Source organism: Cherax quadricarinatus, chromosome 25 (genome assembly GCF_038502225.1).
Source record: "Cherax quadricarinatus isolate ZL_2023a chromosome 25, ASM3850222v1, whole genome shotgun sequence".
In the NCBI taxonomy this organism is placed as follows: Eukaryota; Metazoa; Arthropoda; class Malacostraca; order Decapoda; family Parastacidae; genus Cherax; species Cherax quadricarinatus.
The window spans coordinates 28,762,496-28,999,262 of NC_091316.1; the positions used below are offsets into that span (position 1 = coordinate 28,762,496).

At 41.0% G+C, this 236,767-nt stretch overlaps 1 protein-coding gene across 1 annotated transcript; it reads right to left on the bottom strand.

The window, feature by feature from the left end:
• Positions 1–61,308: 61,308 nt before the first annotated feature.
• Positions 61,309–216,063, bottom strand: LOC128689986 (cholinesterase 1-like). The gene is made up of 10 exons (XM_070088678.1): positions 215,899–216,063; positions 186,162–186,309; positions 175,503–175,688; positions 146,167–146,360; positions 126,210–126,360; positions 70,615–70,802; positions 68,881–69,034; positions 66,567–66,714; positions 64,724–64,838; positions 61,309–61,756 (listed from the first exon to the last, which is right to left on the bottom strand). Exons 1-10 carry the CDS (start codon positions 216,013–216,015, stop codon positions 61,634–61,636), a joined length of 1,524 nt encoding a protein of 507 aa, XP_069944779.1. The 5' UTR covers positions 216,016–216,063; the 3' UTR covers positions 61,309–61,633.
• Between the last annotated feature and the right edge of the window lie 20,704 nt (positions 216,064–236,767).

Consider the following 236,767-nt stretch of genomic DNA (forward strand, 5'->3'; position numbering starts at 1 on the left):
GAATAACTGTACTCGGGAGTTTGTTGCACTCACCCACAACTCTATTACCAGACCAGTGCTTTCCTATATCCTTTCTGAATCTGAATTTTTCCAACTTGAAACCATTGCTGCGAGTCCTGTCTTGGCTGGAAATTTTCAGCACGCTATTTACATCCCCTTTATTTATTCCTGTTTTCCATTTATACACCTCGATCATATCCCCCCTAATTCTACGCCTTTCGAGAGAGTGCAGATTCAGGGCCCTCAGTCTATCCTCATATGGAAGATTTCTGATACATGGGATCATCTTTGTCATCCTCCTCTGTACGTTTTCCAGAGCATTTATATCCATTCTGTAATACGGTGACCAGAACTGAGCAGCATAGTCTAAATGAGGCCTAACCAAGGATATATAGAGTTGAAGAACAACCTGAGGACTTCTATTATTTATACTTCTAGATATGAAGCCAAGAATTCTGTTAGCTTTATTGTGAACACTAATGCACTGTTGTCTTGGTTTTAAATTACTGCTAACCAGAACTCCTAAATCCTTTTCGCAATCAGTAGTATTAAGATCTACATTATTTAGTTTATATGTGGCATGGTTATTTACCTGTCCAACATTTAGAGCTTTGCATTGGTCAATATTAAACTGCATCTGCCATTTCTCCGACCATTGCATCAGTCTATTCAAATCATCCTGGAGTGCTCTAGTGTCCTCATTAGAATGAAATGGACGGCGTATTTTGGTGTCATCAGCAAATTTGCTTATGTCGCTATTTATTCCCTCATCTATGTCGTTTATGTAAATTGTGAACAACAACGGGCCCAACACTGACCCCTGAGGAACACCGCTTGTATTGTGCCCCAATTCTGATTTCTCCCCATTTATGCAAACTCTCTGCTGTCTATTTATCAGCCATGCCTCTACCCAGGAAAAAATTTCTCCTATTCCGTGTGCCCTAAGTTTCCTCAATAGCCTCTGGTGTGGAACTCTATCGAAAGCCTTACTGAAGTCCATATACACAATATCATATTCATTACCATGATCTACCTCCTCAAACAACTTAGTGAAAAAAGTTAGCAAATTCGTAAGACAGGAACGCCCCTTTGTAAAACCGTGTTGAGATTTATTAATCAATCTGTGCCTGTCAAGATGGCTATGAATTGCTTCGGCAATTATTGATTCCATAAATTTTCCAACTATGGAGGTAAGGCTTATTGGTCTATAGTTCGAAGCCAAGGACCTGTCACCTGCCTTGTAAATAGATATTACATTTGCCATTTTCCACTTATCTGGCACTATGCCAATTTGTAGTGATATGTTAAAAAGATTATCCAAAGGTATGCTAAGTTTCTCTTTACATTCCTTTAACACCCTTGCAAACAGTTCATCAGGGCCTGGGGATTTGTTAGGTTTTAGTTTCTCTATTTGTCTGAGGACCATGCCACTAGTTACCGCAATCGTACATAGTTTATTATCATCCTGTTCTACATAATCTATTATTTCAGGAATATGGCTAGTATTTTCCTGGGTGAAAACTCAGAGGAAGTAGGTATTTAGAATTTCACACATATCCTTATCACTGTCAGTGATCTGACCAGAGTTACTCTTAATTGGGCCAATCTTTTCCCTAATCTTACTTCTGTATTCCTGAAAGAATCCTTTAGGGTTAATCTTTGAATCCCTTGCGACCTTAGCACATAAGTTATTTTACATCACTACTAAGGCAACACAGATTTTGCAGCCTAGTTTTTTATGCCATACTACAGAATGAATGTAAGTGAATTGGGAACATTTAAAGAAGGATGGCAAAATTAATCCATTGTTTAAGGAATCTCTCATACGAGAATAGGTTAAGCGCCTTGAACCTTTACTCTCTTGTGGGATGCAGAATAAGAAATGATATCATAGAGGTATATAGTGAAGTGATCTATGTCGTGTGAAGACGTTCCTAGTGAGTTCTCATTTCATGGCTAGATGAGAGTGTGATTCTATCTCTCAACTTTGAACAATGGCATCTTCATGTTAAAAGAATCTAGAACATAAGAACATAAGAAGAACATAAGAAAGAAGGAACACTGCAACAGGCCTACTGACCCACGCGGAGCAGGTCCATGTGCCCCCCCGGATGAGACCAATGACACCCCCCCGGATTAGCCCAATGACTCACCCAGTCTGATCATCTCCTCTCACGGATGGAGCACTGCACCAGACCCAGCAGCAAAAGCTAGTCAGGTCCAACTCACACCCACCCACGCCCACCCATGTATTTATCTAACCTATTTTTAAAACTACACAACGTTTTAGCTTGAATAACTGTACTCGGGAGTTTGTTGCACTCACCCACAACTCTATTACCAGACCAGTGCTTTCCTATATCCTTTCTGAATCTGAATTTTTCCAACTTGAAACCATTGCTGCGAGTCCTGTCTTGGCTGGAAATTTTCAGCACGCTATTTACATCCCCTTTATTTATTCCTGTTTTCCATTTATACACCTCGATCATATCCCCCCTAATTCTACGCCTTTCGAGAGAGTGCAGATTCAGGGCCCTCAGTCTATCCTCATATGGAAGATTTCTGATACATGGGATCATCTTTGTCATCCTCCTCTGTACGTTTTCCAGAGCATTTATATCCATTCTGTAATACGGTGACCAGAACTGAGCAGCATAGTCTAAATGAGGCCTAACCAAGGATATATAGAGTTGAAGAACAACCTGAGGACTTCTATTATTTATACTTCTAGATATGAAGCCAAGAATTCTGTTAGCTTTATTGTGAACACTAATGCACTGTTGTCTTGGTTTTAAATTACTGCTAACCAGAACTCCTAAATCCTTTTCGCAATCAGTAGTATTAAGATCTACATTATTTAGTTTATATGTAGCATGGTTATTTACCTGTCCAACATTTAGAGCTTTGCATTGGTCAATATTAAACTGCATCTGCCATTTCTCCGACCATTGCATCAGTCTATTCAAATCATCCTGTAGTGCTCTAGTGTCCTCATTAGAATGAAATGGACGGCGTATTTTGGTGTCATCAGCAAATTTGCTTATGTCGCTATTTATTCCCTCATCTATGTCGTTTATGTAAATTGTGAACAACAACGGGCCCAACACTGACCCCTGAGGAACACCGCTTGTATTGTGCCCCAATTCTGATTTCTCCCCATTTATGCAAACTCTCTGCTGTCTATTTATCAGCCATGCCTCTACCCAGGAAAAAATTTCTCCTATTCCGTGTGCCCTAAGTTTCCTCAATAGCCTCTGGTGTGGAACTCTATCGAAAGCCTTACTGAAGTCCATATACACAATATCATATTCATTACCATGATCTACCTCCTCAAACAACTTAGTGAAAAAAGTTAGCAAATTCGTAAGACAGGAACGCCCCTTTGTAAAACCGTGTTGAGATTTATTAATCAATCTGTGCCTGTCAAGATGGCTATGAATTGCTTCGGCAATTATTGATTCCATAAATTTTCCAACTATGGAGGTAAGGCTTATTGGTCTATAGTTCGAAGCCAAGGACCTGTCACCTGCCTTGTAAATAGATATTACATTTGCCATTTTCCACTTATCTGGCACTATGCCAATTTGTAGTGATATGTTAAAAAGATTATCCAAAGGTATGCTAAGTTTCTCTTTACATTCCTTTAACACCCTTGCAAACAGTTCATCAGGGCCTGGGGATTTGTTAGGTTTTAGTTTCTCTATTTGTCTGAGGACCATGCCACTAGTTACCGCAATCGTACATAGTTTATTATCATCCTGTTCTACATAATCTATTATTTCAGGAATATGGCTAGTATTTTCCTGGGTGAAAACTCAGAGGAAGTAGGTATTTAGAATTTCACACATATCCTTATCACTGTCAGTGATCTGACCAGAGTTACTCTTAATTGGGCCAATCTTTTCCCTAATCTTACTTCTGTATTCCTGAAAGAATCCTTTAGGGTTAATCTTTGAATCCCTTGCGACCTTAGCCTCATAATTCCTTTCTGCTTTTCTTATTCCTTTCTTTATTTCTCTCTTTAATTGAATATATTGATTTCTTAACTGCCCATCCCCTCTTTTGATACGCCTATGTTTGCCTCTCTTTTGACCAGTGCGATGTTTTAATCTATTGTTCATGCATTTGGGATCATTTTTGTTAGATCTAATTTCTCTACTCGGAACAAAAGTTGTCTGGGCAGCTAGCACTATGCTCTGAAAAACGTCATATTGGCAACCAAGATCACCTACCTGACCCATAGTCAGGGCATCCCAAGTTAGCCCACCCAGGTAATTTTTCAGTCCCATGAAGTCGGCCAAGCGAAAATCTGGGACAGAGAATTTATTGCAGTTATCTGGGTAATTCCATGATATATTAAAACTAAGTGATTTGTGATCACTTTCCCCAAGCTCATCATTAACCTCAAGATTATTAATTAGTGAATCTTTGTTGGCAAGAACCAAGTCAAGCAGATTGTTTCCTCTAGTTGGTTCTGTCACAACCTGTTCTAAAAAGCAATCCTGAACAGTATCAAGAAAGTCACTAGACTCAAGATTTCCTGTCATATTGTTCCAAACAATTTGTCTAAAGTTAAAATCTCCCATTATAACAGCATTTTCATATCTAGATGCCTTATGAATTTCGTCCCATAACAGCTTACTGCCCTCCTATCAAGGTTTGGGGGCCTATAAATCACACCCAAAATTAATTTCTCATGTTCCTAGAGAAACTGTAGCCAAACAGATTCTGTGTTCGATGTCTCTAATCTTATATCATGTCTAAGACAACAATTTAAATTTTCTCTGACATACATCGCCACCCCACCACCCTTCCTGTTGACCCTGTAAGTGTGGAATAGTTTATAACTCTGTATGTTGCATTCAGAAGGCATTTCTCTATCTTTCAGGTTGAACCAGGTCTCTGTTATACCAATAATATCTATATTACCTACACTTGCAAGCAATCTTAGCTCATCTATTTTATTTCTTAGACTCCTACTATTTGTATCGTAAACTTTAAGGGAGCTAATCACTCATTGCCCTCTACTATCCCTCTTTATTTGTTGATCAATTAATTTGCCATTACTAGCAACTTTATTTTGAATATTGTCTTTTAAACATATCCCTGAGGTATCCCGGTAATAACTGCCGTTTTTAACCCTAATACTGCAGCCTGATTGTTTCCCACAAACACCCATACCTCTATAATCTATCAGTTTTAATTCCTAGACAAGTCATCAATTACCCCCTCAATTGAATTGGCTAATGCAACCACTCCATCCCCAGAGAGATGAACCCATCCCTTGCATACATATCACGTTTGTCAAAGAATAGGTCCCAGTTATCAATGAATGGGATTGCAAGTTCCTTGCAGTACCTGTCTGGCCAGCAATTTATACCAATTGCCCTAGACATCCATTCATTGCCCACTCCCTTTCTTGGCAAGATGCTACATATGACTGGGATCCCTCCCTTAGACCTAACTACTTCCATGGCTGACCTGTACTTATCCAGCAGCTTCTTTCTTTTGCCCTTCCCAATGTCATTACCTCCAGCACTAAGACAGATAATGGGCTTGATCCCATTACCTGCTATAATATTATCCAACCTACTGACTATGTCACCAATACCAGCTCCAGGAAGACACACTCTCTGTCTGACCTTTCTGTCTCTGTTACAAAATGCACGGTCCATATATCTTACCTGAGAACCGCCTACTATTAAAATATTTTTACCTTGATTAGCAGGGGAATCAGTGGTACCTTCAACCTCACTAACCACTGAAGTACACTCGTCTTGGAGAACAGAGAATCGATTTCCTACCTTCACATCTTCTCTATTAACTCTCCTCATCTTCCTTCTTTCTGAACTGTGAACCACTTGCCACTTAGAGCGGCTGCCACTATCACTGCTGGCGACCATTCCTTCCTTACCAGCTAAATCCTTCTCACACTCGCTCCCAAACTCATCTATGCGAAGCTTCTGCCTCCTATTTTCCTCCTGAAGAAGTAGAATCTCCTTCTTCAACACTTAAACCTGAGATTCTAAAACACTACAACAAGCCATGGTGCTTGGTAACAGCCCACGCTAACACCCAAGAGCTTAGGCAGGTAGGACCGCAGGTGACCACTGACCTCAGCATACTGAAGAAGATATATTCAGTTGCTTAAGGAGGTGGTAAGGAACAAATACATTGATAGCAGCCGAATCGATGATTTGAACAAAGGATTGGATACTGATAGGAACGAATAGGATGATGTTGAAGATGAGGAAGGTTCAGGAGACTGCTATGCGGACCAAAAATTCTTACTCTGTGTTAAAAGACAAGTGTGAGCCGACGATCCAGAACATCTCAACAAAGACCATCGACAACGTCAAGACAATCACTTCTAGTAAAGGTAAGGCACTGTTTTAGCTGGGGACAATCAGATTAAGATAATGGATATTGCGTTTTCTTTTAGAGATACGAAGGGGAAGCAGAGTGCTTTTTCCTGGGGCTGAGATGCAGGATAATGTTAGCTGCCTCGGTAATATCATGAAAGGTAATGGGAGCAATCTATTATCCATCTCAGTGCTGGAGAAAACCATGTTGGCAGGTGTAGAAATGAAGACCTCATTAGCAGATATATGCCAGCAATAAACATAATTTGGAAGAAGGGAGGGCGCCCTTTAATATGTGGCAAATTGCTGAGGAGGGGAATTGGAAATAAATGGTTGTCCAGGGCAACTGGTGTTAATTACTGGCTGCACAAACTGGCTAGTTCAGTAGAGGGTGCTTTTAGTCAGTGAAATGGGATTTTGAGGGAAAAAGAAGTTCAGCGGTTTGAATTATCAGGATTGTGATACTGTGGATTAGAGGAGCAACCTTCATCACTTACTTCAGTTAAAGATAATTACGCCAGATATTTATGAAAAGACAAAGATTAAAAGAAGAAAGACAGACAAAAAATAATCTTGAATCATTTTATTTAAATAGTAGAACTGTCAGAAATAAGACAAATGCATTACATCTAGTTGTATATTTGGAAAATATTGATGTTATTGTAATAACAGAGACTTTGTTTAATATGATGAGTCCAGACATGTTCGCCTATTTAAAGTCACAGTCAATTGTTTAAATTGTTCCATGTAGATATTTATAAGGGAAAAGTGGGTGGGAAGCGCCATTTGTCCGAGAAAATATGAATTCTTATATAAAAACGTGTACACAAATCGATGGATTAGACACAGAACTTGCTTGGGTAGAAAATAAAAAAAGACGAGAAAAAAATAATTTTATTTGTAATATACCGACTCCCAAACTGTTAGGGCTTCCAGACATGATAATGCCTGATATTTAACTTCAATTAATTATCAGATATTATCCAGACATCATGATGTCTGACAATTAACTTTAGTTAAATTGACTGGACTTCTTTGACCGGTAATCTAAAGCCCAGAGACTTCCTGGAAGTAGTCTAGGACCTATTTTCTGAAGCAGTTTATAACAGAGCCTACCAGAGGTAATAATTTACTCGAACTAGTCTTGACAAATAAGGAAACCTTCGTATATAGTCTAGAGATCATTAGAGAGTTTGATGCTTTATATTACCTGGATGTACGAGAATAAGGATAATGCATTCTAAGTGCCCGAATTTCGTTCTACCGATGAACTTAGGGAACACCTCTCCAGGTCTCGACTGGGGTTATCTGGCTAATGAGTATATATTCCCAAGGAAAATTTTAGGTCAAATAGAAATGATCCAAAATGGATAAGTAAGAGACTGAAGCATCTATAAAGAAACCAACAACTCTTTTCTTTCTTATCAAATGAATGTGAATCGACGATCCAGGAGCATCCAACGAAGAACATTCCAACGTAAACCAATGTTAACATCACAGGAAAACTAGCCAGTGAAGGTAATAACATTAATTTAGTTGTGGACAGTCTGGCTAAGTTTATGGATAGGGCATTTTGTCTTAAAGATAGGAAGAGCAGGCAGAGTTTGTGTTTTCTTGGGGCTGGTATGGAGAATACTGTTAGCCGACTAGATGAAATCAAGAGAGGTAATGGGAGCAACCCTATTATCTGTTTCAGTGATGAAGGCAACAATGTTCGCAGATGTAAGAGTGAAGACCTGATTAGCAGGTATAGGTCAGCAATAGAAATAATTAGGAAGAAGGTAGGGCACCCTGTAATATACAGTATTTTGCCAAGTTGGCAATGAATGGTTGTCCAGGGCAATTGGTTGGACGATCACTGTAAGGACATTGCTGTGTCATTTATAGAAAAGTGGGACCACATTCATGGCAAAAATGACGTGTAAGCCAGAGATGGGGGGGGGGAGGGTTTACTTATGTAGGTCAGGTGTGGGAGCACTAGCTAGTGCAGTGGAGGGAACCTCAGGAATAATTTTTCTTTAACAGGTCAACCTGTTTGATTACCATATTCCTAGTGACTGTGATATTACTGAATTTATTTTCTTTAGGCCCAATGTAAAAAATAATTATTAGGATACCATTTGTGTCTTGTGTGAAAATCGAGATGAAATAATTGCTAAAAATCAAGCACATTTCATTCTACTTGTTAGTATCCTCTCCAGAATTAGTTTTAAGAAGACCTAACTTTTCTTTAGCCTTGGTTTCACATACCTGGAAAAAGCTTTTTGGGTTTGTTTTCAAATAATTTGCCACTTTAATTTCATAGTTCCGTTTAGCTTTTCTTATTACCTTTTAACCTCTCTCTTAATGTGAATATATTGATTCATAAGATTACCTTTAAGTCTTTTAATGCGTCTATAAATTCATTTCTTTTCTCCATAAGATATTTGAGCTTATTGTTCATCCATTCTGGATCATTTCTATTCGATCTCATTTCTCTAAATGAAATTAAGGTTGTATGTAAAGTAAACGGACACAAGTGTAACTAATGTGACATTTTATTGTGGCAACGTTTCGCTCTCCAGGAGCTTGACAAAGCTGCTGGAGAGGGAAACGTTGCCACAATAAAATGTCACATTAGTTGCACTTGTGTCCTTTTACTTTACATATTGTCGGCAATTCTACCAATATTATTACGAAATTAAGGTTATTTGGGCAGCTTGTATAGTGCTCAGAAAACTGTCATAGTCATAGCTCTCTCCGTTACCCCAGTCCATAGACAACAGGTGTTCTCTAAAACCTCTGTAATCTGCTAAGCAAAAATCTGGGATTGTTTTTGAATTATCCCTGCTGTCATGCTTCCATTTAATACTAAGGTAATCAATTAGTGGTAACTAGAGAAAAGTTACTCTGTAATCTCTAGATTATTAACAAGGGTATCCCAGTCAGTGAGAACTAAATCACGCAAGTTATTTTTCCTCGTTTGTTCTGTCAGTAACTGTTCCAAAAAACAACCCTGAACTACCTTCTGGAAGCCATTTGATTCAAGATTCCCACTCGAGGAATTCAATAAATTTAACTAACATTAAAGTCTCTAGGAATTACTACATTATAGTGCCTTGTGGCATTAATCATTTCTTCCCAAAGTACTGTACCTTCGTCCCTATCCAAGTTTGGAGGACAGTAAATCACACCTAAAATTATTTTTTCATGCCATTCCGAAAAGTGTACCTGGATACACTTTGTGTGTGTTCTTTTAGTCTTTACACCCGCTCTGATGCTTTGTACCCGCTCTGATGCAGCAGTTTAAATGTTATAGGACATATATTGCCACCGTACCTCCCTTCCCTTTACTTCTATTAACATGGAACAACTTTAAACCTTGAATGTGACATTCACCTGATTTGTCCCAATTCTTCGTATTAAACTCCGTCTCAGTTATGGCAAATTTTTCAATAATACTCGCATTTGCAACTAATCTCCCTGCTCATTCTCTTACCTCCACTATCTCTGCTGCTGTTGCTATGGAGGACACAGGCATACCTGAAGTCTTCTCTGTTGGTGCCGTTTCAATGTTCGTTCAGGCGTACGGAAAGATTTCTGCTTGACAGAATCCACAGAAAATGATGCAGACGCCTGCTGTGGAGGTTAGAGATGTGGGACTGCATTTCTCAGCGAGGTCTTTGACAGAGTATGTGTTTATGGTGTAAACATTCATATTGCTTCTACCAAGTGTCTGGAGGATATTCTTGTTAACATCACCATATGGCAGTACTATGAACTGCTTTGAAGACTGTTTCTTGGGGGATTTTTTGAGAATAGCATGTGCCTTGAGTTTGCAATCCAAGATAAAGCAAAATAGAAATTAGATGAATGATTCAGAGAACCGACAAGTTGATAAATTAGACACATGTGCAACACTTGGCTATATTTAATGAGGAAACGTTCCGCCACACAGTGGCTTCGAAAGAAAAATGGTGAAGAACAGGAGTAGTTTGAGGTATTCAGTGCCGCAGCCTTGAGTCGATCAATCAATCTTGAAAAGAATACAGCATATGTGCGAAGAAATGGCTTATATACTGTAGGCAGGAGAGGGGCAGCAATCGTAGATGGTATCACTTTTGTCCAGTGTGTTACTGTGCCAGGCAAGAACCATTTATCTACGTTCCTGTCTGATACAGCAACTTATTGTGATCTTAATACAAGAAATTCTTCACTTACCTAACCCTTGGGCATGACCTACTTCCATATTGGATTAATGTGATACCACCTACGACTGCTACACCTCTCCTGCCTACAGTATATAAGCCACTTCTTCGCACACATGCTGTATTCTTTTCCAGATTGATGGACTGATCACATCGACTCAAGGCTGAGGGACTGAGGGACCTGTTTCACAATGGAAGAGTCTACCGGCTGAAGCTGCAGATAGGCTGAACTAGCAACAAAGCTAAGTTCATTAATTCCTGTACAGTTACATAGCTTATGATGATGTTTTACATGTAAATCCCAAGAGGATAGCTAAGCATTTCTATTGGCCAGCCTTAACACGGTATGTCAAAAAACACATCATAGCATGCCATGACAGTCAGCTGGTAGTTAAGCTGGGACATTACACAAAACAGGTGCCTTTGCTATGAGAGGAGAAATTTCTGAGGAAGAATTTTCTCCAGGAAGGGGGTATTAGCCCCTTCAGCCCCTTTCAGCCCTGAAGGGCCCAGCCCTCTCAGAAGGGGCAAACATTTTGTTTACTGCTACAGCAAGTAATTGATCCCAGATGCAGTACGAGTATGTGATGTGGGCAAGCGACCGCCACTCCTTGCAAGAGTCCAATGTTGCAAAGTGTAGTTTAATAAGACAGTTCATCTACTACCATAGCAGGACAATTAAGGAAAATCCTGCTCCCACTTTATTGTCATGGTAAAGATAGTGTACATTATTGTCTATGCTTAAGACAACAAGAATCAAGCATTCTGCTTTGCTTCATGGAGGAAGTTTGGCAAGGAAGCAAAAAGTACTAGGTCAGCTTTTCCTTTATGTGCTAGGGGATTGCAGGGGCATAGGAGGCTGTGAGGTCAGATTACTTTTCACCCTACTGGGAGTCACACTGATGCTAGAATAACCAACAAAGAACACTGATCCTTGCATTAGTGTGAATAAAATGTCTCATAAAAACACAGTGAAGTGTGATCAGCTTCTCTAGTAAACATATTGTGAATAAACGAACAATTCTTGATGAACAGTGTAACAACGTGTGTTGCGATCCAACAGAGTGTAGTGCGACATTCTTCAAAGAATACTATTCTTCAATCAAGTCATCGGATATCCGGGGTAACTATGGGTCAGATACCTATAGCCAGGTAAGTGTACTAATACGTAATGAGTACGATTGACTGCGCAGTTGAGTACAAAGTTGCAAATTAGTAACTTATCATAAACCTCGGTGAGAAGTGGACCTTTGAGTCCACACACGTAAATTTTGTCAGCAATCAGTGAATGAAATATGCTGACATATTACCCCCTAGGGGTAATTTATTGTTAAGACATTTCCATTTCAGCCCATTGCGAAGTGGTTAAGACAGCTTCTCAAGAACTTGCCTGCAGGGGCAGCTGTGTGGGCGATAGCTGTCTTATCAAGCTAAGTTCCCCCTATATTTAAACTGTAGCCTTAACTGGTAAACCATTTCTCAACAATTTGGTCGTGCTCGAACCAGATAAAGACCACACTGTGGTCCAGATTTGTTGTACTACAGTGTACAAATAACCTATGAGCCAAGGTTCTTCGAAAAAATCACTATGAGTCCCACCAGGCTCAATCACAGAGAATAGGCAGCCAAAAGAAAATGGCCACTCACCCAGCGTTCACCCAAGGGGAGTTGCGTGACTCACCCAACAGAAAATGGGAGATGGCACCCATCATCCACGGATGATGGGTGCCATCCCCCATTTTCAAGAAATGTCAGCATTCAAGAAATGCTGACATCAACAAGCCAGATGACAGTCAGTGTGGAGAAATTTTCTCCAGGAGGGGGTATCAGCCCCCTTCAACCCCTTTCAGCCCTGAGGGGCCCAGCCCTCTCAGAAGGGGCAAGCATCTTGTTTACTGCCACAGCGAGTAATTGATCCCAGATGCAGTACCAGTATGTGACGTGGGTCAAGCGACCGCCGCTCCGTGCAAGACTCCAGTGTTGCAAAGTGTAGTTTAACAAAAGACAGTCCATTTCTTACCTTAGCAGGACAATTAAGGAAACTCCTGCTCCCACTTTATTACTATGGTAAAGATAGTGAACATTGTTGTCTATGCTTAAGACAGCAAGATTCAAGCATTCTGCTTTGCTTCATCGAGGAAGTGGCAAGAAAGCAAAAGGTACTAGGTCAGCTTTTCCTTTATGTGAGAGGCAGTAACGGCGTGGGGCGCTGTGGCGTCTTCAGATTACTTTTGACCCTACTGGGAGTCACACTGACATCAGGATAACCAACAAAGAACACTGATGTGCATTAGTGTGAACAAAGTGTCTCACAAAACATGATAAACACTTACAGAGAAGTGTGATCAACTTCTTAGTGATATTGTGTGAACAATTATTGATGAACAGTGTAACAACGAGTGTTGTGATCCAACAGAGTGTGCGACATTCTTCAAAGAACACTATTCTTCAATCAACTCAACGGATATCCGGGCATAATTACGGGTCGGATACATATACCAAGGTAAGTGTTCTAACTCGTGATGTACTACTATTGACTGCGCAGTTGACTATAAAGTCGTGAGTTAGTCACTTATCATAAACCCCGGTGATATGCGGACCTTTGAGTCCAAACACGTAAGTTTGTCATCAATCAGTGAATGAAATATGCTGACATAACACCCCCTAGGGGTAATTTATTGTTAACATAATATGATCTATTCCAGCCCGTTGAGAGATGATCATGACAACAATTCAAGACCTCGTCTGCAGGGGCGGCTGTGTAGACGATTTGCTGTCTTTTATCAGCTAAGTGTTCCCCATATTTAAAATTACATCTTGCTTGTAAACCATTTCTCAACGTTTTGTTCCTTCGAACTGGAGAAAGGCCACACTGTGGTCCAAATATGTTGTACTACAGTGTACAAATAACTTACGAACCAAGGCCCTTCGAAAAAGCTGTAAAACTAGTATTTTACAATATAAATCGGTATAAATGAGTCCCTCCAGACTCAATCACAGAGAATGGGCAGCCAAAAGAAAACGGGCGCTCACCCAGCGTTCACCCAAAGAAAACGGGAGCTGGGTGACTCAGCCAACAAGAAAACGTGGAATGGCACCCGGCATCCACTGCTCCAAGCTCGAAAATCGCTGACGACAACAACAACCCAACTGATGTTCGGTTTGTCTGAGTGTATATACACATAGTGTTTACAATGTTTATAGGCAGAAATTAAGAGACAAGATTGTGTTAAAGTTTGTTTCTTATAGATATAAATGTTATATTAAAGGAACTATATATAAATTTAAGCTTTCATATATATATTAACAGTGACATTTATATATGTGTAAGTAATATTCATGTGTGATTTACAGTTATATAGTGACATTTATAGTGTATGTTGAATGAAGTGTATAACATCGTTATTTACGATTAATCATCGTTGTCAGGCTGACACAGCAAACTTAAGCTGCTGCTGACTTAAGCATAACAAGAACTCAGCTGTTTATAGCAGTACAGTGTTTTTTAAACACTCTAAGTGTGGTGCTAGAATTTTCTGTATACCATTAAAGTGGCTTGTTTGAAAACTCAGTTTCAGTCTTTACAGACTAAGATTACACTATTAGAAAATCTAATTTTAGTCTGTATAGGATTAACTCAAGATACAAACAAAGATTTTCATGATCTTGAGGTTAAATTTGAATTACTTACACAACATCTGAAAATAATTAATTCAGACCATACACATTATGAAAAGGAATTTCTTGAATCAGATCCATCTGAAGATGAAATTAAAAATGTTTTGGATACTTTTAGTAATCAAAAATTAAGGTGGATAGGAGTACTGGCTATCTGCCGCAAAACTCTGTCACAGAGACCTACTGTAACTTTTTTTTCATATTTTATTTAAAACCAATACAGCTTAACATAAAAATAAAGAAACAGTATGGATCTCAATCAAAAATTAACTGACAAACGGATTGCACCTATATGCTCACAAGATATTGCTGCCAAACATACAATAAGAACTTACGGCTAGAACATAGCTAAAAAAAATACTGTCACAGGGTCATGAATTGACATATTTACACATTCATTGATGCAAAACCTTGCATATATATAAATTGTACATATAACATGACATATGACAAAGGCTCAATACACTTGAACATAAAATATACAAAGAAGTTACATCAGTTAAATCCCATCCTTCGCATTAATCAAAAAACCAAAACCTAACATCATAATCTTACTAGAACATCTACATACGTATCCCTAACAATACAGCTTTACATATACCAACATACGAAAAAACATAAACCGTCTAGATATGTCTGAATACCATACAGACTAAAACTTAACATCAAGAACTTAGCATTGACACCAAACCGGTATCAGGGTTCAGACCATAATTATAAACTTTAAAAAGAATCGAATCATTTATATATAAAGTATTACATAACGTCTGACCCATGACAAAGGCTCAATACAATAGAGAGGGATACACACACACACACACACACACACACACACACACACACACACACACATACACACAAAAAGTTTCACAAAATCACATTAATCAGATGCACTGTATGCACAAAGCAAAACAGTATATAAGTATATCTCATCATGCAAAAACCCAGCACGTAACATAAATACAAACTAAAACACACTTCATGTCGCAAAGATCTTATTACTCAAGAATCGTGTCATACAAGACTGATATACATCAAAATTATACATAAAAAAATCTGCTGTATTATACCTACATTCTGAAAAGTGTTATATCTACCATAACGAGACCTTGAGCTCTACATCCACACTTGGATGCCATAAAGACTCAATGAAAACCAGGAAACCATTCCAAACACACATTCACAACACTCTCACGACCCCCCCCCCCAAAGGAGGCGAGCCCGCTGTGACCCCCTAACTCCCTCCAACCTATGAAAACCCCTTCACTCACTCATTATCAATCACAGATTTACGAGAATCCCTAACGTTAACATTCTTTACCCCTCTGAGAAAGCCTGATCCCACCTCCTCCCATACAAATCTCTGTTACGACACATCGTACGATAGAACGTTACCGCAAGAACCTTTCTTCTATCCTCACTATCCCCTCTCCCTCTCATCACCCACGACATATATATATAACCTACCATGATATAATCTAAAGCTCTTATGACACCCTCGTCTAACCCACCCATATCTAGACTTAAAGCACGCAAAACCGACACCCCACGGCCCCCCACCCTCTGGACCAACCTACTTAACCAGCACCTAACCTCCTCTAGCCCTTCACAAAAGTAAACTACATAGAACGCAGTCTCATCCCCTCCACAGATACCACACCCCCCACCCTCTACAACCTGTCTGTTTCGTAGTATCTCACCAGACGAAAGGATCCCATGCAGGAAACGAAACACCACCTCACGCGCCCGAGGGTTTAACTTCATTTTACTAAATCTAAACCAAATACTCTTCCACGCATACATGGGGAACAAACCCTCAACTTGGATAACGCACCTACCTACAAGTAACCTACACAAAACCCTTATACGAACCTTTCTCAGTTCCCTAACCAACATCACAGCCCTCAAAACGATTTCGCATTCCCTCAACTCCATTCCTCGATACCACATACCCAGCCTGTCGTGTATCCTTCCCAACTGCCCCGCGTTCACACCCTCATGCAACACTTCCCATTTAAGAAACACGCATTTAACCCTCCGTCTCAAATCCATCAACCCCAACCCACCCTGACTTACAGGTAATATTACAACTTCCCTCCGTAACCAATCACAACGTGAACCCCACAAAAATTTGTACACCCATCTTAGAATCCCCGCAATCGCTGTCCCTGCAATTGGGAACACAGCTGCAACATGCCAAATCTTACTATACAATAAAATGTTTACGACTATCACTCGCTGTATAAGAGTTAGGTGCTGGGGTCTCAGAACACCTAGACAAGCCACGATCCTTTCCAATAACCTATCCGAGTTTTCCTCCTACGCCGCAACCATGTCATCCTTATAAATAATACCACAAATCTTTAAAGACACTGCCCATTCTTTAACAACATTACATCTCCCCCCACCCAAGAACCCAACCCCATGCACCTTGAGTTCGCACTATTTACCTGCATACCCGTGGCACTTCCAAATAATTGCATAACCTCATCCAACACTCCCATTGGCATCCTTTCACGAGTGAGAACAGTGGTGTCGTCAACATATCCAATTAAACCCGGCCAGGCCCTCCCACCCCCCACACTTCCCTCACATGGCGTACATAAGCTGCGGTCAACCATTCTATAAAAGGGGTCCTGAAAACACGCAAACAATATTTGGGACATGGGGCATCCCTGTCTAAGGCCTCTACCCATTGCAGTTTCCCTCCCCATACACCCATTAATCTGTATCCTCATTTTCGCCCCCTTGTACAACGTATTTACCCACTCGACTATTTCCTCCCCAAAACCCTGTCTCCTAAGTATAACCTGCAAAGCTCCCCTTTCCACTCTATCATATGCTCCCTGCCAATCTAGAGCCAACAAAGCCGCCCCTCCACCCCCACCCTTAGCTTCCACAAAACTTCTCAGTATCCCATGTCCTTCAATCATCGACCTTCCCGGCAACCCAAACTGAGATTTTGACACCACCCTTCCCACAACACATTTGAACCTATTACCTAAATTTTTTGCAAACACCTTATAGTCTGCACACATCAGTGATATGGCTCGGTACTCCCGAAGGGTGGGCTGCCCCTTGACCTTCGGGACCAACACTACAACTGCTGTTACCTGCTTCTCCCCCAACTTACCCTTCTCCTTCATATGATTAAATAACCTAACTATAAATCCCCTTATTAACGTCCAATGTTGTAAATAAAATTCTACTGGGAGACCGTCAATACCCGGCACTTTCCCGTTCCTCATTCCCCTTAACGCATTCTCTATTTCCTCTGCCATAATAGTCCCACCTAAAGCCTTTCTATCACTATTTCCTAAATTACACGTCACATACGTACACACCTTGTCCAACGCCACCCCCCCCCTTGTTCCAGTACTTCTCGTACCAAGCCTCCGCATACGCACACATCCCCTTCGTGGTTCGTATCTCCTGCCCTGCTCTATAATTCCCAACCATCTCCGTTACCTCTGAACATGGGATTGCTGTCACCGCCTGCCTTTGCTTTTGATGCTGCAAAACACATGCTGACGGCTTGTCACCCCAAAGCACTTCTTCCACCCCTGCCTGCACCCTTACAGATTGAAACCTTTCATTTTGCAACACCCTCAACCTCCCCTTTATTTCAGCTATTTCATCCATAGGAAAATTATTCCCACCCACCCCCCGCCCATAGCAACCTCTTAACCTATCCTCTAAATAGTTAGCCAGTCCATATTTTAAATTATTAATACGTTTTCCTTCTCTCACATAAAACTTTCTAATCCTTTCCTTTGCAACACTATCCCACCATGTCACAATGTCATCCACTCCCTGTTCTTCCACACTAAGCTCCCTCCATAGGACTGAAAACCCCTCCAACCCCTCCTCATCACCTAACACATTTATATTTAATTTCCAGTAACTTCTATATATGTCCGCGAGCGTCCCCCACCCAACCTTCACCACCACTGCCCTATGATCTGACATTGTAGCCTCAAGAGTACTGAAAGATTTCACATCCACTCCCTGAGAAAGGTACACTCTATCTAGTCTCGCAGCATAACCACTCCTAACAAATGTATATTTAGTCTCCCACACCGCCCTCCCAAAGGCATCACGTAACCTAACATCCCTTAATAAATCCCTAAGAGCCACAGACATATATCCAGCCCCTTTTGGGTCCACATCAGTCACCCTGATTACACTATTCCAGTCCCCACCAACTATTGCCACCTCTGGCAGTGCACTTAAGAAAAACACAAGATCCTCACACACAAAATCATTCTTTACCTTCATGTTATTTTCTGACGGCGCATACACACTCACAAAAGACACACGCTTACCCATCCACCACCCACCCACACGCAACACCCTCACTCCCCCTCCTCCCTCGCTTCTCTGCAAAACAAACTCAATTCAATTCAATTCAATTCAAATTCAAACTTTATTCTCTATAAGTATTACAATGCTGAGTTTACAGAACTTGATTATTGTGTGGTTTACATGTAGTAAAATAATAATTACAGAGTGTACCACTAGAACGCCTAACATGGCTAGGCATATCGGGCAGACTTATATTAAATCTTAGGTTTAAAATGTTACAGAATTATGAGATAAGTTGGTATTATGGCTAAGTGACTAAATACTAGTTGTGAGTTTAGCAATGTGAATGCTTTTGTTTTGGCACTATACATAGTTTCAGTATTGGAGTATCACAGGCCAACTTTTGACTAGTTAAGATTCATTATTTTGAGATTGAGATTGATATTTCTGTTTATGGTCAAATGGGTGAGTGAGTGTAAGTGTGAACCACCAGGTGGTATTCGTATTATTAGTTGACAGGGAGTATCAGGGAGATAAGATGTTTTCTGATGATAGTTTCGAAGGTGATGAATGTGTCTGCAGTTTTGGAATTTTCAGGTAGGGTGTTCCAGATTTTAGGGCCTTTGACATACATTGATTTTTTGTAAAGGTTTAGTCGGACACGGGGAATGTCATAGAGATGTTTGTGTCTGGTGTTGTGCCTGTGGGTTCTGTCACAACTATCAAGAAAGCGTTTTAGGTCAAGGTTAATATTGGAATTTAAGGTCCTGTAGATGTAGATTGCACACTAGTAAGTGTGGATGTACTGAACAGGGAGTAAGTTTAGATCTATGAAGAGTGGGGGGGGGGTGTTGCCAGGGATGGGATTTAGTGATTATTCTTACTGCTGCTTTTTGTTGGGTTATTATTGGCTTTAGGTGTGTTGCTGCAGTTGAACCCCAAGCACAGATAGCATAGGTGAGGTATGGATATATAAGTGAATGGTATAGTGTGAGAAGGGCAGTTTGCGGCATGTAGTATCGTATCTTGGAGAGGATCCCAACCGTTTTGGATACTTTTTTGGTTATGTGTTGGATATGGGTGCTGAAGTACAGGTTGTTGTCGAGGTATAGGCATAGGAATTTGCCCTCATTATGCCTGGTAATTAGAGTGTTTTCGATCTTAATGTTAATTTGCGCATCTCCTGCTCTGCTACCAAACATAATGTAGTAGGTTTTGTCAACGTTAAGCGTAAGTTTATTGGCTGTCATCCAAGTCGATATTTTGATCAGCTCCTCATTAACAATGGTGTTGAGGGTTGCAAGATTAGGGTGAGAGATGACATAAGTCGTGTCGTCAGCAAAGAGAATGGGGTTCAGGTGTCGAGATACGTTTGGAAGATCATTGATGTATATGAGGAAGTGCAGGGGACCAAGGACACTTCCCTACGGAACTCCAGTATCAAGTGGCTGTGTTGTTGATGCTGTGTCTTTAATGGTGACATAGTGATACCTATTAGTAAGGTAAGATTTGAAATATGCAAGCGCATGGCCTCTTATACCATAATGGTCAAGTTTGTGGAGTAGGATGCCGTGGTCTACTGTGTCAAAAGCTTTTCTTAGGTCAATAAAAATTCCTAGTGGATATTCCTTATTTTCCAATGCTGTGTAAAGCAGATCTAGCATTTTTATAATTGCATCGTTAGTGCTTTTATTTTTCCTGAATCCAAATTGGCAGGGGTTGAGTATGTTTTGTGACGTTATAAATGAATATAGTCTCCTGTGCACGAGTTTCTCAAAGATTTTGGATAGCAATGGTAAGTTTGATATTGGCCTATAGTTGTTTAAATCTGTAGGGTCACCACCTTTATGTATTGGTGTAACCCTTGCCGTCTTGAGTAGTTTCGGGAAGGTGCTAGCTTCTAGTGACTTGTTAAAAAGCAATGAGATAGTATGCGAGAGGACATGGGCCACTCTCTTGTACAATAATGGTGGGACATGAGACAGATTCCCTGAGTTATTTTTGAGTGACTTTATAATCTCGGTGACTTCCGTGGGCTCAGTTGGAGCAAGATAGAAGGAATTTGGGAAATTCCCATCTAGGTAGTCCCCGGCATGGGCATTGGTACGTGGGATTTTATTGGCGAGATTAGAACCTATGGTTGAGAAGAAGTCGTTTATCTTGTTAGCTGTGTCGGTGGGTTGCAGTGGTGTTTCATTAGGTTTAGTTAGGACAATATTCTTGTTTTTTTTTTCAGTTTGTGGGTCCCTAGAATCTGAGAGAGTGTTTTCCAGGTCTTTTTTATATCTCCTCTTGTGTCAGTGAATCTACTGGAGTAGTATAGTTGTTTGGCTTTCTTTATTACTTTGGTGAGGACTGATGAATAGTGTTTAAGAATATCTTTGTGTATTAAGCCCTGTCTATATTGCTTTTCATATTGGTGTTTCTTATCAATGGATTTCAGAATGGTGCTGGTTAGCCATGGACAACCAAGCCGTATGTTTGTGATCTGTTTCGTTTTTATAGGACAATGTTTGTTGTATAGTCTAAGTAGTTAAGAAAAATGTCTGTCCAGTCGTCAATACCATTGGCCTTGGAAAATTCTGCAGGCCAGTCAACAGTCTCTAGGTCAGCTGTGAACTTCCTTATTGAGGCCTCATCATGGAGTCTAAATGAGACTTTGTTGTATTCAAGTGGTGGTTTATTAATGTTTGTCAAGAGGAAGGTAGGATAGTGGTCTGTAGTGCTATCTGTGATTATCCCTGATTTAAGGGGGGCTAGTATATTGGTCCATATGTGGTCTATTATGGTTGCACTTGTTTCAGTGAGCCTGGTTGGTTTAGTTATTGTTGGTATGAGAAGTGTGTTGTTCATATTGTTGATGAAATCAGTTACAGGCTGATCATCTAGTAGGCCAAGGTTGATATTGAAGTCTCCAGGTAAGAGAAGGTGGTGCTTATTCATTTGTCTGTTTGTTATTAGTGCCTTTAATTTCTCACTGAAGTTTGGGATGTTAGTGTGGGGTATCCGGTAAATGGCACCGATTGTTATAGGCGTCTTAAGGTTTTTTACAGTAAAATTAGCAAAAATGTATTCTCCATATTCATCACTAAAGCAATTGGTGCTGATACAAGATAATTGGTTAGAGTAATAGATTGCAATACCACCCCCAACTTGGTATGGTCTGCAGTTGTGGATTGCTGTGTATCCTGGTAGAGGGTAGATATCTATTGTGTCCTGTTTTAGCCAGGTCTCGGTAAGAATAATGCAGGAGAAGGGTGTCTTTAGTGACTCAAGGAGTGCCAGGAGGTCATCATAGTGTTTGCTTAAAGACCTGATGTTGTAGTTAAGTACTGATAGACTTGTATCATTGTTTAGGATAGTGCTGGCTTGTGATGCTGTGTAGTAAAGGCAGTTACTTTCCAATAGGTTTTGATTGTGTGTCAGATTATGTAGGTTTAGATCAGGGTCAACGTGATCAATCATCTTCTAGGTTTAAATTATGGTTATTTATATCCTGAGTTGTGTGTTGAGTTTTAGTACTGATATCTGTAGTGGTGGGAAGTTTGTACAAGTATATAGCTATAGCATTTTGGTCATGTAGAGTATAGTCACTAATACACATAATGAAGTTGGTGTTGTCTATGTGTTGTGCTGGAATGAGCTAAAGTACAACTAGGTATAAACTAATAATATAAAAATACAAATTAAAAATAGCACAAGACTCTCACTTGTAATTGCACTTAGGTCTAATGTAGTGACTTTGGTATAGTCTTATTATTGACCTAGAGTGAGCAATAGTACAACTAGGTTTAATCTAATAATGTAGAAATACAAATTAAAAATAGCACCAGGCTCTCACTAGTAATTACACTATGGTCTAATATAATGACTTTTGTACTGACTATGTATTGAGCTAGAATGAGCTATAGTACAACTGAGTTTAATCTAATGATATAAAAAAGACACAAGACTCTCAGTTGTAATTGCACTAAGGTGTTATAGAAGTTGTTTACAAGAATTAGAGTATAACTAGGTTTAAATTGACAAGATAAAATATACAAGTTAAGGTAGCAAAAGAATAAAAAAAAGTAGAAAAAAAAATATATGAGGTAGTTGGTACTAGTTAGCAAAAGATAGTTAAGGGCCTTGAACAATAATATAATTGAAATATACACTAATTGCACACACAATATAGTCACTAAGATATGAAAACAATCTTAGAATAGGACTTACAATATAAACTTATAATATAAAAATACAAATTGAAATGGCACTTGCAATTGCACTAGAGTCTGGTATATGTTGTTGACAAGATCAAGAGTATAACTAGATTTAAATTGACAAAATAAAATTCACAATTAAAGTGCCAAAAGAATAATAGTAAAAAATAACAATGGTAATGTCTTGGTTATAATATGATAGTAAGATGGTAGACAGGTACACAGGTACAAAGGATAATATAAAGGTTAGAGTTGAATATACAAACTTGAAAATTTGGCAACAAAATGTTATGGGAAGTATAAAATAATGTTTAATGTAAAAAAGTAAAATTGACTGGTAGTAAATATGGTGTTTAATAAAATTTTAGTAAGTAATAATGATTACAAAAAAAGTGAAAAAGTAATGTTTATTTCATTCAATATTGCACTGGTAGTTATACTTGAGGTTATTTGGCAGTACAAGGTAATTAAGAGTACTCTAAGATAGTAAATGTGGTATTAAAACAGATAAAGGTAATTAGACAAGTAATGGTTATTAAATGTCAAAAATGTTGAGAGTAAATTGAAATTATAGTAAAAATGGTAATTATTAATTTTAGTAAGTAATATCAATTGATAGTATTTAGAAAAATATGAGGTAGTAATATGGACAGAGAAAGTATCAATTCAGCTAATGTTTAAGCAAACAATAGTAAATAAGAAAATTACATAAGGTGACTTATGCTTACTAGTAAAATCACAAAATGAGGTAGTTGATTATTTAATTACTAAGAGATTGTACAATGAAATTTGAACAATAATGGAGCAAAACATACACTACACTACGTAGGCTTTTAGGTTGGGCATTGTTTAGTTATTCTCTGTAAGATTAGTATCCCTGAGAAATCGTGATAGATCATTCTCGTTCGTGATTGTGTTCAGTTGACCTACATTTGTTTTCCTAACTAGAATTTTCCCATCCCGTGTGAAGCATTGGTGTATTGTGTCGTTATTCTCCCGCTTAAGTTTTCTGACTCTATACAGGAGGTTCTGACGTTTTTTGGTAAACACTCGTTAATGTATACCTCTTTCTTTACTTTAATAGATGCAATAATTAAGTCTTTTTTCCTGTCATGTGAGTGGAATCTAAGCATAACACTTTTTCTACTATGGGATCCTAGTAACCTGGCTTCTTTTATTTCTGACTCTGGTACTGTAACTTTTGTTTGGTCCTTTATGATCTGCAGAGTAATTTCTTTACTGTTTGTTTGGTTCATATCACTGGGAAAAAGTGGACTGTTAACTATTACTGCGTCCGATAGTTTATCTTGTTCAGTTTTATCTTCTTGGAGAGCAAAGTAGTCACTGAACTGGTTATCTAAGTTGTTCTTCCATTCTTTTACTGCTTCTTCAACCTTTGTATTAAGAGATATTATTTGTTGGGTATGGCTATCTATGACTGTCTGGATGGTCTTGCCACAGTTAGTCATTCCTGGTGTTGATAACTTTTGTTCAAGACTGAGGATTTTGTTCTCGAGTTGTGTCATCCTGGTGTCTTGTTTTCTTAGCGTCTCTCGAAGGTTCATATTTTCAATAACTAAGTTGGAGATGCATGTCTTTAGGGTATCTGGATCGTTGGTCATACCTGAGAGACTACTTGGTAGGTTGAATACGGGCTCGTCTCCCTTATTAAAATTCCCACACCACCTTTTAGACGGGGAGATGGCAGGGTAACTACTCGAAATCCTGCCACCTCCAACACCCTACCCTCTTTAAAATTGTGCTCCTGCAGGAACACAACATCCACTCTAGATTTATTCAGGAAATTACGAAACCAATCTCTCTTCATACCGCTACATAACCCATTAACATTTACAGACATACACCTAAGGCCTATTAAAGTTACCACCCCTGCTTCCTCTCATCACTCTTTACAACTCCAGAGCTTGAATTTAAGTTTGACACCTTCAGAGTGCTCTCTTTCCCTCCCCCCTTCTTCCGGTGCCTCCTATCATGGCTACCACCACCTACACCACTGCCTTCACACTACACCTCAGTCTGTTTCCCAGGCCTTTGTTCAGGTATAAGGATGTCATCAGAATCTGATGCTGCCGCCCTCTTTCTCGTGACAGCCATGTTACACATGTCTTGGTCAGATGTTGCCTCTCGATGAACCTCCACCTCCACCTGAGAATGGTTTAATGACTCAACGGACGACTCCAAACCACCATCACGTCCCAAATTATCACGTCTCCGACTTTCTGGATGCGACGACTCTCTGATGACACCACACTCAGATGTAACGTCCCTCTCTGGCGGTGACAAAGTCTTCAACACCTCCTCCAATTCCTCCTCAATCTCAAGAACCTTCTCCTGTAATTGCTGCTCCTCCTTATCCACAAGAGATGATACCTGATCAGGCAGCTGGGGGAGGGACTCCAACTCATCGCCAGTCCTGTGTGCCCGATCCACTATCTCGCTCCACAAAGCACCACGCCCTCCATCCGATGTTTGTTTCTCACCTGCCACCTTCGAAGCAGGGGCTGCGACGTCCACCACAGGTCCAGGCACACGTCTTCGCTTGTCACAGGTAGCCGCTATGTGATCATACTCGCCACATAGGCGGCATGTACGTCGTTGTCCTGGGTACATTACCATTACCTGCGTCCTGAAATCTTGTAGATACACATAGGACGGTATTGGGTGCCTCAAAGTCATTTTGAGGTTAAAAGAACCCTCTGGAAAACCAGCATAGGCACCTGCCGCCCACGTACCATGTTGAGCATAATGCACCGTCCCATACGTCTCAAAAACTTTCCTTATATCCGCCTAGTCCGCCTCAAAGGGAATGTTGCGTAACTTGATCCATGTATAATGCCGTGAAACATCTATCAATCTTACAGTGACAGCTGGTGTGACGCTAAGACTTACGTCCTGAAATCTGGTGACTAACGATTCATAAACCGTAGCTGATAGCAGTTTGACGAAAAATTTTTGGCCTCCGTTTAATGCTACACCATACAAGTCACTATCTTGTATGGCATATGTCTCCCGGATGATCTTTGGCAATAAGACTTGCGCAGAACTAGGCGTTATCGCTCCTTTAAGTAGCTCAATGCCTACAATATTTATTCGGTGTCTCAGACTAACCGCCATCTTGACAATCACAGTGCACCTAAGTTGTTAGCAGAGGCGTGACAGCACCACTTCACACCACTGCAGCCAGGTAACTGACAAGGGAGCTCGCCTACCAACAGCAGAGGGGTGCAGAGCACAACCACACTCTACCGTGGTCAGGCAGCGAATGGACTGTAACTAGTGGTCAAACACCTGTTACACCTGTAACAACAACAAGTGTCCCATTACCAAGCTTACCTACATTGTCATTACCTATTTTCCAGGGTCATAATTATGAAGAATTCATAGATGAGATTGCTAAGTTCAATTACCTTAAATGTCTTGTGAAGGGAGAACCCTATGAACTGATTAAGTCATTTTCGGTGGTTAAAGGCAATTATCAAATAGCCTTACGTGTCTTAGCAGACAATTTCTTTGATGCTGACAAAGCCAGAGTTAGACATGCAGTCTTAATATTAAGCTTGAAGCCACCCAAACATTGTTTTTCAGATTTACAGACATTTAGAATCACATTAGAGAATAGTCTCAGATCTCTAGGTGCTAAATATGACATAAGGCAATGTGATTGGTTTATCAGTGCTATTGTACAGGATAAGTTGTCACCACAAACTATTGAACGATTAAATATTATGTTCAATAAACGTTATTTAATTTGTGAAGAAATTAGCAATGGTTTACAAACAATAATTTCATGCATGCAAGCAACGAGACAAGATGAAAAATCCACAAATCTGGTGGATAATAAACCTTCAACTCAGTATAAAAAGAGTATACCTACTCCCACTAAAACACACAATGGGAAATCCCATATAGGCATTTATCAAGCTGTGAATACAACAGACAGTAAACAAACTGTCACACATAAACGTTCTCCAAAATGTGTACTTTGTGATGGAACACATTAGGCACAGTATTGTAGTCAATACACATCAATGGAGGCACGTAAACAACGTGTTCATCAGCTGAAAAGGTGCATCAAGTGTTTAGGTGAACACAAGGGAGGAAAATGCTCACTGAAGAAGTGTTTTAAATGCAATGGTATGCATCATACAGCATTATGCCCAAATACTTTTGCTGAACAGCAGAAGACTTCCACAGAATCAGGAAGTCAACAAGCAACAGCATTAAATGTGAGAGATAAGTTTAAAACAACTGCTCTCCCGATAGCTCGAGTTGAGTTATCTAATAAATTACACAAAACCAATGTGCTAACACTATTTGATCAAGGCTCACAAAGGTCCTTCATAAGAAGAAAAGTGCTACAGAAACTGAATAAACAACCCTATGCCAAATTACAGATAGATATAGCTGGTGTTTTCCACAATTCTGGTAAACAGACGTATGACATAGCCAGAATCACTGTTGGTCTAGGAAACAGGAAAAAGACAGTAGAAGCTGTGGTAGTAGATGATTTGCCTAAGACTGTGCAGATCCAGGGATTAAAAGAAACAGTTGCAGCACTGAAAGCAGCTAAGGTTAAGTTAGCCTGTCCTGACATACAGAGGGACACAATTAGTCCAATTGATTTAATAATTGGAAGTGATTATTATCACTGTTTTGTGCAAAATATAGTAAGTAAACATGATGCTCACTTGCTGAAAAGAGCAGGCCACATGATATGTGGTCCCATTCCCTCTCAAAGTGGGAAAGAAGCTGATATTGATTCAGTGGAAAATGTACTAGTTACAAGAATAACCGCTGATCATGTACCACAGCAAAAATTATCATTACTGGAAGAAATGAATGAACCAGTTGATAAGTTGTGGGATTTAGATGCTATAGGTATTGATGTAAATAAACCAAGCCCACAAGAGTCTCAGACTTATAACCAATATTTGGACACTGTTAAATATAGGGATGGACAGTATTGGGTTAGGTTACCATGGAAATTAAATCCACCACATCTGCCTAGCAATTATCGCATGGTTTTCAGACAAATGAAAGCACAAATACATGAGCTCAGGAAGAATCCAGAGCTACTGACTGTCTATGATAATATCATACAAGAACAGTTGGACAATAAATTCATTGAGGAAATAGTCGAAGATAAGTTGAAGACAGAAGCTCATTATCTCCCGCACCATGGAGTCAGAAAAGATTCTGAAACCACTCCACTACGTGTTGTATACAATTGCAGCGCACGTGCAAATAAAGATGTAGCAAGTCTTAATGATTGTTTGATGACCGGACCCTCACTAACTGAGAAGCTTGGAGACGTGCTTATGAAATTTTGCACAAACCCATATGCCTACACGGCTGATATTTCCAAGACTTTCTTAAGAGTAGGACTTTAAGAAATAGATAGAGATTATACTCGATTCGTGTGGCCTGAAAATCCACATGATCCTCAAAGTCCTGTGAAAACTTATCGTTTCAAATCAGTATTATTTGGTGCAACATCCTCTCCATTCTTACTAGAAGCTACTCTAAATACACATTTGAAGAAATCTGAAAGTCCCTTCAAAGAAATCTTAAAGAAAAGTTTCTATGTGAATTCAAGGTACTGTGAATAAAGAGGAGGATTTGAAATCCTTATACAGAGAAGCTAACAAGGAGATGAAAGAAGCAAATATGCCTCTAAGGATGTGGAATACTAATTCAATGCAATTAAGGGAACTTATCAAGGAAGATTTCCCTGAAACTGAAATTCCTGATTGCAACAATATGCTGGGACTTAATTTGAACACACAGGAAGATACTTTGTGTCTCAAAAGGATAAATAATAAATCATGCAGTACACTCACTAAACGTAGTTTACTGTCAGAGGTATCACAATGTTTTGATCCTCTAGGACTCGTCTCACCAATTACCATAAAGGGTAAAATACTTATGCAAGATGCATGGAAGCTCAAAATTGGATGGGATGAGAACTTGCCTCTAGAAATGAGTCAAGCATGGGATGAAATATCAAAGGAGTTTAAACAACTTCATCAAATTACATTTCCCAGACAAATAGGTCAAGAGGGAAACAAGTACACATTACATGTGTTCTGTGATGCGTCAACCAGAGGTTATGGCGCTGTAGCTTACATGAGTAATGCTGAAGGAAGTACACTAATTACTTCAAAGGCCAGGGTAGCACCCTAGAAGGTCAGAACAGTACCACAATTGGAACTGACAGCACTCTATGCAGGTACAAAACTAGCTGTCTATCTCAACAAAGTACTTGATCATCTCGCTATTGAAAAAACCGTGATCTGGAGTGATAATGAAGCAGTTCTCCAGTGGTTAAGAAATAATAAGAGTAAGTTGGTCTATGTTCAGAACAGAGTAGCAGAAATAAAAGACATGCAGAGAGATTATCTCTTTCTCCATGTCTCTACCCAAGAGAATCCAGCTGACATGTTGTCACGTGGTGTCCCACTCAAGAAATTTGTGGATAATAAATTATGGCTCAACGGACAGAACTGGCTCTCTAATGAAAATAACTGGCCTAAGCAAAAAGCTCACATTATGCCAGAAGAAACAGTCTGCTTGAATACAGCAGAAATAAGTTGTGTAAATACTGCAGCCACAACATAAATAGTCATTGATGGATCTAAATACTCATCTTTGGGTACACTCTTAAGAGTTACAGCTCTTATCTTTAAATTCATTAAAGGAATGAAACCTAATTATGAATATCTTGAACCCATTAAATACTGGGTGAAACTAATACAGAAAGATGTTTTCTATACAGAATATAAATTTCTGGAAACACAAAATAAATCCCCAAAGAAACCTGTCATGATTAATTCTTTAGGACTTTATCTCGACTCAGAAAAGATTATAAGATGTCGAGGAAGAATTCATAATTCTTCACTACCTAAAGAAGCCATACATCCAATATTGATCCCCAAGAATCATTGGCTAACAAAACTGATTGTGCAAAACGCCCACAGTAACGTGTTACATGGTGGGGTAGCTGACACACTTTGTCATTTACGACAATCCTACTGGATACCTCAAGGTCGACAAAGTGTGAAAAAACAAATAAAGGACTGTATTACTTGTCGTCACTACGATATGCGAGTATATCAGTATCCAGGTCCACCTCCATATCCCTCTGAAAGAGTTTGTCATATCACTCCATTTGAAGTGACAGGTGTAGATTACACTGGACCAATAATTTTAACCAAAACAGTTGACAAAGTTCCCATCAAGGTGTACATCTGTTTGTTCACTTGTGCTACAACTAGAGCAGTACATCTAGAAGTAGCCGCTGACATGTCTGCTGAAACCTTTATCAAATTATCCAGAAGGTTTGCAGCCAGAAGGGCATGTCCCAGACTGATGATTTCAGATAATGCAACGAACTTTGCTGCTGGTGATGCTTATATAAGCAAGATCTTTGATCAACCAGAAGTACAACAGATGCTGAATCAACGCAGTTGTCGTTGGAGATACATTCCTCCTAAATCTCCATGGCATGGCGGATTTTACGAAAGAATGATCGGCATAGTAAAACGTTGTTTAAGGAAGACTCTTAATCGTCAGAGAATAGACTTAGACCTCTAACATATGTTACCGATGATCTGGACAATTTAGAAGTGTTAAGTCCATCTCTTTTACTATATGGCAGAAGGCTCGAACCAGTTCCTCCCATGAATGATAAAGAAATCATAGACGATCCTACTTATTTCGAACCTGAGCAACTCAAACGTAAATTAAAACACCCTAATAAAGTGATTGAACGTTGAGAGAAAATTTGGCGAGAAGACTATCTCACCTCAGTGAGAGAACACTTCTATTGAGCTGGTGTTCCTGAAAATCATAAGTCCTTAAGACCTGGTGACACAGTGATTATTGACAATGATGGTCCGAGGTCCCAATGGCCACTTGGAAAAATTGTGACCATATATCCTGATGCAAATGGAATCATCAGGACAGTTGATGTTTTGAGCAAAGGTGTAGTGAATAAGCGGACAATAAATAAACTAGTGCCGTTAGAATTACACAGTGTTGAAAATAAAATTAGTGATTCTCAAGAAACCACACAGACTAAAGCTGTTCAGAAAAGACAAGGAGGAGTGGTGGTGAGTGAGAAAATCAAATTAATGTTAAGTGATGAATAGATGAAACCAGATGCAGTACCAGTATGCGACGTGTGGTCAAGCGACCGCCGCTCCGTGCAAGACTCCAGTGTTGCAAAGTGTAGTTTAATAAAAGACAGTCCATTTCTTACCTTAACAGGACAATTAAGGAAAATCCTGCTCCCACTTTATTACTATGGTAAAGATAGTGTAAATTGTTGTCTTTGCTTAAGACAGCAAGATTCAAGCATTCTGCTTTGCTTCATCGACGAAGTGGCAAGAAAGCAAAAGGTACTAGGTCAGCTTTTCCTTTATGTGATGGGCAGTAATGGCGTGGGGCGTTGTGGCGTTTTCAGATTACTTTTGACCCTACTGGGAGTCACACTGATGTTAGGATAACCAACAAAGAACACTGATGTGCGTTAGTGTGAACAAAGTGTCTCACAAAACACGATAAACACTTACAGAGAAGTGTGATCAACTTCTTAGCGATATTGTGTGAACAATTATTGATGAACAGTGTAACAATGAGTGTTGCGATCCAACAGAGTGTGCAACATTCTTCAAAGAACACTATTCTTCAGTCAATTCAACGGATATTCTGGCGTAATTACGGGTCAGATACATATACCCAGGTAAGTGTTCTAACTCGTGATGCACTACTATTGACTGCGCAGTTGAGTATAAACTCGTGAGTTAGTCACTTATCATAAACCCCGGTGATATGTGGACCTTTGAGTCCACACACATAAGTTTGTCAGCAATCAGTGAATGAAATATGCTGACATAACACCCCCTAGGGGTAATTTATTGTTTACATAATATGATCTATTCCAGCCCGTTGAGAGATGATCATGACAACAATTCAAGACCTCGTCTGCAGGGGCGGCTGCTTTCATCAGCTAAGTGTTCCCTATATTTAAAATTATATCTTGCTGGTAAACCATTTCTCAACAGTCAGTTTGTCCAAGTGTATATACACATAGTGTTTATAATGTTTATAGACAGAAATTAAGAAACGAGATTGTGTTTATGTTTGTTTATTATCGATTTAACTGTTATAATAAAGGAAACTATATATAAAATGTAAGCTTCCATGTATATATTAACAGTGACATTAATATATGTGTAAGAAATATACATGTATGATTTACAGTTATACAGTGACATTTATGGTGTATAGTGATTGAAATGTATAACGTCGTTATTTACGGTTACTCAACATTGTCAGGCTGACACTGCAAACTCAAGACATAAACACCAGCCGTATGTACTCTATACCCTTCATGGTCATTGACCCTGAGGTTAAGCTTAGTAGGTCAGTAGTGTCTGACTCGATTATTGCTGACTTAAGCATAACAAAACTCAGCTGTTTATAGCAGTACAGTGTTTTTTAAACACTCTAAGTGTGGTGCTAGAATTTTCAGTATACCATTAAAATGGCTTGTTTGAAAACTCAGTTTCAGTCTTTACAGACTAAGATTACACTATTAGAAAATCTAATTTTAGTCTGTATAGGATTAACTCAAGATACAAACATAGATTTTGATGATCTTGAGGTCAAATTTGAATTACACAACGTCTGAAAATAATTAATTCAGACTATACAAATTATGAAAATTAATTTCTAGAATCAGATCCATCTGAGGATGAAATTAAAAATGTTTTGGATACTTTTAGTAATAAAAAATTAAGAAAGCTTTGGAAATATCAGCCGAGTAGGCATATGGGTTTGTGCGAAATTTCATAAGCACGTCTCCAAGCTTCTCAGTTAGTGAGGGTCCGGTCATCAGACATTCATTAAGACTTACTACATCTTTATTTGCACGTGCGCTGCAATTGTATACAACACGTAGTGGAGTGGTTTCAGAACCTTTTCTGACTCCATGGTGCGGGAGATAATGAGCTTCTGTCTTCAACTTATCTTCGACTATTTCCTCAATGAATTTATTGTCCAACTGTTCTTGTATGATATTATCATATACAGTCAGTAGCTCTGGATTCTTCCTGAGCTCATGTATTTGTGCTTTCATTTGTCCGAATGCCATGCGATAATTGCTAGGCAGATATGATGGATTTAATTTCCATGGTAACCTAACCCAATACAGTCCATCTTCATATTTGACAGTGTCCAAATATTGGTTGTAAGTCTGAGACTCTTGTGGGCTTGGTTTATTTACATCAATACCTATCGCATCTAAATCCCACAACTTATCAACTGGTTCATTCATTTCTTCCAGTAATGATAATTTTTGCTATGGTACATGATCAGCGGTTATTCTCGTAACTAGTACATTTTCCACTGAATCAATATCAGCTTCTTTCCCACTTTGAGAGGGAATGGGACCACATATCATGTGGCCTCCTGCTGTTTTCAGTAAGTGAACATCATATTTACTTACTATATTTTGCACAAACTAGTGATAATAATCACTTCCAATGATTAAATCAATTGAACTAATAGTGTCCGTCTGTATGTCAGGACAGGCTAACTTGACCTTAGCTGCTTTCAGTGCTGCAACTGTTTCTTTTAATCTCTGGATCTGTACAGACTTAGGCAAATCATCTACTACCACAGCTTCTACTGTCTTTTTCCTGTTTACTAGACTAATAGTGATTCTTGCTAGGTCATATGTCTGTTTACAAGAATTGTGCAAAAAAAACAGCTATATCTAACTGTACTTTGGCATAGGGTTGTTTATTCAGTTTCTGCAACACCGCTCTTTTTATAAAGGACCTTTGTGAGCCTTGACCAAATAGTGTTAGCACATTGGTTTTGTGTGATTTATTAGATAACTCAACTCGAGCTATCGGGAGAGAAGTTGCTTTAAACTTATCTCTCACATTTAATGCTGTTGCTTGTCGAGTTCCTGATTCTGTGGAAGTCTTCTGTAGTTCAGCAAAAGTATTTGGGCATAATGCTATATGATGCATACTCTTGAATTTAAAACACTTTTTCAGTGAGTATTTTCCTCCCTTGTGTTCACCTAAACACTTGATGCACCTTTTCAGCTGATGAACACGTTGTTTACGTGCCTCCATTGATGTGTATTGACTACAATACTGTGCCCAATGTGTTCCATCACAAAGTACACATTTTGGAGTACGTTTATGTGTGACAGTCTGTTTACTGTCTGTTGTATTCACAGCTTGATAAGTGCCTGTATGGGTTTTCCCATTCTGTGGTTTAGTGGGAGTATGTATACTCTTTTTATACTGAGTTAAAGGTTTATTATCCACGGGATTTGTGGATTTTTCATCTTGTCTCGTTGCTTGCATGCATGAAACTATTGCTTGAAAACCATTGCTAATTTCTTCACAAGTGAAACAGCGTTCATTGAACATAATATTTAATAGTTCAATAGTTTGTGGTGACAGCTTATCCTGTACAATACCATTGATAAACCAATCACACTGCCTTAGGTCATATTTAGCACCTAGAGATCTGAGACTATTGTCTAATGTGATCCTAAATGCCTGTAAATCTGAAAAACAATGTTTGGGAGGCTTCAAGCTTGATATTAAGACTGCATGTCTAACCCTGGCCTTGTTAGCATCTAAGTAACTGTCTGCTAAGACACATAGCGCTATTTGATCATTTTTCTTAACCATCGGAAATGACTTAATCAGTTCGTAGGCTTCTCCCTTCACAAGACATTTAAGATAATTGAACTTAGCAATCTCATTTATGTCAGTTCGTGAATGTACTATGGATTGAAAGCCACTAATGAATTCTTCATAGTTAAGACCTTGGAAAATAGGTAATGACAAGGTAGGCAAACTTGGTAATGGGACACTTATTGGGCATTGTTGTGCCAGGTGTTTGACCACTAGTTACAATAGGTCTCTGTAACAGAGTTTGGGGCAGATAGCCTGTGCTCCTGTCCACCTTAAGAGTAGGACTACAAGAAAGAGATAGAGATTATAGCCGAATCTTGTGGCCTGAAAATCCACATGATCCTCAAAGTCCTGTGAAAACTTACCGTTTCAAATCAGTATTATTTTGTGCAAGATCCTCTCCATCTGAAGTAATCAGAAAGTCCTTTCAAAGAAATCTTAAAAAAAAATTTCTATGTGGACAATCTTCAAGGTACTGTGAATAAAGAGGAGGATTTGAAATCCTTACACAGAGAAGCTAACAAGGAGATGAAAGAAGCAAATATGCCTCTAAGGATGTGGAATACTAATTCAATGCAATTAAGGTAACTTATCAAAGAAGATTTCCCTGAAACTGAAGTTCCTGATTGCAACAATATGCTGGGACGTAACTGGAACACACAGGGAGATACTCTTCATCGTCAGAGAATCGACTTAGAAGAATTCCGTACAGTCGTGACTGAAATAGAAAATAGAGTCAACAACAGACCTCTAACTTATGTTACCGATGATCTGGACAATTTAGAAGTGTTAAGTCCATCTCATTTACTCCATGGCAGAAGGCTCGAACCTGTTCCTCCCATGAGTGATGAAGAAATCATAGAGGATCCTACTTATTTCGAACCTGAGCAACTCAAACGTAAATTAAAACACCTTAATAAAGTGCATGAATGTTGGGAGAAAATTTGGCGAGAAGACTATCTCACCTCATTGAAAAAACACTTCTATGGAGCTGGTGTTCCTGAAAATCATAAGTCCTTAAGAAGTGGTGATATAATGATGGTCCGAGGTCCCAATTGCCACTTGGAAAAATTGTGACCATATATCCTGATGCAAATGGAATCATCAGGACAATAAATAAACTAGTGCCGTTAGAATTACACAGTGTTGAAAACAAAATTAGTGATTCTCCAGAAACAACACAGACTAAAGCTGCTCAGAAAAGGCAAGCAGCAGTGGTGGCTAATGAGAAAATCAAATTAATGTTAAGTAATGAATAGTTCACCTGCAGCAAATCTCCACTGCTCCCCAGTGTGGAGAAATTATCTCCAGGAGGGAGGTATTAGCCCCCTTTAGCCCCTTTAAGCCCTGAAGGGCCCAGCCCTCTCAGAAGGGGCAAACATTTTGTTTACTGCTACAGCAAGTAATTGATCCCCGATGCAGTACGAGTATGTGACGTTGTCAAGTGACCACCGCTCTTTGCAAGAGTCCAGTGTTGCAAAGTGTAGTTTAATAAGAGACAGTCCATCTCTTACCTTAGCACGACAATTAAGGAAAATCCTGCTCCCACTTTATTACCATGGTAAAGATAGTGAACATTGTTGTCTATGCTTAAGACAGCAAGAATCAAGCATTCTGATTTGCTTCATGGAGGAAGTTTGGCAAGGAAGCAAAAAGTACTAGGTCAGCTTTTCCTTTGTGCTTGGGGATTGCAGTGGAATAGGAGGCTGTGAGGTGAGATTACTTTTCACCCTACTGGGAGTCACACTGATGCTAGGATAACCAACAAAGAACACTGATCCTTGCATTAGTGTGAATAAAGTGTCTCAAAAAAACAATAAACACTTACAGAGAAGTGTGATCAGCTTCTCTAGTAAACATAATGTGAATAAACGAACAATTCTTGAAAAATAGTGTAACGTGTGTTGCGTTCCAACAGAGTGTAGTGCGACATTCTTCAAAGAACACTATTCTTCAAACAAGTCATCGGATATCCGGGGTAACTGCGGGTCAGATACATATACCCAGGTAAGTTTACTAATACGTAATGAGTATGACTGACTGCGCAGTTGAGTACAAAGTTACGAATTAGTAGCTTATCATAAACCCCGGTGAGAAAAGGACCTTTGAGTCCACACACGTAAGTTTTGTCAGCAATCAGTGAATGAAATATGCTGACATAATACCCCCTAGGCGTAATTTATTATTAAGACATTTCCATTTCAGCCCGTTGGGAAGTGGTTAAGATAGCTTCTCAAGGCCTTGTCTGCAGGGGCAGCTGTGTAGGCGATAGCTGTCTTATCAAGCTAAGTTTCCCCTATATTTAAACTTTAACCTTAGCTGGTAAACCATTTCTCAACATTTACAGCCCCGTCGAGATGATGTTTGGACATAATGTGAAAGGTTTTCGAAGACATCAGAAAAGTAATGCCGGTGAAGACTTTAATGAAAGGCTTAACTTGGTGCGACAAATGGTCAAATATAACCTAAACAAAGTTCAGGATAATATGAATCAGAGGTACGACGAAGCATTTAAACCCCGTTTTCATTTACAGCAGGTGATCGCCATTTTCCAAATGGTGCACTGTACTAGGCCTATGCTTATGTTGAAGAAGTCTGATTCCAAATACGTGGTGGCCCCTCTTCACAATTCTTCGAGAGATCAGTTCTATCACATACATCAGATCAGAAAGTTTTTCAAACATTACTTTCTTGTAATGACCATATTTTCTTTTCCAATAGGCCATTGTGTCTAGACCGACGAATTATCAAACTCTGAACTATTTTAGGATCCCCGGCCACTGATGGCCTCCATAAACTATCACAAATGGCTGATATAACCCTACTTTATCAATACAAAATCCAATACTATACTAATCTCGATAACTTTTTCAGATGTTCATAAAATAATGAACCTTATCTTTGAAGAATTAGTCGCATGTGCAACTTCTGAGTACCTTTTTATTATTGCATAATTTTGTTGATTACTGCTGTGCTAGGTAAGGTTTGAGAGAGGACACATGGTAGCATGTTACCCCTTCTGATGGATGGTGATGCGTCCTAGATGTAACAGCGCTCTGGGGGTAGTGAGTGGCTTACGCCGATTACGTCATTGTTGCTCACCATAGATCACATGTAAACCAATCCTGTTATGTTATCAATGTAAAGTAAAAGGACACAAGTGCAACTAATGTGACATTTTATTGTGGCAACGTTTCGCTTTCCAGGAGCTTTATCAAGCCATTAGTGTTTGTAATGGCTTGACAAAGCTCCTGGAGAGCGAAACGTTGCCACAATAAAATGTCACATAGTTGCACTTGTGTCCTACTTTGCATTTTGTCAGTAATTCTACTAATATATATATAACATGGTATCAATGATTCAATGGTCAACAAAAAAAAAAAAAATTCTTTGCCAAAGGTATCTGAAAGCATTAAGGGTATTATGGGATTCTTCTTTTGATTCACTGATATTCTCCCAGCCCGGGCCTTTCATAAAGTGTGGCCCGGTCTTGGCTCCCTGTCGAGGGAGTGTCTGAGACCTAAGTTTCCCATGTGAGGAGGTACAAGTACCCCCTCATCGTAGGGATCAACTGCCCCCAGGCCTAGCCACATTCTCTGCCCTCACGGGGCTCGTAAGGAGAAGCTAGGACTCTCTGGTCTGCCCTCCCCACCCCAAGGGGGCTAATGGGAATGACAGTCTTGTGAGCTGCAAGCTCTGGCTCAGGCACCTACCCTGTCCTAGAAGGGCTAAGCATGGTGTCGGTCTTACAAACTTCTTCTTCTTGTTTATTCGCTGGTATTCTCCCGGCCCGGGCCTTTTCCAAGTGGTGGCCCGGCCTTGGCTCCTTGTCTAGGGAGTGTCTGAGACCGAAGTCTCCCATGGGAGGAGGCACATGTACCCCTCATTATGGGATTGCTGAATTTGAAAATGGTAGTCGGTTTATCAAATTGGCTCTGGTTTGTGAGATATTGCACACCTACTCTCAACTAACATGAAACTTAGCCATAACATGTGTATATGTATATGTAAGGACATCTTGTATACGCAGATAATTTTAATAAAATACTAGAATTTTATTTATAAATGATTTAACGTTATTGAAAGGAGTTGTATCACCAATGACCACTTGACAGTATTTTAACTATTGTTTTATTATTTTTTCTAGATAAACATGAATTCTTTGTGAAAGCTTGCTTAAATAACTAAATGTATTTTGCTACAATGGTGGCGAATACTCTTTGCAAAAGCATAGAAAAGCACACTTGGAGCGGTACATGGAAAACAAGACAAATCTTGGGCTCCCCATAAGGTTTGCAAAACCTGTATAGAATGATTACGACAGTGAAAAATTAGTCAAAGGAATAGTTCAAACTTCCATGTGCCTATTGAGTGGAGAGAGCAAAAAAACAAAAACAAAAAAAAAAACACGATGATTGTTATTTCTGACTGGTGAATGTGAAAGGAACGTCTTCGCTGTGCAACACAGCGAAGACGTTCCTACACCAGTATTTGCAACACTGCATGTCCTGTTGTCAGATGTTGAAGAAACTCAGGGTTTAGGATGTAACACAGGTGATAGCAGTGAAGTGAATTAAGCATTTCAACATCTGAGCAGTTCGCCCAAGAAGGAGTCAGTAACCTGATACAGGACCTCAGTTTGTCAAAGCAAGGATCTGAACTGTTAGTATCCAGACTAACGAAAAAAAAAGAACTGTCTACAACAAAAAGTTAAAATAACAGCTTATCGAACAAGAGAAGCTCAACTACTTCCTTATTTCAGACATGATGAAGAACTTGTATAATACAATAACCTCCCTGGACTTCTTTGAATAGGACTTGAATATCGTCCAGGAGATTGGTGGCTATTTATAGACAGCTCCATTAGGAGTCTGATATGTGTCTTATTGTAGAATGGTAACCAATATGCATCTCTTTCAATTGTTCACTCAATATACCTGTGCTGATGACCAATATAGAAGAAAATCGAACAAACAACGTTTTCAAATGCAGTAATTATTAGTATCTGAACTATCTTACTATGTTAATCTGTTGTTATACAGAATGAAGTGCTGGCATGTATTAAATGATTTGACTTTGCATGATCCATAAAAATAATTTCAGTGTAGTTTGTAAGTTAGCCTTGTATGATCAACATAATTTTCAAACCTTTTATGTTTTTCAGTGGGTTACCAAATTTATCAAAAAGTAGAACCATTCAAACAAAACCGATGACATATTCGGAATAAACACCACACACTTACCCTAAAATCGATGTAATATCATTGGCTAGAAAATGATTCTTGACTAGGCTTAAAGCACGGTTTTTTATTACTGGTACGAAAGAAAGGGTGAAGTCAGGAGACTAACTCCATATAAGCAAACATCTGGTGTATACTTTATATCTTAAAGTTTCTTAAATGTTATATTGATTGTGCCACCCTTTGCGGCCAGTTACAAGCCTTTGTACAGTACATATGTATGTAATACTTTTGAGAAGGGGCTTCCACTGCCTCCTCCTGCTGATTACCCTAACGATGAATCCCCCCAGAGTGGTGCCCTGTTAGGGTAATTGCAACATTCGCTGCTTGACTGGCGGGGAGAGAGGCTGTGCCCAGCACCCCTCTACTGTTCATCCAGGCTAGCTACCTGGTAACAACATGGAGCTCAGTGTGAGGCGATGTGTTTACACGGTTGGAATAGAGCTCCTCCGTGGGTTGGTAATGCCTACTTCGGCTTCAGTGTTATTCTCTTGGATCATATGTGATGCGTATGGTATAGCAGATGAGGAATTGTATGGAGTGGCCTTAAATGGAGCTTACAGGATGTTTTGTGAAATTGTTCTCTGCTACTGTGTATGAGTTGTTAGTGGCCCATTTTCAAGATGTCAGTGTTGATGTCACATCAGCAGTGAGGATGAGGATAATTGACGTCTCGAGTCATTATACATGGGTTAAACTGCACAATGTGCCCTTTGAGGCGGACAAAGCTGACATCTGCAGCATCTTTGACAAGTATGGGGCTGTCCATATGGCCCAACAAGGCAAGTGGGTGGTTGGTGCCTACGCGGGTCTCCTGGAGGGAACTTTTACCCTCAAAATGACATTGCATCACCCCATGCTCTCATATGTGTGCCTTGAGGAGTTAAAAACAGGTCATGGTCTAGTATGCTGGGCAGCGACGTATGTGCCTCCTGTGTGGGGACTACGACCACATGGCTGCAGAGTGTGGGAAGCAGAGGCGGGTGCCTGGACCGGCAGGAGGAGAAGCACCTGTTTATGATTGTGAAGTGATTGGTGGGGAATGATGGCACGGTGGAGGGCATAGTAGTCAGAGGAGGGCACGGAGCTCCAAGGTCCGATGGCGCAATGACTTTACAGATGGTGAGTGGGGAGGCGCAGGAGCATGCAGATGTGATGGCTATCGAGGCGGAGCTGGCGTAGGTGCTGCAATCCATGTACCGGCCTGCAGAGGAGGTGGGTTCCACCGAGCAGGTGGCTGGTGATGAGGTGGAGAACATGGTGAGTGAGCGGAAGGAGGACCATGTGGGACTGACTGTGTGGATGCGACATTGGAACGTGAGGTGGACTACCGGATAGTGGAAGTGGAGGTCCATTGTGTGGCCTCCCAGGACACTAACATGGAGGAGGAGGGTGCCACATGGAAGAGTGTGGTGGCGTCGGATTCGAACAATATCCTGATGTTGGCGCAATGACCTGGGAAGAAGGCATGAGTTGACAGGGTTCGCCATGGCACCCATGGCAAGCAGCAAAAGCAGGTGGTTGGAGAAGGTTGGGGCAGTGAGTGGTGAGCGTGGCTAAGGTCGTGCTCCAGGTCCTGGTGGGACTGGGAAGAGTGTCGTGGAGCAGCAGGGATAAAAACATTAAGTTGGCCTCAGGTGTATGACTGTTAATGTCAATGGACTGTGTGATGGTGTGAAGCGTGAGTGGTTTCAGAGGGTTTTGTACAAATATAAAGTGGACATGGTCCTTGTACAAGAACATAAATTTAAGGGTGGCCATGTGTTGGTGGTGGATGGATATCAGGCATTTGTACTGCCATCTGATTGTTTGAAAAGGGGTGTGGGGGTCTTGATCTGGGAGCCAAGCCTGTTTGTTTTGCATAGGAGTGAAGGAGGGGGTGAGGGGTGGTTCATGCATGTGGATGGGTAGTGGATGGGTGAGCATGTGTCATTTGTATGTGTGTATGTGCCAGCTGAAAGTGATGTGCAGGTGAAGACAGCATTTGTTCGTGAGGAACTCATGTATTTCCTATGAACACTGCCGTCTGTGGCGATTGTGGGTGGGGATTGGAATTGTGTCATCTGGTGGTCAGACATGGTGCCCAGGGGAGCGAGTTACTTTTCCATTGTATTAGGGGACCTTTCTTGGGATATGCAATTATGGGATGCATTTGGGAAGGATCGTGGGAGGGGGAGCATACTTTTGTGAGACAGGGATATGTGGCATGTTTAGACAGATGGTATCTATCGTGGCGGGTACTTGCCGAGTCTCTCCATACCACTGAAGCAGCATATTCAGTTCATCATGTGGTTGTGGCAGAGGTGGGGTGGGCTTCGATGGTGAGAAGGTATAAGGGATATTGAAAACTGAACACGAGGGTTCTTGTGGACCAAGAGGGGTTGGGGGGCTTTGCAGCCTTATGGGAGCAGCTTCGGGAGGAGGGGAGAAGGGTGGAGGATATGGTGGGATGGTGTGGCGAAGGTACGGATCTGTCAATTTTACGTGCGAGAAGGTAAGCATATTAATCAATTAGGGTATGGTCTAGCGAATTACTTGGAGGATAGGTTAAGGGGTTGTTATGGGAGAAGGGTGATGGTGGGGACTTGTCCAGTGGAGGAAATTGACATGTTGAAGGGGAGGATACGTGAGTTGCAGGAGGAGTGTTTTGAAGCAGCACAGGTGCAGGTGGGTGTGGAGGAGATTTTATGGGGTGACCGGCCTTCTGTGTGTGTGCTATGCAGCCAGCAGCTGAGGCAGAAGGCCACTACTGTCCTGTGCTTGGAAGTCCCCTCTTCGGCGTGGGATATCAAGTGGGTCAGGTTTTGGGGACAACAGAGGGTCTGAGTGCATATGCAGATAGTATATGGTACGAGGAGTATTGGAAAAGTCATAGGGTAGAGATGACGGATTTAGACGGTGTGTGTGGGTGTGTGCCGTGCAATCTGGAGAGGAACGATAGAGAGGTGCTAGGAGGGGTCATTGAAGAGGAGGAAATCTGGAAGGTGCTCATTTAGATGAGCAAGGGAAAGGCACCGGGTACTGATGATCTACCATGTGTATTTTATGTGCAACATTGGGAGCTACTGCAGGGATTTCTGGTTCAGTTGATGAATTTGATAAAAGAGGGGGTACGTTGGGTGAGATGCAGGCCATGGCAGTGGTGGTGCTGGTGCTGAAGGGGAAGCAGCAGCATACCCTTCGGGATTACCAAGCTGATTACAAGCTGAACATTAAAATGGTATAAAATACCGACAGGTTGTTAGGTAAGACACATATGCAACAGTTAGGTATCTTTATTTCGAAACGTTTCGCCTACACAGTAGGCTTCTTCAGTCGAGTACAAGCTGTTCACAAAGGTCTTAGTGAACCACCTCAAATGCATCATGTGGAGGGTGGTGTCAGCGAGTCAATTTGGGTCACCAGGCAGGTCAATGGTCACGGGGCACAGGATCCTTAAGGGGTTTGTGGAAGAACTGAAAGGGGGGGTTGGTAAAGTTGGATTGGCAAGGGGCATATGACAGAGTGCAAAGGGGGGACTTTGAGGAACATCCTCTTCCGACAGGGTTCGGGGAGGAAATCATGGGGTGGGTTGAAACATTGTTCAGGGGGACACGGGCGTGGGTGTAGATCAATGGGTATGTGGGTGCGGCAGTTGGCATGGAGCGGGATCTTCAGCAGGGGTGTCTGATGTCACAACTCTTGTTTGCATGCATACAGGACCCCTTATACAGGTTGGTTGAGGATTGCATATGCAGGGGAGGAGGTGGGAGGTGTAGGCGACAGGACAATCTGGCCTGGTTTGGTGGGATATTTTGATGACATGACTGTTCTGGTGGGGGAGGGGATGCGGTTGGAGGAATTAGAGGAGGTTGTATGCACATTTGGGGGTGCTACGGGCATGGAAGAGAACTTTGAGAAATCAACGATCATGGGGTTGAGGGAATGGAATGGAAAAGTGGAGTGGGCATGTGCCATTGTGCAGCAGCAGGCTAGAAGTTTAAAGATCTTTGGCATCATCTGTGAGGGTGATCTGGGGGCAGTGAGGGAGGCCAACTCAGCTTGGATGGTGGAACAGGTGGAGCAACATTTGGGGGTTGTTGCATCTACATCATCTGACCCTCATACAACGAGCTATCGTGGTCAATGTCTTACTATTTAGCAATGTCTGGTATGCAGCAACAGTATTTTCATTGATGGGGACAGCAATTATGCGTATTCTCAGGCAGATGTTCAAATTCATGTGGGGTTTGGAGTGTGAATGGATGTGTAGAGAGGTAGTGACATTGCTGGTGCATCAGGGCGGATTTTTTTACTGGACCTGCTTCAACGCATCAAATGTGTGTTTATTCGGCAGGAGGTGTTGCATGTAGGAGGTTTTCATGGGGAGGGGGGCAGATAGGCAGGGTGCATGACTGGCCGCAGTGCTTGTATGGGGTAGCGGAGTTGCTGGAGTGTGAGATGGTGTTACGTTCATTGGCATTGGTTCAGGATCCTGGGAAGTTCAGGGTGGGTATTTTGCATGGTATTTTGCCGGCATGAGTGCTACTTAGGGATAGACAGGTCGTGGAGGGAGGGAGGTGTGGGTTATGTGGGGGGGGGAGGAGACAGCATACCATATGGTATATTTTAACGAGGGTTTGTGGGGTCTTAGGGAATGGATGAGTAGGGTGGTGGCGAGGGTGGGGGGAAGAGGGAGTCAGTGCTGCGAGTGCTTAGTCTTACGTGGGGGGGGGGTGGACGAGGGTGTAGCCAGGGCCCTTGTGTACATAATCATGGGTTTTGTATATGTATTTCGTGAGGAATGAGGGGGAGGGGGGTTTGGGAGGTGAGGTGGTGTGTGTTGGTGGCAACGTTCTATCGAACGTTGTGTTGCAATAGGGACATTTACGGGATTCGGTGGGGGGCGGCATTTTCGAAGGGTTATAGAACCCTTACTGTGGGGGACTTACTGGCGTTGTGAAAAGGATGGGGGGGGAGAGTATAATGAGAGGGTCTGCTGCAGCCTTGGGAAAGGGGGAGCTGTCAGGGTTTGCAACGGGCTTGCCTTTTGGGGTGTGTGAGGTGTGATATGTGGTCGTGTGTAAGCGGAGGTGTGTTGTGTGTCGGTGGATGTTAGTGGATGTTGTTACATGGTCTATTGTATTTACATGTCTGTACTATTTTTCTGATATGTTGCTTTTTTCTTTTATTGTTAAAAATCATGTTAGGATGTGAGTAGGTGGATGGGTGGAAAACACTAACGGAGGGTGGGGGAGTTTTTCAGCCTGTTTGTGCAGGTGTGAGTTTAGGTTATAAAAGGTTATCGTACCTGCTGAGAATCAATTATGTGTGATTTATATATTTCCATGATGTTTGTATTGTATTGATTTTCATGATACATACCTAAACCAAGAATGGTGGTTGAGGCTTGTGCAGGCGGTCTGTGACCACATATTGCCCAACCGTGGATGGCATGCTAACTGGACTGTTAATGTATATATGTAATCATTTATGACGGTTGTTTTTCACGTTCCTTCGTAAAACATGTCAGGTTTAGAGCAGGTGTATGTGCGGGGTAAAAGGGGGGTGTAATTCCTACATGCAGTTGTGCGTGTGGTGTAGGTCAGTTTATGTGGAATTTTATTTATTTATTTTGATGTATTGTAATGTTTTAAATAAAATATAATCCCCCTCTCTGGTACCCTTCGGGTACCACTGTTAAGGCTGCTTCTGTGCCCCCTGACTTTAGGAAGGTCCAGAAGATAAAGACAGAATTCCAAGAGCACATACTTGCGCAGTGTGTCGAGTGCTCCGCTTCTAAGGGATGGCTGGGTCATCCTTAGGCTCTAGAGAATGAAAGAACACGACAAAGTCTTTTACAGAAATTAAGGGAGGACGGGCTTCTGTCTTTAGCAGCGGTAGTGCACAAGATGCTCTACCTTGTAATGTAAAGTCAGACATTCTCTCCTGGATGGCTCGGATCTGCTTCCTTCATATCTAAAGGGGCCTCTTTTTCTGAGAAATTGAGTTAGTACTTCCCAAGCCACTCTCTATCTGATTTGAGCCTTCGGAAAAGTAACGCTTTCAAACCATACCCCCGGCCGGGATTGAACCCGCGGTCATAGAGTCTCAAAACTCCAGCTCATGTTGCCCATTCCTACTCCTGTGCGACTCGAATTTAATTAGCACCATCCTACAGTTAGTGGGATGTGGTTCGCCTTGTGCCTGACCGAAGGGTCATTTGGTGACTTCTTTGAATGTTAGCATCCTGAATGTTGACTCCCTGTCCTCTCCTAGCTCCATTTCTGTCTAACTGGACTTCAGATGGTATGTTATACAATAGACAAATTAATGAAGAAGACGTATGTGTAGCTCTAAGTTATTTTAATTGCCAAAACTTTTCGTCTACACAACAAGTTTCTTCAGGTAAATACAACACTGGAGACATTAGAAGTAACTATCATGTGATCAGTTCATCACCATAGGTGGACGATTGTTAGTCCCTCAAGCCTAAAGTAGAGGCATTCGTGTATTATTGTTTGTAGAATTACCGATAACATGTCACATTAGTTGCACTTGTGAAGCTGCCAGAGTTGACGTCACGCCTATGTGTGGCTCAGAAGAAAGTAAATCGTGCTAAATAGCTGTTCATTAAAAAATGTTGCAGAAGGCTTCCTTGTGATGCTGTGTCAGACAAGTATCATATTATCTACAGTACAACACTAACAAATTTATGAATACGACACATATACATCACTTGGGTAGTATCTTTGTTGCCCTAACGTTTCGCCTGCACAGCCTTCATTGGTCGAATACAGGTGAATAGAACACTGGAGACAGTAGAAGTAAGTTTGAAGTGATCTGTATGTCACTCTCGGTAGGAGGTGGTCTGTATCCTTCATTGGCAAGTAGTTCACCTGGACGTCAACTTCAGCTCCTTCACATCACTTCTGTTCTACTGTATAATCTGGCCTCATGTCTAAGCTTTAGAACTGAAAGACTGACCACTTCCTACCAAGGGTGATGGATTGATCTCCTCAAAACTTTTTCCAGTGTGCTCCGTCTTGTATTCACCTGTATCCAACTAAGAAAGCTTGTGCAGGCGTAAGGTTTCGGGAAAAGAAGATTCCCAAGTGTTGTACATGTGCCTTTTTCTTCAAGTTGTCGGTACTGTATGCCATCAGTAGTATTATAACTTGTCAGACACAGCAGCAACATGGAAGCTTGGTATAAGGAAAGTCTTCTGCAGTTCCTTTGCTAAACAGGTATTTTGAATGATCTACTTCCACTAGCTGGCTACTCCCTCTTATGGCGTCAACTCCAGCTTCTTCATCTCACTTTTGCTCGAATATATGATGTCTGGCAGAATGGCTATGCTTTAAACGCGATGGACCGACCACCTCTTACCAAATGTGTTCCTATATTCGACTAAGAAGGCCTTTTGTGCAGGCGATAAGTTTCGTCATTAAAGATACTTAAGCGTTGCAGATGTCTAATTCATTATATTAAACAGAAGATTTAAAGAGATATTTCTCGGATAATTGATCTTGAGGGTTATTAATCCAGGAAAGCCACTCTCGCTTATTTCTATTTGAATCCTTTGATCCTCTTTCTCAGGATACGGCCCAGACCAGTCGGATAATAACCACGAACCTACTTTCTGCTAAACAAACAGAGAAAAAGGATGTAAGAAATGGTGGATATGCTACCACTCGTACAGGGATCAAACCCTTGGACCAGTATTGAAATGACATTCTTGGACATAATCGAATTCAAAAATAAAACTGTAATAATCTATTCCATTGGTGGGTAAACTGAGGCTCTCGAGCCGCTTGCGGCTCCCCAAGCTACTCTACGTGGTTCCCGAGACAATATTGGGTTTCATTGCTATTTATCCTAAAATTTTATATAGTTTGTACTAATATTAGAATATTTTATATATATACGAGTAATTCACATTATCTTTTCAAGCATCCATATGCATTATGTGTCCAAACTGTTGTTTAAACTCGCTGAACATAATCAAAACATGTTTTAAACAAGTACGTATGATGTAACTGGACTCTGCGCCATCACTTTTCATGCAGTACACACAAGTTACTCGTTTGCAGCGGTAGCAGAACATACCTAGTGTAGATAACTACATTTCTAATTAATAAAAATGTCTGATTTTAATTAAAGTTATAAAACCCTTATTTAAAATGGCCGAGCATTGGAAGAATATACACCGAAAATACAATCAAGAAAAGAGTGTATGTAACCAACAATAGGAGGACGATTTTGCTTTTACTGTTAAGGGTGAAAAGGCTCTGTGCCTTATCTGTCACACAATCATCAGCCACTTTAAAGCCAATAATTTAAAGCGTCACCATGAATGTAACCATAAAAAATTATTTGCATCTGTATTTCGTCCTGTAAGTAAAGTTATTTGGCTACTGAAGCTAGTTTTGTTATAGCTAGGAATATTGTACAAAGCAAACTATCTTACAGTTATGGAGAATTTGTAAAAAAGAATATTAGTGATGTGATTGCAATTCTCGCTCCAGATTAAACAGGCAATAAAACAAATTCTTAACTCCTACGTCACTACTGAGAGACGCATTTCTGAAATTAGTTGTACAATCATATGTTCACTGCAGAGTGATCTGAAAAGCTGCGGTGTTCTCAACTTAGCAATGGATGAATCACCAGACATTCAAGATATCCCTCAACTAGCTATATTTGTTCTCTATGTTAAAAACGATGGAATTGTAAGAAGAATTCTTAGACCTGATAAGCTTAAAGGAAACTACGAAGGGCACTGACATCAAAAAATGCACATAACAAAGATTTATTAAATGCTCAACTACAATTGCATAAACTTGTTATCAATGCAACAGATGGAACATCGGCTATGGTAGTTCAAGATACTGGCCATGTTGGCCAGTTGACACATGATCTCAACTATCTTGAATGTCTCTTTATCCACTGTATCATTCACCTTGAAGATTTAGTAATCTAATATTTCAAGTTAACAATGTCATCAGTTGCGTTTTAGAAATTGTGAATTTCATTCCGAGCTGAAGGTTGAAGAAGACCCAAGTGACCTTTCTTTCTACTGTATTGTAAGATAACTATCAACTTTTGAATAAGTTTGTTGCTCTTTTTTGAACCAGTCATTGCTGCTTTCAATAAAGACAAGAATAAGAAATACAACAACTAGAAGATCACGAACTGGTATAGGATTTGATGTTCTTTACAGATGTATTTCAACACCTCAACACCTCCAATATTTAAATCTGGCATTTCAAGGTAGGAATAAAGTTATTACAGAACTTTCCCAATCAGTTTTCAGAATAAAATAAAGTTTTTTAAAAAGAGATCTGGCAACAAAGAAAGTTAACCAGTTTCCCAACCTCAAATTAAGAATAACTGCTTTTCCTGATGCTGAAATTAAAGACAGTAAATTGCAACATAAAGACGGAAATTTAGAAACATTCTATAATGATTTTGAAAACAGGTTTGAGAAACTAAAATAGTTAAAGCCATGTTTTGAATTTCTTGTGAATCCTTTACCGATTGATATCGTCAACGATGGATGTCTTGTTGCTGTACCTTTCGCCTCGGATGTTGCTTCAGTGGAAACAGAGCTTATTGAGCTGCAGGAAGATGTGGATGTGAAGCTAGTATATAAAAGCTCATCTCTAACCGACTTTTGGAAACAAATCCTAGAAGCAAAGTGTCCCCGTCTTCAGAAAACTGGCTTCTGACTACTGTCTGTGTTTGGGACAACTTACTGATGGGAATCCCTCTTCTTTAGAATGAAATTTATCAAGTCAAAACATTGTGCTATCTTCACTAACAACCAATCAACTTCTTAGAACAAATTGGACATCCTACCAGCCAGATTTTCAACTATTAACTGCAGAAATGAAGACTTAGTCAAAGTCTTCAACGAGCAGAGATTAATCGTATTCTGCGTTGGTGAGCTGGACTATTATATAGTTGTTTTTTAGTATATATTAATACAATTTAAAAAAAAATATTTTCTGTGACTCTTGAACATTCAAAAATACTATATGAAGTGCAATATACGTCTCCGTTCACATCGAAGAACTTACCCACCCTGGTCTATACCTGTAAATAGAACCAAATTATACCTTTAGAATGTGCTTATATTCATAGGACTAATATAAGTTTATAGGGCCTTACATTGTCCCTACAACCCACTTGTTTAATTTTGTATCCTTGCTAAGAAAATACCACCATCGATACCATGCCTAACCCTTCTAGGGTAGGGTAGGTGCCTGAGCCCGAGCCTTTAGCTCATAAGACTGTCATTCCCATTTGCTCCCTTGGGGCGGGGATGGCAGACCAGAGAGGCCTAGCTTGTGGTTAGGCCTGGGGACAGTTGGTCCCAAAGATGAGGAGGTACTTGTGCCTCCTCCCATGGGAGACTTAGGTCTCAGACACTCCCTAAAGACGGAGCCAAGGCCGGGCCACCACTTGGAAAAGGCCCGGGCCGGGAGAATACCGGCTAATCTTTAATAATAATAATAATAATAATAATAATAATAATAATAATAATAAGAAAATACCATAACCTTCACATGAGTTTTCGCAATAATTCAAAATCCAGTATCAGCTTCCATTTTTAAATATTTTTTGAAGAGATATGTTAAGCTATGCAGTCAAGAAAATTACAGTTAATTATACGTTTTTTCTTATGATTGTACCATCAACAAAATTTCTTAAGAACCTCACAGGATTTTCTAATAGTGAAGATAACTGAGGACAATTTAAAGAAAATAGGTTCACAAGTTCTCTGAAAACTTAATCTTACAAATCACTGAGATAAAGCAGCTTTTTAAAGTTGCAGTGTAATGCTAGATTACAAGAATTACAAAATATGTACAAATACTGTACTAGAACTGTGCTACATGCACACACATATTTTGCGCTTAAGACTATGGAAATATTGTGTATCTTAGGAAGATTGTGTACCTGAGGAAGATAGTGGCAAAAGTAAAGTTTCACGCCCGTATAGGATAGTGACAGTACTAATGTTGTGTAACTGTAGAGGATAGTGACAGTACTAATGTGTAAATGTAGGGGATAGTGACAGTACTAATGTTGTGTAAATGTAGAGGATAGTGACAGTACTAATGTTGTGTAAATGTAGAGGATAGTGACAGTACTAATGTTGTGTAAATGTAGAGGATAGTGACAGTACTAATGTTGTGTAAATGTAGAGGATAGTGACAGTACTAATGTTGTGCAAATATGCAGGATAGTGACAGTACTAATGTGCAAATGTACAGGATAGTGACAGTACTAATGTTGTGGAAAGGTACAGGATAGTGACAGTACTAATGTGCAAATGTAGAGGATAGTGACAGTACTAATATTGTGCAAATGTAGAGGATAGTGACAGTACTATTACTGTGCAAATGTAGAGGATAGTGAGAGTACTAATTTCGTGCAAATGAAGAGGATAGTGACAGTGCTAATATTGTCCACATGTAGAGGATAGTGACAGTAGTAAGGTTGTGCATCTGCGGAGAATAGTGGCAGAAATAATGTTGTTCATCTGTAGAAGATAGTGACATTATTTAAGAGATTGTAATAACACGATTGCCTCTAAAGAGATCGAATCCCAACTGTCTCAAGAATTATAGTGACAGAAATAATGATGGGTAAGCAACATGTATAACACCTTACTATCTTTACCGAGGAATGTTACGTCTGCTCAGCTGCCTTTATTAATTTCCTGTTTAATGACATTATGTTAATTTGCCAGTGTTTAAGTAGTAATTTATCAGATAAATGCTACGAAAAATATCGCGCATTATTTGTAGTTTTAAGTACAAAACTAATGAGTATGAATACTAAAATAAACAGTAACCTAAGTTGTGCAATGTTTAACAATAATAATATTAAACTAGCGCACTCAGCTCACAAGCTGACGTCCGGAGTTCGAATCTCCTCCGTTACGGCTGGAAAACGTTAGGGACGTGTTTCCGTAAGACACCTGGTGTCCCTGTTCACCCATCAGTGTAAAATAGGTACCTGGGTGTTAGTCGACTGGTGTGGGTCGCATACTGGGACAAAACTGACCTAATTTGCCGGAAATGCACTGCATAAAAAGCGGCTTTCTGCATAGCAGTATGTCATTGACGTCAGCTAGGACTGTATACCTTGTATATGTACTTGTAGTAAATAAAGATAATAATAATATTAACATTAACATTATTATTATTATTATTATTATTATTATTATTATTATTATTATTATTATTATTATTATTATTATTATTATTATTATTATTATTATTATTATTATTATTATTATTTGAACGAGCTGTATTAAATTCAAAATCAAGAAGAGTAAAGTGGTGTTACTGGTAGTGGGAATAGGACTTGATGTTACTGGTAGTGGTAGTAGGACTTGATGTTACTGGTAGTGGTAGTAGGACTTGATGTTACTGGTAGTGGTAGTAGGACTTGATGTTACTGGTAGTGGTAGTAGGACTTGATGTTACTGGTAGTGGGAGTAGGACTTGATGTTACTGGTAGTGGTAGTAGGACTTGATGTTACTGGTAGTGGGAGTAGGACTTGATGTTACTGGTAGTGGTAGTAGGACTTGATATTACTGGTAGTGGGAGTAGGACTTCATGTTACTGGTAGTGGTAGTAGTACTTGATGTTACTGGTAGTGGGAGTAGGACTTGATGTTACTGGTAGTGGGAGTAGGACTTGATGTTACTGGTAGTGGGAGTAGGACTTGATGTTACTGGTAGTGGGATTAGGACTTGATGTTACTGGTAGTGGTAGTAGGACTTGATATTACTGGTAGTGGGAGTAGGACTTGATGTTATTGGTAGTGGGAGTAGGACTTGATGTTACTGGTAGTGGGAGTAGGACTTGATGTTACTGGTAGTGGGAGTAGGACTTGATGTTACTGGTAGTGGGAGTAGGACTTGATGTTACTGGTAGTGGGAGTAGGACTTGATGTTACTGGTACTGGGAATGGGACTTGATGTTACTGGTAGCGTAGTGGGAGTAGGACTTGATGTTACTGGAAGTTGGAATAGGACTTGATGTTACTGGTAGTGGGAGTAGGATTTGATATTACTGGTAGTGGGAGTAGGACTTGATGTTACTGGTACTGGGAATGGGACTTGATGTTACTGGTAGCGTAGTGGGAGTAGGACTTTATGTTACTGGTAGTGGGAGTAGGACTTGATGTTACTGGCAGTGGGAGTAGGACTTGATGTTACTGGTAGTGGGAATAGGACTTGATGATACTTTTAATGGGAATAGAACTTGATGTTACTGGTAGTGTAGTGGGAGTAGGACTTGACGTTACTGGTAGTAGGAGTAGGACTTGATGTTACTGGTAGTAGGAGTAGGACTTGATGTTACTGGTAGTAGGAGTAGGACTTGATGTTACTGGTAGTGAGAGTAGGACTTGATATTACTGGTAGTGGTAGTAGGACTTGATGTTACTGGTAGTGGGAATAGGACTTGATGTTACTTGTAGTGGGAATAGGACTTGATGTTACTGGTAGTGGGAACAGGACTTGATGTGACTGGTAGTGGGAATAGGACTTGATGTTACTGGTAGTGGGAGAAGGACTTGATGTTACTGGTAGTGGGAATAGGACTTGATGTTACTGGTAGTGGGAATAGGACTTGATGTTACTGGTAGTGGGAATAGGACTTGACGTTAGTGGTAGTGGGAGAAGGACTTGATGTTACTGGTAGTGGGAATAGGACTTGATGTTACTGGCAATGGGAATAAGACTTGATGTTACTGGTAGTGGGAATAGGACTTGATGTTACTGGTAGTGGGAATAGAACTTGATGTTACTGAAAGTGGGAAGAGGACTTGATGTTACTGGTAGTGGGAATAAGACTTGATGTTACTGGTAGTGGGAGTAGGACTTGATGTTAATGGTAGTGGGAGTAGGATTTGATGTTACTGGTAGTGGGAATAGGACTTGATGTTACTGGTAGTGGGAATAGGACTTGATGTTACTGGTAGTGGGAATAGGACTTGATGTTACTAGCAGTGGGAATAAGACTTGATGTTACTGGTAGTGGGAATAGGACTTGATGTTACTGGTAGTGGGAATAGGACTTGATGTTACTGGTAGTGGGAATAGGACTTGATGTTACTGGCAGTGGGAATAAGACTTGATGTTACTGGTAGTGGGAATAGGACTTGATGTTACTGGTAGTGGAAATAGGACTTTTTGTTACTGGTAGTGGGAATAGGATTTGATGTTACTGGTAGTGGGAGTAGGATTTGATATTACTGGTAGTGGGAATAGGACTTGATGTTACTGGAAGTGGGAGTAGGATTTGATGTTACTGGTAGTGGGAATAGGACTTGATGTTACTGGAAGTGGGAGTAGGATTTGATGTTACTGGTAGTGGGAATAGGACTTGATGATACTGGCAGTGGGAATAAGACTTGATGTTACTTGTAGTGGGAATAGGACTTGATATTACTGGTAGTGGGAGTAGGACTTGATGTTATTGGAAGTGGGAATAGGACTTGATGTTAATGGTAGTGGGAGTAGGACTTGATGTTACTGGAAGTGGGAATAGGACTTGATGTTACTGGTAGTGGGAATAGGATTTGATGTTACTGGTAGTGGGAATAGAACTTGATGTTACTGGCAGTGGGAGTAGGACTTGATGTTAATGGAAGTGGGAATAGGACTTGATGTTACTGGTAGTGGGAATAGGACTTGATGTTACTGGTAGTGTGAGTAGGACTTGATGTTAATGGCAGTGGGAGTAGGACTTGATGTTACTGGTAGTGGGAATAGGACTTGGTGTTACTGGTAGTGTGAGTAGGACTTGATGTTACTGGCAGTGGGAGTAGGACATGATGTTACTGGTAGTGGGAATAGGACTTGATGATACTTTTAATAGGAATAAGACTTGATGTTACTGGTAGTGTAGTGGGAGTAGGACTTGATGTTACTGGTAGTGCAAGTAGGACTTGATGTTACTGGTAGTGGGAATAGGACTTGATGTTACTGGTAGTGGGAATAGGATTTCATGATACTGGTAGTGGGAATAGGACTTGATGTTATTGGAAGTAGGAGAAGGACTTGATGTCACTTTTAGTGGCAAAAGGACTTGATGTTTCTTTTAATGGGAATAGGACTTGATGTTACTGGTAGTGTATAGGGAGTAGGACTTGATATTACTGGTAGTGGTAGTAGGATTTGATGTTACTGGTAGTGGGAATAGGACTTGATGTTACTGGTAGTGGGAATAGGACTTGATGTTACTGGTAGTGGGAACAGGACTTGATGTTACTGCTAGAGCGAATAGGACTTGATGTTACTGGTAGTGGGAGTAGGACTTGATGTTACTGGCAGTGGGAGTAGGACTTGATGTTGCTGATAGTGGGAGTAGGACTTGATGTTGCTGATAGTGAGAGTAGGACTTGATGTTACTGGTAGTGTTAGTAGGACTTGATGTTAATGGTAGTTTGAATAGGACTTGATGTTACTGGAAGTGGGAATAGGACTTGATGTTACTGGTAGTGGGAATAGGACTTGATGTTACTTGTAGTGGGAGTAGGACTTGATGTTACTGGTAGTGGGAATAGGACTTGATGTTACTGGTAGTGGGAATAGGATTTCATGATACTGGTAGTGGGAGTAGGACTTGATGTTATTGGAAGTGGGAGAAGGACTTGATATCACTTTTAGTGGCAAAAGGACTTGTTGTTACTTTTAATGGGAATAGGACTTGATGTTACTGGTAGTGTATAGGGAGTAGGACTTGATATTACTGGTAGTGGTAGTAGGATTTGATGTTACTGGTAGTGGGAATAGGACTTGATGTTACTGGTAGTGGGAATAGGACTTGATGTTACTGGTAGTGGGAACAGGACTTGATGTTACTGGTAGAGCGAATAGGATTTGATGTTACTGGTAGTGGGAATAGGAATTGATGTTACTGGTAGTGTAGTGGTAGTAGGACTTGATGTTACTGGTAGTGGGAGTAGGACTTGATGTTACTGGTAGTGGGAGTAGGACTTGATGTTACTGGTAGTGGTAGTAGGACTTGATGTTAAATGTAGTTTGAATAGGACTTGATGTTACTGGAAGTGGAAAAAGGACTTGATGTTACTGGTAGTGGGAATAGGACTTGATGTTACTTGTAGTGGGAGTAGGACTTGATGTTACTGGTAGTGGGAATAGGACTTGATGTTACTGGTAGTGGGAATAGGATTTCATGATACTGGTAGTGGGAGTAGAACTTGATGTTATTGGAAGTGGGAGAAGGACTTGATGTCACTTTTAGTGGCAAAAGGACTTGATGTTACTGGTAGCGGGAATAGGACTTGATGTTACTGGTAGTGGGAGTAGGACTTGATGTTACTTGTAGTGGGAGTAGGACTCGATGTTATTGGAAATGGGAGTAGGACTTGATGTCACTTTTAGAGGCAATAGGACTTGATGCTACTGGTAGTGGGTATAGGACTTGATGTTACTGGTAGTGGGAATAGGATTTGATGTTACTGGTAGTGGGAATAGGACTTGATGTTACGGGTAGTGGGAGTAGGACTTGATGTTATTGGAAGTGGGAGTAGGACTTGATGTCACTTTTAGTGGCAAAAGGACTTGATGTTACTGGTAGTGGGAATAGGACTTGATGTTACTGGTATTGGGAATAGGACTTGATGTTACTGGTAGTGGGAGTAGGATTTGATGTTACTGGTAGTGTGAATAGGACTTGATGTTACTGGTAGTGGGAGTAGGACTTGATGTTACTGGTAGTGGGAAAGAGTGTAAACGGTGTTACTGGTATTGGGGAAGGGTGTAGTGGTGTTAGTGGTAGTGGGGAAGGGTGTATTGGTGTAACTGGTAGTGAGAAGGGTGTGGTGGTGTTAGGGTAGTGGGGAAGGGTGTAGTGGTGTTACTGATTGTGGGGAAGTGTGCAGTGGTGTTACTGTTAGTGTGGAAGTGTGTAGTGGTGTTAGGGTAGTGCAGAAGTGTGTAGTGGTGTTAGGGTGGTGAGGAAGAATGTAGTGGAGTTAGGGTAGTGGAGAAGTGTGTAGTGGTGTTAGAGTAGTTGGGAAGTGTGTAGTAGTGTTAGGATAGTGGGGAGGGATGTAGTGGAGTTAGGGTAGTAGGGAAGGATGTAGTGGTGTTAGGGTAGTGGGGAGGGAAGTAGTGGTGTTAGGGTAGTGGGGAAGGATGTAGAGGTGTTAAGGAAGTGGGTAAGGATGTTGTGGTGTTAATGTCGTGGAGAAGGATGTAGTGGTGTTAGGGTAGTTGGGAGGGATTTAGTGGTGTTAGGGTAGTGGGGAAGGATGTAGTTTTGTTAAGGTAGTGAGGAAGTGTGTATTGTGTTAGGGTAGTGGGGAGGGATGTTGTGGTGTTAGGGTAGTGGGGGAGTATGTAGTGGTGTTAGGGTAGTTGGGAGGGATGTAGTTGTGCTAGGGTAGTGGGGAAGTATGTAGTGGTGTTAGGGTAGTGGGGAGGGATGTAGTGGTGTTAGGGTAGTGGGGAAGGATGTAGTGATGTTATCGTAGTCGAGAAGGACGTAGTGGTGTTAGTGTAGTGGAGAAGGATGTAGTGGTATTAGGGAAGCGAGGAGGGATGTAGTGGTGCTAGGGTAGTGGGGAAGGGTGTAGTGGTGTTAGGGTAGTGGGGAGGGAAGCAGTGGTGTTAGGGTAGTGGAGAAGGATGTAGTGGTGTTAGGGTAGTGGGGAAGGGTGTAGTGGTGTTAGGGTAGTGGGGAAGTATGTAGTGGTGTTAGGGTAGTGGGGAAGGATGTAGTGATGTTAGGATAGTGGGGAAGGATGTAGTGGTGTTAGGGTAGCGGGGAAGGATGCAGTGTTAGGGTAGTGGGGAAGGATGTACAGGTGTTAGGGTAGTGGGGAAGGATGTACTGGTGTTAGGGTAGTGGGGAAGGGCGTTGTAGTGTTAGTATATTGGGTAAGGATGTACTGGTGTTAGGGTAGTGAGGAAGAATGAACTGGTGTTAGGGTAATGGGGAAGGGGGTAGTGGTGTTATGGTATTGGGGAAGGGGGCAGTGATGTTACGGTAGTGGGGAAGTTGGTAGTGCTGTTAGGGTTGTGAGGAAGAGGGTAGTGGTGTTAGGGTATTGGGGAAAGGCGTAGTGGTGTTAGGGTAGTGGGGAAGAAGGAAGTGGTGTTAGTTTAGTGGGGAAGGGGGTAGTGGTGGTAGGGTAGTGGGGAAGGGGGCAGTGGTGTTAGGGTAGTGGGGAAGGGGGTAGTGGTGTTAGGGTAGTGGGGAAGGATGTACTGGTGTTAGGGTAGTAGATAAGGGGGTAGTGGTGTTAGGGTGGTGGGGAAGGGGGTAGTGGTGTTAGGGTAGTGGGGAAGGATGTACTGGTGTTAGGGTAGTAGATAAGGGGGTAGTGGTGTTAGGGTAGTGGTGAAGGGGGTAGTGGTGTTAGGGTAGTGGGGAAGGGGGTAGTGGAGTTAGGGTAGTGGGGAAGGGCGTAGTGGTGTTAGGGTTGTGGGGAAGGATGTAGTGGTGTTAGGGTAGTGGTGAAGGGGGTAGTGGTGTTAGGATCATGGGGAAGGGGGTAGTCGTGTTAGGGTAGTGGGGAAGGTGGTAGTGGTGTTAGTTTAGTGGAGAAGGGAGTAGGGGTGTTAGGGTAGTGGGGAAGGGGCAGTGGTGTTAGGGTAGTGGGAAATTTGGTAGTGGTGTTAGGGTAGTGGGGAAGGAGGAAGTGGTGTTAGTTTAGTGGGGAAGGGAGTAGTGGTGTTACGATAGTGGGGAAGGGGGCAGTGGTGTTAGGGTAGTGGGGAAGGAGGTAGTGGTGTTAGGGTAGTGATGAAGGGGGTAGTGGTGTTAGGGTAGTGGGGAAGGGGGCAGTGGTGTTAGGGTACTGGGGAAGGGGGTAGTGGTGTTAGGGATGTGGGGAAGGGGGTAGTGGTGTTAGGGTAGTGGGAAAGAAGGTAGTGGTGTTAGGGTAGTGGGGAAGGGAGTAATGGTGTTAGGGTAGTGGGGAAGGGGGCAGTGGTGTTAGGGTAGTGGGGAAGGAGGTAGTGGTGTTAGGGTAGTGGGGAAGGGGGCATTGCTGTTAGGGTAGTGGGGAAGGGGGTAGTGGTGTTAGGGTAGCGGGGAAGGATGTAGTGGGGAAGGGGGTAGTGGTGTTAGGGTAGTGGGGAAGGATGTAGTGGTGTTAGGGTAGTGGGGAAGGATGTACTGGTGTTAGGGTAGTGGGGAAGGGGGTTGTGGTGTTAGGTTATTGGGTAAGGATGTACTGGTGTTAGGGTAGTGGGGAAGGATGTACTGCTGTTAGGGTAGTGGGAAGGGATGTAGTGGTGTTAGGGTAGTGGGGACAGGGGTAGTGGTGTTAGGGTAGTGAGGAACGATGTAGTGGTGTTAGGGTAGTAGGGAAGGATGTAGTGGTGTTAGGGTAGTGGGGAAGGGGGCAGTGGTGTTAGGGTAGTGGGGTAGGAGGTAGTGGTGTTAGGGTAGTGGGGAAGGGGGTAGTGGTGTTAGGGTAGTGGGGAAGGGAGTAGTGGTGTTAGGGTAGTGGGGAAGGTGGTAGTGGTGTTAGGGTAGTAGTTAAGGGGGTAGTGGTGTTAGGGTAGTGGTGAAGGGGGTAGTGGTGTTAGGGTAGTGGGGAAGGGGGTAGTGGTGTTAGGGTAGTGGGGAAGGGGGTAGTGGTGTTAGGGTAGTGGTGAAGGGGGTAGTGGTGTTAGGTTAGTGGGGAAGGGGGTAGTGGTGTTAGGGTAGTGGGGAAGGGCGTAGTGGTGTTAGGGTAGTGGGGAAGGGGGTAGTGTTGTTAGGGTAGTGGTGAAGGGGGTAGTGTTGTTAGGGTAGTGGGGAAGGGGGTAGTGGTGTTAAGGTAGTGGGGAATGGGGTAGTGGTGTTAGGGTTGTGGGGAAGGGGGTAGTGGTGTTAGGGTAGTGGGGAAGGGGGTAGTGGTGTTAGGGTAGTGGGGAACGGAGTAGTGGTGTTAGGGTAGTGGGGAAGGGGGTAGTGGTGTTAGGGTAGTAGTTAAGGGGGTAGTGGTGTTAGGGTAGTGGTGAAGGTGGTAGTGGTGTTAGGGTAGTGGGGAAGGGGGTAGTGGTGTTAGGGTAGTGGGGAAGGGAGTAGTGGTGTTATGGTAGTGGGGAAGGGGGCAGTGATGTTAGGGTAGTGGTGAAGGGGGTAGAGATGTTAGGGTAGTGGTGAAGGGGGTAGTGGTGTTAGGGTAGTGAGGAAGGGGGTAGTGGTGTTAGGGTAGTGGGGAAGGGGGTAGTGGTGTTAGGGTAGTGGGGACGGGGGTAGTGGTGTTAGGGTTGTGTGGAAGGGGGTAGTGGTGTTAGGGTAGTGGTGAAGGGGGTAGTGGTGTTAGGGTAGTGGGGAAGCGGGTAGTGGTGTTAGTGTAGTGGGGAAGGGGGTAGTGCTGTTACGGTTGTGGGGATGGGGGTAGTGGAGTTAGGGTAGTGGGGAAGGGGGTTGTGGTGTTAGGGTTGTGGGGAAGGGGGTAGTGGTGTTAGGGTAGTGGTGAAGGGGGTAGTGGTGTTAGGGTAGTGGAGAAGCGGGTAGTGGTGTTAGTGTAGTGGGGAAGGGGGTAGTGCTGTTAGGGTAGTGGGGAAGGGGGTAATGGTGTTAGGGTTGTGGGGAAGGGGGTAGTGGTGTTAGGGTAGTGGGGAAGGGTGTAGTTTTGTTTGGGTAGTGGGGAAAGGGGTAGTGGTGTTAGGGTAGTGGCGAAGGGGTAGTGGTGTTAGGGTAGTGGGGAAGGGGATAGTGGTGTTAGGGTAGTGGGGTTGGGGGTTATGGTGTTAGGGTAGTGGGGAAGGGGGTAGTGGTGTTAGGGTAGTGGGGTTGGGGGTAGTGGTGTTAGGGTAGTGGCGAAGGGGTAGTGGTGTTAGGGTAGTGGGGAAAGGGGTAGTGGTGTTAGGGTAGTGGCGAAGGGGTATTGGTGTTAGGCTAGTGGGGAAGGGGGTAGTGGTGTTAGGGTAGTGGGGTAGTGGGTAGTGGTGTTAGGGTAGTGGGGTAGTGGGTAGTGGTGTTAGGGTAGTGGGGAAGGGGGTAGTGGTGTTAGGGTAGTGGGGAAGGGGGTAGTGGTGTTAGGGTAGTGGGGTAGTGGGTAGTGGTGTTAGGGTAGTGGGGAAGGGGGTAGTGGTGTTAGGGTAGTGGGGAAGGGGGTAGTGGTGTTAGGGTAGTGGGAAGGGGGTTGTGGTGTTTGGGTAGTGGGTTAGTGGGTAGTGGTGTTAGGGTAGTGGGGAAGGGGGTAGTGGTGTTAGGGTAGTGGGGAAGGGGGTAGTGGTGTTAGGGTAGTGGGGTTGGGGGTAGTGGTGTTAGGGTAGTGGGGAAGGGGGTAGTGGTGTTAGGGTAGTGGCGAAGGGGGTAGTGGTGTTAGAGTAGTGGCGAAGGGGGTAGTGGTGTTAGGGTAGTGGGGAAGGGGGTAGTGGTGTTAGGGTAGTGGGGTAGGGGGTAGTGGTGTTAGGGTAGTGGGGAAGGGGGTAGTGGTGTTAGGGTAGTGGGGAAGGGGGTAGTGGTGTTAGGGTAGTGGGGAAGGGGGTAGTGGTGTTAGGGTAGTGGGGTAGTGGGGTAGTGGGTAGTGGTGTTAGGGTAGTGGGGAAGGGGGTAGTGGTGTTAGGGTAGTGGGGAAGGGGATAGTGGTGTTAGGGTAGTGGGGAAGGGGGTTGTGGTGTTAGGGTAGTGGGGAAAGGGGTAGTGGTGTTAGGGTAGTGGGGAAGGGGGTAGTGGTGTTAGGGTAGTGGGGAAGGGGGTAGTGGTGTTAGGGTAGTGGGGTAGGGGGTAGTGGTGTTAGGGTAGAGGGGAAAGGGGTAGTGTGCAACAAGCACCAGTGTATTTAGTATCACAAATTTAGGCCAGTTGGTGACTCCTTCAATTACTGCTCCAATGTTTCTTTTAAACTCTCAGATGTTGTAATGCATCTAGAAATTCCTGTACACACTCCCTCAACTCTTGGAAACGTATATAGCGTATCCTTCTGTCCTAGAGTTCATCTTGTAGTGCACTTCTCGAATCCTCATGTTGAAGGATGTCATCCTGAGGGATCCCGTCAGGATGCAGGATACGGTATATCCTCACGGGGAGAGATGCGAAGAACTTCCTCACCTGTGGAAATAAACAAGGATTAGAATTATATGAATAAAATTCCTATATTCATAGAAATGTGTTTATTTTGCCAGTGTGGTGATGTGCCTCCTTCCCCAGCAGCTGACTCTCTCATAATTAATAACTCATTCTTTTAAAGATTCTCACACTCTTGTTCTAACAAACAAATCTGCCCTAAGAATTATAAACATTTTTATGTAACCTCTAGTGCTCCAGTCCTCCTATTTAGTCATGTATATCTTTAGTCACTCCTCGATTATTGCCCACGGACGCGCGCGCGCGTGTGTGCGTGTGTATGTGCGTGTGTGTGTGTGTGTGTGCGTACTCGCCTAGTTGTACTCACCTAGTGGATGCGTGGGCCGATTCACAGCTCCTGGCCCCGCCTCTTCAACTGGCCGCTACCCGGCCACTCTTCCCGCTCAATGAGCTTTATCATACCTCTTCTTAAAGCTATGTATGGATCCTGCCTCCACTACAACACTACCCTGGCTATTCCTCGTCGTGACAACTCTGTGACTGAAGAAATGCCTCCTAACATCCCTGTGATCCATCTGTGTCTTCAACTTCCAACGGTGTTCCCTTGTTGTTGTGTCCCATCTCTGGAACATTCTGTCTCTGTCCACCTTGTCATTTCCTCTCAGTATTTTATATGTCGTTATCATGTCCCCCCTATCTCTGCAGTCTTCCAGTGTCGTGTGTGTGTGTGTGTGATGAGAATCACTCATCTGATCAAGTTCAAATTAACATTACTGTGGTACCTGAACACAAGCCTCGCGATACCATTGGGCGGCATAAGTCCCAATTTGCCAAGTTTGTCGAACATATAGTGATATTATTTTTATTTTATTCATTTGATAAACAATACTTCTGATTGGATTCATAATATTAATGACGAAATATTCTTCAATAAAATACTCCATAAGTTCAGCACAAATAGGTGAAAATTTAAAATTTTATTGAGAAAGTTTAAAAACTTGGAACTGTCGGAGATCGACACCATGCCTAACCCTTCTAGGGTAGGGTAGGTGCCTGAGCCCGAGCCTTTAGCTCATAAGACTGTCATTCCTAAATGGCAGACCAGAGAGGTCTTTGTGGCTATGACAGTTGGTCCCAAAGATGAGGAGGTACTTGAAACTTAGGTCTCAGACACTCCCTAAAGAGGGAGCCAAGGCCGGGCCACCACTTGGACAAGGCCCGGGCCGGGAGAATACCGGCTAATCTTTAACTAACTAACTAACTAACTGTCGGAATAAGGCCAATTATTGGAAAAAATTTTCATGATCGGCTTGAAACTTTTCCCATTACTTGATTATATTAAACATGTCTTGTCACTCTGAGCTGTGCAAATTTAAGTTTGCCAGTTATATTAAGTATATTATTATCTGTAAAATAACTAGTTAATACCTTTTCTCATCAGCTTCAAACCCTAAATGCTGGTGGATAATAATAGAGAGCATCTTTCAATAAAAGTTGGCCTGTGTATGTGGAAATTTCATCAAAATTATGTTTTTTAAATCAATAGCAAGTGTTTTTTTTAACAGGAATGCAAGGAATTTTAAATTGATTTTATCTGACGAAAGTAATCTGAGGAAGAAATAAAAATTTACTGCTCTATTATGTTTTTAATTTTCTCGTGGGGAGACTCTCCCATTTTTCGGAACATTCATGCAAGTACTTGTTTATTACTCGAGAATACCTTATTCGATCGGCTTCAAATTTGTATCGTTGTGTAATATATCTTGGACAAGATTCAATGGACCATTTGCATGTGTTGGTGCTCTATGCAAAAATTTTCTTTCCATATGATAGGCAGAGATAGACTCCTCTGATCAGCTTCAAAATTTTGATGCTGGTGTATCCTTTTTAGTATGAAATTTGTATATTTAATGGAGTGTGTAGATGATATTTTGACACTTTCAGTCTCCAAATAATATATTACTGTACGTTATTGCATTATTTTGCCTTGATGCTGGTAAGAGGCTCCTGATACAAGAAATTGAAGTTATCTTCCCCGTATAGGGATTGAATTTGAATGCCATCCAATCATGAGGCTTTATATAACCCCTACGCGTTTATTGCTTTCCTCTGATTAAAATATAGCAAATACAAACAGCATTAAAGACGAATGCTGTTTGCTGATTCACGGCATGAAATGGATGGAGCATTTCGTGGGTTTAGGCTGTGTTGGTAAAAATTTGTTGCATTCTGTACGATGACATCAGCACTTAATAAGTGCTGATGTGTTTTCCTCAAGGGTGACAATCTCTTTATGTTTGGTTGTGTTAGTTATTATGTGTCAACTTTATTAATCAAGTTGGTTTCTGTGAAAAAATTAGAGAATGTCTCTTCTGCTCAGAAATAAGACACAGTGCTTGACTATATTTGGGTGTCCTTGGTAAAATCACTTTGACAATTAATGTGCCTACAAAATCTGTGATCTTAAGAACGTTGTTAAAAAATTATATATTAAGTATTTTATAAAGCTTACATAAAATTTCCTTCTTTTAGTTTGTTTAATCTTGTGAGTCTTATTTAGAGAAAAGTTTTGAATGATTTTGGTCTGTGTGGGTCCCATTTTTTTTTTTTAAGAAATTAGGAAAAATAATGAAATACTGTTTTTTATGCGATAATTTCTAAGTGTTGTATCAGATTAGCTTCAACACTCACATGCTGATTACTTAATAATACAACTTTAAAAAGTTTGAATTAGAGCTGAGCTGTGTGTCTTAATTTGCCATTTTTATTGAGAAATTTGAATATTAGTTCCCATATAATTCTTGAATGCCTCTTCTGATTCCCTTGAAATCTTCAAAACTATTCCAGTTGTTTATATTGAGGAACCTGGAAATGTAGATTATGGTATACGGGGATGACTTTCTCAGATCGTGTAGTGACTGAAAGACATCCAGTTTGTAAATTTATAAAGATATCCATAATCTGCTTGCAAGGAAGCTATGCAGGACTGACCTCTTGCCTCTGGTCGGCCTCCATGGTAGGTTTGAGGTTGAGTGCGAGGTACTGGAAGCTGTTTTCAGTGGAGGGCTCCCATGTGAACCCAAGAGAATCGTCAGGAGTTGGATTCCTGCAGGAAATACCCATTTGAGAAATTAGCAACTGATGCCTTACTAATAAGACAAAATAATTATTTTTTTTTTATTATCACACTGGCCGATTCCCACCAAGGCAGGGTGGCCCGAAAAAGAAAAACTTTCACCATCATTCACTCCATCACTGTCTTGCCAGAAGGGTGCTTTACACTACAGTTTTTAAACTGCAACATTAACACCCCTCCTTCAGAGTGCAGGCACTGTACTTCCCATCTCCAGGACTCAAGTCCGGTCTGCCGGTTTCCCTGAACCCCTTCATAAATGTTACTTTGCTCACACTCCAACAGCACGTCAAGTATTAAAAACCATTTGTCTCCATTCACTCCTATCAAACACGCTCACGCATGCCTGCTGGAAGTCCAAGCCCCTCGCACACAAAACCTCCTTTACCCCCTCCCTCCAACCTTTCCTAGGCCGACCCCTACCCCGCCTTCCTTCCACTACAGACTGATACACTCTTGAAGTCATTCTGTTTCGCTCCATTTTCTCTACATGTCCGAACCACCTCAACAACCCTTCCTCAGCCCTCTGGACAACAGTTTTGGTAATCCCGCACCTCCTCCTAACTTCCAAACTACGAATTCTCTGCATTATATTCACACCACACATTGCCCTCAGACATGACATCTCCACTGCCTCCAGCCTTCTCCTCGCTGCAACATTCATCACCCATGCCTCACATCCATATAAGAGCGTTGGTAAAACTATACTCTTATACATTCCCCTCTTTGCCTCCAAGGACAAAGTTCTTTGTCTCCACAGACTCCTAAGTGCACCACTCACCCTTTTCCCCTCATCAATTCTATGATTCACCTCATCTTTCATAGACCCATCCGCTGACACGTCCACTCCCAAATATCTGAATACATTCACTTCCTCCATACTCTCTCCCTCCAATCTGATATCCAATCTTTCATCACCTAATCTTTTTGTTATCCTCATAACCTTACTCTTTCCTGTATTCACTTTCAATTTTCTTCTTTTGCACACCCTACCAAATTCATCCACCAATCTCTGCAACTTCTCTTCAGAATCTCCCAAGAGCCCAGTGTCATCAGCAAAATAATTAATATACATGTATTTACAAAAAAAAATATCATGTCCAATGTGATGAAAGTCTGCAACATATATTTTCAAGTAAGACTGTACAGTACTAGGGAATTATAGTTACTTTGGTGTTACATACCTCAATACTCATCACGCAAACTTTATTTTCCTGTCTTGCATTCTGTAATAATAATAATAATAATAATAATAATAATAATAATAATAATAATAATAATAATAATAATATTTATTTCTGCTAGTACATGATTCAATTTACGCAGACCTGTCTGACATCATTACATTTTATATAAGCCCCTGATTATGCATAGCATTTTGGGTAAAGTAGGTTAATTTTGTCCTCCAGGTGCTACCCACACCAGTTGGCTAACACCCAGGAACCTATTTACTGTTAGATGAACAGGGACAGCAGGTGCCTTAAGTAAACACTCCCTCAGTTTTTCCATCGATATCGGCGATCGAACCACGGACCTGTGTGTAACGTGAGTGCGCTACCAACCGAGCTCCGGGGCCCCACTTTTTCTTCACTCCCTCATACACCACAAATCGTTATTACCGTTCACTGTCCAACCTAGCTTTGCCTCAGAAATAACTCATCATTCTTCCTTTCTCCTCTTTACGAGAACCCGCCTCATTACCCTGTGGCGGCGAAGTTGGTCCAGAGTGTGGACATAATATCTCTCATTCTTAGGTCCTCTGGTGTGTTGAGCTGCTGGATTTGCTTTGAAGGACCGAGAAGCTCTCCCGCTTGGAACAAGTAGAGCAAATCATCTGCATGCGGCACCCCTGTTGGTGGGAGACGAAAGCCGTTGCTTTAGGCTACCATAAGTGATCTAATGTTTCTTTAAACAAAATTTTTAATTTTTTTTGTTAGATGGGTGTGTTATCTGTTACTTTAAGTAGGATGGTCATATGTGACTTAAGAAAGGATGGACATACGTTATTTTAAGTGATGTGTATCTCTGTTACTTTATAATTATGACCATCATTTTTAAAGGGGTGAACCGGTAAGCCAGCGGAAGGCCTCGGTCAGATGACCAAAAACTCTAGCTGCGGGTCATCATATGACTAAGACCCGAGTCAGGAAACATTTGTCCTGTTTCCTGACAAATTTTACCTAACCTAACCTCTGTTACTTTTGAAGAAATGGACATAGGTTACTTAAGATAAATGGTTGCATAATACCTGAAATGCGATAGTCATTTATTTAACTGATATGGTCCTCTATTAACACAGGTGAGAAAGTACGATGATCACCCATTACTTTATGTGGGATCCGTTACTTAAAGTGGGATATTCTTGTATTCTATAAGCAAGAATGTCAGCTATTTATCTTGGATGGTTAACCATTACATAAACTGGAATTTTCATCTGTTATTTAATGGTGAAAAAGACAACGTCTGATATATAAGAGAGAAGACACTTAATATTGTAGGTGAAGATCAGGATGCTGGTAAACCGGAATGAAACATTATCACCAGACTGAGTGATTTAACCAGTTTAAAGATTATCGACCACGTGTCATTATTGCATTTCACATGTACACCAGTAATCTAGCCATCCCTTAAGACCAGGAACCCGGTCTTGGCGAACATTTTTTTTTTTAACCATTTATCACATCTGCCTGACACTGCATCATCATGGGATCTTGATACAAAGAATTCTTCAACACTTGTCCAATCTCTGGACGAAGATCTACTTCGACTAGTGGATGGTACCACTGACCCCGCCTCCTGCTTCACCTCACCTGACTACTGTATATAAGTCATGTCTACGGCCCTATGCTCTACATTCTACAAGATTGGTGGACTGAACACATCGACTCCAAGCTGAAGGACTGATTACCTCAAACTCCTCCTCTCCTTTCATCTCTTTACTTTGTACTGGACTGATGAAGCCACTGTGTGGCGCAAAGTTTCCTCAAGAAAGATTCCCATATGTTGCATAAGTGTCTCAATCTTCAATTTGTCGGTTTTTTTTTAAACCATTTATCACATCACACATTATATATACATACTTAAACTTCACACTGTTCCAGGCTATGAAGCAATATTTTTCTTCAGGCTGAGGGACTGACCACCTCAAAAGTAAGTCTTCAAGGGTAATCAACTGATTACATCATCTTCACCTCTACTGGTTCTGCTAACTCTTCTGTATTCGACTAAAGAAGCTTATTGTGCAGGCGAAACGTTCCGGAATACACTGTTGCATATGTGTTTTGCTTTTCAACTTGTCGGTATTGTTTACCATTTACATATTTACTAAATAAATTGTAGTATACTTGGTAAACGCCACATAAGAACTCGGAGTAATAGGTAAAATTTAAATAACCCATATTATAAAAGTCTTTGAAATGGTGCCGAGACGCCAAGTTATTGATTTATAGAAAAGTTTAAACAAGCCAAATCACCATTTATGTAGAGCAGGATGATAATTACTTTCAAACTTTCAATCATTATGAGAAAAATCACTGAGTGGGTCCATAAATATTTTGTAAAGGAAGACATGAAAATTCAGATTTCCATTAAGCATAAAAATAGAATCTTGTCTTAGTAAAATAAAATGTTCATTACCCCAAGGCAAGGTCCTGGTACCTTCATTGTTTTATATATTTATAAAAGACAGGAAACAACACTAACTGAAGCTTCGTAACATCCTTTGTTAATAATGATAATATGAGCATAAAATTTGCCTCAGAAGACAGAAAAATTACAAATAGATATCAGTACAATCGTCTTTGAATAAAGTACAATAACTCTGTGTTCAGTGATGGCAAATTTCTAAGACTGAAGTTCTCAGAACAAACGCAAAATGCAAAATCCAGGGAGACAACATATGGCTGTTGGGTGTTAATAATAATTTATGACACTTGATAGTCATCTTTACCAACCCTTTAGAGCACTCGTTAACAAGCGAACATTATTATTATTATTATTATATAACAGTACTTACAGTGTTTACCGACGTGGGAATCCAAGTCGTCGCTGAGGGAGAATTCACCTCTGTAGCGGAACTCATAGCGGTAAGTGTTGTGGTGGCTGGCGTGATGGATGTGGTTCTTCGTCACAAGGTCATGATCCACCATGAAATGCACATTGCTGAACAGCTGCCGGAGAGACAAAATTTCCATGATATTACTTATTTTTAGTTACAAACAAAAAAAAAAATCATTCTCGTTGTGTCCTGTGTTCATTGCTTATTTTTTGGAAAATTTGTTAAAAATTCCAGTTGTGTTAGGATAGAATAGCTCTACCTGGATTCAGTTCCACTTGTGACTTGCTCTTCCTGTTGATCGTGTTAAGAAAGCTTTATCTACCGTCTCACCAGTTATCTCATAACTCGCAGCAATATACTTAAATACTTGAGTGTACACTGTAACGCGCTTGGGTTTAAGTTCATGCATTCGAGTACTTGTGAGAACATATAATCCATGAGTTCGAGTACATGTGTGCACACACATGATCATGGGTCTGAGTACTTGGTATCAAGTACATGCTTGTACCTCTTGCTTTTGGGTTTGAATACGAATGAATTTTAATTTAGAACAGAACCATAAAGTATCAATAGTATTAGGTAGACAACAGCGTAAGCCAATAAATGGGACTGAAATTTCAAAAACACATTGAGAAGAGTGAACATAATGACAGGCCAGGAGCTACAGGAAGGCGCTATGGGGGGGGTACAGCCTCCTCAATTTTTTTTTCCTGTACCTGCCCCTGCACAGTTATCCATTCATCTTAAATGCAATTATTTATATATTGTATATTGATATTCTGAACCTCATTTCAACTACGATGGATTCTTTTGTGATAAGAACTACTAGAAACAACTCACGAGAAGCTTAAATGAGAATTTGAGAAGGAAACGACAACACTTTCAATACAGGATATTTTGTCGCTGTTATAGCAATAATAAACCTGGAAGCTTATGCTCTGAAATGTTACATTGTTTCTCACATTCTGTTTTCATTAAGGTTTTTTTTAAAACACGTGTACTTTATATCTTACAAACGAAAAAAGTGTCTTAGATTTACTATCACTTTGGCAAGGAATATGGAAGGCACTTTCGCTACTAAAAATAATAATTTTTTTTGGCCCCATCCACCTAAATTTTTAGATGCCTCCCTAAAAGAAAAAGACTGGCAACATGCATTCTTCATTATACGACAATTCACCCTCAGTGGAGCTTTACCCCAGCAGCGATGCTGGGTAATTATTTTTTTTGTCTTGATATACTATACGATTGCATCAATCACCCAGCAAGCTTGGCAATATTTAAAGCACTTCATGCTCTTGTACAACTTTGCCATCTCTCATGTGTATGGTGAATGGTTTTCACAACCCTTCGCCATCTCTCATGTGTATGGTGAATGGTTTTCACAACCGTTATAAACACATCGCCAATCTTCACTATCTGTGTCAAGAGTGAAAAAAAACCTAGGTACTGTGTACAGATCACATGTACTTTGAATTTCTACCTTCAGCGTATATCCCGCACATTCTTGTTCTGTCAGGTGCCCTCTGTGATCACTGACCAAAATTCTACTTTGTGCCATGTTTGTCACTCACTATATAGCTTCATCATACAAGAATGGCGGACACAGCAGATAGAGTTACGTGACTGAAAACTATAGCCCTTACGATCTAGGAACTGAATGTATTGTATCTGACTCTTGCGCCGGAGTACCTGTGTGAGGGCTTCACTGTGATCCTCATCCATGTTGAGTCCTTTCCCCAGGTGGTATTGGTACACTCGCCTCGCCACATCGACCACGTCTGCCCCGTCCACTGCCTCACTCAACTGTAAACTAGGGGGGCCAGTCGTGGTAAAGTTGACCTCTAGAGCACTAATGAGGTTCCTATTGACATACATTGCTAAGAACGGAAAGGAAATAGTTTCATTGTTAGTCTTCATAGACTGAGGAAAAGAACTACTGTCTTTTTACTTTTTTTTGCAATGCAGTGAGCCTACAATAGCTCTTAATAGAAATCTGACTCATATTATACCTAGTTCTATTTCTGATACACAACTGACATATCATCATTCATCCGTGGAGTAACGGATGAATGATGATATCAAGGAAATTTTAGTGCGAAGAATGTTTATCTTATTGCACTGCTATTGAAATGCATACTGCGGGAGCAATAAGTCAAGTACAAATGCGTTCAGCTGACGTTAAGTTAATTTATTATTTAACGTAATATGGTAATATATGTTGTCTTGTTTATTCATTTGCAATTTTGTAAATTAAGGGATTGTGTGAATGTGATTCATTTTGCCTTTTGTAATAAGAATAATGATGTTCAATTACACTGGTAATCAAACATCATTATTATATTTTATTGACTCTATGGTATCTTTTCCAGTATTTATATGAAAAATATTGATTCATTGTGTTTTTTATTCATTTCTATCTCATCAGGTTGTCAAGTTATACGGAAACGTTACTTTTCTCTTTTCATATAACATAAGCAAATGAGAAAGTGGTATATTACCAATTAAAATGCTTACCTTATACTGACTTAAATCTTTAATCTATTTTTCTTTAGTATCAGATTATTAATATGTCGAGATGCTGCATAAATTCACCAAACATATTTTGCTATGTTTGCAGGCAATTCACCCTTTCAGATTCCCGGAGCAACATTACTCCTTTATTGAAGCGCTGCTACTTTGCTTGTTTTGGCTGCAAACTTGGAGACCAGGACAAACCATTTTCACTACACAAAGCTTGCAAGAGTTGCATCAGTAAGCTCCAAATGTGGTCAGTAAGAAAACTTAAATGTATGCCCTTCGGAGTGCTAATGGTATGGATGGAGCAGATGAACCACCATGATGACTGCTACTTTTGTATGACTAAAGTAGCTTATTCAAAAAGAAGACTAAAGATCGCATTATGTATCCAAATATTTCTTCAGCAATAAGGTCTGTTCCACAATCTGAAGATATTCCTGTACCTGTGCCACCTGTGACATGGCAAATTTTATCAGAGTCTGATACCAGTGATACTAAAGAGCTGGAAGTAGACTATAAAGCACCAACAAATGACGATCCCAAACTCTTCAACCAAGTTGAATTAAGGGACAAGTTGACCCTACGCTGCGCATGGATAGGAAAATAATTCGGAAAATATGAAAATGAGTTTTATTTACAGAAAAATAGTTTAAGAATCTGGCAACATTATGGTGAAAATTCCATTGTAATACGACGTTTCTAAAGCAAATTATAGCTATTTGAAACATATTTTACGACGCGCAACATAAAAAAAAATCGTGCCTGCGCGAGATTATTTCTTTTCTTCATAATTTTTTGTCTATTTTTCTTCCTAATACACTAAATGTATCACTCAACATCATTTACAGTGTAGGAGAGGGTTATTGCAGAGGTGGGAGGATCCAAGAAGCAGCCAAGGATGTGAATAGCTGGAGAGCAGTTTGGGACTCACCAACAAATATCTTTATACTGACACTATTGTTACTAATACACTTTATCATCTTATTCTATTTATTCAATAATGATATCAGACATAAGATATATAAGATAAAAGCATAATAAAAACGGGCAAAATTATAGTAAGTGTTGTGGAAAATTAAATTTACCTGGATGTAACTCATAAGATACATACTAGTAAATGGTAACAAAGATAATTATTCTTTATCAAGGTTACAGAGACAAGTAGGAATTTTAGGGCACCTAGGTCGCAAAAATGTTCCCTTTCAATATCTACGATAATCTATCTCTCCACAAGTCACTCTGGACCTATATTAATTTCAAATGAAATATACATCACCAGGAATTCTGGTAAAAACATTAATATAAATATGTGGACTGTATATTAAATTTATAATAATAAGACTCATCAAATAGTCTGGAGATTACGGTGTGTCATACAAACCCCCCTGCCTAAATTTATGAAGAAAATACTGGCCAGAATTTCAACACAAAATAGACATGACTTAGCTGGGGTTCCAAAGCTGTCCTGTCCATCTGCTTAATGCTCAAGTTATGCAGGACTGTAATTCCAACAATTTCGGCTCCTATTTGAGAGGTTTTAAGCCCAATATAACCTCTGGAGCAACAAAAATTCATGCAAATTTCACTAACATGCCTGTACCACATTCAAAACAATGGCGTCTCTCTTCCCCAGTGACACTCACCCATCGCTGGTTTTTTATTTATTTACAAATTAATTTTTATTACCTACAATATATTCCATCAATTTACATACAAAATACACTGTATTTTTGGAAAATATACAGTATTTTCTACACTGCAGCCGGGCAGAGTTCATTGCTAAATGACTCAAATTACTCCTTCCTTTAGGAGACAATTCCAGCCAATTCTGGCTTGAGTGGCTGTTCTCCTAGTAGGTCTTACTAAAATCTCATCTTCCTGCATCACTTGGTCAGCATTACCTTCAATATCACTCGTGTCACTTTCCCTTAGATTTCCTTTACATTTGATTGAATACCATTTAATACCAAGGGAATCAATTTATTGTGTGTAAACTTTCCTGGCCATGAGACAACACTTTGACATTCCGGACAACACCTTGTGCATCTGGGTACAATGTCAATACTTTGCCCAGAGGCCACAATGTTTGATGTTGTTCAGTATCAACTAACACAATGTCACCTGGTTGAATGTTCTGTCGATTTACTGTCTCTGTCGCACCATAAAAGTGTTCACTTAGTGTAAGAAGATATTCCTTACGCCACACATTAGACTAATGATCAGTTACTTTATTTAACATTTTAAATTTATCACACAACACTGCCACATCATTGTAATCTTCATTACTTTCTTCAGGATTATTTCTATAGACAGGGGCAGCTTCCAATTTCCTTCCACATATTAGGTGAGAAGGTGTTAATACATCTGCATCAGGTGTATCACTCATGTACGAGAGAGGCCTATTATTTATACGATTCTCCGCCTCCACCAACACCGCACAAAATTCCTCCAAATTAATTCTCTTCCAGTATAGTACTTTACGGAGACACCTCTTCACTGTGCCTATCAGTCTTTCGTACAGCCCCCCCTGCCAAGGGGCTCTAGGAGTAATAAATTTCCAGGTACACCCTCGTTGGGTTAAGAGAGATTGAACATTGTTACTCTTATTTAATTCTATCAAGTTTTGAGCACCCGCTACAAAATTAGTGACATTATCCATAATCAATCTCTGACAGGATCTCTCAGCTGCAAATTTTCGAAACAGCTGTATAAACTGTTCTGCAGACAAGTCCTGAACCACTTCTGAATGAACTGCCCTGGTAGCAGTACAAGGGAACAAACACACATACACTTTCAGTGGAACACCATCTGAAGTACCTGTTAAAATGATTGGACCACTATAGTCTACACCTGTTACATCAAATGATTATCACTAATTGTACACGCTCCTTTGGCAATGGTGGAGGACCTGGGTACATATAGGATCTGGCATCCACCCGGCGACATATTACACAAGATTTAATCACACTTTTCGCACTTGTGGAATCCAGAAAGTTTCCCTAATACAATTTAAGGTATCTTGTACTCCACCATGCATTACATTTTTATGGGCATTTAAAACAATTAAATTTGTTAGATGATGAGTTTTGGGCAGTAAGATAGGGTGTTTAGCATAATCACCCAATTCAGCATTTTGTAACCTACCTCTGCACCTAATTACATTGTTCTTTAAATACAGCCCCAATTTCTCTGTTACAGAACCTTTCACAATTTTTCTTTCCATCATCAAATTAATCTCATTTCCATAGATTTCTTCTTGTACCCTCTTTATCCAATATTCAAGAGGATGTGAAAACTTATATGAGATATTCATCTTGTTTAGAAATTTAAACACCAACTTAGTTACATTGATTAGTTTGGGTAAAGAAGAATATCTATTTATATCAATGGCTAAGGAAAGACAAACTATTGGAGTGGTGGTCACAGTAATTTCAACAGGAGCAATATACGCCTTTTGTACAGGCCAACCAGCTCGGTCCTTCAAACCATGATACAGCTTTTACAAATTTAGCATAAGGTAAACCTAGTGACAAGAAATCAGCTGGATTCTCCTCACCAGGTATATGATAAAATGTTAACATATGCTGACCCAAACTATTATGCTTCCCTTGCATCTGATTAATTTTAGCGACTCTGTTTTGTACGTACACAATTTTACTGTTTCCATTACGAATCCGAGCAAATTACAGTGTCGCTAATATTTATCTCCTGCAACTTATTTCTTATATAATTAGCTAATTTGACACCTACATAAATGGTTGTAAATTCCAACTGAGGTAAGGTACATGATTTAATTGGAGACACTTTAGCCTTAGACATAACAAGAGAAATAACACTATTACATTGAAGGTAAGCAGCTGCTCCATATGCCAATTTTGAAGCATCACAAAAAATGTGGAGTATATATTTCCCATCTGGATTGGCAACCTGGCGTGGGAACTCCAACATTGGAATTTTCTCATAATCACCAATTAATTCATCCCACCTATTAATGAACTCCTCAGGCAGAGTGTCATCCCAAGCACATTTAAGCTTACATGCTTCTTGTATTAATAATTTCCCTCTTATAGTAAGGGATGATACTAAGCCTAGTGGATCAAAACATTTGGAAACTTCAGCAAGCAAGACTCTCTTAGTTAATTTATTGGACATACTGTAATTATTAGGCTTTAACATTAACAAATCTTTCTCAGTGTCCCAAGTTAATCCCAATACATTACTACATTTTGGTACTTCATCTCCAGGGTAATCTTTACTTATTTTGTCCTTTAATTTGGATGAATTACTATTCCATTCCCTCAGAGGCATATTTGCACTTTGCATTATTTTATTAGCCTCTCCATAAGTCATTAACAGTTCCTCTTCACTTGATGTCACACCCAGGAAATTGTCCACATAAAATTGTTTGCTCATTACTGCACTCAATGGACTTCCAGTAAGTTTAATTAAGGTGTGCATTTATCGTTGCTTGAAGTAGGAATGGACTGGATGTAGCACCAAATAATATGCTCCTAAAGCGAAAGGTTTTCAGAGGGCTAAGTGGGTCACTAGGATTCTCAGGCCATAAGAAGCAGTTACAGTCCCGGTCAGCCTCTTGTAAACCCACTCTTAGGAAAGCTTTACTTATGTCAGCCATAAAGGCATTAATTCTTCACCCTGAAATTTAATAAGATATCTCCTAATTTTCCCATCAATGATGGACCTGTCCTCAAACAGTCATTTAAACTACGTACATTTTTGTTACTCCTGGCACTACAATTAAGCACAATCCTCAGAGGAGTGGTCTTAGAATCCTTCTTCACTCCGTGATATGGCAAATAGTGACCATAAATTTTGGCTTGCTCAGGAGGTACCTCTTCTATAAATTTATTAATTAATTGTTCAGTAATTATATCATTATAGGCAGTCAACAATTCTGGTGTCTTACTCAGTTCGCAGAGCTGAGCCTTTAATTGTCCATATGCCATTCTGTAATTAGTGGGCAATTCTGGATGGTTCAGTCTCCACGGAAGTCGCACCCAGTATTGTTCAGATTCAAATTTTACATCTCTCAGGTACTGTTCTAGAGTAAAAGAATCGTCTGGACTTCTTCATTTACATTTACTCCAATGCTGTCTAATTCCCACAATTTATGCACTGGCTCAACACCATCCTCTACGGAAATAATTATGCTGGGGTACGATTTCTGAGTAAGACACACAGTGATAGTATTTATAGTTTCCTCTAGTCATGCATTATTATTACGAGGAATCCTACCATACATTACATGGCCTCCTGCAGTCTTTAAAAGGGTGACACCACATTTCTTTACCATACCCTTTACAAAGGAGGCATAATAGTCACTACCTATCAAAATATTTATTGGGCCTACAGAATCATCACTTACCCCAGAAGGTGCTAAATTTACATTATGTGAAAGTCTTTCTGTAGCTTTACTAAGCCCTACTGTAGATATTTTCTCTGTGAGTCTATCTACAATTACTGCATTAACACGTTTTTTCTCATTGCCCAAACTAACAGTTACATACACAGTGTCATACAATTGAGCCCTTTTATCTGAGAGAAAACAAGATAATTTTAGAGTTGTAGGATCTCCCATTTGTAATTTCATCCCATTAAGACATTTACCTTTAATGAAAGTACGTTGTGATCTCTGGTCTAATAATGCAGTTACATTTTTTTAAATATGCCATTTATCATCAATTTTTACCTGTAACACAGGTAAGGCTACTTCAGCAAAACCATCATTATTAACATTAGCAGCAATTTTTACATTAGCTACTCTTGTGTCAGGATTGTCAACATTATCATTATTATCAACATTATCATATAGACCCTTACACATGACTATATGGTGTCTTCCTTTGTGACATTGATAACAGTTGTTTAATTTGGCTTGACAATCCTTTACATTGTGATTACCTAGACATCTGATACATCTGTCAAGTTCTTCCAATCTTTCAACTTTATCATTCCATGAATTGTATGCATTGCAATTCTTAGAAAAATGAGTACCCTTGCAGAAGAGACAATCTCTCTTTTCTTTGACTGGTTTCTTATTAACTGGGCTACTCTTAGGAGGGTACTTATTCTTCTTACCTTGTGAAGAATCATTATTTCTGATTCCTGCTACTTGATAAGTAACTATGCAACTCTTTTTAGGAGATGAATTTTGATTATTAACATTGGGATAATTTTTCCTCTTGTGAAATTTGACAGATACCTCAGAGTTATTATGTGTTGTATCTTTAAAATGAGTTGGTTGGCTGGTCTGAAACTGAACAATTAATTCTTGCAGACCTAGTCTTATTTCCTCCAGACCAAAATAATCTTTGTGATACTTGTTCGAGAGTCATTCAAGTGTTTTACAGCTTAATTTATTCTGTACAATGGCACTCAATAACCAGTCTGATTTCTTCAGATTATATGCATTACTTAAAGTTTTGAGAGTGCTCTCCAGTTTAACTCTAAACTGCTGTAAACCTTTGTAAATGTGATCTGGAGTTTTTACAAGCATCTTTTCTTCTAATTCATAATACTGGTTATTCATAAGATTTATTTCTGTCTCATCTGTACAATTTACTAACAAATCTCCTTCATATTTTTTTATAATATAATTTGTATGAATCATATCTATTCCCTAAAGCATTTAAATACAATTTTAAATCATCAGTATTCACAGTTTCTTGATCCATTAATTCCAAACATTTATTGTATGCCTTTGTTACATGACCCTTTCTAGCCTGCAATGATGGTTTTTTTGCTTTAAATTCCATGTGTTTGTGCTCTACATTAATTTCCTCATTTTCACCCATGGTGCAATGTATTAAATTCTAATTAATAACACTGATTATGTACTTGATTATGCACTTTATAAAGGTAACTATTACAACTTACCTTTGAATAAATCTTATCTACTCTTGAGCTTAGCAATTACACATGTAAGGAAATTATAATATAAATTTTAAATATACATTAATAATCTTAGCTACACTTGAGCTTAGCAATTACTCATGTGAGGAAATTATAATATAAATTTTAAATACAAATTAATATATATATTAGCCAGACTTGGCTTATCCTTGCCAGGCTTGGCTTAGCAAAATTAATATTATACAAATACACTAATATAAATTCTAGCCAGACTTTGGCTTAGCAAAATTAATATTATACAAGTACACTAATATAAATCCTAGTCAGACTTTGGCTTAGCAAATTTAGTATTGTAATAATTATAATCCACTACACAAAGTAAATTTGTGGACCTAACATCCACCTCCTTCTGTCATTTCACATATAATTATTAAGTAATTAATTCACTAATTAATGACTTCACTAATTACATCCAGTTTGATCAAGGACCAACGGCCAACTATTGTGGAAAATTAAATTTACCTGGATGTAACTCATAAGATACATACTAGTAAATGGGAACAAAGATAATTATTCTTTATCAAGGTTACAGAGACAATTAGGAATTTTAGGACACCTAGGTCGCAAAAATGTCCTCCTTCGATACCTACGATAATCTATCTCTCCACAAGTCACTCTGGATCTATATTAATTTCAAATGAAATATACATCACCAGGAATTCTGGTAAAAACATTAATATAAATATGTGGACTGTATATTAAATTTAAAATGTGAATATATATACATTGAAGGAGAATTTATAATAATAAGACTCATCAAATAGTCTGGAGATTATGATGTGTCATACAAACCCCCCTGCCTAAATTTATGAAGAAAATACTGGCCAGAATTTCAACACAAAATAGACATGACTTAGCTGGGGTTCCAAAGCTGTCCTGTCCATCTGCTTAATGCTCACGTTATTCAGAACTGCAATTCCAACAATTTCAGCTCCTATTTGATAGGTTTTAAGCCAAATATAACCCCTAGAGTGACGAAAAGTTATGCACATTTCACTAACGTGCCTGAACCACATTCAAAACAATTGCGTCTCTCTTTCCCAGCGACGATCACCCATTGCTGGTTCTTTATTTATTTACAAATTAATTTTTATTTCCTACAATATATTCCATCAATTTACATACAAAATACACTGTATTTTTTGGAAAATATACAGTATTCTCTACAAGTGTTATATTATACCGGAGTGTGCAGGCATTGGAGACTTTGGTTAGCCATGTTCCTGCCAATAAATATATAGTTTTCTCTATTGCCTCTCTGGTGTACTCAGAGAAAACAGCATTTTAACATGGGAAACCAAAAAAAACAAAATAGCACAATTTTCGTATATCTTTTGACGTAAATGAGGCGTTAGCGCATTTCCGCGATTATCTCGAAAGTAAGATTTTGGCCTATTGCTTGAACCTCCACCATTAATAATGATGAGATTGAAATGATTTTCACAGGGAACATAAAACAAAGCGTGTTTGCATTTAGTGTGTAACAAAATTTGGAAAATCTCAAATATTTTTTATTTTTGGGGGGAGTTAGGGGTAAAAAGGCAGGTATTTTGGTGAGTATCAAAAGCGTACCAAATGTATTTTTAGCTATCTTACATTCATTGATTTCATATGCAATTCGAGTTAGACGTATTCTACGAGTGGGGCGTGTCCACAGCGCCGCTAGTACTGCCAGAATGGAAGAGGTGTCTGCCATATGTCATAATCAGTAATTTTTTTCTCAGTTGTTTGTTTTCCGATCTTATTGAAACTTTTTCACATCATTTTAATTACATGCTTCTAAATGTATACCAAAAAGAAAAATAATCGGACGACAAATAACGGATATACCTAGGTGTGCATTACATGAGTGGCAGCCTGAGTGGCAGCAAGCAGCAAGCTGCTCCTATATCTTGCCGTCCCCTCGGCCTATCCGAACTCCTGTGATGGCCTAAATGCAAGTACTGCTACAACAACGTGCAAGGAACCTATAATGACATGAAAACTGACAGTGACGACAATGAAATGAACTGAATATGACCGGCATTCAAGTACCAGACCTGCTGCCAGACGTAAACCAGACATGTAACGTTTTCCACTACATTGAAATAACTGACCTCCATATCAACTGTACAGTATTCAATGGGAAGACAACATGGGAGAAAACCTAACAAAACTCCAATGAAATGACAGGTCTGTAGGACTGTTTTTTTCCCTCAGTGCCAAAGGAAGGAAGGAACTGAGCATTTAAACATGGCTGACCGGCATCCAAACACCAACTACTGCCAGATGTACAACTAGCGAAGTGAAGTTCTCATCTACACTGACGTTTATCTGTACTGACAGTAGCATCATATCAACTGCACCACCATCATATCACCTGTACCAAGGTTAATGAGAAGGAAACACAGGAGACATCGTCAAATCTACAATACAAAACTCCAAGGAAACTATCATATAGCGACGGTTATCCCTCAGTGCCAATCGTGGGAAAGAAGTGAATAGTTAAATAGCCAAGGTTGTTTTAGTAGCTGACCTGTATTCAGCTGACCAGTGTACAGTGAGAGAATCATAGGAGAAAATGCCAAATCTATCTGTAAAACTCCAAGTCAGGTTGCTGTAGGCGTTTTCTTCCCTCAGTGCTTTTAAAAATAGCTGAGACAGCAGACCAGGTCAGGCAGTCAACAACACGACTCAACCCCTATAAATGGGATTGAGGGGGATTTGGACGGATAAAGCCATTGATTAAAACTTTTTGGTCCTGCCAGAATGGAAATGAGAAATGTAATAGATGAAGCCGGACTGTGAAGTGAGGCGTGAAGGGGGTTGTGAAATAAGGGGATAAATGAAAGGGGCTTGTGAAGTAAAGGGACAGGTGAGGAGTGAAGAGTGTTTTGAAGTAGATACCAGGAAATTTACTAGAAATCAGTGGTGATTGCTAAAGCAGCTACTAGGGTTTGCTAGGTGACTGGAAAAGAGAAATAAATATTGTTGTGTATGATTAAAAGAGTGAAGAGTGAATTCATTTTGTGTGTAACAAATGCACTTTGGCACAGTTACCCTTCAGCAGTGATGACATTGATTTACCTAATTTTAATACAAATGACCCGTTGACATATACTGATGATTATAATTGTTTTATGAAAACAGGCCTTCATTTTATTCATGTCAACGCAAGATCACTTTTTCCAAAATTGGCAGTGATTAGGATTCTAGCTAAGAGAATTTTTTTTATGTTTTATTTAAAACACAATACATAGCTTAACATAAAATCCCTTAAACAAGGGTTGATATACATTTAATATAAATACATTATGAATCTCAATCCCTCAGGACGTACAATAGCAAAATAACAAACACAGTATTAACAGACACAAAGAGGTTACACAAATACACTAGAAAATATCACTTATAACAGAACATAACATTAAGAAGAATGGGTAATCTTAACCCTATTTACACAAGAACAACAACAAGGGCTTAACATGCAGGTGACCCCTGTAACGGGTCAATATTATAATGTAAAAAAACATCAATTAAATCCATAATCCCTTCAGGTATACACTATTTACATAATATTACTGCGACATATTTTCAAGGCACAATACGATAAGAAGAATATTCACGATAAATATATCGTTACTCACAACCTGCACAATAATCACTAAACGAAATGATCTACATCATAATCTCATTATAAAACAAAGTGTAATAAAGTTGGTAGAATTACCGACAATATGTAAAGTAAAAGGACGCAAGTGCAACTAATGTGACATTTTATTGTGGCAACGTTTCGCTCTCCAGGAGCTTTATCAAGCCATTACAAACAATACTTAGCCACAGAGGGTATATAATGGCTCAGAGTGAGGTGCAATACTAGTGAGGTACCACACACACACCGCGCAGGAGCAACAGCTCGTTTTTACTGTTTATTTTCTCGATGCTTCCACAGTGGAGCAACTGAAACTCGTCTTCACTGAACATCACAGTGTTTCCTGAGAAGGACTGGAAGACTATTTAAATCCGTTTGAAGATTCTTTAAGTGTCCAATAAACGCCACTTTCAAAAAGAGACTGGCGTCATCAGTAAAGAATGTTACTGTGCTATGAATGAAGTCCTTGTACAACTATGTCGAATATAAGAATGAGAAACAAGTGAAGCAAGTATTGTGCCTTCAGGAACAGAACTTGTCATTTAGGCAGCCTCCAACCTCACTTTTACTATTGTAATAAAGTTGATAGAATTACGGACAATATGGTACCTCACTAGTATTGCACCTCACTCTGAGCCTTTATATACCCTCTGTGTCCATGTATTGTTTGAAATGGCTTGATAAAGCTCCTGGAGAGCGAAACGTTGCCACAATAAAATGTCACATTAGTTGCACTTGTGTCCTTTTACTTTACATAAAACAAAGTACATACTCTTACCCAACTAACCCCCCAGTACAGTAAGTTGCTTACAATCACACATACGCGTCTCACCACAAGTCTTACGAGTCAGTTACAAAAATAGAAAAACCATAAGCATTCCGCACTCATCTACAGGATGTACACATTTTATAATATAGTAAAAAAATGCCAGTACAATCAAACAAAGCCCCGTTTGCCAGGGCAATGCGTAAAGGAAATGCAAGTACATCAACAAACAAAGAAAGCAGTATACTCTGACATAAGACAGCCGTAACACATTACACGAATAACAAGAAACGTAACAACTCAATCGCGATAATCATATCGCACATGGAACATGTCCACAAGACTGTATACGCACAGTCATCATAACCCAAATACTCCAGCAAGGTCTTACACCTACAATCACAAACACCATTCACACTTGTTACATTAAGATGGTCATGACGAGCCCTCAAGCTCCGCATGCCTATGTGGCATGACAACCACAAGGTTGACATGAAACCCAGAGAACACACCAGGCCAAGCCCAATAGAACCAATGACCGTTCTCACTCAAACTCTATCCAAAATATCACACATATAACAGAATAAGGAGACCCCCCCACACACACAATCACACAGACCTGCCTTGGCACACTCCTCAGGCACACAATCCCCCTCCCCCCCCCTGAATACCAGCCATATATATAATGGCTCTGCAAACACTAATTCCACACACGTAAATACAAAGTTACTTTACTTCATCACTCTGCTCTCTGTACCAACTTTCATGCTACATCACATTGTACACACCTCCACATCTTCTATACCCACATTCACATCACCTCACCTCCCCGGGAGGCGACCCAGTTGTGACCCCTGACTTCCCCTTCTTCATGTGTTATCCAAGACTCACCCCTCTACTCGCCCTTCCCAATTTACAGATTCAATAAAAACCCTGATGTTAACGTTCTATATCCCTCCGAAAAATCCTGCACCCACCTCCTCCCATACAGTTCCTTATTACGGCACATCGTGCGATAACCCCTTTCCGCTAATACCCGCCGCCGCACCTCACAAACCCCCCGCCCCCTCATTATCCACGATATATATATATATATATATATATATATATATATATATATATATATATATATATATATATATATATATATATATATATATATATAATCCACCATGATTTAACCCAAAGCTCTTATAACACTCTCATCTAACCCTCCCATATCTAGACTTAGCGCACGCAGAACCGACACCCCACGACCCCCCACCCTCTGTACCACCCTACTTAACCAACACCTAACACTCTCCAACCCCTCACAAAAATACACTACATGGTACACCGTCTCCTCACCTCCACAGATTCCACACCCCCACCCACTACTACCCTTCTGATTCGTAGTGCTTCTCCCGACAGCAGAATGCCATGCAGAAAATGATACATTACCTCCCATACCCTAGGTTTTAACCTCAACTTACTAAACCTGTACCATATACTCCCCCATGCATACATGGGGAAAATCCCCTCCACTGGGGCAACGACCCTCCATGCAAGCAACCTACACAAAACACCTATTCGAAGTTTCCTCGGTTCTCGAGCCACCATTATAGCCCGCAAGACGTTTTCACATTCCCTCAACTCTACTCCACCATACAACTTTCCCAACTTGTCATGTACATTATTCAGCTGCCCCCCCCCCACTCCCTCGCGCAATCACAACTCGAACCCCACAAGAATTTGAACACCCGTCTCAGAATTCCCTAAATCGCCATCCCTGTTACTGGGAACACGACTGCTACATGCCACACCTTACTGTACAATAATACATTTATGACAATCACTCTTTGCATGAGGGTCAGATGATGAGGTCTCAATGCACCCAGACGCCCCTGGATCCTTCCTAACAACTGATTCGAGTTTTCCTCCCTTGCCATGTCCAGGTCTTCTCTATAGATGATACCACAACGTTGTGAGAAGACAGACTCCGTCTGTCTTCTCACAACGTTGCATCCCCCTCCCACTCTCCCCACCCAATCTCCCAACCCCATGACCATTGGCTTCTTGCTATTCACCTTCATTCCTGTTGCGCTTCCGAACAATTGCACAACATCATCTAAAGCCCCCAGTGGCATCCCTTCCCGAACCAAGACGGTTGTATCATCCACGTATCCGATTAATCTAGGCCATACTTTCCTTACCCCCCCGCCCCCACCCCCATTACACACTTGATGCTCAACTATTCTATAGAAGGGGTCCTGAACACACACAAACAATATTTGTGACATAGGACACCCCTGCCTAAGTCCCCTCCCCATTGCAATCTCCTCCCCCAAGCATCCATTTATCTGTACCCTCGCCTTGGCTCCTTTGTACAAAGTCGCTACCCAATTTATTATTTCTTCCCCATAACCCTGCCTCCTGAGAATAGCACCCAATGCTCCCTTTTCCACTCTGTCATATGCTGCCTGCCAGTCTAAAGCCAGCAACTCTGCCTCCCCCTGCCCCCCTTTCGACTCCACAAAACCCTTCAGTATCCCATGACCTACCATCGACCTTCCAGGCAACCCAAACTGCGTTTTTGACGCCACCCACCCTACAACACATTTAAACCTATTACCCAAGACTTTACCAAACAACTTATAATCTGTGCATAGCAGTGATATGGCACGGTAGTCCTTGAGGGTGTGCTGTCCCTTACCCTTCAGGACCAACACTAGAACGGCTATTACCTGCTTCTCCCCCAACTCACCCCTCTCCTTCATCTGATTTAATAACCTGACCATGAATCCCCTTATCAACTCCCAATGCTGTAGATAAAATTGAGCCGGGAGACCGTCTATTCCCGGAGCTTTGCCCTTCCTCATTCCCCTTAGTGCATCTCTATTTTCCCCTCTGTAACTACCCCTCCCAATGCCTTCCTATCACTGTTCCCTAAATTGCACGCCACATACTCACACACCTGCTCTAAAACCTCATCCCCCACCCCCCCACTTTTCCAATACCCTTCATACCATTTATCCGCATATGCACACATTCCTTTCGTAGCCTATATCTCCTGACCTACCCTATAACCTCCCGCCGACTCATGGACCTCTAACCCTGGGATAGCTGTAGTCTGCTGTCATTGCTTTTGATGTTGCAATACACACACCGATGGCTTGTCGCCCCATAACACCTCCTCTACCCCTGCCTGCACCCTTACCACTTGAAACCTCTCATCTTGCAACTCCCTCAGTCTCCCCGTCACATCAACAATCTCATCCATGGGATAATTACCCCCCACAACCCCCTGCACATAACATCCCTGTAACCTGTCCTGCAAATAGTTAGAAAGTCCATATTTTAAGTTATTTATACGTTTTCCCTCCCTCACGTAATATTATTTTAATCCTTTCCTTAGCGACACAATCCCACCATTTCACCACATCTTCCACCCCATTTGCTTCCCCACTAAGCTCCTTCCATAGGACTGCAACCCCCTTCAACCCCTCTTCGTCGCTCAACACACTTGCGTTTAACTTCCAGTAACTCCTATATATTCCCACAAGCGCCTCCCACTCCACCTCAGCCACTACCGCTCTGTGGTCCGAATATGCAACCTCTACAGTTTTGAAAGATCGTACTACAACCCCATGGGAAAGATACACTCTGTCTAAACGCGTGGCATACCCTCTCCTAACAAACGAGTGCTCTATCTCCCACGCCCCCCTCAAACGTGTCTCGTAACCGAATATCCCTCAATAAGTCTCTTAGGGCCACAGACACATAGCCTGCCCCTTTCGGTTCCACGTCGGCCCTTCTAATAACGCAGTTCCAGTCTCCTCCTACTAGTGTCACATCCGGTAATACCCGTAAGAAAAACACAAGGTCTTTGCACACAAACTCCTGTTTTACCTGTATGTTATTCTCTGCAGGCGCATACACGCTTACGAAGGATACCCGCTTTCCCATCCACCAACCATCCACCTGCAACACCCTCCCCCCCTCTCTCTCACTTCTCTGCAAAACAAACGGGCTCACCTCCCTAATTAATATACCCACACCTCCTTTTAAACGGGCAGATGGCAGGGTTACTACCTTAAACCCTGCCACCTCCAACACCCTACCCTCCTTAAAATTATGCTCCTGAAGGAGCACAACATCCACTCTAGATTTATTCAGGAATGATCTAAACCATTCTCTCTTTACACTTTTACACAAACCATTTACTTTTATTGTCATACAAAGGAGGCCGCTTAAAGTTTCCAACCCTGCCTCCTCTCTCCACACTTCCCAGGGCCACCAGAACTTGGAGCTCCACTTGTCACCTTCACACTTCCTTCCCTCCCCCCTCCCCCTTTTTTCGGTGCCTTCTGTCGTGGCCCCCACTACCTTCCCCTTCCCGGCCTCTGCACTGGCGTTAAGACATCATATGAATCTAACGCAGCAGCCCTCTTCCTTGTGACGCTCTCATCCTCCATAGCCTGGTCTGGGGATGCCTCAAAATGGACCTATACCTCCACTGTACATCGTTTCATTGAGCTCAGTGACATCTCTGCCACGCTGTCAGTCCTGTAGTCCTTATGATTCTCCTGCCGTTGACTCACCACAGCCTTCAGCTCGTCGTCTACTGCCCCTTCAGGTGCATCTGCCTCCTCAGGCGGTGACAAGGACTTCAACACCTCGGCCAACTCCTCCTCAAGCCCCAGCACTTCCTCCTGTACTTGCTGCTCGTCATTTGCCACTGGAATAGTCTCGGGGCCAGTTAACTGGCCCAGGGTCTCACCCACTCTGACAGCCACATGCGTGCCATCCACTATCTTGCTCCATAGACGACCACACCCTCCTTCACTTTGTTGTCCCTCGTCTACCTCCTCCCTTGCAGGAGCAGACGCCTCCGCCGCAGGGCCAGGCACTCGTTGTCGCTTCCCACATGACACTGCTATGTGATCATATTCTCCGCATAGGCGGCATGTACGTTTCTGCCCGGCGTACGATATCATGACCTGTGTCTTAAAGTTCTGTAGATACACGTAGGACGGTATGGGGTGCCGCAAGATAATTTTTAAGGTAAAGGTGCCTTCTGGCAGACCCGCGTAAGCTCCCGACACCCACTTACCGTGCTGGGCCAAATGAACTGTCCCATATTCCTCAAAAACTCTTCTAATGTCTTCTTCGTCTGCCTCGAAATTAATGTTACGAAGCTTAATCCGTGTAAAATGCCTGGATATGTCTATCATCCTTACACGAACAGCCGGCGTACCAACAAGACTTACGTCCTGAAAACGATTAACCAACGACTCATAGACTGTTCCTGAGAGGAATTTCACAAAAATTCTCTGCACTCCAATTAACGCTACCTCGTATAACTCTCCATCCTAAATACCATACATCTCTCGTATGATCTTGAGAAGTAATACTTGTGCTGAAACAGGCAATATTGTCCCTCGGAGAAGCTCTATTCCCACAGTGTTGATCCGGCATCTATGACTGAATGCCATGTTGACTAATGGTAGTTCTCCGGATTTGACAGCAGAGGCGCGACAAGCACCACCTCACACCACCTCAGCCAGGCAACTGCGGAGCGTCTGCGCAATAGATCCTCCCGGCCCGAAAGTGAAGAGGACAATGCGCTAGCAGAACTAGGGCGACAGTTATATCCATCTCTAAATCCTGGTTGGATGATACTGTGACTGATGACGAGGTCAAAATACAAGGTTACAATATAAAACGGTTAGGTAAGAACAGAAAAAGTGGTGGTGTTTGTGCCTACATAAGAAATGACTTAGCTTACAACCCAAGACCTGATTTAAATAACAATAAACTGGAGATTCTATGGTTTGAAGTGCTGTTTCTCAAGACCAAAACCATCTTAGTAGGAACTAGTTACCGCCCTCCCAGCCATGACCAGTTCTTAGAAGACTTTTCCAGAGTCTTGTCCGGACTTGAAAACAATTGTGAGACAATAATACTGGGAGAATTCAATATCTGTTTTCAGCAGCAAAATAACGGGCTATGCAAAAGGTATAAGCAAATTCTTGGTTTAAATAGTTACACTCAACTAATTAATACACCAGCCCGGATCACACAGTTCTCAGCCATCCTAACTGACCACATACTTTGTAACCTTTCTGAGACCATTAGTCAGTCAGGCGTCATTACACAGGCCCTAGTGTTCATTCCATCATTTACTGCACCAGGAAAATCGGATAGGCCTACACAGGACAATAAAAATGAGGTCAACTAGAAATTACTGTAAAGAAACACTGGTAAATAGGCTACACAACTGTGACTGTATGGTGATGACAAGTTGCACGGACGTAAACGATAGCTGGGAAAAATTCAAAACAATGTTCACTACCATCCTTTATAATATTGTACCAGTTACAGAGGTTAGGATTAAACAGAGAACTGAACCTTGGATGACTACTGAGATATTAGATAATATGAAATTCAGAGACAAGTTGCTAAAAAGATTTAAAACAAACAGACAGGATATTGCAGCACTCAACGAATTCCGAAGGGTGAGGAACAGAGTACAGAGACTTATAAAGGGGCAAAAGCAAAGCACTACTGCTCAAAAATTGAAGAGTATAAGCATAACCAAAGAAAGCTCTGGCAACGACTAAAATAGTTGAGGTATAGCCATAAACCAGTAGATAGGTCTAACACAGTACTCACTATCGATAACGAGGTATGTCACGTAACAACTTAGGTGGCAGATTGTTTTAATTCCTACTACACATCTGTCGCATCAACACTAGTAAGTAAACTACCAGCTGCATCAAATACCTTTAACACAGACTCATATAAATTTCAAACATACTATACCAATAAAGGGATAACCCCAAACAGTTGTCAACTAGTATGTGTATCTCATGATTTTATTTAAAAAGAACTAAACAGGTTAAACCCAACTAAGAGTACTGGCCCTGATAACATCCCGTCTAAGTTCCTAAAAGATGGTGCTTCTGAATTGTCAATCCCTATTGCTCACATAATAAATTTGTCCATCACCACTAATACCGTACCGGAGTGGTTCAAGGAGGCCAGAGTTACTCCACTTTTCAAGAAAAATAGTAGGTCCGATGTAAGCAACTATAGGCCTGTTAGTATACTCGGCATAATATCCAAAATTCTAGAGAGGGCGGTGTACGGTCAAGTAGTTAAGTATCTTAATGACAACAACATTCTCCATAGCTATCAGTCAGGCTTTAGAAGATCATACTCAACCGAAACCTCCCTAATTAATCTGATGGATTACATGAGAACTGAAATGTCAAAGGGGAACCTCATAGGTATAGTAACCATAGACCTGCAAAAGGCCTTCTATATTGTCAACCACAATACATTTTTTTTTATATTTTATTTAAAACGATGCGATACAAGGTGACAGAAATAATTAAAAAGACACACAAATAATTAATTAATGCACAAGAATCCCAATAACCCTAACATATAATAACGACATTATATAGTACAATGGTAGTACACTCTCACACACAACACACCGTATATTACAGTGGTATTACACTCACACACAACACACTATACATTACAGTGATATTTTTCTTTTTATTTAAGAACACCACTAACAAGGTTATATATAATAAAAACACAACATTACAAGGGTATGAGCAAGATTGTCCAAAAAAAAAAAAAAAAAAAAAAAAAAACAGACACTGGAAATTATAAAGATTGCACAATAAAACATCGTGGTAAATACAAACACACACAACGACGCACACACACAAGCAATCACGTATATACAACATGACACTACATCTGGCACATTACTAGGTATGGCTTCCGCCTGTCAACACACACGTTTTCAAGACTAAATCTAAGATCTCAGGTGCCCAACAGAGCACCACGATACTCAAACATTAATTTAGGCGATTATCACGGGGTCTTAACACAGACATAGGCATTTACAATTCAAAGAAGGAAAACAAGTCACAAAAATAAAAACATCCAATTTAACAAAACTAATCTACGATGTGATATTTTCCATCTCAAATGAAACAAAGAAAAATAATAATGCAATCAGTTACATGTTATATAAAATAATATTACTGAACCGATCACTTTTGCTAGGAAGCACATTATACAAATATACACCAACGACTTGTATCGAGAAATAAATGACGGAAGACCTTTTAACTTCTGTACATACAAAGTCTTAACAGATATAGCGATCTCACCATCACATAGGAGACGTATATACACACAGAGACTACAAAACATTCACATAACTATTAGTCACAATTAGTCACAGCTGACCAGCCCGTTAGATTACCCACTGAACGCTCACAAACTATCTCAAATCTCTTAACTCCAAGGCTTTATATTCAGACGGGAAGTCTTTCTCCCATCTCCCCTCATATACCAACTTATATCGACACTTTGTCCTACAAATCGTTCCCGCTAAAACCTGAATTCTACTATTACCTTCAACGTGCCTCATAGCCCATGACACATAAATATAATCGGCCACAACGTACGACACCGCACGTTGTACATGCATGTCAACCCCACCTACATCAAAACTCAACGCTCGGAGCGCCGACAAACATCCTACTAAACCACTCACGTACCATGCCTAAGGTCTCACAGAAATACACAACGTGAAAAGCAGATTCCTCCCACCCTGCACGCCAGACAACCCCGGTCCTCCCCCAAACGCCTATTATACAACACCACCTGGGACGGCAAGATTCCATGCAAAAATTTAAAAACCACTTCCCGTACTTGAGCAAGGAGACGCAACTGTTGAACCCGCCTCCATATATCACTCCACGTGTACATGGGGTACATTCCTTCAACTCGCACCACGACTCTCTCCATACCCGCCCTTTCCAAAGGGCCACACGTCCCTCATGTGCAATAACACACGAAGCATCGACTCGCACCTAATTAAATCCTTTCCTCCCCACCACCTGCAAAGGTCGCGATACATTTCATTTAACCCACCATGCATTCCACCCAGTCGGAGAAAACGACGCTTCACATAACACGCTATGCCACGAGCCTCTAGAGGAATGAGACATAACCTTCCCTGATGCATTGGAGACGTTTGACATCCCCCTGCAACAGAGGATACAGTGCAGCAACATGCCATACTTTGCTATAAAGCAGAACGTTAATGGCCACCGCCCTCTGGTGCAGGGTTAAATGTCGCGGCCATAGACTATTTAAGCGCCTCAGGACACTGTGTACCACCCTCCCCGAGTTACATGCCCTTGTCTGATCAACCTCTCGCATATACTGAATACCACATATAGTGATACAATCAGCCACAGTCCACCTCTCTGGACCCACCCTATCCCCCACCCACTCTCCCAACCCCATAATCTTCGACTTTTCTCTATTAACACACACATCCCCGTAGCCTTACCAAATACATCAACAAGTCTCCCAACAAAACCCAATTGCTCCCTCGTACGTAATAGCACAGTAGTATCATCTACATTACCTACAAGGGCCGGTCGACCACTACTCGAACCCCATGACGAATCTACTCCCCGCCCACAAACAGCCCAGTAAAAAGGGTCCTGCATATATGCAAAAAGGATTTGAGACATGTGGCATCCCTGTCAAATGCCCCTGTTCAAGCAGACAAAGACACCTAACTTCCCATTAATTTGTACTTTAAAACCAGCACCATTGTACAATGAATGGGCCCACATGATGACCTCAGTTCCAAAACCCTGGCATCTCATGAACTTCCATAGCACCTTCCTTTCCACACTATCGAAAGCAGCTTGCCAGTCTAAAGCCAAAACACCACCCCCACCCATCATTCCAAATTCCTCAACAAACTCCCTGATATTCCCATGACCATCATACATAGACCTACCCGGCACGCCAAACTAACCCTTATGGAATAACTTATCAAACACTTTCTTAATCCTAGTCATCAAAATTTTTGCATATAGTTTATAGTCACTACACATTAAGGATATGGGTCGATAGTCCTTAATCTCTAAGGGTACGTCACATTTTCTAACTAACACCAAAACCTCCGTATGCTGAGACAAACCTAACACCCACCCCTCCTTCATCGCATTGAGTAAACGCACCATAAAAGTCCGTATTACCTCCCACTGTTGGATATAAAATTCACACGGGATGCCGTCAATGCCTGGCGCCTCACCCTTGCTCATTCCCTGCAACGCCTCTCATGCCTCTGCCTCAGTTATAGGCCCGCCCATGAAAAGGCGATCATGATCATTCAACTCGCATCATACGCCCCGCATCAATTCCTGTATCGCATGCTCACTCACTTCTTTACTTTGCATTTGGAGCTTACACCATGTATCGACATAAAAACTTATTCCTTCAGTTGTTGTTAAGACCTGTCCCTCACTATACCCGTCAACTCCATCCTGCACCACTAAACTCACAATTTCAGTCGCCTTTTGCCTTTGTGCCTGACTACGTAAGACACAAGTAGACGGCTTATCACCCCACAAAGCCTCCTCCACCCACTCGAAATACGCGCCCCATCAAAAATCTTATTTTTCAGTACCTGGATTTGTTCCTTAAGATCGTCAATCTCGTCCACTGGGTAAATTCCAGACGCCTCTCCCTGCGCATAACAATGCCGTAAAGAACCCTCCAGATACCTCAGAAAACTATATCCCAAGTGAGAGGCCTCCTTACCCCGATGCACATAAAAATCCTTAATTCGAGGCTTCACAACCTCATCCCAATGTCGCACTAGATCCCACTCTTCCCAGGAGTCTACTCCCATAGACGCCCATAAGTCCGTGAATAGTATCCTATCATCTGCACTCTGTAGCAGCCGCATATTAACTTCCAATATCCGTTAAAATGGTTCGAGAGACCCCCCCAGTCAAGCTCCACAAGAACCCCCCGATGGTCGGAGAAATAGACGTTTAACATGCACACATTGATTACGAGCACCCGCCGAGACACATACACCCTATCTAAGCGTGCTGCATAGCCCCTACGCATGAAAGTATGCTCAATCCCCATGTCATGTCTTCCACTTACATCCACCCAGCCCAGACAACAAATCACCCAAAATAAGTGAACAAAAACCCGTCCCCCTCGGCTCAACGTCTTTATGGTGCACCACACAGTTCCAATCACCACCGACCACTGTAATATCTGGCAGGGACCTCAAACAGTACACTAGGACATCTCTAACAAAAGTATTTTTAATATTAACATCATGTTCGGCCGGCCCATATACTCCTACGAAACCAACCCTTCTATTACCCCAGTCTCCCATGACTCGCACCACCTGACTTTCCCCCATCCCTTCCTCCCAATGGTCATGTTCTTGCAAAAAAGACACATCCACTGCAAAGCAATTCAACCACTCACGTACCTGCACACACTTTCTGAGAGTTTTCAAACCATTAACGTTAATAGTTACACACTTAACTTTGCCAAAGGTGGCTTTCCTCTAGGGGCCACCACACCCTTTTTCTCTTTGTGTAAGCAAGCACCTAAGGCACTGCCCGTACCTTTGGCATTCTCCATGGTATTACCTACTCTCCTGGACCCACGCGACCCCCACCCATGATTTCCGACCATGTCTTCTTCCCTGAACGTTGTCCAGGGGTCAAGACGTCGTCAGAGTCGGACAGGGTAGCCGCACGCTTCCTAGAAACAGCATCCTCAGCAATGTCAATACCTGAGGTGTTCTCCTTGTGAATGTCATATGAACTCTCGGACCCTCCAAATCTCGCACGTTAACTAACTGATCAACATCATCTAAACGTACTCTCTCCTCATCTGACACTTCAACAAAGGCACACATGGCACAGAATCATACTCATGCGACGCTAAAAGGTCGCTCAATGTAAATACAATATTGGCCTCGATGTCATTTGCCTCTCTTGCTAGAGGGATCTCACTTCTCACGTGTTCCACCTCATCATGGGAGACAGTCCCAGGTAGAGTCACACAAGATACTCTACTAGCATGGCCCAATCAACCTCAGCACTCCACGATGTCAGGTGAGGCAAGTCCTCGACGACTTTGTCTTCTGGAGTCTGACGGGGAACCTCGCCGTCGGGACGACCACCACGTCCTGAGGGCGTCTGACACTGAACACATTGTGCCGCAATGTGATCCAAAGCGCCGCAGAGGCGGCAAGTTCGTCTCTGTCCAGGATACATAACATACACCTGGGAACGTAAATCCTCCAGGTGTATGTACGAAGTAATTGGCTGGCATAGGGAGATTTTCAAAGTGAAGGACCCCTCTTGAAGCCCAGCATAGAGGCCGTCAGAACATCGACCCATAGTAACCTGGTGGATCTTCCCATAACGTTCAAAAGCGTCACATATGTCGACTTCATTGGCCTCAAAATGCACGTTTTGCACACGTAACCACGTATAGTATCGTGAAACGTAGTGCAACTAAACAGTGACTGCTGGGGTGATTTGCTTGCTTACATCCTGGTACTGGTTGACAATCTGCTCATAGGTCTGAGTATCACAAAACTTGACGAAAATCAGGGAAAGTCCATTCAAGGCGACGCCACACAGGGATTCACGCTGGATGCCATATGTATCACGAATGATCACTGGCACTAACGCATTAATCAATGCGCTGGTGATTGTGCCCCGTATTAGTTCAATACCAACAGTATTAACTCTCCGGCGAAAACCAGTCGCCATTGTTGTTGATGTATCAAAAGCTCCTCCACCAGGTGTCGGGACTGAGCAGAAGCAGCTGACAAATGCTCAGCACAACGTCTGAGCAGAGAATGACAATATATTGTGTAAGAAACGTCAAGCTATCGGTATAGGTTCTGTAGACTGGTTTAAGTCCTACCTTAGCAACATGAGACAAATTGTCAAATCAACAAAACAGAATCATAACCCCGGCCGATTGCATGTGGAGTTCCCCAAGGTAGTATTCTGGGTCCCCTATTGTTCCTATGCTATGCTAACGACATGCCTAACAGTGTCAAGTGCAAACTCCTACTGTATGCAGATGATAGTGCTCTGTTAGTGTCAGGTAAAGACCCACAAGATATACCTAATCCATTAACACTGGAACTGAAGTCCTGCAGCAAATGGTTAGGAAATAACAAACTATCATTACACCTCGGGAAAACTGAAGCCATTTTCTTTGGCACGAAACATAAACTGAGAAGGGTAAATAATTTTAATGTCCAGTGTAATGGGGAGCCCATCACTTCAGTTTCCTCAATAAAATGTCTGGGAATCCCATTTGACCCATGCTTGTCAGAATTGATAGGGAACAGTGTAGTAAAGAAAGCGAATGCCAGACTGAAATTCCTCTTTAGACAAGCACAGTGTCTATTTATTGAGTCTCGCAGGACTCTATATCTAGCCCTTATACAATGTCATATGGATTACGCTTGCTCTTCAAGGTTCCTTACCTTGACAAAAAAGAACTGAAAGATAGACTGCAGATCACCTAGAACAAAATGGTAAGATTCATCCTGGACCTGGGTCCAAGAGAGCTTGCAGGCCAGGATGAATTCAAGCAATTGGATATGCTGAATGTTGAAGACAGAGTAAAACAACTCAAGCTAAATCAGGTTTATAAAATTGCTCACAAACAGTGTCCAGAATATCTTGCTGCCAATTTTGTCAAGGTTGGGAACCAAAGCAATCATAGTACTACGGGGAGAGAGCACAACTTTGTAGTACCCACAGTTAGTGGCCAGGCTTCAAACACCTTTTATTGTACAGCAATAAAGGTGTGGAACAGACTGCCCACACATGTCAAAGCGTGAACCAGTTCAAGAAGAGAGCCAAAAGGTGCTTGATGAATGTAGCTATAGAATGATTTTTTTATTTTTTTAGCTAACACACGTGTAATTTTACCTTATTCTTAGAAATGATCCTCGTATTGTAGATAGTCTTAATGACCCTCGTGAAGTAGATAGTTTTAATAGTATGATAATAAGATGTTTTTTCCTTTATAGAATAATAATAAGATATTACCACCTTTATATTATAATAATAAGGTAAAAGGACTCCAATGGAAATAAGTCACTCTCTGGCTTTCTTGTGTTATCCTAGGTACTTTACACATATGCTGCTATGTATGATAATCTACGTAACTGTATTTGTGTATACCTGAATAAACTTACTTACATGCCTCCCTTCCTAAATAAAGTGCATAGTTACTTGGCACTAGACTGAAGGAACACAGGCTTATAGCTCCTGGAACAATATTCGCTTGGTACCATCATTATGAAGCGGAATTCACTCAGTTCTTTGACAGAGAGGATTTTTAGTTTTCTGTTTAAATATTTCTGGCCTTACTGAACACAAGGGGATGTCATACAAACCACACCACGGGCGGGGATAGAACCCGCGTTCAGGCGCCAGGAGGGGAGGTGTTTTCAACTTCTTTATTTTTTGCCTGATTTCTTTTATTTTTGGTGTACGTTTAGAAGTGCATATGTAAATAAACATGACAAAGTTTGAGTAAGATTGGCTAACAAACAACAGAGAAAAAATTTTTTACTGATTTTGACATATGGTAGCATGATATAAGAAATTGGCACTACGAGTGGCACTGTGGAAAATTAAATTTACCTGGATAAATCTCATTAGATACATACCAGTAAATGGTAACAAAGATAATTATTCTTTATCAAGGTTACAGAGACAAGTAGGAATTTTAGGACACCTAGGTCGCAAGAAATGTCCCCCTTCGATACTTACTACAATCTATATCTCCACAAGTCACTCTGGACCTATATTAATTTCAAATGAAATATACATCACCAGGAATTCTGGTAAAACATTAATATAAATATGTGGACTGTATATCATATTTAAAAAATGAATACATATACATTGAAGGAGAATTTATCTTAATACCACTCACCAATTAGTCTGGAGATTATGGTGTGTCATACACAAAACCCCCTGCCTAAAATGTGAAGAAAATACTGGCCAGAATTTCAACATAAATAGACATCGACTCAGCTGTGGTAATATCCTGTTTCCCTCTAATTACGGAGTCCTGTCCAGTCGCCTAATTCTCACGTTCTGCAGGATTGCAATTCCAACGATTTCGGCTCCTATTTGAGAGGTTTTAAGCCCAATATAACCTCTAGAGCGACGAAAATTCTTCTGATTTTCACTAACGTTTCTCTGTCAGTTCAAAACAAAGGCGACTCTCCTCCAGCGATGCTCACCAATTTTGCTGGTTCTTTATTTATTTACAAATTATTTTTTGTTACCTACAATATATTCCATCAATTTACATACAAAAAACACTGTATTTTCGGAAAATATATAGTATTTTCCACAGGCACTGCCGACAATCCCCACTGTTAGAATATGTCCAACACGAATTTTTGGTGGATAAAATTCATCTAATATACCTTATTATTACGGTAAAAAAAAAAACACATTTGGTGCGCTTTTTGACATTCACCAAAATATCCGCCTTTTACCCCCTCACACAAAATAAAAAATATTTGAGATACATGTATTTCTAAAACTTTACTCTCACAAATTCAAACACACTGTTTTATATTGTCTGTGAAAATCATTTCTTTCCAATTATTAATAATGGCGCAGTCACAAGCAATAGGCCAAAATCTTATTTTCGAGATATTCGGGTAAACGCGCGGACCAGCTAATTACATCAAGAAATTTAAAAAAAAAATCAAGAAAATCGCTCTACGTTGGGGTTTTTTATGCGATATAAGTGATTTCTTATTTTTTACCGTGTATAGTACACCGTCTTTTATAGTGCTACCAGAGGTAACACAGAAAACCCTTTTCTTGTAGTGAGCAACTGACGTAATCATTTCATCATGATCAGCCACCACCCTCCGGGTATAATATACAAATAATATTTTTGCTGGCTTTCTTATGCGTTTATCCAAGTTATCTTATGCATACTATCATTACTGAATAAATGATATAAGCAGAAAAAGATTATTTGTAATAATAGCGCCAGTATAAGACATCTTGTGAGTGGCGATTAGACTGCTGCCATCGGCAACAGGTTGTTGCGCCATCATGCAAGCTCCTCCCACCTCTGCTATAAGCCATCGACACCATGCCCAGCTCATCTAGGGTAGGGTAGGTGTCTGAGCCAGAGCTTGCAGCTCAGAAGATTGTCGTTCCTATTAGCTTCCTTGGGGCGGGGATGGCAGACCAGAGTGGGCTAGCTTCTCCCTACGAGCCCCGTGAGTGCGGGGAGTGTGGCTAGGCCTGGAGACAGTTGGTCCCAACGATGAGGAGGTACTAGTGCTTCCTCCCATGGGAGACTTAGGTCTCAGACACTCCCTAGACAGGGACCCAAGGCCGGGCCACTACTTGGAAAAGGCCTGGGCCTGGAGAATACCGGCGAATTAACAAGAAGATGCTATAAGCCCCTCCCACATTGTAATGATATTAAATGGTAAATTTAGTGTATTAGAAAGAAAAATATAAAAAATTCACCTCACAGGGTCGTCACCAGACATGTTTCAAGTAGCTATAATTTGCTTTGGAAACATTGTATTGCGCTGAAGTTCTCACCAAAATGTAGCCAGATTGTTATACTATTTCTCTGTAAACAAAACCCAAAATCACATTTTTCTCGCATAATTATCATGACCGTGTGAGAAATTGACCCAGGGGCCCCTTCAGAGAGTCTCAAAACTCCAGACCGTCGCGTTAGTCACTGGACCAGCTAGCTACAATAAGATTCATTCAATTAGATATATTTCTACACCATAGGAAGGTTAGCACAGGCGCCACTGTGACCACAAATGGAAGTTTTTACAGACGAATCCCCAACTAGCGTGGCCGTGACGAACTCTAGCTCAAGTCCCCTCAAAGCTGTCAACATGACTCACGAAATCGTAATGACACGATTGCAAACAAACCATTCCACGGGCGGGGATAGAACCCGCCAATAGAGAGCCTCAAAACTCCAGACCATTGCGTTAGCCACTGGACCAGCTAGCTACAATAAAACTCATCCAACTAGGTATATTTCTAGAATTCGTCACGGTCACGCTAGCTGGAGATTCTTCTGTAAAACTTGATTTGTGGTCACAGTGTTGCCTATGCTAACCTTCCTACGGTGTAGAAATATACCTAGTTGGATGAATCTTATTGTAGCTACCTGGCCCAGTGGTTAACGCGACGGTCTGGAGTTTTGAGACTCTCTGATCGCGGGTTCTATCCCCGCCCGTGATATGGTTTGTTTGCAATCGTGTCATTACGATTTCGCGGGTCATGTTGACGGTTTTGAAGGGACTTGAGCTTGAGTTCGTCGCGGCCACACTAGCTGGAGATTCGTCTGTAAAAACTTGCATTTGTGGTTACAGTTGTGCCTATGCTAACGTTCCAATGGTGTAAAAATATGCCTAGACATACCTCAGCAACAGAAGCCAATATGTGTATGCAAATGGGGCAAACTCTTCTGCACAACCAATTACAGTTGGTGTCCCACAGGGAAGTGTCCTTGGCCCTCTTCTCTTTCTCCTATACATAAATGACCTACCAAATGCTTCGCAATTACTCAAACCCACACTATTTGCAGATGACACTACATACGTCTTCTCCCACCCGAGCCCAGTCACGCTAGCCAATACTGTAAATACCGAATTACAGAAAATATCTACCTGGATGAGGACTAACAAACTTACACTAAACATTGACAAAACCTACTTCATGCAGTTTGGTAACAGAGCTACAGATGTCCCTCTTAACATAATGATAAACGGATCACCTATCACAAAGCTAACAGAGGGAAAATTCTTAGGAATCCACCTTGATAAGAGACTCAAATTTCATACACATATACAACAAATTTCTAAGAAAATTTCCAAGACTGTAGGCATACTATCGAAGATACGGTACTATGCTCCCCAGTCAGCCCTCCTGGCCCTATATCACTCTCTTATTTACCCCTATCTCACCTATGGAATTTGTGCATGGGGCTCAACAACAAGTAACCATCTCAGACCACTAATTACCCAACAAAAGGCTGCAGTTAGAATGATAACAAATTCTCACTATAGGCAGCACACTCCACCAATATTCAATACACTAAACCTATTCACCATACAAAACATTCATACTTATTACTGCACCTATTACATACATAGAACACTTAACTCTGATATTAACCCTCCCCTCAAACATCTCCTTGCCAACCTCAACAGAACACATGACCATAACACAAGGCACAGATCACTCTTTGATGTTCCTCGTGTCCATCTCACACTATGCAAAAACTCAATGCACATAAAAGGCCCTAAAATCTGGAACTCATTACCTGTAAATATAAAAGAAACACTACCTGTTTATAAATTCAAATCTCTTCTCAAAGATCACTTACTCACCCAAAACCAAATAAATACTGAATAACTGAACCTTATAAATTGTATATCTTAAATGTTTCTCACAATTATATCACATAAATGTTAAACCTGAAACCCAATCTAACTTTATTATTTTTTAAATACACTACCTAACAGAATACTCCATTCCACTGAATGTACAACAATGCATACAACCATATTACCTGTCTTTGTAATACTCACTTGTGCTTTATAGTAATCTGTTTACATTAAAGTTTTATCACTGATGTCATCATTGCTTAGTTCATCTTAAGTTAATTTTAAGCCAGCCCGTAATGCTATGCATAGTATAAGTGGCTTTGGCATGCTGCTCTTATCTGTATTTTTTGTACCTCTGTATGTGTGCACAAATTTTTAAATAAATAAATAAATAAATGTTATTGTGGCTAGCTGGTCCAGTGGTTAATGCGATAGAACCCACGACGCTGATCGTGGGTTCTATCCCCGCCCATGGTATGGTTTGTTTACAATCGTGTCATTACGATTTCGTGAGTCAGAGTGATGTCATACAAAGCAGATGAATGGAGACTCTTTATAGATTCTTCTAAAAGAAGTTTAAATACTGTACTTCTCTACAATGGCAACAGAGCTTCATCTGTGCCAATTGGCCATAGCGTCCAAATGTCAGAAACTTACGCAGATATAAAGACACTAATATCTGCAATCAGGTATTTATCCAACCTAAATTTGAAACTACCCAAGGTTTTAGCCTCAATAACCCTACTATGTAGACTGTTCCACTCATCAACTACCCTATTTCCAAACTAATACTTTCCTATATCCTTTCTAAATCTAAACTTGTCTAATTTAAATCCATTACAGTGAGTTCTCTCTTGGAGAGATATCCTCAAGGTGTTACCTGGAGGTTACCTGGAGGTTATTCCGGGGATCAACGCCCCCGCGGCCCGGTCCATGACCAGGCCTCCCGATGGATCAGGGCCTGATCAACTAGGCTGTTACTGCTGGCCGCACGCAGTCCGACGTACGAGCCACAGCCCGGCTGATCCGGCACTGACTTTAGGTATCTGTCCAGCTCTCTCTTGAAGGCAGCCAGGGGTTTATTGGCAATTCCCCTAATGCTTGATGGGGGGCTGTTGAACAGTTTTGGGCCCCGGACACTTATGGTGTTTTCTCTTAGTGTACCAATGGCGCCCCTACTTTTTATTGGCGGCATTTTGCATCGCCTGCCCAGTCTTTTACTTTCGTAGGGAGTGATTTCTGTGTGCAGATTTGGGACCATTCCTTCCAAGATTTTCCAAGTGTAGATTATGATATATCTCTCCCTCCTGCGTTCCAACGAGTACAAGTCAAGTGCTTCCAAGTGTTCCCAGTAGTTAAGGTGCTTGACAGAACTTATACGTGCAGTAAAGGATCTCTGTACACTCTCTAGATCTGCGATTTCACCTGCTTTGTATGGAGATGTTAATGTACAGCAGTATTCCAGCCTAGAGAGAACAAGTGATTTGAAAAGGATCATCATGGGCTTGGCATCTCTCGTTTTGAAAGATCTCATTATCCATCCTATCATTTTCTTTGCACGTGCGATCGTGGCACTGTTGTGATCCTTGAAAGTGAGATCCTCAGACATTACTACTCCCAGGTCCCTTACATTATTTTTCCGCTCTATTGTATGGCCGGAGTCAGTAGTATACTCTGTTCTAGTTATTATCTCCTCCAGTTTTCCATAACGGAGTAGTTGGAATTTGTCCTCATTGAACATCATATTGTTTACCGTTGCCCACTGGAAAACTTTGTTTATATCTTCTTGGAGGTTAACCGCGTCCTCAGCAGATGACAGCCTCATGCAGATCCTAGTATCATCCGCAAAGGATGATACGGTGCTGTGGTGTATATCTCTGTTTATGTCTGATATGAGGATAAGGAATAAGATGGGGGCGAGTACTGTGCCTTGTGGAACAGAGCTCTTCACTATGGCAGCCTCCGATTTAACTCTGTTGACCACTACTCTTTGTGTTCGATTTGTTAGGAAGTTGAAGATCCATCTCCCCACTTTCCCAGTTATTCCTTTAGCACGTATTTTATGGGCTATTACGCCATGATCGCATTTGTCAAATGCTTTTGCAAAGTCTGTGTATATTACATCTGCATTCTGATTTTCTTCCAGTGCATCCAAGGCCATGTCATAGTGATCCAGTAGTTGTGAGAGGCAGGAGCGACCTGCCCTGAACCCATGTTGCCCTGGATTGTGCAGATTTTGGGAATCCAGGTGATTTGCAATCCTGCGTGTGTGTGATGAATGGTTTTGAAAACCAACAAGTTGAAGATTGAGACACTTATGCAACATATGGGAATCTTTACTGAGGAAACGTTTCGCCACGCAGTGGCTTCATCAGTCCAATACGACATAGAAATGGGTAAGGAGATGAGGAGTTTGAGGTAATCAGTCCTTCAGCCTGGAATCTGTGTTCAGTCCATCACTCTTGTAGAAAATGCAGCATATGGCCGGAGAAGTGGCCTATATACTTTAGTCAGGTGAGTCGAAGAAGGAGAAGGCAGGATCATAGTGGAACCTTCCACTAGTCTAAGGTCTTCGTCCAAAGGTTGGGCAAGAATTGAAGAATTCTTTGTATCATGATCCCATGATGTTGCAGTGTCTGACAGACGTTTCCTTAATAAAGATTCCCATATGTTGCGTAAGTGTCTCAATCATCATATCCTCAAAACCTTATTTATATCCCTCTATTTGCCTTATTACGTTCGCTAGGCATTGCTGTCTTGGTTTAAGGTTACTGCTTACCATAACCCTTAAATCCTTTTCGCATTCTGTACGGCTAAGTTCTACATTATTAAGCTGGTAGGTGCTAAGGTTATGAACATTTCCGAGCTTTAGAACTTTACATTTATCTACATTGAACTGCATCTGCCATTTTTCTGATCACGAATTCAGTTTGTCTAAATCCTCCTGAAGTTCCGAGACATTAACGTCTGAATCGATTATCCTACCTATCTTCGTGTCACCAGCGAATCTGCTTGTATCACTAGTAATTTCCTCGTCAGGGTTTTTATATATATATTGCAAACAACAACGAGCCTAAAACCGATCCCTGCGGAACACCACTTGTTACAGATTTCCACTCAGATTTAACCTCATTTATGCACACTCTCTGCTTCCTATTGGTGAGCCATGACTCGATCCATGACAGCACTTTTCCCCCAGTGCCATGAGCAGCCACTTTCCTTAACAGTCTCTGGTGCGGTACTCTATCAAAAGCCTTACTAATATCCAAATAAAAAATATCGAATTCTTTATCATGATCAACTGCCTCAAAAGCCTTACTGAAAAAAAATAATAAATTAGTTAGGCCTTAACGGCCCCTTGTGAATCCATGTTGAGTATCATTAATCAAATGCCTATCAAGATGGCTTCTTATATTATCAGCTATAATTGACTCTAGTAATTTGCCTACAATTGAGGTCAGGCTTATTGGGCGGTAATTTGACGGTAACGACTTGTCCACTGCTTTAAAAATAGAAATTACATTAGCCAACTTCCACATATCAGACGCTATACCTGTTTGAAGAGATAAATTAAAAATATTAGTTAAAGGTTCACAGAGTTCCATTTTGCATTCCTTAAGAACCCTTGAAAAAAGCTTATCAGGACCGAGTGATTTATTTTGCTTCAGTCGGTCTATCTGTTTGATAACCATTTCGTTAGATATTACATAATTTCTCTTCTTCAGGCCCACTAAAAAACCTAATTATTCGGATATTATTAGTGTCTTCCTGAGTGAAAACCGAGAGAAAATAATTATTAAAAATAGAGCACATTTCATTCACTTTATCAGTAAGATACTCAAATTTATTTTTAAGAGGACCTATCTCATCTCTAACTTCTGTTCTATACACCTGAAAAAAACTTTTTGGGTTAGTTTTTGAATCCCCAGCAACTTTAATTTTGTAGTTCCGTTTAGCTTTTCTTATCCCCTTTTTAACGTCCCTCTTAATGTCAATATACAGATTCATGAGATGACCCTCATCTCTTTTCATACGCCAATAAATTCCTTTCTTCTGCCCTAAAATATATTTGAGCCTATTATTCATCCATTTTGGGTAAATTTTATTCGATCTAATTTCTTTATACGGGATAAATGTTCTTTGGGCAGCATGTATTGTGTTAAGAAAGTTGTCATACTGATAGCTTTCTTCGTTACCCCAGTCCACAGATGATAAGTGTTCTCTAAGCCCATTGCAATCTGCTAAGCGACAATCTAGGACTGTTACTGAGTTATCCCAACTATCATATTTCCATTCAATGCTAAAGGTAATTGATTTGTGGTCGCTTGCGCTGGGTTCCTCTGTAATTTCTAAATTACTAACAAAGGTTTCCTTGTTTGCCAGAACCAAATCAAGCAGGTTATTTTCCCTTGTAGGTTCTGTCACAAACTGCTTCAAAAAATAACCTAATTATCAACTCAACCTAGTTACCACTGACACAATGACAGTAACTTCCAGAAGGGATATATACAGGGCATTCCCACTGCAGCTTTATATGAACTTTCTTCTACTAATCTTCCTAGACGATATATCACTGCCCTAAAGGACCTCACCAACGACCCTAACATTATCGTCACCACCGCCGACAAAGGTGGTGGAGTCGTCATACTCAACACCAGTGACTACAACACCAAGATGATGGACCTTTTGAATGATCAGTCCTCATACGAACCCATCAGCATTGAACAGTGGGAGACACCAAAGATTTTCTATACAAAACCAGACAAACACTCAAACGCATTGCAGAAGGGAAGAAACTTCTGTACTTGTTACCCAGTAATCCTAAACCAGCACACATGTATGGTTTACCCAAGACCCATTAACATAATATTCCACTCATATCAATCACGCCAGGTATAGGCAGTGCCGGAGTTCTTGCCAAACATCTTTCCTGCCTTCTGGGGACCATCAGCCCCGCTCATCTTAAGCCTGACATCTATAGTAGGCAAATTATTAGAATCAATTATATCTGACATTATTAGAATTCACCTTGAAGAGCATAATTTGATTAATGAATCTCAGCAGGGGTTCACGAGAGGTCGTTCCTGCCTGACAAATTTACTGACTTTCTTCAATTGAACTTTTGAGGCAGTAGACAGTGATAAAGAATATATTGTTTATTTGGATTTTAGTAAAGCCTTCGACAGGGTACCTCACAAGAGACTCTTAAGATCTTCCAAATGTATCCCAACACTTGAAACCCATTCTCTTTGCTGACAACACGACTTATTTCATTTCCCACCCTATTCTTGCCACCCTCAACACCATTGTTAACGAGGAACTGCTCAAAATATCGACTTGGATGACAGCCAATAAACTTACATTTAACACTGACAAAACCTACTATATTATGTTTGGTAGCAGAGCAACTTAACATTAAGATCGACAACACTCTAATTGCCAGACATAATGAGGGCAAATTCCTAGGCCTATACCTCGTCAACAACCTGAATTTCAGCACCCATATCCAACACATAACAAAAAAAGTATCCAAAACGGTTAGGATCCTCTCCAAGTTACGATACTACGTGCCGTAAATTGCACTTCTCACACTATACCATTCACTCATTTATCCATGCCTCACCTATGCTATCTGTGGTTGGGGATCAACTGCAGCAACATACCTAAAGCCAATAATAACCCAACAAAAAGCCACAATAAAAGTAATCACTAAATCCCATCCCTGGCAACACCCCCCCCTCACTATCCATAGATCTAAACTTACTCCCTGTTGAGAACATCCACACTTACTACTGTGCAATCTACATCTACAGGACCTTAAATTCCAATATTAACCTTCACCTAAAATGCTTTCTTGATAGTTGTGACAGGACCCACAGGCATAACACCAGACACAAACATCTCTATGACATTTCCCATGTCCGACTAAACCTTTACAAAAATTCATTGTGTGTCACAGGGCCTAAAATCTGGAATACCCTACCTGAAAGCTCTAGAACTGCAGACACATTCATCACTTTCAAAACTACCGTTAGAAAACATCTTATCTCCCTGATACACCCCGACAACTAACTACATGAAAACCACCTGGTGGTTCACACTTACACTCATTCACTCACCCATTTGACTATAAACACAGAAATACGAATCTTAATCATAAAATAAATAATCCTAACTAGTCATAAGTTTGCCTGTGATACTCCAATATAGAACCTCACAAACTATAATGTAATCACTTAGCCTTAATACCAACTTAGTCCATAATCTGTAATAATTTAGAGTTAAGAATTAATCTAAGTCTGCCCGAAATGCCTAGCCATGCTAGGTGTCCAAGTGTCCCCCTCTGTAATTAGTATTTTATAACCTGTAAACCACACAATATCCAAAACCTGTAAATCCCGCATTGTAATCTTTATAAAGAATAAACTTGATTGATTGATTGATTGATTGATTGAAGAAAAGTGGCAGCTCATGGTATACTACTACAACTTATATCACTACTACTACTACTACCACTAGTATTGCACCTCACTCTAAGCCTATACATACCCTCTGTGTCCATGTACCTTATCACTAGATAGGCACATGGCTTCTGCCGGAAAGAAGAGGCCACGATGCTCCATGAACACGACGGAGGACTCGGATTTGGAAATGGGGCGCAATTCTAGCGAAGAAGTTGCGAGACCACTCTGTGTCATCAGAGGACGAGGAAGAGCCAGCTCAAATTGTAACAGATCTGGCAGTTCCAACCTTGGAGCCAGCGAATATGAAAACAGGGTAGGAAATAAACACCCCACCCTCCGAGAACCAAGAAGGATGGATCACTGTGGACAACAACAAGAAGTGCTGTCCGTCCAAGGAGCAGGTAAACCAGCTCAGTCGACCTGGAAATTCAAGGTGAAGTCTTACGGGAAGCACAGAACCCACTATGGTGTTGTTTCATACCTGGAATCACGACACAACCTGAAGTTCAAGATATGATTCAACTTGAGGAGAGAACCAATACTGACTCCTCTCAACAAGGAAATGTACGCCACCTTGAAGAGAGTCATGGAGACAGATCGCTCCTTCACCCTGAAGGAACTGGACTCTCGGCAGAAGATCACCAAGGGTGTAGTGATGCGATACCTGCTGATGATGCCCATCGAGGCAGTAGCAGCTCACCCCAGTGTGGTGTCAGCTCAAAGTCTCAAGGCAAAGACGGCAGGCAATGCACCAACCCGACAGGTCCTCATACAGCATGTAGGACCGCTGGCATCCCAGCTGGACCTCGGTTCTTGGGGCAGGTACGACGTCAGGACCTTCACGGCAGAACCGGTTCGCTGTTTCAAGTGCCATCGTTATGGACACCTGGGTGCACTCTGTCCGAGCAGAGTAATCTGCGGTGTCTGAAGCTAGCACCACCCTACCGAGGAATGCATCACCAAGCTGAAAAATTCATCGCCACCGACTCCACAGTGCCCGAACTGCAGGCAGAAACACCATGCCTGGAATCCTTGATGCCCTAAGAGGCTCGCTAGAATTCAAAGAGCCTGGAAGACGCCAAAAACTCGGCAGCAGGCTTCGACAGATTATCACTCTCAGCAAACGATGGGTGCAGAGAATCCTTCCATACCGCAGACCTTTTATCAGGTTACCCAACTCAATACCCAGGAATTCAAAACCCTCGAAACTTCAACCAGGAGCCATGGTTAAGAGCCTCCTGCCCCCATCCCTACCTCAACGAAGAAACAAAAACAGAAGGAACAAAGGGCGTCAACAGGGTACATCAGGTCAGCGCGATCAGCAGACGGCTCTACAGGAGCCCCCACCGTCCATAACACGACAACGCAGGCACTCCTTACCCGGTACACCCGCTTTGCAGGCTTCCCTGGCACCTCACCAGAAGATGCCAGCTACCCAACCTAGTATACAGCAACAGACCACGGTGCACACAATAAAGAAATCCAACCCTCAGCAGCTCCTACAGACCACAACAGCCCAGGTAATACCCACTGCTTCGAACTCAGTGCCAACGCAGGCCCTCACCAGGGAGGATCTCGAAGCATTCATCAAGGCGTTCACAGACATTATTTGCAACACAAATCATGGAACAACAGAACGTATTCCGGCAGATGGTCAGTACGCTCCTGAGAGTGTGCTTACTGACCGAGGAGGAGACGGTGGATGCCATGAATTTGCAGATTCTCAAAGTGGGCAGGGCTCAGTCCCCAGCTCTGGAAATAACAGCGATGGAATAACTTCCGTACCAAATCACACCCTCAAGATCCTACAATGGAACATTCAGGGCTTGAGGGGCAAACAACACCTCTTGCTGGAGGCAGTAAATCGGGATCGGGTTGACATTGTCTTGCTACATGAAACTCAAGACTACCCGGTTTTGCCGGGTATTTTCGGCACATGGATGCGGGCGTTCACTGCAGAGACACAGCTGTATTCATATCCTATACAATACCTCACGAGGTTATAGCCAATCCTGGGGACTGTGGGGAAGATGTCGAGGTACAGGCCATCCTAGCACACAGACCTGGGGCGCCCATTACCATCTATCACATCTACAAGAACCCAAGACACTCCCTCGATATTGCAGAGCTCCTCGCGCTAGCATGCACTGAGTGTATTGTTTTATGTGGAGACATCAACGCACATCACCCAATGCTGCGCTCTCACTCAGCAACCAATGCTGCTGGCAGACACATAGCAATGCTCCTACACGATATTCCAGAGGTAAAGTTGCTAAACAATGGAGACCCCACACACCTGTTGGGCGGCTGTATCGACCTAACTTTCGGGACAAGACAACTTGCAGCAGGAGCCACATGGGAAAATCATCCTAACTTTGTCAGTGACCACTTTAAAGTGATCACCACCTTCAACATCAACAGGCCTCCCACAGTTGTGTGGCCTCCTAGATGGAACGTAAAGAGGGCCAACTGGAAGGTGTTCCAGGATTATCTTCATGACTGGTGGTCCACATACACTCTATCCGAAGACTGTGATACGGCTGAACAGGAGCTAATCACTGTTTTCATCCAGGCAGCAGAGTGTGCAATTCCAGAGTGTGGAATTCCAGATTGCTGATAGTAACAAGAAACCTAGTATCGTCGTCTACCTCGACCTTGAGAAGGCATTTGAGCTAGCCAGCCCCACAGCAATTCTAGCAATACTAGCTCGGAAGGGAATCAAAGGACGCCTCCTGGCCTGGACAGAGTCCTTCGTTAGCTTTCAGGGACACTGCTCTTCCTTTAAAACCCTGGAAAATGGCATACCACAAGGAGGTGTGCTCAGTCCTACCCTGTTTAACGTCCTTATGTAGGAACTTGAGAGCCTTCGCTTTCATAGTGGTACACAGCTCCTCAGCTATGCTGATGATCTTGCACTCATAGTGAATGGGAAAGGCAATTTGGAGCGACAGGCCCAGAGAGCTTTGAACCTAATAGCGCATTCTTGCAAGGAACTAGGCCTCAAGATCTCCGCCTAGAAATCTCTTGCAATGATATTCAAGAGACCAGATCCTCTGAATAGATTATGTATTCAGGTTATAGAACTTGAGTGGACAGGCTCCCACCTATACTTGAGAATCTACATTGATAAAAAGCTGACCTTTCAGAAACAGGCCGAGTGTGTCAGGTCCCGTGCTCTACTCAGACTCAACGCCATGAGAGCCATGACGAGGCACCGTGCAGGGGCGAACAAAGATGTACTTCGATTTTACAATATACAAGCTATACGCTCGCTCATTGACTACGGTGCACCAGCGTTAGCTCATCTCTTCCCGCAGAGCAGGCAAAGAGTGGAGGTTGTACAAAGCCAGGCAATAAGAACTTTGCTTGGGGCCCCCATGTGGAACAACACTATGTCTCAGATCTGAGGCCCGGCTGACAGAGTAAGATACATAAACGCCTACAAAGTAGCCACGATTCTGCATCGACAGCAAGGCACCCCACTATGAAGACGGATATTGACAACCATGACACAAGATCCAACTCTCTTCACGGACTACTCCTGGATTCGTTCGTTTTGTGCTGCTGGGCGGAAGCTGCTGCCTATATAACTCTTTGAGAAGAGATGTGACCTTCCTGTTGCTGGGTATCATCCACCACCTCCCTGGCGCTCAGATCCGGCCGATGTTTGCATCATGCAATTACCTACCTCTAAGCGTCTCTGCAGTCAAGACAACCTCAGCAATCATGCTAAGACAAGCATAGCACTGGCAGAGGGATGCATATGTGCAGTATATTTCACAGATGGTTCTGTTGACCCTGACAGGAAGGGAGCAGCAGCTGGACTGTACCACAATGGTCACACACAAGGCTAGCGACTCCCTGACCACTGCACGATCCTTCAAGCTGAGCTGGTGGCGATTCAGCAGGCATTACCACATGCCCTACGACATCGACTCCGACCTGTCATACATGTTGATTCCACCTCTGCAATCAATGCCCTCTCCCATCCCCAACCACAAGACAATGTTCACCTCATCACAGCCTTAGAATTTTAGGGTAACAGATCGACATTGAACTGGATCCCCAGCCATGCTGGCATCCGGGAAAATGAGGCGGCAGATGATGCAGCCAAGGCAGCCACAGATTATCCACATGTTGGGATTACTGTCCCCATCAGCCTACGGCAGACCAAACTGGTGGCCGCCAGAGCAATGAAACTTATGGGTGAGGTCCTAGGTGATACCCCATCTCAACAGTGGTACCGAGCAGCGACTCAGGGAGAACTCCCTCCATTTGATAGAAGCTGGTCCAGAGCGCAGTGTACCGCCATTTATCGGCTTCGTTTGGGCTTTTCCACAGCCAGGATGATAGTAGACAAGGCAGAGGAGATGTGCCAGTACTGCCAGCACGTTGTTCAGCGCCCCCTAACACACTATCTCCTGGAGTGCCAAGCTACTGAGACACTCCGCAGGCAACTAGCACTGATGTCCCCTCCCGACGAAGACCCGGAGAGAACTGCGGCTGCACTAGTGTACCATGGAGTCAACGAAATAGACAAGCTGTTGCCCGTGATAAGGACATATCCTCCTTCTCGCTAGTGTCCACAGTTAGGAATACATACGGTGTTGTCGCTTATGAGACACACCAGATGAACGACCAGAACAATGCTTGAGCAGTATACGTTGCAACATTGCAGAACCCTTTCTCCTTCAGGGGGAATCCGACGTTAACACATGAACTTTTTTATTTTTCGTTCGATTTCTTTCATTTTTTTTGTACGTAAAGAAGCACCTTTCAATAGTAATGTGACCAAGTTTCAATAAGATAGCTCAAAAAACAACTGAGAAAAAAATTATTTACTAATAATCATACATATTTAACAGAAACTTCGACATGGGACTTGGAGAAGCTGTTTTGGCATTATCTACGCATAAAACAATGCTAAACTGTATTTCTAATGATTATCATTTCTGTAATTTATCCTTTCTTCATTCTTAAAAAAAATAAAGTTTGTATGGTTTTGACATTCAGTCAAATATCTGACTTTTGCCCTCACAAAAATCAAAAACAAATTATGATATCTCAAAAAGCAAACCATTAGCTTGTAAAACAATCTTTCCTTTATGTTCTCTGTGAATTTCATTACATTCCTGCTATTATTAACGAATTTCGTGGCTCATATAGGTGAATAACTTACTTCCGAGATAATCCGCGAAACAGCCGGACCACCGATTTTTTTTTTTTTTCGGGAAAATAACATTTTTCTCAGCAGTACGAGTGTATATCATAGTTAACCATATTCGTTTTCTTCAATATAAGGACCCTGGAGGTGAAAGAAAGAGAATGGAAGCCCCTGTCTGAGAATGGGAATCTATTATTCCCGATGGAGCGCTCTGAGAATATGCCATATATTATTCATTCTGGAGTATTTACCATATTTCTTTGTTATTTATATTGTTTATTATTTCATATTAGATCAATTGTGATAGATAAATAAGCCGTAGAAGCTATAATAGCGTTATATTGAGCCATATTCCCCGGCCACCCCGAGACTGGAATTTTCCATGACGTCAGCAAAATGGTGTCGGAAGGTTCCTGGTTGGTTGGAACTCTACGTATAAGTCCCACCCACTGTATTATGATGCCAAATCGTCAATTATTATCTTAGAAAGAATAATTTATTTATTTATTTATTTTATTTATTTATTATTTGAGCACACTTACAGAGGTACAAAAAAAAATACAGATAAGAGCAGCATGCCAAAGCCACTTATACTATGCATAGCATTACGGGCTGGCTTAAAATTAACTTAAGATTAACTAAGCAATGATGAAATCAGTGAAAAACATTAATGTAAACTGATTACTATAAAGCACAAGTGAGTATTACAAAGACAGGTCATATGGTTGCATGCATTGTTGTAAATTCAGTAGAATGGAGTATTCTGTTAGGTAGTGAATTTAAAAAATAATAAAGTTAGATTGGGTTTTAGGTTTAACATTTATGTGATATAATTGTGAGAAACATTTAAGATATACAATTTATAAGGTTCAGTTATTCAGTATTTATTTGGTTTTGGGTGAGTAAGTGATCTTTGAGAAGAGACTTGAATTTATAAACAGGTAGTGTTTCTTTTATATTAACAGGTAATGAATTCCAGATTTTAGGGCCTTTTATGTGCATTGAGTTTTTGCATAGCGTGAGATGGACACGAGGAATATCAAAGAGTGATCTGTGCCTTGTGTTATGGTCATGTGTTCTGTTGAGGTTGGCAAGGAGATGTTTGAGGGGAGGGTTAATATCAGAGTTGAGTGTTCTATGTATGTAATAGGTGCAGTAATAAGTATGGATGTTTTGTATGGTGAGTAGGTTGAGTGTATTGAATATTGGTGGAGTGTGCTGCCTGTAGTGAGAATTTGTTATCATTCTAACTGCAGCCTTTTGTTGGGTAATTAGTGGTCTGAGATGGTTACTTGTTGTTGAGCCCCATGCACAAATTCCATAGGTGAGATAGGGGTAAATAAGAGAGTGATATAGGGCCAGGAGGGCTGACTGTGGAGCATAGTACCGTATCTTCGATAGTATGCCTACAGTCTTGGAAATTTTCTTAGAAATTTGTTGTATATGTGTATGAAATTTGAGTCTATTATCAAGGTGGATTCCTAAGAATTTTCCCTCTGTTAGCTTTGTGATAGGTGATCCGTTTATCATTATGTTAAGAGGGACATCTGTAGCTCTGTTACCAAACTGAATGAAGTAGGTTTTGTCAATGTTTAGTGTAAGTTTGTTAGTACTCATCCAGGTAGATATTTTCTGTAATTCGGTATTTACAGTATTGGCTAGCGTGACTGGGCTCGGGTGGGAGATGACGTATGTTGTGTCATCAGCAAATAGTGTGGGTTTGAGTAATTGAGAAGCATTTGGTAGGTCATTTATGTATAGGAGAAAGAGAAGAGGGCCAAGGACACTTCCCTGTGGGACACCAACTGTAATTGGTTGTGCAGAAGAGTTTGCCCCATTTGCGTACACATATTGGCTTCTGTTGCTGAGGTATGACTTGAGGTAGTTGAGGGAGTGCCCTCTTATACCATAGTGTGATAATTTTACGTGGAGCAAGTCATGGTCAACTGTATCAAAAGCTTTACGTAAGTCAATGAAGATCCCCAGTGGGACTTCTTTTTTCTCTATTGCAGTGTATATATGTTCTAGCATGTGTATAATAGCATCATTAGTATTTTTATTAGGCCTGAATCCAAATTGGCAGGGGTTGAGTATGTTTTGGGAGATAAGGTAGGAGTAGATTCGTTTATGAATTAATTTTTCGAAGATTTTTGAGAGAGGGTGTAAGTTGGATATTGGCCTATAGTTATTCAACTCTGTTTGGTCTCCTCCTTTGTGGATCGGGGTGACCCTTGTTATTTTGAGTACTGTAGGGAAGGTGGAGGATTCAATGGATTTGTTAAAGAGTGTTGCAATGATTGATGATAGCACTTGTGACACTTTTTTGTATATAAAGGGTGGTAAGGTATTTAAATCTCCTGCCTTGTTTTTTAGTGCGTTGATAATAAGGGAGACTTCGTATGGGTTAGTCGGAGCTAGGAACAGTGTGTTCGGGTAGTTGCCGGTGAGGTAGTCATTTGGTGGGGTATCTGAGCTTGGGATTTTATTGGCAAGGTTTTGTCCTATAGTGGAGAAGAAATCATTGAGTCTGTTTGCTGTTTCTGTTGGTGGGAGTTGGGGTTCATCTGATTTTGCTAATTTTATTTCGCTATTTCGTGATATCTTTTTTGTTCCCAGAATTTCTGATAGGGTTTTCCAGGTCTTTTTTATATCACCTCGTAAGTTGGATAATCTGTTCTCATAATACAATTTTTTTGCCCTTCTTATCAGGCTGGTTAGGATTGACGAGTAACGTTTTGTTTGGTCTCTGGTTATGTGACCCATTCTGTACTGTTTTTCATATTGGTGTTTTGTATTTATGGATTTGAGAATGCTGGGTGTTAGCCAGGGACTGTTCAGTCTCTTAGCTGTCATCTGCTTAGTTTTTTTAGGGCAGTGCTTGTTATAGAGGTATTGAGTCTTTTTTAGAAAATTATTAATACATTCGTCAATATCTGTATTGATTTCTAGCTCAGTGTGCCAATCAATGTTTGCTAATGCTGTTGTGAAGTTATTAATGGCTGCCTCATTGTGAAGTCTGAAGGTGACTTTAGTAGTGTCTTGGGGTAATTTACCAAGAGTTGTTATGAGGAAAGTAGGGTAGTGGTCTGTGGTATTATCAAAAATTGACGACAGGTGAGCACACCTGCCGCGGGTGGTGACGTCACCCTAGGTGTTTTAAATGACCATAATTCCTTGTAGGAATGTCGTAGAACAATGATTCTGGTACCATTGTGTTGCCAGGGAGTTAAGCTATTTTTCTATAAGATTAACTCAATTTGTGAATTTTTCGACAATTTTTCGTTCGCGCTGAGTAGGTGCTAATTACCCCTTCAGGAGCCAGAGACGGATCATCGCAAGATTAAGACCCGTGCCAGGACTCCGGTCTTGGAGAACATTATACATACATACTGTTTGTCTGGAGAGCGAAACGTTTCCACAATAAAATGTCACATTAGTTGCATTTGTGTCCTTTTACTTTACATATTGTCGGTAATTCTACCAAAATATACACAATCTGTCGGACACGGCAACATAATGGACATTTCATGCAGACGTTATTTGGACACTTTTCTTCGTGCTCACGGCTTTCACAACAGACACAGCTTCCTACAAGATTGCCTGGCTGAGAAGGTGACCCCTAAATCTACTCCTGCCCAACTCTCAAATTCCAAGCACCCTTTCTCTCCAGCTACCCAAGCATACTTAACTGAATATGCCGAAGAACTTTCTACCATCGCTAAGGAAACCATTGAAACTGCAAGGAATATGAGGGTCAATCTTCAGATTGACCACCACACTGCTGAGCATATTCTCAGCGCAGTCATCACAGCCAACCTCCAACAGAAGATCAAACTCTATTGCAAACTTCAGTACCTCTGCGCTAACAGTCGATGGAAGGAAATGGGACGGGAATCCATGATAAACAACCTATCGTCACGCACCTAAACTGATTACGAGAAACAAGCACTGAGTCTGGGACTCAAATTTACCACTAGCATACGCAAACCTAACTGTCAACTCAACCTAGTTACCAGAAACCACAGACACAGTGACAGTAACTTCCAGAAGGGATATATACAGGGCATTCCCACTGCAGCTTTATGTGAACCTTCTTCTACTAATCTTCCTAGACGATATATCACTGCCCTGAAGGACCTCGCCAACGACCCTAACATTATTGTCACCACCGCCGACAAAGGAGGTGGAGTCGTCATACTCAACACCAGTGACTACAACACCAAAATTATGGACCTTTTGATTCATCAGTCTACATACTAACCCATCAGCACTCAACAGTGGGAGACACCAAAGATTTTCTATACAAAATCAGACAAATACACAAACGCACTAGAGAAGGGAAGAAGCCTCTGTACTTGTTACCCAGCAATCCTAAACCAGCACACATGTATGGTTTACCCAAGACCCATGAACATAATATTACTCTCAGACCAATCACGTCAGGTATAGGCAGTGCACCACACAAACTAGCCGGAGTTCTTGCCAAACATCTTCCCTGCCTTCTGGGGACCATCAGCCCCGTTCATCTTAAACATTCAGGCGACCTTCTCAACCGCATCCGAAACCTCTCCATCCGTAACAAGAAATTAAGCAGTTTGGACGTGACTTTCCTCTTCACTAAAGTACCTACCACAAAAGCCATCGAGGTTCTACGACATAAAATCAATCAGGACCTTAATCTTCCTTTACCGCCCAGTGATTTCGTTGACTTGATTGAACTCTGTGTTAATTTCAACTGTTTTTCTTCCAATAAGAGGCTCTACAAACAAACCTACGGCATGGGAATGGGGTCCCCATCAGTGCCGTCTTAGCCAACTTGTACATGGAACACCTAGAGGCTGAACACTTCGCCAACATTATCCCTTCAAGCGTCACTTGGTTACGTTACGTGGACGACGTCCTCGTAATAACTCCCAAACGTTTTGATGTACAGAATCTTCAGGCAAGGCTCAACGCAAGTAAGTAAGTAAGTAAGTAAATTTATTCAGGTATACACAATACAGTTACATAGAATTATCATACATAGCAGCATATGTGTAGAGAACCTAGGATAACCCAAAAAAGTCAGACAGAGTGACTTATTTCCATTGGGGTCCTTTTACCTTATTATTATAATATAAAGGTTATAATATTTTCTTATTATTCTATAATGAAGATAACATCTTATTATCATACTAAAAAGACTATCTACTACACGAGGGTCATTAAGACTATCTACAATACGAGGGTCATTAAGACTATCTACTACCCGAGGGTCATTACGACTATCTACAATACGAGGGTCATTACTAGGGATAAGGTAAAATTTACACGTATTTTAGCTAAAAAATAGAAAATCATTCCCCTCCCTTTCTGTTGCTTCATTCATCAGACACTTTTTGGCAGTCTTCTTGAACTGGTTCAAGCTATGACTGGCCTTGACATTTGTGGGTAGTCTGTTCCATTCCTTTATTGCTGTACAATAAAAGGTGTTTGAAGCCTGGCCACTGACTGTGGGTACTACAAAGTTGTGCTCTCTCCCCCTAGTACTATGATTGCTGCGGTTCCCAACCTTGACAAAATTGACAGCAAGATATTCTGGACACTGTTTGTGAGCAATTTTATAAACATGATTTAGCTTCAGTTGTTTTACTCTGTCTTCAACATTCAGCATATCCAACTGCTGTAATTCATCCTGGCCTACATGTTCTCTTGGTCCCAGCCCCAGGATGAATCTTACGATTTTGTTCTGGGTGATTTGCAGTCTATCTTTCAGTTTTTTTGTCAAGGCAGAGTACCAAGAAGAGCAAGCGTAATCCATATGGCATTGTATAAGGGCTAGACATAGGGTCCTGCGAGCCTCAGTAGGTAGACACTGTGCTTGTCTATACAGGAACTTCAGCCTGGCATTCGCTTTCTTTACTACACTGTTCCCTATCAATTCTCCTGACATGCATGGGTCAAAGGGGATTCCCAGATATTTAACTGATGAAACCAAAGTGATGGACTCCCCATTACACTGAACATTAAAATTATTTACCCTTCTCAGTTTATGTTTCGTTCCAAAGAGAATGGCTTCAGTTTTCCCTAGGTGTAATGATAGTTTGTTGTCTACTAACCATTTGCTACAGGACTCCAGTTCCAGTGTTAAAACATTAGCAATATCTTGTGGGTCTTTACCTGTCACTAACAGAGCACTGTCATCTGCATACAGTAGGAGTTTGCACTTGACACTGATAGGCATATCATTGACATAACATAAGAATAGTAAGGGACCCAGAATACTACCTTGGGGAACTCCACATGTTATCGGCAGGGGTTCTGATTCCGTTTTGTTGATTTTGACTATTTGTCTCCTGTTGCTAAGGTAGGACTTAAACCAGTCTACAGAACCTATACCGATAGATTGAAGTTTATTACATAATATATTGTGGTTGACAGTATCGAAGGCCTTTTGCAGGTCTAAGGTTACCATACCTATGAGGTTCTCTTTTGACAATTCAGTTCTCAGGTAATCCATCAGATTAATAAGGGAGGTATCGGTTGAGTAGGATCTTCTAAAGCCCGATTGATAGCTATGGAGAATGCTGTTGTCATTAAGGTACTTAACTACTTGAGAATACACCGCCCTCTCCAGAATTTTAGATATTATACTGAGTATACTAACAGGTCTATAGTTGCTTACATCAGACCTATTATTTTTCTTGAAGATAGGAGTAACTCTGGCCTCCTTGAACCCCTCCGGTACGGTATTAGTGGTGATTGATAGATTTATTATGTGAGCAATAGGGATTGACAGTTCAAAAGCACCATCTTTTAGGAACTTAGATGGGATGTTATCAGGGCCTGTGCTCTTAGTTGGGTTTAACCTGCTTAGTTCTTTTTGAATGAAGTCATGAGATACACTTACTAGTTGACAACTGTTTGGGGTTACCCCTTTATTGGTATAGTATGTTTGAAACTTATCAGAGTCTGTGTTAAAGGTATTTGATGCAGCTGGTAGTTTACTTATTAGTGTTGATGCAACAGACGTGTAGTAGGAATTAAAGCAATTTGCCACCTTAGATGTTTCGTGGCATACCTCATTATCGATAGTGAGTACTATGTTAGACCTATCTACTGGCTTATGGCTATATCCCAACTGTTTTAGTTGTTGCCAGAGCTTTCTGGGGTTATGCTTATATTCTTCAATTTTTGAGCAATAGTGCTTTGCCTTTGCTCCTTTTATAAGCCTCTGTACTCTGTTCCTCACCCTTTGGAATTCATTAAGTGCTGCAATATCCTGTCTGTTTGCTTTAAATCTTTTTAGCAGCTGGTCTCTGAATTTCATATTATCTAATATCTCAGTAGTCATCCAGGGTTCAGTTCTTCGTTTAATCCTAACCTCTTTAACTGGTGCAATATTATTAAGAATGGTAGTGAACATTGTTTTGAATTTTTCCCAGGCATCGTTTACGTCCGTGCAACTTGTTATCTCTGTCCAGTCACAATTGTGTAGCCTATTTACCAGTGTTTCTTTACTGTAGTTTCTAGTTGACCTCATTTTTATTGTCCTGTGTAGGCCTATCCTATCCCTAGTGATTTTCCTGGTGCAGTAAATGATGAAATGATCACTAAGACCTGTGGTAATGACGCCTGACTGACTAATGTTCTCAGCGCGGTTGCAAAGTATGTGGTCAATTAGGGTGGCTGAGAACTGTGTGATCCGGGTTGGAGTATTAATTAGTTGGGTGTAGCTATTTAATCCTAGAATTTGCTTATACCTTTTGCATAGCCCGTTATTCTGTTGCTGAAAACAGATATTGAAGTCGCCCAGTATTATTGTTTCGCAATTGCTTTCAACTCCGGACAAGACTCTGGAAAAGTCTTCTAAGAACTGGTCCTGGGTAGGAGGGCGGTAACTAGTTCCTACTAAGATGGGTTTGGTCTTGGGAAGCAGCACTTCAAACCATAGAATCTCCAGTTTATTGTTATTTAAATCAGGTCTTGGGTTGTATGCTAAGTCATTTCTAATGTAGGCACATACTCCACCGCCCTTTCTGTTCCTATCTAAGCGTTTTATATTGTAACCTTCTATTTTGACCTCGTCGTCAGTCACCGTATCATCCAACCAAGATTCAGAGATGGTTATAACTGCCGCCCTAATTTTGTTAGCTAGAATCCTAATCTCTGCCAATTTAGGAAGAAGTGATCTTGCATTGACATGAATAAAGTGAAGGCCTGTTTTCATAAAACAATCATAATCATCAATATATGGCAATGGGTCATTTGTATTAAAATTAGGTAAATCAATGTCATCACTGCTAAAGGGTAACTGTGCCAAAGTGCATTTGTTACACACAAAATGAATTCTGGCACCGTTGCTATAATTGTACATACATCCATCATGCACCCACCCCTTACACATTTTACATAAGGTGCCTTTTCTGTTTTTCATGCGTACTTTAGTACAGTGTATGCATCTGTTTGGTAGTGTTTGAGATAATAATGGCTGTATTGTCTCACATTGACCTATGTATGCATTACATATGGAGTTAAGGTTATCATCCCTAGCTACTAGACCGTCATTATTGCCGTCATTTATCTGTCTGTTTTGCCTCTGCACAATAGTTTGAGGTCCTGGATTAATTTGGATATCACCACTTAAGAGCGCTACAATAAGAGCTGTGTGCCATTGTTTTTGTTTGGGTATGCGGTGTTGCCATACCTTACGGCGATAGTGAGGTTTACTTTTCTGGTAGGATGGCAACTGTTGGGCTTTTACTGTCCAGGGCGCTGTTACTCCATTCACCTTTTCCAACCCCCCATGACTGATTACTTTCTTCATGGAATTGAAGAAGAAATATAAATATAATTATGGCAGCCTGTACCCCTCTAATGCCTGCCATTTTCACTCTTCGCTCTTTTACTCATATACAATAATATTTATTTCTCTTTTCCAGTCCCTAGTACACTTAGTATCTGCTTTAATTACACTGAATTACTAGTAAAATTTCCTCTTCAAAACCCTCTTCACTGCTCACTTTTCCCTTAACTTCACAAAACCCTTACAGTTGACCTCTTCAAAACCCTCTTCACTGCTCACTTTTCCCTTAACTTCACAACACCCTTACATTTAACCCCTTATTCACCCTCCCCTACCCACCTCACTTCACAGTCTGGCTTCACCAATTAACTTCTAACTCCTTTCCATTCTGGTAGACCAGAAAGGTTTAATCCATGGTTTTATCCTTCCAAATCCCCCTCAATTCCATTTATCTGGGGTTGTGTCGTGTTGTTGTCTCCTGACCTGTTTTGCTGACTCAGCCATTTTTAATACACTGAGGGGAGTAACACCACCTGACTTTCCTTGAGTTTATAGATATATTTGGCTTTTTCTGCTATGATTCTCTCACTGTACACTGGTCAGCTGAATATAGGTCAGCTGCTAAAATATTAACCTTGACTATTTACCTATTCACTTCTTTCCCACGACTGGCACTGAGGGATAACCGTCCTATACCTTGGAGTTTTATACTGTTGATTTGACGATGTCTCCTGTGTTTCCCTCTCGTTAGCACTGGTACAGGTGATATGATGGTGGTACAGATATGATGCTACTGTCAACAGATGAACGTCAGTAAAGATGAGAATTTCACTTCGCTAGTTGTACGTCTGGCACTAGCTGCTGTTTGAATGCCGGTCAGCCATGTTTAAAGGCTCAAATCTTTCCCTCGTTTGGCACTGACGAAAAAAGTCCTACAGACCTGGCATTTCCTTGGAGATTTAGTTGATCAGGATTTCTGCCATGTTGTCTTCCCGTTAAACACTGGTGCAGTTGATATGGAGGTCAGTTATTTCATTTAGTGGAAAACGTCTTGTGTCTGGTTCACGTCTGGCAGCAGGTCTGGTACTTGAATGCCGGTCCCTCTTCTGTCATATTTAGTCCATTTCGTTGTCGTCACCGTCAGTTTTTATGTAACTATAGTTAACTTGCATGTTGTTGCAGCAGTACTTGCAAATTTGGCCATCACTGGAGTTCGGATAGGCCCAGGGGACGGCAAGATATAGGAGCAGCCTTGTTGCTGCTTGCTGCGGCTGCAGTTGCCAACACGCAGTTGCCAACGCAGTTGAACCGACGATCCAGTTTACCCTAGAAGTAGAGTCAAGCTACACATTCTAGACGTCCTCATTCACAGAGTAGATAACAACTTAAGATTTCAAGTTTACCGGAAACTTACAAATAAAAGTCATCTCACACACTTCTGTTCCAGTAGATACTAAGACCAAAAGAGGCATCATCATCGGATTTTTCCTAAGAGCATATCGAATTTGTAGTCCTGAGTTTCTTGACGAGGAATGTACCTACATTCACCAAACCTTCACTGATTTACATTTTCCTTCCCTTTTCATCAAAGATTACAGAAAAAGAGCTCTTCATATTATTAATTCTCCACGCACCAACACCATTCCTAACAAAGTTATAATTCTTCCCAACAGTCTGGTTGCACTGAACGTTTCTAAAGTACTTTCACAAGCTAACAATACAGTTCTAACCAGGACAAAATCCAAGCACTACGAACCAGTCGACCCTGTGGAGGCTGCAACAAGATTTATGTAGGTGAAACGGCAAGAAACCTCGACACCCGCCTCAATGCCTGTAGGAACGATAACTTGAACAACGCCTGCATACAACACCGAAATTCCACCAATCATCCCTTGAAATTCAGGGACGTCCAATTAGTGATCAAAGAAACTAATTTCCGCAGACGCAAGCGCCTTGAATCATCACAAATCGCTGTTTCTAATACAATTAAACAAACAAAGGCAGCTTCACCATCTCTGAGGTCTTAGCAAGAATCCTCCTGAAAACAGTAAACCCTGCCATCACATAGTCTCGCCTGCTAATACTACACAAGCACATTACAGAGGATGAACACTGAAACAGACCTTCTCTATCCAGCCTCCAATAGAAATATTTGTCTAACTTATTTTAATGTTACCCGAGTAATAGCGTTTATATCCATTTACTCATGTGCAATTTAAATGTTCTACCATATTTAAAGTAAAAGGACACAAGTGCAACTAATGTGACATTTTACTGTAGCAACGTTTCGGTCTTCAATAGCTTTGTCAAGCCATTACAAACAGTACATGGACACAGAGGGTATATATAGGCTCAGAGTGAGGTGCAATACTAGTGGTTGTAGTAGTAGTAGTCGTGACATAAGTTGTAGTAGTAGTAGTAATACAATATGGTAGAGCAATTAACTCGTACATGAGTAAAAAGATATAAAAGCTATTACTTGGGTAACATAAAAATAGGTTAGACAAATATAGACTGAATAGAGAAGGCCTGTTTCAGTGTTTAGTCTCTGTAATGTGCTCTGTGTAGTATTAACAGGAGAGACTATGTGATGGCAGGGTTTACTGTTTTCAGGAGGATTCTTGCTAAGACTTCAGAGATGGTGAAGCTGCCTTTGTTTTGTTTAACTGTATTCGAAACAGCGATTAGTGCTGACTCGAGGCACTTGCGTCCCTGAATTCCATGAGATGATTGGAGGAATTTCGGTGTTGTACACAGGCGTTGTTCAAGTTATCGTTCCTACATGCGTAAATGTGTTCATTGAGGCGGGTGTCGAGGTTTCTTGCTGTTTCACCTACATAAATCTTGTCGCAGCCTCCACAGGGTATAGTGTAAACTCCTGCATTGACTGGTTCGTGGTGCTTTGATTTTGTCCTGGTCAGATCCTTTATTGAAGTGCTGGAAGCCATGGCGACTCTGGTGTTAGCTTGTGAAAGTACTTTAGAAACGCTCAGTGCAACCTGGCTGTTGGGAAGAATTATAACTTTGTTAGGAGTGGTGTTGATCCGTGGAGAATTAATGATCTGAAGAGCTCTCTTTTTGCAGTCTTTGATGAAAAAGGAAGGAAAATGTATTACTACTACTACTACTACTACAACTTATATCACTACTACTATTGCTACCACCACGAGTATTGCACCTCACTCTAAGCCTATATATACCCTCTGTGGCTAAGTATTGTTTGTAACGGTTTGACAAAGCTCCTGGAGAGGGAAACGTTGCCACAATAAAATGTCACGTTAGTTGCACTTGTGTCCTTTTACTTTACATATTGTCGGTAATTCTATCAAAATTTATACAATAGGGTAGTTGATGAGTGGAACGGTCTGCGTAGTAGGGTGATCGAAGCTAAAACCTTGGGTAGTTTCAAATTTAGGTTGGATAAATACATGAATGAGAGGGGTTGGATTTGAGTGGAACTTGCACATGAGTAAATGGAATTATCAAAGCTTATTGCTTGGGTAATATTTATTTTGTTAGTGGGTTGGACATGCCTCGTATGGGCCAACAAGCCTATTGCAGTGTTCCTCCCTTCTTATGTTCTTATGTTAAAAGAAATAAATTACAGTGTAAAACTTTTCTGGATTATTCTAGATTAAATTTTCATAATCTTCATTTAGTAAAATTTACTTGATTATTTTCGGGAATAATTACTGGTAAACTTAATTAGAGAAAAGTTTATATAGACTTTGGCTTAAATTGGTGAAAATTTTCCTTATTTTACAGAAGAAACTGGAAAATTTAAATAGTGCTTTTGATGCAATAATTTGTAAGTTCCTCATCAAATTGCTTTCATCAATCAGCGCTGATAACTTGATAATTCAATGTATAAGCTTCTTCACATTTAATGTATAGATGTATTTTATGATATTGATCTCTGAATAAACAAAAAATTGCCTTTACAGCCTGGCCTGAGAGCTGATTCTTCTTACTGGAAGTTGTGAATTAGTTAAGGACTGTGTATGTACCAATTTGTCATGAAATTGCTGACCTAGAAAATGTACAGAGAACCTTCACGGCGCGCATAACGGAGATAAAACACCTCAATTACTGGGAGCGCTTGAGGTTCCTAAACCTGTATTCCCTGGAACGCAGGCGGGAGAGATACATGATTATATACACCTGGAAAATCCTAGAGGGACTAGTACCGAACTTGCACACGAAAATCACTCACTACGAAAGCAAAAGACTTGGCAGACGATGCAACATCCCCCCAATGAAAAGCAGGGGTGTCACTAGCACGTTAAGAGACCATACAATAAGTGTCAGGGGCCCGAGACTGTTCAACTGCCTCCCAGCATACATAAGGGGGATTACCAACAGACCCCTGGCAGTCTTCAAACTGGCACTGGACAAGCACCTAAAGTCGGTTCCTGATCAGCCGGGCTGTGGCTCGTACGTTGGTTTGCGTGCAGCCAGCAGTAACAGCCTGGTTGATCAGGCTCTGATCCACCAAGAGGCCTGGTCACAGACCGGGCCGCTGAGGCGTTGACCCCCGGAACTCTCTCCAGGTAAACTCCAGGTATACCCGGGGTTGAAACTAGATGCTCAAAATTATGAGCCGAATGCTTCACTACTAAGCTAATTGAGAACCTTCTTGTTAGTATTGGGAAAACTCAGGAAGGCTCGTCATGTTAGTATTAAGAGAAAGAGGAAAGGATCTTCATGTTAGTCATAAACAAAAACTGACCATGAGTAGCGAAGGCACCTTCGTCGCCAGTCACTCCGGCCATCAGGTCCACCTTGTGGTATCTTCCTTCAAGTATCAACTTTGCAGGGTCATCAGGGATGAAGTCTCCATCCATCCGAGGACCGAAGGTGATTGGTAAGATGTACCATTGCTGAAGAAGTAAAAACTAGAATGAGGTATATATGAGCTAGGCAAGAGTCCCCATCCTGGCCTATATATTTGGAGAGAAACAACGGTAGGCATTAGTTTTAGAATGATGTTGCAACACCATTCTAATTTGTAGGAACGGAGGTGATTTAAAAAGGTGTGGGATTATTTGGAATGAAAGGGAATGAGCAGCATTGTGGTGGAAGTGTTGTAAGAGTATAAGAGAGAGTGGTAATATTACTTTTATTTCTACAAAGTACATGATACAACTGATTCAAACTTGGTAATGGTGTGTGAAGTAGTTGTAGAGATATGGAAGTAGCTGTAGACATATGGAGGCAAGCTATAAGTGGAAATTAGTTGTATAAATGTTTGAGTGATTTGTAGAGGTGTAGGAGTGAGTTGTAGGTTATGAGTGAGTTGTAAGTGTGTGGGAGAGAACTGTATTGATATGAGAATGGGATGAGAATATGCGGGAATATATTGTAGAAGTGTGTGATAAGATGGAGACGTACCGGAATAAACCACAGCTTTTTGAAAGTGATTCGTAGACTTTTGAGTGTGAGTTATAGACTGGTTAAAGTTCGTTATGTGACTAAGTAACAGCTGCGTAGGTGATAATTGTAGAGGCGTGGAAGTGAGGTGCAGGGATTGAAGTTTTTGGAGCGCTGCAGTAAGTTGTAGGGGTGTGGGAATGAGTTGCTGGGACGTGAAAGTAAGCACTAAGGGGAGGACCCCTAGGGAAGTCGAAGGACTGCTTATATATAGAATATTAAAACGGTAGTGTTGTGCAGGCAGGGATAAATCGCGTCCATCATGAATTTTCACTCTCATCAAGTCAATGTCTTCGGTGACGGGAACCTTGGTAAACAAGGGCTCCGAAACAAAGCAATTTTTCATTCCTTATACGTATATCCTTCATTCTGTTGATATTTCCAGCTTCATAGTTAGGCTTTGCTAATTAGTTCCTATCTCAAGGATATGAAGTATGAGCAAGGGCAGTATTGGAGAAGACTTCCGTGGAGGCTGAACAAGCCTGACTTACCTACGAACTATCATTTGGCATATGAACAAACGAAGGTACAACATTACGATTTAAAATAAGCATCCCGAGTTACTTGTTTTTTTTTTATCATAAAAACGTTTGACATCAATCAATTAGTCAAAAAAATATTTTGTGGGTTTTAAGAAAGCCTAACATGATACAACGAGTTTCTAAAAGTCTCAAATTGGCATAAACAAATCCCATTCATTATAAAAATATTCGAATAACGAATAAAAATCACAATGCTGTGACTGGAACAATACTCAAATAACCCACATATAGAAGAAACTTATGACGAAGTTTAGGTCTGACTTGGTGTGACTAAATTATGGTACAAGTCAGACCGAAACTTCACAAGTTTCTTTCTCCTATGTGCAGACTATTTATGTAAGCCTCCAGTAAGATAAACCAGCGCTTGGATGTTTGAAGCAGACCAGAAGAGGCATTATCTATTTATTACATGGAAACCAACTTGTTTAATAAAATTATCAGTTTAAAATTTACGTACCTCAACGTGAAAGCCAAACTTTCTTTTAACAAGTCCCGTGTTATGCAGGTTACTGTATTAATGTATTTAATTGTATATACACTAAGTAGTTTATATTGTAAGTAAAACGTACTCCATAATTGTATAAAAGATATCAGCTCTTCGGTGGACACGTATTAGACGGACGATGGACACGTATTTGACGACCAACTGGGAGTGAAGTGATTAGCGTCACTAGGAAGCTGGCAGTGTGGGTTGTATCTTAGGATCAGACTGCAGAATGTAAGGTTAGTTTTATTGTTGTTGAAATGTTTAGGAGTAGGTTGTATATGGGTTTAATTTTACGTTTAAGTGGGCCTTGGCGTGGGCTTGGTATTGTTGTTTTAGGAGGCCTGTGTGATTGGTGGATATACTGATATAAAATCTCATTTAACAATAGGCTATAAGCCTACGGTTAAATATCCAGCCAGCAACTGACACCAATTGCTGGCTGGATAAACACTGTAAGGAAATTGCCGTGATACAAGGTGACAAGGACAGTAATAAGGAGAGTGGAAGAACAGAAATGAGCAGGATGGGAAAAGGGAACGAAGGGTTTCTAAGCATATACATATTATACAAATAGTCCTATTGCTATGAAAAAGACCAAATAGAGATTAGTTGCAAGTGCTGGTAACATTGATGTATTTGCCAAAAATGAGACGTTTTAATTTGAAAAACCGAGAAATTCCTGTGGAATGTCACATTCAAGGTTTTAAGGGTATCTGGGCTCAAAACTCTTTACTCTAAGTGAACATTCATTTAGGTTCAGTATATTTAAATTAGATTTTGTCATTAAAATTATTCCATGTAGATAGAACCATCGGAAATAGAGGTGCGTGGCACTGATGTCCGAGATCACTTGAATTACTGCATAAAGACAGATATAAATTTTCAGAGGGGCATGGAAAATTAATTTTAGGCCTGATATACCGTCCCCCACATGTTAAAGCCAAAAGGCGGCAAGATAACGTAATAATTCCAGGGGACTTAACTTTAGTCAGATTGATTGGAATTCCTTGACTGGGAATTGAGTGTAACGACTTCTTAGAGATAATTCAGGATTGTTTGTTAGAATACCTACGAGGGGAAATAACCTGCTTGACTTTGTTCTGGCAAAGAAGGAAACCCTTGTTAATAATTTAGAAATTTCATTGAATGAACCCCTCAAGGAAGGTTCCTTGAGGGTGGTGAGAGGCTCTTGATTTAGGGAATTGGATCTGTGCTCCAGTTCCCCGAATTAAGCCTGTATGCCTTCCACATCTCCCCCAGGCGCTGTATAATCCTCCGGGTTTAGCGCTTCCCCCTTGATTTTAATAATAATAATAATCATTGAATGAAAATATGATAGAGGGATAATTCAGCTACTGTCCCAATTTTTCACTTAGTAGATTACAATGGGCTTAGAGAATACTTATCATCAGTGGAGAGATTTATCAATATGACAGTTTTCTAAACACTATACATACTGCCCAATGAACATTTATTCCGTATAGGGAAGTAAGATCAAATAGAAATTTCCCGAAATGGATGAATAATAGGCTCAAACATTTTTTAGGGCAGAGGAAAGGAATTTAGAGATGCATCAAAGGAAATGAACATCATCTTATGAATCAATATTTTCACATTAAGAGGATGATTTAAAAGGTGATAACAAAAGCTGGTATAAAAATTAGTAATAAACACCAGCAAGCCGGTTTAGAAAAACAAGAAAACACTAGGACATATTTATTAGAAAACGTTTCGGTCCTGGGACTTTAATAACTTCTGAAGTGATCAGGGCCCCAGGATCACTTCTTGAAGTGATCACTTCTTAAGTGATCAAGGGGGGAAAGTGCTATCATGGATCGAATCATAGCTCACCAACAGGAAGCAGAAAGTGTGCAAAAATGAGGTATATTCTGAGTGTGGTTCTGTAACAAGTGGCATTCCACAGGGATCGGTTTTAGGCCCTTAAGAAGGCACTGAACCTGTCACTAGAGGATCAGCAATGGGATCAGGCAACCCTCCCAGTACGACTGGGAGGTATAGGGGTGCGCAAAGCAACGCATGTTGCTTTACCTGCTTTTCTGTCTTCATGTTTGGCTTCCAGTGCTTTAGTCAAGAATATTGTTCCCGAACGCTTGAGAGACATGGTAGGAGCTCAAGACCCCAGCGATTCGGTGGGACACCTTTACAGATTCCTCCAGTAGACCAACTCCTCCCAAAGAACACAAACAGTCCCACTGGGACAAACCGACCATGGAAAAAATCGCCAACACAATGCTCTCCAACGCCTCAGGAAAGGACAAAGCTCGTCTCCTGGCAGTGAAGGCACCACACTCTGGAGATTTCCTGTTTGCTGTTCCCAATTCCTCCTTGGGCACTCGACTAGACCCACAAGCCATTCGGATTGGTGTTGCTCTTCGCCTAGCCGCCCCCATCCTCACCGAACATAGGTGTATTTGCGGCAGGGCGACAGCTGATCAATTCGGACTTCATGGTCTCGTGTGTCACACAGCAGAAGGGAAGTATGCCAGGCATGAGGAGGTCAATGATATCATAAAGAGAAGCCTGGCCACAGCCCGTTGACCAGCTCAACGGGAACCCCAAGTGCAGAGGTCTGACGAAAGTCTAAAGCGTCCTGATGGAGCCACTATGCTACCTTGGAAGGATGGAAAGCAGATTGCCGGGGACTACACATGTGCCGCCACATTGGCAGACACCTACTTGCCATACTCCGTAGTGGAAGGGGGTGGAGCTGCCAGCCACAGGGAGACTCAGAAGATCCGCAAATATGAAGACCTTCCCCCTTGCTATAACTTCATCCCAATAGGGTCAGAGACCCTTGGAGCATGGGGCAAGTGTGCTCTAAAGTTCCTAATAGAGCTGGGTGAAAAGCTCATCATAGAAACAAAGGACCACAGGGCGACCAGCTTCCTCTTCCAGAGACTCAGTGTTGCGATCCAGAGAGGAAATGCCTGCAGCATTCTGGGCACGCGGCCCACCGCCGGGGAGCTGGACGAAGTATTCGAGATGTAGCTCTGAGTTACCTATGTTGTTTTACTTTGTATCGTAGTTTTGTGAATGTTCTGTTAATGTATTTTGTCTTTAAATAAAATATATATATATGTAATATAGGGGGTGGTAGGAGAAAATTCTCAAACAGCTTCAGGGAGAATATTGAGTTTTCCCTGAAGCAAGTTTATTCTTTTCTCTGAGGATGAGGGTCCCTTTAACAGCTCTAGAGGTGGTACCTTCCTATATATATATATATATATATATATATATATATATATATATATATATATATATATATATATATATATATATATATATATATATATATATATATATATATATATATATATATATATATATATATATATATATATATATATATATATATATATATATATATATATATATATATATATATATATATATATATATATATATATATATATATATATATATATATATATATATATATATATATATATATATATATATATATATATCTATATATATATATATATATATATATATATATATATATATATATATATATATATATATATATATATATATATATATATATATATAAGTAGTCATAATTTCTACAGAGCGGTGTATCCGGAAAAGGCCTTCCTCGGAGCGGTGTATCCGGTTTAGGGCCTTCTACAGAGCGGTCTCATCCGGTTTAGGCCTTCCACTGAGCGGTGTATCCGGTCTAGGACCAGCAGCTGGAGGGTCACCTTTTCACACCTAGGTGTTACTTCCGGTTTTGACCATGACCTCGCCCTCGAGACTACCTCACCCTTGACCCCCCATCCCATACCCCCGCCCCCGCCCCCCCCGTCGCGTCCCCCGTCGCGCCGCGCGCCCGCGCGCCCGCCCCGCGCGCCCGCCCGCGCGCCCGCCCGCGCCCTTCGCGACCCCCGCCCGCGCCCGGCCGCGCGTCCGCCCGCGCTCTTCGCGACCCCCGCCCGCGCCTTCTGCTGCGCCTTCTGCAGCGTCATCCGGATCGCCCCCGCGCCTCGAATTTTTTTCCGATTTTTTTCGAATTTTTTTTGAATTTCATTTTCTTGTGCTCTCCATCTCCTCGGATCAAGTTTTTAAGGTTCCCCCTCCCACTTTCACCCCAAAATTTCTCGATATTACCAAGTTTTTGGATTCCCCCCTATGGGGGGTTTCGAAAGTCTCCATCTCCTCGGATCCCCCTCCCACTTTCACCCCCCAACCCCAAAAATTTCTCGATAATACAAGTTTTGGATTCCCCCCTATGGGGGTTTTGAATTTCTTATGATCACCTTGGATCAAATTTTTGGATTACCCCTCCTTTCACCCCCCATCCCCCCCAAAAAATTCTCAATATCAAAGTCTCCACTTCCTCGGATCCCCCTCCCACTTTCACCCCCAACCCCAAAAATTTCTCGATAATACAAGTTTTGGATTCCCCCCTATGGGGGTTTCGAAATTCTTATGATCTCCTCGGATCAAGTTTTTTGGATTCCCCCCTATGGGGTTTTCGAAATTCTCCATCTCCTTGGATCAAGGTTTTTTTGGGTACCCCTCCTTTCACCCCCCATCCCCCCCAAAAATTCTCAATATCAAAGTCTCCACTTCCTCGGATCCCCCTCCCACTTTCACCCCCAACCCCAAAAATTTCTCGATAATACAAGTTTTGGATTCCCCCCTATGGGGGTTTCGAAATTCTTATGATCTCCTCGGATCAAATTTTTCTCGAAATCAAAGAATCCAACTCCTTGGATCAAGTTTTTCTCAATAATACCAAGTCTCCATCTCCTTGGATCAAGTTTTTGGATTCTCCCCTCTGGGGGTAAGCATTCAAATGAACTCCTCCTATGGGGCATGCTTACTACAGGTCTAAACAAGTGTGACGTCACCCCACCTGTGTTTACTCGGCGGTCAGTGACGTCACGCGATGACCCCCACACACACAGGCTGAATCTTGTCGACTTCCCCCTATGTCAGTGACGTCAGTATTCCTCTCATTAAGTTAAATGAACTAAAAAGGACCACGCACACACAGGCTGAATCTTGTCGTTCAGACAATAACTTAAAATGCAGGATAACACTATTTATTATACAACCAATGCATTTCATATACAACATAGGGAAAACATTTTCACTCTTAACCCAGGATAACCCAAATAATTCCACATTTTTTCGTTAATACCCACAACAATCCACAATTTCTTTACAAAATACAACACAAGTCTAGACATTTTTTTAACTATTTCATCTCAGGTCACTCCCCACGAAGTAACCTCCTCCCCACCCTCCCAAACCCTCACACTCCCACCAACACCTCACAATTTTCACTCATAACCCCCAATTTTTTCTCGTTTTAACCCTTTTAGTTCATTAAAGTTAATAAGGGGACACAGTGCATCAGAAAGTCACCACATCGCTTATAACCACTTTTCGATAAATTCACTAGTCACAATTTTACATATTACGAAGTTAATACGCACACACACCTCACTTTACTTTGAACACCTTCAAAACACTCTCATAATCATTTGTACACCTTCAAAAAACACCTTTGAATACTCACATAAACACCCTTGAACACCTTCAAAACACCTTTGAATAACCTCAAAACACCTTTGAACATTTCCAAACAACACTGAAACACTTCCAAAATATCATTTTGACTACTCCCAAATACACTACTGAATACTACTAAAACACCACTGAATACAGTCAAAACACCACCAAAATCACCATAAACTAAGATCAACATAACAGACTAACACCCATTTTCACACAAATCCCCTCAAATCAATATAACCAAGACGATTACCAATTTCTATGAGTACACTCACCTCCAACTAAGATATAACATGAGTGCAAAAAACATGAACACAATCCAAACACACACGAACACTTATAACAGAATCACTTCTTTTTCGGTATCTCTAGTTCGTCAACAACACTCACATCCCACATTTTTTTTTCGTTTTAACCCTTTTAGTTCATTAAAGTTAATAAGGGGACACAGTACATCAGAAAAAGTCACAACAACAACCCACTTATAACATCTTTTCGGTATCTCTAATTCGACTACACTACCCTCATCAATTACCAACAAATTTTACTCGTTTTAACTAATGTCATCACTGTAACCAAGATTTTCACAAAAAAAAAAAACAAAAAAAAAAAACTCCATGACACCTAACACACACGCACACACACACCCCACAACATCCACAACCCACAATTTTTCTCGTTTTTACCCTTTTAGTTCATTAAAGTTATTAAGGGGACACAATACATCAGAAAAAAAGTCACAAAAACTAACTCAAACACTTTACTTTGAACACCCCCAAAACACTCTCATAATCATTTGTACACCTTCAAAAAACACCTTTGAATACTCACATAAACACCCTTGAACACCTTCAAAACACCTTTGAATAACCTCAAAACACCTTTGAATAACCTCAAAACACCTTTGAACACCTTCAAAACTCCCTTGAACACCTTCAAAACACCCTTGAACACCTTCAAAAAACAACATTTGAACACACTCAAAACACCTTTGAACATTTCCAAAACACTATTTGAGTACTCCCTATTACACCACTGAATACTACTAAAACACCGCTGAATTCAATCAAAACACCCTTCAACACCTTCAAAACACCTTTGAACACCTTCAAAACACTCTCATAATCATTCGAACACACTCAAAACACCTTTGAATAACCTCAAAACACCTTTGAACACCTTCAAAACACCCTTGAACACCCTTGATCACCTTCAAAAAAAACAACATTTGAACACACTCAAAACACCTTTGAACACCTTTGAACACTTCCAAAAACACAATTTGAGTACTCCCAATTACACCACTGAATTCAATCAAAACACCCTTCAACACCTTCAAAACACCTTTGAACACCTTTGAACATTTCCAAAACACCTTTGAACACCTTTGAACATTTCCAAACAACACTGAAACACTTCCAAAAACACCATTTGAGTACTCCCAAATACACCACTGAATACTAAAACACCACTGAATTCAATCAAAACACCCTTCAACACCTTCAAACACCCTTGAACACACTCAAAACACCCTTCAACACCTTCAAAACACCTTTGAACACCTTCAAAAAAAAAAAACAACATTTTGAACACACTCAAAACACCTTTGAACACCTTTGAACATTTCCAAACAACACTGAAACACTTCCAAAAACACCATTTGAGTACTCCCAAATACACCACTGAATACTAAAACACCACTGAATACTCTCAAAACACCACCAAAATCACCATAAACTAAGATCAACACCCACATCCCACATCACCCACAACCCACAACACCCACAATTTTTTCTCGTTTTATCTAATTTCATCAGAAAGTCGCAACACCCACACATCCCATTTTTTCTCGTTTTAACCCTTTTAGTTCATTAAGGTTAATAAGGGGACACACTACATAAGAAAAAGTCACAAAAACAACCCACTTATAACGTCTTTTCGGTATCTCTAGTTCGACAACAACACCCACATCCCACATCACCCACATCCCACATCCCACACACACACACACACAGACACACACACACACACACATCCCTAGCCTAACCTAACCTAACTTATCCTAACCTAACCTAACCTAACCTAACCTAACCTAACTTATCCTAACCTAGCCTAACCTAACCTAACCTTACCTAACTTATCCTAACCTAACCTAACCTAGCCTAACCTAACTTAACCTAACCTAACCTAACCTTACCGAACCTACCCTAACCTAACCTTACCTAACATAACCTAACCTAGCCTAACCTAACCTAACCTAACTTAACCTAACCCAACCTAACCTAACCTAACCTAGCCTAACCTAACTTAACCTAACCTAACCTAACCTAACCTAACTTATCCTAACCTAGCCTAACCTAACCTAACCTAACCTTACCTAACTTATCCTAACCTAACCTAACCTAACTTAACCTAACCTAACCTAACCTAACCGAACCTACCCTAACCTAACCTTACCTAACATAACCTAACCTAGCCTAACCTAACCTAACCTAACTTAACCTAACCCAACCTAACCTAACCTAACCTAATTCCTAACCTAACCTAACCTCACCTAACCGAACCTAACCTAACTCCATCAATCACCTCTATCCTAACCTAACCTAACCTAACCTAACCCAACCTAACTCCATCAAACACCTCTATCCTAACCTAACCTAACCTATCCTAACCTAACCTAACTCCATCAAACACCTCGAATACTACCTAACTTTAACCTAACCTAACCTAACCTACCCTAACCTAACTTATCCTAACCTAACCTAACCTATCTTAACCTTACCTAACCTAACCTAGCCGAACCTATCCTAACCTAACCTAAAATATATTAGAACACTTCCAAAATACATTAGAGTACTCCAGAATTACTTTGAACGACTCCATTTTTTGGATATTTCCAAATTAGTTTTGAAAACTTTATCGTAAAATCGAACATTATTTTCTTGTTGGTAAACACACTCAATGGTAGAAATATTTACTCGATTTCCGAATAGAAACACTTTCCTCGCTCTGAGAGACTCATTGTGGGTCACCCCTTCCCCCCTCCCCCCTCCCCCCCCCAACACCACTGGGGTAATGCGGTTCACACCCAAGGTAGATTTAAGATAATCATGAACACCTGCGCCAACTCAGGACAGACAGACGCCATGAAATGCGGGTAACATCCAAGGTAGAAAATCATCTCTTTCCAGACCAACTGTCTATCCTAACCTAACCTAACCTAACCTAACCTAATTCCTAACCTAACCTAACCTCACCTAACCGAACCTAACCTAACTCCATCAATCACCTCTATCCTAACCTAACCTAACCTAACCTAACCCAACCTAACTCCATCAAACACCTCTATCCTAACCTAACCTAACCTATCCTAACCTAACCTAACTCCATCAAACACCTCGAATACTACCTAACTTAACCTAACCTAACCTTACCTAACCTACCGAACCTAACCTAACCTAACCTAACCTATCCTAACCTGTCCGAACCTAACCTAACCTATCCTAACTTATCCTAACCTAACCTAACCTAACTTATCCTAAGCTAACCTAACCTAACTTATCTTAACCTAACCTATCCTAACCTAACCTAAACACTGACTAACTTTGAACCAACTCTGAACACCACTGATCTTCTTCAAAAAATGCTCTGCACATCATTTGAACACCTTCAAAAAACACCATCAAACACCTCCGAATACTCCCAAAAAAACACTACTGATTACTACCAAATCACCACTGAATACTACCAATCACCGTCAAAATCACCAGAAACTAAGTTTAACATCACCATCTAACATCCTTTTTATAGAAATCCCCTCAAATCACTATAACCAAGAACTCCCTCCCCATTTGGCGCATAAAAAAAAAAGCATGAACACAAACCTAATACGCAAACACTTAGTACATGATCACCATCAACTGAAAAACATATCTTGTACACACACATAATATAAGACAATCACCAACTACAATCACCCATGTTCACTTACCTCAAAACCACTAATATCACAGAAAACAATCATTTTTATAAACATTTCACACACACACACACACAAAAAAAAATCATATTTGACAATATCTAAGCGCACTCACCTCACTACCACCAACACACGATGTCTCACCTCACAGGACCGACGAGCTCACCTCCAGTGACGTCACACTCCCATTCTGTTACTTGGTGGTTGGCAACATCACACCTAACCCCCCTTGTTTCAACCTGTTGTACCCTACATTATCTAAGAACACTATATCCAAGACGATTACCAGATTTTATGATCCCCAACACCAAGATCACAGAAAACACACATTTTTTATAATTATTCACACAAAATCACGATCACCATTTCCATATCATGTTTACCGTCATCTATCAACACTAATCACCAAGATCACCAAAAAATCTAAGATCATGCATCTCAAAACTACTATGATCACTGAAAACACTTATTTTTTAAACATTCGCACAAAAATAAGACATACACAAAAATACCACAACACTTCCACCAACATCTATAACATAACATGAGCACTATAACATATCACTATCACAAAAAAAAAATAATACACAGACACCCACATATTATACATTTCAATTGCAAATTTAAGACATGAGACATACACACCAAATCTAAGACATTCACCTCCAACTAAGACATACACATCACCCCTAAAACTTCCTTCCTTATTCATTCCGTATATCTCCTAGAGCTGTTTTAACCCCGACGGATCCATCACGACGTAGGAGCCAGAGTGTAGTAGGTGGTGTTGGACTGGTACTACACTCTGGCTCCTACGTCGTGATGGATCCGTCGGGGTTAAAACAGCTCTAGGAGATATACGGAATGAATAAGGAAGGAAGTTTTAGGGGTGATGTGTATGTCTTAGTTGGAGGTGAATGTCTTAGATTTGGTGTGTATGTCTCATGTCTTAAATTTGCAATTGAAATGTATAATATGTGGGTGTCTGTGTATTATTTTTTTTTTTGTGATAGTGATATGTTATAGTGCTCATGTTATGTTATAGATGTTGGTGGAAGTGTTGTGGTATTTTTGTGTATGTCTTATTTTTGTGCGAATGTTTAAAAAATAAGTGTTTTCAGTGATCATAGTAGTTTTGAGATGCATGATCTTAGATTTTTTGGTGATCTTGGTGATTAGTGTTGATAGATGACGGTAAACATGATATGGAAATGGTGATCGTGATTTTGTGTGAATAATTATAAAAAATGTGTGTTTTCTGTGATCTTGGTGTTGGGGATCATAAAATCTGGTAATCGTCTTGGATATAGTGTTCTTAGATAATGTAGGGTACAACAGGTTGAAACAAGGGGGGTTAGGTGTGATGTTGCCAACCACCAAGTAACAGAATGGGAGTGTGACGTCACTGGAGGTGAGCTCGTCGGTCCTGTGAGGTGAGACATCGTGTGTTGGTGGTAGTGAGGTGAGTGCGCTTAGATATTGTCAAATATGATTTTTTTTTTGTGTGTGTGTGTGAAATGTTTATAAAAATGATTGTTTTCTGTGATATTAGTGGTTTTGAGGTAAGTGAACATGGGTGATTGTAGTTGGTGATTGTCTTATATTATGTGTGTGTACAAGATATGTTTTTCAGTTGATGGTGATCATGTACTAAGTGTTTGCGTATTAGGTTTGTGTTCATGCTTTTTTTTTTATGCGCCAAATGGGGAGGGAGTTCTTGGTTATAGTGATTTGAGGGGATTTCTATAAAAAGGATGTTAGATGGTGATGTTAAACTTAGTTTCTGGTGATTTTGACGGTGATTGGTAGTATTCAGTGGTGATTTGGTAGTAATCAGTAGTGTTTTTTTGGGAGTATTCGGAGGTGTTTGATGGTGTTTTTTGAAGGTGTTCAAATGATGTGCAGAGCATTTTTTGAAGAAGATCAGTGGTGTTCAGAGTTGGTTCAAAGTTAGTCAGTGTTTAGGTTAGGTTAGGATAGGTTAGGTTAAGATAAGTTAGGTTAGGTTAGCTTAGGATAAGTTAGGTTAGGTTAGGTTAGGATAAGTTAGGATAGGTTAGGTTAGGTTCGGACAGGTTAGGATAGGTTAGGTTAGGTTAGGTTAGGTTCGGTAGGTTAGGTAAGGTTAGGTTAGGTTAAGTTAGGTAGTATTCGAGGTGTTTGATGGAGTTAGGTTAGGTTAGGATAGGTTAGGTTAGGTTAGGATAGAGGTGTTTGATGGAGTTAGGTTGGGTTAGGTTAGGTTAGGTTAGGTTAGGATAGAGGTGATTGATGGAGTTAGGTTAGGTTCGGTTAGGTGAGGTTAGGTTAGGTTAGGAATTAGGTTAGGTTAGGTTAGGTTAGGTTAGGATAGACAGTTGGTCTGGAAAGAGATGATTTTCTACCTTGGATGTTACCCGCATTTCATGGCGTCTGTCTGTCCTGAGTTGGCGCAGGTGTTCATGATTATCTTAAATCTACCTTGGGTGTGAACCGCATTACCCAGTGGTGTTGGGGGGGGGGGGAGGGGGGCGGGGGGAAGGGGTGACCCACAATGAGTCTCTCAGAGCGAGGAAAGTGTTTCTATTCGGAAATCGAGTAAATATTTCTACCATTGAGTGTGTTTACCAACAAGAAAATAATGTTCGATTTTACGATAAAGTTTTCAAAACTAATTTGGAAATATCCAAAAAATGGAGTCGTTCAAAGTAATTCTGGAGTACTCTAATGTATTTTGGAAGTGTTCTAATATATTTTAGGTTAGGTTAGGATAGGTTCGGCTAGGTTAGGTTAGGTAAGGTTAAGATAGGTTAGGTTAGGTTAGGATAAGTTAGGTTAGGGTAGGTTAGGTTAGGTTAGGTTAAAGTTAGGTAGTATTCGAGGTGTTTGATGGAGTTAGGTTAGGTTAGGATAGGTTAGGTTAGGTTAGGATAGAGGTGTTTGATGGAGTTAGGTTGGGTTAGGTTAGGTTAGGTTAGGTTAGGATAGAGGTGATTGATGGAGTTAGGTTAGGTTCGGTTAGGTGAGGTTAGGTTAGGTTAGGAATTAGGTTAGGTTAGGTTAGGTTGGGTTAGGTTAAGTTAGGTTAGGTTAGGTTAGGCTAGGTTAGGTTATGTTAGGTAAGGTTAGGTTAGGGTAGGTTCGGTTAGGTTAGGTTAGGTTAGGTTAAGTTAGGTTAGGTTAGGTTAGGATAAGTTAGGTAAGGTTAGGTTAGGTTAGGTTAGGCTAGGTTAGGATAAGTTAGGTTAGGTTAGGTTAGGTTAGGTTAAGTTAGGTTAGGCTAGGTTAGGTTAGGTTAGGTTGGGTTAGGTTAAGTTAGGTTAGGTTAGGTTAGGCTAGGTTAGGTTATGTTAGGTAAGGTTAGGTTAGGGTAGGTTCGGTAAGGTTAGGTTAGGTTAGGTTAAGTTAGGTTAGGCTAGGTTAGGTTAGGTTAGGATAAGTTAGGTAAGGTTAGGTTAGGTTAGGCTAGGTTAGGATAAGTTAGGTTAGGTTAGGTTAGGTTAGGTTAGGTTAGGATAAGTTAGGTTAGGTTAGGCTAGGGATGTGTGTGTGTGTGTGTGTCTGTGTGTGTGTGTGTGTGGGATGTGGGATGTGGGTGATGTGGGATGTGGGTGTTGTTGTCGAACTAGAGATACCGAAAAGACGTTATAAGTGGGTTGTTTTTGTGACTTTTTCTTATGTAGTGTGTCCCCTTATTAACCTTAATGAACTAAAAGGGTTAAAACGAGAAAAAATGGGATGTGTGGGTGTTGCGACTTTCTGATGAAATTAGATAAAACGAGAAAAAATTGTGGGTGTTGTGGGTTGTGGGTGATGTGGGATGTGGGTGTTGATCTTAGTTTATGGTGATTTTGGTGGTGTTTTGAGAGTATTCAGTGGTGTTTTAGTATTCAGTGGTGTATTTGGGAGTACTCAAATGGTGTTTTTGGAAGTGTTTCAGTGTTGTTTGGAAATGTTCAAAGGTGTTCAAAGGTGTTTTGAGTGTGTTCAAAATGTTGTTTTTTTTTGAAGGTGTTCAAAGGTGTTTTGAAGGTGTTGAAGGGTGTTTTGAGTGTGTTCAAGGGTGTTTGAAGGTGTTGAAGGGTGTTTTGATTGAATTCAGTGGTGTTTTAGTATTCAGTGGTGTATTTGGGAGTACTCAAATGGTGTTTTTGGAAGTGTTTCAGTGTTGTTTGGAAATGTTCAAAGGTGTTCAAAGGTGTTTTGGAAATGTTCAAAGGTGTTCAAAGGTGTTTTGAAGGTGTTGAAGGGTGTTTTGATTGAATTCAGTGGTGTAATTGGGAGTACTCAAATTGTGTTTTTGGAAGTGTTCAAAGGTGTTCAAAGGTGTTTTGAGTGTGTTCAAATGTTGTTTTTTTTGAAGGTGATCAAGGGTGTTCAAGGGTGTTTTGAAGGTGTTCAAAGGTGTTTTGAGGTTATTCAAAGGTGTTTTGAGTGTGTTCGAATGATTATGAGAGTGTTTTGAAGGTGTTCAAAGGTGTTTTGAAGGTGTTGAAGGGTGTTTTGATTGAATTCAGCGGTGTTTTAGTAGTATTCAGTGGTGTAATAGGGAGTACTCAAATAGTGTTTTGGAAATGTTCAAAGGTGTTTTTTTGAGTGTGTTCAAATGTTGTTTTTTGAAGGTGTTCAAGGGTGTTTTGAAGGTGTTCAAGGGAGTTTTGAAGGTGTTCAAAGGTGTTTTGAGGTTATTCAAAGGTGTTTTGAGGTTATTCAAAGGTGTTTTGAAGGTGTTCAAGGGTGTTTATGTGAGTATTCAAAGGTGTTTTTTGAAGGTGTACAAATGATTATGAGAGTGTTTTGGGGGTGTTCAAAGTAAAGTGTTTGAGTTAGTTTTTGTGACTTTTTTTCTGATGTATTGTGTCCCCTTAATAACTTTAATGAACTAAAAGGGTAAAAACGAGAAAAATTGTGGGTTGTGGATGTTGTGGGGTGTGTGTGTGCGTGTGTGTTAGGTGTCATGGAGTTTTTTTTTTTTTTTTTTGTGAAAATCTTGGTTACAGTGATGACATTAGTTAAAACGAGTAAAATTTGTTGGTAATTGATGAGGGTAGTGTAGTCGAATTAGAGATACCGAAAAGATGTTATAAGTGGGTTGTTGTTGTGACTTTTTCTGATGTACTGTGTCCCCTTATTAACTTTAATGAACTAAAAGGGTTAAAACGAAAAAAAAATGTGGGATGTGAGTGTTGTTGACGAACTAGAGATACCGAAAAAGAAGTGATTCTGTTATAAGTGTTCGTGTGTGTTTGGATTGTGTTCATGTTTTTTGCACTCATGTTATATCTTAGTTGGAGGTGAGTGTACTCATAGAAATTGGTAATCGTCTTGGTTATATTGATTTGAGGGGATTTGTGTGAAAATGGGTGTTAGTCTGTTATGTTGATCTTAGTTTATGGTGATTTTGGTGGTGTTTTGACTGTATTCAGTGGTGTTTTAGTAGTATTCAGTAGTGTATTTGGGAGTAGTCAAAATGATATTTTGGAAGTGTTTCAGTGTTGTTTGGAAATGTTCAAAGGTGTTTTGAGGTTATTCAAAGGTGTTTTGAAGGTGTTCAAGGGTGTTTATGTGAGTATTCAAAGGTGTTTTTTGAAGGTGTACAAATGATTATGAGAGTGTTTTGAAGGTGTTCAAAGTAAAGTGAGGTGTGTGTGCGTATTAACTTCGTAATATGTAAAATTGTGACTAGTGAATTTATCGAAAAGTGGTTATAAGCGATGTGGTGACTTTCTGATGCACTGTGTCCCCTTATTAACTTTAATGAACTAAAAGGGTTAAAACGAGAAAAAATTGGGGGTTATGAGTGAAAATTGTGAGGTGTTGGTGGGAGTGTGAGGGTTTGGGAGGGTGGGGAGGAGGTTACTTCGTGGGGAGTGACCTGAGATGAAATAGTTAAAAAAATGTCTAGACTTGTGTTGTATTTTGTAAAGAAATTGTGGATTGTTGTGGGTATTAACGAAAAAATGTGGAATTATTTGGGTTATCCTGGGTTAAGAGTGAAAATGTTTTCCCTATGTTGTATATGAAATGCATTGGTTGTATAATAAATAGTGTTATCCTGCATTTTAAGTTATTGTCTGAACGACAAGATTCAGCCTGTGTGTGCGTGGTCCTTTTTAGTTCATTTAACTTAATGAGAGGAATACTGACGTCACTGACATAGGGGGAAGTCGACAAGATTCAGCCTGTGTGTGTGGGGGTCATCGCGTGACGTCACTGACCGCCGAGTAAACACAGGTGGGGTGACGTCACACTTGTTTAGACCTGTAGTAAGCATGCCCCATAGGAGGAGTTCATTTGAATGCTTACCCCCAGAGGGGAGAATCCAAAAACTTGATCCAAGGAGATGGAGACTTGGTATTATTGAGAAAAACTTGATCCAAGGAGTTGGATTCTTTGATTTCGAGAAAAATTTGATCCGAGGAGATCATAAGAATTTCGAAACCCCCATAGGGGGGAATCCAAAACTTGTATTATCGAGAAATTTTTGGGGTTGGGGGTGAAAGTGGGAGGGGGATCCGAGGAAGTGGAGACTTTGATATTGAGAATTTTTTTTTTTGGGGGGGGGGATGGGGGTGAAAGGAGGGGTACCCAAAAAAACCTTGATCCAAGGAGATGGAGAATTTCGAAAACCCCATAGGGGGGAATCCAAAAAACTTGATCCGAGGAGATCATAAGAATTTCGAAACCCCCATAGGGGGGAATCCAAAACTTGTATTATCGAGAAATTTTTGGGGTTGGGGGTGAAAGTGGGAGGGGGATCCGAGGAAGTGGAGACTTTGATATTGAGAATTTTTTTGGGGGGATGGGGGGTGAAAGGAGGGGTAATCCAAAAATTTGATCCAAGGTGATCATAAGAAATTCAAAACCCCCATAGGGGGGAATCCAAAACTTGTATTATCGAGAAATTTTTGGGGTTGGGGGGTGAAAGTGGGAGGGGGATCCGAGGAGATGGAGACTTTCGAAACCCCCCATAGGGGGGAATCCAAAAACTTGGTAATATCGAGAAATTTTGGGGTGAAAGTGGGAGGGGGAACCTTAAAAACTTGATCCGAGGAGATGGAGAGCACAAGAAAATGAAATTCAAAAAAAATTCGAAAAAAATCGGAAAAAAAATCGAGGCGCGGGGGCGATCCGGATGACGCTGCAGAAGGCGCAGCAGAAGGCGCGGGCGGAGGTCGCGAAGGGCGCGGGCGGACGCGCGCGGGGTCGCGCGGGGGTCGCGAAGGGCGCGGGCGGGCGCGCGGGGCGGGCGTGCGGGGCGGGCGCGCGGGCGCGCGGCGCGACGGGGGTCGCGAAGGGGGGGGGTCGTGGGCGGGGGTATTGGTTGGGGGGTCAAGGGTGAGGTAGTCTCGAGGGCGAGGTCATGGTCAAACCGGAAGTAACACCTAGGTGTGAAAAGGTGACCCTCCAGCTGCTGGTCCTAGACCGGATACACCGCTCAGTGGAAGGCCTAGACCGGATGCAACGCTCTGTAGAAGGCCCCTAAACCGGATACACCGCTCAGAGGAAGGCCTTTTCCGGAAGAGACCGCTCAGAGACGTATAAGAAAAGCTAAACGGAATTATGAAATTAAAATTGCTAGGGATTTGAAAACTAAGCCGAAAGTTTTTTCCAGATATATAGAATAGAAGTTACAGAAAAAATAGGTCCCCTTAAAAATAGGTCTGGGCATCTTACTGTAAAGGAGAATGAAATGTGCTCGATTTTTAATAATACTTGTTTGCATTTGGAATGTTTTTAATTTTTATTTTTATTCATTGTTGCGATCTTACATGTTATTGGGCTGCTGTTTGTAAATATCTAAACCATTTTGCTCAATCACGAAAGAATTTTGAAACATACTAATTAATAATAATAAAAAACGTGAATTTTTAAAATCTGGCAAGTAATCTTGGAAAAGCACCTTCTGTTAGTTTTAAGAACATACGAATTTCAAATCAACCTGAATCAAACAGTTTTAGGTCCATTGTTGTTTATAATATATATATCAATGACCTTGACGAGGGGATTACTAGTCATATGAGCAAATTCGTTGACGACACGAAGATATAGATTAGATAATTGATTCAGAGAAAATGATCTTCAGAAAGGGTGATCACAAGTATATGGGTAAATGCTTATCCTCACACCTGAATTTCTCTCTTTGCCATTGTGAAATTAGCAGGGATTTTTTTTTTTTTGATCGTTTGAAGCTACACTGAAGAGGGTTTTGAAAGTTATCAAAACCATTCCAGGATGTTGAGAATGGTTTTGCAATCTTTGGTCATAGGGCACCTGCATATGTCAATTATTCCATGAATCTTGCGTTAGTTACTGTATACTAGCACTGAAATTTGAAGCCAATAGGATGTGACCTCTTGCTGTTGTGAGCGAAATAAGAATACAATAATAGCGGAACACTTCAGCAGGCCTATTGGCCCATGCTAGGCAGGGCCTTCTCATTCCAAAACCCACTATCAAAATTGTTTGCTCAACCCATTTTCAAAGCTACACAAGAATTATGTTTTGATAATCATAATAACTCATGTGTCAGTCCCACTCAAATCCAACCTCTTCCACTCATGTTTTTTCCTAACCTATATTTGAAGCTACCCAAGTTTGAGTAAGAAAAAAAATGGTCAGAGAAATATTAAGAGGTCCTTGCAGTAAGCCATGCATAGTAGTTTTATATTTAATGTTAATTCAAATGAATCATTGTAATATACATATACAAGTAACTTACGAAGTAGTCTTGAAAGAGAGACGACAAACGGCGTCCGTCGACCTTCTGAAGACAGTCAAGGAGTGCCTGACTGTCTTGACTGTCCGGGCATCCCATGGTTTGTCCTATCTCCTCAGCTGTCTCCCTGAACTTAAATCCAGTTGCCCACGGTGACAGAGCTGACCCGGACTGCATGATAACCCGGGAAAACAGTCCTACGGGTAAAAGATATCACAAAGATTTCACTGCCATTAATTATTGTTGGGAAAGAAATCATGAAAGTTAATCTGGGATATGAAAGAAAAAACTGAGAATGTGAATTTTCCTACCATCAAGAAATTATTGATTGTGAAGAAGTGTGAGTTTACCCAGTGTCTCAGAAGCATATTGAGTGACACTGTCCATAATAAGCTCAATGTTTGCTTTATGAATGTTTTTTCCATTAAGTGTAAAAAGTGTAAACACAAATATTTTAACAATATTTAGCAAGGCTAAATCATCTATCGGCTTTTGGCTGAGTCTGTCTGGGTAGAAATTCAGAGGGGCACGAGAAATTGATTTTAGGCATTATATACTGTCCCCCTAACTTTAATAGGGTTGGTACCAAGGAGACTACTGTGGCAGGAAATTGTTCGGGCCACAAGGGACGAAAATATAACAATTCTAGGGGACTTTAACTTTATTCAGACAAATTGGAATTCTTGACTGGGAATTTAGAGTCTAACGGCTTCTTAGAGATAGCTCAGGATTATTTTTAAAGCAGTTCGTTACAGAACCTAAAAAGGGGAATAATCTCCCTGACTGAGGTCTGGCGTAAGCAACCACAAATCAGTTACCTTTAGCATTGAATGGAAGTATGATAGCAGGGATAACTCAGTAACAGTACGAGAGTTTTGCTTAGCAGATTACAATGGGATTAGGGAACACCTATCATCTACGGACTGCAGTAACGAAGAGCGCTATCAATATGACGCTTTTCTAAACATTATACTTGCTGCCCAAAGAACATTTTTTCCATTTAAAGAAATCAGATCGAATAAAAATGACCCAAAATGGATGAAAAATAGACTCAAATATCTTTTAGGGCAGAATAAAGCAATTTCTACATGCTTCAAAAGAGGTAAGGGTCATGGGGATAAGAAAAGCTAAAGGGCACTATGAAATTAAAGTTACTATTGATTCGGAAGCTAGCCCAAAAGGCTTTCTCTATGTTTAAGAACAAAAGTTAGAGAAAAGCTATGTCACCTTAAATATAACTCTGAGCATCTTACTGACAAAGAGAATGAAATGTGCTTGATTTTTTATAATTATTTCCTCTCGGTTTTCACACAGGAAGACACTAACATTATCCCAATAATTAATTTATATGATGGGCCTGAAAATATATTATGTAATTTCACAGTCACTAGCGATATGGTTATGAAACAACTAGACTGACTGAAACAAAATAAATCCCCAGAAAAGTGTCACCACACAGTGGTTTCATCAGTCCAAACAAAGGAGAATGGTGAAGAACAGGATGAGCTTGAGGTAATCAGTCCCTCAGCCTTGAGTTGATGTAATCAGTCCATCAGTCTTGAAAAGAATACAGCCTCGATTACCCGAGTAGGGTAAATCGTGGCTAGGACCCTGGGTAGCTTTAAAAAGAGATTGCACAAATATATGAATAGGAAGGGCTGAGTGTGATTTTGTTGTGGGTATGGGAGCAAATTCATGAGTAGATTGGGGTAGCGGTATTTTTGACAAGGATATACTTTGTATGGGCCAGTAGGTCCTCTGCAGTGTTCCTCCATTCTTATGTTCTTGTTTATGCCCATCATCCACTTATACACTTCGATGACATATCCTCTCATTCAATGTTAGTCAAGAGAGTGAAGACTCAAGGATCTAAGTGTCTTCATATGGAAGATTCCTTATACAGTGAATCATTTTAGTCATCCTTCACTGTATGTTCTCCAATGAATCTATATCCATCCTGTAGTAAGGAGACCAAACCTGAGAGGCATAATCCAAGTGAGGTCTTACTAGCGATGTATAAAGTTATAAAATAACTTTTGGACTCCTGTTATTTATACTTCTTGAAATACATCCTAGTAATCTGTTAGCTTCATTACACAGCGCGCAAGTGAAAAAAAATCGAAAAAATATGGAAATTGAGTTAATCGTATAGAAAAATAGCTTAACACTTTGATAATACTAGTATAAGTATCATTGTTGTACGATGTTTGTACGAGGAATTATAGTAATAATATGTATGGTGACGCTATTATGGAGGCGGAGAGCCAATGAGGAACCGTCTGGGAACATTTGTTTATGTCAGCAGGAATTCCAGAGTCTGGTGATGCGCGGAATATGCTTTATTATTACGCTAATATCAACACTATGGTTTATTTACCTATCATTTACCTATTTGAGTCCACACAAAGGCGGATAAGATCAAGAAAGACATGAAGTAATCCTTCGTTGGCCTTCTTTTTCTCAGAGAGAGGGCCAAAGAAGGGTTACTTCATCTCCCTATGCCTACTGATGTCTTTCTTGATCTTATCCGCCTTTGTGTGGACTCAAATTCATTTTCCTTCCAAGGTAAATATTATTCTCAAACCTTCGGTGTCGCTATGGGCTCTCCTCTATCTCCTGTTCTTGCTAATCTTTACATGGAATACTTCGAGACTGTTCTTCCTACTATTGATGTGCGCCCCTCACTCTGGCTCCGTTATGTAGATGACATCTTTGCTCTTTGGCCTCATACTACTGTTTTCCAACCATTTCTGGATGCTCTTAATAATCTTGTCCCTTCCTTTAAGTTTAAAGCTGAATTGGAATCTAATTCCTTGTTTCCTTTCCATCGTTCAGATACAGGTTTTGCCTTTTCCGTTTACCGCAAACCTATGCACAGTGGTTTGTATATTCATTACTTTTCTTATCATGCATCCTCTGTTAAGAAAAGTGTTCTTATGTCCCTCTTTCTCCGTGCTCTCCGCATTTGTGATCCTCAGTTCCTTGAATCAGAAATCTCCACTCTTCATAATTCATTTTCCCGTCTTGGCTACCCTTCCCATTTCATAGACTCTGCCTTCTCTTTTGCTAAACGGACTTTCTTCTCTTTCAAAATCTCTACCTTTGTGAACTCTCCTGTCCTCTGCCTGTCCTACATTTCCTGTCTTTCTAATTTCAACAACTCTCTCCATTCTTGAGGCATTAAACTTACTTTTCGCCAGACTAACACTGCACAATAATCAAGTTCATACCTCTCCTCCCTCTATAAATGCTCCTGGTGTTTACTCTACTTCTTGTTCTTCCTGCACTCTTCAGTACTTCGGAGAAACTGGCCGATCTCTTTCTGACAGACTTAGGGAGCACAAAAGTAGTGTTAGGTTTGCCAGCTCCACCAATGCTCTTTTCTGTCATGTCAGAGATTACATCCATCCTACTGACTGGTCTTCTGCTAAAACTGTCTACCCTACGTCTAACTTTCACAGTCGCCTTTTGGTTGAATTCTCCCTTATACACAAATTTCCTTGTATGAATCTTAGTCTTGGCTTTGTCTCCGTAGATGTCTTCCTTTCCCATTACATTGTAAAATGCTCTCAACTTAAGAACACCCGTGACTTAACCTGATTCTTCTTTCCCCTTCTCCCTCTTCCCTTTTCCTCTTTCCTCTTTTTTATTTGGGTTTTCTTTCTTCTGCCTTGGGCATTTGTTCTTTCATTATTATTTTCCTCCCCTCTGTGTTCTTGCTCTTACCCTCTGTGGGCCCCTAGCTCCCTTGCAGTGCTCCTCTTTCTTAGGGACCAAACAAGTGTTACTGTACCAGTGTCAGATATAAAGGAAGCCAGGTCACTAGGATCCCATAATAGAAAAGTGTTAGGCTTAGATTCCACTCACATGACGGGTAAAAAGACCTAATTAGCACATCTATTACAGTAAAGAAAGAGGTATACATAAACGAGTGTCTCACCAAAAAACGTCACAAAGCTTAAGCGGGTGAATAATGCCATAATCCACCAATGCTTCACACGGAATGAGAAAATTCTAGTGAAGAAAACAAATGTAGGCCAACTGTATACTATCACAAACGAGAATGATCTATCACGTTTCCTTCGGGATATTAATCTCACAAAGAATGACTAAACAATGTCCAAACCAAAAGCCTACGTGTAGTGTGTTTTGCTCCATTGTTGTACAAATTTCACAGTACAATCTCTTAATAATCAAAATCAACTACCTCAATATACGTGGTTTTACTAGTAGGAATAAGCCACCTTATGTTATGTACTTTTGTTAAATTACTATTGCTTGCTTAAATAATTGTTTAATAAATATTATCTGTCCATTTTGCAACTCCATATTTTAAATACTATTACTATTTATTTATTACCATATTTACTATGAGTCCAATTTACTCTTGTACATTTTTGACATATTTTAAATACCATTACTTGCAAAAAACTTGTTTTAATACCACAGTTACTATCAGTTCATTCTACTTTATACAATTAATCACTATATTCTCTTAGTTCAGGTTTAACTTTTAAATACTTTGTACTGCCTTTATAAGCTCTAATATTACTACCAGTGTAATAATGAATTCAATTAGTTGTTCATAAAAGTTTAATACTTGTAATAGGAAATTTTTTTTTTTTTAATTAATATTACATGCTTAAATTTTGTTCAACACCATATTTACTATCAGTCCATTTTACTTTTGTACATTTGATCATTATATTCTCACTTTCTATTTCTATTTTTTATTTTTAATTTACTATTACTTGCTTACTCTTGTAAACTGTCATTATAGAACTGATAACCAGTGCAATATTATATGTCAAACTTGTGCCACAATAAGTGTTAACATAATCCCTGTATTTCATAATTACTTGTTTTAATATGGTATTATAAACTTTTTTGTTTTCTCTTATTTTTCTTCTATAACTACCATTACCTGCAGACTTTTAATTTAATTATCACTTCCAGTGCTAGCAATTTTGTAGTGTTCAGTAAACTTCTATTCTAAATCTACAACTTTCGTCAACCTCTAAAACTATAACAGTTCAATATTAATTCATCAAATCCGTACCATATAAAGAGTAAACTGTATCTCTGTATTTTTTAAAACTACTTGTAACAATCCATTAGCTAGTAAGATAAATTAGTTAAGTGTCATAATTATTAAGTTTAATATAATACTTTATTCAAAAATCTAGTTGTAGAGTCACTCTCATTCTTATGATTACAAGCATTGATCCTGATATCAACCTTTTATTAAATGACTTACATGAATCAAACAGCAACTGTAATTATTATACAGCAGACCAAGCAAAGATATTACTCGGAGCAAACAATAACATAACTATCTTTAATTACTATGTCAGATCTTTGAGCAAATATTACGATGACCTCACAGCATTAGTCAATTCCCTTCATTCCAGTATGTCAATCATCACACTCTCAGAAACCTGGCTAAAGCCTGGTACTACAGATGTCTATGCCATTCCTGGTTTCACAGTCATACACAACTGTAGGACAGAACAGCAGGGGGGTGGAACAGCTATAAACTACTCAAATTAACTTGAATATATCAATAATTCTTGCACAAGGGATGAACATGGAGAATATATTATAGCTAATTTTAAATCAAAAGACCTCCCCAAGCCCCTCACATTTATAAACATCTACAGAGTACCACAGTCAAACATTTACCATTTTAGTGAAGAATTAGGAAACTTGATAACTGATGCACATATGACCAAAGACCACCTGCTACTCACAGGAGATTTCTGCATAAATCTACTACATGACCAGGACCCACAAGTAACTGAATTCACAAACAGTATGAGCACCTGCTTGTTGCTATCAACAATATCAAAACGTGCAAGAATCACTGAGACTAGTATCTCTGTATTAGACCACATATGGACTAACACCATATCCCCTTTAAAAATCAAGCATAATCACAGACAACACAGACCACTACCCTACCTTTCACATAACCAACCATAACCCATGTATCAGAAATCTTCCCTATAAGGATAGGCTGAGGTCCCTTAATTTGCACTCTATAGAAAGGCGTAGAATTAGGGAGGATATGACTGAGGTGTATAAATGGAAAACAGGAATGAATAAAGGGGATGTAAATAGCATGCTAAAAATATCTACCCTAGACAGGACTGGCAGCAATGGTTTTTAAGCTGAAAAAATGAGATTCAGGAAGGATATAGGAAAGCACTGGTTCGGTAATAGAGTTGTGGATGATTGGAACAAATTCCTGAGTACCGTTATAGAAGCTAAGATGTTGTGTAGTTTTAAAACTAGGTTAGATAAATACATGATGGGGTGAGAATTGGACCTGACTAGCTGGTGCTACTGGGTCAGATGCCGTGCTCCTTCCTTAAGTGGATGTGACCTGACTGGGTGGGCCATTGGTCTAAGCCGAAGGTTGACATGGACCTGCCCTGCATGGGCCAGTAGGCCTGCTGCAATGTTCCTTTCTTATGTTCTTAAGACACTACTAAAGTTACCTTCAGACTACATAACGAGACAGCTGTTAATAACTTTATAACAGCTATGAATAATGTCGACTGGCATAATGAGCTTGAAACATATACAGATACGATTGAATGGATTAATCATTTTCTAAAAAGAAAAGCACTGCCTCTGTAACAAGCATTGCCCTAAAAAAACTAAACAGATCACAGCTAAGAGACTGAATAGTTCCTGTCTAACACCCAGCATCCTTAAATCCATTAATTAACACAAAGCACCTATATAAAAAACAGTACAGAATGGGTCAAATAACTAAATACCAGTCTAGACGTTACTCGTCAACCATTACCAGCCTGATAAGAAGGTCAAAAAAATTGTATTATGAAAACAGATTACATAACATAAAAGGTGATATGAAAAAGACCTGGAAAACCCTATCTGAAATTCTAGGAACTAAAAAGATATCCCCCACCCAAAAAAAAAAAATCAAATTAACAAAATCAGACGAACCTGTACTACCACCAACTGAAACAGCAAACAGATTCAATGTTTTCTTCTCGACCATAGGAAAGAATCTAGCGAGCAAAATCCCAAGCTCTAACGCTCGTCCATCAGGCTACCTCACGGGCACCTACCCAAATAAACTATTCCTAGCTCCAACCAACCCAACAGAAGTCTCGTTCATTAACACCCTTAAAAACAAGATAGGAGACATAAATAACATGCCAACTTTTATGTACAAAAAAGCTTCACAAGTACGTACTGTCAACAATTATTGCAACACTCTTTAACAAATCCATCGAATCCTCCACCTTCCCAGCAATTCTCAAAATAGCGAGGGTCACCTCGATCCACAAAGGAGGTGATCAAGCACACTTGAATAACTATAGACCAATATCTGACTTACCACTGCTTTCTAAAATCTTTGAAAAATTCATTCGTAGACAGATCTATTCCTACCTCGTCTCACACAACATACTAAACCCCTGTCAGTTTGGATTCAGGAATAATAAAAGCACAAGTGATGCTATTATACACATGCTAGAACTAATATATACCGCTCTCGAGAAGATAGAAGTCCTGCTGAGAATCTTCATTGATTTACGTAAAGCTTTTGATACAGTCGACCATGAATTGCTGCACATTAAATTAACACACTATGGTATAAGAGGGCACTCCCTCAACTACCAAAAGTCATACCTTAATAACAGAAGCCAATATGTGTACACAAAAGGTGAAAACTCTTCCACTCAACCAATCACAGTCGGTGTCCCACAAGGAAGTGTCCTTGGACCACTCATCTTTCTCATTTACATCAATGGCCTACTGAATGCATCAAAACTACTCAAACCCATATTATTTGCAGATGACACAACATAGTTCTTCTCTCACCCAAACCCAGTCATACTCGCCAACACTGTTAATGCTGAATTGCAGAAAATATCTACCTGGATGATGACTAATAAACTTACCCTAAATACTGATAAGACCAATTTCATTCAGTTTGGAACCAGAGCTGCAAATGTTCCACTTAACATAACGCTAAACGGATCACCCATCACAAGACTCACAGACGGAAAATTCCTAGGAATCCGCCTTGACAGTACCCTCAAATTCCAGACACATATGCAACAAATTTCCAAGAAAATCTCTATTCAGTAGGAATACTATCAAAGATACGATACTATGTTTCACATTCAGCTCTCCTTGCACTGTATCATTCACTCATCTACCCTTATCTCATGTATGGAATTTGTCCATGGGGATCAACAACATTAAATTACCTACGACCACTAATAACCCAGTAAAAGGCAGCAGTCAGAATGATAAATTCCCACTCCCGACAGCATACTCCACCAACATTCAAAAGTCTAAATCTGCTCAACATAAAAAACATCCATACTTATTCATGCGCCTACTACATACATAGAACACTACACTCGAACTTCCCCTCACCAACCTTAACAGGATACACGACCGTAACAAAAGGAAGCAGATCTCTTTTTGATATACCCCGTGTCCATATCACATTGTGTAAAAACTCTGTGCACATAAAGGGCCCCAAAATTTGGAATTCATTACCAGAAAATTCTAAAGTAACCCGGTTTGAACATCAAATTAAGACTCTTCTCAAAAGCCACTTACTCACCCTAGACTAAATACTCAATACTCAATATTTAAATTTACCATAAAATCTCCCAATTACCTAAATCTTAAAACTTCGAGACTAGACGCCCAAGTTCTTACACTGACTAATACTACACAGCAGTATAAATACCTACACCCAATTGTAGCATTCTCATACTGTAAATTACTTTCAGCAAATCATAATGTTATATTCCCATAATGTAATTTCAATATTTACTATTGAAACTATTGTAACTTAAACTATGATAAATTTCTTTAGTATTAAGTAGTCTGTAAGCCATTAAATTAAGTCTGCCCATAATGCCTAGGCATGATAGTGGCTCTATTTGCACTACAACTCATTACCGTAAATACATAATCTCAATGTACTCTTGCAAAGAAATAAATCTGACTGTTGAGTATTTGACTGACTCCACTACTACTACTACTACTACTACTACTACTACTACTACTACTACTGCTACTACTACTACTACTACTGCTACTACTACTACTACCTCCACCACTACCTCTCTTGCTTCGGTCATTGTGTGCTGGCCTATACATACTCCCTCCTTCTCTCCTTTCTGTTAGTGTTACTTTGTAAATGGTCCAAGTCAGACCGAAACGTCGTCGTAAGCTCCTCTCGTTTATGTGCGGGTTATTTGTGTATATTACAAGTCACGGTATTGTGCCTTATTTTTTTTTGTTATTTAAGTGACGGTGATAATGAAGGTCTAGTAGCTAGGAATGATAACCTTAACTCTATATGTAATTCATACATAGGGCAATTATCTCAGACATCACCAGACATATGTATACACTGTATTAAGGTACGATAGAAGAACAGTAAATATACCTTATGTAAATGTGTAAGGGGTGGGTGCATAATGGATGTAATACCAGATTTCATTTTGTTTGTAACAAATGCACTTTTACAGAGTTCCCTTTAGCAGTAATAACATTGATTTACCTAATTTTAATATGATTGACCCCTTGCCATTTATTGATGATTATGACTGTTTTATGAAAACAGGCCTTCACTTTATTCATGTCAACGCAAGATCACTTTTTCCAAAATTGGCAGAGATTTGGATTCTAGCTAACAGAAATAGAAAAAATGAGGATTCAGGTTAAGTCACGGGTGTTCTGAAGTTTGGAGCATTTTACAATTTCTTCTCTCCCAAACTCTCTACTCATGGGAACTCTTCTATCCTCTGCCTTCCCTACATTTCCGGTCTTTCTAATCTCAACAATTCTCTCCGTCCCTTAGACATCAAGCTTACCTTCCGCCAGACTAACACTCTTCGCACTAATCTCGTTCATACCTCTCCTCCCTCTACAGATGTTCCTGGTGTATACTCTATTTCTTGCTCCTCCTGTCCTCTTCAATACTTCGGAGAAACTGGTCGATCTCTTTCTGACAGACTTAGGGAGCACAAAAATAGTGTTAGGCTTGCCGACACTAACAATGCTCTTTTCTGTCACGTCAGAGATCATAGCCATCCTATTGACTGGTCTTCTGCTAAAACTGTCTTCCCCACTTCCAACTCGAACAGTCGCCGTCTAGTTGAATCCTCTCTAATACACAACTTTCCTTGTATGAACCTTAGCCCTGGCTTCGTCTCTGTAGATGCCTTCCTCTCCCACTACATTGTAAAATGCTCCAAACTTCAGAACACCCGTGACTTAACCTGAATCCTCATTTTTTCTTTTTCTTTTTCTTCTTCCTCTTCCCCTTTCCTCTTTCCTTTTCTCCTCTGGGTTGTCTTTCTCTCTCCTGTCTCGTGTTTCTGTTCCTTCTTCATTTATTTCACCACTTCCCCTTTCACACACCTCTGTGCGCTTGCTCTCCCTCTGTGGGCATCTAGCTCTCTTGCAGTGCTCCCCTTCCTTTGTATTTGACTGGCTCGTCATCCTTATTTCCCACTATTACTACCTCTTCTTCTTCTACTACTACTACAACTACTGATGAAATTAAGACACATGTGCGGCGTCTGGTTGTCTTTGCTGTGGACGTTTCGCCATCCAGTGGCTGGCTGGATGGCGAAACGTCTACGATAGGGATGCCCGGGTGTTGTGCATGTGTCTTAATTTCATCTTGTCGGTATTATATACAATTCTTGTACTACTACTACTACTACTACCACCACCTCTTCCTGCCTATATATAGCCGTCCTGCTCCACCTCTGGTTAGTGTGACTTTGTCAATGGTCCAAGTCGGACCGAAACGTCGTCGTAAGCTTCTCTCTTTTATGTGCGGGTTATTTGTGTTCAGTAGTAATGCTCAACTAATTAATACACCAACCTGGATCACACAGTTCTCAGCCACCCTAACTGACCACATCCTTGTAACTGCTCTGAAAACATTAGTCAGTCAGGCGTCCTTACCACAGGTCTTAGTGATCATTTCATCATTTACTGCACCAGGAAAATCACTAAGGATAGGATAGGCCTACACAGAACAATAAAAATGAGGACAACTAGAAACTACAGTAAAGAAACAATGGTAAATAGGCTACACAATTGTGACTGGAGAGTGATAACAAGTTACCCGGATGTAATTGATGCATGGGAAAAATTCAAAACAATGTTCACTGCTATCCTTGATAATACTGCATCAGTTAAAGAGGTCAGGATTAAATGGTGAACCAAACCCTGGATGACTACCGAGATAAAAGGAAATTCAGAGACCATTTGCTAAAAAGATTTAAGGAAACAGGCAGGATATTGCAGAGCTAAATGAATTCCAAAGGGTGAGAAACAGAGTGCAGAGGGTTATAAAAGGAATAAAGGCAAGTACTATTGTTCAAAAAATGAAAAGTACAAGAATAATGCTAGAAAACTCTGGCAACAACTAAAACAGTTTCGGGTATAGCCATAAACTAAATTTGCAAATTGTTTTAATTTCTATTACATATCTGTCGCATCAACACTAGTAAGTAAACTACCAGCTGCATCAAATACCTTTAACACAGACTCATATAAATTTCAAACATACTATACAATAAAGGGGTAACCCCAAACAGTTGTCAACTAGTAAGTGTATCTCATGACATCGTGCAAAAAGAACTAAACAGGTTAAACCCAACTAAGAGCCCCGGCTAAGATAACACTCCGTCTAAGTCCCCATTGCTTACATAAAATATTTGTCCATCACCGCTAATACCATACCGGAGGGGTTCAAAGAGGCCAGAGTTAATCCTATCTTCAAGAAAAAGAGTAGTTCTGATGTCAGCAACTGTAGGTCTCTTAGTATACTCAGAGTAATATCCAAAATTCAAGAGAGGGCGGTGTACTGTCAAGCAGTTACGAAGTATCTCAATGATAACATTCTTCATAGTTACCATCCAGGCTTTTTGTAAGAAACTTCAAGCTATCGGCATAGGTTCCGTAGACTAATTTAAAGCTTATCTTACGAACAGGAAACAAATTGTCAAAATCAACAAAGCAGAATCGGAAGCTCTGCCGATAGCATGCGGAGTTCTCCAAGGTAGTATTCTGGGTCCCTTATTATTCCTATGTTATGTTTAACGACATGCCCATCAGTGTCATGTGCAAACTCCTACTGTATGCGGATGACAGTGCTCTATTAGTGTCAGGTAAAGACCCACAAGATATAGCTAATATAATAACGCTGGAACTGGAGTCCTGCAGCAAATGGTTAATGGATAACAAACTATTGTTACACCTCGGGAAAACGGAAGCCATATTCTTCGGCACGAAACAAACTGAGAAGGGTAAATAATTTTAATGTTCACTCTAATGGGGAACCCATCACTTCAGTTTCCTCAGTAAAATATCTGAGAATCCCCTTTGACCCATGCATGTCAGGAGAACTGATAGGGAACAGTGTAGTAAAGAAAGCGACTGCCAAACTGCAGTTCCTCTACAAACCTACTGAGGCTAGTAGGACCATATGTCTAGCCCTTGTACAATGTCAAATGGACTATGCTTGCTCTTCATGGTACTCTGCCTTGACCAAAAAAAAAAAAAAGAAAATGAAAAATAGACTGCAAATTACCCAGAACAAAATGGTAAGATTCATCCTGGACCTGGGTCCATGAAAACATGTAGGCCAGGATGAATTACAACCATTGGATATGCTGAATGTTGAAGACAGAGTAAAACAACTGAAAATAAATCAAGTTTATAAAATTGCTCACAGTGTCCAGAATATCTTGCTGATAATTTTGTCAAGGCTGGGAACCAAAACAATCATAGTACTAGGGGGAGAGAACACAACTTTGTAGTACCCACAGTCGGCGACAAGGCTTCAAATATCTTTTATTGTACAGCAATAAAGGAATGCAGCAGACTGCCAGTCATAGTATGATCCAGTTCAAGAAGAGAGCCAAAAGATACTTAATAAATGTAGCGAATGAATTTTTACTTTTTATCTAACACGCATGCAAATATAAATTACTAATTTTACCTAATTCCTAATATATATTCTTTATAGTATAATAATAAGTTATTATCTCCTTTATAGTATAATAATAAGATATTCTCCTTTATAGTATAATAATAAGATATTATCTCCTTTATAGTATAATAAGGAATGAAAAGGACCCCAATGGAAATAAGTCACTGTGTGACTTTTCTGGGTTATCATAGGTTTTCTAGAAACATACATATGCTGCTTTGTATGATAACCTGTGTAACTGTATTTGAGTATACCTGAACAAACTGACTAATATACTTACTACCAGAGGTTATGAGACCCTCCTTCGTGACTGTCCCAAACTAGCCAGATACCACGCATGCTAGTACCACTATCTTTCCACCAGAGTATTTGCAGATGGAGAAATTTATGAATAACAAAATAAACATCTCCAGTGAATACTAGAAAGGACTGCCCCTCTAGCATTCAGCCTGTTACTGGGTTTTTATAACAAGTAGTCAATACTCTGAGTCAGTTGTCCATTAGAATTTGATAGTAAGATTCAATAGGATTTCAACTGAGATTGTACTAACTAATCAAAATTAAAATTAAGATATTTATTAGTAAAGATTAAGTTGTCTAGGTGGACAATATCAAAGTAAATCAAAGTAATCAATTTAATATATTATAGAATATAAGTTCCTACACTTCTCTCGTATATAATATTATTGTACTGAAGGCATATGTCATATATTGAAGGCTCTTAAGTACCGTCTGGTACATTGTCAGCATTTAAGAACATAATACTAATATATACAAGTATGTGTGTATGTATGTATGTATGTGCTTTAAGTAGTTCGCTGTCTCAAGACTCGACTCGACTCGACTTATCCAGTAACTGACTAAACGTCCCCAAATAATCTATCTTTCTGACCAACCTGGCAATCAGAACAGCTTGCTTGACCAGTAAGACGACTAATTCGCCGACCAGCCATATAACAAGCGGCAGCAACACAGAGTCAGGAATAAGGAGATATAATAACGACCCTAACTGGGGACCATCTGCAGATCCTCCACGAAAGTCACAAAACTCCCGTAACACTGAATCTAAGTTCAGCATAACAAAATCCCCGACTGTGACGGTGCACAGATATCAGAACAAATTAGGTCAAAAGCTACAGCTCAAGACCTGAGATAACAGTGTCAGTGCGACACAACCTCAGTTAAACGTCGAAAATCACTAAGTCTAGGCTATGCTCTATGAACAAAGTTACACAGAGTTACGAGAAGTATGTTTCGTCTCACCACTGAAAACATACTCTCCCAAACAGAGTCTAAATAGTGAAGGAACAGCCAGAGTCAAGAAATAAGGAGAGGGAGGTGTTGGTGGCACCAGCACCAGCCAAAGAGAGAGCGAGAAAGCTAAGCAAGGCGTCTCCCCACGCAGGTGCGATAACGTGACTGATCACGTGACTCGCCCGTGGACTGCTCCAGCCCAGCAACTACAGAGAAGCCGGCAACTAAACAAGCGAGGAGGCAGTTATCAAGGTAGTTTGCCAATGTGGGCGGCTACTCAACACTCTCGAGCAATGAGCACAGGTTTAAATGTTACATCCTACCTAATAATATAGCTAAGTCAAACAATAATATAAAGCAAGATAATTTCAATTTTGCTAATATTGAAATTATCAGCAATATAAAATTATATCAAAGGGTAAAATACATTATATACATTGAATATACATTGTGACTTATTCAGAGGTCGCAATAATGCTTTTATGTCACACCAAATACTCCATAAAAAAAACATCAAATTTGTCACTGCTCTAAAACAACATGACTCAAAAAAATTGTATGGCTGTGCGTATGGCTTATAATAACCAGAACAATTCAAAATATTATTATATCTTAAAAGCACGTGAGCATGATGAAAAATCGTTGAATGATCAGAAATTCAACATTTTGCCAGATTTCTGTACATTATAATGAAATTCACACAAATTCATTTTTCTAGTCAACCTTCTACTCTGGAGTGGTGACTTTATAAAGCCTAAAAAGTTGAATTAGATATTCCGTTGTGATTTCAAAGGGTGACAGCAAAACAAAAGAATATGTAAAGCAAAGCTATGTATTCTAAGAACGTGCTTATAAAAGGTCTGGCATATTATATTTACTCTGAAATGCTGATGTTTGTTTAATAATGAACACCGGCTAAAAATCATGATGGTCATAAATGTTATTATTGTGGAAAAACTTTATTCAGGTTCACAAAATACTTGGTAGTAAGCAGAAATGTTGGTTGTAATGTCTCATACTGTAGTTCAAAGTCTTATATTGTAGCACAAAGTCTTTATGTGTAGTAGAAAGGTTCATATTTTAGTATAAAGTCTCACATTAAAGAGCAAAGTCTCATTTTGTACTACAACATTAGTAGTGATGATTTCTACAGAGCGCACCCTTCCGGTTTAGGGCCTTCTACAGAGAGCACCCTTCCGGTTTAGGGCCTTCTACAGAGCGCACCCTTTCGGTTTAGGGCCTTCTACAGAGCGCACCCTTCCGGTCTAGGGCCAGCAGCTGGAGGGTCCCCTTTTCACACCTAGGTGTTACTTCCGGTTTGACCTTGACCTTGACCTCGCCCTCGAGTCCACCCCACCCTTGACCCCCCGCCCACGACCCCCTTTCGCGACCCCCCTTCGCGACCCCCCGTCGCGTCGCGCGCCCGCCCGCCCGCGCGCCCGCGCCCTTCGCGACCCCCGCCCGCGCCTTCTGCTGCGCCTTCTGCAGCGTCGTCCGGATCGCCCCCGCGCCTCGAATTTTTTTCCGATTTTTCTCGAATTTTTTTTGAATTTCATTTTCTTGTGCTCTCCATCTCCTCGGATCAAATTTTTAAGGTTCCCCCTCCCACTTTCACCCACCCCCCATTCCCCCTCCGACTTTCACCCCCCAACCCCAAAAATTTCTCGATAATACAAGTTTTTGGATTCCCCCCTATGGGGGTTTCGAAATTCTTATGATCTCCTCGGATCCCCCTCCCACTTTCACCCCCCAACCCCAAAAATTTCTCGATATCAAAGTCTCCACTTCCTCGAATCAAGTTTTTTGGATCCCCCCTATGGGGTTTTCGAAATTCTCCATCTCCTTGGATCAAGGTTTTTTGGATTGTCACTCCTTCCACCCCAACCCCCACCTCAAATTTTTCTCGATAATACAAGTTTTGGATTCCCCCCTATGGGGGTTTTGAATTTCTTATGAGCTCCTCGAATCAAATTTTTGAGGTTCTCCCTCTCACTTTCACCCCCATCCCAAAATTTCTCGATAATACAAGTTTTGGATTCCCCCTTATGGGGGTTTCGAAATTCTTATGAGCTCCTCGGATCAAGGTTTTTGGATTCCCCCCTCTGGGGGTAAGCATGCTTACTACAGGTCTAAACAAGTCAAATGACCTAAGAAGGGTGTTTACTCGGCGGTCAGTGACGTCACGCGCACACAGGTTGAATCAGGTCGAGCCTTTTAGTTCATTAAAGTTAATAAGGGGACATAGTAGTGACGTCACGCGCACACAGGTTGAATCATGTCGACCCTTTTAGTTCATTAAAGTTAATAAGGGGACATAGTACCTACATCATAGGGAAAACATTTTCACTCTTAACCCAATTTTTCTCGTTTTAAATATTTCATCAGAAAGTCACATTTTTTCGTTAATACCCACAATTTCTTTACAACACAAGTCTAGACATTTTTCTCGTTTTAACTATTTCATCTCAGGTCACTCCCCACGAAGTAACCTTCTCCCCACCCTCCCAAACCCTCACACTCCAACCAACACCTCACAATTTTCACTCATAACCCCAAATTTCTCTCGTTTTAACTATTTCATCAGAAAGTCACCAAATCGCTTACATCCACTTTCGTTAAATTCACTAGTCACAATTTTACATATTACGAAGTTAAATACGCACTTTTACTTTGAACACCTTCAAAACTCTCTCATAAATCATTTGAATACTCACAAAAATACCTTTATACATTTCCAAACAACACTGAAATACTCCAAAAACATCATTCGAACACCCCCAAATCACCTCTGAATACTCCCAGAACACCTTCATAAGTACTCTTGCACATCATTTGAACACCTTCATAAGTACTCACATAATCATTTGTACACCTTCAAAAACACCTTTGAATCACCTCAAAACACCCTTGAACACCTTCAAAACACTCTCATAAATCATTTGAATACTCACATAAACACCTTTGTACATTTCCAAACAACACTGAAATACTCCAAAAACATCATTCGAACACCCCCAAATCACCTCTGAATACTCCCAGAACACCTTCATAAGTACTCTTGCACATCATTTGAACACCTTCAAAAACACCTTTGAACATTTTCCAAACAACACTGAAACACTTCCAAAACACTATTTGAGTACTCCCAAATTACACCACTGAATACTACTAAAACAACACTGAATACACTCAAAACACCACCCAAATCACCATAAACTAAGATCAACACCCACAACACCCACAACCCACAACACCCACAACACCCACAACACCCACAATTTTTTCTCGTTTTATCTAATTTCATCAGAAAGTCACAACAACCCACAACTTATAACCATTTTTCAGCATCTCTAGTTCGACAAACATCACCCACATCCCACACCACCCACAACCCACATCACCCACACACCACAACACCCACAACCCACATCACCCACAACCCACATCACCCACAACACCCACAACCCACATCACCCACACCCCACAACACCCACAACCCACATCACCCACACCCCACAACACCCACAACCCACAATTTTTTCTCGTTTTAACTAATTTCATCAGAAAGTCACAACAACCCACAATTTTTTCTCGTTTTAACTAATTTCATTAGAAAAGTCACAACAACCCACAACACCCACAACACCCACAACCCACAACACCCACAACACCCACAACCCACAGCACCCACAACACCCACAACCCACAACACCCCACAACCCACAATTTTTTCTCGTTTTAACTAATTTCATCAGAAAAAGTCACAACACCCACAACTTATAACACCCACAACACCCACATCCCACAACACCCCACAATTTTTTCTCGTTTTAACTAATTTCATCAGAAAAAGTCACAAAAACAACCCACTTATATCATCTTTTTCGGTATCTCTAATTCGACTACATTACCCACAACCCTCATCAATTACCAATTTATTCACATTTTTTTCCCCTTCTATTTACTGAATCTTAAAAGTAATACACATTCCTCCCTACAGTACTAAAATTCTAATAAAATCCTCTCCATACCCATCTCCTTGAATCCACATAAATTAATATTATACTCGCATCAACTACCCAACTATTGCGACAAGTTTCAACACCCCTCCATTCTTTTTTTCAATATATCATAACTTTTCAATTCTATAATTTCTTTTTAAAATATTCACACATTTACCTTTTATTTTCAGTAAAATCTCCCCATATTTCTAATTACAACGCTCCCCATACCCCTCTCCATCTCACCCGCATTTTCTTCACATCCACTCACCCATCTCCCAACACACCTCTTCAGAACACACACAAAAATCACATTTCACATCCACAAATGCATCTCAAATCCACTAAAATCACTATACCTGGAGTTTACCTGGAGAGAGTTCCGGGGGTCAACGTCCCCGCGGCTCCGTCTGTGACCAGGCCTCCTGGTGGATCAGAGCCTGATCAACCAGGCTGTTGCTGCTGGCTGCACGCAAACCAACGTACGAGCCACAGCCCGGCTGATCCGGAACTGACTTTAGGTGCTTGTCCAGAGCCAGCTTGAAGACTGCCAGGGGTCTGTTGGTAATCCCCCTTATGTGTGCTGGGAGGCAGTTGAACAGTCTCGGGCCCCTGACACTTATTGTATGGTCTCTTAACGTGCTAGTGACACCCCTGCTTTTCATTGGGGGGATGGTGCATCGTCTGCCAAGTCTTTTGCTTTCGTAGTGAGTGATTTTCGTGTGCAAGTTCGGTACTAGTCCCTCCAGGATTTTCCAGGTGTATATAATCATGTATCTCTCCCTCCTGCGTTCCAGGGAATACAGGTTTAGGAACCTCAAGCGCTCCCAATAATTGACGTGTTTTATCTCCGTTATGCGCGCCGTGAAAGTTCTCTGTACATTTTCTAGGTCGGCAATTTCACCTGCCTTGAAAGGTGCTGTTAGTGTGCAGCAATATTCCAGCCTAGATAGAACAAGTGACCTGAAGAGTGTCATCATGGGCTTTGCCTCCCTAGTTTTGAAGGTTCTCTTTATCCATCCTCTCATTTTTCTAGCAGATGCGATTGATACAATGTTATGGTCCTTGAAGGTGAGATCCTCCGACATGATCACTCCCAGGTCTTTGACGTTGGTGTTTCGCTCTATTTTGTGGCCAGAATTTGTTTTGTACTCTGATGAAGATTTAATTTCCTTATGTTTACCATATCTGAGTAATTGAAATTTCTCATCGTTGAACTTCATATTGTTTTCTGCAGCCCACTGAAAGATTTGGTTGATGTCCGCCTGGAGCTTTGCAGTGTCTGCAATGGAAGACACTGTCATGCAGATTCGGGTGTCATCTGCAAAGGAAGACACGGTGCTGTGGCTGACATCCTTGTCTATGTCGGATATGAGGATGAGGAACAAGATGGGAGCGAGTACTGTGCCTTGTGGAACAGAGCTTTTCACCGTAGCTGCCTCGGATTTTACTCTGTTGACGACTACTCTCTGTGTTCTGTTGGTGAGGAAATTATAGATCCATCGACCGACTTTTCCTGTTATTCCTTTAGCACGCATTTTGTGCGCTATTACGCCATGGTCACACTTGTCGAAGGCTTTTGCAAAGTCTGTATATATTACATCTGCATTCTTTTTGTCTTCTAGTGCATTTAGGACCTTGTCGTAGTGATCCAATAGTTGAGACAGACAGGAGCGACCTGTTCTAAACCCATGTTGCCCTGGGTTGTGTAACTGATGGGTTTCTAGATGGGTGGTGATCTTGCTTCTTAGGACCCTTTCAAAGATTTTTATGATATGGGATGTTAGTGCTATTGGTCTGTAGTTCTTTGCTGTTGCTTTACTGCCCCCTTTGTGGAGTGGGGCTATGTCTGTTGTTTTTAGTAACTGTGAGACGACCCCCGTGTCCATGCTCCCTCTCCATAGGATGGAAAAGGCTCGTGATAGGGGCTTCTTGCAGTTCTTGATGAACACAGAGTTCCATGAGTCTGGCCCTGGGGCAGATTGCATGGGCATGTCATTTATCGCCTGTTCGAAGTCATTTGGCGTCAGGATAACATCGGATAGGCTTGTGTTAATCAAATTTTTTGGCTCTCTCATACAAAATTCATTTTGATCTTCGACTCTCAGTCTGGTTAGCGGCTTGCTAAAAACTGAGTCATATTGGGACTTGAGTAGCTCACTCATTCCCTTGCTGTCATCTGAGTAGGACCCATCTTGTTTAAGTAGGGGCCCAATACTGGACGTTGTTCTCGATTTTGATTTGGCATAGGAGAAGAAATACTTTGGGTTTCTTTCGATTTCAAGATATTCACAAAACTCTATGACCACCTAACACACACACATAAGAACCACACAAATAACATTTCCAACATCCACAAATGCAATCCTCAAATCCTAAAATCCCAACCTTATAATCAAGATATTCAACAAACTCTAATGATTAACCTAACCTCAACCTCAAGACCTCACCTTCAACCTCAACTCTCAATACCCAACCTCAACCCAACCTCAACCTTCAACCTCAACCTCATACCTCATTACTGTTCTGTCCCAATTTGGCACACACCTTAACCTGGTCCTAACCTAACCTAACCCTAACCTAACCTAACCTTAGCAACCTTCTTAACCTAACCCTAACCTAACTAACACCTAGCCTAGCCTAACTCCAACTAACCTTGCCTTGCCTCTTTCTGCCTAAGCCTGGCCTGTTCTAACCTAACCTAAGTAATTTACCAACCTATTCCTGTATCCTGGCCTAACCCTAGCCTAACCTGGCCTTGTACCCAACCTGGCAAGCCTGGCTTCTTCCTTACAACTGGCATGCCTGAACCTTCTTACAACATCCCTAAGCCTTGGCCTTGGCCTAACCCTTCAGCATTAACCTAACCTAACAACCTTGCCTAACCTGATCCTTGCCTAACCTAACCTAACCTTGCCAACCCTAACTTACCCAATTCCTTCCTTAGTACCTAACCTAACCTAACTTATCCTAACCTAACCTAACCTAACCTACTTAAGCCTAACTTCTTCTTAACAACCTGGCATAACCTAACCTAGCAACCTAACCATATCTTGGCTTCTTCCTGTCTAACCTAGCCCTAACCATGCTAACCTTGTCTAACCTAACCTTCTTCAAAACCTATATTGGTTGGAACACTTCTGCCTCTGGAAGGAGGGGTGTTAATGCTGCAGTTTAAAAACTGTAGTGTAAAGCACCGCCCTTCTGGCAAGACAGTGATGGAGTGAATGATGGTGAAAGTTTTTTCTTTTTCAGGGACCACCCCTGCCTGCCTTGGTAGGGAATCGGCCGGTGTGATAATAAAATATATGCTTCCAAAATACGTTAGTGTACTCCATGAATTACTTTGAACGACTCCATTTTTGGATATTTCCAAATTAGTTTTGAAAACTTTATCGTGTAAAATCAGAACATTATTTTATTTGTTAGTAAACACAACCATAGGTAGAAAATCACACGACCAATCTCCTTCTACCTGAACACCTGCCATCAACTCAGGTCGGACAGACGTACCATGCGTAAATGCGCATTCACACCCAAGGTAGAAAATCTTCACGGCCGTCTCCTTACCGAACATATTGAGGTCAACCCTCAAGGTCAGACCGGAGACGCCATGTAATGTGGCGCCAGTTCCCATGGTATTATTCATTTATCGAGATCTCCATGCCAGAACACCCTGCATCGCTCACCTAATCAGAACCTAAGCCTAAGCCTTGTCCTGGCCTAAGTTTACCCCAATTCCTAGGCCTAAGCCTCATCTTAATCCCAATAATTTGCCTGGCCTTGGCCAATCCTGGTTCCTGGCCTAGGCCTAACCTATCCTGGCCTAGGTTTCCAATGGTCCCAATCTGGCCCATCCTAACTTCAATTTCTCCCAACTGGCCACCTATCCTGCTAGCCTAACCTGGTCTCTAGGTCCTCCAGCCTAACCTAGTAACCCTTGTTTGGTATGTGGCCAATTTAACCTGTACTTGGCTAGGCCTGGTTTACCCCTTGGCCTGTTCCTGTACCCTAAGCCTAGCCTGGCCAATTGCCCTAACCTGGCATTCTCAATTTAACCTAGTTTTCATTCCTGGCCTTAACCTAATCTAACTATTCTAACCTGTTCCATTAACCTAGCCTTCTAACCTAGCCTTATTCCTAACCTTGGCTTGCCTGGTCCTGGCCATTCTAATCTCTAATTCTAAGTTTAATTTAACCTTGCCTGGCCTTGGCCTGGTTCCTGGCCTGCTCCTGTCCTTGGCCTGGCCTGGCTTGTCCTTACTTGCCATTGCCTGGCCTGGCTTGGTTTAATTTCCAATTTGCCCTACTTGGTTTCAACCCTTCCAAGCCTTCCAATTCCGTTTGGTTCCCTGCTAAGTAACTGTTCCATGTTAAGTTCAGAACCTAACCTTAACCTAATTCCTTAATTTGTGTCCTCCATTCCTATTCCTAACCTTAACCTAAACAATTTAACCTAACCTTAAGCCTAACCCTAACCTATTCGAACCTCATTCCTAATCCTAGCCTGGTCTAATTCCTATTCTAACCTAACCTAACCTGGCCTCAATCAGAACCTGTCCTAACCTAATTTGGCTCTGTTTTGGTTCTTGGTTAACCTGCTTCTTGTTCTTGGCCAACCTATTCATGTGAATCCCTAACCTTGCTATTCTGTATTCCCTAATTTGGTTCCTAACCTAACCTATTTCAGCCCAGTAGTTTAGCCCTTAATTTGTCCTAATTGGCCTATTAAATTCCCTATCCCTAATTCCTCCAATTGGCCTAACCTTCTTCTTCATCCTACTTCTTGAATCTAACTTAAGCCCTAATTTATTTAACCTGGCTAACCTTCTTGGTTGCCTAACCTTAATTTAATGGTTCTTGTCCTTAACCTAATTCCTAGCTTGTTCTGCCTAATTTGGTTCCTGGCCTTAGGTTCCTGGTCTAATTTATTTAAACTCCTCCGGAATACTCCCACTCTAACTTGTTTCAACAGTTGAACTGAGCCAAATCACCACTGAGCTGACACTGCCAAATAACATTGAGTACTAAAATCACCATGACTTAAGTTTAAATTAATTCAACCATCCAACATCCTATAGAATGAATATTTCTTACCAAGCAGTTTTTATGTTGCATATGCATTTCATCTTCCAGGTCATTCCTAAACGTCCTTTCCTTGTTGATTCCTGTATATCTCCTTAGTAGTTGTTTTAACCAACCGACGCGCCCATCACGACCGCAGGAGCCAGAGTGTAGTAGGTGGTGCTTGGAGTCAGGTGATGGATTTTGCATTCCTGGCATCTTACGTCGTGATGGGCCGTCAGGGATTAAAACAACTCTAGGAGATATACAGAATGAATAAGGGAAGGATGTTTAGGGATGATGGTGGAAGGAAATGTGATATGCAACATAAAATGCAGTAAGTTATATTCCATTCTATAAAAAGGATGATTGGATGGCAGTGATGTTAAACTTAGTTTCTGGTGATTTGACAGGTGATTTGGTTAGTACCCTGTGGTGAATTTGGTAGTAATCAGTAGTGTTTTGGGTGTACTTCGGAAGGTGTTTGAAAGGTGATTAGGTTAAGGGTTGGAAGGTTAGGGCTTGAGATAAGTTAGGTTAGGTTAGGTTGACAAAAGTTCAAGGTTGGATGTAAGAATGGGAATTGGAATTAGGATTAAGAATTAGGATTAGGATTAGGAGTTAGGTTAAGCTTAAGATATTAGTTAGCTTGGAAGGTTGGGTTGGAATTCAAGGTTAGGATGGGATTAGGTTGGGAATTGGAATTTAAGGTTGGGTTGGGGATTAGGGATAGAATTGGCTGGGTTTAGGGTTAGATTATGATGCAGGTGTTCGGTAAGGAGATGGTCGTGTGATTTTCTACCATGGGTGTGAACCGCATTACATGGTGTCTGTCCGATCTGAGTTGATGCAGGTGTTCGGTAAGGAGATGGTCGTGTGATTTTCTACCATGGGTGTGTTTACCAACAAGAAAATAATGTTCGATTTTACGATAAAGTTTTCAAAACTAATTTGGAAATATCCAAAAATGGAGTCGTTCAAAGTAATTCTGGAGTACTCTAATGTATTTTGGAAGTGTTCCAATATATTTTAGGTTAGGTTAGGTTAGGTTAGGTTAGGTTAGGATAGGTTAGGTATTGTTAGGTTAGGTTAGGTTAGGATAGGTTAGGCTAGGATAGGTTAGGTTAAGTTAGGTAAGGTTATGCTAGGTTAGGTTAGGTTAGGTTAGGTTAAGTTAGGTTAGGTTAGGTTAGGTTAGGATAAGTTAGGTTAGGTTAGGTAATGTTAGGTTAGGTTAGGTTAGGTTGGGTAAGGTTAGGTTAGGTTAGGTTAGGATAGGTTAGGTAAGGTTAGGTTAGGTTAGGTTAGGATAGGTTAGGTTAGGCTAGGTTAGGTTAGGATAGGTTAGGTTAGGTTAGGTAATGTTAGGTTAGGTTAGGTTAGGTTAGGTAAGGTTAGGTTAGGTTAGGATAGGATAGGTTAGGTTAGGTTAGGTTAGGTTAGGTTAGGTTAGGTAAGGTTAGGTTAGGTTAGGTTAGGTTAGGTTAGGTAAGGTTAGGTTAGGTTAGGTTAAGTTAGGTTGGGTTAAGGTTAGGGTAGGTTAGGTTAGGTTAGGTTAGGTTAGGTTAGGTTAGGATAGGTTAGGTGTGTGTGTGTGTCTGTGTGTGAGTGTGTGTGTGTGTGTTTGTGTGTGTGTATGTGTGTGTGTGTGTGTGTGTGTGTGTGTGTGTGTGTGTGTGTGTGTGTGTGTGTGTGTGTGTGTGTGTGTGTGTGTGTGTGTGTTAGGTGGTCATAGAGTTTTGTGAATATCTTGATTATAGTGATTTTAGTGGATTTGAGATGCATTTGTGGATGTGAAATGTGATTTTTGTGTGTGTTCTGAAGAGGTGTGTTGGGAGATGGGTGAGTGGATGTGAAGAAAATGCGGGTGAGATGGAGAGGGGTATGGGGAGCGTTGTAATTAGAAATATGGGGAGATTTTACTGAAAATAAAAGGTAAATGTGTGAATATTTTAAAAAGAAATTATAGAATTGAAAAGTTATGATATATTGGAAAAAAGAATGGAGGGGTGTTGAAACTTGTCGCATTGCTGCACTCTAACAGCACCTTTCAAGGCAGGTGAAATTGCCGACCTAGAAAATGTACAGAGAACTTTCACGGCGCGCATAACGGAGATAAAACACCTCAATTACTGGGAGCGCTTGAGGTTTCTAAACCTGTATTCCCTGGAACGCAGGAGGGAGAGATACATGATTATATACACCTGGAAAATCCTAGAGGGACTAGTACCGAACTTGCACACGAAAATCACTCACTACGAAAGCAAAAGACTTGGCAGACGATGCACCATCCCCCCAATGAAAAGCAGGGGTGTCACTAGCACGTTAAGAGACCATAAAATAAGTGTCAGGGGCCCGAGACTGTTCAACTGCCTCCCAGCACACATAAGGGGGATTACCAACAGACCCCTGGCAGTCTTCAAGCTGGCACTGGACAAGCACCTAAAGTCAGTTCCTGATCAGCCGGGCTGTGGCTCGTACGTTGGTTTGCGTGCAGCCAGCAGCAACAGCCTGGTTGATCAGGCGCTGATCCATTAGGAGGCCTGGTCACAGACCGGGCCGCGGGGGCGTTGACCCCCGAAACTCTCTCCAGGTAAACTCCAGGTAATAGTTGGGTAGTTGATGCGAGTACAATATCGATTTATGTGGATACAAGGAGATGGGTATGGAGAGGATTTTATTAGAATTTTAGTACTGTAGGGAGGAATGTGTATTACTTTTAAGATTCAGTAAAAAGAAGGGGAAAAAATGTGAATAAATTGGTAATTGATGAGGGTTGTGGGTAATTTAGTCGAATTAGAGATACCGAAAAAGATGATATAAGTGGGTTGTTTTTGTGACTTTTTCTGATGAAATTAGTTAAAACGAGAAAAAAATTGTGGGGTGTTGTGGGATGTGGGTGTTGTGGGTGCTGTGGGTTGTGGGTGTTGTGGGTGTTGTGGGTTGTGGGTGTTGTGACTTTTTCTGATGAAATTAGTTAAAACGAGAAAAAATTGTGGGTTGTGGGGTGTTGTGGGTTGTGGGTGTTGTGGGTGCTGTGGGTTGTGGGTGTTGTGGGTGTTGTGGGTTGTGGGTGTTGTGGGTGTTGTGGGTTGTTGTGACTTTTCTAATGAAATTAGTTAAAACGAGAAAAAATTGTGGGTTGTTGTGACTTTCTGATGAAATTAGTTAAAACGAGAAAAAATTGTGGGTTGTGGGTGTTGTGGGTTGTGGGTAATGTGGGTTGTGGTTGTTGTGGGTGATGTGGGTTGTGGGTGATGTGGGTTGTGGGTGTTGTGGTGTGTGGGTGATGTGGGTTGTGGGGGATGTGGGATGTGGGTGATGTGGGTTGTGGGTGGTGTGGGATGTGGGTGATGTTTGTCGAACTAGAGATGCTGAAAAGTGGTTATAAGTTGTGGGTTGTTGTGACTTTCTGATGAAATTAGATAAAACGAGAAAAAATTGTGGGTTGTTGTGACTTTCTGATGAAATTAGATAAAACGAGAAAAAATTGTGGGTGTTGTGGGTGTTGTGGGTTGTGGGTGTTGTGGGTGTTGATCTTAGTTTATGGTGATTTGGGTGGTGTTTTGAGTGTATTCAGTGTTGTTTTAGTAGTATTCAGTGGTGTAATTTGGGAGTACTCAAATAGTGTTTTGGAAGTGTTTCAGTGTTGTTTGGAAAATGTTCAAAGGTGTTTTTGAAGGTGTTCAAATGATGTGCAAGAGTACTTATGAAGGTGTTCTGGGAGTATTCAGAGGTGATTTGGGGGTGTTCGAATGATGTTTTTGGAGTATTTCAGTGTTGTTTGGAAATGTACAAAGGTGTTTATGTGAGTATTCAAATGATTTATGAGAGTGTTTTGAAGGTGTTCAAGGGTGTTTTGAGGTTATTCAAAGGTGTTTTTGAAGGTGTACAATTGATTATGAGAGTACTTATGAAGGTGTTCAAATGATGTGCAAGAGTACTTATGAAGGTGTTCTGGGAGTATTCAGAGGTGATTTGGGGGTGTTCGAATGATGTTTTTGGAGTATTTCAGTGTTGTTTGGAAATGTATAAAGGTATTTTTGTGAGTATTCAAATGATTTATGAAAGAGTTTTGAAGGTGTTCAAAGTAAAAGTGCGTATTTAACTTCGTAATATGTAAAATTGTGACTAGTGAATTTAACGAAAGTGGATGTAAGCGATGTGGTGACTTTCTGATGAAATAGTTAAAACGAGAGAAATTTGGGGTTATGAGTGAAAATTGTGAGGTGTTGGTTGGAGTGTGAGGGTTTGGGAGGGTGGGGAGAAGGTTACTTCGTGGGGAGTGACCTGAGATGAAATAGTTAAAACGAGAAAAATGTCTAGACTTGTGTTGTAAAGAAATTGTGGGTATTAACGAAAAAATGTGACTTTCTGATGAAATATTTAAAACGAGAAAAATTGGGTTAAGAGTGGAAATGTTTTCCCTATGATGTAGGTACTATGTCCCCTTATTAACTTTAATGAACTAAAAGGGTCGACATGATTCAACCTGTGTGCGCGTGACGTCACTACTATGTCCCCTTATTAACTTTAATGAACTAAAAGGCTCGACCTGATTCAACCTGTGTGCGCGTGACGTCACTGACCGCCGAGTAAACACCCTTCTTAGGTCATTTGACTTGTTTAGACCTGTAGTAAGCATGCTTACCCCCAGAGGGGGATCCAAAAACCTTGATCCAAGGAGCTCATAAGAATTTCGAAACCCCCAAAAGGGGGAATCCAAAACTTGTATTATCGAGAAATTTTGGGATGGGGGTGAAAGTGAGAGGGGGAACCTCAAAAATTTGATCCGAGGAGCTCATAAGAAATTCAAAACCCCCATAGGGGGGAATCCAAACTTGTATTATCGAGAAAAATTTGAGGTGGGGGTTGGGGTGGAAGGAGGGACAATCCAAAAAACTTGATCCAAGGAGATGGAGAATTTCGAAAACCCCATAGGGGGGATCCAAAAAACTTGATTCGAGGAAGTGGAGACTTTGATATCAAGAAATTTTTGGGGTTGGGGGGTGAAAGTCGGAGGGGGATCCAAAAACCTTGGTCCGAGGAGATCATAAGAATTTCGAAACCCCCATAGGGGGGAATCCAAAAACTTGTATTATCGAGAAATTTTGGGGGTTGGGGGGTGAAAATCGGAGGGGGAATGGGGGGTGGGTGAAAGTGGGAGGGGGAACCTTAAAAATTTGATCCGAGGAGATGGAGAGCACAAAAAAATGAAATTCAAAAAAAATTCGAAAAAATCGGAAAAAAATTCGAGGCGCGGGGGCGATCCGGACGACGCTGCAGAAGGCGCAGCTGAAGGCGCGGGCGGGGGTCGCGAAGGGCGCGGGCGGGCGCGCGGGCGGGCGCGCGGGCGGGCGCGCGGGGGCGCGCGGCGCGACGGGGGGTCGCGAAGGGGGGTCGCGAAGGGGGGTCGTGGGCGGGGGGTCAAGGGTGGGGTGGACTCGAGGGCGAGGTCAAGGTCAAGGTGAAACCGGAAGTAACACCTAGGTGTGAAAAGGGGACCCTCCAGCTGCTGGCCCTAGACCGGAAGGGTGCGCTCTGTAGAAGGCCCTAAACCGGAAGGGTGCGCTCTGTAGAAGGCCCTAAACCGGAAGGGTGCGCTCTGTAGAAATCATCACTACTAACATTTTATAGTGTAGGAAAAAGTCTTATATTGTAGTACAAACTTTACAGAGAAGTACAAAGTCATATACTGAAGTATTAAAGTCTCTCCTGACTCTGGATCACAAAGGAAACATTTGCTTGTTTTTTCAAGTGGCCTTCGAATAGGCGGCAGAATCAGCTTAAGCAGAAATGCACAAACGCTGGTAATTTTTTGGTAGGGGGGAACCAGGAGTTAAAAATTAAAGCCTCAAATCTTGTCAAGACTTACCTCGAAACATTTCTTTAAATGACGCAGCTTCCTATCATGTTACCAACTTAATGCTTTGCCATTATTATTTTGGTTTCTTCCCAAGACTTCTTATCACTTTACCACTTTACTTTCTCTCCTTCCTCACCTTCGGACTTGGGTGAGAGCATCTGGAAGTGAACGGAGGCACCACCGGCGCTCTCACCGAAGATAGTGACTTTGGTCTTGTCTCCTCCAAATTTGTGGATGTTCCGCTGCACCCACTGCAGCGCCAGCGTCTGATCCTTCAAGCCGAAGTTGCCGGGAATCACCGAGTCTTCAGTTGAGAGGAAACCTTTAATGATCAAAAATGTACACATGAATACTGAGCTACCTCGGTATTCATAGATAACAATGTATATGTAATGTATACATTGTTGCACTCTAGGGCAACCACTGTAACAAAATATAATACTGCGAACCTTTTATTTTAGTTAATATTTGCTCATACCTTTAAGAAATGGAGATAAAATTCATTAAGTGATGTACTCATTCACCGTACACATCTATGATACCCTTTCTCATACTCAAAAGTGTTTAATTAACTGACACATGCTTAAATTTGCATCAGAGTTGTTTCAGAATCAAGCAATAAGTTTAGAATATACTCTTTTCATGATATCTAAAATTAAATTCAGTAGAATCATTCAGTCTAATGAAGATCACGTAATGTATGCGAATGTGACAAATTTTACACCAATTTGTTGTAATTTAAATAAAGCGATTCATACAGTTATGGGTGAAAGTGAAAATCGGAAATATGAAAATAATAGATCTGATGAGAGATTCAAGGCATCAGAGAAATATGAATCTGGATCAACATTGTCACAGTAAGAACACATGAAATCAGGAAAATCTCATCAGATACACACCAAACTACAAGACATCCTTCAGACGAATGATTGAAGAAATAAAAAAAAATATTCCTACTTTAAGTCAAAACTGGTCTAACCAACAGTATTATGGTTTCTTCACCGGAAAACACATGGGAATGAACAGTGCGTTTTAAACACTGACCGAACGCCACAAGCAGAGCTCTGCACCTGTAACTTAAAATGTAAAAGCGAATACATAAAGTGTTGAAGAAGGAGGTTCTATTTCTTCAGGAAGAAAATAGGAGGCTTAAGGTTTGCCTAGATGGGTTTGTGAGTGAGTGTGAGATGGCTTGAGCTGGTAAGGAGGAAATGGTCACCAGCAGTGAGAGTGGTAGCCACTTTAAGTGGCAAGTGGCTCACAATTCAGGAAGAAGGAAGATAAAGAAGGTTAGTAGAGAAGATGTGTAGGTAGGAAATCGATTCTCTGTTCTCCAGGACGAGTGTACTTCAGTGGAGTTCATCTCTCTGGGGCTGGAGAGGTTACATTAACCAATTCCATTGAGTGGGTAATTGATGACTTGTCCAGGACCTTAAACTGATAGATTATAGAGGTATGGGTGTTTGTGGGAAACAATCAGGCTGCAGTATTAGGGTTGAAAATAGCAGATATTACCAGGATACCTCAGGGATAGATTTGAAAGACAATATTCAAAATAACGTTGCTTGGATAGGCAAAGCAATTGATCAACAAGAAAAGGAGAGATAGAAGAGGGCAACGAGTGACTAGCTCCCTTTAAAGTTTACTATACAAATAGGAGTCTAAGAAATAAGAGAGATAAGCTAAGATTACTTGCTAGTGCAGGCAATATAGATATTATTGCTATAACAGAGACCTGCTTCAACTTAAAAGATAAAGAAATGCCTTCCGAATGCAACGTACAGGATTATAAATTATTCTACACTGATAAGGTGAACAGGAAGGGTGGTTGAGTGGCGATGTATGTCAGGGATAATTTTAATTGTTGTGTTAGACATGATGTAAGGTTAGAAACATTGGACAGCATATGTTTGACTACAGTTTTTCGAAGGTAGTGAAAAATTAATTTTGGGTGTAATTTATAGCCCCCCTCCCAAACCTTGATAAGGAGTGCAGTAAGCTGTTATGGGATGAAAATGTTGTCTTAATGGGAGATTTTAACTTTAGACAAATTGGTGGAACAATATATCAGGAAATCTTTAGTCTACTGACTTTCGTGATACAGTTCAGGATTGCTTTTTAAAACAGTTTGTGACAGAACCAACTAGAGGAAACAATCTGCTTGACTTTGTTCTTGCCAACAAAGATTCACTAATTAATAATCTTGAGGTTAATGATGAGCTTGTGGAAAGTGATCACAAATCAATATATCATGGAATTACACTGATAACTGCAATCAAATCTCTGTCCCAGACTTTCGCTTGGCCGATTTCATGGGACTGACAAATTACCTGGGTGAGCAAAATTGGGGTAACCTGACTATGGGTCAGGTAGGTGGTGTTGGTTGAAAATATGACGTTTTTTAAAGCATAGTTCTAGCTGCCCAGACAACTTTTGTTCTGAAAGTGATGAAAGAAAAGTGATCCCAAATGGATGAGCAATAGATTAAAACCTCTCACTAGTCAAAAGAGAGGCATGTATAGGCGTATCATAAAGGAGGGGATGGACAGTTAAGAAATCAATATATTCAATTGAAGAGAGAAATAAAAAAAACAATAAGAAAAGCAAAGAGGGATTATGAGGCTAAGGTCGCAATGGATTCAAAGTAAGATTAGGGACAAGATAGGCCCACTTAAGAGTAACTCAGGTCTGGCCACTGACAGTGATAAGTAAATGTGTGAAATTTTCCATACTTACTTCCTCTCAGTTTTTACCAAGGAATATACTAGCAAAATTCCAGAAATAATAGATTATGTAGAACAGTACGATAATAAACTATGCACGATTGGGGTAACTAGTGACATGGTCCTCAGACAAATAGAGAAATTAAAGCCAAATAAATCCCCAGGCCCTGATGAACTGTTTGGAAGGGTTTTAAAGGAATGTAAAGAGGAACTTAGCAAACCTTTGGCTAATCTTTTCAATATATCACTACAAAATGGCATAATGCCTGATAAGTGAAAAATGGCAAGTGTAATACCTATTTACAAGGCAGGTGACAGGTTCTTAGCTTTGAACTATAGATCAATAAGCCTTACCTCCATAGTGAGAAAATTTATGGAATCAATAATTGCCGAAACAATTCGTAGCCATCTTGAAAGGCAAAAATTGATTAATGAATCTCAACACAGTTTTACATAGGGGCGTTCCTGTCTTATGAATTTACTAATTTTTTTTCACTAAGGTATTTGAGGAGGTAGATCATGGTAATGAATATGATATTGCGTATATGGACTTTAGTAAGGCTTTTGATAAGACTTCCACATCAGAGGCTATTGAGGAAGCTTAAGGCACACGGAATATGAGAATTTTTTTCCTGGGTAGAGGAATGGTTCACAAATAGGCAGTGGAGAGTTTGCATAAATGGAGAGAAATCAGAATGGGGGCATATTACAAGCAGTGTTCTGCAGGGCCCATTGTTGTTCACAATTTACATAAACAACATAAATGAGGGAATAAATAGCGACATTAGCAATTTGCTGGTGACACCAAACTAGGCAGTCCAGTTCATTCTAATGAGGACATTAGGGCACTCCAGGATGATTTGAATAGACTGATGCAATGGTCGGAGAAGTGGCAGATGCAGTTTAATATAGACAAATGCCAAGTTCTAAATGTTGGACAGGAAAATAACCATGCTACATATAAACTAAATAACTTAGATCTAAGATCTTAATACTACTGATTGCGAAAAGGATTTAGGAGTTCAGGTTAACAGCAATCTAAAACCAAGACAACAGTGCATTCGTGTTTGCAATAAAGTTAACTGAATCTTCGGCTTCATATCAAGTAGTATAAACAATAGAAGTCCTCAGGTTGTTCAACTCTATATATCCTTGGTTAGGCCTCATTTAGATTATGCTGCACAGTTCTGGTCACCGTATTACAGAATGGATATTGATGCACTGGGAAACGTACAGAGGAAGATGACAAAGTTGATCCCATGTATCAGAAATTTTCCATATGAGGATAGACTGAGAACCCTGAATCTGCGCTCTCTAGAAAGGCATAGAATTAAGGGGGATATGATTGAGGTGTATAAATAGAAAACAGGAATAAATACGGGGGGTGTAAGTAGGATTCGCAGCAGTGGTTTCAAGTTGGAAAAATTCAGATTCAGGAAGGATAAAGGAAGGATAAAGTTGTGGATGAGTGGAACGAACTCCCGAGTACCGTCATAGGAGCTATGACGTTATGAAGTTTTAAAAATAGGTTAGCTAAATACATGAGTGGGTGTGGATGGGTGCGATTTGGGCCTGACCTGCTTGTGGTACTAGGTTGCATGCCGTGCTCCTTGCTTAAGTGGAAGTGACCTGACTAGGTGGGTTATTGGTCTAAGCCTGGGGGTGACATGGATCTGCTTTGCATGGGCCAGTAGGCCTGCTGTAGTGTTTCTTCTTTCTTATGTTCTTATGCACACAGGTCAGCTCACTAACAGGTGAAAAAGAAATGTGTAGAATCTTTAACACTTATTTCCTCAGTATTTACGCTGGAAGATGCTAGTGAAATTCCAGAAATAACAAATTATGCAGATCAGGATGAACATAAGTTATGCACGATCAAAGACACTAGTGACATGATTCTTAGAAAAATAGATAATTAAAACCTAAGAGATTCCCGGGCCCTGATGAAATGTTCGAAAGGGTTGTAAAGGAATGTAAGGAGGAACATGGCAAATTTTTGGCTAATGTTTTCACCCTATTACTGCAAACTGGCATAGTGACAAATAAGTGGAAAGCGGCAAATATGTTACATCTCTTATTATAAAGCAAGAGATAGGTCGTAAGCGTCGAATAACACGCTAATGGGCCTAACCTCCACTGAGGGAAAATTGATGGAATCTATTTAACTGATAAGCAACAGAGAATTTCCATAAACAGGGAGAAATCAGAGTGGATGTGCATCACAAGCGGTATTCCACAAGGGTTAGTGTTGTGCCCTCTGTTGTTCACAATTTATATAAACGACATAAATGAGGGAATAAACAGTAACATAAGCAGGTTTGCCGACGACACCAGATTTCTGACGAGGACACTAGAACAGTACAGAATTAATTGATGCAGTGGTCGGAGAAGTTTCAGATGCAGTTAAATATAGACAATTGCACAGTTCTAGGCATTGGAAAAGATAATAACCATAACACTTATAAACTAAATATTGTAGATCTTATTGGCACTGATTGCTAAATAAGATTTAGGAATTCTGGTTATCAGCAATCTTAATCGAAGACAACAGCACATAAGTGTTAGCAATAAAGTGAACAGAATTCTTGGCTTCTTATTAAGAAGTATAGTTAACAGGAGTCTTCAGGTTATTCTTCAACTCAATATATCTATGGTTAGGTCTCATTTAGATTATGTTGCACAGAATAGGTATAAATGCGCAGGAAAACGTACAAAGAAGGCTGACAAAGTTGATCTCATGAATCAGACATCATTCCTATGGGGACTGACTGAGAGCCCTGTATCTGCGTAGAATTGGGCATAATATAACTGAGGTGTATAAATGGAAAATAGGAGTAAATGAAGGGGATATAAATAATTCACTGGTCAACAACCAAAATGCATCTGAGACCAGAGAAGCAATTTTCAACTAATTTTAGGTCACTGACAACGAACATCATGGTTAAAATTGCTTATTAGCTCTAGTTTTCAATATACACCTACGTGTCACAACAGGTTCCAACAGGCTTGTGGCTGTGTTTCTTACCACTCACTGTCTCACTGACCTTCATTATTGTTCCAGCAGTCACAGAAGGTAATTGGGATGTGTAAGTTTATATTCGGAGGTGAAATATAGGTGATTTTCTTAGCCAAACACTCTTTAAATTTATAATAAATATTCACTAAGTAAGCTATTGATATGCACGTCAGGCATATTATATTAATTTTATTTTCCAACCAAATGATATAAATACTTCTGCTTAGCTGTCATGCTCTGTATTATAAAGATAAAATAATAAATAAATTTTCTGTTTATATTCTAATTGTCTGTTGTTTTCTTCTTTCAGATGCCTCTTACTTGTGTGAATAGGGAAGATAACTTCTACATTTGTGGTGAGGTAACCTTTGCATCACAGAAGCTCCGTATAACTGCTATGGTTAGAAAGGCATATCACATATATTTTGGATGCAAGATTGGTGACCAGGATAAGAACTGGATTCCACACATATGCTGCAACAACTGTGCTACTATCCTTCACCACTGGTTGAACAGGAAGATTCAAGTATTTAGCATCAAAATTCCCCTCACTGAGCGAAGCTAAGATAAGAGAGGGAGTCTTCAATGGTCCTCAGATTCGAGAGCTTCTTGAAGATGGTGACTTTGAATCAGACCTTCATGGGGAGGAGAAAGCTGCTTGGGAAGCATTCAAGTTAGTGACGAAGGGATTTATCGGAAACAGAAGGGAAGGCAACTATAAAGAATTGGTGGAAAACCTCATCAAGGCTTATAAGAACATGGGATGAAACATGTCACTTAAAATCACATTTAGCCTTTTTTCCAGCGAACTGTAGGGCAATTAGTGACGAACATGGTCAAAGGTTTCACCAAAATATTTCAACCATGGAATAATGGTACCAGGGGAAATGGGGCATAAGAATGCTTAAGAACATAAGAACATAAGAACGAAGGAACACTGCAGAAGGCCTACTGGCCCATGCGAGGCAGGTCCAAGTCCCTACCGGCTTAAGCCAATGCACCCAACCTAGTCAGGTCAGGTCACACTGACTTAAGGGAGGAACACGGCAACCGACCTGTTAGCACAAGCTATCAGGTCTAACTCACACCCACCCACATCTACTCATGTATTTATCCAACCTATTTTTAAAGCTACACAACGTTCTGGCCTCTATAACGGTACTTGGGAGTTTGTTCCACTCATCCACAACTCTATTACCAAACCAGTACTTTCCTATATCCCTCCTGAATCTGAATTTTTCCAACTTAAAACCATTGCTGCGAGTCCTGTCTAGGCTAGATATTTTCAGCACACTATTTACATCCCCTTTATTTATTCCTGTCTTCCACTTATAAACCTCAATCATATCCCCCCTAATTCTACGTCTTTCTAGAGAGTGCAGTTTCAGGGCCCTTAGTCTATCCTCATAGGGAAGGTTTCTGATACATGGGATCATCTTTGTCATCCTCCTTTGTACATTTTCCAGAGAATTTATATCCATTCTGTAATACGGTGACCAAAACTGTGCAGCATAATCTAAATGAGGCCTAACCAAGGATGTATAGAGTTGAAGAACAACCTGAGGACTCCTATTATTTATGCTTCTTGATATGAAGCCAAGGATTCTATTAGCTTTATTGCGAACACTTATGCACTGTTGTCTTGGTTTCAGATTACTGCTAACCAGAACTCCTAAATCTTTTTCGCAATCCGTAATATTAAGATCTACATTATTTAGTTTATATGTGGCATGGTTATTGTCCTGTCCAACATTTAGAACTTTGCATTTGTCTATATTAAACTGCATCTGCCACTTCTCCGACCACTGCATCAGTCTATTCAAATCTTCCAGGAGTGCTCGAATGTCCTCGTCAGAATGAATTCGACGGCCTATTTTGGTGTCATCGGCAGACTTGCCGATGTCGCTCTTTATGCCCTCATCTATGTCGTTTATGTAGATTGTGAACAGCAGGGGGCCCAACACTGACCCCTGTGGAACACCGCTCGTGACGCTTCCCCACTCTGATTTCTCCCCATTTATGCAAACTCTCTGCTGCCTATTTGTCAACCATGCCTCTATCCAGGAAAAAATTTCTCCTCCTATTCCATGTGCTTTAATTTTCCTCAATAGTCTCTGATGTGGGACCCTGTCAAAAGCCTTACTGAAGTCCATATACACAATATCATATTCGTTACCATGATCTACCTCCTCAAATACCTTAGTGAAAAAAGTTAATAAATTCGTAAGGCAGGAACGTCCCTTTGTAAAACCATGCTGAGATTCGTTGATTAATTTATGCTTTTCAAGGTGGCTACGAACTGCCTCGGCAATTATTGATTCCATAAATTTTCCCACTATGGAGGTTAGGCTTATTGGTCTATAGTTCGAAGCTAAGGACCTGTCACCTGCTTTGAAAATAGGTATCACATTTGCCATTTTCCACTTATCTGGCACCATGCCAGTTTGTAGTGATATGTTGAAAAGATTAGCCAAAGGTGTGCTAAGCTCCTCTTTACATTCCTTTAGAACCCTTGCATACAGTTCATAAGGGCCTGGGGATTTGTTAGGTTTTAATTTATCTATTTGCCTAAGGACCATGTCACTTGTGACCCTAATAGTGCACAGTTTATTAACGTCCTGTTCTACAAAATTTATCATTACTGGAATATCGCTGGTATCCTCCTGTGTAAAAACTGAGAGGAAGTATGTGTTAAAAATTCTACACATTTCCTTATCACTGTCAGTGAGCTGACCCGAGGAACTTTTGAGTGGGCCTATCTTGTCCCTGATCTTACTTCTGTATACCTGAAAGAATCCTTTTGGGTTAGTCTTCGATTCTCTTGCAACTTTAACCTCATAATCTCTTTTTGCTTTTCTAATTCCCTTTTTTATTTCTCTCTTTAACTGAATATATCGATTTCTTAATTGCCCCTCTCCTCTTTTGATTTGCCTATATATGCCTCTCTTTTGACCAATCAGATATTTTAATCTATTGTTCATCCATTTAGGATCATTTTTGTTTGATCTGATTTCCCTATTTGGAACATAATTTGACTGAGCAGCTAGAACTATGCCCTGGAAAGCATCATATCGGCAACCATCACCACCTACCTGACCCCTAGTCAGGTCATTCCAGTTCAGCCCACCTAAGTAATTTTTCAGTCCTATGAAATCAGCCAAGCGAAAGTCAGGGACGGAGACTTGATTGCCATTATTAGGGGAATTCCATGATATGTTAAAACTGAGTGATTTGTGATCACTCTCCCCAAGCTCATCATTAACCTCAAGATTATTAATTAGTGTTTCCCTACTGGCAAGAACCAAGTCAAGGAGGTTATTTCCCCTAGTTGGCTCTGTCACAAACTGTTTTAAAAAACAATCCTGGATCGTATCAAGAAAGTCACCCGACTCTAAATTTCCTGTCAAATTGCTCCAGTCAATCTGTCTATAGTTGAAGTCTCCCATTAGCACAACATTTTCGTATGTAGATGCCTTACGAATTTCGTCCCATAGAAGTTTACTGCACTCCCTATCAAGATTTGGGGCCCTGTAAATCACACCCAAAATTAGTTTTTCTCGGCCCTCGAGAAGCTGTAACCAAACAGATTCAGTGGCTGACGCTTCTAATTTAATATCTTGTCTAACACAACAATTTAAATTGTCTCTGACATACATCGCTACTCCACCACCTTTCCTGTTGACCCTGTCAGTGTGGAATAATTTATAGCCTTGTATGTGACATTCAGATGGCATCTCACTATCTTTCAGATTGAGCCAGGTCTCTGTTATAGCAATAATATCTATGTTTCCTGCACTTGCAATTAATCTTAGCTCATCTATCTTATTTCTAACACTCCTGCTATTAGTATAGTAAACCTTAAGGGAGCTAGTCCCTTGCTGCCCTCTGCTGTCCCCCTTTGTTTTCTGACCTGTTCTATTGTCTTTATTTATAACTTCATGCTGAATGCCTTTTATACATTTACTGTTTCCAACCCTAGTGTTGCAACCTGCTTGTTTCCCACACACACCCATACCTCTATCTTCCATCAGTTTAAAATCATAGGCATTTCACCAATGGCCTTCTCAATCGAGTCTGCAAGTGCTACCACCCCTGCCCCAGAGAGATGAACCCCATCCCTTGCATACATATCATGTTTGCCATAAAAGTTGTTCCAGTTGTCAATGAATGGGATTGCAAGTTCCTTGCAGTATCTGTCTAGCCAGCAATTTACACCAATTGCCCTAGACAACCATTCATTTCCTACTCCCCTTCTAGGCAAGATGCTACATATGATTGGGATCCCTCCCTTAGACTTAATGAAATCTATAGCTGACCTGTACTTATCTAGCAGCTCTTCTCTCCTACCCTTCCCAATATCATTTCCACCAGCACTGAGACAGATAATGGGCTTGTTCCCATTACCTGACATGATATTATCCAGTCTGTTGACAATGTCCCCAACACCAGCTCCAGGGAAGCACACTCTATCTCTCATCTTCTTATTCCTATTGCAGACTATTGCTGGACATTGGTAAAAGATGATTCTTCAGCCCAATAAGCACACTATAAGCCTCAAGCATAAATGCAGTAGTAGGTACGGATTAGGGTTCAAAACATACTGACACATATTGTACGTTATAATAAAATAATGAAATATTACATGTCTCGTATCTTTGAACCTATAGCCAATAAGCATTTTTCAAGGTGATATTTGGATTTATGACATGAAAAAACATAAGAATTAACTAATCTCTATTAAGAGGCAAACAACTTTTCAAAAATTGTTGACCATTGATAATATGCATAAAATATCTAAGAAAAACAGGACTCGCTGTAATGTGTTCAAGCTGCAAAAATTTAGTTTTACAAAGGATATAGAAAAACGCCAAACTGGTAAAACTAGAGATGTGGGTGAGTGGAACAAACTCCCGAGTAACGTCACTGAAACTAAAACGTTGTGTAGGTTTGACAAATACATGAGTGGGTGGAGGGGAGTGTGAGTTGGATCTAGCCAGCTAGGGGCAGTAGGACTACTGTAGTGCTCCTTCTTCCTAACGTTCTTATAATCACTTACCGAAAACCCCTAGTCTGTACTGGATAACCACCAATACCACATCATGATTGAGGAGAACATGTGGCAGGTACTCAGATGCTCCCCCAGAGTAGAATCCACCACCGTGAATCCACACCATCACTGGAAGCTTGGATGTCGGGTCCTTATTCTGCAGGATGAGATGATTTCTAGGAGTGGCAAATAACTTAATCATTATCGCAATGGTAAAAAGTAATATAAGTACTTCAACTGTTTATCTTGGAGACTCAGTGAAATTAACGCAAATTAGCAGATGAATCAAAGCAAGCAAATATGAAAATATATGAATACGTAATAAGTGTCATTTCAAGTTAAAAATTTGCAGAATAATTACGAGTTTAGTTTTTAATAACCTAAATTGTGTTCATCCAGTCTATTGAGTTGAGTGAGTTACATGAATTACAAAGCAATATAATAGACTGGGCAGTTTCGTCTTGCAAGTTATAATATGTACATCATATCCGTATTTGCAACAGTATATTTAACGGGTTTAGGGACAACACTCGTTAATGGAGAGAAAAAATGCATTATATACATATATATATATATATATATATATATATATATATATATATATATATATATATATATATATATATATATATATATATATATATATATATATATATATATATATATATATATATATATATATATATATATATATATATATATATATATATATATATATATATATATATATATATATATGCAAAAAAATCACTGTGAAAGAATAGCGAAATTCGAAGCTCTTTCGTGACTTCTAAAATTATCAAGGAACTATAAAAAAGAAAACATCAAATGAAAGCATATAAAGGGCCACGACTGCACCTCTCCATCACGTCACCACAACAAAGCAACACCTCACACACGCGGGACAACACCCGACTCAGTGAAACCCACCTAATACTCTACCGAAGAATTAACATTTATTACTTATCAAATGTATCATTAAATTCTGTTAAAATTTTATTAATTATAGATGAATCCAATTTATATATACCAAAGGAAATATTCATGTTATTTTCAGAACTGCTTTTTATGAAACATGATTCACTTATATATCTGTCAACCATAGATTTGCTTGATACAACCTTCTCAGTCTTTTGAAAGCAATTTGATGGTTAAAATCTCTCATATGAATAAATAGAGCATTAGAATCTTGTCCAGTTCTAATGCTATATTTATGTTCTTTTAATTTTAGTTCAAGACTTTTTACAGTTTGACCACAATAAACTTTATCGCAAATTTTACAAGGAATCTTATCCATACATCCGTCAGAATTTTGGGGAGAATTCTTTATCAAGAGTCTTTTCACTGTATGAAGATTTTTTAATATAACTTTGATACTAAAAGTCTTAAGAAGAGAGGGCATATCAACCAAGTTTTCATGGTAAGGGAGAACCAACATATTTTTAGCTGAATAAGGTTGATTGTCCCATTTCGGATTGTAAAAAAGTATTTCTAGCAGCTTTAGAAGATTTATCAATTATTCTTGGGTATTTTAGATCATCAGCTATTTCATAAATTTCTGATATTTCTTCATTTATGAACTCAGAACTACAAATACGCAAAGCTCTCAAAAACATTGATGAGAAAACCGACAGTCTGGCTCTCTCATGATGTGAAGAATGATAGTTACATATGAACAGTTATTTGTAGGTTTTCTGTAAATTTTAAAATTAAAATCATTGATACCCTTAATAATTAAAACATCTAGAAAAAGCATTGAGTTATTTGCTTTGAACTCAAGAGTAAAGTTTATAGAATGAGCTAAGTTATTTAATTTAACAAGGAAATGGTTTATTTCGACATTCTTAGATATATGACACAAAATATCATCAACATATATAAACGACTTAGCTCTGTTAGGAAGGATTGTGTTAAGCAATCTTGTTTAAAAAATTCCATTTATAAGATACTAAGAACAGGTGAAAGAGGATTTCCCTTTGCCATACCCACCATCTGAGTATAAAATACAAATTTTGAGTCAACAATGCAAAGTTTAGTAAGTAAATGATAGTAGGAACAAGTATTAACAAGTTCTTCAGATAAGAAATGTATTAAATCATCAGTTGGAACTTTTGTAAACAAGGAAATAACATCAAAACTTCCCATGGTTAAATCATTTAAGTCAGTCAAGGTGCTTAATTTATAAACTAAATCTATACTGTTTTTAACATTAGAGTTAGAAATTTTTCAAACACTAGGGCTCAAAATGTTGACAAGCTATTTGTGAAGTGTAGCGTTGTTATGGTGGCGTGATGGTGAGGTTTAGTCTTGACCCTATATATGCCTTCCTTTGATGTTTTGTTTTTCATAGTTCCTTGATAATGTGAGAAGTCACGAATGTACTTGGAATTTCGCTATTCTTTCACAGTGGTTGTTTTGCATATATATATATATATATATATATATATATATATATATATATATATATATATATATATATATATATATATATATATATATATATATATACCCACCAAGGCAGGGTGGCCCGAAAAAGAAAAACTTTCACCATCATTCACTCCATCACTGTCTTGCCAGAAGGGTGCTTTACACTACAGTTTTTAAACTGCAACATTAACACCCCTCCTTCAGAGTGCAGGCACTGTACTTCCCATCTCCAGGACTCAAGTCCGGCCTGCCGGTTTCCCTGAACCCCTTCATAAATGTTACTTTGCTCACACTCCAACAGCACGTCAAGTATTAAAAACCATTTGTCTCCATTCACTCCTATCAAACACGCTCACGCATGCCTGCTGGAAGTCCAAGCAACTCGCACACAAAACCTCCTTTACCCCCTCCCTCCAACCTTTCCTAGGCCGACCCCTACCCCGCCTTCCTTCCACTACAGACTGATACACTCTTGAAGTTATTCTGTTTCGCTCCATTCTCTCCACATGTCCGAACCACCTCAACAACCCTTCCTCAGCCCTCTGGACAACAGTTTTGGTAATCCCGCACCTCCTCCTAACTTCCAAACTACGAATTCTCTGCATTATATTCACACCACATATTGCTCTCAGACATGACATCTCCAATGCCTCCAGCCTTCTCCTCGCTGCAACATTCATCACCCATGCATCACACCCATATAAGAGCGTTGGTAAAACTATACTCTCATACATTCCCCTCTTTGCCTCCAAGGACAAAGTTCTTTGTCTCCACAGACTCCAAAGTGCACCACTCACCCTTTTCCCCTCATCAATTCTATGATTCACCTCATCTTTCATAGACCCATCCGCTGACACGTCCACTCCCAAATATCTGAATACATTCACCTCCTCCATACTCTCTCCCTCCAATCTGATATCCAATCTTTCATCACCTAATCTTTTTGTTATCCTCATAACCTTACTCTTTCCTGTATTTTCTTCTTTTGCACACCCTACCAAATTCATCCACCAATCTCTGCAACTTCTCTTCAGAATCTCCCAAGAGCACAGTGTCATCAGCAAAGAGCAACTGTGACAACTCCCACTTTATGTGTGATTCTTTATCTTTTAACTCCACGCCTCTTGCCAAGACCCTCGCATTTACTTCTCTTACAACCCCATCTATAAATATATTAAACAACCACGGTGACATCACACATCCTTGTCTAAGGCCTACTTTTACTGGGAAATAATTTCCCTCTTTCCTACATACTCTAACTTGAGCCTCACTATCCTCGTAAAAAACTCTTCACTGCTTTCAGTAACCTACCTCCTACACCATACACCTGCAACATCTGCCACATTGCCCCCCTATCCACCCTGTCATACGCCTTTTCCAAATCCATGAATGCCACAAAGACCTCTTTAGCCTTATCTAAATACTGTTCACTTATATGTTTCACTGTAAACACCTGGTCCACACACACCCTACCTTTCCTAAAGCCTCCTTGTTCATCTGCTATCCTATTCTCCGTCTTACTCTTAATTCTTTCAATAATAACTCTACCATACACTTTGCCAGGTATACTCAACAGACTTATCCCCCTATAATTTTTGCACTCTCTTTTATCCCCTTTGCCTTTATACAAAGGAACTATGCATGCTCTCTGCCAATCCCTAGGTACCTTACCCTCTTCCATACATTTATTAAATAATTGCACCAACCACTCCAAAACTATATCCCCACCTGCTTTTAACATTTCTATCTTTATCCCATCAATCCCGGCTGCCTTACCCCCTTTCATTTTACCTACTGCCTCACGAACTTCCCCCACACTCACAACTGGCTCTTCCTCACTCCTACAAGATGTTGTTCCTCCTTGCCCTATACACGAAATCACAGCTTCCCTATCTTCATCAACATTTAACAATTCCTCAAAATATTCCCTCTATCTTCCCAATACCTCTAACTCTCCATTTAATAACTCTCCTCTCCTATTTTTAACTGACAAATCCATTTGTTCTCTAGGCTTTCTTAACTTGTTAATCTCACTCCAAAACTTTTTCTTATTTTCAACAAAATTTGTTGATAACATCTCACCCACTCTCTCATTTGCTCTCTTTTTACATTGCTTCACCACTCTCTTAACCTCTCTCTTTTTCTCCATATACTCTTCCCTCCTTGCATCACTTCTACTTTGTAAAAACTTCTCATATGCTAACTTTTTCTCCCTTACTACTCTCTTCACATCATCATTCCACCAATCGCTCCTCCTCCCTCCCGCACCCACTTTCCTGTAACCACAAACTTCTGCTGAACACTCTAACACTACATTTTTAAACCTACCCCATACCTCTTCGACCCCATTGCCTATGCTCTCATTAGCCCATCTATCCTCCAATAGCTGTTTATATCTTACCCTAACTGCCTCCTCTTTTAGTTTATAAACCTTCACCTCTCTCTTCCCTGATGCTTCTATTCTCCTTGTATCCCATCTACCTTTTACTCTCAGTGTAGCTACAACTAGAAAGTGATATGATATATTTGAGGCCCCTTTATAAACATGTACACACACACACACACATATATATATACATATATATATATATATATATATATATATATATATATATATATATATATATATATATATATATATATATATATATATATATATGTATATATATATGTATATATATATATATATATATATATATATATATATATATATATATATATATATATATATATATATATATATATATATATATATATATATATATATATGTCGTGCCGAATATGTAAAACTGGTCAATTAGCAAGAACTCGTTTAAAATTAAGTCCTTTCTAAAATTTTGTATTATACGTTTAAAGATGTTTTTTTTTCATTAATGTTGATGTAAAAATTCATCATTTTGCACCAAAAGTAACTTAGAAAACTTACCTAACCTTATTATTATTATTATTTTTTTTTAAATACAATACATAGCTTAACATAAAAACCCCTTAAACAAGGGTTGATACACATTGAATATAAACACATTTTGAAACAATCTCTCAGAACTTACAACAGCAAATAACAAACACAATATTAACAAACACAAGAGGTTACACAAATATACTAGAAAATATCGGTTGTGACAAAACATAACATTAAGAAAGATGGGTAATCTTAACCCTATGTACACAAGAACAACAACAAGAACATAACATGTAGGTGACCCCTGTAGCAGGTTCAATAATATAAATAAATCCATAATCCCTTCAGGTATACACTATTTACATAATATTACTGGGACATGTTGCCAATGCACTATACAATACAATAAGAAGAATATTATGATAAATATATAAATATATCGGTTACTCACATCCAACACAAATAATCGATAACCGAAAGAACCTACATCACAATCTCATGATAAAACAAAGTACATACTCTTACTCACCTAACCCCCCAGTACATAAGTTCCCTACAGTCACACATACTCGCCTTACCACAAGTCTTACGAGTTAGCCACAAAACTAGAATAGCCATAAGCATTCCGCACTCATCTACAGGCTATACACATTATATAATATAGCAATAAAATGCTCAGTACAAACACACAAAACCCCGTTTGCCAGGCCATAGCCGAAAGGTACATCAAGTACTTCAACAAAGAAAGAAGGCAGTAGACTCTGACATAAGACATCTATAACACCTATAACTGCACCACCACATCCACTCACACAACCACATTTACCTCAACCACGCCTTACACAGATACACACAGTAACACAGCCCTTGTGCATACCCAACCCCGGAGACAAGCCCGTTCCATCCCCTGAAATTCAATCCCCCCCCCTTTCACAACGTTAACAATGCTCTCACACTCATACTACGGTACCCTGCTGAAAAAGCCTGGTCCCAGCGACTTCCATATATTTCCCGATTATAACACAACGTTCTATAAATGGTCCCCGCCAACACCCTTTTGCGCACCTCCCAATCCCCATTCCTTCTCATCGCCCAGGATACAAAAACAAAATCCGCAATTATATACGTGATTGCACGTTGCACAGGCGCCTCGACGCCTCCCACGTCCAAACTTAACGCCCTCAATACTGATATCCCGCCTCCTCCCACTGTCCTCAGAACCTTACCCATCCATTCCCTGATACTCCCCAAATTATCACAAAAATACACTACAAGAAACGCCGTCTCATCCCCGCACACCCGACACGCGCCCTCCACCATCAACCCTCTTTCCTGAAGTGCAGCACCCGACGGCAGTATACCATGGAGAAAACGGAAAAATACCTCTCGCACATTTGGACGCACGCGCATCAACCGTAACCTCTCCCATATATCCTTCCACGCATACATAGGGTAGATACTCTCAGCCTTCACGACTACCTTTGCCCTTACAACACGCTCTAAAACACCCACTCGAACTTTATTACGGTCCCGTACATGCAGCAACGCCTGCAACACGTCTTCACACACCTTCATCTCCGACCCTCCCCACCACATTCGCACCTCTTCATGCAAGCCATTCACGCCCCTTCCTGCATGACCCCGCACACGGCGTAACCCCCACTTCAAATAAATACACTTGACTCTTAACCGTAAATCAATCAACCCCAATCCTCCTCTGTTGACCGGTAAAGTAACCACACTCCTACTCAATCATTCACACCTGGAACCCCAAAGAAAATGGGAAACCCTCTTTAACAGCCTCGTAACATCCGGACCTGCTAACGGATATACCGCAGCCACGTGCCAGACTTTACTGTATAACAACACATTCACAACAATCGCACGCTGATGTACTGTCAAATGAGTTGGTCTCAACCCATCCAATCGCCCCACCATTCGATCCACAACAAGTCCAGAATTAACCATCCTCGCCTCTCTCGCACTACTCATATACACTATTCCACACACTTTTATCCTGTCCACCATATTCCAACGTACATTCCTTCCCCAACTCTCTCTTCCCACCCAATCTCATAAGACCAGTAATTTTGATTTTTCCACATTAACTCTTAACCTGGTAACTCCCGCGAAATTATCAATAACATCTCCAACCGCACGTAAACTCCTCCGCGTTCGCACGAGTATTGTCGTGTCATCCACATACCCTATTATTCCCTGCTCTCCACTTCCTACTCCCCAATCCACCTCCATACACGCTTCCACCTTTCTATAGAAAGGGTCTGTTAAACAGGCAAACAGCAATTGAGACAGGGGACAACCCTGCCTAATACCCCGACCCATGGATACCCACTCCCCTAACTTCCCATTTACCTGTACACACACTCCCACACCTGTATACAATGTCTGCCCAACGCACCACCTCCTCCCCAAAACCCTGCCTCCTTAATATGTACCACAATACCTCACGTTATACACTATCATACGCCGCCTGCCAATCTAACGCTAAGATACCCCCACCCCCTGCTCCCCTCCCGACCCTTCCACAAAATTCTTTATAATACTATGCCCGTCATACATCGTCCTCCCAGACACACCATATTGCCCTCTCGCAACCACTCTATCCGCCACACACTTCATCCTATTTCCTAAAATTTTTGCAAAAATCTTATAATCAGCACACAGCAATGATATTATCCTAAAGTCCCGCACCGTGTCTTGTCTCTTACCTTTTGGCACTAAAACCACAACCGCAGTTCCTTGCAACCTGCCCATCCTCCCCTCCCTTTTCATCGTATTCATTAGTTCTACTAAGAAGGACTTCAACACATTCCAATGGCTCACATAAAACTCGCAGGGCAAGCCATCCAGATCTGGAGCCTTACCTCGTGCCATCCCCTCCAAAGCCCTCCACACCTCCCCTTCTTCAATATCCCCCCCCCAACGCCATGCGATCACTGCTACTTAGCACACAAGACTCAAGAAATCGTAATGACACGATTGCAAATAAACCATACCCCCGGCCGGGATTGAACCCGCGGTCATAGAGTCTCAAAACTCCAGCCCGTCGCGTTAGCCAACTTTTCTATGGTGTAGAAATATACCTAGTTGGATGAATCTTATTGTGGCTAGCTGGTCTAGTGGCTAACGCGACGGGCTGGAGTTTTGAGACTCTATGACCGCGGGTTCAATCCCGGCCGGGGGTATGGTTTACTTAGCACACAAGATACATTCTCCCCCAACCTCCCGAAAGCCTCCACATCCACCCCTACACTCAGTAAATTTTTGCCTTCTTTGCCTTTGCCTTCTTTACCTCTTCCATTCTCTAATGCACTTAGTTTTTGCCTCCCTACACCTTCGGGTAAACCAAAGACTCACTTTTTTCTTCCCATTAATTCTGTTGCCCTTGGGAACAAATCTTTCCTCTGCCTTCTTGCATTTTGTTGTTAGATATTCCATCATTTCGTTTACTGACTTTCCTACCAGTTCTCTGTCCCACTGAAAAACCCGCAGGAAGTTCCTCATATCTATGTAGTCCCCCCTTTTATAGTTTGGCTTTTCCCAGTCGACTCATGTTACCCTCTCCACTTGTAGCTCTACTATGTAATCAAAACTCAGAACCACGTGGTCGCTATCTCCAAGGAGCCTCAATGTCTGAAATGCTCAGGGTGAATACAAGGTCCAGTCTTGCTGGTGTGTGTGTGTGTCTGTGTGTGTACTCACCTAATTGTACTCACCTAATTGTGGTTGCAGGAGTCGAGACTCAGCTCCTGGACCAGCTTCTTCACTGATCGCTACTGGGTCCTCTCTCACCCTGCTCCATGAGCTTTATCATTCCTCGTCTTAAAACAATGTATGGTTCCTGCCTCCACTACATCGCTTGCCAGACTGTTCCACTTCCTAACAACTCCGTGGGTGAAGAAATACTTCCGAACATCCCTTTGACTCATTTGAATCTTCATCTTCCAATTGTTACCCTTTGTTTCTGTGTTCCATCTCTGGAACATCCTGTCTCTGTCTCTGTATGTGTGTCTGTATGTTTGTGTGTGTGTGTGTGTGTGTGTGTGTGTGTGTGTGTGTGTGTGTGTGTGTGTGTGTGTGTGTGTACTCACCTATATGTACTCACCTATATGTGGTTGCAGGGGTCGAGTCATAGCTCCTGGCCACGCCTCTTCACTCGTCTTTACTAATTCACTCTCTCCCTGCTCCATGATATTTGTCACACCTCTTCTTAAAGCTATTTATGGAACTTGCTTCCACTACTTCACTCACGCAGATTATTCCAGTTCCTGACAACTCTAAGACTAAAGAAATACTTCCTAACATCCCTATGACTCATCTGGGTTTTCAGTTTCTAATTGTGTCCCCTTGTTTCTGTATCCCATCTCTGAAACATTCGATCCTTGTCCACCTTGTCAATGCCTCTTAGTATTTTATACATTGTTATCATGTCCCCTCTATCCCTCCTATCCTCTAGTGTCATCAGGTTGAGTTCCCTTAACCTCTCCTCATAAGACATATCCCTCAGTTCCGGGACTAATCGTGTTGCAAATTTTTGCACTTTCTCCAATTACGTGACGTGTTTGACTAAGTGAGGGTTCCATATTGGCGCTGCATATTCCAGTATAGGCCTTATGTACACTGTGTACAATGTCGTGAATGACTCCTTACTCAGATGTCTAAACGCCAATTTCAGGTTTGCCAATCTCCCATATGCTGCAGCAGTTATTTGATTGATGTGTGCCTCAGGGGACATGTTCGTTATAATGCTTACCCCAAGATCCTTTTCTTTAACTGACGTTTGCAGCTGTTGGTTTCCTAACCTGTACTCCGTCTGCGGTCTTCTGTGTCTTTCCCCAATCTTCATGACCTTACACTTACTGGGTTTAAACTCCAGGAGCCATTTGTCGGACCATACTTGTAGTTTGTCCAGATCCCCTTGTAATCTTAACTGATCCTTGCCCACTTGTATTCTCCTCATCAGTTACACATCATCAGCGAACAGTGACACTTCTGAATCTATTCCTTCCACCATGTCATTCACGTATACAAGAAACAGCACCGGGCCTAGGACTGAACCTTGTGGAACCCCACTTGACACATTCGCCCACTCCGACACTTTAGCACGTACCAACACACGTTGTTTCCTTCCTGTCAGATATTGCCTGATTCATTGCAGTACTTTCCCCGTTATTCCTGCCTGCTCCTCTAATTTTTGCACCAGTGTCTTGTGTGGTACTGTGTCAAAAGCCTTCTTGCAATCTAAAAAGATGCAATCTACCCATCCCTCTCTCTTCTGTCTTACTTCTGTTACCTTATCGTAGAACTCAAGTAAATTTGTGACACAGGATTTCCCATCTCTGAAGCCGTGCTGACTGTCATGTATGAGCCCAATCTTTTCAATGTGTTCCACTACTTTTCTCCTGATAATCTTTTCCATGACTTTACATACTATACAAGTCAGTGACACTGGTCTGTAGTTTAATGCTGCCTGTCTGTCCCCTTTCTTAAAAATTGGAACTACATGTGCTGTCTTCCACGCCTCAGGCAACTGCCCTGTTTCGATAGATTTACTAAAGATTGCTGCTAATGGCACACACAGTTCCTCTGCTCCCTCTCTCAGTATCCATGGAGATATGTTATCTGTGCTCATCGCCTTTGAGGTATCGAGTTCGTCTAGCAGTTTCTTCACCTCTACCTTGGTTATGTGTATTGTGTCCAGCGCCTGCTGGTGCACCCTACCTCCACAGTTTGCTGGAAGCATTCCTGACTCTATTGTGAATACTTCTCTAAATCTTTTGTTTAGTTCATCACATACTTCTTGGTCACTCTTCGTGAGCTCCCCTCCTTCTTTCCTCAGCCTGATTACCTGGTCCTTGACTGTTGTTTTTCTCCTAATGTGACTGTATAACAACTTTGGTTCAGATTTGGCTTTAATGCTATGTCGTTCTCGTATTACCTCTGGGCCTCTCTCCTTATCCTTGCATATTCGTTTCTGGTTCTTCTGCTCAGCTCCTTGTTTTCTTGAGTCCTTTGCCTTCTATTCATTTTCCATGCTCTAGCACACTTGGCTTTGGCCTCTTTACACCTCCAATTAAACCATTTTTTCTGTTGCCCTTTGGTATGAACCTTTCCTCTGCCTCCCTGCACTTAGTGGTTACTATTTCCATCATTTAATTTACTGTCTTTCCATCTAGTTCCCTTTCCCACTGCATTTCATGCAGGAAACTTCTCATTCCTATGTAGTCCCCTTTTTTGAAGTTTGTTTTTTTTCTTTGTTCTCGTGCTGCTGCATTCTCCACTTTTAACTCGACAAGATATTCAAAACTCAGGACATCATGATCACTAGCGGTCTTTCGTGGGTGATATCCCTTATGTCTTAACTATTCAAGGTGAATATGAGATCCAGCCTTGCTGCAACATCCTCTCCTCTCTCTCTGGTTGTATCCCTAACATGTTGATGCATGAAGTTCTCCAATACAGTCTCCAACATCTTAGCCCTCCATGTTTCTTGTCCCCCATGTGGCTCTAGGTTTTCTTTATGATTGAAATCCCCCATTATAAGCAATTTTGTCCTACCCACATGAGCCCTCCTGGAGACTTCAGCTAGTGTATCCACCATTGCCTTATTGCGCACATCATATTCTTCTCTTGTTCTCCTGCTGTTAAGTGGTGGGTTATACATCACTGCTATCATCACCTTTGGACCACCAGTCTGAAGTGTTCCTACAATGAAGTCGTCTGTTCCTCTTCTTTCCATTCTTCCCATCTCCTCAAAACTCCACTGGTTTTTTATGAGCAATGCTACTCCTCCCCCTCCTCTGTTCTCTCTGTCTTTCCTCATAATCTGATATCCAGGTGGAAAAATTGCATCTGTTATCATCCCTGTAAGTTTTGTCTCTGTTAGAGCTATGATGTCAGGTGATGCATCAATGATGCATTCTTGCCACTCTTCACTCTTATTTGTTATTCCATCTGCATTGGTGTACCCTACCTTTAGCTTTAGGGTGGGAGGCAGGGCACAATATTATGGGAGGCTGCTGTGATTGTGGAATTAGTGCTTGGGGGTGGTGGTGGCTATGGAGTGAGGTTCGTTTCTGTTTACTGTGGTTGGTTGATATGTGGTCACAGGGGTTGAGAGGTTTCTGTAAGCATTTGTGTTTGATGTTCCCCCAAAGACTGAGTTTTCCTGTTTGTCGTTGACTGTCCTGTCTCTCTTTCCTTCCACTGGTTCTTCATTGCTCTCATTTTCAGTTGTTCCCTTTTCTCTCGTTTTCTGTCTCGATTTAGAAACACTTTTTTGATAATCTGGAGAGTCCTTTAACAGTAGTTTCTGTTGTAGTATCCTGTTTCTTACCACATCTGTCTTGAATGTCAATCTGATTGGTCGATTTTTTTCCCTCGAATACCCCCAAGTCTGTGAAAATTTTCTATCTGAGACATGTCCCTCTCTCCTCTTATTGCAATGATGTTCTTAATCTCTGTTTTCTCCCAATGCTTTCTTTCATCATAGGTCTGCCCTTCAGCCTCATGAAGCCCATGAGTAATTATTTACCTCTCCCTCTCCTCTTCCCATTTCTTTTCCCTCTGTATCTATGGACCTGCTTTAAGCATCTCCTTTACTGTTTCCCTAATCATCTCCCAGACACCATGATGGCCTGCTATTACTGCTGCAAAAGACTGCTTAGATCCATCCCCTCCTTCATTCCCCTCGCTGCCTGCTGATGTTCCCATTTCAGTCATCTTGCTCCTTTCGGACCTCATCTTTAGATCCTGCTTCAGCACATCCATTTCTTCCTCCAATCTCTGTATCTTTGCCTCAGCTACTACAGCTCGTGATTTCCAATTCCTGCCTTCTGCAGATATTTGCTCTAACATGTTATTGCAAAGCTCGTTTAACCTTTTCTCCTATTGTTGTTCCATTTTGTTAAGAACATAAGAACATAAGAAAGGAGGAACACTGCAGCAGGCCTGTTGGCCCATACTAGGCAGGTCCTTTACAATTCATCCCACTAACAAAACATTTGCCCAACCCAATTTTCAAAGCCACCCAAGAAATAAGCTCTGATGTGAAAGTCCCACTCAAATCCAACCCCTCCCACTCATGTACTTATCCAACCTAAATTTGAAACTACCCAAAGTCCCAGCCTCAATAACCCAACTAGGTAGACTGTTCCACTCATCAACTACCCTATTTCCAAACCAATACTTTCCTATGTCCTTTCTAAATCTAAACTTATCTAATTTAAATCCATTACTGCGGATTCTCTCTTGGAGAGACATCCTCAAGACCTTATTAATATCCCCTTTATTAATACCTATCTTCCACTTATACACTTCGATCAGGTCTCCCCTCATTCTTCGTCTAACAAGTGAATGTAACTTAAGAGTCTTCAATCTTTCTTCATAAGGAAGATTTCTAATGCTATGTATCAATTTAGTCATCCTACGCTGAATGTTTTCTAACGAATTTATGTTCATTTTGTAATACGGAGACCAGAACTGAGCTGCATAATCTAGGTGAGGCCTTACTAATGATGTATAAAGCTGCAGTATGACCTCTGGACTTCTGTTGCTTACACTTCTTGATATAAGTCCCAGTAATCTATTTGCCTTATTACGTACGCTTAGGCATTGCTGTCTTGGTTTAAGGTTGCTGCTCACCATAACCCCCAAGTCCTTTTCGCAATCTGTATGGCTAGGTTCTACATTATTTAACATATAAGTACTAGGGTTATGGGCACTCCCAAGCTTTAGAACCTTGCATTTATCTACATTGAACTGCATCTGCCACTTTTCTGACCAAGAATAGAGTTTGTTTAAATCCTCCTGAAGTTCCATAACATCTACGTTTGAATCAATTATCTTACCTATCTTTGTGTCATCGGCGAATTTGCTCATATCACTAGTAATTCCCTCATCAAGATCATTGATATGTATTATAAACAACAACGGGCCCAAGACTGATCCCTGTGGAACACCACTTGTTACAGATCCCCACTCGGATTTAACCCCATTTATGGATACTCTCTGCTTCCTCTCAGTGAGCCATGACTCGATCCACGAGAGCACTTTTCCCCCAATGCCATGAGCTGCCACTTTCTTTAACAGTCTATGGTGCGGAACTCTATCAAAAGCCTTACTAAAATCTAAGTAAATAATATCAAATTCTTTATCGTGGTCAACAGCCTCAAAAGCTTTACAGAAGAAAGTTAATAAATTAGTTAGACAAGACCGGCCTCTTGTGAATCCATGCTGAGTATCATTAATCAAGCTATGCTTATCGAGATGGCTTCTTATAATCTCAGCTATAATTGACTCTAGTAATTTGCCTACAATTGAGGTCAGGCTTATTGGGCGGTAATTTGACGGTAACGACTTGTCCCCTGTTTTAAAAATAGGAATTACATTAGCCATCTTCCACATATCAGACACTACACCTGTTTGAAGAGATAAATTAAAAATATTAGTTAATGGTTCACAGAGTTCCATTTTGCATTCCTTAAGAACCCTTGAAAAAACCTCATCAGGACCCGGCGACTTATTTTGCTTCAGTCTGTCTATCTGCTTCACAACCATTTCACTAGTGACTGTGAAGTTACATAATTTATCTTCTTCTAGCCCACTATAAAAATTAATTACTGGAATATTGTTAGTGTCTTCCTGTGTAAAAACTGAGAGAAAATAATTATTTAAAATCGAGCACATTTCATTCTCTTTGTCAGTAAGGTGCCCATAGTTATTTTTAATGGGACCTATCTTATCTCTAACTTTTGTTCTATAGACCTGGAAAAAACTTTTTGGGTTAGTTTTAGAATCCCTAGCAACTTTAATTTCATAGTCCCTTTTAGCTTTTCTTATCCCCTTTTTAATGTCCCTCTTAATGTCAATATACTGATTCATAAGATGACCCTCACCTCTTTTGATACGCCTATAAATTCCTTTCTTATGCCCTAGTAGATATTTGAGCCTATTATTCATCCATTTTGGGTCATTTCTATTTGATCTAATTTCTTTATATGGGATAAACGTTCTTTGAGCAGCATGTATAGTGTTCAGAAAACTGTCATATTGATAGCTCTCTTCGTTACCCCAGTCAACAGATGATAAGTGTTCTCTAAGCCCATCGTAATCTGCTAAGCGAAAATCTGGGACTGTTACTGAGTTATCGCTACTATCGTACTTCCATTCAATGCTAAATGTAATTGATTTGTGGTCGCTAGCACCCAGTTCCTCTGAAATTTCTAAATTATTAACAAGGGATTCATTGTTCGCCATAACTAAGTCAAGCAGGTAATTTCCCCTTGTAGGTTCTGTCACAAACTGCTTCAAAAAACAATCCTGAACTAATTCTAAGAAGTCGTATGATTCTAAATTCCCAGTCAAGAAATTCCAATCAATATGACTAAAGTTAAAGTCTCCTAGAATTACTACATTATCGTGCCTTGTGGCCTTAACAATTTCCTCCCATAGTAGTCTCCCTTGGTCCCTATCTAAGTTTGGGGGACGGTATATCACTCCTAAAATCAGTTTTTCATGCCCCTCTGAAAATTCTATCCAAACAGACTCTGTATGTGTTACTTACTTGAGCATTCTACCCATTCTTCCTTTTCCAACCAGCCATCATCGGTTCCCTTGCCTTTACGTCCTCCCTTTTGAGATCTCATTTTGTTTTTATTCTGTTGGGATGTTCTATCTGCTTCAGCTTATCATAAAAATGTGTGTGTGTGGTGTGGGGATTTACGAGCTAATGTGTTAGGTTAGGTTTGTGTGTGTGTGTGTGTGTGTGTGTGTGTGTGTGTGTGTGTGTGTGTGTGTGTGTGTGTGTGTGTGTGTGTGTGTGTGCATGTGTATGTATATGTGTGTGTGTATGTATGTATATGCGTGTGTGTATGAGTGTGTATGTGTGTTTATGTGTATGTGTATGTATATGTGTGTAAGTGTATGTGTATGTGTATGTGTATGTGTGTGTATGTGTGTGTGTGCGTATGGGTGTGTATGTGTGTGCTCGTGTGCATGCTACTCTTTTAAAGATTATAAAAAAAATTCAAAATCAATTCCTTATTAATATACACTAATATATACTATATAATATTTACTGTGTACACTTGTGTTTGTGAGTGTGTGTTTACTAGCTTGTCGTACTTTGAAAAAGAGGGGTTTGTCACGTTAACACACTATTGTTATTGTTCTTGGTTCACCGGTACTCTCCAGGCCTGGTTCTTTGTTGTTCTTGGTTCACCAGTACTCTCCAGGCCTGGATCTTTGTTGTTCTTGGTTCACCGGTACTCTCCCGGCCCGGATCTTTGTTGTTCTTGGTTCACCGGTACTCTCCCTGCCCGGATCTTTGTTGTTCTTGGTTCACCGGTACTCTCCCTGCCCGGATCTTTGTTGTTCTTGGTTCACCGGTACTCTCCCGGCCCGGATCTTGGCACACTAGGCTACGTTACTTTTTGAAGATTATAGGATTATTTCTCACTCAATTCCTTATTAATATATACTAATATTTATTATATTAATAATTACTGGTGAACACGTGTGTTTGTATGTACGTACTCGTTTACTAACTTGTCGCTGTCAGGGGGGGGGTCACTAGGCTACACAACTCTTCTGAAGATATTTAGATAATTTACTAAATATTATCAGGGTTACCACGATCTATCTCCTGGCACTGAATGTTAGGGAGAGAGTGATGGTACAGCATACAACCAGCAGGGCAAGACACTGAGACTAACCATAATTAATCACACATAGGCAAGTGATGTCGTCTGCACAACAATGGAGGTTCCTGCTGGTGGCTGCTATCAACTCCTTCACTTTTGTAACTCCTTCAGGAACTTTATCATGCATTCAAGTTTTTATTTTATTTTTATTTTAAGACTTGGTATTCACTCTTTTTTCTTTAGTACAGTATTATGGTTATAACAAATCTGATGATATTAACTACATTCACAACATCAATAGCTGGGGATTGACTAATTTTTTCTTACTTTCAGTATTTACTTAATCACTCGTTTATGACCTTATCACTACACTGCTGCTATAACCCACCAATATCTGTATTTGTTAATATTTCAGATCACACCGTTAACCCAATTAATTGTTTGTATATTTTGTGTCAACACTGCGGCCAGCAGCCTGATCAGCTGACTGCTACCCTCCCTCACTCAACATTCATTAAAATTTAAATTGTAAAATTCTTGATCTTATCACATTATTCGCACTCTTGAAGCTGTTACACTCTTGTAGGTATGTTCACTGATTCACTCACGTACGATGACCGCTAATAATATCTTTTGACAGCCACTAGATCGCTAAATCCTGGGAGCACTATTTTGCGGTACTGCTTCACGTGTGTGTGTACTCACCTAGTTGTACTCACCTAGTTGAGGTTGCAGGGGTCGAGTCCAAGCTCCTGGCCCCGCCTCTTCACTGGTCGCTACTAGGTCACTCTCCCTGAACCATGAGCTTTATCGTACCTCTGCTTAAAGCTATGTATGGATCCTGTCTCCACTACATCGCTTCCCAAACTATTCCACTTCCTGACTACTCTGTGGCTGAAGAAATACTTCCTAACATCCCTTTGATTCATCTGTGTCTTCAGCTTCCAACTGTGTCCCCGTGTTGCTGTGTCCAGTCTCTGGAACATCCTGTCTTTGTCCACCTTGTCAATTCCTCTCAGTATTTTGTAAGTCGTTTACATGTCCCCCCTATCTCTCCTGTCCTCCAGTGTCGTCAGGTTGATTTCCCTTAACCTCTCCTCATAGGACATACCTCTTAACTCTGGGACCAGTCTTGTTGCAAACCTTTGCACTTTCTCTAGTTTCTTTACATGATTGGCTAGGTGTGGGTTCCAAACTGGTGCCGCATACTCCAATATGGGCCTAACGTACACGGTGTACAGGGTCCTGAACGATTCCTTATTAATATGTCGGAATGCTGTTCTGAGGTTTGCCAGGCGCCCATATGCTGCAGCAGTTATTTGGTTGATGTGCGCTTCAGGAGATGTGCCTGGTGTTATACTCACCCCAAGATCTTTTTCTTGAGTGAGGTTTGTAGTCTCTGGCCCCCTAGACTGTACTCCGTCTGCGGTCTTCTTTGCCCTTCCCCAATCTTCATGACTTTGCACTTGGTGGGGTTGAACTCCAGGAGCCAATTGCTGGACCAGGTCTGCAGCCTATCCAGATCCCTTTGTAGTTCTGCCTGGTCTTCGATCGAATAAATTCATCTCATCAACTTCAAGTCATCTGCAAACAGGGACACTTCGGAGTCTATTCCTTCCGTTATGTAGTTCACAAATACCAGGAACAGCACTGGTCCTAGGACTGACCCCTGTGGGACCCCGCTGGTCACAGGTGCCCACTCTGACACCTCGCTGCTGTCTTCCTGACAAGTATTCCCTGATCCATTGTAATGCCTTCCCTGTTATCCCTACTTGGTTCTCCAGTTTTTGCACTAATCTCTTGTGTGGAACTTTGTCAAATGCCTTCTTTCAGTCCAAGAAAATACAATCTGCCCACCCCTCTCTCTCTTGTCTTACTGCTGTCACCATGTCATAGAACTCCAGTAGGTTTGTGACACAGGATTTCCCGTTCCTGAAACCATGTTGGCTGCTGTTGATGAGATCATTCCTTTCTAGGTGTTCCACCACTCTTCTCCTGATAATCTTCTCCATGACTTTGCATGTCAGTGACACTGGTCTGTAGTTTAGTGCTTCATGTCTATCTCCTTTTTTAAAGATTGGGACTACATTTGCTGTCTTCCATGCCTCAGGCAATCTCCCTGTTTCGATAGATGTATTGAATATTGTTGTTAGAGGTACACACAGCGCCTCTGCTCCCTCTCTCAGAACCCATGGAGAGATGTTATCTGGCCCCATTGCCTTTGAGGTATCTAGCTCAATCAGAAGCGTCTTCACTTCTTCCTCGGTTGTGTGTACTGTGTCCAGCACTTGGTGGTGTGCCCCACCTCTCCATCTTTCTGGAGCCCCTCCTGTCTCCTCTGTGAACACTTCTTTAAATCTCTTGTTGAGTTCCTCACATACTTCACGGTCATTTCTTGTTGTCTCTTCTCCTTCCTTCCTTAGCCAGATTACCTGGTCCTTGACTGTTGTTTTCCTCCTCATGTGGCTGTATAACAGCTTCGGGTCAAATTTGGCTTTCGCTGCTATGTCATTTTCATATTGTCGTTGGGCCTCCTTTCTTATCTGTGCATATTCATTTCTGGCTCTACGACTGCTCTACTTATTCTTCTGGGTCCTTTGCCTTCTATATTTCTTCTATTCCCTAGCAAACTTGGTTTTCGCCTCCCTGCACCTTTGGGTGAACCATGGGCTCATCCTGGCTTTTTCATTAATCCTGTTACCCTCGGGCACAAACCTCTCCTCAGCCTCCTTGCACATTGTTGCTACATATTCCATCATCTCATTAATTGGCTTCCCTGCTAGTTCTCTGTCCCACTGAACCCCGTTCAGGAAGTTCGTCATTCCCGTGTAGTCCCCTTTCTTGTAGTTTGGCTTCATTCGTCCTGGCCTTCCTGCTTCCCCCTCCACTTGTAGCTCTACTGTGTATTCGAAGCTTAATTAAAACCACATGATCGCTGGCCCCAAGGGGCCTTTCATATGTGATGTCCTCAATATCTGCACTACTCAAGGTGAATACTAGGTCCAGTCTTGCTGGTTCATCCTCTCCTCTCTCTCTTGTAGTGTCCCTTACGTGTTGGTACATGAAGTTTCCCAGTACCACCTCCATCATCATAGCCCTGCATGTGTCTTGGCCCCCATGTGGCTCCAAGTTCTCCCAATCGATCTCCTTGTGGTTAAAGTCACCCATGATCAGGAGCTTTGCCCTGCATGCATGAGCTCTTCTGGCCACTGCTGCCAGTGTGTCAACCATCGCTCTATTGCTCTCGTCATACTCTTGCCTTGGCCTCCTCCTGTTCTGTGGTAGGTTATACACCCCTACAATTACCACCTTGGGACCTCCAGAGTGAAGTGTTCCCTCAATGTAATCGCTTGCTTCTCCGCTGTCTCCTCGCTCCAGCTCATCAAAATTCCATCGTTTTTTGATCAACAGTGCCACTCCTCCACCCCCCCCTGTTACCTCTGTCTTTCCTCAGGATCTGGTACCCCGTTGGAAAGATGGCATTTGTTATCATACCTGTTAGCATGGTTTCTGTGAGAGCTATGGTGTCCGGTGATGCCTCTCTGACTCTTCCGTGCCACTCCTCCCACTTATTTGTTATTCCATCAGTGTTTGTGTACCATACCTTCAGTTTCCTTTCCAACACTGTGGTTTGGGGGGCCTGTGAGCGTGGGAGACCTTGTAGCATACAATGGGATTCTATAGCTGGGTGTTGGGTGGAAGCTGCGAGTGTGGATAGTATTTTGTGTTGGGATGGTGTTCTGAGGATAGGTCTGTGTGTGCTTGCCCTTGCTGCTCTATTCTGCTCTGATTGACCTCTGCTGGTTCCATCCTTGTCTCCTTTCCTAGCTCCTTTCGCTTTTTTGTCCTCTCCCTCAGCTGTTCTCGCTCTGTTTGTGTTCTGTCTCTGTTCAGGAACACCCTCCAAGTATTTCAACCGTGGTTTCTTCTGGAGGATCCTGTTCCACACTGTTTCTGTCCTGAGAATCAGCTTGATTGGTCTTTTTCTCCCCTTCAAGTACCCGTCTATTCTCTGAAAATTTACAATCTCGTCCATGTCTTCTTCACCTATTTCCGTGATGATGTTCTCAATCTCCTTTCTTTCTGCCTGCTGTCTTTTAGTGTGTGTCCTTTCCTCTCTCTCCTGAAGCCCGTGGATAAACACTGATTTTGCCCTTTCCTCCTCCCACTGCCTCTCCCTCTGTGACTCTGGTTCTTGTCTGTATGTGTCATTTTCTCCCTTGTTTTTTCCAGTGGCTCTTGGTAGCATTGTTGTGCCTTTGCATTTGACCAATCACCCTCTCCACCTGCACCCAGCTGCTCTCCCCTTTCACTCCTTGGCCCTTCTTGGCAGGTTGATATGGCCTTAGCATAATTCATATCTCCTTCCTTCCTGTTTGGCCTCTCAACTTCATATGCTGTGTCTTCTCTGGTCAATGCTCATGTAAATTGCTTCAGCCGGTTTACCTCATCTTCTAGGACCCTTATGCTAGTTACTGCAGTTTCGACTTATGCCTCCCAGTTCTTCTTCTCCTTCTCCAACATCTTTTCTAATTTCACAGAAAACTCTGTCTCCATTTTTTCAGAAAGCTCTCCTAATTTTCTCTCCCACTCTTGTTCCATCCTTTTCCACTGCTCCTTCATCCACTCCTCTCTACCAGAACCATTCTCATCTGATCCCTGGTTCCTGCGAGTCCCCAACAGTTTTTCTTGTTTTTTTTTCCTTCTTTTTTCCCCCTTCCCTTTTTTTTGGAAAGAGAAAAGAGTGAGAGACAGAGAGAGAGAGAAAGAAAGAGAGAGAATGGAAAAGTAGAAGAGAGAGAGAGAGAGAGAGAGAGAGAGAGAGAGAGAGAGAGAGAGAGAGAGAGAGAGAGAGAGAGAGAGAGAGAGAGAGAGAGAGAGAGAGGGAGAGGGAGAGAGAGAGAGTGAGAAGGGAAAAAGGGAAGAGAGAGAGATAAAGAGAGGGAAAGAGAGAGAAGGGAAAAGTAGAAGAGAGGGGGAGAGTGGGAAGGGAAAAGGGAAAAGGGAGGAGAGAGAGAGAGCGAGAGAGAGAGAGGGACAGAGAGAGAGAGAGAGAGAGAGAGAGAGAGAGAGAGAGAGAGAGAGAGAGAGGAGAGAGAGCAGAGAGAGAAGGGGCAAAGAGAGGGGAGAGAGAGGGGGAAAGAAAGCTAGCATCAGGTAGGGTAGGCTCCAAAACCTGGTGGTCCCTGGTCAAGGACAGACAAGGTTATCTGAGTGATGAACTCATTCCACCTCTAAATCGACAGGATGGGATCACCTCAACTAGTAGTCAAGAGAAGGCGGACCTTTTTGCTGACCACTTTGCTACCAAAATGTAAGTTCCTGATCCAGTAAGGGACCCTCCTTGGCTACCTGGAGTTTACCTGGAGAGAGTTCCGGGGGTCAACGCCCTCGCGGCCCGGTCTGTGACCAGGCCTCCTGGTGGATCAGAGCCTGATCAACCAGGCTGTTGCTACTGGCTGCACGCAAACCAACGTACGAGCCACAGCCCGGCTGATCAGGAACTGACTTTAGGTGCTTGTCCAGTGCCAGCTTGAAGACTGCCAGGGGTCTGTTGGTAATCCCCCTTATGTGTGCTGGGAGGCAGTTGAACAGTCTCGGGCCCCTGACACTTATTGTATGGTCTCTTAACGTGCTAGTGATACCCCTGCTTTTCATTGGGGGGATGGTGCATCGTCTGCCAAGTCTTTTGCTTTCGTAGTGAGTGATTTTCGTGTGCAAGTTCGGTACTAGTCCCTCTAGGATTTTCCAGGTGTATATAATCATGTATCTCTCCCTCCTGCGTTCCAGGGAATACAGGTTTAGGAACCTCAAGCGCTCCCAATAATTGAGGTGTTTTATCTCCGTTATGCACGCCGTGAAAGTTCTCTGTACATTTTCTAGGTCGGCAATTTCACCTGCCTTGAAAGGTGCTGTTAGTGTGCAGCAATATTCCAGCCTAGATAGAACAAGTGACCTGAAGAGTGTCATTATGGGCTTGGCCTCCCTAGTTTTGAAGGTTCTCATTATCCATCCTGTCATTTTTCTAGCAGATGCGATTGATACAATGTTATGGTCCTTGAAGGTGAGATCCTCCGACATGATCACTCCCAGGTCTTTGACGTTGATGTTTCGCTCTATTTTGTGGCCAGAATTTGTTTTGTACTCTGATGAAGATTTAATTTCCTCATGTTTACCATATCTGAGTAATTGAAATTTCTCATCGTTGAACTTCATATTGTTTTCTGCAGCCCACTGAAAGATTTGGTTGATGTCCGCCTGGAGCTTTGCAGTGTCTGCAATGGAAGACACTGTCATGCAGATTCGGGTGTCATCTGCAAAGGAAGACACGGTGCTGTGGCTGACATCCTTGTCTATGTCGGATATGAGGATGAGGAACAAGATGGGAGCGAGTACTGTGCCTTGTGGAACAGAGCTTTTCACAGTAGCTGCCTCGGACTTTACTCTGTTGACGACTACTCTCTGTGTTCTGTTAGTGAGGAAATTATAGATCCATCGACCGACTTTTCCTGTTATTCCTTTAGCACGCATTTTGTGCGCTATTACACCATGGTCACACTTGTCGAAGGCTTTTGCAAAGTCTGTATATATTACATCTGCATTCTTTTTGTCTTCTAGTGCATTTAGGACCTTGTCGTAGTGATCCAATAGTTGAGACAGACAGGAGCGACCTGTTCTAAACCCATGTTGCCCTGGGTTGTGTAACTGATGGGTTTCTAGATGGGTGGTGATCTTGCTTCTTAGGACCCTTTCAAAGATTTTTATGATATGGGATGTTAGTGCTATTGGTCTGTAGTTCTTTGCTGTTGCTTTACTGCCCCCTTTGTGGAGTGGGGCTATGTCTGTTGTTTTTAGTAACTGAGGGACGACCCCCGTGTCCATGCTCCCTCTCCATAGGATGGAAAAGGCTCGTGATGAACACAGAGTTCCATGAGTCTGGCCCTGGGGCAGAGTGCATGGGCATGTCATTTATCGCCTGTTCGAAGTCATTTGGCGTCAGGATAACATCGGATAGGCTTGTGTTAATCAAATTTTGTGGCTCTCTCATAAAAAATTCATTTTGATCTTCGACTCTCAGTCTGGTTAGCGGCTTGCTAAAAACTGAGTCATATTGGGACTTGAGTAGCTCACTCATTTCCTTGCTGTCATCTGTGTAGGACCCATCTTGTTTAAGTAGGGGCCCAATACTGGACGTTGTTCTCGATTTTGATTTGGCATAGGAGAAGAAATACTTTGGGTTTCTTTCGATTTCATTTATGGCTATTAGTTCTTCCCGCGATTCCTGACTCCTAAAGGATTCTTTTAGCTTAAGTTCGATGCTTGCTATTTCTCTGACCAGTGTCTCCCTACGCATTTCAGATATATTGACCTCTTTTAGCCGCTCTGTTATTCTTTTCCGTCGCCTGTAAAGGGAGCGCCTGTCTCTTTCTGTTTTACATCTACTCCTCCTTTTTCTTAGAGGAATAAGCCTTGTGCATACATCGAGTGCCACCGAGTTAATCTGTTCTAGGCATAAGTTGGGGTCTGTGTTGCTTAGTATATCTTCCCAGCTTATATCGGTTAGGACTTGATTTACTTGGTCCCACTTTATGTTTTTGTTATTGAAGTTGAATTTGGTGAATGCTCCCTCGTGATTAATCTCATTATGTCGGTCTGGGGCTCCGCGCATACATGACTGAACCTCAATTATGTTGTGATCTGAGTATATTGTTTTTGATATGGTGACATTTCTTATCAGATCATCATTGTTAGTGAAGATGAGGTCTAGTGTATTCTCCAGTCTAGTAGGCTCTATTATTTGCTGGTTTAAATTGAATTTTGTGCAGAGATTTAAAAGCTCGCGTGAGTGTGAGTTTTCATCAGAGCTGCCTCCTGGTGTTATTACTGCAACAATATTATTTGCTATATTCCTCCATTTTAGGTGCCTTAAGTTGAAATCCCCCAGGAGCAAGATGTTGGGTGCAGGAGCTGGAAGATTTTCCAGACAGTGGTCAATTTTTAACAGCTGTTCCTGGAATTGCTGGGATGTTGCATCCGGAGGCTTGTAGACTACCACAATGACTAGGTTTTGGTTCTCGACCTTTACTGCTAAAACTTCCACTACATCATTTGAGGCATTTAGCAGTTCTGTGCAAACAAGTGACTCTGCAATGTACAGGCCAACCCCCCCCCCCCTTTTGCCTGTTCACTCTGTCACATCTGTATAGGTTGTAACCTGGGATCCATATTTCGTTGTCCAAGTGATCCTTTATGTGGGTCTCAGTGAAAGCCGCGAACATTGCCTTTGCCTCTGTATCTGTTGGTTTGGAGTGGAGGCCATCGACTGTGGTTCCACTCCAGGAATGACTGCTACAAGCTACATGCTAGCTACAAGAAATGTGTCAAAACTGTCAGTGGTGACAATAAGGCAGGAGGAGGTGCATTTCCATCTTAAATCGCTTGACCAAGAAAAGGCTGTGGGCCCAGACAAGTTGAGCCCAAGATTGCTGAGAAGATGTGCAGACCAGCTAGCAGCACCTCTAACTCGCATCTTTCAAAACTCCTAGTACAGTGTAAATGGCCCTCTCTATGGAAAGAGGCAAATGTAGTCCCTGTTCTCAAAAAGAAGAGCAGAGCAGAAATCAGCAACTACAGACCAGTGTCACTCCTGTCAATCACTGGTAAGATCCTTGAGAGAATAATTCAAGACAAATGACAGAGTTTTTTGACTACCACTCACTACTTTGTGATCGTCAATATGGCTTCAGGAAAAGTTACTCTGCTGCTGATCTGATGTTAAACCTCTCCACTAAGTGGCACCAGTCACTGGATGAATCCAAAGTCAGCTGTGTCGTAGCACTGGACATTGCTGGCACTTTCGACCGGGTGTGGCACCAGGGCCTCTTAGCAAAACTTCAAGCACTGGGAATTGCAGGCTCTACACTATGTCTCCTCAGTGATTACCTTCATGGTAGATCTCTAAGTGTAGTTCTCAATGGAACGGAATCAGCAAGACATCCTATTGGGGCAAGTGTTCCACAAAGAAGCGTGCTGGGACCATTGTTATGGAATGTCTACTTCATCGACCTTCTTCATCTCATCCCAGAATCACATGCATATGCAGACGACTGTACACTGACATTCACTTATCCAAGAGAAGAAATGCCAGCTGCTCTAAGCTACATCAATCACCAGCTGAGAGCTATATCAGCTTGGGGAAATAGATGACAAGTAACATTTGCACCTGAGAAAACGCAAATGATGATCGTCTGTAGGCACCATAATGGTAATGCTGGTGCAGTAGTAAGGATAAATGGGAGGGTGTTGGCACCTTGAGAAGAAGTTGATATCCTTGGGGTGAAATTTGACTCCAAACTAACCATGAAGAACCATGTTATAAATCTTGCAAACAAGGCAGCCAGGAAGCTTACAGCACTTCGCCGTATCTCGCATCTGCTTGACAGTGGGGGTTGCAAGATTCTGTACGAGGCACAAGTACGCTCACACCTTGAGTATGCTCCACTTTCTTGGTTTCCCTGCTCCCCCTCTCATCTGCGACTGCTTGATAGAGTAGAGAACAGAGCAAGACGTCTCATCTCTCGCCTGGACCCATCGTGGATAGATCTGTCATTTCATCAGAGCCTTCAACATAGGAGGGATGTGGGTGGCCTTACTGTTATGTACAAGGCCAATATTGTCAAAGTGCCACACTTGGATCCACTTCGAGGACAGCGTGAAACAAGCTTTTATGCCACAAGAGGGGCAGAAAGCAGCAACTTCACTCTGGCTGTACCCTTCTCCAGAACATCACTCCATCTGAGATCATACATACCCAGGATGACTCGAGTATGGAACACATTCGTACAGCATAATGATGTAAACGAGATAAAGTCAGTTGATCAAATGAAAATGCTGGCCCACAGATGTCTCCAACTTCATACTGTTCCCTACTTGTATGTCTCATAACAATAAAAATGCTTTCAAATGAGCTGATGTACGTAACAGCTCTTAGCTTGCCAATAAAGTTAGGAATCCGAATCCTTAACCTGTAAATAGCTTGTCAATAAAGCTAGGGATCCTTAACCTTGTCAAACCCTGTGTAAAAAAAAAAAAAAAAAAGACAGGGGAGAAGGGGGAGATGGAAGAGAGGGGAGAGAGAGGGGAGAGAGAGGGGAGAGAGAGGGGAGAGATAGAGATGGGAAATGGGAGAGGGGAGAGATAATGAGAGGGGGAGAGATGTTAGAGGGCAAGAAACGTTAGAGGGGGAGAGGTGTCAGAGGGAAGAGATGTTAGAGGGGAGAGATGGGAGAGGGGAGAGAGAGACAGACAAAGAGAGAGATAGGTAGAGAGAGATAGGTAGAGAGAGAGATAGGTAGTGAGAGAGGTAGAGAGAGAGATAGGTAGAGAGAGGTAATGAGAGAGAGATATATGTAGAGAGGGAGAGAGATAGGTAGAGGTAGAGAGAGAGACAGGTATTGAGAGATAGAGATAGGTAGAGAGAGAGATAGGTTGAGAGAGGTAGAGAGATAGGTATTGAGAGAGAAAGAGAGGGGGGATAGTGGAATGTTAGAGAGAGGGATTTCAGGTCAGTTAACAGGAAGCTGTAAAATCCTGTGCATGCATGTGTGTGTGCGTGTGTACTACAGCTTTTACAAGTGCCTGATCGCTTGTTCCTGTGTGTGTGTGTGTGCCCCCTCTTCGGGCGACACACACACACACACACACACACACACACATACAACAGGCATAGTGTCTAATCGACATGTGCCTAGGGCAAAATGGTAACTAACATACCAGTAATTCTAAAACTACCGGTAGTAATTCTAACACTTATCATTCTCCTTATAGAACACAGAAAGTAACTAGGTTGTAAAATTTAGCTTGTCTCAGCTTCTAGGAGTGTCTGACATTACCCCTCGCTAGACTGCTCTCCTCCTCACACTCTCGTCAACACTATCTTCACCTTACCTATGCTATTTCTACTCTAATTCTGGTAATAGCTTGCAGAAGTGAGTGACCAGTATCTAACAGTGATGCAAGACCAGAATCCAGAACCCGACAACATGCAACCACAATAGGTGAGCAATACTTGCACTGGCAGCAGTGTGTGTGTGTGTGTGTGCGTGTGCGTGTGTGTGTGTGTATGTGTGTGTACTTACCTAGTTCACCTAGCTGAGGTTGCAGGGGTCGAGTCCGAGCTCCTGGCCCTGCCTCTTCACTGATCGCTAGTAGGTCACTCTCCCTGAACCTTGAGCTTTATCATACCTCTGCTTAAAGCTATGTATGGATCCTGCCTCCACTACATCGCTTCCCAAACTATTGCACTTACTGACTACTCTGTGGCTGAAGAAATACTTCCTTACATCCCTGTGATTCATCTGTGTCTTCAACTTCCAACTCTGTCCTCTTGTTGCTGTGTCCCATCTCTGGAACATCCTGTCTTTGTCCACCTTGTCAATTCCTCTCAGTATTTTGTATGTCGTTATAATGTCCCCCGTATCTCTCCTGTCCTCCAGTATCGTCAGGTTGATTTCCCTTAACCTCTCCTCGTAGGACATACCTCTTAGCTCTGGGACTAGTCTTGTTGCAAACCTTTGCACTTTCTCTAGTTTCTTTACGTGCTTGGCTAGGTGGGGGTTCCAAACTGGTCCCCATTCTCCAATATGGGCCTAACGTACACGGTGTACAGGGTACTGAACGATTCCTTATTAAGATGTCAGAATGCTGTTCTGAGGTTTGCTAGGCGCCTATATGCTGCAGCTGTGTGTGTGTGTGTGTGTGTGTGTGTGTGTGTGTGTGTGTGTGTGTGTGTGTGTGTGTGTGTGTGTGTGTGTGTGTGTGTGTGTGTGTGTGTGTGTGTGTGTGTGTGTGTGTGTGTGTGTGTGTGTGTGTGTGTGTGTGTGTGTGTGTGTGTGTGTGTGTGTGTGTGTGTGTGTGTGTGTGTGTGTGTGTGTGTGTGTGTGTGTGTGTGTGTGTGTGTGTGTGTGTGTGTGTGTAGCTTCATTTCTGGGAAAATACACAAATAACGTGCAAATAGAAGAGAGGAGCTTGCGACGACATTCCGGTCTGATATGAACCATTCACGATGTGGCATTAAGAGAAAAGAGTGTGGAAGTATATATACGAGTATGTAGGCGAGCGAAACAAGGGACGGGAACAAGAGAAGGAGAAGAGGAAAGTGGTGGTAGTGGTAGGTAGGTACTTGAAGTAGTAGTAGTAGAAATAGTGGTAGTAGTAAAGTGAGGAGAGTTGGCTCTGTGATAAGCTATCAAGTATCAATAATCTTACTAAACCCTCACGCTGTCCTGAGAGATATGCTGTGTGATAAGAAGCCACTTGAGAATGATAATTGTTGTCATTCAGATAGTGTATTTACCCTCACATATTAGATATTTCAAATTAATGTACCAATTTCTGATGTAATTCACACTTTTGACCCTTAATTAGGATATTCCAGGTTTTCCACGAAGCCGAAGCTTTGCACGGTCAGGCACGTTTTTCTCGACGTGACCAAAAAAAAAAAAAAAAAAAATCTTAAGGAGCTGAGCTCTGGAAAACTTTTTAAACATTTCATGACATGGCATGAAATCCCAAACTATACCAATAGTATGACACAAAATACATTAAATGCCATAATCTGAAATTTTTGTCTTTTTTTGATATCTGTTGTAACTTAGATTCTGCTATTAAATTAAGGGATAACATTTAATACTTTTTAAATCCACACCGGCAACATTAGTATATATTCATGAGTTCATATTTTATGACTACTCACCACAGGTGTGAAGACGTTGAGGTACAAGCAGTCCTCAGAGCCATGAAGCTTATTCGGAGGCAGCTTTACTCCCCGGCGTGCAAGTTTGTAAGGTACTTGAAGACATGGTTTAGGCATCTTCGTCCCGTCACTCACCCCCTCCCAAGGCTCAGCCGGCACTGGGTCCTACAGGAAGATAGGACTAACTTTCATTGTCCATGTAGATTCACTGGGCTCTTGTAATTAATTTTTGTAGTATAAAAGCATTTATACATTTAGTATCTTCTGAATAGGTCGTTATGTGTTCAACTAATGAGGGATGAGAATGTAAGCATTACAGAGCAGTTGGTTTACAGTTTGTTGCTTCTGCAAGCTTTCTTTTAAAGGAATGCCATCTCACCTTAAAGTGGGATATATATATATATATATATATATATATATATATATATATATATATATATATATATATATATATATATATATATATATATATATATATGTCGTGCCGAATAGGCAGAACTTGCGAACTTGACTTAAATAGCAACGCTCATCTTGCCATATAGGACAAGTGAAAATTTGTGTATGCAATAATTTCGCCAAAATCATTCTGAACCTAACGAAAAAAAATATATTTCACTGTGTTTGTTTAGTATTAAATTATTGTAAACAAATCTAAAATATATTTAGTTGGGTTAGGCTAAAATAAATTGTTCTTGTTATAAAAAGGTTAGGTACGTTTTCTAAGATTCTTTTGGTGCAAAATTAGAAATTTTTACATTAACATTAATGAAAAAAATATATCTTTAAACATATAAGGGAAAATTTTAGAAAGGACTTAATTTTAAATGAGTTCTTGCTAATTGACCAGTTTTACATATTCGGCACGACATATATATATATATATATATATATATATATATATATATATATATATATATATATATATATATATCTCTATATATATATATATATATATATATAAACACTGATCTCTGGATGAAAGAGACTCGAACCTACGAACCTTGGAACAAGGTACGCAGTGTTATACCAATCTCACCACACTGGACCAATACCTTGGCGCCCAGCTTGCGGTAGACGTTTTGATCCAAGGCAGCCAGCTTTCAGGGAGAAGGCTTACAGCTTTTCATCTCATCCTCTGCATGCATCAGCCTTGGTATAGCACTGCGCACCTTGTTCCAAGGTTCGTAGGTTCGAGTCTCCTTCAGCCATCTGCTGGATTCCCTTCTTTAGTCAATAATGGCACTGCTGTACATTTGATCATTTCTGTATTATGTTTGTGATAGCAGGAATACCAGAATGTTTGTTTCTAATGCTTCTTTTTGTGACTTTTGATTTCTGACTGTTGAGCATCTGCCCGGAGTAGCGTAAGAAGAGCTGGGGTTGGTGTGTGTAGAAGGTTAGCTTGATTGGACGTTTCTCGTCTCAGGAGAACCTCTGGATTCACTAAAATGAATGTTCAATGAATTCTCCTTATATGAACCTAAATAAATTACATAACAGTGTATTTAACAAGCACCACAACCTACCCCTGACTATATTGCTCATCAACTTCAGTTTCCTTTTGATAGGAAATTAATTTTCTTCCCATTCCTCATTCAATTTGCTCTTCAGATCATTTGTAATCACATCCAGATAGTGCAACTCACCTCCAGCACTCACCTCTGCTCCTCGGGTTTGGTTGCTAATCAGAATTGTCATTCTCTAAATAAAAGCCAGTAGGATACGTTATAAGTGTGCGCTCTCATCTATATGGCTCTGGGGGTCGAGCTCTAGCTCCTGGTCCTGTGTCTGATTCACTTCCTCCTAACTATGTGTGCCTTATCGTACCTGCTCTTCAGGCTTTGTATGAGTGTGCGCGTGGTGTCTACTCACCTGATTATACTTGTGGAAAATTGCATTTAGCTGAATGTATCATTATGTACATAACAGTCAATGAACAAAGATAATTATTATTTATCAGTTAGACAAGTAGGAATTTGGGACACCTAGGTCGCAAAAAATGTCCCCCTTCGATACCTACCACTGTCATATCCACAAGTTGCTCTGGACCTATTAATTATAAATGAAAGATACATCACCAGGAATGCTGGTAAATATATAAATTTGTGGACTGTATATTAAAATTAAAAAAGGATTATATATACACACATTTACATAACAGAAAGAGAATATCTTAACAACACTCACCAATTTGACTGGAGATTAAGGTGTATGTACAGGACCCCCCTCCCCCTTTTGTCTACATTTATGAAAAATTTACTGGCCAGAATTTAAACATAAATTAGACAGCTTATCTGAGGTTCCTGGAGTTGTCCTGTCCTGTCACCTGATATCTCAAGTTATGCAGGAATGCACATCCAACAATTTCGTCTCCTATTTGAGAGGTGTCAGGCCAATTTTAACCTCTAGAGCACGAAAAATTCTTCCCATTACACTAACGTTCTGTTTAATTCAAAACAAACAATGGCGAGTGTCTTCTGCGCAGACGCAGGCTTTCCGTTTTCTATGACATAAATATTATTAAATACAGTACGGCCATCTATTTACATATAACTACTGTATTTCTGGAAAATATATAAGGTATTTTCCACAATACTCACCTAATTGTGATTGCAGTGGTTGAGTCATAGCACCTGGTACAGACTCTTCACTGGTCGGTATTAGGTCCTCTCGCTCTCTCTGCTCCATGTATGTGTGTACTCACTTATTTGTGGTTTCAGGGCTCGAGACTCAGCTCCGGGCCCCGCCTCTTCACTGGTCGCTACTCCGCTCTCTGCTCCATGAGCTTCATCATACCTCGTCTTAAAACTATGGATGGTTCCTGCCTCCACTACATCACTTGCAAGTGTATTCCACTTCCTGATAACTCTATGACTAAAGAAATACTTCCTGACATCTTTTAGACTCATCTGAGTCTTCAATTTCCAATTGTGATGCCTTGTTTCTGTGTCCCATCTCTGGAACATCCTGTCTCTGTCCACCTTGTCAATTCATCGCAATATTTTGTATGTCGTTATCACGTCTTCCCTAACTCTCCTGTTCTCAAGTGTCCTCAGGCTGATTTCCCTTAACCTCTCTTCGTAGTACATAACCCTTAGCTCTGGAACTAGCCATGTTGCAAACATTTGCACTTTCTCTAATTTCTTGACGTACTTGTCCAGGTGTGGGTTCCAAACAGGTGCTGCATACTCCAGTATGGGTCAGGCGTACACAGTGTAGAGTCTTGAACGATTCCTTACTGAGGTATTGGAACGCTATTCTCAGACTTGCCAGGTGCCCATATGCCGCAGCATTTATCTGGCTGATGTGCACTTCAGGAGATGTGTTCGGTATTATACTCACCCCAAGATTCTTTTCCTTGAGTTAGGTTTGCAATCTTTGGCCACCTTGCCTATACTCTGTCTGTGGTCTTCTTTGCCTTTCCCCGTTCTTCATGACTTTCCATTTGGAGGGGTTATATTCGAGGAGCCAGTTGCTGGACCACGTGTCGAGCCTGTCCAGGTCTCTTTGTAGTCCTGCCTGATCCTCATCAGATTTAATTCTCCTCATTAACTTCACATCATCTGCAAACAGAGACACTTCTGAGTGTATCCCTTCCGTCATGTCATTCACATATACCAAAAATAGCACTGGTCCGAGGACTGACCCCTGTGGAACCCTACTCGTCACAGGCCCCCACTTTGACACCGTCACTTACCATAACTCGATGTTGCCTCCCTATCAAGTATTCTCTGACCCATTGCAGTCCCTTTTTTGTTAGGTGTGCCTGAACCACTAGCGTTTGCACTAATCTCTTGTGTGGAACTTTTCCAAAAGCTTCTTGCAGTCCGAGAAAATGCAATCTACCCACCCCTTTTTCTCATGTTTTATTTCTGTTACCTTGTCAGATATCTCCAGTAGGTTTTCAACACAGGATATCCCCTCCCTGAAACTGTGCTGGATGTCATTTATAAGCTTGCTCCTTTCTAGGCGCTCCACTGCTCTTCTCCTGATAATCTTCTCCATGACTATGCATACTGTACACGTCAGTGACACTGGTCTGTAGTTTAATGTGTCATGTTTGCCTCCATTTTTAAAAACTGGGACTACATTTACCGTCTTCCATACCTCAGGTAGCTGCCCAATTTCAATGGATGTGTTGAAAATTTTGGTTAGTGGCACACACAGTGTCTCTGCTTCCTCTCTAAGGCCCCAAGGAGAATGTTTTTCAGTCCCAAAGCCTTTGAGGTATCAAGGTCACTTAGCAGTTTCTTCACTTCCTTCTCAGGTGTGTGTATCATCCAACACTGTTGGTGTATCCAATGTTGGTGTATCCCTCTGTTCTGACCTACCAGAGTCCTTTCTGTCTCCTCCCATTTATTTGTTATTCTGTCCGTGTTTGTATACCAAACTTTCAACTTGTTTTCTAAAACTGTGGTCTGTGGAGTGCATTGGGATTGGGGAAGCAAGAGACCTGGCAAGGAATTATGGTGAGTTGCTGTGAAGGTGGAGTTTGTGATGTAGGGAGTGGGGGCATTGGGCATGGTTTTTTAGTTTCAGGTTAGACTGTTTTGTTGCATTGGTGGCTCTGAGGGATGTTGTATTTGCTCATCCTCCTTAGTCTGAGTTCTCCTGCCCATCTCTGCGTATGCCTCTCTTTCCTCCTTGCATCGTTGTACCCTCTCTTTCAGCTTCTGCCTTTCTTCTTGTGTTCATTCACGGTCGATGTACACCCTCTGGTATGGTGATATGTCCCTTCATCGAGCTTTCACCTGCAGATTCCTGTTTCACGCCGTTTCTGCCTTGAAAATCATTCTGACTGACCGGTTTCTTTCTCTTGCAACCCCCCTAAATCTCAGAAAATTTGTCAGCAGGGTCATGTAGTCCTCTGTTATTGCTTTCATGATACTTTCAATAGCTTTTTTCTCACCCTGTCTTCTTGCTTTGTAAGTTTTCTTTTCAACTTCCCGGTACCCATTAACAAAGACTGACCTTTGCCTTTCATTCTTCCTCTGCATTTCCCTTTGTATCCCCTGTATCGATTAAGTTATGTGCACTCACATAGTTGAACTCACCTAGTAGTGGTTGCAGGGGTCTAGTCATAGCTCGTGGCCCCTCCTCTTTACTGGTCGCTACTGGGTCACTCTCCCTGAACCAAGAGCTTTATCATACCCCTGCTTAAAGCTATCTATGGATCCTGCCTCCACTAGATCACTTCCCAAATTATTCCACTTCCTGACTACTCTCTGACTGAAGAAATACTTCCTAACATCCCTGTGATTCATCTGTGTCTTCAACTTCCAATTGTGTTCCCGTGTTGCTGTGTATCATCTCTGGAACATCCTGTCTTTGTCCACCTTGTCAGGTTCCTCTCAGTATTTTATACCTGGAGTTTACCTGGAGAGAGTTCCGGGGGTCAACGCCCCCGCGGCCGGGTCTGTGACCAGGCCTCCTGGTGGATCAGAGCCTGATCAACCAGGCTGTTGCTGCTGGCTGCACGCAAACCAACGTACGAGCCACAGCCCGGCTGGTCAGGAACCGACTTTAGGTGCTTGTCCAGTGCCAGCTTGAAGACTGCCAGGGGTCTGTTGGTAATCCCCCTTATGTATGCTGGGAGGCAGTTGAACAGTCTCGGGCCCCTGACACTTATTGTATGGTCTCTTAACTTGCTAGTGACACTCCTGCTTTTCAATGGGGGGATGTTGCATCGTCTGCCAAGTCTTTTGCTTTCGTAGTGAGTGATTTTCGTGTGCAAGTTCGGTACTAGTCCCTCTAAGATTTTCTAGGTGTATATAATCATGTATCTCTCCCGCCTGCGTTCCAGGGAATACAGTTTTAGGAACCTCAAACGCTCCCAGTAATTGAGGTGTTTTATCTCCGTTATGCGCGCCGTGAAGGTTCTCTGTACATTTTCTAGGTCAGCAATTTCACCTGCCTTGAAAGGTGCTGTTAGTGTGCAGCAATATTCCAGCCTAGATAGAACAAGTGACCTGAAGAGTGTCATCATGGGCTTGGCCTCCCTAGTTTTAAAGGTTCTCATTATCCATCCTGTCATTTTTCTAGCAGATGCGATTGATACAATGTTATGGTCCTTGAAGGTGAGATCCTCCGACATGATCACTCCCAGGTCTTTCACGTTGGTGTTTCGCTCTATTTTGTGGCCAGAATTTGTTTTGTATTCTGATGAAGATTTAATTTCCTCATGTTTACCATATCTGAGTAATTGAAATTTCTCATCGTTGAACTTCATATTGTTTTCTGCAGCCCACTGAAAGATTCGGTTGATGTCCGCCTGGAGCCTTACAGTGTCTGCAATGGAAGACACTGTCATGCAGATTCGGGTGTCATCTGCAAAGGAAGACACGGTGCTGTGGCTGACATCCTTGTCTATGTCGGATATGAGGATGAGGAACAAGATGGTAGCGAGTACTGTGCCTTGTGGAACAGAGCTTTTCACCGTAGCTGCCTCGGACTTTACTCTGTTGACGACTACTCTCTGTGTTCTGTTAGTGAGGAAATTATAGATCCATCGACCGACTTTTCCTTTTATTCCTTTAGCACGCATTTTGTGCGCTATTACGCCATGGTCACACTTGTCGAAGGCTTTTGCAAAGTCTGTATATATTACATCTGCATTCTTTTTATCTTCTAGTGCATTTAGGACCTTGTCGTAGTGATACAATAGTTGAGACAGACAGGAGCGACCTGTTCTAAACCCATGTTGCCCTGGGTTGTGTAACTGATGGGTTTCTAGATGGGTGGTGATCTTGCTTCTTAGGACCCTTTCAAAGATTTTTATGATATGGGATGTTAGTGCTATCGGTCTGTAGTTCTTTGCTGTTGCTTTACTGCCCCCTTTGTGGAGTGGGGCTATGTCTGTTGTTTTTAGTAACTGTGGGACGACCCCCGTGTCCATGCTCCCTCTCCATAGGATGGAAAAGGCTCGTGATAGGGGCTTCTTGCAGTTCTTGATGAACACGGAGTTCCATGAGTCTGGCCCTGGGGCAGAGTGCATGGGCATGTCATTTATCGCCTGTTCGAAGTCATTTGGCGTCAGGATAACATCGGATAGGCTTGTGTTAACCAAATTTTGTGGCTCTCTTATAAAAAATTCATTTTGATCTTCGACTCTCAGTCTGGTTAGCGCCTTGCTAAAAGCTGAGTCATATTGGGACTTGAGTAGCTCACTCATTTCCTTGCTGTCATCTGTGTAGGACCCATCTTGTTTAAGTAGGGGCCCAATACTGGACGTTGTTCTCGACTTTGATTTGGCATAGGAGAAGAAATACTTTGGGTTTCTTTCGATTTCATTTATGGCTTTTAGTTCTTCCCGCGATTCCTGACTCTATAAGATTCCTTTAGCTTGAGTTCGATGCTTGCTATTTCTCTGACCAGTATCTCCCTACGCATTTCAGATATATTGACCTCTTTTAGCCGCTCTGTTATTCTTTTCCGTCGCCTGTAAAGGGAGCGCCTGTCTCTTTCTATTTTACATCTACTCCTCCTTTTTCTTAGAGGAATAAGCCTTGTGCATACATCGAGTGCCACCAAGTTAATCTGCTCTAGGCATAAGTTGGGGTCTGTGTTGCTTAGCATATCTTCCCAGCTTATATCGGTTAGGACTTGGTTTACTTGGTCCCACTTTATGTTTTTGTTATTGAAGTTGAATTTGGTGAATGCTCCCTCGTGACTAGTCTCATTATGTCGGTCTGGAGCTCCACGCATACATGTCTGGACCTCAATTATGTTGTGATCTGAGTATATTGTTTTTGATATGGTGACATTTCTTATCAGATCATCATTGTTAGTGAAGATGAGGTCTAGATATTCTCCAGTCTAGTAGGCTCTATTATTTGCTGGTTTAAATTGAATTTTGTGCAGAGATTTAAAAGCTCGTGTGAGTGTGAGTTTTCATCAGAGCTGCCTCATGGTGTTATTACTGCAACAATATTATTTGGTATATTCCTCGATTTTAGGTGCCTTAAGTTGAAATTCCCCAGGAGCAAGATGTTGGGTGCAGGCGCTGGAAGATTTTCCAGACAGTGGTCAATTTTTAACAGCTGTTCCTGGAATTGCTGGGATGTTGCATCTGGAGGCTTGTAGACTACCACAATGACTAGGTTTTGGTTCTCGACGTTTACTGCTAAAACTTCCACTACATCATTTGAGGCATTTAGCAGTTCTGTGCAAGCAAGTGACTCTGCAATGTACAGGCCAACCTCCCCCTTTTGCCTGTTCACTCTGTCACATCTGTATAGGTTGTAACCTGGGATCCATATTTCGTTGTCCAAGTGATCCTTTATGTGGGTCTCAGTGAAAGCCGCGAACATTGCCTTTGCCTCTGCAAGCAGTCCACGGATGAAAGGTATTTTGTTGCTTGTTGCTGGCTTTAGACCCTGTATATTTGCAAAGAAGAATGTCATCGGACTGGTGGTATTGTTGGTACTGGGGGGGGGATTTTTTTTCCGGCATTAGTATCTGTATCTGTTGGTTTGGAGTGGAGGCCATCGACTGTGGTTCCACTCCTGGAATGACTGGATTTGGTGTACGATTTCTGCCATTTCCTGCCAGTTTTTTTTCCTTCCTGGCACTAAAAAACCTCTCCCTCTTGAGTGGCTGTGGCTACCCAGGTTTTCCCATGGCCTGGATGTTTTGTATCTTTTTGTACCCTTTAGATGGTGTGCCTGGCAATTTAAGTTATAGCACAGTCTTTCCTGTACTGAAGAGGTACACATTTCAGGGTGAAAAAGCTTACAGGAAGGGAGTTTGCATTTTCCTGTTGTCATATGGGCATGGCATTTTCTAGGGTGGTCATAGTTGCACGTCCCGTCTGTTTTTCCAGATTTCCCATGTCTGCAGATACCAAGTGCATAGTATGTGCACAGGCATGGTTTCCGTTTGCCTTGGGTTTCTGTGACTGTATTCCCTGTTGGTGCATGTTTCCCTGTCTTATTCCTATCCTCCCTAGCACCAACAATGGAGCTCCCACCAGTTGTTTTTGGTAATATATTCTCACTATTGCTAGTGGAGTCCTCTTGTTTGCTATTTCCTGTGGTATTTCTAGTTTGCAATATTGGTTTTATCATATCTTTGACTACACTTGTTTCCCCACTACGGCTCCTGTCCCCTATGAGGTCATTTATATGTATTCCTTCCTGCTTGTAGCTAGTTCTTGGATATCTGCACAAGGGGCGTGACACCAATTTCCACAAAAATGACAATTTATCCATGTGGAAGCCCGTTTGTTTGATTGACTGCAGACTATACAGAGCTTCATAATGATTTGAAAGGTTGATTTACTGTAATTCTACTAGCAACCTCTTGAATACTCTATTAATAACCTCCTTAAATGAAGCTCTAGCTATTTGTATTTCTATTTCTAACTGTATTTGTATATTGGACAGCTTACCGTGTACGTTCCTGATTTATATTTATAGTTTGTGTTTGATAAGGGCGCTTACAACCCCATCCGTTTACAGTCTGCTTTATTGTCCAACGAATCCGTTTGAAACCAGTCAAGGGTTCGGACCATCAAGGGTTCGGACCAGTCGAGGGTTCGGACCAGTCGATCTGATCTGATCAGTGGGTCACTTATTTAAAACATACTAGTCGGTGATTTGGGCTAACACATGAAGGATCTACTTGAAATTATCTACCCGAGTAATTTGTGATTTGATTGATACAAAAGTATAACTTGCGTGTTGAAGAGCCGGTGATTTCTGGCAGCTCCTACAGTGACGAACGGTCGAGCCTCAACCCTTGTTTATCAATCACTGTATCTAGCTTTTCTAGTTTTTTTTCGTCTCCACCACAATAAATGCTATATTATCACTATAGTTGACTGGTGGAAATTTTGGAGGAAGGGCGCTTTTTCTGTGGTAATAATTGCTTCTCGTTGTGTATATTGCGACCGCTGGTCGTTATCATGTCCTCCCTATCTCGCCTGTCCTCCAATGTCGCCAGGTCGATTTCCCTTAATCTCTCCTCGTAGGACATACCCCTTAGCTCTGGGATTAGTCTTGTTGGAAACCTTTGCACGTTCTCTAGTTTCTCTACGTGCTTGGCTAGGTGAGGGTTCCAAACTGGTGCTGCATACTCCAATATGGGCCTAACGTACACAGTGTACAGGGAAATGTGCCTGGTGTTATACTCACCCCAAGATATTTTTCCTTGAGTGAGGTTTGTAGTCTCTGGCCCCCTAGACTGTACTCCGTCTGTGGTCTTCTTTGCCCTTCCCCAATCTTCATGACTTTGCAATTGGTGGGGTTGAACTTCAGGAGCCATTTGCTGGACCAGGTCTACAGCCTGTCCAGATCCCTCTGTAGTTCTGCCTGGTCTTCGTCCGAATGAATTCTTCTCATTAATTTCACATCATCTGCAAACAGGGACACTTCGGAGTCTATTCCTTCCGTCATGTCGTTCACAAACACCAGAAACAGCATTGGTCCTCGGACTGACCCCTGTGGTACCCCACTTGTCACAGGTGCCCACTCTGACACCTCGCCACGTACCATGACTCGCTGCTGTCTTCCTGACAAGTATTCCCTGATCCATTGTAGTGCCTTCCCTGTTATCCTTGCCTGGTCCTCCAGTTTTTGCACTAATCTCTTGTGTGGAACTGGGTCAAACGCCTTCTTACAGTCCAATAAAATGCAGTCTACCCACCCCTCTCTCTCTTGTCTTACTGCTGTCACCCTGTCATAGAACTCCAGTAGGTTTGTGACACAGGATTTCCCATCCCTGAAACCATGTTGGCAGCTGTTGATGATATCATTCCTTTCTAGGTGCTTCATCACTCTTCTCCTGATAATCTTCTCCATGATTTTGCATACTATACATGTCAGTGACACTGGTCTGTAGTTTAGTGCTTCTTGTCTGTCTCCTTTTTTGAAAATTGGGACTACATTTTTTGTCTTCCATACCTCAGGCTTCGATAGATATGTTGAATATTGTTGTTAGGGGTACACCTAGAGCCTCTGCTCCCTCTCTCAGGACCCATTGCCTTTGAGGTATCTAGCTCACTCAGAAGCCTCTTCACTTCTTTCTCGGTTGTGTGTACTGTGTCCAAAACTTGGTGGTGTAACGCACCTCTCCGTCTTTCTGGAGTCCCTTCTGTCTCCTGCATGAACACTTCTTGGAATCTCATGTTGAGTTCCTCACTTACTTCGCGGTCGTTTCTTGTTGTCTCTCCTTCCTTCCTTAGCCTGATTACCTGGTCCTTGATAGTTGTTTTCCTCCTGATGTGGCTGTATAGCAGTTTCAGGTCAGATTTGGCTTTCTCTGCTTTGTCTGCTATATTCATTTCTGGCTCTACGACTGCTCTCCTTATTCTCCTGGGTCCATTGCCTTCTATATTTTTTCCATTCCCAAGCACACTTGTTTTTTTCCTCCCTGCACCTTTGGGTGAATCATGGGCTCATCCTGGCTTTTTCATTATTCCTGTTACCCTTGAGTACAAACCTCTCCTCAGCTTCCTTGCATATTGTTGTTACATATTCCATCATCTCGCTTACTGGCTTCCCTGCCAGTGTGTGTTTGTGTGCGGTCACCTAGTTGTACTCACCTATTTGTAGTTACAGGGGGCGAGACATAGCTCTTGGCCCCGCCTCTTCACTGGTCAATGCTAGGTCCTCTCTCTTCCTCCTCCATGAGCATTATCATACCTTGTCTTAAAACTGTGAATGGCTCCTGCCTCCACTACATCACTTGCAAAACTATTCCACTTTCTGACAACACTATGACTAAAGAAACTTTTCCTAACATCTCTTTGACTCATCTGAGTCAACTTCCAGTTGTGTCCCATCTCTGGAACATTCTGTCTCTGTCCACTTTGTCAATTCCTCGCAGTATTTTGCATGTTGTTATCATGTCTCCTCTAGCCCTCCTGGTCTCCAATGTTGTCAGGCCGATTTCCCTTAACCTTTCTTCGTAGGACATTCCCCATAGCTCTGGAACTATCCTTATTGCAAATATTTTGCACTGTCTCTAATTTATGCACGTGCTTGACCAGGTGTGGGTTCCAAACTGGTACTACACACTCCAGTATTGGCCTGACGTACACGGTGTACAGAGACTTGAACGATTCCTTACTGAGGTATCGGAACGCTATTCTCAGGTTTTCAGGCGCCCATATGCAGCAGCAGTTTTCTGGTTGATGTGCACATCTGGAGTCGTCCTTGGAATTACACTCATCCCTAGACCCTTTTCCTTGAGTGCGGTTTGCAGCCCTTGGCTACCTAGCCTATACTCTGAGTTCCTCGTTCCCCTTCCACGATGTTCATGACTTTGCCTTTAGCAGGGATCCAGTGTCTGGACCAAGCTTCCAGCCTGTCCAGGTCTCTTTGTAGTCCTGCCTGGTTCTCATCTGATTTAATTCTCCTCATTAACTTCACATCATCTGCAAACAGGGACACTTCCGTCATGTCATTCACATATACCAAAAACAGCACTGGTCTTAGGACTTGCCCCTGTGGAACCCCACTCGTCTCATGTGCCCACTGTGATACCTCATCACATACCATGACGCATTGTTGCCTCCCTATCAGGTATTCTCTGATCCTTTGCAGTGCCCTTTCTGTTATAAGTGCCTGATCCACTAGCTTTTGAACTAATCTCTTATGAGGAACAGTGTCGAAGGTCTTGCTGCATTCCAAGAAAATACTCTCTACGCAACCCTCTCTCTCGTTTCTTACTTCCGCTACCTTATCATAAAACTCCCGTAGGTTTGTGACACAAGATTTGTCTTCCCTGAATCTGTGCTGGATGTCGTTAATAAGTTTATTCCGTTGTAGGTGCTCCACCACTCACCTCCTGATAATCTTTTCCATGACTTTGCCTACTATTCACATTAGTGACTCTGGTCTATAGTTTAGTTCCTCGTTTCTGTCTCCTTTCTTAAATGTGGGGACTACATTTGCCCTCGTCCATACCTCAGGTAGCTGCCCAGTTTCAATGGACGTGTTGAAAATTGTGGTTAGTGGCACACACAGCGTTTTTGCTTCCTCTCTAAGGACCCACGGTAAGATGTTGTCTGGTCCCATTGACTTTGAGATATCAAGGTCACTTAGCAACTTGTTCACCCCCTTCTCGGTTGTCTGTATTTCATCCAACACTTGTTGGTATATTTCTTGTTGGTGTACCACTCTGTTCTGACCTCACAGAGTCCTTTGTGTCTCCACTGCAAATGCTTCCTTAAATATCATGTTGAGCTCCTCACATACTTCTCGGTCGTTACTTGTGAGCTCCCCATCTTCTTTCCCCAGCCTGATCACCTGGTCCTTGACTCTTATCTTCCTCCTGATGTGGCTATACAGCAGCTTCGGGTCAGATTTGACTTTCGATGCTATGTCGTTTTCGTACTGTCGCTGGGCCTCCCTCCTTACATGTGCATACTCGTTTCTGGCTCTTAGAATAATCCTTTTAATTTTCAGGGTCCTTTGAATTCCGTACTTTTTCCATTCTCTAGTGCACTTAGTTTTTGCCTCCCTACACCGGGTAAACCAGGGGCTCGTTCTGGTCTTCCTATTATTGCTGTTGCCCTTGGAAACAAACCTTGCTTCTGCCTCCTTGCATTTTGTTGTTACATAGTCAATCATTTCGTTTACTGATTTTCCTAGCAATTCTCTTTCCCACTGAACCTCCTACAGGAAGTTCCTCATACCTGTGTAGTCCTTCCTTCTGTTGTGTGGCTTTTCGCATCCTACTCCTGTTATTCTCTCCACTTGTAACTCTGCTATGTATTCAAAGCTCAGAACCACGTGATCACTACCTTCAAGGGGCCTTTCATATATGATGACCTCAATATTCGAGCAACTCAGGGTGAACACAAGGTCCAGTCTTGCTGTTTCGTTCTGCCCGTTCTCTCTGGTAGTGTCCCTAACATTTTGTTGCATGAGGCTCTCCAGTACCATATCCATCATCTTGACTCTCTATGTTTCGGAATCCCGAAGTGGCTCCAGATTTTCCCAATCAATCTCCCTGTGATTGAAATCGCCCATAACTAGTAACTTTGCTCTACCCGTATGAGCTCTTCTGGCCACCTCAGCTAGTGTGTCCACCATTGCTCTCTTGCTCTCTTCATTTTCCTCTCTCGACGTCCTGCAGTTCTGTGGTGGGTTATACATCACTGCAGTGACTACCTTATGTCTCTTAATCTGAATTGCACCTACTATGTAATCCCATTTTCCATTCTCGCCCATTCCTTCTATTTCCTAAACTCCCCATCGGTTTTTAATGAGCAGTGCAATTCCTCCTTTCCCTCTGCTCCTTCTATCTTTCCTCAGGATCTGATATCAGGGTGGGAAGATTGCATCTGTTATCAACCCAGTGAGTTTCGTTTCTGTGCCTGCTATAATGTATGGGGATATCTCCTTGATTCTTTCATGCCACTCCTCACATTTATTCTTTATTCCATCTGCATTCATATACCAAACCTACAACTTATTTTCTAAAGCTGTGGTCCGTTGAGAGTGATGGATATGAGTGTGTGTGTGTGTGTGTGTGTGTGTGCGTGTGTGTGTGTGTGTGTGTGTGTGTGTGTGTGTGTGTGTGTGTGTGTGTGTGTGTGTGTGTGTGTGTGTGTGTGTGTGTGTGTGTGTGTGTGTGTGTGTGTGTGTGAAGGTATATGTGTGTGTGGGGGGAGAGGGATAGGAAGAGAGAGGGTGTGTGAATATGTGAGGTTTGTGAATATGTGTGTGTGTGTGTACTCACCTAATTGTGGTTGAAGGGGCCAAGTCACAGCTCCTAGCCCCTCCTCTTCGCTGGTCGCTACTTGGTCCACTCTTCCTTTGCTCCATGAGCTTTGTTGTACCTCTTCTTAAAGCTGTGCATGGATCCTGCCTCCACTGCATCACTCACCAGACTATTCGATTTCCTGACAACTCTATTACTGAAGAAATACATTCTAACGTCACTGTGACTCATCTGAGCCTTCAACTTCCAATTGTGACCTCTTGTTGGTGTGTCCCATCTCTGGAGCATCCTGCCTCTGTCTACCTTGTCAGTTCCTCTCAGTATTTTATATGTTGTTATCATGTTTCCCCCCTCTCTCTCTCTCTCATTTCCTCCCCATAATGATATAAATCAGCTGCAGATATCACCCAATCATACGTTATATTACCAACTATAAAGATTTGTGTTACCACCACCTACCCCACTGCCAGGCCAAGTGAAATTTTTCAACATCTGCCTAGAAACAATCTGAAGCCACTGTCAATGTCCAGGGGTCAAGTCAACGAAAGACGATCCAATAACCAAGGACTTATAGCACCACAGGTGAAAGAAACATAACTACAAGTAAAACGTCTCCTACTCTCACTAAGAAGGACGCAACCCTCACCACCCACCGCCATCCCCTACAACACTCGCCAGACAACAATAAACACCGAAGATAATTCTTTCCATGGATTTGATGATTTGAATATTAAAAACCGAGAAATAGCTAAATTCATCAGGATCCAGAATCATAAAGTTATCATGTCAACCCGGGAAATGCAGGAAATTAAAACCTACAATGATATGTTTACCCGGGAAATTAAGGAACTACATACCTCCAACACAATTTACCTTGGCAAGCTCACAACTCAGGAACACAAACTAAACGCAATGAAACAACTAAGCAACACCCACACCTATTCTGAGGACACCATCAAAACAGCGTAAAAGATCAAGGTTCCCAACTAAATACCAGCATCAAGAAAGAAAGAGTAAGAGTTGATTTACAGCTTACCGATGTTATTAACAACTTCCAAGACCACTTCGGCCAACAACAACTATCTGATTCAGTTGTAATAAATAGCAACCTTCTCCCAGCAACTATAACCTAGGAAACATGTAAACAAACCATCTTACAACTTATCCAAGACCAACTTTCTCTCATCATATCTAGTGATGACAAAAAGGAGTGTAAAGTGATGGGTTATCAAACTGGGAAAAAAATCAGCGATACTAAAGTTGAACTCTAGCTCACGAAATAATGTCCTATTAAGAACACCTGTATGTATGAAAATCGATGTATATGTCAATGAGTCCCTGACCAAAACAAGATAAAATCTCCTCTGTTAACTAAGAAAGTTCCGACATGAACGCAAAATCCACCAATGCTTTGCAAGGGATGGGAAAATCGCAGTAAAAAAAGAACCAACAGGAAGGAGATATTTCATTTCTATTGAACATGAACTAAAAAAAAATTGTAAGTGATGCTGGCCTGAGTTAGAATATAATGCAGTTTGTACCCACTTTCCACGGGTAGTGCTATAAAATCAAAATTTATATATCCAGCTATTCTCTATAAAACCTAGTTTTCATATTTCTGTTTTTGTCAGTTTGACAACATTGAACTTTCTAAGTAATTCACACATTACCTCTTAGTTCATACTCGTATTAGACACCTAAAGATCACCATTTTGTTTTGCCCTAAAAGGTATAAACTTCTAATTTTTATGTTTATAACCATGTTTTACCGGCCTTTGTTAGTCTTTTGTGTGCAGTATATACTAGAGTTAGTGCAATAACAATCTAAAGTTAGGCACTACCTTATTTTTTTACTGTCTATTGTGTACAGTTTATAATAACATTAGTGCAATATCAGTTAGGAGCTATTGATATATCTAGTCTTAATGGTTCATTATATTTCATTACTACTGCAACACTAAAGATTTATTAGTTTTTACAATCTATTGGAACTATGTACATTTGCACCATTATTGTTCAATCACCCCCTTATTACAGATATTAATATTACCTCTAATCACCCTTCTGCAATTCATAATCATTTAAATATTTGGTACACAACATGCAACTGCGCATAATAGTACTGGAGAAGCAACAATGGTGTTTGAAACAACAACTTGAGCACCAAGAGGAAAAACTTACAGAGATTGCAAATGAGTACATCAACCCACAGATAGTCAGCCATAATGAAAATGAGTGTGGTGATGATGAACAAACTGATGATTATAGTGGTGTTAATAATTACAAAAATGATGAATCTGATAGTGGTGTTTACAATCACAGTGAAGATGATAAGGGCAGTGAAGACCATCATGATAGTCAAATTGATGAGTGTAATGTATTGATAGATACTGAGTGTGGAGATGACCCGGTTGTTGATAATGGTGTATGCATAATGGTCATATGTCCGTTTGTTATTTAGTAAGTTTTTTTCATTTTGCTGAGAAATTGAATTCTATCCCTGGACTTTTATAATGGAACCAAACTCGTATAAACTATCCATTTTAAGTTGGAATATTGCGTTACTTAGAAAAAGGTTTTCTGACCTGCATCATAAAGTAACCACTGAATCCATTGATATTGTGTGTCTACAAGAGTGCAGAGTCCCTGAAAAATCCCAACCCCCTAAATTGCCATCATTTGTTGCATATAATCTCAAATCTTCTAATTCTTGTGTTCTATATATTAAAAAATCACTTCCCCATCAACTTCTTGCACATAAGAAAACAGAGGGGCTACAGTATCACGGTGTTAGGATTTATATTGGGAACTCTGCTCTCAACATATTTAACTTGTACGCTCCTGCTGATAAGTTTAATTACTTGGAGCTCCCAACTTGTGCTCAGTCTGAACCTACTCTCATTATTGGTGATTATAATGCAAGACACTAAAGCATTGGAAACTCTCAGTTTGGTAATCGTAATGGCAATCAACTGTTGTCACTCTTAAACAGTCATGATAATGTGCAAATTGTAGGTGACCTTGAACCCACACATATCTATGGAGGTGTCCTTGATCTGTGTCTTGGCTTCATCATTACTTCTGCCAGCTGTGAGTCTTCCATTGTAACAGATATAGCGTCTGATCATTTCCCAAGGCTAACCTCTCTAGATATTGGTAATACTATCCTCCCTGGTGGGATATTCAAACGGAAACGTCTTAATGTTTCCCCTGATCAACATGATGACTTTGTTGCACATGTGACTGACTGGTATAATTCCTCTAAGTGTACCTCTGTCGAGACTTTTAACAATGACCTTGTGAGCAGTATTCAGAACTACTTAGAGCCGCCTCTGAAACCTCCTACTACTCTAAATCCAAATGACTTCCATAATAATCATAAGTCTTATAAAAACCATACCTATTACAATGATTCTAAACTTCGAACATTGAAACGTACTGGTCGCAGACTAGGCCTAGCCTATAGAAAGCATCGTACCCCTGAAATGCTGAGCCTCTTCCAAACTGCCCTTGCTGCTGCCAGAGAGCGTATGACAGAGCTGCGGCAAACAGACTGGGAACAATTTGTCAATGGTCTCAATGCTCACACCCCACTTAGCCGGGCATGGAGGGACATAAATAGAATTAAGGGTAACAGAACTGGGCAGATCGCGCACCCTCATCCCTTGCATAGGGCGAATGAATTAGTCAGTCCTTGGGCTGCTACATCTAGCTATGACAGTCTTCCCAGTACCACACAGGCGAAATTAATGGACAAATATGATGCAAGGGAGAGACTTGTTTGCTTTATGCTCAGCAAGGCAGATGACTGCAACATTCCTTTCACTAATTATGAACTTGATGCAGCACTAACTAAGGGCAACTCCACGTCGCCTGGTGAGGATGGTATTACTTACAACATACTCAGATTGCTGTGTCGAGTACCAGGTAATCCTTTACTTGAATTATATAACATGAGTTATGTCACTGGGGAGCTCCCTAAATCATGGACCAATAGCCTCATTATTCCCATTCCGAAGCCCAATCAACAAAACTCATTTCGCCCAATATCCCTTACTAGCTGCTTGTGTAAAACATTCGAAAGGATGATTCTTAATCGTCTTATGCACAGAATTAAGCAATTCTTGTCTCCCCGGTTGCATGGCTTCATGCATGGAAGGAGTGTGCATCATTGCATTACCACCTTTCTCACTCTGCATACTGATAGCTCATACACTACCTTCCTTGACCTTAAATCCGCTTTTGATGTAGCCAACCGACATGTAATCATTAGTGAACTTGCCAGAATGGATGTTGGAGGATGGCTTCTCCGCTGGATTAAAGGTTACCTGTCCAACAGAAAGTCGTCTGTGTTGCTCCAGGGACATAGAAGTGTAACTAAAGATTTTGAATTAGGAACCCCACAGGGAGGTGTGCTTAGTCCCACCCTTTTCAACATTTTGATTAATGCCTTACTTAATGCCATGCCTAGCCAGCCCCATCATTATATGGTTAGTTTTGCTGATGACATAATGATTCACACCACCGGATTCTCCAACACCCAAAACATTCTTAATCATGTACTAGCCTCGTGTCAGGACATGGGGTTAATAATCTCAGGGGATAAAACAAAGATACTCAACAGACGTCCTCCACGGCAGAGAGGCACAGTTCGTCAGATCCAGTTGCATGATGGGTCTCTTCTAGAATATGTAAGCAGATACAGGTATCTAGGCTTTGAGGTTCCACTACTTGGACCTGTTGTAACGAGACTTCGTCGCCAATACAAAGAAAGGCTGAGAGCCCTTAGAGTTGTGGCTGGGTTTCACCCCAGGTATGGTGCTAATGTTAAAATTGTGAAAATTATGTATCTTGCTTATATTAGATCATTGGTTGATTATGCGGCGCCACTACTTGCACTCGTGTCTGACTGGAAGCTTGGAGGGCTGGAAAAACTGCAAAACGAAGCAATGAGGATCATCCTAGGATGCCCTCGTACTGCCAAAATTTTAAATATGCGGAAAGAACTTAATATTCCAAGCATTAGAGATCGTGTTACTGAAAGAAATATCCTTATTGGGGTCAATATGCTTAGGCTAACCCATTCAAACCCCTGCACAGAAGCCCTCCAAACTTTCCTCAGCACTGGTGAACATCCTTCCAGATGGATCGAAAAAACTGGAACCGACCTCCGCATGAACCAGCTACATGATCTATATCAAGTTAGACAACAGAGACATTTCCCTGCTCCATGGGATATTACCCCATTCCAAACTACCATTCCTCCATTTCCCCCCAAAACTCTTCTTAAATCACAAACCAAAGCTTCGTCTTGAAGCCAAACATGATGCCTTAAGCTGTATTGATAACTTAGTCACACAGAACAATCTTTCACAAATTATTTACGTTGATGGTTCTGTTCACCAGTCCACTGGTGCAGCTGGTAGTGCTGCTGTTGTCACACAGAGTGATGGCTCTCATAAAGAAATTGGAGCACGCATCATTAACTGGGCCTCTACCCTTCAAACAGAACTGTTTGCCATACTCCTTGCACTCAAATGTGTCCATGTATCTAAGGTTGACACTTTAATTGTAACTGATTCTCTGTCATCCATAAATGCTCTCAACACAGGTATTGTAAGATTGTTGACAGTGGAGTCAGAGTGCACATGCTGTGGATTCCATCTCACATTGATCTTCAGATGCATGATAGAACTGATAAATTGGCTAAGCTGTATGCTTTCAAAGAGGGGGTAGATTACAATCTTGGGTTGTCAGTTAGCAGTTTGAGAACAATAATACGAAAAGAACTTCAAATGAACTTTATTGACTTAAGACTTAGGGAGATTGACACAAGTCAGTCCATCTATCATCATTCAATCATGCAGGAGGAGCCACATGCCTATGGTGCATCCAACAAGATAAGCAGACTCTTGGATGTCACTACTGCCCGGCTCCGGCTGGGTTACAAGTATCTATGGCAGTTAAATCACCACCACCAGATGTAGTCTAAACGAAATGTAAACTTTGCCAGATGGACTATTGTCACACCTTGCATCATTATGTACTGGAGTGTGATCAAATTAATGAATTTAGAAACAACTCACTCAGAAATGTTCAAGAAATGGCAAAGTATTTTATCCACAGTGGTATATTACAGACCATTCTGGAGAAATACCCTGACTTTGCTAGCTGTAAATAATGCATTACCATGTGTGTG

Bases quoted from the DNA above. Each gene is read 5' to 3' on its own strand.
- LOC128689986 (XM_070088678.1), bottom strand. From the start codon at position 216,015: ATGCCTAAACCATGTCTTCAAGTACCTTACAAACTTGCACGCCGGGGA. The intron at 146,361-175,502 runs GTGAGGAAGGAG...TTTTACCCGTAG, and splicing joins GCTCTCACCCAAGTCCGAAG to GACTGTTTTCCCGGGTTATC. The intron at 61,757-64,723 runs GTCAGTCCTGCA...TTATTTCCACAG, and splicing joins AGGCCGACCAGAGGCAAGAG to GTGAGGAAGTTCTTCGCATC.